Consider the following 288,358-nt stretch of genomic DNA (forward strand, 5'->3'; position numbering starts at 1 on the left):
CAGAGCCCCCACCACATCTTGCAGAACAGCTGCCGTTGTCTCCTTGCTGGTTTTCCTGCCCTGGCCTTGCCTCCTTCAGTCTGCTCTCAGGACAGTGACCACAGCTGTCCTGTCCCCCGCACACCCCTTTTAGAGTAAGAGCCAAGGGCTGATGGTGGCCCAGGAGGCCGTGGGATCTGCCTCCCAGCTACTCCTCTGGCCTCCTGGCTACTCCAGGAATCCCTGTCAGGCTCATGCCCCAGGGCCTTTGCCTGGAACATCCTTCCCCGGGATCTCTGTGTCCCTCACACCCTCACCTCGAGTTTTGGTTCAAGTGTCCCCTCAGGGAGGCCTTCCAATATGCTATATAATTTCTCTGGGCATTTTATTATGAAAGCGTTCAAACACTTGAAATAATGGTAGTGGTCCCTCTTACACCCAGTTACATTCTTCCATTAACAGTTGGCTCTGCCAGGCCCAGTGGCTCACGCCTGTAACCCAAGCACTTTTCAAAGGCCAAGGCAGGTGGATCGCCTGAGGTCAGGAATTTGAGACCAGCGTGGCCAACTTGGTGAAACCCCATCTCTACTAAAAATACAAAAATTAGCTGGGTGTGGCAGCGCTCGTCTGTAATCCCAGCCACTCGGGAGGCTGAGGCAGGAGAATTGCTTGAACCTGGAAGGTGGAAGTTGCGGTGAGCCGAGATCGCACACTGCACTCTAGCCTGGGCGACAGAGATTTTGAGATTCCATCTCAAAAACAGTTGGCTCCATCTGCTTTATTACGTCTGTGTCCATTTTCCCTTTTTGTTGAATTTCAGAGTAAGTTGCAGACATCTGTTCACTTTCTCCTCAGCCTTTCACATTCATGTATTTGTTTTTTTTCTTTCAGGGTAAAATTCACAAACAATGAAATGCAGAGGTGTCAAGTGTACTCTTTGGTGAGTCTGAGAAAAGTATACTCACTAATGTGACCCAAACCTCTTTCAAGATAGAGAACATGGCCAGGCGCGGTGGCTCACGCCTGTAATCCCAGCACTTCAGGAGGCCAAGGGCAGATCACCTAAAGAGTTCAAGACCAGCCTGGCCAACATGGAGAAACTCCATCTCTACTAAAAATAGAAAAAAATTAGCCGGGCGTGATGGCGGGTGCCTGTAATCTCAGCTACCTCCTGAGTCGGAGAATCACTTGAACCCGGGAGGCAGAGGTTGCAGTGAGCCGAAATCATGCCACTGCACTCCAGCCTGGGCAACACAGCAAGACTCTGACTCAAAAAAAAAAAAAAAAAAAAAAGACAGCGTCCCCATGGAAGGTTCCTTGGGCCTCCCCAGTCTACCTGCACGCCCCACGGAGGCCATCACTGTTCTCATTTCTCACCATATTCTGGCCTGGTCTAGAAATTCTTCTAGATGGAATCATACAGCATGTATTCTTGTACCTCTGGTTTAATTCAACATAAAGTTTTGAGGCTTTTACCCATGTGATTGCAGATATCAGTAGGCCTTTTTTTTTTTTTTCTGAGACAGAGTCTGTCACTAAGGCTGGAGTGCAGTGGCAAGCTCGTGGCTCACTGCACCCTCCACCTTCTGGGTTCAAGTGATTCTCCTGCCTTGGTCTCCTGAGTAGCTGGGATTACAGGAGCACGCCACCACGCCTGGCTAATTTTCTTTTTGTATTTTTAGTAGAGACAGGGTTTCACTATATTGGCCAGGCTGGTCTCAAACTCCTGACCTCCTGATCTACCTGTTTTGGCCTCCTAAAGTGCTGAGATTACAAGTGTGAGCCACCGTGCCCGAGTAGGCCATTTCTTTAAACAAGTAGGTTCCCATGGATGGATGTAGCAGTTTATTTTTCTATTGATGGATGCCTGGGCTGTTTCCAGCTTTTGGTGCTTGTGAATAAAACTGCTCTGAACGTTGCTGTGACAGTGTTTGTGTGGATATTTTTTTTTAATTATACTTTAAGGGATAAGTTCTTTTGTTTCACTTGGACGAATAGCAGATATGCTGGCTTTGGGGGCAGGTGTGTGTTTGAGGAGGGGGCAGGTGTGTGTTTGAGTGGCAGCCAGGCCTCTCCTGGGTGCTGTTCCATTTTGCGCTCACATCAGTGATGTGCGGGAGTTCCAGGTGTGCTGCCTCCTTGCCACCGTTTGGTGGTGGTCATTTCCGTTTCACCATTTTGGCGGGTGTGTAGTGGTATCTCACTGTGGTTTTACATTTAATATTATAAAATTTTATTTCCTTCTCACTAAAATGCAAGCCCTTGAAGGGCAGTTCTGCATATGCTTGGTTCCTGCTACACCCCAGGACTTAGAGTGTGGCACATGGTGGGTGCTCAGTAATTATTTGGATAAGTGACCCCTCCCCGGGCCCCCACTCTCCATGCCATTTGCCATCTAGAAGGTCTGTCTCCCCCTCTAGACCATGTGCAGGGACAGAGTCTGTGCCAAGCACTGCTGCTGGGTGCTAGGAGGGTCAGCAGAGGTTGGGGGAGTCGCCTCTGCTCAGGGGGTCTCAGCCACGGTCAAGCACACCCTCCACCGCTCTGCTCCCACCCCTCATTCCTGCTGTTCTGTGGCTTCTGACTTGGACCCATGGGCCTGAGAATAAGTGGAGAACTGGCCTTGGCCGGCCTGGCACAAGGGCGGAGCAACCCTGGCCTGTTTGGCCACTAATGACTGCAAGTGTGGGCAGATCATAGGCCCTGAGCTCCTTTACACGACGGCAGGCGGGCCAGACAGACCTGGGTCCAGCTGCTTTTCCACATGGAGAACTGAAGAATCTCATCTTCATCTGCAAAACTGAGACACTGTCAGAACTACCTCTGAGGTGAAGGGTCAGTCAGCAACTCAGAAGCCATGGAGTCCTGGGGGAAACAGGGCCTGCAGTCAGCACTGAGGGGGGAGGCAGGAGGGACTGACTCTGGACCAGATTGAAGACTGGCTGAACCAGAAGTGCTGAAATCACCTCTCCCTAAGATACACCCACCAGTGCCATGACAGTTTACCATTGCCATGGCAACACCTGGAAGTTACCACCTCTGGCTATGGCAACACTCAGAAGTTACCGCCCATTTTCTAGCTATTTCTGAATAACCCGCCCCCTGAATTAGGATGTCATTAAAAATGGGAATAAGCACAGATTCAGATCTGTCCCTGGGCTGCTACTCTCAGCACACTGCCCAGGGCAGGGGCAGTCATAGCCGTAACCCTGCCACCCCCTCAATCAAGCTGTTTTCTTCTACCACCGGCTGGTTCTTGAATTCCTTCCTGAGCAAGGCAAAGAACCTGCCCTGCTTCAGCACAGCTGTGCCTTGGCGCCTTGTTTAAGGTGATGAACTCGTAAAAATCGGCCTCATATGGGGAGGACCCATGTGGGCTGAAGTCTGAGTCAGGGTCATTATCTCCGAGGAAGGATTGGCGGTTCCCGTTTACAGACTCAAAGTGAAGGCTGAGCACAGTGTCTCGCGCTTGTAATCCCAGCACTTTGGGAGGCCAAGGTGGTCTGATCACCTGAGGTCAAGAGTTCTAGACCAGCCTGGCCAACACGGCAAAACCCCTTCTCTACTAAAAATACAAAAATTAGCCAGGCATGATGGTGCACACCTGCAATCCCAGCTACTTGGGAGGCTGAGGCGGAAGAATCACTTGAACCCAGGAGGCGGAGGTTGCAGTGAGCCGAGATTGCACCACTGCCCTCTAGCCTGGGTGATAGAGACCATCAAAACAAAAACAAAAAACCACAACCAAAAAAGCAAAGTGGGGCCAGGCGTGGTGGCTCACACCTGTAATCCCAGCACTTTGGGAAGCCAAGGTGGGTGGATCACCTGAGGTCAGGAGTTCAAGACCAGCCTGGCCAACATGGTGAAACCCTGTACCTACTAAAATCACAAAAATTAGCTGGGCATGGTGGTGGGCGCCTGTAGTCTCAGCTACTCGGGAGACTGAGGCAGGAGAATTGCTTGAACCCGGGAGGCGGAGGTTTTAGTGAGTCAAGATTGTGCCATTGCACTCCAGCCTGGGCGACAAGAGCAAGACTCCATCTTAAAAAAAAAAAAAAAAAAAAAAAAAAAAAAAAAGGCAGCGAAGTGGAACACTCCAAAGATTGTAGGGACTGAGACCCACTCAGGTGTCCCCAGGCCTCGAGGTCACACTGCCCCACCTCGCTCCCCACAGGTCCTCTGTTTGCACTGGGAAAGTGGAGGCTGAGAACACCAACCCCACAGCCCATGCAGGGCCTCAGACCTGGCCATTCCCTTCCTCCGTGCCTCACCCGCATATCTGTTCTCTTGAGCCAGGGGCGTGCTCAGGCCTCTCCAGCTCTAACTCCACCTCCCTGAGTGAGAGGGCCGGGGCTGCCACCCTTCTCCCTCTGTGACCTCAAGCCCTCGGAGCGGTCTGGTCACCTGGGGAGGTTGGCTCCCCGAGGCCTTCGCAGCCTCCAGCTGCTCCTCAGCTCCCCATAGCCACTCATGGGGTCCTGGGTTCTCTCCACACCCACCAGTGCCTCCACTGTGAGTGACGTACAATCCCCACCTCCAGTTTGGCTTCCAGCTGTCAGGTCCAGGCTCTGTCTCTGGAACAACGGCTGCCTCTGAACTCAACACATCCAAAGGAAGTCATCTCTTTCCCCAAGCCTGTGCCTCTAGCTAATCGCCCCCTCCCTTCTCACCCCATCACCTGGCCCAGGCCTGGGTGGACTCCCCCTCGCCTGCCGGTGCAGTCCTGAGTCCTCTCAAGCCCATCTGTCTCGTCCTACCTGTCTCCACTGTCACTGCTCCGGGAACCCCAATCCCTTGTCTGCCCTAGAGGGCACCTCACCAGTGTGCCTCCCCTGCAGAAGCAAGGCTGGGCACACTGATCTCCGCCTATCTGAACAATCAGCCCCTTCCAAAGTTTCATTCTGGCCAGGTGCGGTGGCTCACACCTGCAATCCCAGCGCTTAGGGAGGCCGCAGGAGCTCAAGACCAGCCTGGGAAACTATTTGTCCATTCTCACACTGCTGTGAAGAACTGCCCAAGCCTGAGTAATTTATAAAGAAAAGAGGTTTAACTGACGCACAGTTCCGCATGGCTGGGGAGGCCTCAGGAAACTCACAATCCTGGCAGAAGGTGACGGGGAAGCAGGCACCTTCTTCACTAGGCAACAGGAGAGAGAATGAACGCAGGAGGACCTACCAAACCATCAGCTCTCGTGAGAACTATCACGAGAAGAGCATGGGGGAACCGCCCCCATGATTCAGTCACCTCCACCTGGGTTCTCCCTTGACACCTGGGGATTATAATTATAATTCAAGATGAGATTTTGGGTGGGGCAGAGCCAGACCATCTCAGCAACATAACCAGACCCTGTCTCTATTTAAAAAAAAAAAAAAAAAAAAAAAAGGAGGGGGGGTTGGGGAGGAAAAAATTTTAATTAAAAAAAAATTCCACTGCCACCCTCTATCCAGTCACTTTCCTTCCTCGCCCAGCACAGACTCCACAGCCATCATAATTACTTCCAAAAGTCCTAACTCCCTCTTTCTTCTGCCGACTTAACCTGGCCAAGTTCAGCTGTACGGTGACTGCTGCACCCCCGGCTGAAAAAGCTGCTGCAAAAGGGCCACCTGCCAAACTCGGTCAAACTCCCCACCTGCGTCCCCAAGGAAGTGTATGTTTTCTCTCCTCTCCTGCGAGGCACCTCCCCTGCTGCCTTCACTCCACAGAGACCTTGCCCTGCCCTCTGGGCCTCTCCCTGGCTCCCCTCATGCTGAGTGGAATCACTGTCCCTGTTCCTGAGGCCAGTCCTTCCACTGTGCGCAGAACGCCAGCCTTCCTTAGGCCCCATGGACTTGCTCCCTGCGGCCCCTTATGATCTCTGCGCAGCAAACAAACGTGTTCTGGTGACTCACCCCTCCTCAAAATCCTTTCTCCTCGTGGCTTCTGTGGCAGAGGCGGCTGACAGCCGACTCCAGCAGCTGCTGTCCCAGTCCCCCTTCAAAGAGAGCCCTGGGTGTCTCTTAGTGCAGCCCTGCACCTGGCTTCCATGCAGTCAGGAGTGGCAGGTGGCTGAACTTCAGTTAATTAGGCCTAAGTGGGGAGTGCCCTATGGGACTCCTGGAAAATTGCCTTAAAGGGAAAAGGTACATCCTTTGCCATCCCCATCCTCCATCAGCTACCATCTGGAACTTGAATGTGATAACTGGGGCTCCAGAAGCTTGTTTTGTTTTGTTTTGTTTTGAGATGGAGTTTCGCTCTTGTTGCCCAGGCTGGAGTGCAATGGCGCGATCTCGGCTCACAGCAACCTCCGCCTCCCAGGTTCAAGCGATTCTCCTGCCTCAGCCTCCCGAGTAGCTGGGATTACAGGCATGTGCACCACACCCGACTACTTTTGTGTTTTTAGTAGAGACGGGTTTTCTCCATGTTGGTCAGTCTGATCTCGAACTCCCGACCTCAGGTGATCTGCCTGCCTTGGCCTCCCAAAGTGCTGGGATTACAGGCGTGAGCCACCATGCCCAGCCTCCAGAAGGTTTTTTTTTTGGAGACACGGTCTCACACTGTTGGCCAGGCTGGAGTGCAGTGGTGCAATGCAGCCTTGACCTGCCAGGCTCAAGCAATCCTCTCATCCTAGCCTCCCAAGTAGCTGGGACTACAGGTACTCACCACTGCACCTGGCTGTTTTTTGTATTTTTAGTAGAAATGGGGTTTCACCATGTTACCCAGGCTGGTCTCGAACTCCTGGGCTCAAGTGAATCTCCCGCCTTGGCCTCTCAAAGTGCTGGGATTATAGGCATGAGCCACTGCACCTGACCTTTTTGGCTTTAAATACCAGTAACAGGCTGATAGCTCCATATCCTTATGTCTAGCAAGGCCTGGCAGAGTTGGGTATTCAACAGTCCGTCCGACATTCTTTCTAAACACAAGGGTATCAAACAGGCTCAGAGTAAGCCATTTCCAAATTGCTGGTGCTCTTTCCCCACAAAGGTCCCCAGTCAGCCTCCTCTCAGTAAATGGCAGCAACTGGTTGCCCAAGCAGGCATAGAGGAGTCTCCTTTGATGTCTCATTTCCTTACTTTCCAACCCTCCCCAGCAAGTCCTCGCGTTCTCCCTTCAGAATCCCCCCTTCCGACCCTATGAAACCGCCCTTGCCCAAGCCACCATCAGTTCTTCCCTGGCTGCCTGCGCTCCTGACTCCACTTGGCTCCACATTCTCCCCGGAGCCACTGGGACACAAATGTGTGTACATTTCTAGAGAGCAGGTTCATGTTTGCAGGGGGCTGTCTTTGGTTGACTCCAGCAGATTCACTCTGGACTTCTAGATAACGCTCCTCATTCTTCAGTTACTTCATTAGAAAAGGGCTGGGAAGCCCTGGCTTATCATATTATAGCCTGTCGTTAGGTTGTTGCAAACTTTTTAAATTTAATTTTGACCCAAATACTTGTAGTAGTTAAAAATCAAATATGCCAGGTGTGGTGGCTTGCACCTGTAATCCCAGCACTTTGGGAGGCTGAGGCGGGAGGATTGCTTGAGCCCAGGAGTTGGAGCCCAGCTTGAGCAACATGATGAAACCCTGTCTCTACTAAAAATACAGAAAAATTACCCCGGTGTGGTGGTCCTTGGGAGGCTGAGGCAGGAGAATTGCTTGAACCTGGGAGGCAGAGGTTGCAGTGAGCTGAGATTAGGCCACTGCACTCCAGCCTGGGTGAAAGAGGGAGATTGTGTAACCCCTGCCCCCGACAAAAAATCATGAAATTCCCTATTTCACCTAGCCTTTTTTAGGGAAAACAACTAACATATTTCTTGTGAACTAGGGGGTTGAAGTTGAATTACCTTCATCTTAGTTTCTGCTGAGACCACCCAAGGCACGGTCTATGGGCCGAATGCCACGGAGAGGAGCAGGACCAGCAGCAGCCTGGACTGTGACACCAGGTGGTCCCAAGCGAGCTAACACTTCTGCTGGGAATGTGGTCTATAAAGGAGCTGGAAGTTCAAGGACGATTTTTAGAGGCCACTGAGAGGCTGTGAATCTTACCGTAACCCATGGAGGAAGGCAGTGGGGTTTCTGCTTCACCGCGACTCAACAGAAGAGAGTGTGTAGAGGGGAGACCCTGACAGCCAGGAGCCAAAGATAGACAGGGCCGGCGAGAGGGAGTGCACCCTCCAAAGTGAGGGAGCTGCCAACAGAAGAGAGCAGGGGGCATGCATGTGTGTGAAAGCTCATGAAAATGCACCAAGGCCGAAGCCGGTTCACAGCAGTATCGGCGAAGGATGAACTTCTGCTCCCCACCTCACGCCCCTCTCAGCCACTTGGGCAAGAGAGCTGACAGCACCAAGTGGGCAAATAAAATAAGGCCGAGGCCAAACATAAGCTGCCCCCTGCAGAGAGCAAGGTTCCCTGCGGGCCTACAGTGGAAGGGGCGGCCTCTCTCCAAATGTGACTCGAAGGAGTTGTTCCTGTGTTGGGCGGGGCTTCATCTGCCCAAGGCAGGGCTTGCCCTACATCTCACCTAGGGACAGCGGGAGAACAAGCCCTAGAGAGTAAATTTAGACAGTGCGAGACCAAAATAAAGGTGCTTTTGATTGGACTGAGCTTGTTCATCATAGCAGTAGGACTAGTATTTTGAACACGCTTCTGCAATTGTGTTATTTGCCTTCTCAACTGAATACATAACTGATCAGCTTAAGTTCACTGACAGTGGGGTATGCTTACTAATTTGATGGATTCGGTGACTTAGATTTCTACCTGCTGTGATGACGGAATCTGAGACCTCCATTTCTCATTTTTTCTTTTTCTGGTAATTTGGTAGAGATAGATGGGAATTTTATATGGAAAGGTGGCTTTCAGGATTCTCAATGAAAAACGTGCCAACATGGTGTCTCAGAGCCAAACATATGAAAGGGGAGAAAACCTATAATCCTTGGAGCATTTTTAATTTTTGGAGAAACAGCAATACCAGCTCACAGAGGAGGATCAGAATTCCAGGGAGCCGTGGCCAGGGCTGAGGCGGAGGCATGAATGCTGACGGGAGATGGCAGCTGCGGCACCTCCCGAGAAGCTGCCACTTCCCTCAAATGCCGGCCCTGCTCATGGACCCCAGGCGAGAGCTGTACCCTTAGAGGGCAGAAATCATACTTGGATGAAATCAGAACAGGGTGGCCTCTGGGGAGTGGGCTGGGCAGACTGGGAAGCAGCAGCAGCTTTCCTGAAACGGCTGTGAGGTTACACAGGGGTCACATTTGTCACTTTGAAGATTTGTGCATTTTACTGTAGGTAAATCTTACCCATCCTCCAAAAGCAGCAAACAAACTAGTTAATGATACACACTTGGCAGTGCTTAGGGGCGGGTACTGCCTGCAATATACTTAGAAAGGCATAAAAAAATAAGTTAGATGGAAGAATGGAAAGTTATGATACAGAAATATAGCAAAATGGGTAACTGTAGAATTGAGATGGAAGATATACAATTATTTCAATTCTCTGTAGGTTTTAAATTTTTCATAAAAAAATACTGGGTGTGGGCACACCTTTGCTGTATTGGCAAATGTCCTTCTGAAACTCAGAACCCATGCTTTTCCCTCTAGGCCTAGGACAGCTGTCAGTTTCTAACCTTGACAGTATACACGCTACTTTTGAGTACAGAAACACTAGGGTTTTTGTATGTGGAATACCATTATTTAGATTCTTAAAAATCTGAATTTTGGCCAGGCGTGGTGGCTCACGCCTGTAATCCCAGCACTTTGGGAGGCCAAGGCAGGCAGATCACCTGAGGCCAGGAGTTTGAGACCAGCCTGGCCAACATGGTGAAACCCCATCTCTACAAAAAAATACAAAAACTAGCCCAGGCGTGGTGGTGGGCACTTATAGTCCCAGCTACTTGGGAGGCTGACGCAGGAGAATCACTTGAACCTGGGAGGTGGCGGTTGCAGTGAGCCAAAATCGCGCCACTGCACTCCAGCCTGAGTGACAGAGAGAGACTCTATCTCAAAAAAAAAAACAAAACCAAAAAAACCCTTAATTTTAACCTTTTTTTTCCCCCCTGTAAACCTTCTCTGTGGCCATGAATTTTTACATCTTTTTTGAGACAGGGTCTCACTTTGTCACCCAGGCTGGAATGCAGTGGTGGACTCATAGCTCGCTGCGGCATCAACCTCAAGCAATCCTCCCACCTCAGCTTCCCCAGCAGCTGGGACTACAGGTGCGTGCCACCACGCCCAGCTAATTTTCATATTTTTGGTGGAGACAAGGTTTTGCCAAGTTGCCCAGGCTGTTCTTGAATTCCTGGACTCAAGCAACCCATCTGCCTTGGCCTCCCAAAGTGCTAGGATTACAGGCAGGAGCCACCGCACCCGGCCAAATTTTTACATCTTAATTTGAGTCCAAGGAATTATGCTTCCCTTGCTGCATTACAAACTCCTGATGTACATGGTGGGCTCCTGATGTACAAAATCCTGGTGCCCAAGGGACTGGGAGGTGGAGCATCTTTATTTTCATAAGAAACTTTCCCCAGGACTTTGATGGAATGCTTTTAGGATGGGGAACTTTAAGGCAAACAAGAGGGAGTAGTAGGGGGACTAAGGGAAGGTGGAAGGGACAGGCCCCCAGCCCTATTCTGAACCCTTGCTTTGGAGCCAGAATGCCTCCTCCCTCCAGGGAGAGACCCCCGATCCCCGTCCTAGAAACCTGACCTCTCCCCCTCCGACCTCCTTCCCCATTATCCTTCTTGGAGAAATTCAAGCAGGACAGAGGAGCCTCAGACTTGGATCCCAGCTTCCGAGAACACAAGGGAGATGCCGCTGGCCACACCCCACGTTCGTCTGCAGCCACGGAACCTAGCAGATAATCACCACGTGGGGTCTGCAGTCACCCACTCTCAGGGGGCGCTTCCTAGGTCCGCAGGGACAGGGGAAACCAGAGTGTTTCTCAGACAACCAACCTTACTTGAGGATTCAGGGAAAAGTATTTGAGAGGCTTATTTTTATATTAAGATAATCATGGATATATTATAGAGTGGAAAATGCCTATTATCTTTCATTAAAGTAGATTTTGAAGGAATTTTGCCATGCTCTTATAAACTACACCCCTCAACTCCCAAGAGTATGTACTTTACTCCTCCGATACTATTGAGGAAGCCTCACTGGAAAATCTGGGCAAGTATGATTGCTAGATGGAAGAACTCACAGACAGTGGTGACTTCTGGGGCAGGGAGGACAATGACGGGGATTTCCAGGCTCACACTACACGGTGCCGAGTCTTTTTCCTGTGTAACAGGAAACAAAAGATAAAAGGAAAAACCCTAGTAAAATTAAATACATGTGGTTTCAGAGGGAAAAAAACAAGAGTGTGGCTGGATGAGGGGTGGGTGGGAGCCTGAGTGCAGGTGAATTCTGGGAAGCTCTCGGCGAGAGGACCCCCGCGCTCCGAGTCTGCGGGGCAGATGTTTGCCCAGGACGGGCTCACTCGGGTGAACGGGGGCCCTCCAGGATTTCTGGGGCAGATAGTGTGGGAAGAGCAGGGCTATTTGAGTCTGAGACCTGTGTCCTGGCTGTGAGGGCGTAGGTAAGCCGTTCTAAACCCAAGTCCCCATGTCTGAGGTGGCCCTAACACTCTGTCTGCAGAGGGGTACCGTGAGGTGAGAGCTACTGTCTGTTACATGCCAGGTGCATTCCGGGTCCTCAGTAAGTACCACTCTCTTCCCCAGTGCAGCATAGTAGAAAAAAATCTTTCAACACTGGCAGCAGTGAGAAAAGGTAAAAGAAGGACTAGGGCCAAGAGGCCCAGAAACCAGAGCACCAATTATACACCAAGCTACAAGCTACACTAAGTATGGTCACAGGCACAAGAAGCAGCAGGCCTCTCGGAGGCCATGAACATCATCTCCCGCCAGGGCTGGAGGAGGCAACCGGGCCTCCAACGTGTGATTACACAGGAAGAGAGAGGCCTTTTCAACCTAGTGTTTAAAGACACAACAGATGGGTAAGCATTTTGGTTATTTTTAGTTAAAGAAAAACAGCTTTCTCCAAGGGCGACAAAGTGAACTGAAGGTCAGAAGGAAGCTGCGTGCGGGCTTCTTGCAAGCTCTTGCTCCAAAACCTGGCAGTGAGGAGAGAGGGCCTCCAGCACTCTGGGGAAGGTTGGTGCACACGGGGGTTCCGTTGGTGGGGGAGGAAGAGCCGCCAGCCCACACACGGTCACTGGATTGGTCTGAGTGGGTTCCAAGAGACTGCCATGTGCCAGCTCACTGACATGATCGACATTAACATTCTTGGGGGGCATTCAATTAAGGAATGACACAGGGAGCCAAGAGAGTGGCTTATTCGGTTGGATTCTGAATCACAATCAGGAAATAGTCTTTATCTGCGAAAGAGAAAAATGAAAAAAAAAATCACTAAATGTAAAATGAGAGAAAAACATACAAGAAAGCAAATAAACCATTAAATCACTAACCATAAAATGATGAAGGGGAGAAAGCAATAAAAAGCATCAACACTCAGCATCTCCAAATGCTGGGAAAACGGAAGATAAACCTGTAAGATTCCTGCAGGGGCTCCTGCAAGAGGGGCCTCCCCGTACCGTGCAGCGGCCACTGTACAGAGTGTCGTCTCTTCTAACCCTCCCCACGACAGTGGCAGCAGGTAGGCAGGATTCTCACCCCTGTTTTCCAGGTGGGGGGACTCCGGTTCAAAGAGCTCCAATGAATTGCCAAGGCCATGGTTCTCAAACTAGGGGGCATCCCCACCACCTGGAGGGCTCCACGCCCAGAACCATCATTTAGTGGGGCTGGGGCAAAGCCCAAGAGTTTGCGTTTCTCTAACAAGTTCCCAGGTGATGCTGATGTTGTAGGCTGTGGGAGGACCACTGGCTTAAGGTTACCCAGCTACTTAGTGTCAAAGATGGAATTCCAACATACTTCACTGGACTTGGGTAATGTCATTTTCTTTTTTTCTCTCTCTCTTTTTTTCCCCCCGCGAGACAGGGTCTTGCTCTGTCATCCAGGGTGAGTGCAGTGGTGCGATCATGACTTGCTGCAGCCTTGACCTCCTGGGCTCAGGTGATCCTCCCACCCCAGCCTCCCAGGTAGCTGGGACTACATGCACACCCCACCAAACCTGGGTAAATTTTTAAAAAGTTTTTTGTAGAAGGTCAGGCATGGTGGCTCACGTAGCACTTTGGGAGGCCAAGGTGGACAGATCACTTGAGGTCAGGAATTCAAGACCAGCCTGGCCAACATGGTGAAACCCCGTCTCTACTAAAAATACAAAAATTAGCCAGGCTTGGTGGCAGGTGCCTGTAATCCCAGCTACTTGGGAGGCTGAGGCAGGAGACCTGCTTGAACTTGGGAGGCAGAGGTTGCAGATCGACTCATTGCACTCCAGCCTGGGTGACAAAGTGGGACTCCATTTTAAAAATAAAAAGTTTTTTTGTACAGATGGGGTCTCACTATGTTGCCCAAGCTTGTTGCAAACTCCTGAGCTCAAGTGATCCTCCTGTCTCAGCTTCCCAAAGTGTTGGGATTATAGATGTGAGCCACCACACCCAGCCAGTTAATGTCAATTTCTGTCACAAACTCAATTTGTTGGCTTTCCAGAACCTTCTGAATAAGAAAATTTCAAAATGGGACAAAGCAGCCTGGATTCCAGCTCCAGGGATCTGGCCCTGTAAGGAGGAATGTCCACCATGAAATCACAGCAAGTCCAAGTCCTTGGAGGTGAGCCTGAGTGCCTCTCGTTTTACTGAAGAGGTAACTGGAGAAATGGTATTATTGGATTTAGGGCTTGATAATTTGGAATAAAAGACACTGATATTACTGATTGTGCCTATTTTTATCAGTGGCTTGTTAATTATTTGTTTTCATTAGTGATTTTTATATATGCAGATTTACCCACTTAATCAAACTGCAAACATTGATCAAGCCTTCTTTGTGTCCCGGTCTGGGCTGCCCACTTCTCACACGGCACCTCAGTGAATCCTCCAGTCACTCTGAGAACCTGGAGGCTCAGAGAGTTAAAGGGCTTGCCCAATCCAAGGTAAATCCACAGGTGGAGTGGGGACAGGGACCTGGGTTTGACCCCATACTCTGAACTGCCCTGGTCTGCTGCCCCCTGCTGAGCATGAGCGAAATGGCAGGACCTCAGCCAAGTCACTGTGGCTGTTCAGAGCCAAGGCTAAAGCTTGGTCCTTCCCACGAAGATGGGCTGTTGCAACAGGGAAGAAACAGAAATGAAATGACTAACAGTTTCATGGCTAACCAATCTGTATACATAAAAATCACTAATGAAAACAGAAATAATTAACAAGCCACTGATAAAAATAGGCACAATCAGTAATATCAGTGTCTTTTATTCCAAATTATCAAGCCTTAAATCCAATAATACCACTTCAAGTGCTTTGTGAGAGGTAGTGTGTGTTGAAGGTTGTGTAGGCTGAGTTAGTTACCTCAGCTTTAATATTAGTGAAGTTAATAAGTGAAAACTAGAAGTCTGTTTTTTTTGTTTTGTTTTTTTGAGACTGGGTCTGGCTGTCACCCAGGCTGGAGTGCAGTGGCGTGATCATGGCTCACTGCAGCCTCAACTGCCCAGGCTCAAGCGATCCTCCTGCCTCAGCCTCCTGAGTAGCTGGGAATACTGGTGCCACCATGTCCGGCTAACAAAAGTTTGTGTTAAAATGTCTTGGCCGGGCATGGTGGCTCATGCATATAATCCCAGCACTTTGGGAGGCCGAGGTGGGAGAATCGCTTGAGCCTAGGAGTTTGAGACCAGCCTGGGCAACATAGTGAAACCCTGTCTCTACCAAAAAAAAAAAAAAAAAAAAAAAAAAGCTGGGTGTGGCAACGCATGCCTGTGGTCCCAGCTACTAGGGAGGCTGAGGCTGCAGAAAGCCATGATCGCACCACTGCGCTCCAGCCTGGACAACAGAGCTAGACCCTGTCTCAAAAAAAAAAAAAAAAAATAGCCTGTTCATGTGGGCGGTTCTGGGCCAGGGTCGGATGAATGTGGCACACATGTGGAGAGCCATACTGTCTGGAACACCTGCTGCTGTCTGCGGCCTGGGAAGCAGCACCTCAGCTGGATGGAGTCAGGTCAGGCAGGTGGGAAGGCACGGATCTCCCTCCCGGGCCAGGCTGCTCCAGGCTGCCCGCGATGTGTAGGGTGCTAACTACAGTCTCATGCGGGCGCTTCCAGCAGCAGCCAGGCCTGCTCTACGCCCGTGGCCACCCCTGGGTCCTGTGTTCTGTAGCCATCCTGAGGCAATTCAGTGCCAGTGCCTCCTAGGCTCTGCGTGGTGGCTCCTGACCACAGGAGTTCTGGCACCAAAACCCAATTATTTTTTCTTGGCCACGTAAAAGTGGGTATGTCAAACTGTCAAATCACTGATTTTCATCCTAAAACTATGCCCCACAGATATCCCTGACCCCATCCCCACTGCTGACCCTACTTCTGACCCCTATCAGTGGGGTGTCAGCAGTGGAGGGAGATTTAGAGTCATTCATTTATTTCATCAATGGATATTTGCTAGATGCTTACTATGTGCTTACAAGCCCCTGCCCTCATGGAACTTACTCTCAAGTGGAGGAGACGGCCTTAAAAATGCAGGTAAGCATTTGGTGATGAGGAAGGACTGAGTGGCGGCAGTGAGGCTGAGCCAAAGAAGTATGCTCTGTGTGTAAGACAAGCTCAGTGCGCCACCGTCCTCCAGCACAGAGCCACATGTGTGCAGGGGAGAGACAGTGTGACTTGAGAGCACGGGCGCCCCCTGCAGTGCTGCCACGGTGAGGGACTGGACATCTCATCCTCCTCCACTGACAAGGTTATAGGATCTCCAGGCCTGTGAACCCCAAGGAGAACCCCCTACTTGGGAGCTGCCCATTCTGGACTCAAGCACCAACCAGTCATGGGCTCTGAATGCCTGTGGGTCTTCAGGACCAAATTGGAGATGCCACTGCTGCCAAGTTGAGACCTGAATGCCCAGGAGCTTTCAGACGACACTGTCCTTCCGGAGGAGACATTCTCAGGAGCTTTATGCCAAGGGACACTGTCTGTGGAGAATTTGTCTGATTTGGAGACCACATAATTTGCTCCCTTCCCCCGTACTCTGAACTCCCAGTGGGCCACTGGGGAGCACAAGGTCTGCTGTGCACAGGGTGAGTAGAGGGATTGTTCCCGGCCCAACTTTTTTTTTTTTTTGAGACGGAGTCTCACTCTGTCTCCCAGGCTGGAGTGCAGTGGCGCGATCTCAGTTCACTGCAAGCTCCACCTCCCGGGTTCAGGCGATTCTCCTGCCTCAGCGTCCCAAGTAGCTGGGATTACAGGTGTGCGCCACCACGCCCAGCTAATTTTTGTATTTTTAGTAGAGACGGGGTTCACCATGTTGGTCAGGCTGGTCTCGAACTCCTGACCTTGTGATCTGCCAGTCTTGGCCTCCCAAAGTGCTGGGATTACAGGCGTGAGCCACAGCGCCCCATCCCGGCCTGACTTTTAGGGGAGTGAAGCCTTGTCCTCTGCAGCCACACAACATGACGTCCTGGGTGGAAGTGCAGTTTAAATCTGACTCCAAGGGTTTTTCCCCCAACCCAGGTCAACACACTCAACCAGGCAGGGTGGCTCAGGACATCAGCACAGCACAGTCCCCTACTCGACATTTTATAGATGTGGATTTGCAGGTGTTCTGTGACTTGCCCAGGGTCATGCTTGTGGGAGGCAAAGCTGGGAAAACAGATTCTGTGCCTCCTGCAGTCTTCTCTCCCCAATGGATCAGGCATTACACACGGAAGCGTGATTTTGGAATAAAAGACTCTGGAGTTATTCTTATGTTCTTCTCTGTGACTGAACTGCTCTGTCCCCACCCCTCTAGGGAGTGTCCCAGGGAGACTGTGGGCTGCTGTGACTGGCTCCATAGTTCTTTCCTGCCCATCCTTCCAGGCCTGGTGACAGAACCTATGCTGGTCTGCTGCAGGGAGCAGCTGACCCCCCATCAAATTACCTCAGAACTCTGTGGCCAGCCTCCTTGCCCTCTGTGTTGCCAGTCCAGAGCATTCAGTGTCCCCAGACCCCCCACTGCCTTCCTTTATCCAAGTCCTAATCATAATCCTATCACCTCCTGACCTAAAAACCTCTGCTTGCAAGATCAAGTCCATGCAACTAAGTTAGGTGTTTGTGGCCCCTTCTAAACTGGACCAAAGTCTCACCTCCCACTCCTCCCCACTCACATCCTGATGCCCTAGATAAGTGGCACTGCAGCGGAAGTGCACCATCATACGCACACATGACGCACGCACACTCAACTATGTGGCTCAGCCAAGGAAAAGCAGAGTGAGAAAAAAGTAATAATGCAAAGACGGCCCTGGAGGCTCTGTCTGCCACCCCAGTCCATGAACGAGAGTGAGGGGGCTGGGCAGGAGATGTGGCTCTGTTGCTCGCTCCTGTGCTCCCATCCCTGTGGGCTCCTCCCAGAATGAGCATCTCCTCACCCTGAGAATGATCCTAAGGACTAAACACAGGCTTTGGTTGCACCACACAGCCTCCAAATGCAAGGCAAGCACCTCGCGTAAAGGAAACACAGCAATCTGCTCCCGTGCGGGAGGAAAAGCTGGCTGCAAGGGGCCTAAAGACAGGCCTGGCCTTTACAAGTGGGCAGAGAACATGTTTTCAAGGATAAAATGATACAGTACTTTTGCTTTACATTTTGGAGCCGAATCACTGAACATTCTTCCAAACGTGGCTTTCCGCCCCTCCGCCTTGCTCACACTGCTTCCTGGTGCCCTTAAGATTCAGCTCCAGTGTCCCCTCTTCTGGGAAGCCTTTGCAGACAGCCCCAGACAGGCCTGGCCACACCCTCCTCTATGTCCCAAATGCCTTTGAGTTTTCTCCTATCAAGGCAGGGGAGACATACATGATGCTCACGTGTCTGTCTATCCCAGGAGACTGGGGTTCCCCTCTGGGGCCAGTCCCTGGGAGGATCTGCTATGGGACACCAGCTGGAGGCTGGCTAGGCAGTGAGGCAACAACCCAATTCCTTCAACTCCTCGGGCCCTGCTTGGATTCTCTGGAGACACCACTGTGCCAGGACTCCTGATGAGCCACAGAGAATGTGCCATGAGGTCTGTTCCTACATGGGGAGGTAGAAGACCCCTTACCTGGTGCAACCATAATTTCATTTTTCTTGGAGCGAATTCGAAGGAAGGTGAGATCGTTCTGGGGGTCGATGTCACGCACGGTGCTCCGTGCCTTCAGGATGAAGCTGTGCATGAGGCTGGCATACTGGGTGGTGGTGGGGTTGTCCATGGTGCTCTTGATGGGAATGCCTGAGGGGAGAGCAGACAGAGACTGAGAGGATGTGGAGCCCCTTCTACCGAGCTCCCACCCACACCCCTAATTGGGGAGAACTGGAATAGCAGTTCTCAGTCAATGCCACCATCCGCAGAGGGCTTGCTATGTGACAGGTATGGTGCTGAGCACCCGAAGCACGCCAGTGCCATGCCCTAGAACTACTCTGTGGGTGGCAACACCATCTCATTCGCCCACGAGGCAACAGGAGCTCTGAGTGATGAGGTGACCTGTCTGTAGTCACACAGTGGGGCCAGGACTCACATGCAGGCCTGCTGGCCCACTCCTGGGTTCCTTTCCCAGGGCTGATTGGTTCCCAGCAGTAAAAGGAGAGACTAGCTCTGATTCATGCAGGGACACAGATTAAAAAAACTAATAAAATAAGGTTTTTATTTTTTTGTCCAAAAAAGGAGAGACTCTCATTCATAGTGCTTAGAATTGAAACCAGGAAGCGCTTTTACGAATTTTTTTTTTGAGATGGAGTCTTGCTCTGTCGCCCAGGCTGGAGTGCAGTGGCTCACTGCAACCTCCGCCTCCCGGGTTCAAGTGATTCTCCTGCCTCAGTTTCCTGAGTATCTGGGATTACAGGCACATGCCACAGCACCCAGCTAGCTAATTTTTGTATTTTTAGTAGAGACAGGGTTTCACCATGTTTGCCAGGCTGGTCTCGAACTCCCGACCTCAGGTGATCTGCCCACCTCGGCCTCCCAAAGTGCTGGGATTACTGCCTTACAAACTATTTTATTTTTTATTTTATGTTATTTTAAGTATTTCATTTTATTTTATATTTTGAGATGGAGTCTCGCTGTGTCGCCCAGGCTGGAGTGCAACGGCATGACCTCAGCTCACCGCAACCTCCACCTCCTATGTAGCTGGTACTACAGATGCGCAATACCACACCTGGCTGATTTTTGTATTTTTAGAAGACACAGGGTTTCACCATACTGGCCAGGCTAGTCTTGAACTCCTAACCTCATGATCCACCTGCCTCGGCCTTCCAAAGTGCTGGGATTACAGGCGTGAGCCACCGCGCCCGGCCACAAACTTCTAAACACTAAAAAGTAGAAGAGAAAAAGTCAGCTTGTGCTGGGACATAACCCTCACGATTTCCACCCAAGGGAGCCTTGGGTAGCAGCTATAAACACACTGTCCACATGGCCGTGCCCCCAAATTAAAGCATGTTTCTATGTTTGCACGACAGGCACAGAAACATGGAACATGTTGACCCTTTGTAAACAGCACTGCTATCTCTTTGAAAGAGCCCACTAGGTGGGCGGTCCACAGAGCCCCCCAGCCCCTACTGTTGGCTACTTAGGGGCTGGGTTTGTTACCAGTATAATTATTATTATTATTATTATTTTTGAGACGGAGTCTCGCTCTGTCGCCCAGGCTGGAGTGCAGCGGCGCAATCTCGGCTCACTGCAAGCTCCGCCTCCCGGGTTCACGCCATTCTCCCACCTCAGCCTCCCGAGTAGCTGGGACTACAGGCGCTCACCACTGCGCCCAGTTAATTTTTTTTTTTGTATTTTTAGTAGGGACGGGGTTTCACCATGGTCTCGATCTCCTGACCTCCTGATCTGCCCGCCTCAGCCTCCCAAAGTGCTGGGATTACAGGCGTGAGCCACCGCACCCGGCTCTGTTACCAGTATAATTAACTGGGCAGTGAACATCACCGTATACCAAGCCTTTTGTTTGGGGGACTGTTTCCTTGAGATGAACCATTAAATGGACTTATTGACTGGATGGTGCCTACTGTCACAGAGGTGAGGAATGTGGCTCACACTGAGCCACCGCAGGTCATAATTGGGCTAGCAGGTGCCTGTGAATTGGCTGTGACATATGAGCAGAAGACTCCATCCATGAGACCCTAAGAGCCCGCCAGCTGACAGGCACTTGAGAATGTGGCCCAAGTGGTTCCTCACATAGAAGTGGCCAGCTTTGGGGCCCAGGACCCTGCTCATCCTGCCCACAGCTGCTCAGTCTAGGGATCGGCCAAAGGCAGTTATCAGGCCGACTGGCTGAGTGGTAAAGAAACTGGCTCAATCTTGTCTTCCTAGGGCACCAGGAATGCGAGGGTGGGCAGAAGAGGATACGGTGGCAAAAGAAGCAGGTGAGTCAGAGAGGCTTTTTGAGTCAAGTCAAGTCAGGAGAACAGGTTGTAGTCATCACTTGTCTGTAAGGGACAAGATGACCAGATCACCAGGGCTGCTGCTGGCTCCTGGATGGCCACAATGTGCATGGCAGGGCCCCGCAAAGCCTTGCTCTACAGTTGAAGCTTCCTGAGGATGGCAGTAATGAGTGGGTCCATTATAATCTAACCACGATGGGGCAGCGATGGGGTAGGAGCCACCACGACTCTTTCTGCCCACCCTCGCATTGCTGGGGGCCTAAGAAAACAAGACTGGGCCAGTTTCTTGCCACCCAGTAGGTCAGTCTGATGACTGCCTTTAGTCAAGTCCTAGGCTGGGCAGCTACGGACCAGATTAATAGGGTCCTGGGCTCCAAATTGACCTAGGCTTACACCCAGCTCTGCCCTTCACAGCTATGCAGCCTTGGGCAAGTGATGAAAACTCCTGAGCTTCCACTGCCTTATCTGTAAAATAATATCTGTGCTTCAAAGTGCTGCTGGGTGGGCTGAATACTGCTTAATTCATTTAAGAATGTTTAGCAAGAGTACACTTAATAAATGTTAATAAATAAACACCACTCACACAGTAAATGCCATTTCCATTAATCTGAGGGGATGTGACTATTGCTTAAACCTGCAAGGGCCTTGCTAAAACACAGCCCACCCACCGAGGGCCAGGACCAGAGCCCCGGTAGAGCCCTGGGTTGGCTGTTCTTGCTACCTGGCCGGGAACCCGCCCCTTAGCTCACCTTTGGGCCCCAATGATAAGAGGCCTACAGTCCCAAGGCTTGGCATGGTTTGGGTGATCAGACCCCCTGACCTTCTCTTTTTACACACCACAAAGCCACCTTCTCACAGATCCCTCTGCCTGGAACCTTCTTTCCTTCCCCTATTCACTCATGATTCCCACTTTGGTCCCTGAGGTCTCCATCTTCGGGTGACATCTCCCATCCCCACTGGCACCATCCCAGCACCACGCAGTTTTCCCAGGTTGACACTGCACCATTACAAAGTGATCATTATTCCATCCCCCACCGCAATGTAAGCTCCCCAAGGAATTGACTGAGTCTGATTTGCTCACTAGTGTCCCTAGAGAGACAGCATTAAGCTTTTACTGCTATTGGTAAGTGAGTGGTCAAAGGGTCTACTTTCACTAGTTTGGACAGATATTGGCAAGAGGAGTCTGATCACATCCATATAAGTGGAAGCTGTGTAAAACAGACAAGAAACTAAACATCTACTGGCTCACTCCAAAAACAAAAGAAAACGTGGAAGTACGGGGCCAAGGACCAAAACTGGGAAGAAATTAAAACAAGGACAAAGATTAATTCCAGATTCACTGGATGCCGGAGCTGGAGGAGACCTCAGAGATGGCCTAGTTATTAGGCCACCTGCTCCCTGCCTCTGCCTTCACAAATGAACACTGTGTAGCCTGCAGAAGTAGCTGGTTATCTGGGAGGCACAATTTCTAACTTGGGGCTCTGATCTACTGGGATACACCCCCAGGCCCTTCCACCACACCCAGTCCCTTTAAGTGATAAAAAACATCTAAAAAATTCAACAGATACTTTAATCAAACACCAACTCTGGGCCAACACCATCCTAAGTACTACAGACAGCAGTGAACACAAGAGACCAATCTTTGCCTTCATGAGACTTACACATTTAAGCCTTTTATTCTGCCTGTGTGGGTAGCAGCAGAGGATGGCAGGGGGTCTGGAGAAGTATACATGGAATGAAATTTCCCTTGCATTTTCAGTAAAGCTGCTTAAACTCACACTTTTATTATGAAACACCATTTGAATCTAGCCAAGGCAGAGATGTCAAAAGGCAGTGGCAGGTGGCTGGAAAGTATCGGGACTTGGGTATGTCATAGGTTCAGAGGCAGGAGCAGGAGCAACCACTCTGGGCTGGGGTGATCAGGGAGGGTGTCCTGAAGAAAGAGGCAGCTGAGCTGAATGTTGGGAACGGGTAGGAAAACCCTAGATAAGATCATAGGCATCCCAATACAATTATCCTCAAATAATCATCTTTAATGGAAACTTCCAGAGGGCTTAAAGGCCCCATGGATAAGTGGGAAGTGTGATCAACTCAGCCACGTTCTGACCACGTTCATCCACAGCTGGGTGACCTTGGGTGGTTCCCCACACCTCTCTCAGCTTTGGGTTTCTCATCTGCAAACTGGGCAAACCCTTGCCTCGCAGGGTCACTGTGTGAGATGTAAACGAGACACTGACGTGGGGGCCCTGAGAATGGGATGCAAGTTAAAGACACACACACACCAACTGAGACATTCATAGGCATTTCATGCCAGGCACTACTCTAAAAGCTTCCCCTAGAGGAAGGCAGAATTATGATCCACATTCTACAAATGAGAAAACAGAGAAAGTGGCTTATGCCCAAAACCACATAGCTGATAAGTAAGTAGGGCCCGGATTCAAAGCCAGGTGGGCTCATTCTGCATTTCACGTTCTCACCTATGGTGCAATCAGCCCCATGAGTATACAAAAAAGCGGCACTCACTAGTATCCAAAAGGTAAGCAGCTGGGGCTTCCCAGTGAAAAGGCTTGGCTTTAGGGGCAGTTTTAAGGCAAGAATGAGGGCCTCTCCTTTGTGAGTACATGGGGAAGCCTGGGGGTCAGAGCTGGGGCTGTTGGCCCCTGGTGTTGTTTCCCTGGAGTCAAAATGTCCAGTCCCAGTAGACAGTTTCTCTCTTAGTGACAAAAGTCTTTCAGGTCTTGGAGCAAGAAGTGCCCAAAAGAGATTCCCTGGACTATCACAGGACTCGAGGCAGTTGAGGGCTGAAGAGGGGAAAGGAGTTGCCTCAGGCCACCCAACTGATCAGGGGCAGCCCTGAGCAGGGGGCCTGCTCCTGCCTCCACAGTGTCCCAAGGGCTCCCAGCCTCCTGTAAATGAAATGACCACATGGTTTAATCAGAACTAAGCAGGGCTGGGGAGCACGTTCTGTCTAGCTCTGTGCTTGCCAGGGCTCTGCTGACTTGGAAATCAACTTTTTTTTTTTTTTTTGAGACCGAGTTTCATTCTTGTCGTCCAGGCTGGAGTGCAGTGGTGTGATCTCGGCTCATCGCAACCTCCGCCTCCTGGGTTCAAGCGATTCTCCTGCCTCAGCCTCCCGAATAGCTGGGATTACAGGTGCCCGCCACCACGCCAAGCTAATTTTTGTATTTTTAGTAGAGATGAGGTTTCACCATGTTGGCCAGGCTGGTCTCGAATGCCTGACCTCAGGTGATATGCCCACCTCAGCCTCCCAAAGGGCTGAGATTACAGGCGTGAGCCACCGCGCCCGGCTGGAAATCAACATTCTATCCAAGGACACAGCACCTCCACTTTGTTGCCCTTGATGGCTTTCATTCTGCTTAAGTAGGAATTGCTGAGAACTCTGCTTCTCCAAAACAAGGCCTAGACTGAAGACACACATAAGAGGCTCTCTAAGAGCACTGAACAAATTAGAGCCCACTGAATACACTGGGTTACAGAATTTGGGAGGCCCCGCAACCGGGCACGGCCTCACCTCTTGGGATGTCCACGTGTGTCTGTAAAGGTGGCCGCAATAGTGTCTACCCTACGAGGCAGCCAAGAAACACATAAACAAACCGTACCTGGCAGCACGCCAGGCATGTGACAGACACAGGCACTGCTGTACCACCTCCACCCACAGGGCTGCTCGTAAATCCTGGCCTGTGGGAGCAGCCCCTGGGCTGGGCACTGAAGGGCCTACACACTTCATTGTTACTTTTTTTTTTTTTTTAAAGAGACAAGGTCTTGCTCTGTGCTGGAGTGCAATCACAGCTTTGAGCAAGAAGCCTTGAAGCAAACTGCAGCCTTGAACTCCCAGGCTCAAGGAATCCTCCTGTCTCAGCATCCTGAGTAGCTAAGACTACAGGCGTACGCCACCACACCTGCCTAATTTTTCTTTCTTTTTGTGGAGTTGGGGTCTCACTACATTGCCCAGGCTGATCTTGAACCCCTGGGCTCAAGCAATCGTCCTGCCATGGCCTCCCAAAGTGCGAAGAACAGTTGTGAGCAACCATGCACCATGCCCAGCCATTATAACAATTATTAATCTACTGATTATGGCATCTAACATGCTTGCAAAAATTTCAGGTTTTTTCCTTTGGGATTATTTCCTCTGAACACAGTCCTCAGGAATTACCAAATCAAAGGGGCTGATGGCAACACCCACTGTGGTTGGTTCATTTAATGTTCACTGACCTGACTCTGCGGCCTGTGGTGAATGACACGGGAACAGAGGCGAGTCAGGCACGGTCCTGGTCACGCTGCTCTATCAGCAGCAGTGTCTCAGTGGACTCCTCTCCTCCCAGTCTCACATAAACTGGTTTATGTTATTTTTGTAAACTCCAGTATGGTAGTTTTTAAATTGGCCAAACCCCTTCCCAAATTAAAACCAATGTAGAAACATGAACTGATGGTTCTTAGTGTGTGTGCTCTGACTGAAGTGGAAGACAGGAACCCCAGCCTCTACCTCTACTCCCAGGGTAGCACAGGACCCCTGGGTTTAATTAAGGAACACAGCCCTGAAAACATGATCTGAGGCAGTCTCTCCAAGGGAAGACCTTCAGAAGGAGACAGAACCGCTGTGAATCTTAGGCCTGTGGCTCTCACTGTAGCCTCTTCTGATTAGAATCTATCCCCTAAAGCAGAATTTTCTAAACTCGTCTGATCATAAGAATCTCCTGGGGTGCTTGGTAAACACACGGATTCCTCAGGTCTTGCTTTGGCTCTAATAAATTAGACTTTTTGGTACAGAGGCCTGGAAAGCTATGTTTAACAGGACCCCCGGGTGATTTCAAAGAATGAATACATGTGGGAAACACTGTGGCCTAGAGGCATGAAGCACGTGGATGCTCCCAACCCAACAGGGGAACCCCATGTAAATGATTTACCCCAGGTAAATCAGAGTTTGTATGAACAAATGCCTCACAGCTCAAAACAGACGGTGACAGTACTGTATTAAATGCTTTACGCTGTTCATTCTTAGTTACTCTTCAACTTATAAGGTAGATATAAGTATTATCCCCATTTACAGGCTTAAGTGACTTGGCCAAGGTCACCAAGCTAGTCGGGAGATGAGGCAGAATTCAAACTCACAACTGCTGGATTCCAGAGTCCCTGTCCTTACTGCTGCCTGGAGCCTGAGGGCCTGGGGGCCATTCTGGTTCTTTACAGGCTGGCACGGGAGAAAGCTCCCAAGTGCACTCAGACGGGCTTGGATTTAAATCTCGACTGTGTGATGGTAGGCAGATCAATTACATTTCTAGACTGTTTTCTCCATTGCAAAATGCAGACGACAGGGCTGCTTAAAGAATATAAGAAAGAGTATGTGGAGCACCAGCCAGAATCCTGGCACAGAGCGGGTATGTGATAAATGTTAGCTCCCTTCCTGTCCAGTGCAGTCTGGGAAAATTAGTATCTGTACCCTTCTACCTATACAGATACCCACTCAGAAAGGGTTGTCGGGGTGGAGGGGAGCTGCAGGCACAGAGAAGTTAACTAGAGAACTATCCAGCCAATAAAGCAGAATCAACACAAATGGGTACGTAATATCCACTTAATGGATTTACTAAAAAGTAGAAACAACAAAATTGGGCTAATGAACATTGTTGTGGCACTTAAAAAATTTGTTTATGTAAACCATGAAGCAATATTTTAAAAAGCTCATGTGTAAACATATGCCCAAGGGTAACAACTATGATTATGGTCCTCTGGAACTGTGCTGGACGAGGCTGAGTAAGCATGGAAGACTGAAGTGTGATCTGTCAGGGCGGTGGGACTGAGCGGATTTTCCCTTTGTGAGGACACTGGAGGTGGCTGGTCTGAATGCAGTGCTGTTTACAACTAATTGCTCACAACCAGTTACCGATTTTTGTCCCTTCTCCACTCCCGCTGCTTCACCTGACTAGCCTTAATGAAAAAAAAAAAAAGAACACTGGAGGTGTTAAAAATTAAAAAGGCCTAAAATTAGATCAGGTTCATGAAGGGCTTAGTGAACAGCAAGTGCTATGCTGTGTTATGGCTGCTTCTGGGCCTGCATGGGTGCGTATCACGGCGGGAGGGAGGGCGTACCTTCTGTGTTCACGACGATGATTCCCTGCACTCCCTTCTGGCTCTGCAGTCGCTTCAGTGTCTCCTCTACCTCTGCCTGCCAGAAAACAAGACCAAGGTTAGGAGAGGCCGATAGGCAGGACTAACTTCCTCATACCCCAGGCAGATGAATCATACATTTGTCTTCCAACAACAAACAAGTAACACTCAGGCAACTGGTACCCCCTCAAAGCTCCCCAGGCTGATCTGACGTGCTCCTCCGGCCACCACCAGTGCCCAGAGCATCCGCTCACACCCCCACGCAGGACAGGGCTGCTCCTGGCGCTCTGCCCACCAGGCACTATTATCCCACCCTCCTCAGCTGTTGGGGAGCAGAATATAAACACCATTCCCATGTATATACATGTCCATGACTCACATATTTGGCATAGCTGGGGGATGGGACTCATGATTTAAGAAAACCCAGAGAGTAGTGTCTAACAGGAAGACAACACTTTGTCATTTGTGGCCCAAACAGCACATGAGGATAGACTCAGTGAGACTTCGGCAGGCATCTGAGATAGTGTGATGCACAGCACTCAGCTATAAGAAGTGTGCCTTGGGAAGGGGCTCATTAATCTTGATTACCCAGAAACTGCTCTGGTGGGCTACTCTTGCATATGGCATCTGTAAGTGGAGGGGCAGTCGCAGTTCGGGTCCTCATTCTGCCATGCCAGGCCTCCTGTCACTCCTGTCCTACCTTTCCCTCCACTCTCCAGCTCCGTGACACACCTCCCTATCTCTACATCTTTTTATCCCACAAGGCCTCTTCTCTGCTGAAATCCAATAAACTCCTCTTGACCATCTAAGACATCATTTCCTCCACAAAGTCTTTACTGATCCCCCAGTTGATGGAGTCTGCCTAAGTGTAACTCCCCAAATCCCTGGCTGTGCCTCTCTGGGACACACATTAGGCACTATGTCCATTTCTTAGAGACTCTACAAAGGTCTGTGGAGTAGAAGTGTGATAAACACTGCTTAACTGAACTAGGCCTAACTCTTCCTGTGGATGGAAACTAGCCCTGAGGTATACCTGTTCTCAGGCTGCCGCTTCCAGACTGGTCTAGAATCCAGTCAGAAGCCCCTCAAAGGCTGAGAGTTGTTAGAAACAGAGGCTCCATTCACCAAAAGAAATGGGGCGGGGGGGATCCTCAACACTGGGTGGAGACAGCACAATGAATTCTTGTTTTTTTCTGGAAGGCACAAGGCTGACAATCCAGTCACTGCCACCCACTACCCTGTGACAGAATACTCTCAAACACTGGAGGGAAGGGTAAACAAGTTCCTCCTATAAAGTGGCAAATGGGGCCGGTGTGGCGGCTCACACCTGTAATCCCAGCACTTTGGGAGGCTGCTGTGGGGAGAAGGGACGGCAGGGGGCGAACACAGCCTGCGGAAGCCTCCTACCCCTGCCCTGCCAGGTGCTGCTCTCAGTCTGAAGGAAACAAGCTTCCCTCCTTCACTAACTGCTTGATGTAACTACCTCCCAACCCTTTGGACTCAGCTCCAGAGCCTCCCGCAGGAGGCTTCTCTGACATCAGCCCCACTGCTGGGCACCGAGGCCCCCAGCCTTCACAGCACTGACCACAATGCAGTGCAACTGTTTAGGTCACGTTCATCTCCTCCTCCAGACGCAAGGCACCCTGTGATCAGGAAACCAGACCAGACTTTATAGCCCCAGTACCTCGCATAGGATGGGCTCAATAAATACTGAAGGAACAAATAAAAAGCATTTCTGCAACTATGTTTCACGAAATCAACCTTTTTAAGTACAGGAGGGGGACATGGCCTCACAGTCCACAGTGTGAAAAAGAGCCAAGGTTTAGGTGATCTGAAATTCAGCGAGAACCAGACACTAAGATCTGGCTGTTTAAACGTAAACACGGGCTGGGCGCAGTGGCTCATGCCTGTAATCCCAGAACTTTTGGGGACCAAAGCAGGTAGACTATTTGAGCCCAGGAGTTTGAGACCAGCCCGGGCAACATGGTGAAGCTTCATCTCTACAAAAGATAAAAAAAATTAACCACGCGTGGTGTCGTGTGCCTGTAGTCCCAGTTACTTGGGAGGCTGAGGTGAAAGGATTGCTTGAGCCCAGGAGGTCGAGGCTGCAGTGAGCCATGATCGCGCCATTGCACTCCAGCCTGGACAACAGTGTAAGACTCATCAAAAAAAAAAAAAAAAAAAAAAAAAAAGAAGAAAGAAATAAAAGTAAACACACATCTCACATATCTATCAGGAATGGGAGGACACACAGGTATAATTTCCCTACTCAGCATCTACTACGGGTCATATATTGCTTTCAGACACATGCTTTCTTCTGAAACTCTCATTCACGGGTTAGTATGATCTCCATGTTAGTGATGGGGAAACAGGTTTGGAAAGGAGAAGGGTTTTGCCCAAGAACACATTGCAGGTCAACAGAACAGCTGAATATACTGGTGACCACAACTGAGGAGGTCCCTGCCCTCAGGGAGCTCACATTCTGGTGAAAGAGATTTAAACAAGTGAACAAGATTCTTGCAGGATACAGGGACTAGGCTGCCGGGCAAGGAATGCTACTCTGGCTAATGTAGTCAGGAACACCTGAGGAGATGTAATCTTTTTTTTTGAGATAGGGTCTCACTCTGTCACCCAGGCGTGCCGTGGTACGATCATGGCTCACTGCAGCCTTGACCTCCCAGGCTCAAGTGATCCTTCCACTTCAGCCTCCCAAACACGTAGGACTACTGATGTGTACCGCCAAACCCAGCTAATTTTTTGTAGAGATGGGGTTTCACCATGTTGCCCAGGCTGGTCTTGAACTCCTGGGCTCAAGTGATCTACTGCCTTGGCCTCCCAAAGTGCTGGGACTACAGGCATGAGCCATCATTCTCGGCCATAAGTATGTCATCTTTAAGCCAAGAACCAAATGATGAGAAAGAAATGCACTCCGGGCAATGGGGTGACAGAGACAAGGCTCCCCAATTCTCTAGTTCCCAGGTGCACATTCCTGACACATGGAAAAACAAGCAGCAATAAAGATCCAGGAGGATCCACTGGCTCAGCATAGGAGGGATGACCACTGGAAGCAAATGATTGACAAAGAACTATGACCAATTTGACCACTAAACATAAAACTTAACTTCTGTATAAGAATAATTAATCTAACAGGATAGAAAAGTATTTGCATCAAATATAACAGACAAAATAAATAAAAAAAACACAAAATGACTAAGAACAATAGCAAGTCTCTAGTAGGTAGTGCGCAAAAGAATACTAGTAGAAAATATGCCTACGAGAAATTACAATCTCATCAAACTATGGTCATCATTCCTCACAAACAAATGAAAAATTCAGCTGGGCGTGGTGCTCACACCTGTAATCCCAGAACTTTGGGAAACTGAGGTGGGTGAATCACTTGAGGTTAGGAGTTTGAGACCAGACTGGCCAACATGGTGAAACCTTGTCTCTACTAAAAATACAAAAATTAGCCATCACGGTGGCACGGGCCTGTAATCCCAGCTACTCAGGAGGCTGAGGCAGGAGAATTGCTTGAATCTGGGAGGCAGAGGTTGTAGTGAGCTGAGATTGTGCCACTGAAATCCAGCCTGGGCAACAGAGTGAGATTCCATTTCAAAAAAAAGAAAGAAATGAAAAATTATAGCAATGCTGAGGTTTATTTTTAAATGCTGGCATTCTTATTACAAAATTGGCAGGTGCAAGGGCAATACAATCTTGACAAAGCTACAGGACAATACATTGCAAGAACCATAAAAGCATTGGTCCCTCTGCCTCAGAAATTATTTTCCTAAGAATTTTATCTGGAGGAAATAATCTAATAAGTAAGTTAAAATGAAACAAAACCAGACATTCACAGAAGCATCATCACAGCACTATTTCTACTAATTAAGAAATGGAAGCAGCCGGGTATGGTGGCTCATGCCTGTAATCCTGGCACTTTGTAATCCTGAGGCAGGCGGATCACCTGAGGTCAGGAGTTTGAGACCAGCCTGGCCAACATGGCAAAACCCTGTTTCTACTAAAAAATACAAAAATTAGCTGGGCATGATGGTGCACACCTGTTAATCCCAGCTACTCAGGAGGCTGAGGCAGGAAAATCACTTGAACCTGGGAGGCAGAGGGTGCAGTGAGCTGAGATTGAGCCACCGAACTCCAGTCTGCGCAACAGTGAGACTCCATCTCTAAAACAAACGAACCAAAAAGAAATGGGAGCAACCCAAATGTACACAGGTAAGATATTTGGCCAATTATGGTACAATTATTTCACTGAGTATTATGTAGTCACTAAGTAGTTAATCAAAAAGATGATATGACAACAAGGTTAAATGTTTTTGGATATTAAAACAACAAAAAAAGGAAAAAAATCCCCCCAAAACCCAGGATGCGTATCTTGATATGCATATGTGAACAAAAGAGGAAGGAGAACATACAAAAATGAAAACAGTTATGTGGTAGAGTGAAACTGGACGAGGAGAATTATATGTGATTTTTTAAAATTTTAATTTTATTTATTTATTTTGAGACAGAGTCTTGCTCTGTTGCCCAGGCTGAAGTGCATTGACCTGGTCTGGGATCACTGCAACCCCCACCTCCCGGGTTCAAGTGATTCTAGTGCCTCAGCCTCCTGAGCAGCTGGAATTACAGATGCATGGCTTCCGGCTACTTTTCGTATTTTTAGTAGAGACAGAGTTTCACCATGTTGCCCAGGCTGGTCTCCAACTCCTGACCTCAAGTGATCTGCCCACCTTGGCCTCCCAAAGTGCTGGGATTATAGGCGTCAGCCATTGTGTCCGGCCAATTATAGATGATTTTTATATCACTATTCTAAAGGTCAGTTTCCACCTAAAATGTAAAATATGCATGCCAAAAGTGCCACTTGTAGAAATCTATCCTACATAACCACTAGCATGAGTGCAAAAAAGACACGAACAGTTACTGCAGCAGTGTCTGGAATAAAAAAACTATACACCACCTAAATGTACATATGGGACTAGGATACTATACAGACCTTAAAAAGAATGAAGTGGACCTGCATATAATAACACAGAAAAATGTGTGATATTTTTAAGTGAACAGAACAAGTTAAGTGAACAGAACAAGAATAAGATATATACACATATATTTTAAAGTCAACTTCTGTTTTCTCTTATTTTTTTCTCACCCAGGGTGGAGTGCAGTGGTGCAATCACGGCTCACTGTAGCCTTGACCTCCTGGGCTCAGGCGATCTCTCCACTTCAGCCTTAAAGTAAACTTAACATATATAAATATATATATATTCCAGTTTCATCTAATAAACAGCTTATACATAAATGTGCTTATGCACCAAACAAATCTGGAAGGAAACACACCCAACTGCCAACAGAAGTTACCACGGGGTAGTAAGATGGGGACTACATAAACTTTCTGTATTATATCCTCTGGTACTGCTTCAAATTGTTAACATACATGGTGGTTTATGCCTGTAATCCCAGCACTTTTGGAGGCTGAGGTGGGCGGATCACCTGAGGTCATGAGTTTTAGACTAGCCTGGTCAACATGGTGAAACCCTGTCTCTACTAAAAATAGAAAAAAAACCCTGTCTCTACTAAAAATAGAAAAATTAGCCAGGCATGGTGGCATGCGCCTGTAGTCCCAGCTACTCTGGAGGCTGAGGCAGGAGAGTCGCTTGAACCCGGGAGGCGGAGGTTGCAGTGAGCTCAGATCACACCACTGCACTCCAGCCTGGGCGAGAAAGGGCAAGGCTCTGTTTCAAAAGAAAAAAAAAAAAGTTAAACTGTGCATCTAAATTTGTATTGCTTTTATGAGTATAACCACGGAGTAGCATAATAGTAGTAAGCTACAGTTTAAGTTAAAGAAAAAGGGGGGCCATATAAGTGCTTGTATAGATGTATAAGAAACTAACAGCTGGGTGTGGTGGCTCACACCTGTAATCCTAACACTTTGGGAGGCCAATGTGGGTGAATCACTTGAGCCCAGGAGTTCAAGACCAGCCTGGGCAACATGGCAAAAACGCCATCTCTACAAAAAAAAAATACAAAAAAATAAGCAGGGTGTGGTGGTGTGCACCAGTAGTCCCAGCTACTTGGGGAATTAAGGCAGGAGGATCACTTGAGCCCAGGAGGGTCAAGGCTGCAAGAAAAAAAAAAAACAAAAAACTAACAATGGTTGTTTCTAAAGGAGGAGAGACTGAGACTGGGGGTTAGGAGAGTGGGAATTTTATTTTTCACTTAGATCCTTTTACATCATTTTTTTTTTTTTTACCGTGTGCAAGTATTACCTGTAAACAATCCTAAAATTCGTATGGAACCACAAAAGACTCAGAAAAGCCAAAGGAAGCCTGGACAAAAAGAACAAAGCTTGAGGTATCACACTAACTGATTTCAAAATATACCAGAAAGGTATAGTAACCAAAAGAGCATGGTATCGGTATAAAACACAGACACACAGACCAATGGAATAGAATAGAGGACCCAGAAATAAATCCACTTATTTACAGCCAACTGATTTTCGACAAAGGCATCGAAAAAACAAAACAAAACCAAACAAAAACAAAAACGAAAAAAACCTACCATAAATCAGCAATACCACTACTGGGTATTTATTCAAAGGAAAGGAAATTAATATATCAAAGGCATTCCTACATCCTCATGTTCATATTGCAGCACTATTCACAATAGCTAAGTTATGGAATTAGCGTCCATCAATAGGTAAATGGATAAAGAAAATGTAGGCCGGGTGTGGTGGATCACGCCTGTAATCCCAGCACTTTGGGAGGCTGAGGCGGGCGGATCACGAGGTCAGGAGAGCGAGACCATCCTGGCTAACACGGTGAAACCCGTCTCTACTAAAAATACAAAAAATTAGCTGGGCGTGGTGGTGGGCGCCTGTAGTCCCAGCTACTCGGGAGGCTGAGGCGGGAGAATCACTTGAACCTGGGAGGCGGAGGTGGCAGTGAGCTAAGATGGTGCCACTGCACTCCAGCCTGAGCGACAGAGAGACACTCCATTTCAAAAAAAGAAAAAAAAAGAAATAATGAATGTTTAAAGTGATGAATATTCTAAAATAAATATAGCCTGATTTGATCATTACACATCGTATGCATGTATCAAAATATTACATGTATATCTACAACATAAATGTGTACAACTATATATATCAATTTTTTTACAGCTTAAGAAGTGATATGAAAAATGAAGTTATACATATTTGAAGCATTATTACACGTTTGTAATGATGTGGAGATATTGCGGTGTAATAATGAAAAACACAGAACCCACAACTGTACATTCAATAGGGGCTAAACTGTATAAACCAAAAACAAGCAAAAAAGACTAGAAGTCATATGACTACTGTAAGTGGTTGCCTCTAGGTGATGACACGGTTTCTTTTTTCAATTTTTTCTTATAAGCTCTAGATTTCTAAGTAAGATTTTTGAAAAAGTAATATATTCACATGGCTTAAAATTTTAAACTTTTTTTTTCAAATTTTGCACAAGCTGTGAGGATTACAACACAAAACCTCTAATGGCGTAGAGAGCCCACAACTGCAGCAAGCAAGGTAGAAAGAAGGCTTTGGGATCCCCAAGAGCAGACCCCGCCCGTTCCCGACTCTGGCACCCAGTCCCAGCGGCTAGAAAGAACCACGCCGACAGAGTGGCGGCCGTCAAGCTTCTAGGGTTCAAATCCATCTCCACCATTTCCTGGGGCAAAGCACTTGGCTTCTCGGGGCGCTGAATAACAGATATGTATAACAAAATGGGACTAAAGATTGTATCTACCTCACAGAGCTGGGACGAGGCAGAGGAAATACAAGATACATAAAGTGCTTGGCAGAGCCTGCCACAAACTGAGCTCCCGGGAAACGTTAGCAAGGTCGCCATCGCGCACCAAGGCCCCAAAACGCTAGGCTGCAGGGCCGCTGCCCACCCCTCGCCCATCATCTCTTCCTGGCCGAGGCCGGGCTCCTGCTTCCGGTCAAGGGGCAGCGGGATCCGGCGGCGCCGCCTCGGTCAAGCTCTAGAGGCCTCCGCCGCCGGGTTCCACCCTCAAGTCGGCTGAGGCCCGGGCCCGGCCACGCCCAGCCACCACCGATTCCCTGTCCGGAGCTCTGAGATCCCTTCATCCTCGGAGGACTGAAGGCCTGGCGTGGGGTGGTGGGCGGCCGCCAGCCACAAGCCCCCGGCGCACGCTCACCATTTCCGACCGATCCGGTAGCCCCGCGTAGCGAACACTTAGCCCAGTCTTGTGCTTTTCTGCGCCTGCGCACAGGTTTCTGTCAAAACGGACAGCTGTAGCTGCCTATCAGGAGCCAGCGTGAGGCGGGGGCGGGCGAGCCGATCTTGGCTCCGCCAGGATTCTTGGAAAATCTGCTTTCCACTGTGGCAAAGCGAAAAGCTAAGGAGCAGTGCGCTAAGCTGTGGAAAATTACCAACTCCAGCCGTGCAGAAAATATGCTGGTTCTGGCTGGACGCGGTGGCTTACGCCTGTAATTCCAGCACTTTGGGAGGCCGAGTCGGAAGGATTGCTTGAGCCCAAGAGTTCGAGACCAGCCTGGGCAATATGGAGAGACCCCTTCTCTACTAAATAAACAAAACTAGCCGAGCGTGGTGGCGCGCTCCTGTAGTTCCAGCTACTCCAGAGGTTGAGGTGGGGGGATCGCCTGACCAGAAGTTCGAGGCTGCAGTGAGCCGAGATTGCGCCACTGCAGTCCAGCCTGGACGACAGAGCAAAAGACCCTAAAACAAAACAAAACAAAAACCATGCTGATTCTCGGTATCGGAAGAGGCTTTCAGTGCTGGTTCTCGGTATCGGAAGAGGCTTTCAGCTCTCAATGGAGGTCTAAGCTGGTTTTGGAGTCCCTGGGTGGAGCGTGGTGGGAGGGTATGAAGGCAAGTGGGACGGTTGCTGAGACCCCCTTTGCGCCCAGACTGAGGCAGAGAGAGGCCCAGGGCCAAAATGCGCTTCGGGATCGGGCAGGCCTGGGGTGGGGCTGGAGTCAGGTACCTCTGGAGTCTCCGGGTAAGATGCCGTGCAAGCTCGGAGATGAATTGGTTAGGGCTGGCCTGGGTGTCTTTAGAATCCGAGCTCAGCCCCGCCTCGCGTTACCTAGCAGAAGCCACTTCACATTTGTGTGTTCTATCTTGTTCTCACCTCTAAAAGGGGGACTCTTCTTCCCAGAGCCCTATGTTGTCCTGTTCCCGCAGGCCGCAAACGTTTCTGGGTCCTCTAGTAGGAAATAACTTCTGTTAAAACATGCTGCCGTTTAGTGAACCCTGTGCCACATTACTGTGCTGAACACGCACATACGTTGTCTCCGGTAGCTTCAGGGAAGTATCAGTAACCTGGATACTTTATAAATGCTGTTTCTCCCAGGCACTGTAGCTTGCTGGATTCAACGATGATCTAACTCCAAAGTTTCATTCCACAGTAGCTGCTCTTCAGTGAGGAAGGATTTGGTTCTCCTCCTTCCAGGGGTGTCTGCATGTTAAGAGGATCGACTTTACTGCGAAGAAACCTAGCAGACACCACCTTAACCAGATCAAAGTTAATATTACTGGAAAGGGGAGATATTGATGCCGCGTGCCCCGATAAAAATGCGTTAAGGGCACATCACCTCCGAGTCATTTTCCACAAAAACTCCCAGCCTTAAACCATGAGAAAACTTCACCAAATCCAGTGTGAGAGATGTTCTACAAGATACCTGTACTCCCCCCAAAATCTCAAAGTCATGAAAGCAAGGAATGAATGCGGAACTGTTACAGATTAGAGGAGTAAGGAGAAAGAAAAATAACATTGGTGGGAAAATTGGTGAATTCTGAGTAAGGACTGTAGTTTTAGTTTTACCAGTGTTAATTTATTAGTTTGGGTAATTCTAGCATGGTTATGTGGGATCATAATATTGGAGAAAGCTGGGTGAAGACTGTGCAGGAACTCAACCATTTTTGCAACAGCTCTGTAAATGTAAAATTATTTCAAAATAAATTTTTAAAAGGACTGGATCCAAAGGAATTTCTATTGAATGCTGGAAACATTAGGAAAGCATTTAGCAAGGGGAAGAAGTGCTGCAGAGACTGGACCCTAAAACATCCTGGAAGATAAGCACTGGAAGAATCACCACTGTCTTGCCCATGGAGAACCAGACTGAGAGGAGTGAAAGGATTTTAAAAGATTACAATCCCAGAGGCAAAAAAGAGAATGGCCAATAGTTCACGTGACAGGAGCCAAAATAAGAATGAAGGAGGAGCTGGAATAGGACCAAGAATGTCCCGGAGTGGCAGGCTTACAAACTTTTAAGAGTTTTGGCCCGGCGCGGTGGCTCACACCTGTAATCTCAGCACTTTGGGAGGCCGAGGCGGGCGGATCATGAGGTCAGGAGTTCGAGACCAGTCTGGCCAACATAGTGAAACCCCGTCTCTACTAAAAATACACAAAAAATTAGCCGGGCCTGGTGGTGTGCGCCTGTAATCCCAGCTACTCGGGAGGCTGAGGCAGGAGAACCGCGTGAACCCAGGAGGCGGAGGTTGCAGTGAGCCGAGATCACGCCACTGCACTCCAGCCTGGGCGACAGAACGAGACTCCATCTCAAAAGAAAGAAAAAAAAAAAGTTTTATTCTGCGGTAATGGAGAAACCACTGTAAAATTTTAGGTAGAGCAGGCATGAGACAGGTCTTCCACAGATAATCCTGAGGTAGCACAGAAGATATACTGGAGCGAGGAGGATGGAAAAATGAAGACAGGATGCTGTTATGGTCAGCCAGATTAGGGAGGAAGCACGTAGGCTGTGGCAATGTTGTCAGCTCTGAGAGAAGGGATTTTAAAGTTTTGGGGCCAGGCGCGGTGGCTCATGCCTGTAAGCCAAACACTTGGGAGGCCAAGGCGGGCGGATCACCTGAGGTCAGGAGTTTGAGACCAGCCTGGCCAACATGGTGAAACCCCGTCTCTACTAAAAATACAAAAATTAGCCGGGCATTGGTGGTAGGCGCCTGTAATCCCAGCTACTAGGGAGGCTGAGGCAGAATTACTTGAACCCAGGAGGCAGAGGTTGCAGTGAGCCGAGATCGTGCCACTGCACTCCAGCCTGGGCGACAGAGCGAGACTCCATCTCAAAATAAATAAATAAAAAGTTTTGGGGATAGATAGGATTTGGAGACTAATTAAATGGAATGGCAAAATTGGTCACATTAGACTCCCAGCATTGTGGTAAGTAGCAGTACAACAAAAATGGTCAAGTATGCATGCTTTAGAGTCAAACCATCCTGGATTCCAACCTGTACTCTTTCTACTTAATAGTTGTGGACATGATTCAATCATTTTGAGCCTCTATTTTCTTGTAAAACAGAGATAATCATTCCCAATAACAGGAAGACTGACACTGCACATAGCATATCTACCATATCCTGCCATAGTGATAAATGTTGACAGTTTTGGTATTAAGTGAATATGGGTGTGGTACTGGTTGCTATGATATGGAAGACAAATAGAAGAACAGGTCTGAATTAGAAGAAAAATAACAGGAGGGCTGTTTTTAGTGATCTTTCAAGTATGACTACAAATTCTCAAGGTCCTTCCCTGTGGGGTGCTTTGAGGAAATCGTCTTGTCCATAGCCACTCTTTGCTTATTAACAGACCCCTGTGCATAAGGGATCAGCAGTGTCCTGGGATTTATGTTTAAGGCCCTCTTTTCCTTGCCAACCAGGAAGATTCCCCTGGCTCCTCACTCCAGATATCCTGATCACAAAGGAGTCCTATGAACATGGAAGAATTGACAACTGAAATGGGCTGAGAGAGACAGCAGCTCTTGTACTGGAGTTACATAACATGAGACAGACACTTAAAAAGTCCAGAGAACAGCCAGTCAGTCACAGCGGAGTCCCAGTTTGATGCTTCGTAGGGTTTTGGATGAGAGCCAATGGCCAGTAAGAACAATTACTGACCATTGACCCTTACTTAGAGGGGCATATTTTTCCCCTTATTCTAAGCCACAGTGAAACTAGAGCATTCTAGCAGCTTCCATCGGACAGAATAAACAGGATAGGGTCTACTAACTACTCAGGACCTGCGAGGGGCCTGCAGTTTTTGTCCTCTAGTCCATGTTAGATCAGCCGTATTAAAAAATTCCTCTTCCCTTAGTCTCTCTCCACTGGTTCTGTTTTAAACGAGAGCATAATCACCTGAGTTTCCTAATAAGAAAAAGGTCTACTGAAGCTGGTAACCAAGTAAGCTTGTTGAGAACAGTCTTGGTAACAGTCTTGACAGCTAGCTAGTTGGTGATTCTCTACTCAGCACTCATGCCTGTGGTCCCGGTCTTTTAGTTGTCTCAGAAAAGCAATTCATATGGAGGCCTTTATGTTGGTGGATGGACCCTGCAGGTATCTTCATCTTCAACATGGGCACCAAATCCAGTCTCATCTGCAACAGCTCTTTCTAGTTTTTTCTACCCGTACTGTGGCGGGCCAGATCTCAATAACACAGGCCTCCATAACAACTGTTTCAGCACTAACTGAGTGGTTAAGTTAAATATTAAAAGCTGAAAGAGTCAGGGCCCTTATACAAAGGCTGGAATGTAACAAAACCCCACCAAGGGTTTTGCCCAGGACTTTTCTGGGCCTTGAAGCATGACAAGATAACAAAGGAATTCTTAACAGGACCCATTTAGGATTAAACAAGTTTTATTGGGGGTCTGAAGGCCTCCACAAACAAGTTTACTGGGGAGTCTGAAGGAAGTCCCCAAACCTCCATGATTTAGCAGGAAACAAGATAAGGGTAATCACCCCAGCACCTGGACCCATTTAGATTAAGTAAATTTACTGAGGCTTCAGAGGAAGGTCTTCGGGACTCAGATCTTATTTACAGATTTAAAAAAGTGAATCACTTATGTCTTTAGATGAATGTACACTCACATGTAGACATATAGCTTATAATGTAAATAAGCTCTGGAAAACTTTGTAGTTTTGAGTTGGTCTTGGGATCATTTCCAGGCTTTCTCCCCATACCTGGTTACAGAAATAAACTCCCTCCTTTCTCATTCATCTGCACCTCATTATTGGGCTGCGAGAATAAGCAGCCCAACCCTCGATTTGGTCTGGGAATGATACTACAATCCAGATGGGCTGTAACTTGCCACTTAAAAAAGCAGAGAAGCAGAAATCTATGTGACCTGGTCACATATAAGTCTTCTCAGAAGGTGGGGCCGGGGAGAGAGGAAAGAGACCCCTCCTTACCCAAGACTGACAGAAAAGCATGCAAATGAAGGACCAAAAAAGTTTAATTATAAACAGTCTTACATCTTGTAGGAAAACGCAAGTGAGGCAACTACTGAAGGAACTTTATAAAAGCATTTGACTCCCTGTAATATTTGTAGCATTACCTGAGTATTAAAAGTAACAGATCAAGAAAACAAAGGTACTCTTAATACAGTAATATACAATCCAGTGCTGCCAATTCCCTGTTTTTAGTTAATGAAAGCAAATTATACAAACAAAGTAAAGAACTAAAAGAAAAAAAAAGCAGGGAGACTGGAGATACCAACAATACTAAATAGAAGTTGTTAACTCTAAAGGAGTTTAGAAAGGTAAGTTACAGCCACAACAGGGAAGGATATAAAAATAGAGGAAAAATTTAATTCCGTGAGTCAACCCTGATAACATTTCGGATTATTAAACCAGATAAGTAAAAAGTGGTAGAGTGGGCTTGACTGAAATAGTTCTTTTAGGATGAGAACTTTGGGTATAGTTGAGTCAAGTTTCACTAAAATTTCTGATCATTGGTATGTCAATCTCTTGATGAAAAATCAGTACCTGAATATGTCTTTTTGTTTTTTTAAGAGACAGGGTCTCGCTATGTTGCCCAGGCTGGATTTGAACTCCTGGGATCCTCCCACCTCAGCCTCCCGAGTACAATACCTGAATTTTAAATAGAGTTATTGTAAATCTTATGAAATGAGATTTTGCTGCACTCTGACATAAGATAATAAAAGACAGAACAGGAATTCATTATTATGAGCTGGTTGATCAGTTTTAAACCACTCCATTTGATGAAACAAGTGAGGTCCTTCCCTCCTGACCAGGCTGTGGAATGCTGTTTTCCCCAACCCCCACCCCCTGCAAAAGAGCAGAAGAATAAGGCAATTGCTCATTTTACTTTGTTTTTATTTCAATGTAACATGCAGTAAAAAAAAAAAAAAAAAAAAAAAAAATTAACAGGATTTATTAGCATTTACAATGCTTACAAAGAAAAAGACTTCTAAAAGCAATTTAGTTCAGATTTAAGAAAAAGCTCTAAGTAAATACTTACAATAAATCTATTTCCATATGTTCAGTTTGGACCAAAATTTAAGATAGCATTTGGTAGATATTTATGTCTGCGGTCTATTTGCAGTATTTTTATATAACCTCTGATTCTTGGGATATCCAGCCCCCATTTTCCTAACACAGCAGGGAAGACATATACATGTGGCCACTTAAATTAAAGGAAAAAATGGAGTAGGGAGATCCCAGGCTGCAAAAATATATACAAGCATTTACCTTTTCCAGAACTAAACACTTCTTCCATAAAAATATTAAATAGCCAAGCCCTATAGAACTAGGGCCAGGGCTACTTCAAATATAACTATTCTGTATTTTAAAAATATAGGGCAGAAAGCCTTTTGGGTGATATTTATATATTTTCACACAATATTTCTAGGTCCCTAAATGAATCATGAAGCATTATATAGAACCAAAAAAAATCTATTTTCTTACATTATCTCTTAATTTAATTTCATAAATCTCTAGTAAATATTGTAGGTAACTACATTTCAGTATGAGAATTCACCTCAATAGGAAGTCTTTATAGAGGGCTTAATCTTCATTAGCCATATATTACCAAGTTCAGACTTATATAATGAACGGGTAGTTGGCAGACATTCGCTCTGTAAGACAAAGCAATAGCGTTTTTCCCCCCTACCAACAAAAAGGCAGAGTCCCTACTTTTAATGACCAGGGCTTTTAGAAACCACGCAGTATTTCCTGGGGTACATAAAATAAAAAAACCATAGGGCTGGGGAGAGCCTAGTCTCCCCATTTACACTGAGTTTCTTGATGAGGCAACCCTTTCACTCATGTAAGTCTCTGCTCTATGATGGCAGTGTCTTAGAGTACAGATAGACAAGTTTAAAAAAATGTTTTTATTGTTGTTCCAGGATGTAAAAAGGAAGAACATTAGGGACAAAAAATTGTTTTTCTTTTTTCCATATGGAACAGGGTTCTGCTGCTTATTCTTGGCTTAATATTACTTGTTCATGCTATGCCTCTGAAATGTGGCAAAAGTCCCTGACACATGAGCTATGAGGCTGTCCTCAGGGTTCAGCTATGATAGGGACTCAGCTGGCTTAGGCTTCATTCCACTGCCAATGAAGTCAGATTTATAACAGTCATCTTGACAGTCGAAGCTAGGCCAAGTTAAAATAATTAATTCCAGAGAACTTCGAAGTGCATTAATCAGTTAATAATGGAGCAATCTAAACTTAAACAGTCGTGAGAAAAAAAGGAAACCCTGTTAAAAATTTTAGGGGTGAAAAGAATATTGCAGATGAGGGTTATCAATCCAGTTCATGACAATGTAAAGAATGGAAATGACTACTCCAACGTATGTCAGAGAAATGATAACTCTGAAGACTTTTAATTCACAGAGAATATATTCCTGTGGTTACTGGATGTTATCTTCCTTTCTTTTTAGCCAGTACCACAGCTCTCCCTCTCAAATGAAAATCTGATGTCAAAAGCTGTTTCACTGACCTCTACTTGGACTAGAAAGCACTCTAGTCTTTCTAGTCTTAAACTCCTTAACAATAATTAAATATAACTGAAGTTGTTGGATTATGATAAAATTATAAAGCATCAATTATATAGAGGAACATATAAAAATCACCAGTGACATCTTTAGATGAATTAAATTAAATTAATTCTAATTCTAGGCTAAGTTTTTTTTCCTTTTATTTATTTATCCGCCCCCCCCTCGAAAAAGACAGGGTCTCCCTATGTTGCCCAGGCTGGTCTTGAACTCCTGGGCTAAAGGGATCCTCCTGCCTCGGCCTCCCAGAGTGCTAGGATTACAGGTACGAGCCACCATGCCCGACGCTAGGTTAACTTCTTAAAACAATGAAGGAATCACAGTGTTAACATTGTTTGTAAAGTGTAGTATTTGCCAGGCAACTGAAATAATCAAACTTCCAAATGAAGTCATTTGCAGGCTGTGACTAACTTTTCCCTGAATTCAAATTGACAAAACTACTTCGTAGAGATGCAAGAGTCTTGCATCACTTCCAGGAATGATGTATGGATTCATGCTCCAGAAAGGAAAAACAACAGTCAAGTCAGACTAAAATGAGAGGGAGAACACAAGCCAAAATTTTGCTCACATCCCCAGAAGCAGGGCTAAGCTTGCACTTTTAACAAATGCTTCTTACCAAGAGGCTTAATAGGAAGATCTTGTATATTGCAGTTACCAAAGGACTTCCCTGCATATCTGCAGAATCTCTAAAAGAAAAAAAAACTACTCCCAAGTGAGACTTTTGACACATATACAAAATTGTTGTTAAAGGAACAAACTAGTGGAATAAGACAAGGCAAATTTCATCGTTGTGTTAGAATCTCATGTTAAGCAAGGTTCTGACTAGTCATTTGCAGACCTGATTTCCGGAAACGCTGAGTAGAAATCACTGGGAGATAAACCTAAATGAGAACATTAATTTACTTACACTCAGATAACTCTCTAAAGAGCCATAGTCCAATTTTACAAGATGTGCAACAGGCAGAGAAGGACAAACATTGCAAATAAGTTCTTGCCCATTCATGGTGCAAGTTCTCAGAAGTTACTCTTGTCCAAATCCTTCTGTTTCTTCTATGGCAAACAACAGCTTCTCCTTCAGTTGCTCATAGCTCTTGTATGGTGGCAGGTCCAGGCGATTAAAACTAAAAGCAAGAATTGTTAGTTTGAGAAAAGGAAATATGCAAAGAATCAAATGAGTAGTGTAGTATACTACTTTATACACTATTATTGAAGCACAAAAATATACTACTGTGCTTCAAAGGATACCAACAAGAAAGTGAAATAACCCAAAAATGGGAAAAAATATTTGTAAATCATATATCTGATAAAGGACTGGTATCCAAAATATATAAAAAAACTTAAAACTCAACAATATTTAAAAATGAACAAAGGATAGAGATTTTTCCAAAGACATACAAAGGACCAATAAGCACATAAAAAAAATGCTCAACATCCTTAGTCATTAGGTAAATGCAAATAAAAGCCACAATGAGATACCAGTTCACACCTGTTGGGATGGCTATTATTTAAAACAACAACAAAAACAACAACAACAACAAAAAACAGAAGAAAACGAGTTGAAAAGGATGTGAGGATGTGGAGAAACTGGAGCCCCTCTGCACTACGGGTAGGAATATTATGCAGTGTAGTCACTATGGAAAACGGTATGGCGAGATTCCCCCCAAACATTAAAAATAGAATTACTACATGATCAAGGAATTCCACCTCTGGGTATATACCCAAAACAATTGAAAGCAGGGCCATGGACAGATATATCTATATTCTACCACAGTATACCTATGTTTATAGCAGCATAAACAGCCAAAAGGTGGAAATAATCTAAGTGTCCATGTATAGATGAATGTATAAACAAAATGTAGTATATCCAGACTATCAAATATTATCCAGCATTAAAAAGGAGGAAATGCTGACACATGCTACAACACGGATGAAAATTAAAGATATTATTCTAAGTGAAATAAGCCAGCCAGGAAAGGACAAATAAGGTATGATTCTACACTTATGAAGTACTAAAGATAGTCAAAAATCATAGAAACAGTAGTAGAATGATGTTTGCCAGGACCTGGGGAAAGGGAGTCATGGGGAGTCATTGTTTAAAGCAGCAGTCTCCAACCTTTTTGGCACCAGGGAATGGTTTTGTGGAAGACAATTTTTCCATGGACATGAGTGGGGAGGGGGATGGTTTCGGGATGAAACTGTTCCACCTCATGTCATTAGATTCTCGTAAGGAATGCGCAATCTAGATCCCTCCCATGCACAGTTCACAATAGTTATTGCTCCTATGAGAATCTAATGCCTCTGCTGATCTGACAAGTGGTGGAGCTCAGCAGGTAATGCTCACTCACCCTCCACTTACCTCCTGCTGTGCAGCCCAGTTCCTAACAGGGGCTGGGGACCAGGAGTTGGTACCCTGCTTTAATGGGTACCATTTCAATTTTATAAGATGAAAAATGTTTTAGGTCTGGCACGACGGTCTGTAATTCCAGCACTTTGGGAGGCCAAGGCAGGAGTATTGCTTGAGCTCAGGAGTTCGAGACCAGCCTTAGCAACAAAGTAAGACTCTGTCTCTACAAAAAGTTTAAAAATTGGCCAGGTGTGGTAGCACATGCCTGTCATCCCAGCTACTTGGGAGGCTAAGGTGGGAGGATAGTTTGAGCCCGGGAGGTGGAGGTTGCATGAGTGGAGACTGAGCTATAGCACTCCAGCCTGGGTGACAGAGTGAGACATGTCTCAACAACAGAAACAATTTTTGGAGATAGGTGATGGTGACGACTGCATAACGATATGAATGGGCTTAATGCCACTGAACTGTACACAGTTAAAAATGGTAAATTCTATGTTATGTATATTAAACCCAACAATTAACTGTAAAAAGGAATGAAATATTGTATATGCTAGCCCAGGGATGAACCTTGAAAACATGCTAAGTAAAAGAAGCTACACACAAAAGGTTGTATATTTGGCTGGGGGCAGTGGCTCACGCCTGTAATCCCAGGACTTTGGTAGGCCAAGGTGGGTGGATCACGAGGTCAGGAGTTCAAGACCAGCCTGGCGAACATGGTGAAACCCCGTCTCTACTAAAAATACAAAAATTAGCCATGCGTGGTGGTGCATGCCTATAGTCCCAGCTACTCGGGAGGCTGAGGCAGGAGAATCGCTTGAACCCGGGAGGCAGAGGTTGCAGTGCGCTGAGATCACGCCACTGCACTCAAGCCTGGGTGACAGAGAGAGACTCTGTCTCCAAAAAAAAAAAAAAAAAAAAGCTATATATTTATTGTATGATTCATTTTATATAAAATGTCCAGAATAGGAAAATTCATAGAGACAGAAAGTAGATTAGTGGTTACCAAGGGCTACACAGGAGGTAAAAAGGGAGTGACTGCTAATGGGTACATGGATTTTTGGGAGGGTGAAAAAATTCTGGAATTAGACAGTAATGATGCTTACATAACCTCGTAAATACGCTAAAACCACTGAACAGGCTGGGTGCAGTGGCTCACGCCTGTAATCCCAACACTTTGGGAGGCCGAGGTGGGTGGATCACCTGAGGTCAGGAGTTTGAGACTGGCCTGACCAACATGGTGAAACCCCGTCTGTACTAAAAATACAAAAATTAGCTGAGCGTGGTGGCAGGTGCCTGTAATCCCAGCTGCTTGGGAGGCTGAGGCAAGAGAATTGCTTGAACCTGGGAGGTGGAGGTTGCAGTGAGCCGAGATCAAGCCACTGCACTCCAGGCTGGTCTACGAAGTGAGACCCTGTCTCAAAAACAAACAAACAAACAAACAAACAACAACAAAAAACCACTGAACTGAACTGCATAATTTAAGGTGAGTTTTATAATATGTAAATTATATATCAATAAAATTGTTACTTAAACACTACATGCATGTACAAAACATGTATAAAAACAAAATGGAATAGACAATAAAACAGTAAAGAGGTCAGATATCCAGGAAGGGCCATATGTGACCACTAAAATATATCCCACAAAATAAGGTTCAAATATTGTTGACATTAGGTTGAATTCCAAAATATTAATATATTTGCTGTGAGATTAGGATTAGATTTAGTTTTCTACATTTTTAGAAATGTAGTTAGATTTCAAATGAGAATATTTGTGGTCATGATGTTAGAAAGTAGGTCTCCTAACTTTCTTTTGCTGCCTTCAGAGAAAAGTTAAAATAACTAAATCCCACATTAAAAAAAAAAAATTCAGATGTGAAAAAAGGAATTGATTGCAAATAGTTGTAAGGAATCACATAGGGGTGAACAAAATGCTCTTAAACTGGATTGCTATGATGGCTGTGCTATTCTCTATATCTACTAAATGTCATTTTTAATTTCTAGCTGGCTTTAAATAGCTACAGATAACTGGACAAAAGCTGTTTTCTCTATCCTTTCTGATTGTACTTACCAGGTATGACTTCTGGGTAGCCAATTTTCTTTCCCAACTTTTTCAATGCAGAATTTCTGTGGTCCATTGCTCCCTAAAACATAATGAAATCATAAACAGTTTGTTAGTATAGTGGATCTCAAACTGTGTTCCCCAATCCAACAAGCATCAGCATCAAGAGGGAACTTGTAAGAACCATAAATCCACATGCCGCACACATCAGCTTACTAATTCAGAAACTCTCTGAGTTAGGTGTGGTAGCTCATGTCTGTAATCCCAGTACTTTTGAGAGGCAAAGGTGGGCAGATCACTTGAGGTCAGGAGTTCAAGATCAGCCTGGCCAATATGGTGAATCTTGATCTCAACTAAAAATACAAAAACTAGCCAAGTGTGGTGGCGTATGCCTGTAATCCCCAGCTACACAGGAGACTGAGGCAGGAGAATTGCTTGAATCTGTGCAGCAAGGTTGCAGTGAGTCAAGATTGCACCACTACACTCTCGCCTGGGTGACAGAACGAGACCCTATCTCAAAAAACCCAAAAAACCCAAAACCAACCAACAAAAAGAAACTCTAGGGGTCAGGCTCAGCAATATGTGCTTTAACAAGCTTCCGGGTGATTCTGGTAAGTGTAAAAGTTTGATGACTAGTTTGTTAATATAAGCCCCAGAGGAGAAAATGCAGTTTCATCTAGCATTCTTTAGCCGGAATAACACATTGTTATGATTAATAAAAGCTTACACAAGAACACACAAAAAGCTTAATTTTAGTAGTCTGAAAGACAATAACGAAACTACAATGAAACTTGATTTAAATACAGAATTGATAAAACTTTGTGAAATGTAAACATCCTAGTGAATTCCATATTATTAATGCTAGAACTTACAGGTCCTGCAGGGCATACCCTTACAAAAACAGATACAAGTATAAACATAAAATTCTTGCCCCTCATTTACCTACTGCTGGAGATAGCTGTGAATAGTGATCATAAAAACACCAGTTTTTTAAAAGATCATTACTTTTCCCTAGGAAGCATTTATTGTTGGTCTCAATGACTGGTAATGCTACTAGATATTTTAATTAGAAGGGGGCAGGAACACTAACTGTTCTGCAATGTGTGATACTGTCAGACACAAAGAACTTTCTCATGTCCCACCTGACTAAACCCAGTATACTAAGTATACCCAATACAAATTGTTAGTGCTTTTGTATTTAGTAACACTGAATTGTTTTCACAAGTAGTTATGTAAAAAGTCCAGTAATACAGGAAACATTATAAAAAACACAGTTAAAATTATTCTGTGGTGTTCAACACATAAATTAAAATTAACTCACTCTGCATGTTCTCTGTACTCAATATATATATTTTTTGAGACAGAGTCTCACTCTGTCACCCTGGCTGGATGGCAGTGGCACAATCTTGGCTCAATGCAACCTCCGCCTCCTGGGTTCAAGCAATTCTCATGCCTTACAGTAGCTGGGATTACAGATGTGCACCACCACACCCAGCTAATTTTTGTATTTTTAGTAAAGATGGGGTTTTGCCATATTGGCCAGGCTGGTCTTGAACTCCTGGCCGCAAGTGATCAACCCACCTTGGCCTCCCAAAGTGCTGGGATTACAGGCATGAGCCATCACGTCCGGCCTCTACTCAATATTTTATAGCATTTTCTTTTTTTTTTTTTTTTGAGGCGGAGTCTCCCAGGCTGGAGTACAGTGGGGCAATCTTGGCTCACCACAACCTCTGCCTCCCAGGTTCAAGTGATTCTCCTGCCTTGGCCTCCCGAGTAGCTGGAATTACAGGTGCCCACTACCACGCCTGGCTAATTTTTGTATTTTTAGTATAGACGGGGTTTCACCATGTTAGCCAGGCTGGTCTCGAACTCCTGACCGCAAGTGACCCACCCGTCTCGGCCTCCCAAAGTGCTGGGATTACAGGTGTGAGTCACTGTACCTGGTCACATTTCATTTTTTATAACTTTTTTTTTTTTAAGACACAGGGTATGACTATGTTGCCCATGCTTGAGTGCAGTGGCTATTCACAGAAGCAGTTATAGTGCACTACAGCCTTGAAATCTTGGGCTCCAGCAATTCTCCTGCCTCAGCCTCCAAATAACTGGGACTACAGATGTGTGCCCACCGTACCTAGCAGCATATTTAACTACATAGATGGAAAGGAGTTTCATTTAATAATGCACATTAGTATGTAACAGAAAGGATTCTGAATTGCTTTTAATAGATTTAAAACCAAATTATTAAAAACTCTAACGCTGTCCCTAAACCATACAACTTCTGTGTAGACTTTTGTACCTATGTTCCTATTTTCAGTCACCTTTCAAATGTTATGGTCTCCGAGGCTTTTTTACATGTTAGAGCCTTGGCCTATAGTAGAATTTTATGACAGAAGATATATTCTGATACTATGCTTTTAAGATCTACCTCATTTTTCTCCACCTTGACCATCTATAATTTATTTTCGCAGGTGTATTATTCGTACTTTATTTAGGTTACTTCCCTCCTTTTGTTATCACATATACTTAAGTCTATTATTTATCTTTCTCATCTGTTCTTTTATTTTCCAGTACTACTTCTTTTTTTTTTTTTTTTTTTGAGAGATGGAGTTTTGCTCTTGTTGCCCAGGCTGGAGTGCAATGGTGCGATCTCAGCTCAGCTCACTGCAACCTCCGCCTCCCGGGTTCAAGCGATTCTCCCGCCTCAGCCTCCTGAGTAGCTGGGATTGCAGGCATGTGCCACCATGCCTGGCTAATTTTGTATTTTCAGTAGAGACGTGGTTTCTCCATGTTGGTCAGGCTGGTCTCGAACTCCCAACCTCAGGTGATCCGCCCGCCTCAGCCTCCCAAAGTGCTGGGATTACAGGCGTGAGCCACCGCACTCAGCCTTTCCAGTACTTCTTATAGAGAATGGCTTTTGATCTTGTCTTAAACCTTTTCTTATAAGTAGGAACAAATATTTGACTTCTTAGGTATATCTTCTAACATAGTTGTCCCCAAATAGACATGTATTAAAACACATATTATTTCATTATAAATTACCTAAAAAATTTAATCCCTTATATTACAGTTAAGGCTATGTATAAGTATTTTTTAGGGATTGTCAATAGGTTATTTCATCCATAAATCAGTGTATTAAAGGGGATATTATGAATATATATATATATATATATATATATATATATTTTTTTTTTTTTTTTTTTTGAGACGGAGTCTCGCTGTCGCCCAGGCTGGAGTGTAGTGGCGCGATCTCGGCTCACTGCAGGCTCCACCTCCCAGGGTTCACGCCATTCTCCTGCCTCAGCCTCCCGAGTAGCTGGGACTACAGGCTCCCGCCACCACGCCCGGCTAATTTTTTGTATTTTTAGTAGAGATGGGGTTTCACTGTGTTAGCCAGGACGGTCTCGATCTCCTGACCTCGTGATCCACCCACCTCGGCCTCCCAAAGTGCTGGGATTACAGGCGTGGGCCACCGCGCCCGGCTTGAATATATATTAATAAAAGTGGGATGTTGGATCCATCCCCAAGGTCAAGAAGCATCACATTAAAGAATTATATACACCACCTCTAAAACTTTCTCTTCCTGTGCTGGGTGAAAGTTTAAACTAGATGGCCGCCTCTGCAGAAACCTTACAGACCAAGAGAGAATGAGATAATACTCGAAGTACTGCAAGAAAAAACTTGGCAGCCAAGATTACTATACCCAGCAAAACCATCCTTCAGACATACAAGAGAAATAAAGTATTTCCCAGACATGGGGAAATAGAAGGAATTCATCACCTTATAAGAAATGCTCAAGGGAGTCCCACATCTGGAAGTGAAAAGATGATATCACTCTCATGAAAATACACAAAAAGTATTAATATAACACTCTGGTAGAGCAGATACACTAAGGGAAAAAAGAACCAAACCTTAGCACTATAGAAAAGCGCAAAAACCATAATGATAAACATATGAGAGAAAGAAAGGAACAATGGATATATAAAGCAACTAGAAAGTAATTTTAAAAATGACAGGAGTAAGTCCTGATCTATCCATCAGTAATAACCTTGAATATAAGTGGATAAATTCCCTACTAAAAAGATACAGACTGGCTGAATAGATTAAAAAAAAAAAAAAAGACCCAACTATCATATGCTGCCTACAAGAAACTTGCTTTACCCATAAAGACACATACAGACTGAAAAGGAAGGGATGAAAAAGATATTTCATGGAAATGGAAATCCAAAGTGAGCAGGAGTAGCCATACATATATCAGGCAAACAGACTTTAAATCAAAAACTATAAAAAGAGACAAAGGGCATTCTATAATGATAAAGGGACCAATTCAACAAGAGGATATGAGACTTATAAATATATATGCACCCAACACCAAAGAACCCAGATATAAAAAGGAAATATTATTACATTAAAAGGGAAAGACAGACTCCAATACTAGTTGGGGACTTCAACATCCACTCTTAGCACGGGACAGATCATCTAGACAGAAAATCAACAAAGAAACATTGGATTTAAACTGTACTTCAGACCAAATGAACCTAACAGTCATTCATAGAACGTTTCATCCAACAGCTTCAGAATACACATTCTTGTCATCAGCACATGGAATATTCTCCTGGGGAAACCACATATTAAGACCCAAAACAAGTCTCAACAAATTTAAAAGAACTGAAGTCATAATGTCACATGTATTTTCTGACCACAGTGGAATAAAACTAGAAATCAATAAAAAGAGGAACTTTCAAAACTGTATAAACGCATGGTAATTAAACGTGCTCCAGAATGACCAATGGGGAAATGTAAAAGGAAATTTAAAAATTCCATGAAACAAATGCAAATGGAAACATAATATATTGAAACTTATAAAATATAGCAAAACCAACATTAAAAGGTAATGTTATAGCAATAAATGCCTACATCAAAAAAGTGGAAAGATTTTAAATAAATGACCTAATGATACACTTTGAGAAACCAGAAAAGCAAGAACAAGGCAAACCCCAAATTACTAGAAGGAATAATAAAGATCAAAACAGAAATAAACAAAAATGAGGCTAAAAATGAAGACAAAAGATCGATGAAATGAAAAGTTGTTTTTTTTTGAAAGGATAAACAACATTGACAAACCACTAGCTAAACCAAGAAAAGACCCAAATAAATAAAATCAGCAACAAAAAGGGAGACATTACAACTGACACCACAGAAATACAAAGGACCTTTAGAAATTATTATGAACTACACACCAACGACTTAGAAAACCTGTGGAAATTGATACATTCCTGGACACATACAACCTACCAAGACTGAACCAAGAAAAAGCAGAAAGGCTGAAAAGACCAATTATAAGTAACAAGACTGAATCTGTAATAAAAAGTCTCCCATTTGCACTCCAGCCTGGGTGACAGAGCGAGACTGTCTCAAAAACAAAAATAATAATAAAAAAAAAGCCGGGCACGGTGGCTCACGCCTGTAATCCCAGCACTTTGGGAGGCTGAGGCAGGCAGATCACAAGGTCAGGAGATCAAGACCATCCTGGCTAACATGGTGAAACCCCGTCTCTACTAAAAATACAAAAAATTAGCTGGGCATGGTGGCAGGCACCTGTAGTCCCAGTTACTCGGGAGGCTGAGGCAGGAGAATGGCATGAACCTGTGAGGCGGAGGTTGCAGTGAGCCGAGCTCATGCCACTGCCTTCCAGCCTGGGTGAAAGAGCAAGACTCTGTCTCAAGAAAAAAAAAAAAATTCTCCCATCAAAGAAAACAAAAGTCTAGGAACCAATGGAATTCTAACAAACATTTAAAGAACTAATACCAATTCTTTTCAAGCTCTTCCAGAAAATAGAAGAGAGAATTTTTTGAAACTCATTCTACAAGACCAGCATTACCCTGATACCAAAACCAGACAAGGATACAAAAAACAAAAACAAAAAAAAAAGGAGAAAAAGAAAAGAAAAGAAAACTATAGGCCAATATCCTTGATGAACACAGATGCAAAAATCCTCAATGAAATACAAACAAATCAAATTCAGCAACACATTAAAAAGATCCAAAGGATGCAAGGATGGTTCAACATATACAAATCAATAAACATAACAAAGTATATCAACAGAATGATGGACTAAACCATATGATCTTCTCAACAGATGCAGAAAAAATCTTCTCAATAGATGCAGAAAAAATTTAATAAAATCCAGCATCACTTCATAAGAAAAACTCTCAACAAGTTAGGCACAGAAGGAATGTACCTGAACATAATAAAGGCCATATATTACAAACCCACAGCCAACATCATACTGAACAGAGAAAACTAAAAGCTTTTCCTCTAAGATATGGAACAAGACAAGGGTGCCCACTTTCACCACATTTATTCAACAAACTGCTGGAAGTCCTAGCCAAAGCAATTAGGTAAGAGAAAGAAATAAAGGGCATCAGAATTAGGAAGAAGTTGAACTATCCCTGTTTGCAGACAACACGACCTTATATACAGAAAACCTTAAAAACTCCACCAGTAAAAAATTATTGGAACTGATAAACACATTAAGTAAAGTTGTAGGATACAAAATCAACATACAAAAATCAGCAGTGTTTCTATAAAACAACAAACTAGAAGAAAAAGAAATCAAGAAAGCAATCCTACTTACAATAGCTACAAACAACAAAAACCTAAAAATAAATTTAACCAAGGAGGTGAACGATCTCTACAGCAGAAACTATAAAACACTGACAAAAGAAATTGAAGAAAACACACAAAAAATGTAAAGACATCCCATGTTCATGGGTTGAAAAATTAATACTCCACTAATAACCGTACTATTAAAAATTTCTACAGATTCAATGCAATCCCTACAGAAATACCAATGGGTGTAGTGGCTCACGCCCGTAATCCCATCACTTTGGGAGGCCAAGGTGGGCACATCACCGGAGTTCAGGAGTGCAAGACCAGACCGGTCACATGGCGAAATGCCATCTCTACTAAAAATACAAAAAGTGGCTGGGTGTGGTGGTGTATGCCTGTAATCACAGCTACTTGGGAGGCTGAGGCACAAGAATCACTTGAACCCGGGAGGCAGAAGTTGCAGTGAACTGAGAATGTGCCACTGCACTCCAGACTGGGTGATAGAGTGATATACTCCATCTCAAAAAACAAAAACAACCAATAACATTCTTCACAGAAATAGAAAAAACAATCCTAAAACTCATACTGAACTACAAAGGATCCTGAATAGCCAAAGACATCCTGAACAAAAAGTTGGAGGCATCACACTACTGGACTTCAAGATATACAACAAAGCTATAGTAACCAATACAGCATGGTACTGGCATAAAAGCAGACACATAGACCAGTGGAACAGAAAAGAGAACCCAGAAACAAACCCACATATTTACATCCAACTGATTTTCAATAAAGACACTAAGAACAATCATTGGCTGGGCACAGTGGCTCATGCCTGTAATCCCAGCACTTTGGGAGGCCGAGGCAGGCAGATCACAAGGTCAGGAGTTCGAGACCAGCCTGACCAACATAGTGAAACCCCATCTCTATTAAAAATAGAAAAACTAGCCAGGCGTGGTGGTGCATGCCTGCAATCCCAGCTACTCAGGAGGCTGAGGCAAGAGAATTGCTTGATCCCGGGAGGCAGAGGTTGTGGGGAGCTGAGATCTCGCCACTGTACTCCAGCCTGGGCAACAGAGCGAGACTCTGTTTCAAAAAAAAGAGAAAAATCACTGGGGGAAAGGACACTCTCTTCAATAAATGGTGTTGGAATAACAGAAATCTATATGCAAAAAATGAAAGTAGACCCCTTTCTCTCACAATGTACGAAAATCAACTCAAAATGGATTAAACAGGAAAAATGCTTTAGGGCACAGGTCTGAGCAAAGATTTTTTTTTTTTTTGAGATGGAGTGTTGCTCTTCTTGCCCAGGCTGGAGTGCAATGGCACGATCTCGGCTCACCTCAACCTCCGCCTCCTGGGTTCAAGTGATTCTCCTGCCTCAGCCTCCCGAGTAGTTGGGATGACAGGCACGTGACACCATGCCCAGCTAATTTTTGTATTTTTAGGAGAGACAGGGTTTCTCTATGGTCAGGCTGGTCTTGAACTCCCGACCTCAGGTGATCCATCCGTCTCAGCTGGACTACAGGCACAAGCCACCGTGCCTGGCCCTGAGCCAAGATTTTATAAAGAGGGCATGAAAAGCACAGGCAACAAAAACAAAAATAGACAAATGGGGTTATATGAAACTAAAAAGCTTTGGCATAGCAAAGGAAACAATCAACACAGTGTAGAGACAATCTGCAGAATGGGAGAAAGTATATGCAAACTATTCATCCAACAAAGAATATCCAGAATATACAAGAACTCAACAGCAAAAAAGAAAACAATGCATTAAAAAATGGGATATGAGCTAAATAGATATCTCTCAAAATAACAATGTTAAACATAACTAATCATCAGGGAGACGCAAATCAAAACCACAATGAACTATCATCAGTTAGAGTAACTGTTAGAGTAACTCAGTTAGAGTAACTGTTACAGATTAAAAAATAACAAATGCTGGCAAGGATGTGGAAAAAGAGGAACTCATATACTGTTGGCGGGGATGTAAATTCTTCTTCTTATTATTATTATTAACTTTTTGAGACAGAGTATTGCTCTGTCACCCAGGCTAGAGTGCAACCTCCGCCTCCCAGGTTCAAGCAATTGTTGTGCCTCAGCCTCCCAAGTAGCTGGGATTACAGGCGTGCACCACTACTCTCAGCTAATTTTTTTTTTTGGTATTTTCAGTAGAGACAGGGTTTCACTATGTTGGCCAGGCTGGTCTCAAACTCCTGGCCTTAAGAGATCCACCCATCTCAGCCTCCCAACAACCATATGATCCAGCAATCCCACTATGGGGCATTCATTTAAAGAAAAGGAAATCAGTATGTCGAACAGACATCTGCACTCCCATGTCTACTGCAGCACCATTCACAAGAGCCAAGATAGGGAATCAACTTATGTGTCCATCATCAGGTAAACGGATAAAGAAAATGTGGTGTATAAACAAACTGGAATACTTCAGACATTTAAAAAAAAAGCAAAATTCTGTCATTTATGACAACACAGATGAACATGGAGGACATTATAAGTGACATAAGCCAAACACAAAAAGATAAATACTGCATGCTCTCACTCATGTGAAAGCTAAAAAAGCCAATCTCACAGAAGTACCAAGTGGAACAGTGGTTACTACAGAAGGGTGGCAGGAAGGAGGGGAGAGCCAAAGGTTGGTTAATAGATACACAAGTACAGATGGGCAGGAAGAATAAGTTCTAGTGTTCTACAGCACTATACAATGACTATAATCAACAACAATTTACTGTGTGTGTGTGTGTGTGTGTGTGTGTGTGTGTGTGTGTGTGTGTGTATTATTTATTTAATTATTTATTTTTGAGTTGAGTTTTGTTCTTGTCGCCCAGGCTGGAATGTAGTGGCATAATCTCGACTCACTGCAACCTCTGCCTCCCAGGTTCAAGCGATTCTCCTGCCTCAGCCTCCCAAGTAGCTGGGATTACAGGCTCCCACCACCTCACCTAGCTAATTTTTTTTTTTTTTTGTATTTTTCGTAGAGAAGGGGTTTTACTATGATGGCCAGGCTGGTCTCGAACTCCTGACCTCAGGTGATCCGCCCGCCTCGGCCTCCCAACGTGCTGGGATTACAGGCTTGAGCCACCACGCCCAGAGTGTGTATTTTTAAGATAGGGTCTCACTCTGTCACTGAGACTGGAGTGCAGTGGCATGACCCTGGCTCACTGCAACCTTCACCTCAAAGGCTCAAGTGATCCTCCCACCTCAACCTCCTGAATAGCAGGGACTACAGGTGTGTACCACCATGCTCAGCTAATTTCTAAATTTTCTGTAGAAACAGGGTCTCCCTATATCGCCCAGGCTTGTCTCAAACCCCTGGGCTTGTGTGTTCCTCCTGCCTCAGCCTCCCAAATCGCTGGGATTACAGGTGTGAACCACTGCGCCTGGCCTGTGTGTTTATAAATAGTTAGAAAAGTGAGTTTTGAATGTTCCCAACACAAAGAATTGATAAATGTTTGAGGTGATGGATATGCTAATTACTCCAATTTGATCATTATATATTGTATACATGTATCAAAATAAAAACTGTAGTCCTAAATATGTACAATTACGTCAATTAAGAATAATTTAAAAAGTAAAAAATTAAAATTTGAAACTAAAACAAACAAAATAAACTAGATAGCCTCTAAAATTCTCCAAACCACAAGCTCACTGTTTCTGTCTTCTAACAAAAACTTTCCTAGAAATCACCCTTCTGAGACCTCTCTGTACCACTGAAGAAAAAAATTCCTTCTAATTGCTTCTCAGACAGTATACTATTTCTTTCTTCTTTTCACTCTCTGGTCTCTCCTTTAAATTGGCTTCCAGACTAATTCCATCTTTTCTTTTCCTTTGAGATGGAGTCTTACTCTGTTTCCCAGGCTGGAGTGCAGTGGCGCGATCTCAGCTCACTGCAACCTCTGCCTCCCAGGTTCAAGTGATTCTCCTGCCTCAGCCTTCCGAGTAGCTGGGGCTACAAGCGTGCGTCAACACGTCCGGCTAATTTTTGTATTTTTAGTAGAGACGGGGTCTCACCATGTCGCCCCAGCTGTTCTCAAACTCCTGAGCTCAAGCGATCCACCTACCTCAGCCTCCTAAAGTGCTGGGATTACAGGCGTGAGGCTGTGCCTGGCCTAGGCTATCTCCTTCTGTCTTATCCCTACATGCAGATGCTTCTAGGCATTAGCCTTCTACTCCTCTCTGTATTCTATTTCTGCCTAAGACCACATTCTCACAGCATCAAATGTCACTGCTCTGATGATTCAACTTCTGTTTCCTCTTAACTCTAACTCATATATTGTTACCTCTACAGCTGTTCCCCTGGGGTTTTCTACTTGGTTGTCTGGCAGTTACCTTAAATTCAGCAGGTTCTAAGCTGCTCAGCATCCTCCCCCAACATCTACAACCATGCATACTCTTTATACTTCCTAACTTCTCCATTGCTCCATGTTTCATAACATGACAATTATTGCTGATACCCCTCTCTTACACTTCATTTTCTATTAAGCTCTCTACCTGTTTCTACCTTTGGAACTTTCTCTAGTATCTACCCTCTTTTCTATTTCTACTTCCATCTCCTGAGATCAGGTTCTCATCATTGCTGCAATGATTTCTTCTTATCTCTAGGCCTTCACCATCTTTTAATCCACACTGTATCTTCCTATCAAATCTTCCTAAATGCAGCTTGAGCAAGTTTTCCTCTCTTCAAAAAGTTCCACAGCTTCCAATACCCTCACGATAATATCCAAATTCTTTTGATCTGGCTTTTAAACTACTTTCTAAACTGGTTCCATGCTCTGTATGCAAAATTACCTGCTTAGTTCTCCTAATTTTGACTCTGCTTCACTCTGAAGCAGGCTTAGGGATCTTAACTTCTCTGTGTATCCTCCTATGATACTTGGTGTAATGTTGGTATTAAGGAAATATTTGAATTTACTTAAATAATTTAGTAACAAAGTAAATATTTCCATAGTCATTCATCTCAATATTCATTTTAAGCAGCAGATTGCTGTGTAACACGCACTTTGCCAGGGGCAAGAAATAAAAAGATGAAGATATGAATCCATATCTCAAAGAACTCCCAGTCTCCCAGGGAAGAGTGGTTTTAAACACAATACGGAAACTACAATCCACTATTGTATTATATAATGATCTTCTCACATCGTTAAATAATACAACCAATAGTGATTGACTCATAAGAGACACATGTTTGGCAAATGACTAAATGAACAGATTTACATACAGAAAGACTGCTGTCCTAATGAGTTAGCTGTGGGTTCTAGCTTGAGGGTTAAAAATTTCTACAGAGGTAAGGATTAAAAACTATTTTAAAGGTTATACAAATCCACGCTAACTGGGAATAGTTAAGAAAATGGCTATCCCTGTCTTTGTTGTTTCTAATAGGCTGTATACACATTTACGTGAAGCAGCATGGTAAACAATTTTCTGTATAGGAAAAGTGATCCTGTATACATACCCATGAGGTCAGCAAATCCTCCTACTGGCAATCGGCAGGTTCCAGTAACAAACTGTAGAAGTCTCATTCTCTTCTCATTATCAATTTCTTTAACAAACTGTTAAAAGTATATTTAAAGAGATATATATGTCATATGTTACATTCAGCACACTAAACAAGAAAGAAAAATAATGATTTCAGATCTTTTATTTTTTTTAGAGGTGAGGTCTTGCTCTGTGGCCCAGGCTGGGGTGCAGTGGTGCAATCATAGCTGACTGCAGCCTCTAACTCCCGGGCAGCAGGCAGTACTCCTGCCTCGGCCTCCACAGTAGCTGGGACTATAGGAGCAAGCCACTGTATCTAGCTCATTTCAAATCTTAAAGGAACCCCTGGTGTCCACTGCATTAGATAATTACTTAACACTATGCATGGAGGGCCATTTCCATGTTTATCAAAGCCCCACCCAACCTTTCCTTATATAAATCTTAGGATGACATACTTAAAGGGGTATATAAAAAGTAAGATGGACTGAGACCAAGAGCTCCGTACTCATGCAGTTTTAAGATTAGCTCTTCTAGGGCAGCCCTTCCTGTGACTCCCCATCCCACCACCACCCCCCAGCCCCAGATCTGCCCATCCTATAGGATATTCATGTGGCTACACAGGATACAGACCTTGAGTCAGTATAGACTTTTTGGTTTAATAAACAACTTTAATCAAACTCACAGAATTCTGATGCAGGATATATCCCAATTACCTCCTCTTCTCAATGTTCTTTAGGTTTTGGTATAGCTACACATAGCTAGAATTATGTGGTTTTTATTTTATACAATTCTGACTCAAAATAATAGATTTCTAGAGAATGTTTCTAGCCTGTAGTAGAACTGTTTTGCCTCAGCCAAAAACTTTTTTGTAAGGAATAATTTTTATCCTGTTGTACTATTATCAATTATCCTACAATTGTAACCCTACTTGTTATAGAAGCTCAGTTTAAGTTTCTCATATGAATTTTTTTACATGTATACCAGATTTTTTTAATTTAATCTTTTAAATTTTTGTAAAATATACACAACATAAATTCTCAATTTTAACCATTTTGAATGTAATTCAATGACATTAAGTACATTCACATTGTTGTGCAACCATCGCCACTATTTCCAACTTTTTCATCATCCCAAGTAAAATCTATGTACACATTAAACACAACTTCCCATTTTTGCTCCCTGCAGCTTCTGGTAACCCATATTCTACTTTTGCCTCTATGAATTTGCCCATTCTAGTAACCTCATGTAAGTGGAATTATACAGTATTTGTCCGTTTGTGTCTGGCTTACTTCGCTTATCTTAAAATTCATAATGTTTTTAAGGTTTGTTCATGTTGTAGCACATAACAAAAACCTCATTACTTTTTAGCACTGAATAATATTCTAACACAGACAGTGCCTGGCTTACAATTTTTTGACTTTATGATGGGTTTATTGGGTTTATTACTCCATCATAAGTTGAGAAGCACCTAGACTTATGATGGTTCGATTTATGATTTTTCAACTTTACAATGGGTAAGTTGTGACTTTACAATGTAACTTTACAATGGGTAAGTTATGATAAGGGTATTAAATGCATTTTCAACTCAAGATATTTTTGACTTATGATGGATATAAAGGATAAAACTCCAAGTCCAGGAGCATCTGTATATGTATATACCACATTTTGTGTGGGTAAATGAATGATGAATACTGGTGTACAAGTATCTGTTTGAGTCTCTGCTTTCAATTTTTTGGGCTGTATACCAAGGATTGGAATTCCTGGATATTACGTTAATTCTATGTTTAAATTTTGAGGAACCACCAAACTATTTCCACAGTGGTGTGGTATTTCACACTATCACCAGCAATGTGCCCTTGGCAATGGTTGTTCTTCTCCACTTCAAAAATAATACTAAGTGTAATGTGGTATCTCATTGTGTTGTTTTTGTTTTTGAGACAGAGTCTTGCTCTGTCGCCCAGGCTAGAGTACAGTAGTGCGATCTTGGCTTACTACAACCTCTGCCTTCCAGGTTCAAGTGATTCTCCTGCCTCAGCCTCCCAAGTAGCTGGGATTACAGGCATGCGCCACCATGCCCGGCTAATTTCACCGTGTTAGCCAGGACGGTCTTTATCTCCTGATGTTGTGATCCACCCGCCTCAGCCTCCCAAAGTGCTGGGATTACAGGAGTGAGCCACCGCACCCAGCCTCACTGTGGTTTTGATTTGCATTCCTCTAATGACTAATGATGTTGAACATCATATACTATGCTTAAGGCAAACATTTTTAGAGAGATACCATTATGATTTTAAACCAAGTCTCTTAAATTTTGCCTTCTGAACATTATATAATGAAGTATAAATGATAAAAAACATACTACACAGTCCTATAAAACCCCAAAACCATTTAAATCAAATGTAGGTAAATCTTATCATCTGGAATTGTCTTACACTCTACTTTGGACAAAGATGCAAGGTATGTGTGGCTTACTTGGCAATAGTCTTAAAAGGATGCTGTTATAATCTGTATTCATTTATTATAATGCATGGACTAAGGGGTCTATATACACTGGTACATTTTGACCTGTGACTCATTTCCATATGTGGTAAGCAAATTCTAAAAAATTATGCTGTGTCAACTAATAGAAATAAATTTAAAAACAAACCTGCCAAAACCACGTGATTTGTTTGCTGGTCCTCGTATAATGACGGTAGATGGCATGTCTTTGCCAGTCATTCAAATCAATCTCTTGCATTCCACATAAAAGGACCTTTAGGGATGAAAAAGACAAATTGTTTCCTAAGGTAACTGTACAAAAACAGCTGGACATAAATAAGGAAAGACTAAGACTAAGCAAAGCTTTAGAATAACAATCAGTAGGCTTTGACTTATCAACTATACATCAAGAATTATATCTACATTGCTCATGAAGGCAAGGTTCCATGCACGGTGTCATATATATACATATTCAGGGAAGTAAGTCACTCAATTGTAGAGAAGCTCTAATATTTGTACTTTTTTGGGGGGGGTAATACTATTGTTTTATCTTTGGATAAATTATGATTTTCTTTAACCATTGGGGATGTTTCAAAACATTTTGCCCCAGTATAAAAAATATTACAGTAACAGGAAAGATGGGAAAGTGAGTTAAAAGCAGACAACTTAAGGCATTATTTACTAGCATGGTACAGGGGAATGAAGGAAAATTCATTACCTCTAATTCCTTTGCATCAAAGTACTGCAAATATTGCTGGGGAAGAATTTCATTAAAGCCCTCAAAGAAAGCTTGTGTCTGTTCTTCAACACCTCGAGACATCCTCCACTCAGCTAACATTCTGGCAAACAAATATGAAAAAACCTATCAGGAAGTTTAGATCTTATCTTTAAATTCTGAGTATAAAAATAAATTTCAAAAAATTATAAAAAACTTAAAATATATTCAAAAGTAGAATATAATGAACCCCCTGTACACATGTCCAAGCTTCATCACAATGCCCATCTATTTCATCTATGCCCCTACTCATATCCTAGATATCACATAATTTCATTTCTTTTCTTTATTTATTTGAGATGAGGTCTCACTCTGTCACCTGAGCTGAAGAACAGTGGCACAATCTTGGCTCACTGCAGTCTTGACCTCCTGGGCTCAAGCAATCCTCCTACCTCGGCCTCCCGAGTAGCTGGGAATACAGGTGTGCAACACCACGCCTGGCTAATTTTTGGTTTTGTGTGTAGAGATGGGGTCTCTCTGTGTTGCCAAGGCTGGTTTTAAACACCTGGCCTCAAGTGATCTTCCTGCCTCGGCCACCCAAAGTGCTAGGATTACAAGTGTGTGCCACCATTGCCAAGCCATATAATTTCTTTTTTTAAAATTTTATTTTGTTTTTGTTTTTTGAGACAGGGTTGCACTCTGTCACTCAGGCTGGAGTGCAATGATACAATCTGGGCTCATTGCAGCCTCCGCCTTCCAGGTTCAGTCAGTTCTTGTGTATCAGCCTCCCGAGTAGCTGGCATTACAGGTGTGCGCCACCACACCCAACTAATTTTTGTGTTTTTAGTAGAGATGGGGGTTTCATCATGTTGGCCAGGCTGGTCTTGAACTCCTGACCTCAAGTGTTCCGCCTGCCTTCTCCCAAAGTGCTGGGATTACAGGCATGAACCACCACGCCCAGCCCAAATAATTTCATTTTGAACAAATACTTCAGTATATGTCTCTACAACATGAGGATTATTTTTTAAAACATAAATCATAAAAACATGACCACATCATTATTTTATAAACCTAGAATTCTAAATCTAGTGACAATATCCTTCAAAAAATGAAGGTGAAATAAAGATGTTTTCATATAAAAGCTGAGAAAATGCATTGCCAGGAGATGCACACTAAGTGAAATGGTAAAGAAAGGTTTTCTTTTTTTAAAGCCAAAGGGAAATGATCTTAGATTAAAAAAAAAAAATGAATCTGAGGAAAGAAATAAGGAGAACCAGAAATAGTAATGTGAGTAAATATAAGATTATTTTTGAAAATAGTTAAAAATTAAAGCAAGAATAACAGTAATAAAGTATTATATTTGTAACATGTAGAAATAATATACGACAACAACAGCACAAACAGCTGGAGTGAGGTAAATGGAATTATATTATTATGAGCTTCTTTTCTTTTTTTTTGAGACAAAGTCTCGCTCTTGTCCCCCAGGCTGAAGTGCAATGGTATGATCTCGGCTTACTGCAATCTCTGCCACCTGGGTTCAAGCGATTCTCATGCCTCAGCCTCCCGAGTAGCTGGGATTACAGGTGCCTGCCACCATGCCTAGTTAATTTTTGTATTTTTAGTAGAGACGGGGTTTCACCATGTTGGCCAGGCTGGTCTCGAACTTCTGACCTCAGGCAATCCGCCCACCTCAGCCTCCCAAAGTGCTGGAATTACAGGCGTGAGCCACCGCACCTGGCCTATGAGCTTCTTATATTGCACAAGTAGTGTTTGGGTCAATAGGGATGTTAAAGATGCATATTATCATAATCATTAGAGTTGCCACTAAAGTTAAACAAAGAGGTATAGCTAAAAAACCAACAGAAGAGCTAAAAAAGGAAGTAAAAATTGCTTTATTCAAAGACGGCAAGAAAGAGCAAAGAAAGTTGGGAAAAATAAGAAACAAATAGCAAGGCGAGACAAATAGCAAAACAAAAAGCAATGGTTAGACAAAAGTCCAGCCAAATGAGTAATAAAATTAAACACAAATTGTACTGAACACTCCAATTATAAAGTAGAGATTATCAGGATAAAAATAGTAAGACCTGGCTGGGCGCGGTGGCTCACGCCTGTAATCCCAGCACTTCGGGAGGCTGAGGCAGGTGGATCACGAGGTCAGGAGATCAAGACCTTCCTGGCTAACACGGTGAAACCCTGTCTCTACTAAAAATACAAAAAAATTAGCCAGGCGTGGTGGCAGGCGCCTGTAGTCCCAGCTACTGGGGAGGCTGAGGCAGGAGAATGGCGTGAACCCAGGGGTTGGCGTTTAGAGTGAGCCAAGATGGCACCACTGCACTCCAGCCTGGGCGACAGAGAGACTGTCTCAAAAAAAAAAACAAAAACCTAACAAATACTTTTAAATACAATGAGAGTGGCTGGATGTGGTGGCTGACATCTGTAATCCCAGCACTTTGGGAGGCTGAGGTGGGTGGATCCCTTGAGCACAGGAGTTCAAGACCAGCCTGGGCAACATGGTGAAACCCCATCTCGCCGTGTGGGTGTGGTGGCACATGCCTGTAGTCCCAGCTGCTTGGGGGCTGACGCAAGAGGACTGCTTGAACTTCTGGAAGTGGAGGCTGCCGTGAGGCAAGATTTTGCCACTGCACTTCAGCCTGGGTGACAAAGTGAGACCCTGTCTCAAAAATAATAATAATAAAAATAAAACATAAATAAAATAAATAAATAAATAAATAAAAATAAAATAGTGAAAAACACAACATTCCAAAATTTGTGGCTGGGCGTGGTGGCTCATGCCTGTAATCCAGGCACCTTGGGACGCCGAGGCAGGTGGATTACCTGATGTCAAGAGTTCAAGACAAGCCTGGCCAACATGGCAAAACCCCATTTCTACCAAAAATACAAAAATTAGCCAGGAGTGGTTGCGGGTGCCTATAATCCCAGCTGCTTGGGAGGCTGAGGCAGGAGAATCACTTGAACCCAGGAGATGGAAGTTGCAGTGAGCCAAGATTGTACCGCTGCACTCCAGCCTGGGCGACAGAGCAAGACTCTGCCTCGGCGAAAAAAAAAAAAAAGTGTGGACTGGATGTGGTGGCTCATGCCTATAATTCCAGCACTTTGGGAGACCAAGGTGGGAGTATCGTTTGGATCCAGGAGTTTGAGACCAGCCTGGGTAACATAGTGAGACCCATCTCCTACAATAAATAAATAAATAAGTAAGTAAGTAAGCCAGGCATGGTAGCACATGCCTTTGGTTCCAGCTACTTGGGAGGCTGAGGTGGGAGGCTATCTGAAGCTCAGGAGGTTGAGGCTACAGTGAACCATGACTCTACCACTACACTCCAACCTGGGCAACCTCAGAGTGAGACTCTATCTCAAAAAAAAAAAAAAAAACATTGTGGGATATAGCTAAAGCAATACTTAGTTGGAAATCTGCAGCTTTAAATCCTTGTATTAGAAAACAGAATGTGGGAGGATAGCTTGAGGCAAGGAGTCTGAGACCAGCCTGTGCAAAATAGCAAGACCACATCTCTACAAAAATAAAAACCAAAAAATTTGCTAGGCACGGTGGCTTGTGCCTACAGTCCCAGCTACTCAGGAGGATGAGGCAGGGAGATCCTTTGATCCCAGGAGTTTAAGACTGAGGTGAGCTCTGATCGTGCCACTGTATTTCAGCCTCGGCAACAGAGCAAGACTCCGTCAAAGAAGAAAGAAATCTGGACACATCATAAGAAAAGTTAAGAAGAGGGAGGGAACAAAGGAAAGAGAAAAGTTTCTAAAATCAATGATCTGAAATATTTAAGAACTCCAACAATCACAAATAAAAAGACAACCCAATTTTAGAATGGATAAAAGATTTGGATACACACATCACAAAAGAAGAGCTACGAATGATCAGTATGCACAGAAAAACGTACTCAACACCATTAGTGAAGGAAGAAATGGAAATTAAAACCACAAGATATTACTGACAATGCTGAATTGGCAAGAACGTGAAGCAACTCTCAAATATTGCTAGTAGGACTGCAAAATGGCAAAAACACTTTGGGAAACTGGCAGTTTCTAATAAAGTCAAACACCTTCCCAGCGATTTCACTCCTAGGTATTTACTCAAGAAAAATATGTCCACAAAAAGACACCACAAGAATGTTTATAGCAGCTTTACTCATAAAAGCCCAGACTGAGAAACAACCAAAACATTTATCACCAAGAGAATGGATAAACAAATTTTGAGATATACACAGCACGGAATATTTCTCAGCAATAAAAAGGAATAAAATACTGATATAAACAATACGACTGAATCTCACAAACACCAAATAAAAGAAAAAATCAGACACTAAAAGCTAGATATAAGAGTACATACTCTATGATTCCATTTTAGGAAGTTTAAGATCAGAAACAGTTATAGAAATAGAACTAAACAGAAATGGTTACCTACCTCTGGGGCTGGGAGAAGGGAGGTGTGTATTGGCCCCTTATGGGGTCCAGAATAGAAAAAAAAAAAAGTTCCACAATTTGGGTCATGTTTATATGGACATGATGCTATATAGAACAGTGTTTACAGAATTGGTAATTAAATGAGTGATATAGCACAACTTCTCTCCATAAAATGCTCACATTTAGGCTGATATATATATTTGTCAAAATTCAACTCGTACACTTAAGATCAGTGCATTTTATTCTAAGGAAATTATACTTCTTAAAATAATACTAAAAACCCCCCAAACTCTGAAATTTTAAGCAAGCCATTATTGAAGTAGATACTAAAAATCTTTTTAGCTGCCCATTATCTTAAAATGTTATATTACCAGCAACAAAACTATTGAGAAACATAGTACATCTCTTGGAATCTCGAATCATTACCTCTCTGGAATGCTATATATGTCATAAGAAAATCTAGACATATCATAACCAAAAAAACTGGAGAATTGACAAAAACAAATTGACATTTTAAAAGCATATTTCAAAATAAACTTTTAAAAGGATAGATTGTTTTCCAACAAATAATGACAGTTCATGGTGTTAAATAGTATACTTTCAATTATGGAGGGAAAAACCAGGCAAGAAATGCAGAACCTGGAACTTAAGAAGTAGATATGCAAAATTTAACCCTGGCTGGAAAGAATTGCTATTGAGAAGGTATGAATGAACTATTAGTTCTTGAGACTAAGAGCATGAACCAATGGAAATAATTAGAAAGGATATACTATAAAACATCATTTTAGTTATAAATTTTACCCAACCTGATGATATGGTTTGGCTCTGTGTCCCCACCCAAATCACATCTTGTAGCTCCCATAATTCCTATGTGTTATGGGAGAGAACCAGTGGGAGATAACTGAATCATGGGGGTGGGCCTTTCCCGTGTTGTTCTCATTATAGTGAATAAGTCTCACAAGATCTGATGGTTTTAAAATGGGAGTTTCCCAGCACAAGCTCTCTCTTTGCCTGCTGCCATTCATGTAAGACATGACTTGCTCCTCCTCGCCTTCTACCATGATTGTGAGGCCTCCCCAGCCATGTGGAACTGTAAGTCCATTAAACCTCTTTCTTTTGTAAATTGTCCACTTTCAGGTATGTCTTATCAGCAGTGTGAAAACAGTAAATTGTTACCAGGAGTGGGGGGCTGCTGAAGATAACTGAAAATGTAGATGCGACTTTAGAACTGGGTAACAGGCAGACGTTGGAACAGTTTGGAGGGCTCAGAAGAAGACAGGAAAATGTGGGAAAGTTTGGAACTTCCTATAGACTTGTTGAATGGCTTTGACCAAAATGTTGACAGCAATATGGACAATAAAGTCCAGGCTGAGGTGTTCTCAGATAGAAATGAGAAACTTTTTGGGAAATGGAGCAAAGGTGACTCTTCGTATGTTTTAGCAAAGAGACTGGCAGCATTTTGCCCCTGTGCTAGAGACTAGTGGATTTGTACTTGAGAGAGACGATTGTACTTGAGAGAGATGATTTAGGGTATCTGGTGGAATAAATTTCTACGTAGCAAAGCATTCAAGAGGAGACTTGCGTGCTGTTAAAGGCATTCAGTTTTGTAAGGGAAGCAGAGCATAAAAGTTTGGAAAATTTGCAGCCCAACAATGCAATAGAAAAGAAAATCTCATTTTCTGAGGAGAAATTCAAGCTGGCTACAAAAATTTGCATAAGTAATGAGGACCCAAATGTTAATCCCCAAGACAATGTGGAAAATGTCTACAGGGCATGTCAGAGGTCTTCATGGAAGCCCCTCCTATCACAAGCCTGTAGGCCTAGGAGGAAAAAATGGTTTCGTGGGCCAGGCCCAGGGTCCCCATGCTGTGTGCACTCTAGGGACTTGGTGCCCTGTTTCCTAGCTGCTCCAACGTGACTAAAAGGGGCCAAGGTACAGCCCAGGCTGTTGCTTCAGAAGGTGGAAGCCCCAAGACTTGGCAGCTTCCACATGCTGTTGAGCCTGAGGGTGCACAGAAGGCAAAAACTGAGGTGTGGGAACCTCCCTCTAGATTTCAGAAGACGTATGGAAATGCCTAGATGCCCAGGCAAAAGTCTGCTGCAGGGGCAGGGCACTCACAGAGAACCTCTGCTAGGACAGTGCGGAGGGGAAATGTGAAGTTGAGGCCCATACAGAGTCCCTACTGGGGCACTGCCTAGTGGAGCTGTGAGAAGAGGGCAACCGTCCTCCAGACCCCAGAATGGTAGATCCAACAGCTTGCACCATGAGACTGGAAAAGCCATAGACACTCAACGCCAGCCCATGAAAGCAGCCGGTGGGGGGCTATATCCTTCAAAGCCACAAAGGCGGTGCTGCCCAAGGCCATGGGAGGCCACCTCTTACATCAGGGTGACTTGCATGTGAGACATGGAGTCAAAAGAGATCATTTTGGAGCTTGAAGATTTGACTGCCCTGCTGGATTTCAAACTTGCATGGGGCCTGTAGCTCCTTTGTTTTGGCCAATTTCTCCCATCTTGAATGGCTGTATTTACCCAGTGCCTGTATCCCCGAGTGTATGCAGGAAGTAACTAAGTTGCTTTTAATTTTACAGGCTCATAGGCAGAAGGGACTTCCCTTGTCCCAGATGAGACTTTGGACTGTGGACTTTTGAGTTAATGCTGAAATGAGTTAAGACTTTGCGGACTGTTGAGAAGGCATGATTGGTTTTGAAATGTGAAGACATGAGATTTGGGAGGGGCCAGGGGTGGAATGATATGGTTTGGCTCTGTGTCCTCACCCAAATCTCATCTTGTAGCTCCATAATTCCCATGGTTGTGAGACAGAATCAGTGGGAGATAACTGAATCATGGGATCATGGGGGTGGGTCTTTCCCCTGCTTTTTGTATGACAGTGAATATGTCTCACAAGATATGATGAGGTGCTTTTTTTTGTTTGTTTTTTGAGACAGAGTCTTGCTCTGTCACCAGGCTGGAGTGCAGTGGTGCTATCTTGGCTCACTGCAATCCCCGCCTCCAAGGTTCAAGCCATTCTCCTGCCTCAGCCTCCCTAGTAGCTGGGATTACAGGCGCATGCCACCACACCCAGCTAATTTTTGTATTTTTAGTAGAGACGGGGTTTCACCATGTTGGCCAAGATGGTCTCGATCTCCTGACCTCGTGATCTGCCTGCCTTGGCCTTCCAAAGTGCTAGGATTACAGGCATGAGCCATCATGCCCGGCTGATAATGAGGTTTTAAAAACAGGAGTTTCCCTGTACAAGCTCTCTGCCTGCCACCATCCACCATGTAAGATGTGACTTGCCCCTCCTTGCCTTCCACCATGAGGGTGATGCCTCCCCAGCCTCGTGGAACTGTAAGTCCATTAAACCTCTTTTTTTTTGTAAATTGCCCAGTCTTGGATATGTCTTTATCAGCAGCAGGAAAGTGGACTAATACACCTTACAATATTCCCTGTGAAAATATCTGCATATATATTTGAGATTCTTTTTAATGACATGTTATACAGCATAGTGGTTACAGAGTTGATGTTTAAAAGAGTGATCCTGCATGACTTTTATCCTTAAAACTCTTTTAAAAACACTTAAAAAATTTTTTTAGAAATGAAAAATGACTGCCTACATGGATATTGATTAGTACAGAGACAAATATTATTTTTGGAGATACTGTCCATTAGTATTAGTAAGCAATTATTAATGTGCTATAGTCAAACAAAAAGTGAAATGTGAAAAGGAGCACTCTCACCTGATGTACTCCTCTTTATTTTCTTCTGTTACAAGAATATTGCCACCATTAGGTTTCAGATCATGACTCTTAATTTCACCTAGAATTTCTTTGTCAACGGAGAAGTACATTTCCAAACCACATTCCTCAATATTGTTTTCCCTGCACAAATGAAATTAGCACTATTTGTTATATCCACCAATTCAATCATAATTTGTAAGTTTTTAACTAAAGGCCCGTGTTCTTAAATAATTAATATTAAGCTATAACATCAAAATAAGAAGAAATAAGATTCTATTCTAAGGTCATCATATTATTGCCAAAGATCTTGGGTGTATTTTTGTAAAATTTATCATACTGAATAAAAAGACAGGTTTGATATATAGATTATTTAAATACAATAAACCAATTATGTGCTTACAGTTAGGATAAGTTATCAATACTACACGGAATGCATATAACTATATTTTAATAAATTACATGGAAAAAGAAACTTACTTAACCCAGATGAGAGAATTGTAAAATTCTGGATCAATAGATTCTAAATCCTTGAGTCCAACTGGTTTGTTCAAGATACACTTATAGAATGGTAAAGAAAAACCTGTGTCTATGAATTTCCCATGGAACAGAGCCTATGAAAAAAGGAAACAAGACCGCTTAAAATAATTGTACAATAATCATTTTATTTCAATATGTTAGATGAATTTTTCATTTAAAAACACTTCCCTGGGTCGGGCATGGTGGCTCATGCCTGTAATCCCAGCAATTCGGGAGGCCGAGGTGGGTGGATCACCTGAGGTCAGGAGTTCCAGACCAGACTGACCAACATGGAGAAACCCCATCTCTACTAAAAATACAAAAATTAGCCGGGCTAATTTTTAATTACATGCTTGTAATCCCAGCTACTCTGGAGGCTGAGGCAGGAGAATTGCTTGAACCTGGGAGGCAGAGGTTGTGGTGAGCTGAGATGGCGCCACTGCACTCTAGCCTGGGCAATAAAAGTGAAACTTCATCTCAAAAAAACACTTCCCTGGCTGGGCAGGGTGGCTTATACCTGTAATCCCAGCACTTTGGAAGGCTGAGGCAGGTGGATTACCTGAGGTCAGGAGTTCAAGACCAGCCTGTCCAACATAGCAAAACCCCTTCTCTACTGAAAATACAAAAATTAGCCGGGCATGGTGGTGCACACCTGTAATCCTAGCTACTTGGGAGGCTGAGGCGGGAGGACTGACTGAGTCCAGGAGGCAGAGGTTGCAGTGAGCCAAGATCGTGTCACTGTACTCCAGCCTCGGTGACAGAGCGAGACTCTGTCTCAAAAATAAAAAACAAAACAAAACAAAAAAACCACTTCCCTTTCTCTCGTATGATCTGTTATGGCACCTAAGAGAAAATTTAGTATTGCTGAATAAGCAAAGTAAACATAATTCTTGACCTGCACTTACCATGGCAATAAATCTGCCAATAAAACGAAAATATTTCAGGTGATCTGGATTGATGTAAGAAGCGGGGTTTATCTGCAAGCGGTAGTTATCCTTCCCTGCATATTCAAACAGGCAATACATTGGGTTCAACACTTCATGTGACAAAAGAAAGAACCATTCTCTGAAATCAAAAGAAAATTTACGATGAAAAATCTTGTAGGTTACCATGCCAACAAATCAAAGAACAGTGCTATAAAGTTCTCAAGGATCTATACCCCTCAGCTAGTGATAGTTTTCTAATCTCATGTTGATTTTTATTGCTTCTGTTCAAACTCACATCTATTTCACAGAGTTGGTAGTATACACCATCTCTGGTAGATGGTAATATACACATTATTACATTTCAAAGAATCTAAGACAACATTGCACCTTTATTTGATGAACCACTAAATTATATCTTCCCAATTTTACCTGAGATACATCTTAATTTCGGAGATATTATAAAATGAATATTAGTCTTAGAATCAATGAAATACTATTCATAGGCAAATTTAAAATTCACTATTCACCCATGTGAGTAGAGTGGCTGAAATCAATCTAATATTCCATCTATTACTAAGTCCCACAGTAATCCCCATCAAGTGCCACTACTCCCTACACATTAAATCAATATGAAAATTCTTCCAATTTCACAGAGGCAGTAAAGGACTTAATTACAGCCACTCACATATTAGAAAAACGCTGAGACTCTAAGTCAAATATTGTGAAAATATGAACCAATATTAACATAAGATTATGGTTACTAAAACTACGTAACATGGGTGATCGGGGTAATACATGTGGCGTAAGCCTGTAATCTGGATCTCTTTTGCTGTTAGTTCATGGCCTCTTGTGATAACTGTATCTCGTGACACACTTTAATATTGCTAGTTTATTTTCTTATTAGGAATGAATGATTGCTCTCCTCTTCAATTGCCTTTAACATACAAAATTACATGTTTCTGCTCATATTTTTTATCTATGATTATATCATATATTTTGAAATAATTTTAAACTCAGAAACATAATATAAATAAGAACTACTAAAATGTAGCCACCAATTAGCGTGCACACAAAGACACAGGCTCTGAACTAGGTCATTAATAAACAATATTTCTACTCTTCACAATAATCCTAGAAATGTAGATACTAATATTCTTATTTTACAGATGAAAATATTTGCCCAACGTCACACTATTGGGAGCAGAAAAAGATTCAAATCCCATCTTGACCTCAAAGTCCTTGTCTTTGCACAATGCCACCTCTACGCAAATTTTTAACCTGGTGTGATATATTATTATGGAATAAGCAATGCAATTCTCACTAGAGACTATCTTCTAGGGTCCAATATCAAGCTCCAATATGAAGAAAGCAGAATTAAGACTTTCAACTCCTATTCTGTACAACCTTCTATATTTTCATGACAAATATACTAATCTCAGTTGGAAACTGAGTAACTATTACCTGTATCAGTAATCTGTGGTAGGGAAAATGACCTGATCACTATAAGGCCTTGTGTTTTCTGTGGAACAGATATGAGAGGTGGTAGACTGAACACTGGTTACTGGTTAGATGATACAAAGCTTGCATCCAGGCTCTACAATTTATTATGTGTCTGAGGTGAGTCTCTAAGCCTCTTCATCATCCTATAAAATTCTGTATCACAAGGTTACCCTGAAGATTAAATGAGTGATGTGAGTGAAATCAATCAGCCGTACATGACACAGAAAGTGCTGAATTAAATGTTTTTTGAAATTCTGTACCTACAGCATAATAAAGGTATAATAATTTGACATATTTCATTTTCCTAAAATATAAGATTGAGAAAATAATACTTGCAAGCAAAGTGCAATGGTACCTTTGGAGGAAAGGAACTAAGTTCTGAGTATTCATATTATCACTACCTTGCTACACCTCCATAATCTAAACCTTCTTCTCCTGGAAAAATCACCCACAAACGTCTTCGCAGATCTTGGGGACTGAAGCTCATTATCTAAAAAACAATAAAGTAAAATAACTGGTGAAAAAAGCTATTGAAACACTGTCTACTACTTCTAGGTTTGACATCTCCTTCATTGTAGGTAATTCAAATCTTCCATGACACAGAAAGGTGTTCATGGTCTAGTCAAAACCACACATACAGAAAATATATTATAGTAACGTTTAATAATATTTATTATACACATCTATATTTTTATATACTTTATACACGTGATTTTATTTATTTATTTACTTTTAGACAGTCTCTCGCTCGTTGCCCAGGCTGGAGTGTAATGGCACAATCTTGACTTACCACACCTCTGCCTCCCAGGTTCAAGTGATTCTCCTGCCTTAGCCTCCCGAGTAGCTGGAACAACAGGTGTGTGCCACCACGCCCGGCTAATTTTGTATTTTTAGTAGAGACGGGGTTTCGCCATGTTGGCCAGGCTGGTCTCAAACTCCTGACCTCAGGTGATCCACTAGCCTTGGCCTCCCAAAGTGCTGGGATTACAGACATGAGCCATCACGCCTGGCCGTGATTTGATTTTTAATGATGCTACTATTGACTTATAATGTTGCCTATATCACTTACTTAGAACATAGATGGGCATGGTCAGAGGTTGGGTGGGGTTTTTGTGGTTTGGTTATTAGGTTTGGTTTTGACTCATAGCCAAAGGTACACGTAACAGCTAACTGGCTAACTGAGAAATGAAAACCAGTAGCTGCAGAGACCCAGTTAACTTTGGAAACTCATTCTCAGCGGCAACCTATAAATACCTAGAAAAACCACTCAAATTTTGTGTCCCACTATAGGTGGTTAATAGGATCATCTTCATATTTGAAGGACGGTACATTACTGAGCTACAATGAATAGGTCATTTGGTTTCCTGCCACATAAAACTAATTATTTGACCAAAATTGTGTGTGTATAGCACTGCATATATCAATTACTCTTACAAAAAAATACAGAAGAACATGGAAAGGGAGAAGTTGATATAATGCCTATACTTCATTGAGTGATAAGAATGAATTACCACACTTAAATATCCAGAGAGGATCAGTAAGTAACCTGTTTATGCCAAGCTCTCTCAGTTCCCCCACAAAACTATCACATTTATGAACTCACATCCCACTCAAGCCAGAAAATCCCAGATGTAACAAAAAAACTTCACTGCTTATGACACATGTACATGTTTATGCCAAGTATTCTACAAATAGTATAGGCTAGGTATATAGCAACGCAAATGAGAAATGTCACAAGGTTAAAACTCTCTTTAAATAATTCCTTTTGAGTTCCCGACCGCGGGCGATGGCTGCCGCTGGGGGCGCCCGGCTGCTGTGCGCCGCTTCTGCGGTCCTCGGTGACCTGGCCGGCCGGTGGCTGCACCACGCCATGTCCCGCACTGGAGCCAGCGGCCTGCTGAGGAGCCGGGGGCTGGGCGGGAGCGCGGAGGTGAGCCGGCCGCTGAGCGTGTCGGCAGGGGCGCGGAGCAGCTCAGAAGATAAAATAACAGTCCACTTTATAAACCGTGATGGTGAAACATTAACAACCAAAGTTGAAGTTGGTGATTCTCTGCTAGACATTGTGGTTGAAGGGCGCAGTGGCTCACGCTTGTAATCCCAGCACTTTGGGAGGCCGAGGCGGGCGGATCACGAGGTCAGGAGATCGAGACCACGGTGAAACCCCGTCTCTACTAAAAATACAAAAAATTAGCCGGGCGTGGTGGCGGGCGCCTGTAGTCCCAGCTACTCGGAGAGGCTGAGGCAGGAGAATGGCGTGAACCCGGGAGGCGGAGCTTGCAGTGAGCCGAGATTGCGCCACTGCACTCCAGCCTGGGCGACAGAGCAAGACTCCGTCTCAAAAAAAAAAAAAAAAAAAAAAGAAAATAATCTAGATATTGATGGCTTTGGTGCATGTGAGGGAACCCTGGCTTGTTCAACCTGTCACCTCATCTTTGAAGATCACATATATGAGAAGTTAGATGCAATCACTGATGAGGAGAATGACATGCTTGATCTGGCATATGGACTAACAGATCACGGGTTGGGCTGCCAAATCTGCTTGACAAAATCTATGGACGATATGACTGTTTGAGTGCCTGAAACAGTGGCTGATGCCAGACAATCCATTGATGTGGGCAAGACCTCCTGAACTACAACAAATAGGAATATTTTCATGGAATTTTACCTATTTTTATAATTATTATTTCTTAAAGTGATTAAATGAGAACATGGATGAGTGGACTTCATATTATGACTAGCTTTACTATTTTAATTCACCTTGTATAACTACTGAATTTTGTCATTCTTGAAAGTATGTAATTTTTATTTTGGTTATATTACAGAAATCTCAGTCAAATATTAAAAAATAGTTAATGTGATAGAAAAACCTTATTTTTTTCTTATGTTTGTTTAGCGACTTTAGTAAAATGTTTTCATATAATCTCATCTGTTTACCTAGAAGATAGGTTAAGGAAATATATTATTATTCCTGTTTGATGTAGGTGCAGGCAGAGATCTAACCTGGCTTGTTTAGGGCCATACCACTAATTAGAAAATCTGTACTAGAACCTGTGTCTTATTACTATAAGCTATTATGTTCAGACTGAAACTGGAGAAATTATGACAATTTGTAGCAGTAGTTAAATCTGAATGTGTATGGACAAAAATATTTAATTGCTCAGTAAACTGCTTAACTTCAAAGATAGTTATTAACCTTATACATATTTCAAAATTTTGATTCTTAAGTCTAAGTCTGAACGTAGACATAACGCTATCAAAGAAGTTTGATCTCTGTTTTGACTAAACTAGAGGAAAAACGATTGGATGTGTTTATTCTTTTCTAAGCAGAATGGTTTAACTTTGTACTCTTTGAAAAATAATGCTGATTTATAAATCTCTGCCTATAACAGAATGGAAACCTTATGAATGAATTGTGTTTCTGTCCTGAGCTGGAGAAGGGAATGAGCAGGCTGACACATCGCACAGCCACAGGTGGCGCCATTCTCTCATGCAAGGATGAGGCTGCAGGGTGAGCAGCGTGGGCTGCAGTGTGTCAGTCCCAGGAGGGAGGGAGTGGCGAGCACCACAGATTACCACATATGTGTGGAAGACATTTGTATCCTTATCTTTACTATAAATAAATTCATAAAAGTTAAAAAAAATTCCTTTTAACAAATGTCTAATATGAAGAAAAAAAACTGTTCTCCTGTACCTTCCCCCATAACCAGTTGTGCTGTGTTAACAGAAGAAACACTATCCCAGAGCAATTTTATCCAACAGCTATCCAAAGAAAATCTGATGCTAATTTTGCAATTAGTTTTGTTACCTTTAAGCAATCGAATTGTTCTCTTACATTTTTATTAACCAGTTATTTGATGGATGTCAAATCTAGGGTGACAGTTTTAAAAACTGTTTTAGAACCATCTAGTCTGTTATTTTGCAAAAGACTTTAGTCTTCAAAGTCAAAAGATAAAGGAACAGTTTAATCATGTTTTGCATCTTTCCAGGACTGGTAAGAGGTAAGCAAGTTGCTTCAAGAAACTTGTCCAACAGAGTGATAAAAGGGTGGTTATGAACATAAAATTAGAAATGGGCAAGGACTAGGGTGGGGAATGGCCTGTGACACTTACATCAGATCAAGGGGATGACTCATAATTCTCTAAATGACCTCAGTAAAGCTCCAGTTCCCACTAAAAAGTTTTCTGCTCCTACATAGCAGGATGCCAACTGGCTTTTTCCTTTAATGTCAATAACTGACGTTCCATCAGGAAATGAACAAAACTGATTCTGAAAGCAAGTAGCCAGCTACCACCAACTGTCTCAACCTCTTTTCCCTTTGCATTCAATTCCATACTTCTTGAAGCTACAATACCACTTGTAGTTGCTACAATACCACTGGTGCTTGAAAATAATCACTTTCACATCTGGCTATAAAACAAGGACTAACCAGATGTTTTCATTTTAAGACATTTTTTCACTAGTTATTTTAATCTTCTACATAACACAATCATTTTAACATTTAGTTGCAGTAGGTTATTAGTAATGTCTGCAAGATAAAGGCAAATAGTAGATTAACTCAAGTTCTTTTTTTTTTTTTTTTTAATTGAGATGGAGTTTCGCTCTTATTGCCCAGGCTGGAATGCAATGGCACGATCTCGGGTCACTGCAACCTCCGCCTCCCAGGTTCAGGTGACTCTCCTGAGTAGCTTTACAGGATTACAGGCACCGACCACCAGGCCCAGCTAATTTTTATATTTTAATAGAGACAAGGTTTCACCATCTTGGCCAGGCTGGTCTCAAACTCCTGACCTCAGGTGATCCACCCGCCTCAGCCTCCCAAAATGCTGGGATTACAGGCATGAGCCACCGTGCCCAGCAAGTAAATTAACTCAAATTCTGAAGACAAGTGAAAAAATCTGCTACTTCTGAAAACTCTGATAGACTGGATTAAGAAAATGTGGCACATATACACCATGGAATACTATGCAGCCATAAAAAATGATGAGTTCATGTCCTTTGTAGGGACATGGATGAAACCGGAAAACATCATTCTCAGTAAACTATCGCAAGGACAAAAAACCAAACACCACATGTTCTCACTCATAGGTGGGAATTGAACAATGAGAATTCATGGACACAGGAAGGGGAACATCACACTCCGGGGACTGTTGTCGGGTAGGGGGAGGGGGGAGGGACAGCATTAGGAGATATACCTAATGGTAAATGAGGAGTTAATGGGTGCAGCAAAACAACAAGGCACATGGATACATATGTAACAAACCTGCACATTGTGCACATGTACCCTAAAACCTAAAGTATAATAATAAAAAAATTTAAAAAAAGATAAAAAAAAGAAAACTCATATATATCTTTTTTTAGATACTGTCACCAATGACCACTTTTTTTCTTGTTAAGAGTAACATATGCTTATTGTAAAAATCCAAGTAATACTGAAGTGTAAAAACAAGTCTTCCCCTCTCCTTTCTACAATCTGATAATGTTCATATGGGTATTTCCAGACCTTTGGCTACCAAAAACCTATATCTTACCTATGCATTTATTTCAAATCATACCAGTTTAGAAACGGAAACCTGAAACACACACACACACACACACACACACACACACACACACACACACACACAAATGCTTAAGCCCTACCTTTGGCTACCAAAAACCTATTATCTTACCTATGCATTTATTTCAAATCATACCAGTTTAGAAACGGAAACCTGAAACACACACACACACACACACACAACCCTTAAGCCCTAGGGTGGCTGGCAATGAGATCACACTTGAAAAATTCAAGGGCTTCAACTCAAGAAGTTCCAAAATGTTCACATTAAACTGACAACACCAAAAGCGGGTCCTAAGCTAGCAGCCAGGGGAAAAATTATTGAGAGAATGAAACGGTACCTGTTGAAAGGAATCCTCAAACAATGTTTTTCTTGTCACTGTAATCTTTATGTGCTGTGGCATGGCCAGTTGCTGAAATAGAAAAATGACTTAAGTCAACTCTCATCATTAAAACAGCCTATCAAAAAATCAAAAGGGTAAAGTTTTATTTACTTTCATCTTTGCTTACAGAAACAAGTAGACTATGAATATAAATTTATATTCAATAATGTTCACCAATGCATCTGTGAGTATTCATGCTAACTATAGATTAATATATGAAAACAAAAGAACCGCAAGATTGATCTCGTATGCACACTGCTTACTTAATAATGTGTCAAATAAATCTTTACTTAATCTTATTTTCCAACAGTTAATCCAGATTCTTCTTGCTTCCATGGGTCCAGTTAATTACAAGAGTTTCAACTGTAAAAATATTCATCATAGTAACTTTGACTAGGGCATTCATTTGATTTAGAACCCATAAAAAATCATTAATTCCAGTAAATATCTATACGTAAGAAATAGTTGATCACATCTGAAAAAAAAAACAACACTGAATATAACATCTATGTATGGACATGTTCATGTATGTATGTACGTGTATATATCTATCAAAGTTATTTATATCAAATGATAGATATAAAAACGGCTGGTGTCCAGGCATGCTGGCTCACGCCTGTAATCCCAGCACTTGGGGAAGATGAGGCAGAAGGATCATTTGAATCCAGGAGTTCAAAACCAGCCTGGGCAACATAAGGGGACCCTGTCTCTACTAAAAATTAGCCAGGTGTGGTGGAGTGCATCTGTAGTGTCAGCTAGCGAGAAGGCTGAGGCAAGAGGATCACTTGAGCCCAGGAGGTCAAGGCTGCAGTAAGCCATGATGGCACCACTGCACTCCAGCCTGGGTGACAGAGTGAGATCCTGTCTCAGAAAAAATAACACATAAAAATAAAGTAGCTGGTTACAATTATATCAGAAAATGCCTTAACTTATATTTGAAGATTTCTGCAATCTGAAAGTAATGGGTACTGAGGAAAAAGTGACAATGTTTGCTTATTCAGATGGTTTCAAGTTTAATTTTCTTCTTTAAAAAAAAAAAATATATATATATATATATATATATATATTTTTTTTTTATTTACAGAGATAAGGCCTCAATATGTTGCCCAGACTGGTCCTGAACTCCTGAGCTCAAGTGATCTGCCCACCTCAGCTTCCCCAAGTGCTGGGATTACATGAGGTTTAATTTTCTGAATAACCAAAGTCACAAATGATCTAATTGATAAATCTATTTATTTGCTCTAAAAATAGATGAAAGAGATTCTAATGCTTCCCATTTTACCTGTTTTTCTGTGAGTTAAGTATTTTCACAATCATTGTGTAATATAAGCGACACAACAAAGGAAAGGGAGTACAGAGATACAGTTCCAGCACTAACCTGACACCAGAACCGGAAATACTGAACCTTTGCTTTGAAGTCCCGAACATAGGCTATCTGAGGTCCATTGTCTCTGAGGAAGAACAAGGGTTAACAGGACATATATAGCTGCTCGTAAAAGATACTGCTGAAGGATAGCAAAACATCCCACCGTCTCTCAGCACTTACTAACCAAATACAAAAATATAGCATATTCCTAACACAACCATTCTTTGCTTTTTGAGAGATATTCCCCAGGAATACTTTTAAGTAAGAGAAAAAACAAACAAAAAACTTTGATTTTGTTGAAACTACTGTTGTGGGATTTTCTTTTCTATGCTGCCAAATCTAAGAGGGCTAGGTAAAGGGGTTTCTATCTGAGAATGCTGTCTATCCCAACATCGATTCCCTCCTTTACCCTTAAGTAAAACCCTTGCTATTTAACTGAGTAGAATGCTACATATAATAAAGACTACATTTCTCTATATGGCCATGTCACTTAAGTCTCTAAGTGAAAGTGGCATATGAAACTTTCAAGAAGGATCTTTTTGGCCAGGTGCAGTGGCTCAGACCTGTAAATCCCAGCACTTTGGGAGGCTGAGGCGGGTATAGGTCAGGGGTTTGAGACCAGCCTGACCAACATGTTGAAACTGTCTCTGCTAAAATTTATAAAAAGTAGCCGGGTGTGGTGGCAGGTGCCTCTAATCCCATCTACTTGGGAGGCTGAGGCAGGAGAATCACTTGAACCTGAGAGGTCAAGACTGCAGTTAGCTGAGATCGCACCACTGCACTCCAGCGAGGGTGACAAAGCTAGACTCGGTCTCAAAAAAAAAAAAAAAAGGATTTTCTAAAAGAGAGCTAAAATAGCTAAAAAGTGTGTGTGTGTGTGTGTGTGTGTGTGTGTGTGTGTGTGTGTGTGTTTATAATTTGCCCTTCCTCCAAATTCCAGCCTGGAGTGTGACCCTGATAGCTTAAGTTTCAGTAGCTGTCACAGACCATGAGGTCACCTTGAAGAATGAGACCATACTCTAGGATGGTAGAAAAGACAGAAGAAATTTAGATCACTAATGACACCATGGGGTTTCTCAGTTAGCCTTGGACTTAATACCACTGGATTATCTCCCTCTTAAAAATTCAATGTCTATCAGTGTAGAAATACAACTGATTTTGTACATTGACTTTATATTCTGTTACGCTGTTAAATTCACTTACTAGTTCTAGTAATTTTTTCTAGATTCTTTATGATTTTCTGTATACATATGTTATTTTTGTGAGGGGAAAAGAGACAGTTTTACTTCTTCCTTTCCAATTTATACATCTTGTATTTCTTTTCTTTTTTTTTTTTTTTTTTGAGATGGAGTCTCGCTCTGTCTCCCAGGCTGGAGTGCAGTGGCGCGATCTCTGCTCACTGTAATCTCTGACCCAGAGGTTCAAGCGATTCTCCTGCCTCCGCCTCCTGAGTAGCTGGGATTACAGGTGCCCACCACCATGACCGACTAATTTTTGTATTTTTAGTAGAGACGGGGTTTAGCCATGTTGGCCAGGCTGGTCTTGAACTCCTGGCCTCAATTAATCTGCCTGCCTCGGCCTCCCAAAGTGCTGGGATTACAGGCATGAGCCACCGTGCCCAGCCTGTATTTCTTTTTCTCATCTCACTGCACTGGGTAGGAATACTGACACAATGTTGAATGAAGTAATGACAACAGATATCCTTGTCTTATTCTTGATGTTCTGGGGTATTTCATCATTAATTGTGATGTTGGCTGTAAGCTTCTGTTAAATTTTTTTTTCCTGGTAAAAATGTTTCCGGCAGAGCGCAGTGGCTCACGCCTGTAATCCCAGCACTTGGGGAGGCCGAGGCGGGTGGATCACAAGGTCAGGAGATTGAGACCATCCTGGCTAACACAGTGAAACCCCGTCTCTACTAAAAATACAAAAAATTAGCCAGGTGTGGTGGCGGGCGTCTGTAGTCCCAGCTACTCAGGAGGCTGAGGCAGGAGAATGGCATGAACCCGGGAGGCGGAGCTTGCAGTGAGCCGAGATTGCACCACTGCACTCCCGCCTAGGCAACAGAATGAGACTCCATCTCAAAAAAAAAAAAAAAAGTTTCCAAGGTAGCTGAGAGTTTATCATAAATTTGCATTGTATTTTGTCAAAAGCTTTTCCTGAAATTATCATATGATTTTTCTCCTTTAACCTATTTTTTTTTTTTTTTTTTACATGGAGTCTCACTCTGTCACCCAGGGTGGAATGCAGTGGCCTGAAACCTCGTCTCTACTAAAAATACAAAATTAGCCAGGCATGGTGGCACACACCTGTAATCCCAGCTACTGGGGAGACTGAGGCAGGAGAATCGCTTGAACCAGGGAGGCCAAGGTTGCGGTGAGCTGAGATTGGGCTATTGCACTCCAGCCTGGGCAACAAGAGTGAAACTCCGTCTCAAAAGAAAAAGAAAAAGAAAAAGAAAACGTTTCCATTACTTGTATTTTATGAATGAATTTGAATAGGATTGATTAATTTATAACTTATAAGTTTGATGAACTTTACCAGTGACACTATCTAGGCCAGAATTTTCTTCATGAGAAATCTTTTCTTTTTTTTTTGAGACAGGGTCACACTCCATCATCCAGGCTCAAGTACAGTGGCGCGATCTCAGTTCACCACAGCTTCCTGGGCTCAAGCAATCTTCCCACCTCACCCTCCCAAGTAACTGGGACTACAGGCATGCACCACCACACTCAGCTAATATTTTGTATTTTTTGTAGACATGGGGTTTCACCATGTTGCCTAGGCTGGTCTTGAACTCTTGAGCTCAAGTGATCTGCCCACCTTGGCCTCCCAAAGTGCTGAGATTACTGGCGTGAGCAACTGGACCTGCCCTTAAAAATTATTTAATTATGCATTTGATTTATCAGCTATAGGGATATTTAGACTTACTATCTGTTCTTGTGTCCATTTTGGTGACATATCTTTTAAAGAATTTGTCCATTTGATCTAAAATGTTAAAGTTATTGGCATAAATATACCCTTTATTATCCTTTTAATGTCTATAAAATATACAGTGATGTCCCTCTTTTTTTCTCTATAGGTTTAATTACTAAGGATTGTTAATATTATTGTTTACCAAAAATTTATCTTCTAGCTTTGGGTGCTCCATTGTTTCTCTTCCACTTCACTGAGTTCTGCTTTTATTTATTTCCTTTCTTGTACTTACTTTAGGTTTAATAACTTTCCTTTTTCTATCATCTGAATGTAAAAGCAGAGATCACTGATTTTATCTTTCCTATATTCTCATCTACTGTTTTAAAACAAAAAGTTTCTCTCTGAAGACTACTTTAGTTAAATCCCACAAATCGTGATATGTGGTGTTTTAATTATTATTCAAAATAAAGTATTTCCTGATTTTTCTTGTAACTTCTTTTTTGAGCAATGGTAATGGTGTGGTGTAAGTCCTGCTGGACTATTTTTAAATGATGGGGACAAATACACTTCTATCTTACATAAACCACTATTATTTTAGTGTTTTCTATTATATGCACCCAAACTTATTGTAACTAAATGATAGAATAATATTATCAGTAATTTATTCCCATATCTAAATTACCTCTGTAATTTCATTAATACCAAATTGGCCTGATTTCCCAGTTTCTGCTTTAAACATAAAAGTTGTTAATGTGTAGAAGTATAAAATTAGAAAGTAATAGGGAACCACCTTTGCTCTAAGAAAGCCACACTATAAGAAAACTACAGACCAACATCCCTTATGAACACTAAATAAAATATCAGCAAAAAAATCTCAGCAGCATATTAAAAGCATACTTTAATCCTTTTGACTAAGTAGGATTTATTCCTGGAATGCAAAAATGGCTCAACCTATGAAAAATCAACATAATATACCACATTAACAGAATGAGGGGGGAAAAAAAAAATCACATGATCATCTCAAATGATACCAAAAAAGGATTTTACAAAATTCAATACACTTTCATGATAAAACACTCCACAACAGGGATAGGAAACACTAGGAATAGAGGGAAAATACCTCAATATAATAAAAGGCACACATAAAAATCTAACAGCAAACATCACATTCAACGGTTAGAAGTTTTTTCTTTAAGATGAGGAACAATATAAGAATGCCTATTTTCGCCACTTGTAGTCAACATAGTATCCAGAAGCTCTAGCCAGAGGAATTAAGCAAGAAAAAAATAAATAAATAAATAAAAGATATCCAAATTGGGAAGAAGAAAACTTACCTGTTTTCAGAAGCTATGATCTTTTATGAAGAAAACACTAAATATTCCACAACAAAAAACCCTGCCAGAATAAGTGAATTCAGGAAAGTAGCAGCATACAAAGTCAACATAAAATAATTAGTTCCATTTCTATATACTAAGAATAAGCAATATAAAAAGAAAATTAGGCTGGGCGTGGTGGCTCACGCTTGTAATCCCAGCACTTTGGGAGGCCGAGGTGGGCGGATCACGAGGTCAGGAGATCGAGACCACGGTGAAACCCCGTCTCTACTAAAAACACAAAAAAATTAGCCGGGCGTGGTGGCGGGCGCCTGTAGTCCCAGCTACTCGGAGAGGCTGAGGCAGGAGAATGGCGTGAACCCGGGAGCGAGAGATTGCAGTGAGCCGAGATCGCGCCACTGCACTCCAGCCTGGGCGACAGAGTGAGACTCTGTCTCAAAAAAAAAGAAAATTAAGAAAACAATTCCATTTACAATAGCATCACAAAGAATAAAAAATACTTAGGAATTAACCAAGAAGGCAAAAGACTTGTACACTGAAAACCACAAAACACTGCTGAAATTGAAGAAAACACAAAGATATCCACATTCATGGATTGGAAGACTTAATATTGTTAAGATGACCACACTACCCCAAATTGATACAGATATCGAATCTGTATCGATCAATATAGATTTTACTGATTCTATACATTCAATAAAATCCCCTATCAAAATCCAAACGACCTCTTTTTTTCAGAAATAAAAAAATCCACCCTAAAATTCATATGGAATCTCAAAGGACCCTGAATAGCCAAAAGAAGCCTGAAAAAAGAACAAAGTTGGAGGACACATACCTTCCTGATTTGAAAACTTGCTACAAAGCTATAGTGTGGTACTGGCAAGTCAGACATTCAGACCAATAGAATAAACAGCCCAGAAATAATCCCTTGCATATACGGTAAAATGCTATTGACAATGGTGCCACAATCATGCAATGGGGAAAGGAGAGTCTTTTCAACAAATGGTGCTTGGGAAAACTGGACATTCACATGCAAAAAGATGAAGTTGGACCCTTACCCAACACCATATACAAAATTTAACTTAAAATGGATAAAAGATCTAAATGTAAGAGCTAAAATTAAAGAACTCTCAGGCCAGGCGCAGTGGCTCACGCCTGTAATCCCTACTCTTTGGGAGGCTGAGGGGGTGCGGATCACGAGGTCAGGAGTTTGAGACCAGCCTGACCAACATGGTGAAACCCCCTCTCTACCAAAATACCAGAATTAGCCAGGCGTGTTGGTGCGTAGCTAAAACCCCAGCTACTCAGGAGGCTGAGGCAAAATAATCGCTTCAACCCGGGTGGTAGAGGTTGCAGTGAGCTGAGATCTTGCCACTGCACTCCAGTGTGGGCGACAGAGTGAGACCCTATCTCACACACACACAAAAAGAACTTAGGGCAAAGCTTTATGACACTGGATTTAGCGATGATTTCTTGGATATGATGCCAAAGGTACAGGTGACAAAGAAAAAATTGACAGGCCAGGTGTGGAGCTTCACACCTGTAATCCCAACACTTCAGGAGGCCTAGGTGGGCGGATCTCCTGAGGTCAGGAGTTCGAGATCAGCCTGACCAACAAGGAGAAACCCTGTCTTCTACTAAAAATACAAAATTAGCTCGGCGTGGTGGTGCATGCCTATAATCCCAGCTACTTGGGGGGCTGAAGCAGGAGAATCGCTTGAACCCAGGAGGCGGAGGTTGTGGTGACCCGAGATTGCATCATTGCACTCCAGCCTGGGCAAAAAGAGTGAAGCTCCGTCTCAAAAAAAAAAAAAAAGAAAGAACGAAAAAAAAGAAAAAATAGGCCAGGCACGGTGGCTCACGCCTGTAATCCCAGCACTTTGGGAGACTGAGGTGGGTGGATCACGAGGTCAGGATATCGAGACCATCCTGGCTAACGTGGCGAAACCCCATCTCTATTAAACAAAATACAAAAAAAAAAAAAAAAAAAAAATTAGCTGGGCGTGGTGGCAGGCACCTGTAGTCCCAGCTACTAGGGAGGCTGAGGCAGGAGAATTGCTTGAACCCGGGAGGTGGAGCTTGCAGTGGGCCGAGATTGCGCCACTGCACTCCAGCCTGGGCGACAGAGCGAGACTCTGTCTCAAAAGAAAAAAAAGAAAAGAAAAAATTGACAAATCAGACGTCAAAATCTAAAATGTTTTATACATCAAAGGGCACTATCTACAGTAAAAAGGAAACCACAGAATGGGAGAAAATAATTGCAAATCATGTATTTGATAGGGGATTAACACCCAGAATATATAGAGAACACCTAAAACTCAATTGCGAAAGAAAAAAAAACAACAACAAATGGGCAAAGGACTTGAGACATTTCTCCAAAAAAGATAGACAAATAGTCAAGAAGCATATGAAAAGATACTCAACATCACAAATCATTAGAAAAATACAAAGAAAAACCACAATGAAATACGACATTAATGATGGCTATTTAAAAAAAAGATGATGATGAAGAAAAAAAAAAAACAAGAGTTGATGAGAATGTACAGAAATTGGAATTCCTCTTTACTAGGGTGGAAATGTAAACTGGCACAGACACTGAAAAACAGTATGGTGGTTCTTCAAAAAATTAAATACAGAATTAATATTTAATCCAGCAATAGATACAAAAGTCATCCTAACCCTAACCCTAACCCTAACCCTAACCCTAACCCTAACTTTTGGGTATAGATACAGAAGTCATCAAAGTAGGAACTCAAACAGATACTTAGTTTTTGGTATTTTTTTGAGACGGAGTCTCACTCTGTCACCCAGGCTGGAGTGCTGTGGTGTGATCTTGACTCACTGCAACCTCTGCCTCCTGGGTTCAAGCAATTCTCCTGCCTCAGACTCCCGAGTAGCTGGGATTACAGGTGTGCACCATCACGCCCAGCTAATTTTTGTATTTTTAGTACAGATGGGGTTTTGCCATGTTGGCCAGGCTGGTCTCTAACTCCTGGTATCAGGTGATCCAACCGCCTTGGCCTCCCAAAGCGCTGGGATTACAGGCATGAGCCACTGCGCCCGGACTCAAGCAGATAATTATATACCAATGTTCAGAGTAGCATTATTTACAATACCCCCCAAGAAACAGAAACAATGCAAATATCTGTGAATAAACAAAATGTGATATATACATACACTGGAATATTATTCAGCTTCAAAAAGGAATGAAAATGTTGATACATATTACAATATGGATAAATCTTGAAGACATGACCTTAGTGAAATAATCCAGAGACATAAGCATAAATATTGTATGACTCCAATAATATGAGGTACTTCGAGTAGTCAAATTCATAGAGAAAGAAAGTAGAAGGCTGGTTACCAGGTCTGTTAAAGTTATTGTTTAAAGGGTACAGTGTTTCAGTGTGGAATGATGAAAACATTCTGGAGATGGATGGTGGTAATGATTATGCAACAATATGAATGTGCTTAATGCCGAACTGTACACATAAAACAAGAAACTTTAGGTTATGTATTTTCCCACAAAAAAAGTCATAAAGCAAATAAGCAAATCAAAAGGTTACTTTCTCAGAAATGGGGTGGAGGAGAAGTAATGAGAGCTTTTTTAAAGTCAAAAAGTTACGGGAATGAAAGAAGCTGAAAATCGGAAATCAGATAATTGGTAAGCAGTACAATACCTATAAATTCTAAATAGTTTCATTTAGTGCTGTGTGAACAAATGGTAACAAATATGAAAATCTCTAGGATAAAATATCCAAGACGGAGATGGAAATGCAAAATACTTAATGAACAGAAACCTATTGTCAAGCTAACTCAAGAAATACTAAGACTTCCACTTCTTGCTAATACAAATCTTTATATCAAAATCTGAAGGACTAGTTTTTTACTCTTAATCTACAATGTTTAGAAAACTTACAGGGCAGATTTTCCTGTGCGGGGATCTATATAGGTGGTAGTTCTTCTATTGTGGTCCACAAAATACGGAATTCCATCCACTGTGAATCTCATTTCCCAACCTTCAGGTAAGGGCTTTTCATTTAATTGACTACAAAACACAGGAAAAAACATAAAAATATTAAAGAGTTGCTTATTTGCCAAGTACAGAAGCTACAAATATCAATAAACAGCAGAAATATTTTAGAAAACCATTCAGTTCAGTAATTCAGTTGTATACTAGACATCTCTATGTGGACATCCTACAAACAGGTTAAACTCAAAGTCCATCAACCACAACTCAAGTCTTCTGCCATCTACTTGGCTTATGTTCCCGGACATTAGCTAATGACTCATCCTAAATATCTTGTTAACCAAGTTCTAACCATTCTGCCTTAGAAGTCTTCATGTTCATCTCTATTTCCAATCCTCAACACCATCCTTTCTCTGGCTTTGTTTCTCTTCTGCTTTTTTTTTTTTTTTTTTTTTTTTTAGATGGAGTCTCACTCTGTCGCCCAGGCTGGAGTGCAGGGACACGATATCTTGGCTCACTGCAACCTCCACCTCCTAGGTTCAAGCGATTCTCCTGCCTCAGCCTCAGCTGGGACTACAGGTGCCTGCCACCACGCCCATGCCCAGCTAATTTTTGTATTTTTAGTAGAGACAGGGTTTCACCATGTTGGCCAGGCTGGTCTTGAACTCCTGACCTTGTGATCCTCCCACCTCGGCCTTCCAAGGTGCTGGGATTACAGGCGTGAGCCACCGCGCCCAGCCATCTTCTGCATTTTTTGAACAGCCACTAACTCGTTTTCCTTATCTGATCTCACTCTAGGCCTGCTCTTATACTGACACTGCTAACAGAGTATCATCCTAAAACAGAGATCTTATTTAAATTAGTTATCTCTGTAAAGTACTATCACTGTTCCACCATTACCAATGATTAAGATCTAAAGTTCTTCATATGGCATTCACTCAGCCTCTATACTCTAGCCTCAATGTTCCCTTTGCACCCAAACCTCTAACTCCCTTTCATGAATCCCATGATTTCACAGTGTAGGCCACTCAGCACTTCCTTAAATAAGATATGGTCTGCCACACCTCCAAATGAAGCCTTTCCCTTTGTCCCATATTATCTATTGTTTTTCTACTAAGGCAACTCAAAAAAAGATTCTTTTAAGAGAAAGAATCTCACTCTGTTGCCCAGGGTGGAGTGCAGTGGCATGATCAGAGTTCACTGCAGCCTCAAACTCCTGGGTTCAAGCAATTCTCCCACCTCAGCCTCCCTAGTAGCTAGGACTACAGTTGTACATCACCACACCCGGTTAAATTATAAAATTTTATGTAGAGACTGGTCTCACTATGTTCCCTAGGCTGGTCTTGAACTCCTGACCACAAGTGATCTTCTTACCTTGGCCTCTCAAAGCACTGGGATTACAGATGTTGAGATACTACACATGGCCTAAAATGTTATTTACGAAGTATTCCATGCCAACTCCTTAATACCTATCTTTATACCTTGAAAACTCTTGTGACCTTAGACAAGCTGCTTAATCTCATTAAACTTCAGTTTCTTTGTCCATAAAATAGAGACAACAATGTCTATGAGACAGATGAGGAATAAATGAGACAGGTAAAAAGTGGCAGTGAGCCCTCAAGTTGTAATTGTTATTACTCCTACTACAACTATAGACTGATCGTTCTCTTTAGGTCTTCCTAAAGTATTTCCTACATACTGCCAGGACATCATTTAATCAAGTATTTCAGTTTGTGTGTTTGGCAACAACTTCCCACCAGCCTGGGCAACATAGAGACACTGTCTCTACCAAAAACAAAACAAAACAAAACAAAACAAAAAACTGGGTGTGGTGGCCCATGCCCGTAGTCCAAGCTACTTGGGAGGCTGAGGTAGGAGGATTGCTTGAGCCCAGGAGGTCAAGGATGCAGCAAGCCATGATCATGTCACTACACTCCAGCCTGGGTGACAGACTGAGACCTTGTCTCAAACAACAACAACAACAACAACAACAAACCTGTATTCACTTAACTGAATATAAATGTCAGATAAAACAGACTACCAAAAATGTAAAAAAGAGGTTTCTCAATTGTTATACTTGCAAGATAGCCTCAGTAACAAGTTGTTGTCTTGAAAATAAATTAGACAGAACTAGGTCATCTGTGTTGTTAAAACAGAATTCTAACTTTAGCTATAAAACTTTAAACATCTAAGAGAAAACAAAAAAAAGGTAGCAAATTATAGAAAGGTGACTTCTTCAATTCTATTCTTAGAAAATTCTAAAGAGGAAGAAAATGTTATCTGTGATATTCTTCATTCTTCCTTTATGGAAACTGAATAAATTTAAGTAAATGCAGTAACTCCATTTAAGAAGAAAATGGTCATTTGTTGGTAGGCAGAAAAAGCTATTTTAAGTTGAAAGCATATCTTCTTTTATTTATTTTTATTTTTAGTTTTTTGAGGCAGAGTCACACTCTGTCGCCCAAGCTGGAATGCAGTGGTGTGATCTCAGCTCAGTGCAACCTAAACCATACCTTCAAACAAAAGTTTTTAAAACTTTTGAGCCATGGAATATCTGTTTTCAAAATTATAATTATACCAAAAGAGAGGTCTGGCCTTTGCCCTTAGCAACTTGGCAGTGATGTTTAGGCCCTTGGAATGCACTACGTATTGGGACTATCTTTGTTTGCCTGGAGGCTTTGATCACTGGACAGTCAATAATGTGATTTATAATGGAGGCTGTGGGACATGGCACATCAGTTCCAACCTCTGGAGGAACTACAGACTAAAGGGCATTAGCTCAAATCTCCAGTAAGGACTGGAGACAAAAGGTCAGCCAAGAGGGCAGTATGTGATCAAGCCCCAACAAAAACCCTAGATACCAGAGACTTCGCTGGTTGGTGATACTCAACCTCAATGTGTACTGTCCCACCACAATGCTGGATGTTCAGAGCCTCCCAGACTCTGCCCTGTGCACCTCTTCCTTCTGCTGATTTTATTTTGCATCCTTTCTCTATAATAAATGTGACTGTAAGAGGTTTCAGTGAGTTCTCAGTACTTCTAGTAACTTATACCTAAGAGTGGTGGTGGGGGCCCCCAAATTTGTAGGCAGTTGGTCTGGAGTCATCCTGTGGACCCCCAATATTGTAGCTGATGTCTCAAGTGAGGGCAGCAGTTTTGTGGAGGACTGTGCCCTCCGACTGTACAGTCTGCCAAATTCCTTGCAGAATGGAACCCTCTGGCAGTCTGATAAATGCATAGTATTACAGACTGTTATGGGTTTAACTGTGTCCTCCCTCCAAATGCATGTTTATATCCTGGCCCTCAATAACTCAGAATGTGAACTTATTTGGAAACAGAGTTACTGCAGATGTATTAAGATGAGGTCATACTGAAGTACTGTGGGCCACTAATCCTATAGGACTGATGTCCTTATAAATAGGAAATCTGGGTACAGATAGACATACAGACAGGAAGAATGCCATGTGAAGACTGGATTCATGCTGCCACAAGCCAAGGAGCTACAAGAAGCCAGGAGAAAGACTTGGAACAGATCTCTTCCTAGTATCTTCTGAGTGAGCATGGCCCTGCTGACATCGCCATCTCAAGCTTCTAGCCTCCAGAACCCTGAGACATACATTTCTGTGGTTTAAGCAATCTCCTCTGTGGTACTTTGTTAAGGCGCCCTAGCAAACTAAAATGTGTACTGTTATAAAATGTTACAAAGATAAACCATTACATATACATAATTGTCAAAACATTATTTCTGTAATCCCAGCTACTCAGGAGGCTAAGGCAGGAGGATCGCTTAAAGACAGGAGTTTGAGAACAGCCTGGGCAACAAAGGGAGACCTTTGTGATAATATATATATATATCTCTTTATTAATAAATTAGCAAGTCCTTGTAATTATGTGTGTAAACAAGTATTTAGAGATATCTGCAACAACAACAGAATATTTTTTTAACACCCTTTGACTTCTACTGATGGCAAAGTCCTAGGCATTCTTAATCCTACATGGTAGTAGCCTACATTCATAATGGAAGAAGATACTAAATTTCCAGTAAAGAGTAATGAAACTGAATATGTATTTTCTTCCTCCTTGAAGCCACATACCCTGGATTCTTAACCAGTGATCTCAGGTGAAGAAACCAGAAACCCTGATTTAGAATCACTAATCTGTTCTTAGTAATTAAAAATAATACATATATATGTTAGTAAGTATATTCTCATGTGCCAGATAATTTTTTTTGCTTTTCTATTGTTTTTTTTTTTTTTTTTTTTGAAACAGGCCTCAACCTGTCCTCCAGGTTGGAGTGTACTGGCACAATCACAGTTCACTGCAGTCTCGATTTCCTGGGCTCAGGTGATCCTCCCACCTCAGTCTCCCGAGTAGCTGGGACTACAGGTATACATGCCAACACACCCAACTTTTGGGGATTTTTTTTGTAGAGACAGGGTCTCACTGCATTACGCAGGTCTTCCTGACCTCAAACAATCCTCCCTCCTTGGCCTCCCAAAGTGCTGGGATAATGGGTATGAGCCACCATGCCCAGCCAAAGTTTTTTCCTGTACTTTGAAGAAATCTTCAAACTTCCCATTAAATGAAAATAATAGTATAATTTTCTCTTTCCAAAGCATGTAGGTGATTAATGTTTTAGGTCTTTGGCAAAAGAATATGAACTTTGATCTTCTTCAGTTGTTAGAAATAAGGTATAATCTTTAAGAGATTAAATATACACAAGTAACTATTCTTACCCTTGACTTCTGGGGTCTTCCCATTGTGTAATTCGTGTGTTGTGGTTGACGAAATATACTCTGCCATTGCTGTCTGTTCTCTTCTCTTTGGGAAGGGTGGGGGCGGGGGAAAGCAAAGCATTAGCATTGGCATAGTCTTCTTGCTCAAGGTAAAATAAAATTATCTGAATTTGCCCGTTTCTCATTTCATTGTTTATTTTATAGTTTTTAAATCACAGCTTTAAAAGGTTTAATTTATTCTTTGACTACTAAATGCACATCCTTACTGAAGTTATAGAAATATTACATCTTAGAAGCTAAGTAGACGTACTTTATAATGTCCTAACCATAGGACCTTTCTACTCAATCCAACCAACAGCAGCAAGAATAATGAACAGTTATTTAGTTTTTTACACAGGACCTTCATTTTATTCTTAATAGTCCCATAGGGTAGGTGAATTCATCTTTATCCTTAAGATAAGAAAACTCAGATAGGTTAAATAGTCTACCTGAAACCTCAGAATTAAGTAGCAGAGATGAGATGGAAACTCAGGTCTCCATTTAGGGATTTTTTTTTCCCATACCACATCATTTCATTCATTAAAATATAATAAGGTGGCAGGCGGGATGGCTCAGGCCTGTAATCCCAGCACTTTGGGAGGCCAAGGCAGGTAGATTGCTTGAGCTCAGGAGTTTGAGACCAGCCTGGGCCACATGGTGAAACCTCATCTCTAAAAAAAAATACAAAAAAATTAGTGGGCCGTGCTGGCAGCCCACTAATATATATATTTAATATATATTAAATATACATTTGTATACATAAATACACACACACACACACACACATACATATATATTTTGGAGACAAGGTCTCACTTTGTCACCCTGGCTGGAGTGCAGTGGCGTGATCTCAGCTCACTACAGCCTTGACCTCCCAGGTTCAGGCGATCCTCCTGCCTTAGCCCCATAACTTGCACAACTTGATTTTTAGAAACTAAGCTTTTTAAAAAGTTTGAATCCATTCTGTGATCTTTAATACATCAGTTATTCATTTTGACACATGTTGAACAAACAAAAAAATTAGGATACTGGAAGAGTCCCATCTTTTGAAGAATTAATTGGTAATGGGACAGAGAAGCAACTTCCAGGGCTAAGGCAGGAGGGTTGCCTGAACCTGGGAGGTCAAGACTGCAGTGAGCTGAGATCATGCCACTGCACTCCAGCCTGGGTGACAAAGAGAGGCCTTGTCTCAAAAAAAAAAAAAAAAAAAAAAAAAACAAAAAAAAACACACACACACATACACACACACACACACACACACATAATATATAAAAATATATATAAAATAAGGAATATAATGTAATTTGGGAGTGTGTATATATACATACATATATTTACAAAATAAGGAATATAATGTAAGGTATGTGCTAGGCATTATTCAACTAAAAAATTCTTATTTCTTTTCTTAATATACTTAACATATCTCGTTCCTTAATATACCCAGTTCCAAAATCCTAAATATCTACAGTAACTTTCTATACAAGGGATAGGAAGCAGAACTCAGTTCTCTAATTACTGCATCTAAAGCTGCTGCTTGTTCCCCAACTGCCTCTTGCTTTAGGATTCTCCTTGTTTTCTTGTTCCCAGTCTACAAAATTTTACCTGCTTTCCTGAAATCTCCCCATTAAGGTTTAGAAGATGTGGATATTGGCTGGGCGCAGTGGCTCATGCCTGTAATCCTAGCACTTTGGGAGGCTGAGGCGGGAGGATTGCCTGAGCTCAGGAGTTCAAGACCAACCTGGGCAACATGGTGAAACCCCGTCTCTACTAAAATACAAAAAAAAAAAAAAAAAAATTAGCCAGGCATGGCGGTGTGCACCTGTAGTCCCAGCAACTCGAGAGGCTGAGGCAGGAGACTTGCTTGAACCCGGGACGCAGAGGTTGCAGTGTGCCGAGATGGATTACAGCCTGGCGACAGAGCAAGACTCTGTCTCAAAACAAACAAAAAACAAAATGTGGATATCATTTTCTCTTTTAATAAACAAATTAAATAGAGTTGAAATTTTAACAGTTCTGCTGTTTTAGAACTACTGACTTCTCTGTCCCATTACCAATGAATTCTTCAAAAGATGGGACTCTTCCTGTATCCTAATTTATTTGTTCAACATGTCTCAAAATGAATAACTGATGTATTAAAGATCATAGAATGAATTCAAACTTTTTAAAAAGCTTAGTTTCTAAAAATCAGCATTTTAAACAAAAAAATTAAGCTTAATCCATGTTGACATGGCTAATTTTTATTTCCTGTGGTTTGAAAAATTGGTTAACTAATGGTCCTGCGCTGTGGCTCACGCCTGTAATCCCAGCACTTTGGGAGGCTAAGGCACGCAGATGGCCTGAGGTCACGAGTTTGAGACCAGCCTGGCCAACAGGTCGAAACCCCGTCTCTACTAAAAACACAAAAATTAGCTGGGCATGGTGGTGGGCATCTGTAATCCCAGCTACTAGGGAGACTGAGGCAGGAGGATCGCTTGAACTCGGGAGGCAGAGGTTGTAGTGAGCCAAGATCATGCCATTGCACTCCAGCCTGGGCGACAAGAACAAAACTCCATCTCAAAAAAAAAAAAAAAAAACAGGAAAAGAAAAAAGAAAAATTGGTAACTATTTTTCAAATAACACTTGAGATCATTTGGATCAGTTTTAGGCCAAATTATAGTCTTGTCAAGTTCGTATTTGGTAGTAATATTTAATTTTATTTCCAACATAATTCCATTATTTCAAGTAGCAGTGATAACAGAGGTTACAATGGATGTAACTAGTGAGTATCACAAACCTGCTTCTGACATTTAAAGCTACTTTCTATGTCAGCTGAGCTTAACATGTAAATAGAATTCCAATGTGCATAATATACAGAAAAGTGGGACCCTGCCTCTCATGACACATAGGTTTTGCTGGTCAAGGCATCTTCAGCGCATAAGCTTATCACCAATTCAAAGGCTGTCTCTAAAGAAAAACATAATCACCCACAGTGTTACAGCTTGCTCTTGTTAACATGACAGCAAGATAAGTTCATGTCTTGGCAGTCACATTAAATTTTAAAAATTTGCAGAATCCAGAATTCTCTCTTTGTTCTTCTTCTTCTTCTTCTTCTTTTTTTTTTTGAGACGGAGCCTTGCTCTGTCACCTAGGCTGGACTGGAGCGCAGTGGCGCAATCTCAGCTCACTGCAGCCTTGACCTCTCAGGTTTAAGCAATTCTCCTGCCTCAGCCTCCCAAATAGCTGGTACTACAGACGCCCACCATCACTCTCAGCTAATTTTTGTATTTTTTGTAGAGACAGCATTTCACCATGTTGGCCAGGCTGATCACGAACTCCCGACCTCAGGTGATTCACCTGCCTCGGCCTCCCAAAGTGCTGGAATTACAGGCATGAGCCACCGTACCCGGCCAGAATTCTCTTTCTTGTTTAAAAATATATATCCAAATAATTTTTATAACCTAAACATAATACCCTAAGTATACAGCTGAGCACACACTCAACTTTTTTCTTCCTTCTGTTTTTTTGAAAGAGTATCACTCTGTTGCCCAGGCTGGAGTGCAGTGATACAATCACAGCTCACTACAGCCTTGACCTCCCAGGCTCAAGCAACCCTCCCACTTCAGCCACCCAAGTAGCTGGAACTATACGCGTGCCACACCCGACTAATTTTTGTTTTTTTTGTAAAGATGGGGTTTCACAATGTTGTCCCAGCCTGGTCTCAAACCCCTGGACACAAGCCTTGGCCTCCCAAAGTACTGGGATTACAGGCATGAGCCAGTGTAATGGCCGTTCATCTTTTATCTGTCAGCAAAGTTCAGATTTCAGGCTGAGATTTTCCTTTCAGAAGATAACATGAGGCAAGAGAAAATTAATAGTAAACATTTTTCCCATACATATTCTAAGTATATGCTGCTGAGATCAGCCTTGACACATTTGTGAACTGAAGGCTCATCTACTTAATGAGAGGAAGTGCTGTGGCTGTAGAACTGATTTCTTACTTTGTTGAAAAATCACATGATAAACAATACTGAAATTACTGAACATCAAATCCAAATGCACATTAGAACACTTCCTGACTTGATGAATAAAACAGTAAAAAACAGACACTTCTTGTCATTCTATGTATTCTTTCACGGTGACTAGGAAAATGAGAGAATATCGTCATACTTGATTGGCGAAGCACCTATACAAAGCCCTATTAAATAATACTGGTGAACCAAAAGTATTCTTTGTTCTTTATCCTCTATAGTATGTTCATGTGTTGAAAATTCTTCACTGCCTAGCTAGGCATGGTGGCACACAACTGTAATTCCAGCTACTCAGGAGGCTGAGGCATTGCTTGAGGCCAGGAGTTCAAAGCTGTAGTGTGCAATTATAATGCTGGAGAACAGCCATTGCACTCCAGCCTGGGCAACATAGGGAGACCCCCATCTCTAAAAAACAAATTATTCATTGTCAGCTTATGAGGTCGTAATGTCTAGTCCCAGCATATAAAAGTCTGAAAGGGTGCAAGCTGTAAGACGGTATTCTATCAACCTGGGTCAATCCCGAAGGTATGTCGGGTGGGTCGCTTCATCTGATATAGTACCAGTGCTGTCACTGGTATATGCCCCAAAGGCAGGGAGTCATAAAGCAGTGCTCAGTCTGAGTAGGATAATCATAAACCCCTGTAGGAAGGGGCACTACTTCAACATGAGGAATGTGAAACCTAAAAATAAGCAGACTGTAAAATAGCAGAACAAAACTCTAATAACCTGGCTAAGCTGGATCTTTAACACAATATTTTAGCAAAGTGTTGCTGGCTAAAGTAAAAATGAGAAAGATCTGGATGATAAAGAAAATGATGAATACAGAAGGCAAGGACCAGCTTGCAGGAAAGCCTTTTCTGATAAAGGAAACACAGCTCACAATTCAGGTTTCTATAAGCAAGAGGCATTTTTTTCTACACCTGCCCTAGAGAAGGAGTAAAACAGTTTTATTTCTGACCATAACCATGAAGCAGGTCATAGTTTTTCTGCAACTCTTTTTTTTTTTTTTTTTTTTTTGAGACAGGGTCTCACTCTGTTGCCCAGGCTGAAGCATAGTGGCACAATCTTGGCCTACTTGCAGCCTTGATTTCCCAGGCTCAGGTGATCCTCCCACCTCAGCCTCCCAAGGAACTGGGATTAGGAGGTGTTCCACCACACCCAGATTATTTTTTGTCTTTTTTTATAGAGACAGGTTTTCGCTATGTTGCCCAGGCTGATCTCCAACTCCCAGGCTCAAGTAATGTTCCCACTTCGGCCTCCCAAAGCACTGAGATGACAGGTGTGAGCCACCATGCCTGGCCTGCAATAAAATTAAGAGGATAAATACATATCCTTTGGATATATCATTTTAGTGCATGAGTTTTTTTCTCCTTCTCTAACATAAGACATACAACTCTAGAAATAAAGCTGGGAAACTCTAGAAATAAAACCATCCATGTCTGGGAACGCAATCTGACAGGTTAAGTTTAATATGCCTTGTAAGGGCAACATCCCCTCTTCTAAAGTACTTCATACTAACCATTCACTGACCAGTCTTAGGCTTCAATAGAGGCAGAGGACTCCTTAACTCCAGGCTGCCAAGCTTTGGTAAAGACAGAAATTCACAACTTGCTTTCTTCTTTTTTTTTGAGACAGAGTCTTGCTCTGTCACCCAGGCTGGAGTGCAATAGCGTGATCTCGGCTCACTGAAGCCTCAAACTCCCAAGCTCAAGTGATCCTCCCACGTCAGCCTCAAGAGTTGCTGGGACTATAGGCAAGCACCACCATGCATGGCTAATTTTTTTTTTGAGATGGAGTCTCGCTCTGTCACCTACGCTGGAGTGCAATGGCGCGATCTCGGCTCACTGCAACCTCCGCCTCCTGGGTTCAAGTGACTCTCCTGCCTCAGCCTCCTGAGCAGCTGGGATTACAGGCATGCACCACCACGCCCAGCTAATTTTTTTGTATTTTTAGTATAAACAGGGTTTCACCATGTTGGTCAGGCTGGTCGTAAACTCCTGAACTGAAGCGATTCACCTGCCTCAGCCTCCTAAAGTGTTAGGATTATAAGTGTAAGTCACTGCACTGGGCCCACAACTTTCTATGTCCTCCTGTTGTTATAAGCTAATAACAATAACAGTTTTAAGTATGGCCTAATACATTTTTTACCTTTTTGACTCACAGAAGTGTTTTGAGAATAGATACCTTTAAATAAGAGCAATGAGATTTCTCAAAGAAAAGCGTATACCCCCAGTAGCATTTATTAACCAGATTCATGTGATCTTGACACACCAACATTTTTTCTCCATTACTCAGTACTGCTAGAGCAATATATCTTGGGGACCAACTTTTCCCAATCTAGAAATATCACTTTCTGAATTTATCCCAGTATTATGAAATATCTTCAGCTCCTGAAGACAAAACTCTAGTTCCACAATGGGCTTTATGTTGTTTTCCACTTTCTATTATAACATATTATTATCTTGCTTCTATGCAAAACTTTCTATACTGCCATCTTTATTCTGAAACCTTGTTATATAATGCTATGAATGTTACATAACACTATAAAATAGAACCTAGTAGGGCAGGTCCAGCTTAAAGTCTATTAAGGTCTATTTTAATAACTAAGATATCAAATATACTCAATAACAGGACACGCTCATGAGCTCCATGGTGTAGGGCATGAAGCTGACACCTTCACATGTGCTCCTTCCACTCTTCTATCAGATAATGCCAACTTAACCAAACTCTGAACCTTGTTTTAGGAGAACCAATGTGATCACAATTTTTTAAAAAGCTTTTTATTTTGAATTAATTATTACTCACAGGATGTAAAAAAATCACACAAAAAGTCTCACATATACTTCATTTTTCTCCAATGGTGACATCTTATATAACTACAGTACAGCATCAAAACCACAGAAGTGGCATTGGTACATTATTGTTAACCACAAACATTATTAAATTTTCACCATGTTTAAAAGCTGAATTCATTTCTGTAAATGTATAGTTCTGTGCGTTATCTCACGTATACATTTATGTAATCACCTATTACCAAAATCAAGATACAGAATCATCTTGTGGATCTTGATGGAATCATCATCATCATGTAACAACCTCCTTATGTTACCTTTTAATATTTGTATCCACTTCCCACCTACCCTGTTTCCTGACAAGTACTAATATGTTCTCCATCTCTAGTTTTGTCATTTTGAGAATGTTATATGAATTGAATCACACAGGATGTGATCTTTTGAGACTGACTTTCTTTATCAAGCAAATTACTCTTGAAGTCCACCCAGACCTACTGTGTGTATCAATAGCCCATTCCTTTTTTATTGCTGGGTGATCAGTATTTTTAAACTGTAGAAGAGTAAAATAATTATGAGTGCATATAAAAGTTTATAAACAGTCCACTTAATGTTTGGAGAATTTAATGCCTATTTGTGAATTAAACTGATATATATAAAAAAAAAAACTTCCCATTCACTCAAGCAAGAGCACAGTATCAGACATAAACATCTGTTTTAAAATGACAGAATTGGAAGAAAACAAAAATGAAATGACAGAACTCAATGAAGAAACTCATGTGACTTACCCCATCCGGGTGGCAATGGACCAAGAGGATCAAATTCTTTACTTTGTGATGTAGCAAATAAATCTTGATTCTAAAAAGAACCAAAAAGTGATGAAACTATTAACAACTTAACAAATTATCTGACAGCAAGCTTATGAGTTCTGATTTCCCTTCCCCGGCAATGTATAACACAAGAGAGTTTGCGTCTTAAAGAAGTGTCACATAGTTATGGATAAATGCCAATATACTTTGGTTTGGTTTAAAAAAAACCTGTGCAAACATTACCTAACATTTAAAATTATTTAAAATTAAAATACTACACAAATATGTAATCCTCATCTCCAAAATGACCATTTTTTCCTTTGTGCTACAAATTTTACATCAATAATATAAAAATTAGAAACATATATAACCCCCTAAAAGTCATTTATAATACCAGTACCCAGCATCATCACATGACTGTGAAAAATATTGCATGTGTAACTCAAAAACAGAAGATCAAATACTGAACATGTGACATACAAAGAATTGTGAGAAGAGAGTTGGGGGAACAGGAAGAGTGGGCTGTCAGATGAGTGGAAGGAAAGGTTTCCAGCTGGAAAGTGTTAATGAGCCTGGAACTGTATGGAAGACTTCTTAAAAGTTCTGTTTCCAATGATCACATTGGTGGAGAGAAAGATTTGGCTAGATAAGATGAAAGCAAAGTAAGAGTCAACCTTTGGAAAAAGAAAACAAAAGTCACACCGACTCTGTGTAAGGATATTAAGTCTGTTTTGATTTAAATGTATAATTAAGTAGAGATAATTATGTGGTCACCCAGTAAGACTTGGTTAAACCCTTTCTTCTTTAGTAAGATAAACAAGAGTCTAACTGCATTAAACATAATTTTACTATGGGGAAGAAAAAAAAACAAGTAAAATAGGACAATGAATCCCACATACCCAGCACCAGGATTCAACACTTATCAAGACTTAGCCAAGTTTCTTTATCTCTCTTCTCCTGTCCTTTGTTGAAGCGAAAATCAAACATTATTTCACCTCTACCTATTTTAGTATGTCTCTCTAAAATTTGTGGACATTTTCTTTTTTTTTTTTTGAGATGGAGTCTCGCTCTGTCGCCCAGGCTGGAGTACAGTGGCACGATCTCGGCTCACTGCAACCTCCGCCTCCCAGGTTCAAGTGACTCTCCTGCCTCAGCCTCCTGAGTAGCTGGGATTACAGGCGCGTGCCACCATGCCCAGCTAACTTTTTGTATTTTTAGTAGAGACCAGGTTTCACCATGTTGGTCAGGCTGGCTTCAAACTCCTGACCTTGTTCGTGATCCACCCTCCTCGGCCTCCCAAAGTGCTGGGATTACAGGTGTGAGCCACCACACCCGGCTGACATTTTCGTACATAATCACAATGTCATCATGACATGTGGTAAAGAATCAATGTGAATTTTATCATCTAATACCTAATCTGTAATTAAATGCATGATTGCTTATTTGTTAAAATCCGGATCCAAACAAAGTCCTTACATTACATTTGGTTGTTTCTCTTAAATCTCAATATAGAGCAGCTCCCCTGCTATCTCTTTTTGTTTCTTTACCCACCCCCACAACCCCATGTCACTGGCCTACTACAGAAACCTGGTTGATCGATGAGGTTATAAAGGATATGAGATATATTACACTACTGATATAACTCTTGGATTTAGTGCTGTCGAGAACTGCCTTGCTCCTCCTGACACACACAATTATGAAAAGCTGTGAGAACAGGGAGGCCAGCGGGAAACACTACAAAAGGTCTGAGCCCAAGTTACAGATGAGGTCTGAAAAGTTTGGCACCCAACATACTGTACTGACAATTTTAAGACTCAAGCCAACCCCACTGGCTCTCCCTGGACAGATAAACTAGGGACATGCACAATTAAGCCATGGACCAGGAAGAATCATTACACAGTGTTTTACTGTCAACCATATCCACTCTAAGACTTAAAATGCTGGGTGTATGACAGTTTCTGTATGCTAGTAAGAGTCACAACAACAATGGTAGACAAAGGCCACTTCATATACTCAATAAACAGACTATTTCTCAGCAACACCCCATCATTTTTAAAGTAAATGTTATTAAGGATGTTAAATTAATTCACTTCAGCTTATATCTTTGGCTATGTTAACTAAAATAGGCTGTTTAGATTCTATGTAATTTCGAACCACTCCACATCAAGTACAAAGGGTAAAAATTTCATAAAATTGTTCAGATTATATTGGATTGGGCAGGGGGCGGGGGGAACAGGATGATGTGATGAAGGAGAAGCTGTACTTAAAAAAAAAATTCCAAAGACTCTGAGTACTAAATCGGTCAGGAGTACAGCAGTCAAAACATACAGTTGGCACTCCAGAAATCTGCTAAATCTCTCTTTTAAAAGAATGCTTTGAAAGATTGTGTAATGTAACAATGAGATAAAGGGTACATATACAGAGGTGAATATGAAGGAGAGAAGAGACGGGAACTAACATTTCTGAGCATTCAGTACGTGCCATATATATTGGAACTTTATTTTAAAGAATCCTCAGAAAATCTCTGAGGCAATTTTATATCTGTATTTATTTTACAGATAAAGGAAATGTCTTGATGAGGTTAAGTAACTTACTCAGTTATACAGAGAAAGTAACTGTGGAACCAGGATTCGAACCCAGATGTGTCTGACTCCAAAGCCCATGCTCTTTCCACTGAACAACCATATGGAAACTAGTTTTAAAGAAGGCAGGCAAGCTAGGTATTCAAACCTAGAAGAAATTTGGCCAGGCATACCACAGGTGATTATAATTTAGAAAGGAAGAAAGATGTAAAACAGCATAGAAAAAAAAAATGAAAAGAAGGGTGAAGTACACAAGAGACAAAACTCATTTCAGCTTTAAAACCACCGGGAGGGGAAATATAGTTAACATCTGTATAGAGAAAGTGGCAGGAAAAAATTGTTATATGAAAGTAAAGTACCTGAGTCATAACCAGGGAACAAAGGGAAGGCTGCTGATAAAGGTGAATTTATCTACATCAGTGAGTGCTATTATGGTGATGAGGTATAAGGAATAGACAAGAATATGAAGAAAAGGGATAAAACTATGCCTAGTCAGGAAAGGAATATGAAAGGTGCTGTTTTACTCTGATGAATTCTAACAGGGATGATACCAATGGCAGTGGAGGGGAAGAGATGGTAATGGAGAGGGGCATTTTCTCCTGAGCTCCTTAAGACTTGATCTTCTTCTGTTTAGGTTCTATATAACGAATCCATCTTGTTTGGCACCCAGAATCAAATTTCTCAATGGATTATTTTCCTTTTCCTCCAGAGAAAAGATCAATGATACTGTATGACTTGAGAGATTATAAAATTCCTAGCACCAAAGACTGCATAGCAAAGGAAGATTTTGGAGTACTTACACTATTACTGCAATATTGCTCTACAGCAAAATACGTAAAATTTAAACCATTTGTTTCTAGAACGGAAATGATTTTGTAACAAATATAATAAAGATTTAAAGCCAGAATAATATAGTAAGCATACTCCTATAAAGGATCAAACTTCTTCAGTCTCCCAGAGTACCAAATAATTTATCAGGTAAGCCTTATCTCCAAATGGTAAAAAGTGGTTAAATTCTATCAGTTTTGTACAACCACTTTAGAGTCAGATGCTCTTAGACCCAAGGCACTAGTAAATTTAGAAATGTTTTAATTATTTTCAGGCTGCTTGGGTTTATTTTTACTATTCTTTTGTTAATGAATTTTAAGTTGTCCTAACTTCTTTTTTGCTTATTTTTGACATTAAAAAGAAGAGGAAGTTGGACTTAGGCAAATTACAAAAAGGAAAAACTAGATCACACACAGAATATCCCAGACAAGGTCTAAAAATAATACCTACTAACAGCAACAACTGGGTTGCCATGCTACTTGCACCTTCTTTTTAGTGCTTTCCATGACATATGCTGGAAGGGGCTAGAAACAAAATACTCTTATTAGTTTATTAAATAACAGGCTGCTCACCCCATAAATGAATCTCTGGTTAAACTGCTGCATTGCTCCTTGAAGCTGACTACGCTGTAGCTGCCATTGTTCATAGTTGCGGACGGATTCCAGTGTTGGCCTCTGCCACGTTGTTGTTCTTGTGAAATGGTCAACATAATAAATACGTCCCATGTTGTCAACCCGCCGTTCCCAGCTAAATCAGAAAAAAAAAACAAACAAAAAAAACAAGCCAATTCAACAAATACTTGTGAAACAGATAGAATATTTTACCTTGAGAAACTACTTTTGATTTATCTGGAGTCTTTTATGTATTTTTAAATAGTTTGTAAGTGAACTTAAGAGAAATGTTTCTAAAAATTTATTTCTTGAAAGTTCATAAGATGCACTAGTCAGGTTCTTAAAATGCAATACATATTTAGTGAATAAGTCTCAAACAGTCATTAAGTTTTGAGTTTCTTTTCAATGTTGTTTTTACTGTTTCAATCATAATAGGGACACAAATTGAATATATAGCTTTGGACAGATATCAAAAAGCACTTTTTGGCCAGGTGCAGTGGCTCACACCTGTGATCCCAGCACTTTGGGAGGCCAAAGCAGGCGGATCACTTGAGGTCAGGAGTTCAAGACCAGCCTGGCCAACAGGGTGAAGTCCCATCTCTACTAAAAATACAAAAAATTAGCCAGGTGTGGTGGCATGGATCTGTAGTCCCAGCTACGCGAGAGGCTGAGCAGGAGAACTGCTTGAACCTGTGAGGTGGGGGCTGCAGTGAGCCAAGATCATGCCAATACACTCCAGCCTGGACAACTGAGTCTCCGTCTCGAGAAAACAAAACAAAACAAAACAAAACAAAACAAAACACACACACACACACACACACACACACAATTTTTCGCAAGAACATAACTTCCTACCTATCTTTTTTTTTTTTTTGAGACAGAGTTTCCCTCTTGTTGCCCAGACTGGAGTGCAATGGCGCGATCTTGGCTCACCGCAACCTCTGCCTCTCTGGTTCAAGCGATTCTCCTGCCTCAGCCTCCTAAGTAGCTGGGATTACAGGCATGCATCATCACACTTGGCTAATTTTGTATTTTTAGTAGAGACGGGGTTTCTCCATGTTGGTCAGGCGGGTCTCGAACTCCTGACCTCAGGTGATCCGCCCACCTCGGCCTCCCAAAGTGCTGGGATTACAGGCGTGAACCACCATGCCCAGCCCACTTCCTATGATTTTAAATGGGTACAAAATATGTAAGTAAACATTGATACAAGTGTTCTAAATAAAACATTTGAAACGATTGTGTTGATTATGAATATAATTCATAAATGAATCGAATGACTTCACGATTTCTACCTGCTTGGTTATTTAGGGTGGTTTCCAATATTCTGGTGTTATATAAATAAAATAATGAATATTCTTAATGCAGCAAATTGTTTCTTCCTTTGAATTGTTTCTTTAGGATAAATTTCACAGAGAGGATTATGAAGGGTAAGTATTAATACATAATTATGGTGGGCAGATGCAGGGAGGATGACGGGGGCTGGCTCTGTTGCCCAGGAGTACAGTGGCACAATCACAGCTCACTGTAATCTTGAACTCCTGGGCTCAACAGATCCTCCCACTTCAGACTCCTGATTAACTAGGACTACAGGTACATGCCACCATGCCCAGCTAATTTTTTTTTCTTTCTATAGCGATGGGGTCTCACTGTGCTGCCCAGGCTGGTCTCAAACTCCTGGCCTCAAGCACCCATCCTACCTTGGCCTCCCAAAGTGCTAGGATTTCAGGCATCAGCCACTGTGCCCAGCCCCAGCAGCAATTAATAACGTAAAGTTCCTCACCAACACTTGATATTATCTGCTAATTTAATAACTAAAACAGTACCTTTTCAGGGTATATTTCCTTCAGATTACTAACAAGGTTAAGTATTTTTCCATGTATGCTACTGACTTTCCTCTGGATTAAAAAATATTTTTTCTTCAATTATTTTATAGAATGTTTTTTGTTTGTTTGTTTTTTGACGGAGTCTTGATCTGTCACCAGGCTGGAGTGCAGTGGCGCAATCTCGACTCACTGCAACCTCCGCCTCCCAGGTTCAAGCCATTCTCCTGCCTCAGCCTCCAGAGTAGCTGGGACTACAGGCGCGCGCCACAGCGCCCAGCTAATTTTTGTATTTTTAGTAGAGATGGGGTTTCACCATGTTGGCTAGGATGGTCTCGATTTCTTGACCTCATGATCTACCTACCTCAGCCTCCCAAAGTGCTGGGATTACAGGCGTGAGCCACCCGCCTGGATTATAATGTTAATGTTAAAGGCTTAACACCATGTATTAATATATCCTTAACTTTCCCAATTAATTTGAAATGATTTTGCCATTATAGTTTTTTAAATATAATAAGAACTTCATTTTAATATATGACGGGGCTCTAATTCTTATTCATTTAAATAATTACTCTTGAAGAAGCTAATACTCAAACTACAGTATTAGTAAACAGGTAAACAGTTTAGACAAGAATAGTTAAGGAAAATTTTTTTTTTTTTTTTGAGACGGAGTCTTGCTCGGTCACCCAGGCTGGAGTGCAGTGGCGAGATCTCGGCTCACTGCAAGCTCCGCCTCCCGGGTTCATGCCATTCTCCTGCCTCAGCCTCCTGAGTAGCTGGGACTATAGGCGCCCGCCACCATGCCTGGCTAATTTTTTTTTTTTTGTATTTTTAGTAGAAACGGGGTTTCACCACGTTAGCCAGGATGGTCTCAATCTCCTGAGCTCGTCGTGATCCTCCCACCTCGGCCTCCCAAAGTGCTGGGATTACAGGTGTAAGCCACTGCACCCAGCCCACCTAAGGAATCTTTAAGTCAGAAATGACTGAAAATCCCAGCACTTTGGGAGGCCAACGTGGGAGGATGGCTTGAGCTCAGGAGTTCAAAACCAGCCTGGGTGACATAGCAAGATGTTGTTTCTATAAAATAAAGAAAAGAAGAAAGAAATATGAGTGAAAACAAAAATCATTTATGAGGCTCTGAATTAATCAGTTGTCTAGCTCTCTTCTTTCTAGTTTGTACTTACCGCAAAATAAAGTGGACAGAGAAAGGGCTGACAAGAAAAAGTAAAACAGAAATGTAGGGAAGATTATACAGATGTAATCCACAATTCTGACTAAATAAAATTATTCTTTTTAAATTCGGATACTTACCCAGGAGGTAGAGGTTCTGGTCTATCCCATGTTGTTCTTTTCTCAACATGATCTACATAGTAAACTCGCCCATGCTGGTCCACTCTCTGCTCCCAACTTAAATACAAAATTAAAAGGCTGGTAAAATACTTGCATGAGTTACTTGGCTTTTTAATCCTGTCTTTGCATTTCCATTAAATGACCATTATTGAACTGAGGCAAATAAGGAAGTCAGTTTAGAAAGATGATACAAATACAATTTAGGAATAAAGTGAAGAAATGTAATCTTCAGGCAGTGGCACACAGTGAATTCAATTTCTTCTATGCAAGTATCTGCTCTAGGAGAAAACATATTCCTAAAGAGGCTTGAGGTCGGTCTACCTAGGATACCGAAGTCACTCTCAATCAGGGTATAATCAGGATTTGAGTGGAAAGAAATGGCCAGATGCAGTGGCTCACACCTGTAATCCCAACACTTTGGGAGGCTGAGACGGGTGGATTAATTGAGGTCAGGAGATCAAGACCAGCCTGGCCAACATGGTGAAACCCCATTTCTACTGAAAATACAAAAATTAGCTGGGCATGATGGTGGGCACCTGTAGTCCCAACTACTCAGGAGGCTGAGGCAGGAGAATCACTTTAACCTGGGAGGCAGAGGTTGCAGTGAGCCAAGATTGCACCACTGCACTCCAGCCTAGACAACAGAGTGAGACTCCATCTCAAAAAAAAAAAAAAAAATATTAGCCGGGCATGGTGGCAAGTGACTGTAATCCCAGCTACTCGGGATGCTAAGGCAGGAGAATCACTTGAACCTGGAAGGCGGAGGTTACAGTGAGCTAAGATCCCACCACTGCACTACAGTTTGGGAAACAGCAAGATTTCATCTCAAACAAACAAAAAATAAACAAGAAAAAATTACACCTGTGTGTGTTAAAAACAATCTATGAACAGAATCTTAAAATAATCAGTAGAGATTAAAATGGGATTATAAGCACAAATTTTCTCAGTTTTCTGAATTATCTATCACTTTGCTATAATGATTTTTCTTTTTTTCCCCAAGATGGAGTTTTGCTCTTGTTGCCCAGGCTGGAGTGCAGTGGCCTGATCTTGGCTCACTGCAACCTCTGTCTCCCAGGTTCAAGCAATTCTCCTGCCTCAGCCTCCCGAGTAGCTGGGATTACAGGTGCCCGCCACCACACCCAGCTAATTTTTTGTATTTTTAGTAGAGATGGGGTTTCAGCATGTTGGCCAGGCTGGTCTTGAACTCCTGACCTCAGGTGATCAGCCCGCCTTGGCCTCCCAAAATGCTGGGATTACAGGCGTGAGCCATCGTGCCCAGCCTATAATGATTTTCTGATGAAAAAAATATTTTGGTATTAAAAAGGGATTTTCTTCCTCCTTAAAGAAAAAGGCAATTGGAATTAGGTGATTATTTTATTAATTGGCCTTGGTTAACCTTCAGGGTCCTTTGATGAAAAAATATATTTTTCCACTTTGCCCTGAAGATTTCAAATATGGTGTGTTTTCCTTGTTCATTTTGACTCCAGATCCCCCAAAATCAGTTACAATAACATAAAAACAGTTGGCTGGGTGCAGTTGCTCACGTCTGTAATTCCAGCACTTTCGGAGGTTGAGGTGGGCGGATCACTTGAGATCAGGAGTTTGAGACCAGCCTGGCCAACATGGTGAAATCCCCTCTCTACTAAAAATACAAAAATTAGCTGGGCTTGGTAGTGCACACCTGTAATCCTAGCTACTAGGGAGGCTAAGGCAGGAGAATTACTTGAACCCAGGGGGCGGAGGTCGCAGTGAGCCAAGATCACACCACTGCACTCCAGCCTGGGAGACACAGCAAGACTCCATCTCAAAAAAAAAAGAAATTAAAAAACAGTCATCGGCCGGGCGTGGTGGCTCACGCTTGTAATCCCAGCACTTTGGGAGGCCGAGGTGGGCGGATCAAGAGGTCAGGAGATCGAGATCACGGTGAAACCCCGTCTCTACTAAAAATACAAAAAAATTGGCCGGGCGTGGTGGCGGGAGCCTGTAGTCCCAGCTACTCGGAGAGGCTGAGGCAGGAGAATGGCGTGAACCCGGGAGGCGGAGCTTGCAGTGAGCCGAGATTGCGCCACTGCACTCCAGCCTGGGCGACAGAGCGAGACTCCGTCTCAAAAAAAAAAAAAAAAAAAACAGTCATCAAAACAATGGAGTTTACTGTTGTTTACTGTTATTTTCCTTATTAATAAGTAGGCTTATGAAGAATCCTAAAGACAACATATGTTAATTTAAAAAGTTACTCACCCAGGTGGCAAGGGAGCTTGAGTTACAGGATTTAATGGCCTAGGGCCTGAGCCTCCAGTTATAGTAAGAGGAATTATTAATCCAGATGTTGCTCCTTCAGATGTATTTGTATTTGTATTTGTATTTGTCGGCGGCAGAGAGCCTGTACTAGACCCATCACTTTCAGAAGTGGCAGATGGTGAACCATTGACAGATGCTATAAAAGATTTGGGGAAAATAGGAAAAGAATCTTTTATTTTCTAAAATTCAGGATAGAATTTTAACTGTAAAAAATAAAAGGCAGATGATAAATATAAAACTTAAGATGTAGATGCACAGGTGAAAATTACTTAAAGAAATAAGTAATGGGAAATGACCAACGCTGACAGTTAATAGGCTTGTTTACTTTTTCGGTCCTGTCTACCCCTATGTCCCATTATTAATTATGCAGCATGTACAGGTTCTCTGATCTCCTGATGTCACTGGAAATAAAAACTTTTAGAATAGCAAATTATTAATATTCCTGGGTATTTTAAGTTCATTTATTAATTTTCCAGCTCCTTAAAACTGCTTTCCTGTGAAACCCTGCAGATTACAGACCAATTTTTGATGTTGGTTATAATATGGAAGGTCTGATAAGCAATAACATTCTTACAAATAGTTACTGGTCATATATTACACCTTTAAGAAATACTTGTGGACAAAACAATGTCTAGAGGGAGTCACCAAGATTATAATAAAGACATCTTAAAGACTCAGAATATACTATTAATCAAATTATCTATAAAAGGGAAAGATGTGGCTGCAATGGCTTACGCCCGTAATTCCCACACTTTGGGAGGCCGAGGCAGGAGGATCACTTTCAGCTTAGGAGCTCCAGACCAGCCTGGGCAACGTGGCAAAACTCCATCTCTACAAAAAATATAAATATTTAGCCAGGCATTGGTGGCTCGTGACTGTGGTACCAGCTACTCGGGAGGCTGAGGCTAGAGAATCACTTGAGACTGGGAAGCAGAGGTGGCAGTGAGCTGAGATGTCACCACATTCCAGTCTGGGTGACATAGTGAGACCCTGTCTCAAAAAATAAAAAAAATAAAAAGGAGAAGATGTATAATTGAATAGAAATTCACTTAAGAAAATGATTTGCAGAGAACTAATGTACTTTTCTAGTAATATTTGGTTTAACGACACTGCATTCCCTGCCCACATATTAACAGAGAGAAACAATAAAAGGTAAGATTAAAGATTTGTTCTGGCTATCAGAGAAGTGGATAGTCTAACTGTAGGTGTTCACATTTTTACTACCTAAAATATGCTTGTTTGTTGTGTATTTTTAATTTAAAATCTGGGCCATTTAGCATTATTGGGTTTTCGTTTACTAACTTTTTAAAGGATATACTGGGAATAAGCAACCAAATCCTTGAGTTATTTAATACATTTATGTTATAGTTACAAACCATGTAAGAAAGGTACAATGTTATTGCCATGTTATCTGTACCGCCTATACTTTATATTACGCACATGTCATTTTCATTCTCAATAGAGCACTGCCTCGGTAATGTCACCTTGAACAAAAACTTAGGAAAAAGACACTTTTGGTTACCTACGGAAAGATCATTCTTTTCCAAAATCTTAAATGCAAAAATACACGCAGAAAATTCACCTAACAGGAAGGGGAACATCACATTCCGGGGACTGTTGTGGGGTTGGGGGAGGGGGGAGGGACAGCATTAGGAGATACACCTAATGCTAAATGACGAGTTAATGGGTGCAGGAAATCAACCTGGCACATGGATACATATGTAACAAACCTGCACATTGTGCACATGTACCCTAAAACCTAAAGTATAATAAAATAAATAAATAAATAAAAAAGAAAAAAGAAAATTCACCTAAAAGAATTTCCTGACACCTGAGGATTAATTGCCAACCAGGACATTATTTACGAGAGTATTGACAGCTGGAATACAAACCTGGTCTACGTGGGGTGGGTGGTGGTGGTCGTGAAGGTCTTGGAGGTCTAGAAGGTTTAAAACCACCATTTGAGAGCGATGGAGAATTACTCCCACTGACTCTCCTATTTTCACCAGCTCCTGCATCTTCGGGGTCATCTGATTCATTTGTGCTCACTCTGGGTAAGAAGAGGGGAAAAGGAAGGGGGAGAGGAAAATAATGAATATTCCTTGAATTTAAGAAAAAAACAGCAGGAAGATGAAAACTTCTAAGTTTTTAAGAGCTTCAAAAAAGCTTTTTAATTTTTGGTCAGTCTTATTAAATACATAAAGAGCCTTTGGGTAGAATCCTATATAACCCCAGAGTTCATCTAGAGATAGAGTGATGGGTTGTCCAAGGGCATAGGAACACTTGCAGCCATTCAGAACTATTAGGTATGCTGGTTCATATTTCAAATAAGCCCTCAGAAGGCCCTATATCAACAGGAACAAAGTCAAGTTCTCAAAATCCTTATAAAGGGCACTACTTTATCACAAGCACAGATAACTTTACCATTGTTGTTTCTTGGTTTCCACTGGCTATTAATATTAATTCAAGTTTGAGGCAGGTCTGGTTTTCCCATGCTAGGAGAACAAAGTGCACGTATTTCCCAGGGACTAGGCCCTGATATCCCCCAGCTCAGTACAATGGTACACAAAATGTTCAAAGCCAATGACTTAGAGTAGAAGTACCCACAGACCTTTTTTTAAAGGAGCTGTCATTTCTTCAAAGCAATGACATCAACTGGAGGGACAGAAAGGAGGGAAGAACACTAACAGGAAATGTCAGACTGAAAGCTACTGCTACTGTTGGCTAAATATAGTTGATTCCTTTTCCTTCCAGAGGGGCTCTAGTCATAGATTAGAAACAAGGGCATAAGTAGCCAGTCTGCAGATGTCTCAGCCAAGGCTCTGGTATGTACTACCTCCAAACCACTACACAGTACTAACCCATACTCCTAAGAATTTCAGAATAAGCCTGAACAAAATAAAATCAAATAGAGTCAACTAACAGAGGCTGGGTGCTGTGGCTCACGCTTGTAATTGCAGCACCTTGGGAGGCTGAGGTGAAAGGATCACTTAAGCGCAGGAGTGAGAGATCAGCCTGGGCAACATGACAAGACCCTGTCTGTACAAAAAAATTTAAAAAGTAGCTGGGCATGGCAGGGCACGACTGTAGTCGAAGCTACTCAGGAGGCTGAGGTGGGAGGATTGTTTGAATCTGGGACGTGGAGGTTGCAGTGAGCTGAGCTTGCGCCACTGCACTCCAACCTAAGAGACAGAGTGAGACCCTGTCTCAAACAAAACAAAGAAACAGAGAGGCAGTATCATGTATTAAATTTTTTTTTCTGTAAAACATGTATTGCAATGATTTTTAATAAAAACTGTATAACATGATGTTTTGATATACATAGTGAAAAGAATTACTACAGTCAAGCTAATTAACATCTCTCTCTCCTCACATAGTTTTTTTTTTTCTTTTTTTTTTTTTTTTTTTTTTTTTTTGAGACAGGGCCTCATTCCATCGCCCAGGCTGGAGTGCAGTGGTGTGATCTCAGCTCACTGCAACGTTCACCTCCCAGGTTCTAGCAGTTCTCATGCCTCAGCCTCCCAAGTAGGTAGGACTACAGGCGCCTGCCACCACGTGCAGGTAATTCTTTTGTGTATTTTGTAGAGACAGGGTTTCGCCATGTTGCCCAGGCTGGTCTTGAATTCCTGACCTCAAGCAATCTTGGCCTCCCAAAGTGCTACAATTACAGGCATGAGCCACTGCACACCAGTCCTCATATTTTAAAAGACATTTTCAAACTATGTACCACAGAAATCCTTTAGGGCCTTTCTATTCAAAGTGTGGTCTTTAAACCAAAAGGACAAGCACTATACAGGAGCTTGTCATAAATGCACAATCTTCAAAACTATTCTAGACCTACTATATCAGAGCTAGCATTTTAACAAGATCCCCAGATTATATATGTGGACAGTAAGGTATGACAAGCACTACTTTGGGGGTTCCCCAAATGCTTATAATAGAGGGAACAACTCAGTAATTGGCAGTCAGCACCTGATTAGTGTTGAGTACCTGCAGAACATGGTCTGAATGCAGGAAGAGTCAGCTTTGACACTGCTTCCCTTCTTCTAAGTGAGGTTTCCAAAACCATTTTAAGACTGCATATTGCCTCTCCATGCTATTTTAAGATGCTCCTAACTAGTTTGAAAGAAGAGTTCCTGCTGCTTTTTAAATAACAGATAACAACTAGTAGAATAGACCAGAAATTGGGAAATTAAGGTTTCTAGCTCTGACTCTGCTACTGATGAGTTACGTGACCCAAGAATGCATCCTAAAATGTATTATCTTGACTATAAGATTCCTAAAAATCTTTCAGCTAGAAAATTCATACTAAATTGCACATTCAGTGCTAGACAAGTTTTAAGGATATGTGAGGGAGGGGGAACATTCAGTGCATGAGATAAACCTACAATGATAAAGGTACAGCAGAAACAGGATTCCAAAAATGCTATGATTTGTTGCTGGGGATTAAAATTTGGAGAATTTTAACATCAATGCTGTGCACCCTTCTAACATTTTGATCTCAGTTTTTCAATGGAGTTATCTGATAACCCGTACAACTCCTTAAATTTCCTTGATACTTAGAATTGTTCCTCTTCCTAGATCTTGAACTCTAAACTCCAACTACAACTTCCTATTTATTCTACCTGTCTCCTACAGTATGTTTTATTCAGTCTCATCACAACCTTCAACTCCCCCCACAATCTTTACATTTCATCAGTTCACTTCACGCCTCACTTGGGCTTCATCATAGGCTACTTTCCCTAGTAGTTTCAATTCCTTCACCCTTGCCCAACTGCTTCCTCTCCCAGAAATTCTTCCACCACAACTAACCCCTCATCTACTTTTTCCACTACTATTCTCTCAGACCAACAAGTAATGCTGGAGAATGTTCCAGTTGAGAAGTCAGGTGTATTTTAATGGAGTAAATAAACTAAGTAAAGTAGCATATTAAAGGGCAGGCTGCTCTACAAATGATTCTAATAAATTTTCCACTGGGCCCAGTAAAGAAAAGGTCAGAGGGCCGGGCGCGGTGGCTCACGCTTGTAATCCCAGCACTTTGGGAGGCCGAGGCGGGTGGATCACGAGGTCAGGAGATCGAGACCACGGTGAAACCCCGTCTCTACTAAAAATACAAAAAATTAGCCGGGCGTGGTGGCGGGCGCCTGTAGTCCCAGCTACTCGGAGAGGCTGAGGCAGGAGAATGGCGTGAACCCAGGAGGCAGAGCTTGCAGTGAGCCGAGATCGCGCCACTGCACTCCAGCCTGGGTGAAAGAGCAAGACTCCGTCTCAAAAAAAAAAAAAAAAGAAAAGGTCAGAGGTTTTCACTTCCAATTATTAAAGACAAAAACTGTTTTCTCCCCTCTTATTAAAAAGAAGAAATCGGCCGGGCGCAGTGGCTCACGCCTGTAATCCCAGCACTTTAAGAGGCCAAGGTGGACATATCACTTGAGGTCAGGAGTTTGAGACTAGCCTGGCTTATATGGCGAAACCCCATCTCTACTAAAAATACAAAAACTAGCTGGGTATGGTGGCATGCGCCTGTAGTCCCAGCTACTCGGGAGGCTCAGCTGGGAGGATCGCTTGAATCCAAGAGGCTGAGGTTGTGGTGAGCGGAGATTGCGCCACTGCACTCCAGCATGGGCAACAGAGCAAGACTCTGTCCCAAAAAAGAAACCAAAAACAAACAAACAAACAAAAAAATCACAGCTCAAGACTCCTGGGAGCTAGGGAATTATAAATGACGGATGACTTTGACAACCTAGTAGTAAAACCATGGGTTTAATGAGATTAGTGTGCTGGTATTAAAATTAATGGGAATAAAGAAATTAATAATTTGGTAGGACAAAAAGCTCTAAGTCCTATACAATCATATAGACCTAGGCAAAAGATAGAAAAAAATTAAAATTGTGCTTCTGTCTATATATTTGTATTTATAGAGTATTCAAATACCTAAAACTGGATTATGTCAAACAGACCAAGCCAACACTGGCTACAGTTGACATTATTCAACAACTTCAATTGGGTTATCTATACTGCTTAGAAATCAATCAGTTTCTACATCTCTAATCCACTCCTGGACCCATCCCCAGTGCCCCCTGCAAACCTTTTCCATCTCTTCAAATTGCTAATACCAATCTGTAGCTATCCCTGACTCTTCCTCTTCCCTAAAAATAATGATTATCTGCTATCCCTTAACTTTCTCCCATATCGTAAAATTTCTCTGTGCCACTAACCATCTTCATCTGTTTCCCATGTCTGAAAAAGTCTCTCTCCCTTTCTTCAAAGATGATTTGCCTATCATGTCCTGGATGGCAGACTATATCCTCTAGGACTGCCCAACATCTTTTAATGCTTTCTTGCATCTTCATTATATTCCTTTCTTATAGACCTTTTGTCTTACTCTACAAATATAATCAAGCACCCAAACCTAAAATGTTTCCTCAATCCTATCTGTTCCTCAAGCTGTTTCCCATTCCCCTTTCCTTCACTATACTCTTTTTTTAAATGCAGTTAATATAGTTAGTGCATTTTATTTTTTTTTCTCTTGGGGTTTTCCTCTGTCACCCAGGCTGGAGTGCCATGGCACAATCATGGTTTACTGCAGCCTCAGCCTCCCAGGCTCATGTAATCCTCCCGCCTCAGTCTCCTGAGTAGCTGGGAATACAGGCATGCACCACCATACCCAGCTAATTTTTGTATGTTTTTGTAGAGACAAGGTCCTGCCATGTTGCCCATGCTAGTTTCAAACTCCAGGGTTCAGGCTATCTGCCCACTTCAGCCTCCCAAAATGCTGTGATTATAGGCATGAGCCACTGCGCCTAGCCCCCATTTTAATTTTTAAAACAGACTTTCAAAGAACAAAAGTAACTTCTAATTATAAAATAAAAATTATCTGCCATCCTACATTCTGGAGATAATTACCACCAAGACATAGGACTATCTCTTGTCAGTCCTTTTCATTGGATGTGACTGCAATCACACACTGTATAATGGTTTCATATTCTGGGTGGGTTTTTATTTGGTTAGTTACTCAATACATATTGGGCATTTCCCCCAAATTATTGAAAATCATTTTGAATGACTGCAGAAAATTTTTGTAGTTTTTTGTAGAGACAGGGTTTATCCATGGTGACCAGGGTGGTCTTGAACTCCCGGGCTCAAGTGATCCACCCACCTCGGCCTCCCAAAGTGTTGTGATTACAGGCGTGAGCCACCATGCCCTGCCTGGATTTCTTATTTCTTTTAGACAGATTACAGAATAGAACAACCAAGTCAAAACATGCAAATATTTTGAAAGCTGAAAAATACTGGTTGCTTGTTTGTTTTTTTGAGACAAAGTCTTGCTCTTGTCCCCCAGGGTGCAATGGCACGATCTCGGCTCACTGCAACCTCCGTCTCCCGGGTTCAAGCGATTCTCCAGCCTCAGCCTCCCAAGTAGTTGGGAATATAGGCACCTGCCACCATGCCCGGCTAATTTTTGTATTTTTAGTAGAGACAGGGTTTCACCATGTTGGCCAGGCTGGTCTCAAACTCCTGACCTCAGGTGATCCACCTGCCTCGGCCTCCTAAAGTGCTGAGATTACAGGCGTGAGCCACTGCACCCGGCCTAAATAGTTTCTTTTTAATAGTGTTTTTTTGTTTGTTTGTTTTTGGTTCCTGAGACAGATTCTCGCTCTGTCACCCAGCCTGGAATGCAGTGGCATGATCTCAGCTCACTGCAACCTCCACCTCCCAGGTTCCACAGATTCTCCCGCCTCAGCCTTTTATATAGTTGGGACTACAGATGCAGGCTATCATTCTGGACTAATTTTTGTATTTTTAGTAGAGACGGGGTTTTGCCATGTCACCCAGGGTCTCGAACTCCTGGATTCAAGAAATCCACCTGCCTGGGCCTCCCAAAGGTACTGGGATTACAGGCATGAGCCACTGTGCCTGGCCCTAAAAAATAGTTTTAAAGGTAACAATCGACCTGTTCTCCCATTTGCTGGACATTTTCAAACTATGTACCGCAAAATAAAAACACCCATTTCACCATAAAGTTTTAAAATCTTTGCCAATTTGGTAAGCAAAAATGTTAATGCTTTTTAAAATTGAAGATGAACAATATTTCATATAATTACAGGTCATTAGAGTTTCTTCTTTCATGAACTATATATATGTTTTTTGGACATTTATCTATTATAAGGGAATAATTTTGCCTATTTTTTTTTTTTTTTTTTTGAGGCGGAGTCTCGCTCTGCCGCCCAGGCTGGAGTGCAGTGGCGTGATCTCGGCTCACTGCAAGCTCCGCCTCCCGGGTTCACGCCATTCTCCTGCCTCAGCCTCTCCGAGTAGCTGGGACTACAGGCGCCCGCCACCACGCCCGGCTGATTTTTTTATATTTTTAGTAGAGACAGGGTTTCACGATGGTCTCGATCTCCTGACCTCGTGATCCGCCCGCCTCGGCCTCCCAAAGTGCTGGGATTACAAGCGTGAGCCACCGCGCCCGGCCAATTTTGCCTATTTTTAAGAGATCTTTACAACCTGAGAATACTGAGCATCTCATATTGGTTAAATATTTCCTTTGCTTTTGATAATACATTTTTAAATTATAAGAGTTTTATATTTCTATATAGCTAAATTTATTCAGCAATGAATTAACTATTCATATTTTCTTCTAGAGGTTTTAGTTTAATTTTTTAAAATCAATTTAAAAGTCAACATCGAATCTACTCTCATCTTGGGATAAGCTAAGGCATTAACCTGATTTTTCTTTTCTTTTTCCAAACAGCCAGTTTTCCCTAGCTTATTAATCTCAGAATTAATTCTCTCCTGCAGCGTTTGATAGTGTTAAATGTCCCATCTTTTTTTTTTTTTTTTGACATAGAATATAATCTCGCTCTGTCGCCCAGGCTGGAGTGCAATGGCATGATCTCAGCTCACTGCAATCTCCACCTCCCGGGTTCAAGCAATTCTCCTGCCTCAGCCGCCTGAGTAGCTGGAATTACAGGCGCGTGCCACCACACCCGGCTAACTTTTTTCTGTATTTTTAGTAGAGATGGGGTTTCACCATGTTGGCCAGGCTGGTCTTGAACTCCTAACCTCAAGTGGTCCGCCCACCTCGGCCTCCCAAAGTGCTGAGATTGCAGGAGTGAGCCACCGCCACCCGCCAACTGTCCCGTCTTTTAAAAAACATTTTTCTCTTAATTTCTGTGACAGTGCTTTTGTAATCTTGTACTCCCACTTCTCATTATCCCTTTTTCCGTTTGTCCTCTTCCTACCATCCACTAAATATAGGTCTCTATGATTGTGTTCTTGTTCTCCTTTTCTTTCGCCACAGATTTTTCCCTAGGATCTCAAATTCCGTGATTTCTAAGGTTATCTCAGAGAATGATTCCCAAATCAATCTCTACTCTTTATCTCACTCTCATCCTCTAGTATCAAATTATCAACTAAATGCAGGAGATCTGGAACAACTCTCCTATCCCAAGGCCCTCCCTTTCTTCCTTTTTTTAAAGACAGTCTTGCTCTGTCACTCAAGTGCAATGGTGCAAACACAGTTCACTGCAACTTTGAACTCCTGGGCTCAAGGGATCCTCCCGCCTTAGCCTCCCAAGTAGCTGGGACTACAGGAGCATGCTACCTCACCTGGCTAATTTTTTATTTTATGTAGAGATGGGGTCTCGCTTTGTCTCTCAGGCTGGTCTCAAACTCCTGGGCTGAGACAATCTTCCCTCTTGGGCCTCCCAAAAAGCACTGGGATTATAGGTGTTAGCCACCAAGCCCTGCCAGGTCCTCCCATCCCTCTAAACATTCCCTTCCTATGGTCTCCCCTCCTTCTTAGGTTTTGGTTCTATGAATGATACTGCTGTCTTTCCCAGGCAATTTTACATTTTTTCTCCCTGTGCCTCTTGACACTCAGTATCTAAGTCCTGTTGATCCCACTTTCACATTCTCCCTCTACTCTTCCACCATCATTGCCTCAGTTCTAGCCTTTGTTACCTCTCAATAGATTATTGTTAACAAATTTCCATATAGGACTTTCAACCTTCACTCACCACCATATAATCCAAACTATACACCACTGTCAAAATATTTTTTCTACAGAGATCATGCTATCTCCTGTTCAAATATTTTAGGCTGGGCGTGGTGACTCACGCCTGTAATCCCAGCACTTTGGGAGGCCAAGAAGGCCAAGATCACCTGAGGTCAGGAGTTCGACACCAGCCTGGCCAACATGGTGAAACCCCATCTCTACTAAAAATACAAAAAATTAGCCAGGCCTAGTGGTGCACGCATGTAACCCCAGCTACTCAGAGGCTGAGGCAGGAGAATTGCTTGAACCTAGGAGGCAGAGGGTGCAGTGAGCCAAGATCGCACCACTGCACTCCCATCTGGGAAGACATTCCTTTCCTTTAAAAACATAAAAATAAAAAATTCTGTAAGTCTTTACTTGCAAACCTCCATCTGGTCCCAACCTATCTAACAATAAAAATAACATTTATTAATGGCTAAGCACTTACTTGTATATCATCCCAACTTCAGGTGGCAGTAAAGCATGATAGTTATAAGCTCAGGCTCTGAAAGTAAGGCAGTTCCAGGTTCAACTGTCCCACTTAACGCTATTAACTCAAGAAAGTTCCTTTCCCTTTCTAAGCCTGTTTTCTCATCACCTATAAAAATGAGACAATAGTACCTAACTCATAAACGTTTAAGGACTAACTGAAGGAAGAAGAGACATGTTGAGCATAGTGTCTATCATATAAAGGCAAATAATTATAAATTGATTGATTCTACTCTCTAATCACCAAATGCCATTTCTCCCTTGAAATTACTGTTATCTTTAGCCAGATATTATGACTAAAGATTTCCTACAAAACAACCTGTGTTTTTCACCACCTTTGTTTTTCTTCTTTCCACTTAGAATTCCTTCTTCCCTCCAATTCCTCGAAGACATGCATATACAGTTTATAGCTCTGTTTTAAGGTCTTACGTCAAATATTATTTCTTCCATTAAGGCTTTATACATTTTACTTCACACTATTTAATTTACATCTTTTAAAACAATCATGTATTATTTTCTAATAATAAACATAAAAACAACAGTTCAAAAAAGAAACAAGATTCAAAGCAGCTCTCAAGTAAAAGGGTATGAGATTAAGACAGAGTGACAGTTCTAGAAAATTCTGCACGCTTGGACTTTGGGGAAACAGACTTCTTATATAATGAAAAATTATATGTCTGTTTTTATTATGTTATTATTTCCCAGAATAGTTATAATTTGCAAAAACGTGTGTGTCTAACCATAGTGTTCTCAAAATGTAGACCCTGATCTAGCAGCATCAGCATCACATGGAAATGTGTTAGAAATGTAAATCTTGAGTCCCACCCCAAACCTAATGAACCAAGTGATTCTAATGTGCTCTAAAGTTTGAGAGGCAGGGCCATACTAAAATAGTGCTGGCGGTTTATTTTATTTATTTTAATAAGTTTAAGTTCTTTTAGTCAAGTGTGAGGCTAAAACTAAAAACAGATTTTGAAAATCAATCTGGAAATCTATACAGTATACCGAATTGTCAGTGGAACCAAAACCACCATTGGCTTTGAAAAGCAATTAGCTGGCTGGGCATGGTGGCTCACACCTATAATCCCAGCACTTTGGGAGGTCCGAGGTGGGCGGATCACTTGAGGTCAGGAGTTCGAGACCAACCTGGCCAACATGGTGAAACCTCATCTCTACTAAAAATACAAAAAATTAGCTGGGTGTGGTGGTGCATGCCTATAATCCCAGCTACTTGAAAGGCTGAAGCAGGAGAATCACTTGAATCCGGGAGGTGGAGGTTGCAGTGAGCTGAGATCACGCCACTGCACTCCAGCCTGGGCGACAGAGAGAGACACGGTCTCAAACAAAAAAGAAAAAAAAAGAAAAGCAATTAGCTGCTAATTATGTGCTACTATAACTTTGTTCCCCTATTCCACAATCTTACAAACATCTGCTAATTTCAACATACATATACATCTGACCTATAAATAAGTTCATAAATTATGGACAGGATAGAGAACCTCAGACAACCAAAATGCTATTATAGTACAATAAGGTCATAAATGTTCAAATCAAAGAGTAACAATCAAGAAGGCACATGTGCTGGGCGTGGTGGCTCATGTCTGTAATCTCAACACTTTGGGAGGCCGAGGTAGGGCAAACGCTTCAGGCGAAAAATTTGAGACCAGCCTGGGAAACAGAGCGAGAGCCTGTCTTTAAAATATAATAATAAATTTAAAAATAAAAAAAAAAGAACGCACATCTAACGACAAAATCTTGAAAATCAGGCACCAATAATCTTGGTACTGCATAAAAATAAACAAATAAATAAACAGAAGACAACACTGAGAAACATAAAACATCCAGACATGCTGTGGGGAAAACAGATCAACAAATACATTCATGATACAGACAGTGCTTGAATTAAGATCAAAAGCTAAAATAACCTAAGGCTATTAGTAAACTTCCTAAATGATAACTACGAGGATGGAGAGATGGATGTGAAGCCCCTGTCCACTAGATATATACTTCCCTGCCTTTTAGTTTTATAGTCATGAAATCTGCAAACAAAAGCAAAGGAGAAAAGGCAGTCACAGCTATGACTACTACTCATTATTGTGTAGTAACATTTAAACAGCTTTTGACAGTTTACAAAATGCTTTTCAAACCCATCATCTCAAAGGTGTGTGTGCTCTGGAATAAAAGCTGATGCACAGGAACTTATGCTTAACACAGAAGACATACTCAAAGATTTGTCAGGCAGTCTCAGAAACCCAGAAGACATTGTTCCCCAAATTATTTATGACAATGATTCACTTAGGAAGATAAAAAGCATTGATTAAATAGCATTAAGTAGGGGATCCAGCAATGCCTTTATAATAAATTTAAAGATGTCCAGAGTACAAGTGGTTTGATGAAAATATTGTAAGAAAGAGACTTGCAGAAAACAAGCAAGCAACAACACATTGGCATAACAGAACCTTTTACATACCCACTTATTATGCAAAGATACAGGTTTATTGTGTAAAAGAAGAGGTAAATGACCAAAGCAAACTGAAATACTAAAACATTTTATGGGGGAACTTTCAGGAATTCAAGAAATCTTCTACTAAATATAATAATACTAAAAAAAGACATGAGACATAATAGTAGACTTCAGTCTACAGATATTTATGTAATTTTTTAAATGTGTCCTAATGCTTTTTTTTTTTTTTTTTTGAGACAGGGTCTAACTGTCATCACTCTGAGTACAGCGGCATGATCTCAGCTCACTGATCTCCCCAGCTCAAGTGATCCTCCCACTTTGGGCACCCTCCCTACTCCAACAGCTGGGACTACAGGCACGTGCCACCAGGCCTATTGTTTTTTAATTTTAATTTTTTTGTTTTGTTTTGTTTTCTGTAGAGATGAGGCCTCACTCAATTGCCCAGGCTGGTCTCAAACTCCTAGGCTCAAGTGATCCTCCTATCTTGGCCTCTCAAAGTGCTGGGATTACAGGTGTGAGCTACCATGCCCAGCCCCATTGATTTTAATCACAGTAAAGAATAAAAGTATCTGTTATTTTCTAGGCAAGAAGTTACTGCTCCTTAATATTCTACATCTTGTGAGATTAGTACAGATGATTCTTCGTCATAAGAATAGAGGCAGATACCTATTAGGTAAGACACAACAGCTTTACAAAATTTGATTTTCCTAAAGATCTTGATGAGTTGTCTTTAACTTTTTATTATGAAAACTTTCATATATTGGCCGGGCGTGCTGGCTCATGCCTGTAATCCCAGCACTTTGGGAGGCCGAGGCAGGCGGATCACGAGGTCAGAAGAATGAGACCAACCTGGCCAACATGGTGAAACCCCATCTCTACCAAAAATACAAAAAATTAGCTGGGCGTCGTGGCGGGTGTAATCTCAACTACTTGGGAGGCTGAGCCTGGAGAATCGCTTGAACCTGGGAGGCGGAGGTTGCAGTGAGCCAAAATCGTGCCACTGCACTCCAGCCTGGGCGACAGAGTGAGACAACATCTCAAAAAAGAAAAAAAAACTTCCATATATCAGCCAGGCATGGCGGCTTACGCCTGTAATCCCAGCACTTTGGGAGGCTAAGGCAGGCAGATCACTTGAGATCAGGAGTTCAAGACCAGCCTGGCCAATATGGCAAAACCCCATCTCTTACTAAAAATACAAACAGCCGGGCATGGTGGTGTATGCCTGTCTTGAGTAGTCCCAGCTACTCAAGAGGCTGAGGCAAGAGAATTGCTTGAACCTGGGAGATGGAGGTTGCAGTGAGCTGAGATCGTGCTCCTGCACCCCAGCCTGGGTGAAAGAGTGAATCTCCATCTAAAAAAAAAAAACAAAACCCATAGATGACAAATGCAGATAGACTAATACAATAAACTCCCATGTACCTACCAGCACAGCTTCAACAACCATCAGTATTTTGTTCTACTTTCTTCACCTATCCTCCTCTGCAGCATCTGACACTGTAACATCCCATCTTTGTGGATAATTTTCCCTTACAGTCTGTGACATTACTTTTCTCGTTCTTCTCCCTTTCTGACTACTCCTCCTGTTGTTCATCATCTTCTTCCTACTCACTGCTTATGCAATATGAGAAAAACAAAGAATCAAATGGAATTTTATAATCACTGCACTCTGTGGTTAAGACATGCCACTCACTACTTTAAAAGAAGAATCATCTCCTTTCCTAATTTTATCTGCTATTACCGATTTCCAGGATAACCAATAAGCAGTCTAAGTTAATTCACATAGCCCAAGGCTTTCAACACCTTTTAGATGAAGGGGGCCTGCCCCTCCATACCTGTGGGTATTTCTCGTCAGGTGGGGACGAGAGACTGAGAAAAGAACTAAGACACAGACACAAAGTACAGAGAAAGAACAGTGGGCCCAGGAGACCGGCGCTCAACGTGTGAAGACCCGCACCAGCGCTGGTCTCTGATTTCCCTTAGTATTTACTGATCACTATTTTTACTATCTTGGCGAGGGGAGTATGGCAGGGCAACAGGGTGATGGTGGGTAGAAGGTCAGCAGGGAAAAATGTGAGCAAAGGAATCTGTATCATGAATACGTTCAAGAAAAGGTACTGTGTCTGGATGTGCACATAGGCTAGATTTATGTTTCACTTTACACAAACATCTCACTGTAGCAAAGAGTAACAGAGCAGTATTGCTGCCAGCATATCTCGCCTCCAGCCACGGGGTGGTTTTCTTCTATCTCAGAATAGAACGAATGGTTGGCTTTATACCCCGACATTCCATTCCCAGGGACAAGCAGGAGACAGAAACCTTCCTCTTATCTCAACTGCAAAGAGGCCTCCCTCTTTCACTACTCCTCCTCAGCACAGACCCTTCACAGGTGTTGGGCTGGGGGGTGTAAGGTTTTTCCTTTCCCACGAGGCCGTATCTCAGGCTGTCTCAATGCGGGGAAACCTTGGACAATACCCAGGCTTTCTTGGGCAGAGGTCCCTGCGGCTTTCTGCAGCGCATTGCATCCGTGGTTAATCGAGAATGGAGAATGGCGATTACTTTTACCAGGCATACTGCCTGCAAACATATTGTTAACAAGGCACATCCTTCACAGACCTAAATCCACTAAACCTTGATTCAATACAGCACATGTTTCTGTGAGCACAGGGTTGGGGCTAAAGTTACAGATTAACAACATCTCAAAGCAGAACAATTTTTCTTAGTACAGATCAAAATGGAGTTTCTTATGTCTTCGTTTTCTACACAGACACAGTAACAAACTGATCTCTCTTTCCTTTCCCCACATTTAGGTCCAAACTTGAAGGCAGATAGGTACATGAAAGTGCTAAACCTGGGCTAAGAGCAAACAGCTGGTACAAAGCTCTGCCCCTTCTACTGAAGGCCCAGATGATACCATAGCTAGTGGTGACCTTCACATATGTGTAAAGCTCCTATCTCAGCTTTTCTGGAAAAGAAATTTAACAGCCCAATGATGGCTCTGAAGTTTAGAACGCTCTGCCTCTGAAAAGGTGCCAGTATATTTATTTTCTATAAGCTGAAGAAGTATCAACAATTTGGTTATCCCTAGCCCACTCCAGATAGCTGTAATCCGATAAGCTAAGAGTCTTCAATCTTTCACAAATATTTCCCTTCTTGAGTTCTGAATTCTTTCTGACACTCATTTATTCTTATATCATGAACCTGAAGTTTACACTAAAATGAATATTTAGGAAATCTATCTCTCTGCATTCTGTGGTAAGCAATCAGTGAATGCTTACCTTGTTTCATCCTTGGATCTGGAACCATCATCATTCTGAGAAGCACCTTTAACATCAAAGTTTAAACAGAAAATGAGTTTCAAGAGAGTAGTTTTCATGTTTTTTTTTTTTTTCTAAACATGCCATGTAAGCAAAGCCTTTTATTAAATCTTTGTAATAAAGAACATACTATAACTTAAATTCCAACATGACTTTAAAAGGAAAAATGTGATTTTCATGACTGCAAAAAAAGTCTACCAAAATTTTGTGCAAATGCTTAATAATTAATGGATAAGGGATGTTAATTACTAAAGGTATATTACTCATGTGCTACTATTCCTGTCTTTTTTTTGAAATATGTCTAACTCTAATTTAAACCTAGTGTTTTAACCATCTTTGTATCCCAAATATCTCATAAAAAAGTGCCAATCGCCAGCAGAATAAAATAGATTCCAGAAATAGAAAAACTCATAACGTCTCTCTTATGCAGGGGCCTGGAAAACAGCTTAAAAACTAGGAAAGCCACAAATGGGAATCCAAGTGGCCAAAAATTAATGCCACAATATTATTATTTTCTTCTTGCTTTATTGATGGAAAATATCCTTAGGATTCAATCAAGATCTTTTTACTGTAACAGTGTTGGAGGGGCCAGGTGCAACAGCTTACACCTGTAATCCCAGCATTTTGGGAGGCCAAGGTGGGCGAATCACCGCAGGTCAGGAGTTCAAGACCAGCCTGGCCTATATGGTAAAACCTGTCTCTACTAAAAATACAAGAATTAGCCAGGAGCGGTGGCAGGCACCTGCAATCCCAGCTACTTGGAAGGCTGAGGCAGGAGAATCGCTAGAACCCGGGAGGCAGAAGTTTCAGTGAGCCGAGATCGCGCCATTGCACTCCAGCCTGGGAGATAAGAGCAAAACTCCCATCTCAAAAAAAAAAAGTGTTGGAGGGAGGGTGCTAAAGGTACGTACATTTAAAGAAGCAAAAACAAATGGTAAACAGGGAAAGAGAAAGAAAAATTATCAAACGCGGAAACAAGAACTCAAGTTCAACCATCTAGGTCCATTTAGCAAAGGAACAATAGGCCCTGGATAGAATCATAGTTTAAAACAGTGAAATTATTACCATATTACAACAAAGCATAATTGGTGGATTAATTTTAAAAATACTGAGTCACCACTATACTATACCATACTTAGCAAAGTTGGTAAATGTCTCATCCAGTCTAGAAATATATTATCTTTAAAATAGTATGTGAATAAATGTTGTCTACACAATGGAATTATTACTATTTGGTAATAAAAGAGAACAAACTAACGAAACACAGTATATCATGGATGAACCTCAAAAACATTATGCTAAGCGAAAGAAGCCAGACACAAAAAACAGATATTTTATGATTCCATTTATACAAATGTCCAGAAAAAGATGAATTTTTAAAGATAAAAAAAGAGCCCGGGCGTGGTAGCTCACACCTGTAATCCCAGCACTTTGGGAGGCCAAGGTGGGCAGATTGCCTGAGGTCAGGAATTTGAGACCAGCCTGGCCAACACGGCGAAGATTCGTCTCTACTAAAAATACAAAAATTAGCTGAGCGTGGTGGCGGGCGCCTGTAGTCCCAACTACTCGGGAAGCTGAGGCAAGAGAATCACTTGAACCCGGGAGGCAGAGGTTGCAGTGAGCAGAGATTGCGCCACTGCACTCCAGCCTGGGCGACAGAGTGAGACTCCATCTCAAAACAAAAACAATTAGTGGTGGTTGCCTGTGGCTGACAGTGAGAAGGGAAGCTCCTGTCAACAGGCAAGAGGGATTTTACTGAGGGGATAAAAATGTTCTAAACCTAAATTACAGTGATAGTTGAATCCCTCACTTAAGTTACTAAACTTCATTAAGCTGTACACTCGAAATGGGTAAATTTTATGTTGTATAAAATACAACTCAATAAAGATGTTAACGTGGTAAAAAAAAAATGGTACAATGAAATACATTTTGGCTATAAAGGGTAAATTTCAGTTTAAGAATGTTTTAATATGGAATATAGTCCCCTAAAATGGCTTATGAATGGGACATAAATGAAATCAGAAAACCATAACAAAATATCCAGCATAAGTTACTAAAATGTGTCTATTAGTATTTCACTTTTCTCAAAATTAAGAAAACCATTAGGAATAATCCATTTAAGTCTACCATTATTTGCTACTTCTAAACTTTCTCACTACAGTGACAAAGAACAGTATTTTAATCACATGAGTTCTGAGGGCAGACTGCCTAGGTTTGTATCCTAGCTTTATCATGTACTTTGTGACCTTACAAAAGTACACTTGACTTCCTATACTTTTCCTGCATGTATAAAATGGGGATGACACCTACTTCATAGAGTATTTATAAGAATTAAACATGTAAACATTTAACACAGTGCTAGCACATATAAGCAGTCCATAAATAATAACTATTATTTCTCAAAATTTACATCTCATTAGGAAAGTATAAACAAGGGTCATTTTTCTTCAATGTATGTATTTTTTCTTGACAAAGGGTCTTGATGCATTGTTCAGGCTGGAGTACATTGGCATGGTCATAGCTCACTGCAGCCTCGACCTCTCAGGCTCAAGCAATCCTCCCACCTCAGCCTCCCAAAGTGGGAGGATGCATGGGTGCATGCCACCACAAAATCAGCTACATTTAAAAAAAATTTTTTTGAACACATGGAGTCTCACCATGTTGTCCATGCTGGTCTCAAACTCCTGGACTCAAGTGATCCTCCCGCCTTGGCCTCCCAAAGTGCTGGGATTACAGGTGTGAGCCACCATGCCTGGAATATTCACTCTTTTATTTCACTCCGATATAAAATGAAGCCATAACTATGAAATGCATGGCATAAATTATTTAGATCTTATCCTCTGCTTACAACCAGAGAATAGTTAACAACAACAACAAAAATCTAACACTTATACAATGAACGTCCAAGAAGAGAACAATGGTTGTTCTTAACCATTGCATTTTACAAATGTATTGCCCTTTAAAGGTATTCCCAATCCAAATTTCCTCAAGAAAATTCATCAGATTGCTAAATGCACATGTTTTACCCACAAGAAACTTTGGAAGATCTACAAAGATCTCTTCTACTCAGTAAGCTCGTCAAAATGACCTGCCCTCCCACCACAAAATAACTAGCTCCTAGATAAAGCAGTTTAACACATTGTTCCTATTTCTTGGGTGTCTAGCAATCTCAAAAACAAAAAAGTGAACTGAAGCCAGGTGTGGTGGTGAGCACCTGAAGTCCCAGCCACTTAAATAGCTGAGGCAGGAGGACTGCTTGAGGCCAGGAGTTCAAAGGTGCAGTGTGTTATGACCGTTCCTGTGAATAGCCACTGAGCTCTAGTATGGCAACACAGCGAGATCCTGTCTCAATAAGAAAAAAACCAAGTGAATAGACACAAGTACACAGTGAGCAAATGTGAAAAACTGGGTTATCCAGAGGGCCATTTTCAATCCTCAGATGGATTAGAAAGCCTTGGGCCAGCAGCAAACCTGGGGTGCTGAACCACGGCCTACCACATTAGGCTGGCAAGGGTCTGACCCATTTTACAAATACACATGTAGGAAATGAGGTGAAGTGTTCCCAGTTCAGTGGTACACCCTAGCAACTAGCAGAAGCAAAAAGAAATGTTCTCTGGGGCACAGAATCCCCAATGTAGGCCCTTAAGATTCCAACAGATTAAGATCAAATATAAACTTGCAATCGAAGAACAAATGCAAATGAAAACAAACCTCAATGAGGAAGAGACAAAAAACCATTTATATACCCAAGGATTTCAGACACTGGAATTATCAAATGGAGAACGTTAAAAAAAAAATCCTATGTATCAAAAAAAATTACAAGGAAGAAATGAGAAACTATCAAAACAAGCATCAGCAATTCTACTCCTAGGTATACATCCAAAAGAAATAAAAACATATTTCTACACAGAACCTTGTACACAAATGCTTACAGCAGCATTATTTATAATTCATAACAGCCAAATGGAAATAAGCCAAATGTCTATCAATGAATGAATGGATAAATAAATTGTGGCACATGTATACACAGTAGAATTATTATACAGCCATAAGAAGGAAGTACTGACACATTCTACAACTTGGATGAATCTCAAAGTCATTATGCTAAGTAAAGAACACAGACAAAAAAAGTCACATGATTCCTTTTATGTGATATATCCTGAATAGGCAAATCTATAGAGACAGAGAGCAGATTAGTAGTTGTCACGGCTTGGGAGAAGAAATAAATGGGTTTTTTTTTCTAAGGTGACAAAAGATCTGAAACTAGAGATAGATGGTGGATGTATATCATTGTGAATACACTAAACAACACTAAGGTGTACACTCTATATAACCGTTAATTGTATGTTATGTAAATTTCATCTCAGTTTAAAAAATCCTAACAAATAGCATATTTGAAGAAGCAATTAATACTGTAAAGCTGAAAATAAACATACCCCAGTAATTCTACTCTCAAGCATACACCCAACATAAACGTTAAATCTGTTTATTAATAAACATATGCAAAAATGTTCAATGTATCACTGTTCATATGGTTAAAAAAAAAAAAAAAGCTAAGCAAATGTCCTTTGATATAAAAATCTTAAAACCCGGTACATTCACTCAACAGATTACTATGCAGTAGTAAAAGTGAATGGCCTACAGACACAATTATATGACTAAATCTTAAAAGGCCTGTAGTCCCAGCTACTCAGGAGGCTGAGGCAGGAGAATGGCGTGAACCGGCCAGGCGGAGCTTGCAGCAAGCGGAGATAGTACCACTGCCCTCCAGCCTGGGCGACAGAGTGAGACTCCATCTCAAAAAAAGAAAAAGGCCACACTGAAAATTAGCTGGGTGTGGTGGTGGACGCCTGTAATCCCAGCTACTCGGGAGGCTGAGGTAGGACAATCGCCTGAACCCGGAAGGAGGTTGCAGTGAGCCGAGATCGCGCCACTGCACTCGAGCCGGGGCAACAGTGGAAGACTCCGTCACAAAAAAAAAAAAAAAATAAAAGAAAAAAAAAAAAAAACAGGCAACACTGATATTTTCATAGAGCTCAAGAGAAATGTACAAGTAATGCTTATGTATCACACATAGGATAAAACTTTTAAAGACCACAGAAATGATAAATTCAAAGTTCAGAATAGTGATTATCTCTAAAGGAAAGGAATGATATAGGAAGAAAAATACAGGTGGATGCAATGATATTGTTAATACTCTAATTCTTAAGCTGTGTGATAGTTTCAGGGATGCTCATTTTATTTTATATCTTACACATATTAAATATGAGAATATATACCAACATGCTTTGTAAATTGTAAAAATGAAGAACACAGTAGTCTTCACTGAAATTCACAATGACCATATCATAGCCTCAATACTTCAATTTTTAAAGTACCTCTCATAAAGTAAGACAAAAACATAACATACATGTTGAAAGGAGTTTTACAGGCGGGCGCGGTGGCTCATGCCTGTAATCCCAGCACTTTGGGAGGCCAAGGCACATTGGACCACCTGAGGTTGGGAATTCGAGACTAGCCTGACCAACATGGAGAAACTCCATTTCTACTAAAAATACAAAATTAGCCGGGCGTGGTGGTGCTTGCCTGTAATCCCAGCTACTTGGGAGGCTGAGGCAGGAGAATCGCTTGAACCCGAGAGATGGAGGTTGCGGTAAGCTGAGATCACGCCATTGCACTCCAGTCTGGGCAATAAGAGCGAAACTCCGTCTCACAAAAAAAAAAAAACAAAAAAGAAAGGAGTTTTACTACCTTTTGTGGGGAAGTAAATTATTTAATATTCTGAGCATACATAGACATATGTTCAAATGTAAGTCAAATTTTTAAAACTAACATTACAGCAAAGTTTATCTCTATAAAATAATTAGTTGGTACCCAGACCAGTTGAGATCTAGTAACTTCAAATAATATTTGGTAAAGCAAAAAATTTAGGCTAGTTTCTTAGAATTTATTATTCTAGTAAGAAACATTATCAATATATTCACATATGAAAATGGTTTACCCTAACGTTAAGCAGAACTACAAAAACTAGAGCCTAACACAACAAAGCATCAAAATTTAAAAAGAATGGAATGCATACAAGAACCAAAAGTCACATATTCCAAAAACTATCCCTAAATTAATTTTAAACACATCCAGAGTATACATGATAAAGAGTAAAGATCTCTACAAGACTATGTTCCTATTTTATAATCAGGAAGTTAAAAGTGGCCGGGAGTGGTGGTTCATGCCTATAAACACAGCACTTTGGCAGGCCGAAGCAGGAGGATTGCTTGACCTCAGGAGTTTGAGACCACCCTGGGCAACAGAGTGAGAACCTGTCTACAGAAAATACAAAAATTAGCTGGGTGTGCTTGAGTGCGCCTGTAGTCCTAGCTATTGAGGAGGCTGAGGTGGAAGGATCACTTGAGCCCAGGAGGCGGAGGTTGCAGTGAGCCAAGATGACACCACTGCACTCCAGCCTTGGCAAATGAATGAGACCCTGTCTCAAAAACAAAAAAAAAAAACAAAAAAAAACAAAAAAAAAACGTTGAAAGTAAAATCCATTTTTCTTTCTCTTTAGGAAAACTAGTTATTAGTCTTTGGCAATAATACTTTTCTGTGTTTCTTGTTAGAGGTCATAAATGGGAAGACAGATATTAAACAAGTCACCAAAAAAACCATCCCACAAAAAGAAAAAAAAAAGATGAATGAGAACCTCTGGCAGATATGAACTGCCCACACCTGATTTGTTACTTCAGATCTGTGGGCTATAAGAGTAAGTCAACCTTTAAAAAAAAAAAAAAAAAGCTAGGCCAGGCACGGTGGCTCATGCCTATAATCCCAGCACTTTGGGAGGCCGAGGCGGGTGGATCAACTGAGGTCCGGAGTTCGAGACCAGCCTGGCCAACCTGGCAAAACCCCGTCTCTACTAAAAATACAAAACTTAGCCAGGCATGGTGGCGCATGCCTGTCATCCCAGCTACTCGGGAGACTGAGGAAGGAGAATCACTTGAACCCGGGAGGCAGAGGTTGTACTGAGCCGAGATCGTGCCATTGCACTCCAGCCTGGGCAACAAGAGCGAAACTCGGTCTCAAAAGAAAGAAAAGAAAACAGTTATAACAATATACAATATAAAAGTTTTATGAATGTCATCTCTCAGTTTCACTTTCACTCCAAAAATACCTCATTTTTTAGCTTTGTTTGGACCTTTAGGGGGAAAAATACCTTATTGTACTCGCCTGCTTTTGGACCACAGTTGACTGTGGGTAATTAAAACCATAGCTAAGGGGAGGCCTACTGTACTTACAGACACATTTTTGGTTCTTTCTTTTTGGTGGATAAATTTTCTGAAAATGGCAGTTATATAAATAAACTTTTTCCAAGTGAAACAAAGTGTACTTGTTTTTTCTTTTTCTTTAAGTTTTATTTTAAAACTAGCTAGTTTTATATTCCCCTACTTTGAACTAGTTTAGTATCTCGCTACAAGTCTCGGTTCCATCTCTACTAAAACAAACAAAAAAACCACAAAATTAACTGGGCGTGGTGGTGCACACCTGTAATCCCAGCTACTCGGGAGACTGAGGCAGGAGAATCATTTGAACCCAGGAGGCGGAGGTTGCGGTGAGCCGAAATCGGGCCATTGCACTCCAGCCTGGACAACAAGAGCAAAACTCTGTCTTAAAAAAAAAAAAAAGGCCGGGCGCGGTGGCTCACGCTTGTAATCCCAGCACTTTGGGAGGCCGAGGCGGGCAGATCACGAGGTCAGGAGATCGAGACCACGGTGAAACCCCGTCTCTACTAAAAATACAAAAAAATTAGCCGGGCATGGTGGCGGGCGCCTGTAGTCCCAGCTACTCGGAGAGGCTGAGGCAGGAGAATGGCGTGAACCCGGGAGGCGGAGCTTGCAGTGAGCCGAGATCGCGCCACTGCACTCAAGCCTGGGTGACAGAGCAAGACTCCATCTCAAAAAAAAAAAAAAAAAAAAAAAAAAGGATTTAAAGTCATATTTAAACTCAACCACACACTGCTACAGACAATAAACTTTGTCTGCCATTGGCACAGTTGGCGGTGTGGCATCTAACCCATATTAACTGCCATAGCTGGCCTACAGAATAAATACTATATAAATCAACTCATTACTCATGGAGGCAAATGTGATTCAACTTCTATTTGGCTAATTTTTCAACTTATGTAAAAATACACATGTATTATTCATAGAAATAATACACTAAAAAGAAAATGTTTAAAGTGATCAATGTCTACTTTTTAAAAAGAAAAAAATCATTTCTTTCTTTCTTTTTTTTTTTTTCTTTTTTAAAGAAACAAGGTCTCACTCTGCCACCTAGGCTGGACCGCAGTGATGTGATTACGGCTCAGAGCAGCCTCAACCTCCAAGCTCAAGCAATCTTTCTGCCTCAGCCTCCCAAAGTGCTGGGATTAGAGGCGTGAGCCACCACACCAGCCAGAAAAAAACAATTTATTAATCTGAAAAAAAAATCAAAATAATTACATACAGCATACTACAATAGCTATTTTATTTAAGAATCATTAAAGATCTTAAAAAGGTAGTCACTTACTTTCTGAACATGTAGTTTCACCATTAGTAACAACTTCAGACTCTAACTGTAGCCCATCAAGACAAATTGACAAGTCTCCTATTGTCTCTGTTGGCTCTTTGTCACCTCCAAGCTGCAAAGTCACAACTACTTCCTCAACTGGAAGAAAATAAAGTTACAAAAAAATGGTCACTTTTTTCCCCTTTAAGGCATGTTAACTGTTAAAAATTAACTATTAAAAATGTGATGTCCAAGAAAATATAACTATATGTGCATATAAATCGTTTATGTTTCACCCAAGGTTTGAGCACTTTTGACACCAAAACACTGTATCTTTTAAAAAGGACAAAATATGCTCATGTTTCATATTCATGATGTAAAATAGTATCTCCATCGTTTATTATGTTCATTCCATCCTTGTAAGACTATAGTATAAAATGGGCTAGCATAAGAATAAAGATTATTTAGTAATATATACCTGAATTAAATTGAGTAAAAACATAATTTAAGGATAAATTATATCTAATAAGCCCTAAATGAGAAAATTTTTAGAAGTATGTTTTAGATAGTCGAGAGGTAGAAAAAATGTGTTTTAAAATCATGATATATTAATTAAAACAAGCTACACATATTTCTATATTATATAAATATACATGTACAAATAAAACCACAACCACATAAAATGAGGACATTTTAAAAAATAAGCATTTAAAGCTGGATGTGGTGATACCTGCCTATAGTCCCAGATACTCAAGAGGCTGAGGCAGGATAATCACTTGAGGCCAGGAGTTCAAAACCATACTGTGCTGCAATTGCACCTGTAAATAGCCACTGCACTCCAGCCAGGGAAACAGAGTGAGTCCTTGTCTCCCCATGTCCCTCCCAAAAAATAGCATCTGAAAAGGAAATCTGTAAAAATATTCATTTGATTTGTCTCTGAAGTGGGATTTTTATTTTTTTCTTTCATCTCTGCGCTATATTTTAGTTTTTCCACAATTAACTATGTATTACTTTACTAATATCTATTTACTAAGTAAAAAAATATTTACTAAAAATACTGAATCCAAAATAAATGGTCAAACCAAGGTTACTCAGAATACTTTCAATAGTGTAAAATTTTCTATCTGTTCACCCTATAACCAAGTAAAACTTAAAAGTATGAGAGAACACGAGTCATTATGCATGTTTGGCATATAAATTTCTTCCAGAAAAACAAACAGCTAAGTGCAATTTCTATTAGTCTTACATACATACGTTTCATATTGTTTGACTTTAATGTTTCATAAATATCTAATGCAGCAGTTCCCAACAAAACATCAGATTTCAGTGTCTGGTGACTCCACACACGAAAATGTAATTTACTCACAGGGGTAACGATACTAAAAGTGAAAAAAGCAGGAAAAAATATTATTTTTATTGAATATCACAATGAGATCCTAAATAAATTACAATTCAGTTTTAAAGTCTAAAGTCTTCTCACTGCACCCCTTACAGTTTACTATACAATCAATATTGGCCTATGTTCAGTAATCTTATGAAAATTATCTGAATGCTACATGCTTACATGGTCATTTTCACTTGTGGTTGAACTATAGAAGTAAATTCATACACATATTGTCAACAAAAGTAAAACTGCTTATCCTGCAACAAACTATTGGAAAACTAGTTTTACTTTAGTAGTACAGAAGAGTAACTTTACAAATTAAATCCTTATGTCAGTAGTTTATAGAGCTTGAGGTTATTTTATCTTTACAGTAACCCTATGAGATGGGAATTACCACTTCCTTCTTCAGACACAGAAACTGACATTCAGAGATAAAGCAAATTGCCGAAGGTCACACAGCCAGTAAGTAGCAGAACTGTAATTTGAATAAAATCCTGACATTAAACTTTATATTAAAAAGTTCCTCAAGTCAGCTACGATTTGAAGATTACATCACATACACCAAGCTTCACACTGCTAGAGGCAAGTTGCCCAGTCCAACTATCAAATATAGATTCACTCATACCTTGCTAAATGCTAATAAAGAATACTCTCTATAATGGTATTTCCAAAGTAACCTGGGAAATTTGAATTTGCAATACACATAGAATCAATGTTAGAGTCAAGGATCAGAAAGCTAGGAGCACTATATAATCTACCACAGTCCTATGGTTCAATGATATAAAGACAAATTCCAGAGATGTTTGAATTTCTCTATATCTCATTCTCTCTAATGTGATCAAGTTTGAGGGGACAAGAAACACTTTCCTCCTTTGAAGTCTACCTGTACCTATTACCACCACCATTTCAACAGCAATCGGTAGATTAAACAAACTAAAAATTCCACATTGCTCCTCTTCTTAGGGGGTACAATGTATTCATTCTTTTCAGAATTCTCAGATGCTACTTTCAAGAGAGCTCATACTATATATTATATTAGGAAAATCTTTCTCGGCCAGGTGCAATGGCTCACGCCTGTAATCCCAGCACTTTGGGAGGCCGAGGTGGGAGGATTATTTGAGGTCAGGAGCTTGAGACCAGCCTGGCCAACATGGTGAAACCCCGTCTCTACTAAAATCACAAAAAAAAATTAGTTGAGAGTGGTGGCGCATGCCTGTAATCCCAGCTACTCAACAGGCTGAGGCAGGAGACTTGCTTGAACCCAGGAGGCAGAGGTTGCAGTGAACAGAGATCGCGCCACTGCACTCCAGCCTGGGTGAGAGTGGAAAAAAAAAAATTATCTATTAGTCGGGGGGAGGGACAGCATTAGGAGATACACCTAATGCTAAATGACGAGTTAATGGGTGCAGGAAATCAACATGGCACATGGATACATATGTAACAAACCTGCACATTGTGCACATGTACCCTAAAACCCCAAAGTATAATAAAAAAAAAAAAAAAATTATCTATTAGTCAATTCAGAAATCATAATGGGGATGAAATAAAAGGCAAATAAATTTAACTTAACTATTTTTAATATGGAAGAAAGGTACATAAAGTATACTGTCAAAGATGATCAGTCTTAATTGTTTCAATTCAATTCTCAACAGCAGTCTGGAAAGCCTGCTACACAACAATGAAAGTGATAAAATTCCAGGCCAATTTGCTGCAACTTAAAAATTCAGGAAAATAACTTGATTTGTAAGTTCCCCAAATGTTTGTGATCAAGAACAGCACTACGACACAGAACTACAAAGAGAGTTTCTTTTTTCTTAACTTTTAAATCACTAAGGAGTTCATGACATTAACAGCTTAAGAGCCTCCAAGTACATATCAAGTAAGCACTCAAAGCAGTTGGAGGAAATTAGGTGACCATCTAATTCAACTGAACATCTCTGGCCATCATGGAGGCTGCGACTTTTTATAGATTCCACTTGGTAAAGGAAAAAATATATATGAGACGAGAACTCGCTACTTTGCCCTGGTTAATCTCGAACTCCTCCTGGACTAAAGCACCTTATCCTCCCACCTTATCCTCCCAAGTAGCTGGGATTACAAACATGTGCAATCATTCCCAGCCTCATGTGTTTTCTTGAAATTTTTATTAATATATTGTTTCATTTTGACTCAATCTACAATGAGCCATTAATTAAAAACAGAAAGCCTAAGAAACATTTATGTTGAAATAAACACAGATGAGAAACATTGGAATGATATGGGCCTCAAGATGATCTTCCATAAATTCTTTTTTTTTTTTTTCTCTTTTTTGAGACGGAGTTTCACTATTGTCACCCCGGCTGGAATGCAATGGCACGATCTCAGTTCACTGCAACCTGCAACCTCCGCCTACCAGGTTCAACCAATTCTCCTGTCCCAGCCTCCCGAGTAGCTGGGATTACAGGCACCCACCACCACGCCCGGCTAATTTTTGTACTTTTAGTAGAGACGGGGTTTCACCACGTTGGTCAGGCTGGTCTCGAACTCCTGACCTCAGGTGATCCTCCCGCCTTGGCCTCCCAAACTGCTGGGATTACAGGAGTGAGCCACCATGCCTGGCCAAATCATTCTTTTTCTTTGTTTTGTTTGTCTTTTTGTAGAGACAGGGTCTCACTACGTTGCCCAGGCTAGAGTTCAGTGGCAATTCACAGGAGCAATCATAGCAAACTGCACCTTTGAACTCCTGGCCTCACACAATCCTCCTGGCTCAGTCTCCCAAAGAGTTGAGATTACAGGTGTGAGCCACCACACCTGGCTCCATGTGTTTTCTTCTATTTTAATTTTAAAAATTAAAATTAACCTTCAATGGGTGTCAATATCTTAGATTATAATGCCAACATTTAGGGCTTTGTGTTAAAACTGAGCTATATCCTACTTCTATGAATCTATACTACAGATATAAACACCAACATACAAAGATATATGCACATGGATGTATCTGCAACGCTGCCTAATAGCACAACATTAGAAGCCAACTAATCAATACAAAACTATTAAAATATAGTCCACCCATATTAAGGAATATTGCAAAGCTATATAAGGGATGCAAGATCCATATGTACTCAGGTAGAGAGATCACCATGATATTAGTGCTAAGTACAAAAAGAAAGTTGTAGAATAAAATGTATAGTAGTAGTCCCAGCTACTTGAGAGAAAGGCTGAGATGGGAAGACTGCTTGAGCCGGGGAGGTTGAGAGCACTCTGGACAACATAACAACACCCCATCTCATTCAAAAAATAAGTAAGTATAGTATAACTGGCACCGTAATTTAAAATACTAAAAAACTGGCCAGGCACAGTGATGTATGCCTGTGGTCCCAGCTACTTGGGAGGCTGAGGCAGGAGGATCTCTTGAGGCCAGGAGTTCAAGGCTGCTGTGAGCTATGATAGCGCCACTATACTCCAGCTTGGGTGACAGGGTGAGACCCTATCTCAAAATAAAGAAAAAACTAACTAAAACACTATTTTTAAAAATTAAGTTAAAAAACAGAGGCGGGGGAAGTGCTCATAATCCCTTAATTCAACCCAAAGTTAATAAAAGTGCTGCCAGAAATCTTTTTAGGTCCGTGACCATGGGCTCTCTTCAGCTATTGTTCAGTGACAAGAGCAATATCATCACCAACTAAACTAGAGAAGGTAAAGCCAAAGGGAGTGACTATAAAAACAGCTATCTAAAGAGAAACAAAAAAGCAGACCAGAAGGAGTCCTAGGAAAAAGAAAAAAAAAAAAAAGAGAGAAAGGAGGAACAAAAAAAAAAAACCAAAGTGAGAAACATTTTTTTAATTGTATTTCCAATCATCTACTAAACAAAACATACTATAGAAAAATACTTCCAAACTTACACTGTAAGGGGTTGCTTCCACTTGGGACTGTTTGTGTTGTTGCATTTTTCTGTCTTCTTTGACTGTCCATCTACTGTGACCTCTACGTAAGGACTTGGTCCAAACCAATTCTTCTTATTTTCCTTAAGTTTTGCTGAGATGACTATGTAAAAGAAATGAAAAATATTTCAATAGTTGAGATGTTAATTCACTCATGAAATCAATTTAACTTCATAATTAGGCAGATTTACTAAATTTACTCAGAGAAGCAGTTTTGCTCTAAAATATTACCAATTTTATTCACTCATAACCTTTGTACTTACTCCCATCCTAGTAAATAAATATAGAGGTTCCCCGTACCATCAACCCAGATTCCCATCAGTAGAATTCCATGGTATCAAAAGCCCAGAACTCAGATCAATTAAAAAGTACACATATGGGCCAGGTTCAGTGGCTTACACCTCTAATCCCAGAACTTTGGGAGGCTGAGGCAAGAGGATTGCCTAAGCTCAGTAGTTCAAGACCAATCTAGAGAACATAGCGAGACCTCATCTCTCCTAAAAATCAAAAAAATTAGCTGGGCATAGTGGCATGTGCCAATAGTCCCAGCTACTTGGGAGGCTGAGGGAAGAGAATCATTTGAGTCCAGGAGGTCAAGGCTTCAATGAGCTATGATTGTGCAACAGCTTGGGCAACAGGAGGAAAAATTTAAAAAGTACACATATGGCTGGGCAGGGTGGCTTGCACCTGTAATCTCAGCTACAAAGGTGGCTGAGCAGGAGGATTGCTTGAGCCTAGGTGTTTAAGACCTGCCTGGGCAGCACGGCAAGACCATATCCCAAAACAAACAAAATGTATGCATTGACAAACATGGTTAACAAACATCTGAATGCCTACCATGTGTCAGATACTGCTCAAAACTCTGTCCCTAAAGCAATTAACAGTAAAGAAAAGGATCTGGCTTTCAAGGAGATTATATTCTAATTAAAGTATTTATGATGAAAAACAGGCTGATGTGACAGAACATGACTTGGTAATAAGGAAGGCCTTTGAGAAGACTTTTAAGCAACCATCCAAATGACAAGGAGCCAGCCATGTGAAGACTAGAGGTGGGAATAAGACAGCATTCCAGACAGAGGCAAATGAGTATGGCATATCTGAGGGAAAGTATAGCAAGCACAGGAAGGAATGGTAAATGAAGGGAGATAAGCTTTGTATGGGAGCTTTATAAGCCAAGATAAAGAATTTGCAGCTGGACGCAGTGGCTTACACCTGTAATCCCAGCACTTTGGGAAGCTGAGGCGGGTGGATCACCTGAGGTCATGAGTTTAAGACCAGCCTGGCCAACATGGCGAAACCTCGTCTCTACTAAAAAAATTCAAAAATTAGCCAGGTGTGGTGGCGGGCACCTGTAATCCCAGCTACTCAGGAGGCTGAGGCAGGAGAATTGCTTGAACCCGGGAGGTGGAAGTTGCAGTGAGCCGAGATTATGCCACTGCACTCCAGCCTGGGCGACAGAGTGAGACTACGTATAAAAAATAATAATAATAATTTAGATTTTATTCTGTGTGTTGGAAAGCCAATGGAAGAATAAGAATTACAAAGATTTTTTTTAACATCTCGTATTATCTAAGCAAGAGCTTCCTATATTGTGCATCTTGAGATACAAACTCCTTAGCCTTCACCCTTTAGTTACCTTTGCCATAAAACAGCTTTGTCCAAGCCCCTTAGAGGGTATAACAAGTAGAAATCTAGCAGAGCACCCCATGATTTCCACAGGTGGCAACTCATTGCTCCCTCATAGATGAGGTAACTACGATCAAGGAAGTACTCCACCACCCAGGTTATCTACTCTACCACCCAGGTGATCTACTCCACCACCCAGGTGATCTACTCCAGCAGCAAAGTTCAGAGAATGCCAATGCTCATCAAAGTTAAGGAACCCTTGGAGTTGTCAGAGGAGTTTATATAGTAGCTACTTAAGAAGCTTAATATAGCCAGGTGCAGTGGCTCACGCCTGTAATCCCAGCACTTTGGGAGGCTGAGACGGGCAGATCACGAGGTCAGGAGATCGAGACCATCCTGGTTAACACGGTGAAACCCCGTCTCTACTAAATATACAAAAAATTAGCTGGGCGTGGTGGCGGGCGCCTGTAGTCCCAGCTACTCGGGAGGCTGAGGCAGGAGAACGGCATGAACCTGGGAGGCGGAGCTTGCAGGGAGCCGAGATCGCGCCACTGCACTCCAGCCTGGGTGACAGAGCAAGATTCCATCTCAAAAAAAAAAAAGAAGAAGAAGAAAAAGAAACTTAATATATAGTCCAAAGTCTGGGTATCCAAGCAGGCATAGTCCCAGGTGGTGGCCCTGAAACTCTGACTTTATATATATCAAATACTTCCATCCTTTTAGGCTTACGTGCCTTTTTGCTGGCATTCAAGCCAGCTACAGAATGACTGACTGAAGAAAAAGAAGAGTTGCAAGAGAAGGCTAGACAAATAGACAAGATCAAGTATGGTGGTTCACACTTATAATCCCAGCACTTTGGGAGGCTGAGGCAGGAAGATCACTTGAGGCCCAGGAGTTTGAACAAAGCCTGGTCAACATAGTGAGACCCCCATCTCTACAAAAGATAATTTTAAAAATTAGCCAGGCATGATGGTGTGCACCTGTAGTCCCAGCTGCTGGGGAGAGGCTGAGGCAGGAGGATTGCTTGAGCCTGGGAGGTCAAGGCTGCAGTGAGCTGTGATTGCACCACTGCAATCCAGCCTGGGCAACAGAGCAAAACTGTGTCTCCAAAAAAAAAAAGGTTGTTTCAGATGCTGAGACATCTAAGTGGAAACATGAAATAGAAAGCCTTTTTCAGAATAAAAAATATTCAAGTGGGGACCAGAGCTATCTCTGATTAAAATGTAATAGGCCAGGCACATAATACCAGCACTTTGGGAGACCCAGGCAGGAGGATCACTTGAGCCCAGGAATTTAAGACCAGCCTGGACAACATAGTGAGACCACATCTCTATTAAAAAATAATAAAAAAAAGTACAATTAAAGCTCTAGTGCTTAATATAGAGCCAAATTTAATCACAGGATTACACAGAAAAACATAAAATTTCTACTTTTAATACATTTCTGGTCTAAGAAAAGGTGAAATAGCCCAAACAATTATACATACACTCATTATATTTCAGGGCCTCTTGTGGCACTCTGAAACTGATTAAACCTAGAACAAAGAGCAATGCAGGGCTGACAGGAAGGAAATGATCTGCCCCTGGTAGGGCTTTCTAGGATTCAAACTTTTTTTTTTTCTTTTTTTTTTTTTTTGAGACAGAGTTTCGCTCTTGTTGCCCAGGCTAGAGTGCAATGGCGCGATCTTAGCTCATTGCAAACTCCGCCTGCCAGGTTCAAGTGATTCTCCTGCCTCAGCCTCCCAAGCAGCTGAGGTTACAGGCATGCGCCACCACACCCAGCTAATTTTTGTATTTTTAGTAGAGACGGGGTTTCACCATGTTGATCAGGCTGGTGTCAAACTCTTGACCTCAGGTGATCCACTTGCCTCAGCCTCTCAAAGTGTTGGGATTACAGGCGTGAGCCACTGTGCCCAGCTGGATTCAAATTTGTGAAAGCAATTTTGCTACATAATCCTACCAAACCCCACTGAAACCTTTTTTTTTTTTTTTTTGAGACAGGGTCTGGTTCTGTCACCCAGGCTGGAGAACAGTGGCACAATCTCAGGTCACTGCAACCACCTCTACCTCCTGGGCTCAATCCATCCTCCCACCTCAGCCTCCCAAGTGGCTGGGACTACAGGTGCATGCCACCACATCCAGGAAATTTTTGTATTTTTTTCTGGTAGAGACAAGCTTTTGCCATGTTGCCCAAGTTGGTCTTGTACTCCTGGGCTCAAGAGATCCACTTACCTAGGCCTACCAAAGTGGTGGAATTACAGGCATGAGCCACCAGGCCTGGCCTAACAAACTTTACATGGGGGCGGAGGGGCACCAATTGTTAGTATTTACCATGTGCCTGCACGTAAATGTCATTTCAATATCAATACCTATTCTGCGAAACAGGTATTACTGTCCTAATTTTTACACATAAAAAGAGAAGCAGCCGAACGTGGTGGCTCATGCCTGTAATCCCAGCACTTTGGAAGTCTGAGTCAAAAGGATCAACTGAGGTCAGGAGCCAGCTTGACAAACATGGTGAAACCCCGTCTCTACTAAAAATACAAAAATTAGCCAGACATGGTGGCAGGTGCCTGTAATCCCAGCTACTCAGGAGGCTGAGGCAGGAGAATCACTGGAACCCAGGAGGCAGAGGTTGTAGTGAGCTGAGATCACACCATTGCACTCCAGCCTGGGTGACAAGAGTGAAACTCCGTCACAAAAAAAAAAAAAAAGACAGAAGCTCTGTGGAATTTAAAAATTTGCTCAAGGGTCACATTGCAAAACCTGGACAGGAGAAATTATTTCAGTATCCAAATCTCAAAGTCTAGATTGAACAAAACCTTGTGTTATAGTCATAATATTACAAATATAAAATAAATCAATGTACTACTTTCTGAAAACTAAAGTCCCATAGTAAATTAAACAAAAAAATAAAAAACTATACATTATAAACTGGAAGAAAAAGGACCAGAAAAATGTCAGTCTCATCTGACACCTGGGCTACTATAAGAGGCCTCTAAACAACTGTTTTTACTCTCACTTCTCCAATCCAACCCCTCACAGCCACCAGAATTATTTTCCTAAAATAGACGTGATCATGTCATTACTTAAATGATTCTTCATTGCCTGAAAAATGAAGTTTAAACTCTTATGGGGCATTCTACCTTGCTTAGTATGCAGCTATAACTTACCCTTCCAGCCTCCTACTAAAACAAATCTTACCAAAGCTCTATATTCTAGCCACCCTTAGTTATTTGCTGTTCCTCACATGGGCCATGTACTTTCATTCCTCTACACATGCTGCTCCCTCTACTCAGAATGATCCTTTTTCCTTTTATAACCATTAAAATTCGATTTCTTGAGAGACAAACGTCCCCCCTCTCTTTGACTGAAGGCTTCTTTAATCCTAAGAAGTTAACTTATTTCCACCTCCATGCTTCCAGAGTATTTCCATATTTACGTATGGCTCCATCAGCTTTTCATTTGGTCTTACTAGTTTTTACTTGTTTAACTCACCCTGTGAGCCTCTTGATTGCACAGATATAGCCAATCTTTACAATTTCTGGAGCACTCTGGGATTTAATCTGAGAGGTATTTAATACATATGTTGAACCAAATGATTATTAGTCATGGTAGAAAACAAGTTTCCCTGCTTTCTAGTCTCTGTCTCTCTGCTTTATTATAATTACTTGCTGGCTATCTCACTCTCCCATGCTTGTGTTCTCTCTCTCTCTCACACACATACCCACATACTAATGCAAATAGTTTTCATGGCTTAAACTAATGTTCCTCTGATCCTTCTGTTCTGAAGGTCAGTGCTTTGAACTGATTTCAGTTCTTCAGTGTATCTCTCTGATACAACATAAACATTTTACAATACAAATACAAGAAAAGAATGGATCCGTAGCTTATCCAACCTACTTTGGATAAGCTACAGAGAACAAGGTACAACAAAAAACAGTGCCAAAACTAAATAAATAAGCAGAATAATGAACCAGGTAAGAGATCAATCCAGTAGAGCAACAGCTACCTCTTTGGAAGAATTCTGCCCTGCCTGTAGAGAACTAAACTCTAAATCACAAGTATAAAATTCTTAGTTTGCTGGACTGTTAAAGGAATTTAAAAAAACATAAGTATATGGGATCGTTTTGGTCCCTGAACAATCAGAGCTAAATATATGGCACTGTAATAAATTTGGGAAATGCAGTAATATTTAATTACGATTAATAATAACTAAAATCAAGATGACATCTCTTTCTTAATTTGGAGTAAAGATGAGAATATAAGAAATTTCTAGCAAATACCAAAGTTTCCTTATTTTGCCCAATGCTAGCATACAACAAACATCAAATAAAAAACACACAGGAGCCAACAACACCCCGGTGGAGAAGCTGAGGTCAACATCAGATTTGAAATACTTAAAGTGGATACAAAACTATTTCAGCAATGCAGACAATTAAAAGTGTGTTGTTGTGGGTGATGGTGCTGTTGGTAAAACAACACAACAAATTTCCATCGAAATATGTACCAACTGTTTTTGACAACTATGCAATAACAGTTATGACTGGTGGAGAACCATATACTCTTGGACTTTTTGATACTGCAGAGTAAGAGGATTATGAGGGATTATGACTACTGAGTTACCCACAGATATATTTCTAGTCTATTTTTCAGTGGTCTCTCCATCTCTCCATTTTCATTTGAAAATGTGAAAGAAAAGTGGGTGCCACTGTCCAAAGACTCTTTTGTTGCTTGTTGGGACCCAAACTGATCTCAAAGATGACCCCTCTACTATTGAGAAACTTGCCAAGAACAAACAGAAGCCTATCACTCCAGAGACTGCTGAAAAGCTGGCCCATGACCTGAGGACTGTCAAGTCAAGTATGTGGAGTGTTCTGCACTCACAAAGAAAGGCATAAAGAATGTATTTGACGAAGCAGTATTGGCTGCCCTGGAACCTCCAGAACCGAAGAAGAGCCGCAGATGTGTGCTGCTAGGACATCTCTCCAGAGCCCTTTCTGCATAGCTGGTGTTGGCATCATACTAAAAGCAATGTTTAAGTCAAACTAAAGCTTAAAAATTAAAATTCGTTTTTGCCATAATGACAAATGCACTGCACCTACCCACATGTACTCATGTGAGACAAGGCCCATAGTTATGCGCCGCCCCCCCATATCCCTAGCCCAGTACTAGTTAATTTTGAATAATTGTATATTGTCAGAAAAGTGATTAATACTAGTTTCAGTTTTGTTGTTTCAAGATATATATATATTTTTAAAGCAAGGCATGCTTGTGGATGACTCTGTAACAGACTAATTGGAATTGTTGAAGCTGCTCCCTGATTCCACTCTGGGACATCTTAGTGGTTTTTCCCCCCTCCTCTTTTTTAGGGGGGAGTGTGTGTGAGGTTTCTTTTTCAGTCTTTTTTTTTTTTTTTAATTCATTAACCAGTGGATAGCCCTTAAGGTGAGGAGGACCGACTGATTCCACAGTCTACTTCCTAGATCTAGTTGAGAAAACATGTTCCCCATCTGGGGCTTTTAGGAAGGAGTATAGTAAATGGCTCATTTAATAACATACTCCTTTTAGAAAGTTAGTTGCCTTTTTACTCCACCCTTGAGTAGAACCAGTATTTGATGAAACTCGTGAAAGTAGGTGGAGGCTGTCTTACCCCTCCTCTTTTCTAGCAGACACTATATGTGACTGTGACTTTCAAGGACATTTGTTTGCCATTTGCTGATTTTTTTGGAAAGTTAATTTCTTAACTTCTTTCACTAATAAATGAAGAAAAGTACTGCACCTTTGAAACAGAACAAATGGGTTGAGCTTGTAATTAAAAAAAAAATTTCCCGGTCAAAAAAAAGAAGACACAGATGAGTTCAGTATAATAGCTGAGGTTATACATAGGCATAATTAAATGGGAAACAGGTAAATAGACAGGGAAGGACATAAGAAAACTGACTTACATCCAAGGTAAAGACCCTGGCTAAATGATAAGAAGAAACGAAGAGCTGATTCAAAAAATCCAAGACCAGCCTGGGCAACACAATGAGAACGTGTCTTTACAAAAATTTAAAAATTGGCTGGGAACAATGGTTCATGCCTGTAATTCCAGAACTCTGGGAGGCCGAGGTGGGCAAATTACTTGAGGTCAGGAGTTTGAGACCAGCCTGGACAACATGGTAAAGCCTCATCTCTACTAAAAATACAAAAAGTGAGCCAGGCACAGTGGTGCATGCCTGCAATCCCAGCTACTGGGGAGGCTGAGGCATGAGAATCGCTTGAACCTGGGAGGCGGAGGTTGCAGTGAGCCAAGATCAAGTCACTGCACTCCAGCCTGGGTGACAGAGCGAGACTCTGTTTCAATAAATAAATAAATAAGTAGGTAAGGGGGTGGGCATGGTAGGCAGAGATTGCAGTCAACTGAGATCACACCACTGCACTCCAGCCTGGGCGACACAACGAGACTGTCTCAAAAAAAAAAAAAAAAAAGAAATTTTTTTCTCTAACTTTCTAAAACACAAATCTAACCACTCTTTGTTACAAACACTGATTACTTTCCATCTCCATCTCCCTTAGCAATAAATTTCTTTTTAAGGCACACCTGAAAGACACAGCCATTCCCATTCTCAGGGCTCCCCTATTATAGGGGCTTTCATGGGTATTAGGGCAAGTTTTGTGTACTCTCTTCTTTCATGTGTCTTGCTCATGCTGTCTCCTCAAAGGGTCCTTTTCTACTTTTCTGCATTTAAACAGCAGCAATTCTAGGTCAGGGAAAGTGGCTCAGGCCTATAATTCCAACACTTATGGAAAGGCTGGGAGCATCACTTGAGGCCAGGAGTTCAAGACCATCCTGGGCAACATAGCAAGACCTTGTCTCTACAAAAAAAATGTTTTGGCCGGGCGCGGTGGCTCACGCCTATAATTCCAGCACTTTGGGAGGCTGAGGTGGGCAGATCACGAGGTCAGGAGATCGAGACCATCTTGGCCAACATGATAAAATTCCGTCTCTACTAAAAATACAAAAATCAGCTGGGCTTGGTGGCGCGTGCCTGTAATCCCAGCTACTCAGGAGGCTGATGCAGAAGAATCGCTTGAACCAGGGAGTCAGAGGTTGCAGTGAGCCAAGATCGCACCACTGCACTCCAGCCTGGCAACAGAGCGAGACTCCATCTTAAAAACAAAACAAAACAAAACAAAAAAAACCACACAATTTTTTTTAATTAGTCAAGTGTGGTGGGTGGTATACGCCTGTAGTCCTAGCCACTCCAGAGGATGAGGCGAGAGGACTGCTTCAGCCCAGGAGGTTAAGGCTTCAGTGAGCCGTGATTATGCCACTATACTCCATCCTGGGTGACGGAGTGAGACCCTCATTTTACAAAAAAATGGAGTCTCGCTCTGTCACCCACGCTGGAGTGTAGGGGTGCGATCTTGGCTCACTGCAACCTCCGTCTCCCAGGTTCAAGTGATTCTCCTGCCTCAGCCTCCCGAGTAGCTGGGATTACAGGCACGTGCGACCACACCTGGCTAATTTTTGTATTTTTTAGTAGAAACAGGGTTTCACCATGTTGGCCAGGCTGTCCTGAACTCCTGACCTCAAGTGATCTGACCGCCTCAGCCTCCCAAAGTGCTGGGATTACAGGTGAGAGCCACCACGCCCAGCCTGACATTTATTTTTTACACTTGCATATTTATTCCTTCCTTGATTCTCAAAAGGCATTGAGGCAGCTTACAATAAAACAAATACTATAACTGACCCATTAAGAGATTAAAACCCATGATGTCATTAAGGAGATTTGTGCAAAATACTTAGTTCTAAGCGTTCTAGCATCAAAACTAAAGTAACTCAATGAATTATGAAGGGCATTTGATTCTATTAAAGTTGACACTTCTGTCTTTTATCTTGTGTTCTGTTTCATATCTAATAATATGTTTGCTAAACTATTATCCATTATTCATGGTGTTTGTTTTTTGCCCTATACTTGAGCATTCTCAGAATATTTAGACCCAATTAGCAAGCAATGAATAAAAAAAAAGAAAAAAATTTATAAAAAAGAGAATATTTAAGGCCAGGCGCGGTGGCTCACACCTATAATCCCAGCACTTTGGAAGGCAGAGACGGGTGGATCACCTGAGGTCAGGAGTTCAAGACCAGCCTGACCAACATGGTGAAAACCCGTTTTTACTAAAAATACAAAAATCAGCCAGGCATAGCAGCGGGTGCCTGTAATCTCAGCTATCTGGGAGGCTGAGGCAGGAGAATTGCTTGAATCTGGGAGGCAGAGGTTGCGGTGAGCCGAGATCACACCATTGCACTCCATCCTGGGCAACAAAAGGGAAACTGTGTCTCAAAAAAAAAAGAAAAAGAATATTTTAGACCCAAGATTTTAAAAATCTGAGATGGGGCTGAGTGAGGTGGCTCACACCTGTAATACAAGCACTTTAGGAGGCTGAGGTGGGTGGATCACCTGAGCTCAGGAGTTTGAGACCAGCCTGGGCAACAGGGCAAAACGCCATCTCTGTAAAAAATACAAAAATTGGCCGGGCGCGGTGGCTCACGCTTGTAATCCCAGCACTTTGGGAGGCCGAGGCGGGCGGATCACGAGGTCAGGAGATCGAGACCACGGTGAAACCCCGTCTCTATTAAAAATAGAAAAAATTAGCCGGGCGTGGTGGCAGGCGCCTGTAGTCCCAGCTACTAGGAGAGGCTGAGGCAGGAGAATGGCGTGAACCCGGGAGGCGGAGCTTGCAGTGAGCCGAGATTGCGCCACTGCACTCCAACCTGGGCGACAGAGCGAGACTCCATCTCAAAAAAAATTTAAAAAAACAAACAAACAACAACAACAAAAAAAACAAAAATTAGCCAGGTGTGGTGGCGCACACCTGTAGTTCCAGCTACTCAGGAGGCTGAGGTGGGAGGCTCACCTGACCCTGGGAGATCAAGGTTGCAGTGAGCCATGATCACGCTACTGCACACCAGCCTGGATGACAGGGTGAGACCCCATCTCAAAAAGAAAAAAATCTGAGATGGCTACGGATTACGACTTTTTGAGGTGCAATTAGTGTTTATCATTACAGTAAAAAAAAAAAAAAATTCAATAATGATGATAGCAAATAAGACAGTTTATGCAAAGAAAACTATTAATCATTGTCTTTGAGAATAATTTACTTTTTTAAATCAGTAAAAATGTATATTATTTATGTAATCTGAAAAAGTACAGAATGTTTTAAAAGACTGTTCTAATAAAAACTTTCAACTTTAAGCTGCCAAAAAGAAGTCATAAGAATTCTGGTCTGATAAAAGTCAGCTACTCAAGCTAGATTGAGGATGGGGGGGTGGGGAAAAAAAAATAGAATCTGGCTTTAACTAAGAAATAGTAATATCTTTCTTTAAGAAACAGATACTGCTAAGGAAAGATACCAGAGTTAGTGAAGGAAATCCGAAAAAATTCTATGATGTGGTTACGTTAAGACAGTATTATTTTTATATTCAATCGCCTTTAGGTTTTGAGGAAAATAATAATGATAAGATATGATCTGTGACCTAACCTATTCATAATCCAGAAGAAGCTATAAGCCAGGCATAGTTGAAACTAAAATACAGGGGATGATAATTGTTCTATAATCAATAAATGCTATCAAACTAAAGGGAGAGAGACTGAGGTTTTCATTGTGTGACAGAAATACATACACGTCTGAGGAAAATCCAGTGACTCATTCTAGCTAGTACAAACGGTTCACATACAAAGACTTACAGGCCGGGCAGGGTGGCTCATGCCTGTAATCCCTGCACTTCGGGAGGCCGAGGTGGGTGGATCATGAGGTCAGGAGTTCAAGACCAGCCTGGCCAAGATGGTGAAACCTCATCTCTATTAAAAATGCAAAAATTAGCCAGGCATGGTGGTGGGGACCTATAACCCCAGCTACTTGGGAGGCTGAGGCAGAGAACTGCTTGAACCTGGGAGGCGGAGGCTGCAGTGAGCCAAGATTGCACCACTGCACTCCAGCCTGGGTGACAGAGCGAGACTCTGTCTCAAAAAAAACAAAAAAACCTACAAAGAGACCATATGTAGACAGAGAGTGAAGGGTCTTAGCTCATACTAAAGAAATTCTATACCATAGTCTAAGAGAAGTACCTAAGGTTTTTGAGCAGGAATGAAACATATTGGATGGCATATTAAGAACATTAATCTGAAAGTAATACATGAAATGATTAGAGGAAGAAATAAACACAGAGATATTAATTAACAATAGTGACAGAGGTATTAATTTACAATAGCAAACAAAGGACGTGAACAGACGTTTCTCTAAAAAGATACAAAAATGACCAATAAGCACATGAAAAGACAATATCATTAGCCATCAGAGGAGTACAAGCCAAAACCACGATAGGGAGCTGGTTAGGGTGGTGCACGCCTGTAGTCCCAGCTACTCAGAAGGCTGAGGTGGCAGGATCACTTCAGCCCAGAAGTTAGAGATTGCAGTGAGCCATGACTGCACCACTACACTCCAGCCTGGGTGACAGAGCAGACTGTCACCTGGTCTCAAAAAAAGAAAAAACAAAAAAACAAAAAAACAAAATTAAATAGATAAAACATACGCGCGCGAACGCGCGCGCGCACACACACACACACACACACACACACACAAAGTACTACTTCACACCCACTAGAATGGCTATCATAAAAAAGATAGGCTGGGCGCAGTGGCTCAAGCCTGTAATCCCAGCACTTTGGGAGGCCGAGGCAGGCGGATCACGAGGTCAGGAGATCGAGACCATCCTGGCTAACATGGTGGAAATCCGTCTCTACTAAAAATACAAAAAAAATTAGCCGGGCATGGTGGCGGACGCCTGTAGTGCCAGCTACTCGGGAGACTGAGGCAGGAGAACGGCGTGAACCCAGGAGGCAGAGCTTGCAGTGAGCCAAGATCACACCACTGCACTCCAGCCTGGGCGACAGAGCAAGACTCCGTCTCAAAAAAAAAAAAAAATCACTGGCAAGAATGTAGAGAAATCGGAATCCTCAAATATTGCTGGTGGGAATGCAAAACAGCGCAGCTGCATTGAAAAATAATCTGGGCCTGCGCAGTGGCTCACACCTGTAATCTCAGCACATTGGTAGGCCGAGGTGGGTGGATCACCTGAGGTCAGGAGTTCGAGACCAGCCTGGCCAACATGGTGAAACCCCGTCTCTACTAAAAATACAAAAATTAGCTACACATGGTTGCGCGTGCCTGTAGTCCCAGCTACTCGGAAGACTGAGGCATGAGAATCACTTGAACCCAGGAGGCGGAGGTTGCAGTGAGCCGAGATCACACCACTGCACCCCAACCTAGGCAACACAGCAAAACTCTGTCTCAAAAAAAAAAAGAAAAAGAAAAAAATAATAATAATTTGGAATTCCTCAAAATGCTAATAAACACGGATTCCATATAACCTAGGAATTTCACTCTTAGGTATATACCCAAGAAAACTGAAAACATACATTCTCACAAAAACTTGTACACAAATGTTTATAGCATTTTTCATAAAATCCAAAAAGTAGAAACAACCCAAACATCCCTCACCTGAAGAATGGATTTTTAAAATTTGGTATACTCATACAATAAAATATCATTTAGCAAAAAAAGGAATTAAGTAATGATACATGCTACAACATGGATGAAACTTGAAAACAGTCTGCCCAAAGAAGACACAAAAGGCCACACATTGTGTAATTCCATTTATATGCGAGATCCAGAATAGGCAAATCTAGAGACAGAAAGATCAGGCGTTGCCTGGGTTTTTGGGTGGATGGGTTAAACGGAGAGTGACTGCTAATGAGTACAGGGCTTCTTTCTGGAAGGACGAAAATATTTTAAAGTTGATTGTGGTGATGGTTGCACAACTCTGTGAATGTACTTTTGGGGCTCAGAAACTGATATCCCAAAATATGGTGCTTTGACTTGTTGAATTAAATGAGTCTCTCAAGGTCTCTCTGAACCCTGCAGCTCCCCTCCCTCAATCTTCTTTCTCTCAAAGTACAGCATGAAGTTGTTTTCTGAAGTTCTCTTATCTGCCTAAGTCCAGATCCACCAAAGAAGAAAACACTTACAATTACCGTTGTTCTCTTCCCTGAGTTTTCAATAACTAAACTTATGTAGCAGGAATATAAAAACTGAAGTCTTTTTTTTTTTTTTGAGATGGGAGTCTCGTTCTGTCGCCCAGGCTGGAGTGCAATGGCATGATCTCGGCTCACTGCAACCTCCGCCTCCTAGGTTCAAGTGATTCTCCTGCCTTAGCCTCCCATGTAGCTGGGATTACAGGTGTGCAACACCACGCACAGCTGATTTTATTTTTAGTAGAGACGGGGTTTCACCGTGTTGGCCAGGCTGGTCTCAAACTCCTGATCTCAGGTGATCTGCCCACCTCGACCTCCCAAAGTGCTGGGATTACAGGTGTGAGCCACCGTGCCCAGCTGACTGAAGTCTTTTAACAGACCTGGACCTGGAGAGACTTTTGTCATAAACCACTATCTATTCTGTGGGCCAAACAGACTTTGTCCCAGGCCATTGTACGTTCTTCGAGCCCTCTGAATTCCCCTAAAAATCATTTACCATCCCTCTAAAATCACCCACACTTCCCCATCTCCCTTTCCCCTATGAAGAAGAGTAGTATATAACCATTTTGTACCCCATTGCATGATGGGGTAATCATTCTGTGATCCATCCCACCCCTACCCATGCATGCTAATAAGATGTATGCCTTTTCTCCTATTTATCTGCCTTTTGTCAGGCCCTAGTGGGAGGATCATTTAAGCTCAGGCGTTCGAAACCAGCCTGGGCAATATAGTGAGACCCCATCTCTACAAAAAACTACAGAATTTGCTGGGCATGGTGGTGCATGACTGTAGTCACCGTAGCAGGAGGTTGCATGATTGTGTCACTGTTATAAGTAAATAAATAAATAAATGGGTAACCTGTAGGGGATATGAATTATATCTCAATAAAGCTGTTAATACAACAATAAAGCTAAAAAAATTAACAATAAAAACAAAAAAACAAAAAAAACAAATTAACAATAAAAACAATAAAAACAAAAAAACAAAAAAAATTAACAATAAAGCTGTTAATACAACAAACAAAATTAGCAACTACCCAAGTGCCCATGTTTAAGGAAAAAAAAACTGTAAAATATCCAAGAATATTCTACAATAAAAATTATGTATCTATACATCTTCGTTCATTCAGCAAATGTTAATTGAGCACCTGACATGTAACAGCCATTAAATATTTTGTTCTCTTAAGATTTTTTTTTTTTTTTTTTTTTGAGACAGTCTCACTGTATCACTCAGGCTGGGGTGCAGTGGCGTAACCTCAGCTCACTGCAACCTCTACCTCCCAAGGTCAAGCGATTCTCATGCCTCAGCCTCCGGAGTAGCCGGGACAGCAGGTGTGCACCACCATGCCCAACTAATTTTGTATTCTCCATGTTGGCCTGGCTGGTCTCAAACTCCTGGCCTCAAGTGACCCGCCCACCTCAGCCTCCCAAAGTGCTGGGATTACAGGCATGGGCCACCATGCCTGGCCTTCTCAGGATTATTTTTTAATCATACGGGGGAAAACAAAGTAAAGTAGCCGACGTTTCTAAAACTTACCAGTGATCTGAAGCTGTGATTTCATGGTGAGGCTACCCATTGAACCAAGTTGTGATCCACTGTCAGACATACCACCAATAGGTTGGAAAACCTGAACATGGCAAAGGAGACACTGTAAACATCAAAAATTCCCATTAAAAACATATGCAAATAGTGCTAACCTGGCTATTTATTACTGAAGATCATGTAACAAAGCATGTTTTACATTGCTAAACACAATTTTCAATTCTAGTCTTTATCCTACCTAACTTACTGGCAAAATCTGACATGACTGTTCATCCCCTCCTCCATGTTTTACTTTCTTCCCTTCAGTTCCCAAGATATATTCTCCAGGTTTGTGTCCTACCACACAGATTGTTCCTTCTCAGTATCCTCTGATGATTTCTTTTCTTTTCTCCATTATCTTAATGCTACCATATCCTAGAGCTTAGCTCTTGGCTCCCTCTTCTATCTACACTCATTGCCTTGAGGATATTACCCAGTCCCAAGTAGGTAGGACTATAAGTGGGTGCCACCATGCTCGCCTAATTTTTTAAATTTTTGGTAGATACAGGATCTCACTATATTGCCCAGGCTGGTTTCAAACTCCTGGGCTCAAGTGATCCTCCCACCCTGACTTCCCAAAGTGCTGGATTACAGCGTGAGCCACCACTCCTGACCAAATTACCCATTTAGAAGTCAATGCTTGTTAGCACTACAGGGGCCAAGAGAAGACTTCCCCTTTGCCCAGTGAAGGTTCACTGAAAACCATCTGACAAAATGCAGGCAGATAAATTGGAGAAAAGGCATACATAACTGTTAGCATGCATGAGTTTGGGTGGGGTGGATCACAAAATGATCACCCCATCACACAATGGGGTACAGATGATTATAACCTGGAGGATATTATCTATCCAGATAGCTTTAAATAGCATCTATATAACATGTCCCAAGCAACTTTATTTACTTATTTATTTTTTGAGAAAGACTCTCACTCTGTCACCCTAGCTGGGGTGTTCTGGAGCACCTCCCGGGCTGGGGGTCCTTCTGCTTTAGCCTCCTGAGTAGCTGGGACCACTGGTGCACACCACCACTCCTCACCCAGGAGGTTAAGTCTGCAGTGAGCTGTGATGACACCACTGTACTCCAGCCTGGGCAACAGAGGAAGACTCTACCTCAAAAAAGAAGAAATAAGATACAATAAAAAATAAAATCAAACTAAATGTACTTGGCACTTACTGTTTGCCAGGTACTATGTAAGAAGTACACAAATACAATAAGGCAAACAAAATGCCTTGCAACTGTAAACGCTGTCTAGAGTTTTTATGCAAATTTAGGTTTCCGTTTAAAAATTTAAATATAAAACAATTATGATGGCTTCTCAATTCTGCAAAAATGAAATAGAATAATAATTCCTACTGAGATGAACCCTATAAAATCCAACCGACTGCATTCTGTGCTTGCATACAAAAATGCTCAAAGCTAAAATTTGGTCTCAACTATAAGGACTAGCTCATTTTCTTGGCATAATATATATATTTTTTCCTTTACCTTGTTTATTTAAATTACACTATTTCAGATGTTTTATAACCAAAATCTGCTAAAAGAACCCTCTTATTTTAAATATGAAAGGTAAACAGCATAAAGTCATTAGAAGTCATCCAGAATATATTAAGAAATGAGAGGCCGTGTGCGGTGGCTCACGCTTGTAATCCCAGCACTTTGGGAGGCCGAGGCAGGCGGATCACGAGGTCAGGAGATCGAGACCACGGTGAAACTCTGTCTCTACTAAAAATACAAAAAAAAAATTAGCCGGGCGTGGTGGCGGGCGCCTGTAGTCCCAGCTACTTAGAGAGGCTGAGACAGGAGAATGGCGTGAACCTGGGAGGCGGAGCTTGCAGTGAGCCGAGATTGCGCCACTGCACTCCAGCCTGGGCGACAGAGCGAGACTCCGTCTCAAAAAAAAAAAAAAAAAAAAAAAAAAAAAAAGATGTAACCTAAATGCCTTAACACCATATTGCACAAGATATTATTCCGATTCGAATGGCTTGTTATGAGAAGGGTCCTCAAAGACATCATTATCACATTATGTACAGTTATTACTTCCTCCTCAATATCCAAAAGCCTCATTGCCATAGAACGACAATATCAAAAAAAGTAAATTAAGGGGCAGTGAGAAAAGTCCAATATCTGGGTGCTGATATACTGCATGATAAAGGTACTCATCTCCATCAATAGTCGCTCATCTCCACTAATAATTTATTTCAAGAAAATGCCCTTTCTAATAGTACAGTATAAATTATTCTAAATATAAATTAACATTAATTACAAAGTTGCAAAAAAATTTAAATCTCCACAAAAATTAAGTATATTTTAAAAACTAAAATTAACTTCATGTAGAAAAGATTAATGAAAGCACAGACTGCAAACATTTTTAAGAACAATGACTCTCCAGATAATTACAGAGAATCATTATGGTAGAATTGTGAGGTACTCTGCCAAAAACATCCTAGTAATTTCAATAATTTATGTACATATACATACTAGTTTTACATACTAAAATTCACCGAGCATTTTAAATTCTTGAAAAGAATAAAAATCACTATTTGTATAATATCAAAAAAATTAGAAACAACCTATATTATCAATTGGCATATTCATATATTAAATAAATCACATATTCATACCACAGAACAGTTTACTATGCAGGTATCAAAATAAGTAACTTATTAATGACTGAAATTGAAAGATCCCAAGAACATCTTTAAAGCTGCAGAATAGCATGCATGAGTTGGGGTGGGGTAGATCACAAAATGATCACCCCATCAGTATGTACAGTATGATACTATTTTTGCAAACTAAAACACTATATATTCCTATGGGTACAAATACTTGTAAATAAACGCAGAAAAAGTATACATTCCATTGAGGAGGAGGGCACCTGTGTACTCAAGTACGTGGTCATAGGGAACTGTAGTTTTGTATGTATTGTTTGAAGTTCTAAAAATAAAACATGTATCATTGTTGACTTGTACAATTTAAAAAACAGCATAAAACAAAGTAGAAAAAAATAGATAATCTACACTTCAAGTCCCATCCTCTCCCCTGAGCGCCAGACTCTTAGGTCTGACTATTATTTACAACTGCATACATGGTCAAAATGATTAAATCTAGGCCGGGCATGGTGACTCAATCCTGTAATCCCAGCACTCTGGGAGGCCAAGGCGGGTGGATCACCTGAGGTCAGGAGTTCAACACCAGCCTGGCCAACATGTTGAAACCCCGTCCCTACTAAAAATACAAAAAATTAGCTGGGCGTGGTGGTGGATGCTTATAATTCCAGCTACTCAGAAGTCTGAGGCAGGAGAATCGCTTGAACCCGGGAGGCAGTAAGCCAAGATTGCGCCACTGCACTCCAGCCTGGGCAACAAGAGCAAAACTCCATCTCAAAAAAGAAAAAAAAAGATTAAATCTAGGCTGGGTATAGTGGCTCACGCCTGTAATCCCAGCACTTTGGGAGGCTGAGGTAGGTGGATCACCTGAGGTCAGGAGTTCGAGACCAGCCTGGCCAACATAGTGAAACCTCGTCTCTACTAAAAATACAAACATTAGCCAGGTATGGTGGTACACGCTTGTAATCCCAGCTACTTGGGAGGCTGAGGTGGGGGGATCGTTGAACCTGGAAGGCTGAGATTGCAGTGAACCAACATTGTGCCATTGCACTCCAGCCTGGGAAACAGAGCTAGACTTCGTCTCAAAAAAATTTTTTGTCAATTCTATACCATGTATTACAGAAGACATTACAGCACGGTAATTATGTATGCCAACTGTGAAGCCAGACAGATCTAGATCAACATTCCTGAACTGTTACTCTGTGAACTTGAGCAAATTACTGAATTTCTCTAAGCCACACTTTCTTCATCCATAAATGTAGATAATCTATAATTTATAGTTTCATTTTAAAGACTGACAGAGTATCTGTAGAATTAAAGACAGTTGTAGGAAAACTGTCTGTTGCATGCAAGAGTGATGCTATCTTGAAGCGAAACCATCATGCTAACCAATTTTTTTTTTTTTTTTGAGACAGAGTCTCACTCTGTCGCCCTGGCTGGAGTGCAGTGGCACAGTCTTGGCTCACTGCAACCTCCACTTCCCAGGTTCAAGCGACTCTCCTGCCTTAGCCTCCCCAGTAGCTGGGACTACAGACAGCCACAACCACACCTGGCTAATTTTTGTATTTTTAGTAGAGATGGGGCTTCACCATGCTGGCCAGGCTGGTCTCAAACTCCTGACCTCAAATGATCCACCCACCTTGGCCTCCCAAAGTGCCTGGCCCTGACCAATGTTTGATTCCTGCATACCAAGGTGTTCTTCAGCAAAGTCTTTAAATAATGCCTGTAACATAGATAACCCCTTATAAAGATGCTTATCTAACCTCCCTGTGGTCACGACTTTCAGTAATAAAGTCTGAAACATGACCACCTGCACATTACCCTAAAGGGATAATGTCCCTAATGGACACTTTCTAGTGGTTGTAGGGATCTACTATCTCATGGCCAACCAAGACATCACTTCTGTTCCTAAGTTTCTATTGAATATGTTTTTCTAAGAAACTGGATTTCTTAGTCTCTTTCCCATTTTCTTGCTGTTAATCTTTTTCACCCTCAAGTGTTTCTCTTCTGTAGCATCTAGTCTGCAGTTCCTTTTCCACGAAGTCAAAATTAGTGACTAAAATCTGCATATTCTTACTGCATTGTTACTCACACAGAGAGCATGGCATCAATTTTTATAATTCTAATTACAGTTGGCTCTTGCCCAACAACTGGTTTGAACTGCACAGATCCACTTATATGCAGCCTTTTTTCAACCACACAGATTGAGGCCAGGAGCAGTGGCTCACGTCCATAATCCCAGTACTTTGGAAGGCTGAGCGGGGAGGGTTGCTTGAGCCCAGAAGGTTGAAAGCAGTGTGGGCAACATAGTGAGACTTCATTTCTTTTTAATTAAAAATTTTAAAAAAAATAACAAAAAATAAAAATAAAAAACACCAATTGAAAATACAGTTCTCATGGGATGTGAAACCCAAGTCTATGGGAAGGACTTTTCACATATGCAGGTTCCACAGGGCGTACTTCAGAGCATGCACTGATGTGGTTATATGTGGTGGTCCTAGAAGCAATCCCCACATATACCAAGGGATGATTGTATTTATATTATGGGTCTCTCTTAGATTTTCATTTTAAGTTCTAGGACAGCAAAAGTGCTCTTATCTTCATCTCTTGTTTTCTGTTATAAGGGGACTAAAGTGAAACTTTATGCATTGTGTTTTCACTTGTTGCTTTTGTGTTATCTTCATAGACCTAAGAACAAAAAAACATTCTTTGTAACTTGACATTCATAATTAGAGACTCTTTTGAATAGGCTATTAGTGCTCTCATTTGGAGGACAAATGTTAGACAGTGGTGAGTGTTTTAGATTATAATAGATACTTTTAAGCCTTTGTATGTCTCAGTAAGAAAGATGTCCTAAATTCAAGTCCTTTTGAGGAGTTAGAGAAAACTTTGCCCTGAGTATCATAACTTTTTTGTGTTTGTTTATTGGTTGGACAGATCCGTGAGAGCAAAATCATGTCTCTACAGAAAATAAAAATAAATTAGTTGGATGTGGTGGCATGCGCCTGTTGTCCCAGTTAACTGGGAGGCTGAGGCACAAAGATCGCCAGGACCAGCAGGTAGAGGCTGCAGTGAGCTGTGATTAGGCCACTGCAATCCATCTTGGGTGACAGAGCAAGACCTCATCTCAAAAAGAAAGAAAAGAAAAGCAAGCAAGCAAGATTTAAAAACAAACAAGCAAACAAACTAAAAGCCTTCAGAAGACCAGCCTGGGCAATACAGTGAGACCCCCATCTCTACAAAAAATTTAAAAATTAGCCAGGTGCAGTGGTACATGCCTATAGTCCCAGCCACATGGGAGGCCAAACTGGGAGGACTGCTTGAACTCAGGAAGTTGAGGCAGCAGTGAACTGTGACTGCACCTCTGCATTCCAGCTTGGGCAACACAGTGAGACTGTGTCTCAAAAAAAAAAAAAAAAAAGCCTTCACAAGTACAATGGTATGCAATCTATAGCTTTACTTAGCACTGTAAACCATTGTGACTGGAACCAATGAAGATACAGTTTGAATCTAAATCATGGCTGGGTGCTGTGGCTCACACCTGTAATCCCAGCACTTTGGGAGGCTGAGGTGGGTGGATCACAAGGTCAAGCGATTAAGACCATCCTGGCCAACATGGTGAAACCCTATCTCTACTAAAAATTCAAAAATCAGCCGGGCATGATGGCAGGTACCTGTAATCCCAGCTACTTGAGAGGCTGAGGCAGGAGAACTGCTTGAACCCAGAAGGCGGAGGTTACAGTGAGCTAAGATCATGCCACTACACTCCAGTCTGGGTGACAGAGGGAGACTCCATCTCAAAAAAAAAAAAAAAAAAATCTAATAACAATATTTTAAAACTCTATTACCTATTAGTCTGTCAGTTACAAAGAAACTCAAAACAGGGTCTTTTTTTTTTTTGTGGGGGGGGAGGGGACAGGGTCTCGCTCTGTTGCCTATGCTAGAGTGCCGTAGTGTGATCGAGCTCACTGCAGCCTCAACCACCTGGGCTGAAACAATCCTCCTGCTTCAGCCTCCTGAGTAACTGAGACTAACAGCCACATACCAGAGGCCCACCTAATTTTTTACAAGGAGATAGAGACAGGGTCTCACTATATTGCCCAGGCTAGTCTCGGACTCCTGGGCTCAAGTAAGTGATCCTCCTGCCTTGGCCTCCCAAAGTGCTGGGATTACAAGGATAAGCCACTGTGCCCAGCTGGGTCAATACTTAGCACTTTATAATTGCTTTTTTTTTTTTTGAGACAGACATTCACTCCGTCGCCCAGGCTGGAGTGCAGTGGCGCAATCTCCCCTCACTGCAACCTCTGCTTCCTGGGTTCAAGCAATTCTCCTGCCTCAGCCTCCCTAGTAGCTGGGATTACAGGCGTGCATGACATCTGGCTTATTTTTTTTGTATCTTTAGTATAGATGGGGTTTCACCATGTTGGCCAGGCTGGTCTCAAATGCCTGACCTCAGGTGATCTGCCCGCCTCAGCCTCCCAAAGTGCTGAGATTACAGGCATGAGCCATCACGCCCGGCCTATAAATCATTTATTTTGAGTAATGTTTACTACTACACTAGAAAAATGCGACAGACAGAATGCCCAATGTAGAAAGAAGGTGCTAAAACACTGCCAGAGGTAAAATGAACCTTAACATCTTCCTGAAAAGGCAGTGGAAACAAAAATGTGGAAAGGGATAGACATACTTCAGAAGATTATTTCAGTAATACCTTGTCTCTTAAGCAACAAACATTTATAGCCTTATTTTAAATATGTATCTTATTTATAGAGAAATTATTAAACAGGATATTGTGAAATTTGCTTGGTTTATTTTCAGAAATAACACATCCAACATAATCAGATATTTTTACAGGCCACATCTATCGTGACTTAGAAAACCTTTAAGTAATTTAATATAGCCCTATATTTTCTTAAAAGAATCCACCAAAATGACATTTCAGAAGACACAAAAAAACTAATTAAGGAGAAAAACTGCTTGTGGCAGAAAGCCCAGAGTTCAAAGAGCTAAAGTATATAGTGGTATTCAGAGAACTAAACCCTAATGAAGTCAAACTCTCAAACAATCTTACTATAAAATACAGAAGCATATGTGGTAAATTAGAAATACATACCGAGTGGTATGTCTCCCTTGGACAGGGCCACTCTGTCATGTTCCCAAACACTACTCAAGTGAAAAACTAGATCCCATTATCTAGGGGCACAGTAGCAAAGACTAGCTAGAAGGAACACAGGAACATTTTTAGATCCCATTCTCCACTAATAATCACAAAGGACCTTAGCCAGGTGTGGTGGCAGGCGCCTGTGATCCCAGCTACTTGGAGGCTGAGAATTGCTTGATCCCAGGAGGCAGAGACTGCCATGAGCTGAGATCGCACCATTGCACTACAGCCTGGGCGAGAGATCAAGACTCCGTCTCAAAAAAAAAAACCAAAAAAACAAAGGAGCTGACTTTGGTGTATGGGCTCTGAAGGTATTGGCAGAAGGAATAAAAGTTTATTTAGGTTGGAGCAGAGGGTAAATACCCACTTCCATAATTTAATTTCTCAGCAAAGCAAGTGGGAAGAAACCCAAAACCCCTCATGATAGGGAAAGCGGTTGCTTTCTTATTTACTAGGGAATATTGACTTAATTGACTTAACAAGGAGGTAGAATATGAACCATTCTCTACCATATAAAAGTGACACTTTGGCTCTGAACATCACACAATGATCTCAGAACACTAAAAGCTCCTTTCCCATTTTCCAACCAAATACATCAGTATGGATTCTAAAGCATATGCAAAAAAGGACAATTATATTGTTCAAAGAGAAAAAGAGGAAGCTACAACTTTCGAGGTTCAACAATATGAACACAAAGTCAATTCTACATTCCAATTTGAGTCTGTAGATTTTCACCTTAGTATTCTATCCCAAGATTAGCTCCTCCGATTAAATTCAAAAAGAAACAATAGAAATATTATTCCAAAGAAGGCAAAATACCACATACATCTTATTTGTTCTCACAGGTAAACAAATGGAAATCTAAGAAAGATTTATTGATTGCCCGGTGAGGCAAAGTGAAAGGGGCTGGGCGGAGACCAAACTACACCGGTAGCGGTCAAGAGATCTTTACTGGAGGTATAGAGCGGCACCATGCAAGGAGAAGGAAGAGAAGAGAGAGAGGGCTGCTGGTGTGCTGGGTTTTATATCCCTTGGGCCTACGTGGATTGGGCTGGGGCGGGCCCAAGGGAAGGTGGGAGATGCTTCTTTCTGATTGGCCCTCCTTTGGCGGGTTCAGACAGTGCCGGGTCAAGGAGGGGAGAAGAACCCGGAACCGGCCCCATCTTAAGGTACGGCGCCATTTTAAGGTACCCCATGTTACCTAACACAAAGATTTTTGTAGATATGACACCAAACATATTCATATTATTCATTAAAGAAAACAATTGAGAAATTGAGTGTTTTGAGTCTTTTGTTTGTTTGTTTGTTTTTAGAGACAGGGACTTGCTCTGTTGACAGGGCTAGGGTACAGTGGTATGATCATGGCTCACTACAGCCTGGAACTCCTGGGCTCAAGGGATCCTACTGCCTCATTCTCCCCCAAATAGCTGGGACTACATACAGGCATACACGCTGGGCGCGGTGGCTCACATCTGTAATCTCAGCACTTTGGGAGGCCAAGGCAGGCAGATCACGAGGCCAGGAGTTCCAGACCAGTCTGGCCAACATGGTGAAACCCCGTCTCTACTAAAAAAAAAAAAAAAAAAAAAAAAAAAAAATTAGCCAGGCATGGTGGCATGCGCCTGTAATCCCAGCTACCCCGGAGGCTGAGACAGGAGAATCACTTGAACCCAGGAGACGGAGGTTGTGATGAGCAGAGATAGCACCACTGCACTCCAGCCTGGGCGACAAAGCAAAACTCCATCTCAAAAAAAAAAAAAAAAAAAATCAGCCAGGCGTGGTGGCACACACCTGTAGTCCCAGCAGGAGAATCACTTGATCCTGGGAGGTGGAGGCTGCAGTGAGCTGAGATTGCGCCACCACACTCCAGCCTGGGCAACAGAACAAGACTCCATCTCAAAAAACAAAACAAAAAAAACAGGCAGACACCACCACGTCCGGATAGTTGTTTTTTTGTTTTGTTTTGTTTTTGTAGGCATGGGGGTCTCACTTTGTTGGCCAGGCTGGTCTCCAACTCCTGGGCTCAAGCGATCCTCTCGCCTCAGCTTCCCAAACTGCTGGGATTACAGGTGCAAGCCACCATGCCCGGACTTAATGATGTCTTCTAAAGAGTCAAAGTTTCAAACAGGCGCAGTGGCTCACACCGGTAATCCCAGCACTTTGGGAGGCCAAGGCAGGTAGATTACTTGAGACCAGGAGTTCAAGACCAGCCTGGCCAACATAGTGAAACTCCATCTGCACTAAAAATACAAAAATTACCCAGGTGCAGTGACACATACCTGTAATCCCAGCTACTCAGGAGGCTGAGGCAGGAGAATCTCCTGAACCCAGGAGGTGGAGATTACAGTGAGCCACGATTGTGCCACTGCACTCCAGCCTGGGTGACAGAGTGAGACTGTCTCAAAAATAAATAAATAAAGAGTCAAAGTTTCTAATTTTGATTGCACTCAACTTCTAGGGCAGGGCTGGTGGCTCATGCCTGTAATCATAGCGCCTTAGGAGGCAAAGGCAGGAAAATCCCCCGAGCCCAGGAGTTTGACCAGCGTGGGCAACAATGCAAGACCCCATCTCTATTTTTGAAAAAAAAAAAAAAAAAAAACAGACATCATTGAAAAAATGGAAAGACAAGCAATAGGCTAGGAGATAAAATCCGCAAAACACGTATCTGATAAAGGAGTTGTATCCAGAATTTACAATTAACTCTTACAACTGAGTAAGACAACCCAAGCAAAGTGGATTACCTAAGGTCAGAACAGAAGATGTGGCCCAAAACTAGTATCTCTAGCATAGTTCAATGTTAATTTCATGATTTAAAATCACAGTTCACAGCAAAAAAGATAACAGGGAAATGAACAAAAAATATGTCATTGCTGTATTTGAGCCTATTCAGTCCTTCAAAAAATTACTAAAATATATACAATGGAGTATTATTCAGCATTAAAAAGGAATAAAATTCTGACACATGGTACAACATGAAACCTGAAGACATTATGCTAAGTGAAATACACCAGACACAAAAGGACAAATATTGGCCGGGCGCAGTGGCTCACGCCTGTAATCCCAGCTGAGGCAGGCGGATCACAAGGTCAAGAGATCGAGAAGATCCTGGTCAACATGGTGAAACTCCGTCTCTATTAAAAACACAAAAATTAGCTGGGCGTGGTGGCGCATGCCAGTAGTTCCAGCTACTCGGGAGACTGAGGCAGGAGAATCGCTTGAACCTGGGAGGTGGAGGTTGCAGTGAGCCGAGATAGCACCACTGCACTCCAGCTTGGTGACAGAGCGAGACTCCATCTCAAAAAAAAAAAAAAAAAAAAAAAGGGAGGCCGGGTGCAGTGGCTCACGCCTGTAATCCCAGCACTTTGGGAGGCCAAGGCAGGCAGATCACGAGGTCAGGAGATCGAGACCATCCTGGCTAACACAGTGAAACCCTGTCTCTACTAAAAATACAAAAAGAAATTAGCCGGGAGTGGTCGTGGGCACCTGTAGTCCCGGCTACTTGGGAGACTGAGGCAGGAGAATGGCATGAACCCAGGAGGCAGAGCTTGCAGTGAGCCGAGATGGTGCCACTGCACTCCAGCCTGGGTGACAGAGCGGACTCCGTCTCCGTCTAGAAAAACAAAACAAACAAAAAAAGGACAAATATTGTATGACTCCGCTTTTACAATGAGGTGCCTAGAATAGTTGAATTCACAGAGACAGAAAACAGAATAGTAGTTACCAGGGCTGGGAGGAGGTGAAATGGATAATTATTGTTTAATAGGTACAAGTTTCAGTTCTGGATGATGAAAAAGTTCTAGAGACTGATAGTGGTAATGGTCACATAACAAGGTAAATGTACTTAATGTCACTGAACTGAAGATTTAACAATATTTAAAATAGTAAACTGTATGTAATGTGTATTTTACCACAATAAAAAAAAACTAGGATAGGTATTTTCCTAATTTTCTTTGTCCCTTAGAGATGAAAACATCAATTTCTATATAAAATCAACCAGCCAGGCAGAATGAACACACTCCATTCTCCATTCCCTTCCAAAACCTCAGAAAAAAATGAAATAAAGGAATAAAAAAATATAAACCCCCAAGGGCTAAAACAAAGGGAGAGAGGATGATAGTAGAGAGATGTAAGCAACATTCTGGATAATGAAAAGCAGCAGCAGCAGGGTTCTGCACGTTTCAATATATACAGAATATAGTTTTTAATTAAGACCTATAATAAATAGCTTTCCTCCAAAAAACTTAAGAACAGAAAAAAATAATCTGTGTGTTTGCTTCAGCGGCACATATACTAAAAAATCAGAACACACAGATTAGTATATCCTCTGAGCAAGGATAAGATTAAAATCCACCAAGTGTTCCATATTTTTAGATAAATAAATAAATAGTCCAGAATCTCCTTTTGACTACTGACTGACTTTCCACAGAAGCAAATGCAGTTAATCTCTCTCTCACATTATTTTCCTTCCCATTTCCAAAACAGCTATAATTAAATGAACCACCTAAAAATCTCTTTTAATTGCAAAACAAATGAATTCCAAAAACTAGGTTAGGCCAACCTTCAAAAATAAAAGAAAAATGCCTTTTTCATTAAATGAGATTTAGATTTAGCTCATTTGACCCTACTGCTGCATTTCTATGACACAGGCAATTTTCTGTACTTTTTTAAAGGCCTAGTTCAGTATTTTTATTCATCCATGAGAAAAATTTTGCTATATCTCAGATATTCTTTTTTTTACATCTCTTTTTTTTTTTTTTTTTTTTTTTTTTGAGACGGAGTTTCGCTCATCGCCCAGGCTAGAGTACAATAGCACAATCTCTGCTCACTGCAACCTCTGCCTCCTGGGTTCAGCAATTCTCTAGCCTCAGCCCCTCGAGTATCTGGGATTACAGGTGCGCCACCACCCCACCTGGCTAATTTTTTTGGTATTTTTAGTACAGACGGGGTTTCACCATGTTGGCCAGGCTGCTCTCGAACTCCTGACCTCAGGTGATCTTCCCGCTTCGGCCTCCCAAAGTGCTGGGATTACAGGCGTGAGCCACCGTGCCCGGCCTACATCTCTTTTTAATACAGATCTCAGATATTCTTAATACTCAGACTATACCTAACACACTATTCAGCTTACTTGCAAAAAAGACTATAGTCTCTAAAATAATGACATTTTGTATTTGGCCAAGAATAAGGAATAACTTCCCAAGTATGTAAAAAAAAAAAAAAACAGTTTCATGAGAAGTATAAACAAAACAAAATCTAAATCTTATTTAGAAAATAACATCCTAAAAATCACTTTCTCAGGTTATGCAGAACAAACATATTCCACCTTTCTACATTTATTGGTTTCTTCAAACACTCTGAATCATAATTTTTTTTTTTTTTTTGAGACAGGGTCTCACTCTGTTGCCTAGGCTGGAGTACAGTGGTACAATCACAGGTAAATCACTGCAGCCTTGACCTCCGGGGACCAGGTAATCCTCCCACCTCAGCCTCCTGGGTAGCTGGGACTACAGGCGCACACGCCACCATGCCCAACTAATTTTTTGTGTTTTTCGTAGAGACAGGGTTTCTCCATGTTGCCCAGGCTGGTCTTGAATACCTGGGCTCAAGCGATCTGCCCACCGTGGACTCTCAAAGTGCTGGGATTACAGCTGTGAGCCACCACGCCCAGCCATATCAGTTATCTCAAGTTTCTGCAGCAAAATTCTACATCTTTCTAAGAGCAAGCCATTTGTCATTGTTTCCAAACCTTGGTAAATATGAAAATTCAATGTATAAACTAAGGTCTAATGAAATATACCAGAGGTTAACCAAGATAACCAAAAACCCCAAACAAGAAATGTGATGAGCAATGACACTACTTTGGTGGTTTTTCTTTTTGAGACAGGGTCTGCTCTGCCGCCCAGGCTAGAGTGCAGCAGTTCAATCTCGGCTCACTGCAATCTCCGCCTCCCGGTTTCCAGCAATACTCATGTCTCAGCCTCCCAAGTAGCTAGCACTACAGGAGTGTAACACCACGCCCAGCTAATTTTTTATATTTTTAGTAGACACGAGGTTTCGCCCTGTTGGCCAGGCTGGTCTCAAACTCCAGCCTCAAGTGATCTGCCCACCTCAGCCTCCCAAAGTGCTGGGATTACAGGTGTGAGCCACCATGCCTGGCCTGGTTGTTCTTTCTATTCTACTTGTGCAAGCTGGGAAATCGTAAGAATACGTATGTAATCCATCAACAAGGACACTGTCGGGACTGAGTAAGGGATAAAGCAAGATTCACAACATGAAAAGAGGAATATAGCCTGTACACAATATCTTCCCATATCCCAGTTTGTACAAAAGTCAATAGAGAAAAAGCTTTCAAAATTGGCCCTCTTTAATGCAATCTTTTGTCTCTTATACAAGCTTTTCCCCCTTTATTTTCATTCCCGCTGACACCTCCATAGCCTAGTCTCCCTGCCTCCAACCATAGTAAATACTACAGACCTCAATTTTGCCAAATAAATCTTCACAAAATACCATTTAATCCTATCAGCCAATAGGTCTCAAGGTTATTCAAAATAAGAGGCTTGACTCTTCTTAACTTTTCAAAACTTTGGCCTATTACCAGGCTCACACAAATCCTCTAAAATTAAACTCCACCCCCTGAAGTCTATTCCTGCCTCTACACCTTGGCATATTCTGAATAACTAAATAACCAAATAACTTCCCTCCTTCTATCTGCCTTAATAATTATTCTACATACCTCTCATTCAGTACTAGACTGCTTTGAGGTATTGTTTGAACTGATTTATTTATTTATTTATTTATTTATTTATTTATTTTTGAGACAGGGTCTCACTCTGCTGCCCAGACTGTAGGGCAGTGACATGATATCAGTGACATGATATCAGTGCAGTGACATGAGCTCACTGCAGCCTCAACCTCCCGGGCTTAAGCGACCCTCACACTTCAGCTGGGACAACAAGCGCACACCACCATCATGCCTGGCTGATTTTCATAAGGCTTTTTTGTAGAGACAGTGTTTCACCATGCTGCCGAGGCTGCTTTAATCTTTATGTGGGTAAGAACTTTCTTCTCAGAGGACAGAGAACATGGGTTATGCTGCAGAAAGTCAAGCCCCAGATCAGAGGTTGTAAAGCGCCAAGCCACAAGACAAATTCTGCCTACAGTGGTAATTTGGCCCACAGTGTTTATACTATGAATTCATAAGTTGCCAACATTTAATAATAAAAATTTCTTACAAAATCTTGATTTCTAGCTTCACCTTAGAAAAAAATTAAGATGTTCAGTCTGCACTTGGTCTGCACTCTCCCCAAGGTCAATAGTAAGCCAACGCTGAATCGTACACTTTAAAATAGTGAATTTTGCCTCAATTTTTTTTAACCTTCTGAAAACTTTCTTTTTAATTTTGAAAAATATAATGACGGGATCTCACTATGTTGCTCACACTGGTCTCAAACTCCGAGGCTCAAGCCATCCTATCACCTTGGCCTCCCAAAGTGCTGGGATTACAGACGTGAGCCACTGCAACTGGTAAAAAAAAAAAAAAAAAAAAAAAAAAATTTAACTACCAATACATTGTGAGTGTATTCCCAAGAACTTAAATAGTATTTTTAAATTATTTTAATTGACAAAAAAGGTATATATTTATCATGTAAAACAGGTTTCATTTATTTATTGAAATAAAACAAAGATGGGGTCTCACTATTGTTATCCAGGCTGGTCTCAAACTTCTGGCCTCAAGAGATCCTCCTGCCTTAGCCTCTCAAAGTTCTGGGATTATAGGTATGAGCCACCATGACCAGCCTATAATATGTTTTAAAATATGTACACGTTGTGGAATGGCTAAATCGAGCTAAATAACATATACATAACCTCACATACTTTTACCTCCATTAAAAAAAAAAAAAAAAAGCCTGGGTGCGGTGGCTTACGCCTGTAATCTCAGCATTTTGGGAGGCCAAGGCAGGTGGATCACCTGAGGTCGGGAGTTCGAGACCAGCCTGACCAACATGGAGAAACCCTGTCTCTGCTAAAAATACAAAATTAGCTGGGCGTGGTGGCACACACCTGTAATCCCAGCTACTCGGGAAGATGAGGCAGGAGAATTGCTTGAACTCGGGAAGCAGCGGTTGTGGTGAGCCGAGATTGTGCCATTGCACTCCAGCCTGGGCAACAAGAGCAAGACTCCGTCTCAAAAAAAAAAAAAAATCACGCCAGGCGTGGTGGCTGACACCTGTAATCCCAGCACTTTGGGAGGCCGAGGCGGGTGGATCACCTGAGGTCAGGAGTTCAACACCAGCCTGGCCAACATGATGAAACCCTATCTCTACTAAAAATACAAAAAATTAGCCAAGTGTGGTGGAGAACACCTGTAATTCTAGCTACTTGGGAGGCTGAGGCAGGAGAATTGCTTGAACCCGGGAGGCAGAGGTTGAGGTTGCAATGAGCCAAGATCATGCCACTGCACTCCAGCCTGGGCAACAAAAGTGAAACTCTGTCTCAAAAAAAAAAAAAAAACTGTAAGCCAAAGCTACTTTAATAGCTGCTCCCTTGGAGGGGAATGAATTCCCTAGTTCACTTAAAGTCCCAGTCCGATCTGTCGTTACTTACTAAATGTTCATCCAGCCCTTGCAGGCATTTAAATTTACAATGCTCAGCCTAAATAAGTTTACTGAATGATTAATGAACTCAGATCATAACTTTAAGAAAGATAAAGTTGATCGTAATGATAATAACGAAAACAACAACTAACACTTCACACTGTGAGCCAAGTCTTGTTCAAGCAGAAACACATAATACCTATGTATATATGCTATTACTATTCCCAATTTACAGATGAGAAAACTAAGGCACAAAGAAGTCAGGCAAGTTGGCCAAGATCATACCACCAACACACAGTAGAGTCAAAATTCAAAATCAACCTAACTCCAGTAAATACTATTAACTCCTACAATATAATTCTTTAGACTAAAATCCTTTCCTTTGTGACCAATTAAATTTGATTATTTGGAAAAATAATCAAGACAAAATTGTAGAACCTACTCTTTCTTTGCATGAATGAATGACTAACAAGCAAATCAAAGTTCACCTAAATGCAGATGGTTATTTCTGGAGCTTATCTTGTCTTAAAAAAATAAAAAATAAAAAGTCCATCCTGGCCAACATGGTGAAACCTCGTCTCTACTAAAATACAAAAAATTAGCCAGGTGTGGTGGTGGGCACCTGTAGTCCCAGCTACATGGGAGGCTGAGGCAGAGGAATCGCTTTAACCTGGGAGACGGAGATTGCAGTCAGCTGAGACTGCGCCACTGCACTCCAGCCTGGCGACAAAGCAAGACTCCATCTTAAAAAAAAAAAAAAAAAAAGTTATCTTGTAACTGACAAAGAAAAGTTGTGGAATACAGTAGTAAAATAATAAACATTTTCTCAGAAAGCAAGTAAGTTAGTAGATATTTCTGGAGTGAGTTAAGCTCAATATGTAGATGAATTCTTAACCTATAAGTGACGACGCAGTATTAAAATTCTTCTCTTTCCTGGGACAGAAGGATAGATCTATTAGGGTAAGCAATTTCCAGACATGGAAAAAAAAATGCGAGTTGCTGGAGGGCAGAGATTGCTTTTTCACCATGAGTCCCTGCAATGTCTAGCATACAGCAGCACTTAGAATACATTCAATTATGTTAGGCCAGATGCCTATAATCCCAGCACTTTGGGAGGGCAAGGCAGGCGGATCACCTGAGGTCAGGAGTTCGAGACCAGCCTGGCCAATAAGGTGAAACCCCATCTCTAGTAAAAATATAAAAATTAGCTGGCCGTGGTGGCAGAGACCTGTAATCCCAGCTACCCAGGAGGCTGAGGCAGGAGAATGGCTTGAACCCAGGAGACGGAGGTTGCAGTGAGCCAAGATTACACCACTGCACTCCAGCCTGGGCGAGAACAAGACTCTGTCTCAAAAAAAAAAAAAATACATTTGGCCAGGCGCAGTGGCTTATGCCTGTAATCCAGAACTTTGGGAGGCCGAGGCAGGTAGATTATTTGAGGTCTGGAGTTCAAGACCAGCCTCACCAACATGGTGAAACCCTATCTCTAGTAAAAATACGAAATTCGCTGGGCGTGGTGGCACATGCCTGTAATCCTAGCTACTTGGGAGACTCAGGCAGGAGAATCGCTTGAACCCAGGGGGTGGAGGTTGCAGTGAGCTGAGATTGCACCACTGCACTCCAGCCTCGACAGCAAGAGAAAAACTCTGTCTCAAAAAAAAAAAAAAAAAAAAAGGAATACATTCAATTATGTTAAAGGAACCAAAAAATCTGAACTTAATTTCTTAAATTGCAATGCAACGAAACTCTTGTAACATTTATCATCTTCCTTTTTATAATAATCAATCACTGGCAAGTTTGTTTTCCTGACAAAATCCTTAAACCAGCAGTTTTATATTTGAGTACCCTTTGGAACCTAGCACAATAGCAGCTCAACAGATCCTTGTCAAATATTACAAACTTAAACTTTCTATACTTATGTTTCCTACAGGTCTCTCGGTGCCAATGTCTAAAGTAGAATTTAAAAGGCCAGGTGCGGTGGCTCACGCCTGTAATCCCAGCACATTGGGAGGCTGAGGCAGGCAGATCACGAGGTCAGGAGATCGAGACCATCCTGGCTAACACGGTGAAACCCCATTTCTACTAAAAATACAAAAAATTAGCCAGGCATGGTGGCAGGTGCCTGTAATCCCAGCTACTCAGGAGGCTGAGGCAGGAGAATCGCTTGAACCTGGAAGGCGGAGGTTGCAGTGAGCTGAGATTGCGCCACTGCACTCCAGCCTGGGTGACAGAGTGAGACTCCGTCTCAAAAAAAAAAAAAAAAAAAAAAAAAGGAGAACTTAAAATAACATGGTTTCTCATTTATAAAGCAACAGATATTATGAAGCCCCCCTTTTTTTTTTGAGACAAAGTATCCCTCTGTCACTCTGTCGACCAGGCTGGAGAGCAAGCTCCGCCTCCCAGGTTCACGCCATTCTCCTGCCTCAGCCTCCCGAGTAGCTGGGACTACAGGTGCCTGCCACCACGCCCGGCTAATTTTTTGTATTTTTAGTAGAGACGGGGCTTCACCGTGTTAGTCAGGATGGTCTTGATCTTCTGACCTCGTGATCCGCCCACCTCAGCCTCCCAAAGTGCTAGGATTACAGGGGTGAGCCACCGCGCCTGGCCAAAGCCTTATTATAAGATATTTCTGGTATCAGTCATATATTGTGATGTCAACAAAGCCATGAAAAATCAGTGAGTTAGCACATAAAGCACAGAATATAATAGAGTGAGCTGGAAAGAACCTGAGAAATCATATTCAAAACATTCAATAGATAAGTGAGGAAACCAGGCCCAGGGAGATTTAAGTGAGCTGCCCAAGATCACAGAATTTAAATGACCAGTAATACCAATGCTAGAACGCAGGTTTCCTGAATGTTGGCTCAAATACCTTTTCACAAAGAACTGCTTTGTGAGCTTGAGACGAAATCGATATGCTGAGAAATATTTTAAAGATATTTTAAATACTTTAATAATACTTTTAAATATTTTTAAAATTGCTTTATAGTAGCTATCACAAATCATCCCACCATCTCCTTCCTTTCTCTTAATTATAAAAAAGAACAGGATCAGGCTCGGTGGCTCACACCTGTAATCCCAGCACTTTGGGAGGCAGAGGCGGGCAGATCACCTGAGGTCAGGAGTTCAAGAGCAGCCTGGCCAATGTGGTGAAACCCTGTCTCTACTGAAAATACAAAATTAGCCAGGTGTGGTGGGTGCATGCCTGGCCTCCCAAGTCCCAGCTACTCAGGAGGCTGAGACAGGAGAATCACTTGAACCCAGGAGGCAGAAGCTGCAGTGAGCCAAGATCGTGCCATTGCACTCTAGCCTGGGCAAGACTCCATCTCAAAAAAAAAAAAAAAAAGTGATTTTATTTCCTTTGGATATATACCCAAAAGTGGCAATGCTGGATCATATTTTAGTTCTATTTTACCACTATCTTCCTATTCAGCTTTCTTTTTTTTTTTTTTTTGAGACAGAGTCTGGCTCTGTTGCCCAGGCTGGAGTGCATTGGCGTGATCTCGGCACACTGCAAGCTCCGCCTCCCAGGTTCACGCCATTCTCCTGCCTCAGCCTCCCGAGTAGCTGCGACTACAGGTGCCCGCCACCAGGCCCAGCTAATTTTTTGTACTTTTAGTAGAGACAGGGTTTCACCTTGTTAGCCAGGATGGTCTCGATCTCCTGACCTCATGATCCTCCCACCTTAGCCTCCCAAAGTGCTGGGATTACAAGCATGAGCCACCTCGCCCAGCCTCAGCTTTATTATCTAACAATTCACCTGCTCAACTTCATTCACCCCCTATTCTCTTACTGCTTAACTTTATGTTCTACTTTTTTTTTCTTATCCAGTAGTCTTCCTTCTCTCCTGACCTTTTAAAGTAATCTGTCTTGTCCTCATGTTTTGCTTCACAATATTACTGTCAACTTCTCTCACCTTGTGGATCTAGATAACATTTTTTTTCTTTTTCCTTTTTTGAGACAGACTCAAAATTATGTTGCCCAGGCTGGAGTATAGTGGCATGATCTTGGCTCATTGCAGTGTCCACCTCCTGGGTTCAAATGATTCCCCTGCCTCAGCCACCCAAGTAACTGGGACTACAGGCGCATGACACCACACCTGGCTAATTTTTGTATTCTTAGTAGAGATGGAGTTTCACCATGTTGACCAGACTGGTCTCAAACTCCTGACCTCAAGGGATCCACCTGCCTTGGCCTCCCAAACAAAGTGCTGGGATTACAGGCATGAGACACCGCGCCAGGCCAAGATAACATTTTAAGTCGTGAATTCATTTCCTTTTCTAAAGATTTAATAGGTATTATTTTATTTGATCCACACAACAATGCCAGGGATGGAGATAGGAATCAATACTTACCTATTTTACAGATGTATAAACTGAGGTCTGGCAAGATTAAATAACTCGCCGAAAGTCACACAGCTTGTCAGTGGCAAAATCAAATCGGAACCCAGATCTTTTCTTTCCAAGTCCTCTATTCTTTCTCCACTGAACCATGTTGTCTTTTTTTTTTTTCCAAGACAGGGTCTCACTCTGTCGCCCAGGCTGGAGTGCAGTGGTGTGATCATGGCTCACTGCAGCCTCAACCTCCTGGCTCAAGTGATCCTCCCATGTCACCCTCCCAAGCAGCTAGGATTACAGGTACACGCCACCACACCAGCTAATTTTGTTTTATTTTGTGTGGAGTCAGGGTCTCACCATATTGTCCAGGCTGGTCTCAAACTCTTGGATTCAAGTGATCCTCCCACCTTGGCCCGGCAAAGTGCTGGAATTACAGGCATGAGCCACTGCACCTGGCCATGTTGTTTTCTTTTTCATTCCCCACCTCTTAACCTTACACATGCACATGTCTAGATAGTATACAGAGATAAATGTGTATAAAACAACACAAATAGAAAAAGTATGCATATGTGTAAGGGATCTACAAACACAGAAAAGTCAGAAAACCCAAATTAAGAGCACAGAGTGGCTCACAGGCTAATCCCTGCAGAGGCAGCTTTGGGTTTCAGAACCAAGTGAAGCTGCCTATATGTTCAAACAACTGATGCAGCTAGCATCAACACTGCTCTCTCCTCATAGCAGGTATATGACCAGAGCTTGGCCTCTGCATCACTCTTGCCCCCAATTTCTCTCACAGGATGTCACCGTACCTGAAGTTCTCACAGTTTGAGTCACTTCCTTGGGTTAGGGCGTTGTCTCCACAAGGCCACTGTGAAATGCATGGTACCTGAGAAAGGAAGGAGAGTCCATTAACACATTACTTCTATAGTTTTTTGTCTGTTTGTTTGTTTTTGAGATGGAGTCTTGCTCTTTCGCCAGGCTGGAGTGCAGTGGCACGATATTGGCTCATTCCAACCTCCGCCTCCCGGGTTCAAGTGATTCTCCTGCCTCAGCCTCCTGAGCTGGGACTACACTACGGGCGCGCGCCCCCACGCCTGGCTTTTTTATTTTTGGTAGAGATGGGGTTTCACCATATTGGTCAGGCTGGTCTTGAACTCCTGACCTCGTGATCCGCCCACCTCAGCCTCCAAAAGTGCTGGGATTACAGGTGCGAGCCACCGCACCCAGCTGACTTCTACAGTTAAACACATCAGATCTGCAATGACCTTGGGACTCTAAAAGCACAAAGTCTCTTTTAAAAATTTCATGGGATAGACAATTTTTAATGGAGCAGACAGGACAAAAGAAAGAACTAGGGGAAAATGATTCATACATAGTATGAGAAGATACCAATCTGAGTATGATGGCTATCTGGCAAAATGAGGATGGCCATATAAATACACCAGCCTATAAGGGTCACCATAATGATAGTCCCTGCAACTTGGAGACTCCTAGGGACAGGAAAAGAAAAAGCACACCAAGGATCTGGATATAGTCAGTTCTGAAAAGAAGCAAAAAAGCTGAGCTGGCAGCAGTTTTTCAAGGACAGTACACTGCTAGACTGCAGGAGGATACAGGCAGGAACAGCTTCTGGTTAACTGCTTCTAGTTGTGAAGATAGTTTCCAACTTAATGTTTTTAGCTGAAAGCCAACCTCCCAACCAGAGAATGCTGCAATTCAATTCTGTGAACCCCCTAACTAACTTATATTGACTCAAAGCCAGTATCATTTACAGCCATAAAAGTCAACATGCCTTTACTGAGTGCTTATTATGAGCCCAGAATTTGGCTAAGTACTATAAATACAAAAAAAAAAAAAACAAAAAAAACCTTACATGTTTCTGTCTTAATTCTTATAAAGGAAACCAATGTCCAAAACCCAAAACAGAGACTTAGGCAACAAGAAAGAAAGTGGCAAAACAACAAAATAGATGACTATTTCCTATCAGTACTAACACGAATTTTTTTTTTTTTTTTTTTTTTTTTTGAGATAGAGTCTCATTCTTGTTGCCAGGCTGGAGTGCAGTGGCACAATCTCAGCTCACTGCAACCTCCGCCTCCCAGGTTCAAGCAGTTCTCCTGCCTCAGCCTCCCAAGTAGCTGGTACTACAGGCGCGCGCCACCACACCCGGCTAATTTTTTGTATTTTAGTAGAGATGAGGTTTCACCACGTTGGCCAGGATGGTCTCAATCTCCTGACCTCATGATCTGCCCGCTTCAGCCTCCCAAAATGCTGGGATTACAGGCATGAGCCACAGCGCCCGGTCCTAACACAAATTTCTTAAGACAGAATGAATACAACAAAACTCACTTCTAGGCCAAAATTCCTTGTTAAACTCTTGCCTAAACAGTCAAGAGGCATAGGCTAAAAATCTCCCTTTTCTTTTTCTAGTCTAATACCAGAAGGTCTTCAGTAGTGCACATTGACCTCGGTAAACCAGAGAATACCAGTCCCAGAGTTGCAAAACCTAGTTCTAGTTCTAGTTCTTACTCTTACCTAGTTTCAGGTAAATTATTTTACCTTTAAAACAAACAAACAACAACAAAACAGAAAACTAAGAGATTGGAGTAATCTAAGAATAGCATATATCTGGCACATATCTACTACCTACCAGATAACTGTCCACAGGAGACATCACTGATCAATCATAATACAATTTCTCAGAGCCCCTACAACCAGAATCCTTCCAAACACAGTGCTTCTGGCAGCTTCAAAATGGGAGCTGGCTGATAAACCAAAATATATTTGCCATTATGGACTAGATAATCTCTGTAATTTCTTCCAACTCTAAAACTCAATGAGCAAGTTTCTACGGGCTGAAAGAAAAACACTTCCAAGAAGCCTAGATCAATACTTCTGAGAGACATAAATTTCAGTCCAAACTCCAAGTTCTAAATTAGCCAGGCTTGGTGGCATGCACCTGTAATTCCAGCTACTTGGGAGGCAACCACTTGAGAGGCTGAGGCACACGAATCGCTTGAAACCGGGAGGTGGAGGTTGCAGTGAGCCAAGATCACATCACTGTACTCCAGCCTGCGTGGCCGAGCAAGACTCCATCTCAAAAATAGTAACAATAACAAACTTCAAGTTCTCTTCCAAATTACATCTGACATAGTTCTTTCTAATTTCTCAAAGACGTTAATGAACAATTCACTCTCATACTATACATAACATATATAACCTGGCAATATTATTCAGACTTGCTAATGGGTTCTTATGACAGAAAAGGAGCCCTTTACCCAGACTAGCTTTAAAAAAAAATCCTCATCTAAAAATATGGCAACAATATTGCACTAGTAAAAAGCTAAATCCAATCCTTTGATCATCCCCCCACAACCTCTCTCCAAGGTCAGGTTTTGTCACTTCTCAACTAGACTTCTGCAATAGCTACTCCTTCATCTTTTCGCTCATCACCAGAGCAATCTTTCTTTTTTTGTTTTTTGATGCCTATCTTTGTCCTGCAGTACACAGCAATTTTCCTAAAACACATATGCACTCACATCATTTCCCTGTCGAAAAATCTGTATCTATTTCTTGTTTTTTCTTCCTTTTTGTAAAGACGGGATATCATCATGTTGCCCAGGCTGGTCTCGAACTCCTGAGCTCAAGCGATTCACCCGCCTCAGCCTCCCAAACTGCTGGGATTACAGTCGTGAGGCACTGAGCCCAGCCCTGTATCTATTTCTACCAACATAAAATTCCAAATTCTTAGCATTATACTTAAAATTTTTAGCCAGAGCACAGTAGCTTACACCTGTAATCCCAACACTTTAGGAGGCCAAGGTGGGAGGACCACTTGAACACAGGAGTTCAAGACCAGACTGGGCAACGTAAAAAGAACCTGTCTCTACAAAAAAATTTTAAAAATTAGCCAGGCATGCTAATGCATACCTGTTGTCCCAGCTACACAGGGAGGCTGGGGAGGGAAGATCACTTGAGCTCTGGAGGTCCTGCCACTGCACTCCATCCTGCGTGACTGGGTGAGACCCAGTCTCAACAACAACAAATAATCACTTTTCAAATACTTGCTTCCTTTAACCTTTCTGACCTTGTGTTTCAAAATGTTCTCCTTCCCCATTCCACTCCATACTCCCTGAACTCTTTTTGTTCCATAATCCTCTGAATTTACACACAGCATTAAGGCATTCACTCAGCCTACCCTGTCCTTCTCTTTCCCTGCCCTTTTCACATTCCTACTCTTCATCTAAGACCCAGTGTGGGTTCAGGGGCAAATCTTGCTTCTTCTAACCAATCCTCCACCCAGCCACACACACAGAATTGGCCACTTGCTCTTCCGTCTCAAAGCTTTTTGACCTTTCCTTGGTAAGTCTACAGTACCATTTGCCCTCAGTGGTTCCCAAGACCATCAGAATTACCTAAGGCATGTGTTAAAAATAAATTGGTTGGAGCCAACCCAGACCTACTAAATCCATCTCAGAAGGTGAGACCGTGGAATTTCTAAGCTCTCCTAATTATTCCAGTGGTCAAATTTGGGGACTACTGGTTTGTCTGTCTCTCCCAATAGGTGAGAAGATATATTTTTTAGGGCCAGGAGTGGCAGCTCATGCCTGTAATCCCAGCACTTTGGGAGGCCAAGGCAGGTGGATCACGAGGTCAGGAGTTCGAGACTAGCCTAGCCAATATGGTGAAAATCCATCTCTACTAAAAAATACAAAAAAATTACCGGGGGTGGTGGCACGCACCTGTAGTCCCAGCTACTAGGGAGGCAGGAGAATTGCTGGAACCCGGGAGGCGAAGGTTGCAGTAAGCGGAGATCACACCACTGTACTCCAGCCTGGGTGACAAAGTGAGATTTCATCTCAAACAAACAAAAAAAGTATTTTTTTTAAAGAATGTAGAAATGTTTGATTCTAGAATACACTGAAGAAGTAGTCTGTACTCATTTTTTTAATTTCATATCATATCCTTGGTGACCTGACCTGTATGCTGAATATAATGGAATTCCTTTTGGACTCACAAAACTTAACATTCACGGTTCAAAGAAGCAGTAGAATTTCCACCTTCATTTCTAAATTTTTATTTTTTGAGACAGGGTCTCACTCTGTCACCCAGGCTGGAATGCAGTGGCACAGTAACAGCTCACCGCAGCCTCGACCCCCGGGACTCATGTGATTCCCCCACCTCAGCCTCCTGAGTATCTGGGACCACAGGCACCCGCCACCACACCCGGCTAATCTTTCTATTTTTTGTAGAGATGGGGCTTCACTATGTTGCCCAGGCTGATCTCCAATTCCTGGGCTCAAGTAATCCGCCCGCCTTGGCCTCCCAAACTACTGGGATTACAGGCGTGAGCCACCACGCCCATCCCACTGCTTTTTTTTTTTTTTGAGATGGAGTCTCGCTCTGTTGCCCAGGCGGGAGTGCAGCGGCGAGATCTCGGCTCACTGCAGCCTCCACCTCCTGGGTTCAAGCCATTTTCCTGCCTCAGCCTCCCTAGTAGCTGGGACTACAGGCCCGCGCCACCACGCCCAGAGAATTTGTTTTTTTTTTGTAGTTTTAGTAGAGACGGGGTTTCACCATATTGGCCAGGATGGTCTCGAACTCCTGACCTCGTGATCTGCCCGCCTCAGCCTCCCAAAGTGCTGAGATTACAGGCGTGAGCCACATACAGTACCCGGCCCATTTCTTAATCTTAAAAATAAATCGTAGCTTAAATAAACTTGTAAAATACACACAGCAAGCTCTCACCAGATCTGCCATGAGAACTTCACCTCAACTGATAAAACATTCCTTAGCCGATTTTGAGAATGGAAATACACTGCCTTTACATACTTCCTGAAGATCGAATTATATTAAGAAAAGATGCAGGAGAACCCACCTAAGTGCAGTGATAGGTGTCTGGCTCCAGGGTCTTACTAATTTTCAAGGCAAAAATCCCACACTTCCCCATCCCCCACTCCAAACCAAGTATACTGCAGCTGTGGAAGAATGGCAGAAAATGTAATAAGATTAGGATACGAATACAACCAAGAAAACAAGGTTGCGTTGTTATTGGGGATAATGAATTCCTGGCCCTTTACAAGTTCACCTGGTTACATGTCCAACTAATTTTAGGCCCAGCGTCTACTTCGGGCGCACAAATCCTGCGATTCTCTTTTAAGTCGCGGACAGGAACTGTCTTGGAAAACTTGAGTTCTCCACTTAAAAGTCATGTCATCATGTTTCGACCCTTAGAATACGTTCAACGGCTACTTTTTTCTTTTCTCTGCTAAAGAAAACGGCACTCTCCGGAGGAAGGGCAGTGACAGCTCCACGTCTGCAAAAGTCGGCGCCGCCACGAACGTGGCGGACATCGGGGAGGGCGCCGGGGCCGGGACCACCACGCCGGGGGGACAATGGAAGGAGGAGGGGAGTGGGAGAGAGAAGGGGAGGCAGCCGCTGTGCTGGGCCCTTCTAGCGACTGGGGGCTCGGAAAAGTCTCGAGAAGGCCAGCTGGGTGGCGGGGGACCCGGCCGCCGCCCCTCACAGGGCCACGTCGCCCGCGCCGGCCCCTGCCGCCGGGCCCCGCGCGTAGGCCGAACAGCTGGAGAGTGGCCCCACGCGGGGCTGAGGGGCGAGGGTCCGGACGGTACCCACGCCCGTCGTGGCCCAGCCCTTTCACAACTTGGAGCCCGCGAGGCGAAGGCCTCCGGGAGCCTGTGCCAGACACTGATCCCTCCGAACGTCCAGACAACCCACCCCCACCGCCCGGCCCGGGCCAGTAGCCCGAGCTCCCCGCTCCCCCGACAGACACCGGCTCTGGGAGAAGGAGCAGCCGCGGCTCTGGGGTCCCGACCCGCGCGTCCCACTCCTCTACCCTAGTTCTTCCCGAACATTCTCATCCGGACTCCCTCCCTCTCCCGAGAACTACCCCGCGTTCGCCCACGGGTGTTTACCGGGACTCGGGGCGGCGGCGACTCCTCAGTCCCTAGACTAAGATGGCAGCCGGTCCCGAGCCTCGACCACAGCTACTAGAGCGAGTTAGCAGCTAAAGCGCAGGCGCCTGAGCGCGGGAGTGGTCTAAGACTACAAGCCCCAGCAGGCCTTGCGCGCCAGCCGTCCGGCCCGTCCCTGGCTTGAAGAGCTGGCTGCGGTGGTAAATCAGTTAAATCCCAGTTTTCCTCACCTCCAGGTGAGATGGGCGCGAGCGGCTCCCAGCACCTCCAGGCTTTTTTTTTTTTTTTTTTTTAACACCCCGCCCACCAGAGCCTATAAGGACTGTGATTCTCAAACTATGGTGTGCATCAGAATCACCTAGAGAGCTTATTAAAACTTACACTGCTGACCCCCACCCCCAGAGTTTCTGATCAGAAGATCTGGCATAGGAGGATAGGGTCTGATAATTTGCATGTCCAACAAGCTCTCTAGTGATACTACTAGTGAGTGAAATCATAATCTGAGAACCACTGGGCTATATAGCTTAGTTTATAACTTAGTTGCTCTTTTTTCTTTTTCTTTTCCTTTTCTTTTTTTTTCTTCTTTTTGAGATAAGGTCTCACCCTTCACCCAGGCTGGAGTGCAGTGGTGCAGTCAAAGCTCACTACAGCCTCACACTCCTGGGCTCAAGCGAGCCTCCCACCTCGGCCTCCTGAGTAGCTGGGACAACAGGTAAGCACCACCACACCCGACTAATTTTTTTCTGTTCTTTGTAGAGATGGGGAGGGGGTGGGGTGCGGATGGGATGGGGCGGGGATAGGGCCAGGGTCTCACCATGTTGCCCAGGCTGGTCTCCAACTCCTGGGCTCAAGCGATACTCCCTCCTCGGGCCTCCCAATCGCTGAGATTACAGATGTGAGCCACTGCACCTGGCCTGGCTTAGCCTTTAACAACGTACATTAAAGGCCGTGGTTAAAAAGAAAATAAGGCCGGGCGCGGTGACTCACGCCTGTAATCCCAGCACTTTGGGAGGCCGAGGTGGGTGGATCACAAGGTCAGGAGATCGAGACCATCCTGGCTAACACGGTGAAACCCCATCTCTACTAAAAATACAAAAAAAATTAGCCGGGCCTGGTGGCGGGTGCCTGTAGTCCCAGCTACTCAGGAGGCTGAGGCAGGAGAATGGCGTGAACCCGGCAGGCAGAGCTGGCAGTGAGCCGAGATGGTGCCACTGCACTCCAGCCTGGGTGACAGAACAAGACTCCGTCTCAAAAAAAAATAAATAAATAAATAAAATAAATAAAGAAAAAGAAAATAAAAGAAAAAAATGTACACTTGAGAGTTACACTGACTGGATTCAAATCCTCCCTTTTCTACCTTTTAACTGGGTGCCCTTAGGGATGATGATAACAGTTTAGTGGAGCCAACATGGCCGGTATTCTAAGAGCTGATACCAAGCTCCCTTTATTCTCACAACAAACCTATTACAGAAATACCGTTATTATCCCCATTTTACAAATATATAAACTAAGTCACATACTTGATAAGAACCCAGGCAGTCTGGCATTAAAGTCCATTCTCTTCTTCATGGATTGCTTGTGAGAAATAATAGGCTATGCAAGCAGAGACTCAGAGGTATGACTAAGTGCTCAATACTTAGTGACCTTTGCTATTACTGTTTAGCCTGTTTCCTCCTAATGAAAATAGTATTTTGCCATCTGGAAAGTCACTTACATTTTTCAAAGTGCCTTTTTTTTTTTTTTTTTTGAGACAGAGTCTTGCTCTGTCACCCAACCTGGAGTGCAGCAGTGCAATCATAGCTCATTGCAGCCAACCTCCTGGGCTCAAGTGATCCTCCCACCTCAGCTTCCTGAGTAGCTGGGACTCCAGGCTCAAGCCACCACACCAGCCTAATTGTTTTTATTTTTGTAGAGACGTGGACTCCCTGTGTTGCCCAGACTGTTCTCAAACTCCTAGGCTTGCCCAGGGTCAGTGGCTTACACCTGTAATCCCAGCAGTTAGGGAGGCCAAGGCAGGCAAATCACTTGAGGTCAGGAGTTCGAGACCAGTCTGGCCAACATGGTGAAACCCCTTCTCATTTTTTTTTTTTTTTTTTTTTTGAGACAGAGTATTGCTCTGTCGCCCGGGCTGGAGTGCAGTGGTGCAATCTTGGCTCACTGCAACCTCCGCCCGCCTCCTGGGTTCAAGCAATTCTCCTGTCTCAGCCTCCCAAGTAGCTGGGACTACAGGCGCATGCCACCACTCCCAGCTAATTTTTGTATTTTTAGTAGAGTTGAGTGAGCCACCGCACCTAGCCTTGTGAAACCCCTTCCCTACTAAAAACACAAAAATTAGCCAGGTGTGGTGGCTGGTGCCTGTAATCCCAGCTACTGGGGAGGCTAAAGCAGGATAATTGATTGAACCCAGGAGGGGGAGGTTGCAGTGACCCAAGATCATGCCAATGCACTCCAGCCTGGGTGACTCAGCGAGACTCTGTCTCAAAAAACAAACAACAGAAGAAACATCAAGGCTGGGCGCAGTGGCTCACGCCTATAATCCCAGCACTTTGGGAGGCTAAGGCGGGTGGATCACCTGAGGTCAGGAGTTTGAGACCAGCCTGGCCAACATGGTGAAATCTTGTCTCTGCTAAAATGCAAAAATTAGTTGGGCATGGTTTGGGAGGCCGAGGTGGATGGATCAACTGAGGTCAGGAGTTCAAGACCAGCCTGGCTAACATGGTGAACTCGTCTCTACTAAAAATGCAAAAATTAGACTGGGCACGGTGGCTCACGCCTGTAATCCCAGCACTTTGGGAGGCTAAGGCGGGCGGATCACGAGATCAGGAGTTCAAGACCAGCCTGGCTATCATGGTGAAACCCCATCTCTACTAAAAATACAAAAATTAGCCAGGCGTGGTGGCGGGTGCCTGTAATCCCAGCTACTCAGGAGGCTGAGGCAGAGAATTTCTTGGACCTGGGAGGCAGAGGTTGCAGTGAGCCGAGATCGCGCCACTGCACTCCATCCTGGGCCACAGAGCGAGACTCTGTCTCAAAAAAAAAAATGCAAAAATTAGTTGGGCATGGTGGCACACCCCTGTAATCTCAGCTACTCGGGAGGCTGAGGTGGGAGAATTGCTTGAACTCAGGAGACGGAGACTGCAGTGAGCCAAGATCGCGCCACTGCACTCCAGCCTGAGTGACAGAGTGAAACCCCATCTAAAAAAAAACAAAAAAAATCAAACTCCTGGGTTCAAGCCTTCAAGCCTCAAGCAAAGTACTTTCAAAACCACTTCATGTTTCCTGCAACATGCCTTAGGAAAGATTGCTAAAATACAGATTCCTGCCCCCATCCTCATTCAGATTCTCTAGTGCAGTGATTTTCAAACCTCGGTATTTATCAGAATTGCCTGCAAAGTTAGTTAAACTGTAGATTGCTGAGGCCACTCCTAGAGTTTCTGATTCAGTAGGTCTGGGGTGGGGCCTGAGAATTTGTTTTTTTTTTTTTTGGAGACTGAGTCTCACTCTGTCGCCCAGGCTGGAGTGCGGTGGCCCAACCTCCACTCACTGCAACCTCTGCCTCCCGGGTTCAAGCGATTCTCCCGCCTCAGCCTCCTGAGCAGCTGGGATTACAGGTGAATGCCACCACGACTGACTAATTTTTGTATTTTTGTAGAGATGGGGTTTCACCATGTTGGCCAGGCTAGTCTCAAACTCCTGACCTCAAGTGATCCGCCCACCTCGGCTTCCCAAAGTGCTGGGATTACAGGCTTGAGCCACCATGCCTGGCAGAATTTGCATTTCTGTTTTCTTTTTCTTTTTTGAGACAGAGTTTCACTCTTGTTGCCCAGGCTGGTGTGTAATGGCACGATCTCGGCTCACCACAACCTCTTGCCTCCTGGGTTCAAGGGATTCTCCTGCCTTAGCCTCCTGTGTACCTGGGATTACAGGCGCGCACCACCATGCCCGGCTAATTTTTTTTTGTATTTTTAGTAGAGACGGAGTTTCACCATGTTGGCCAGGCTGATATTGAACTCCTGACCTCAGGTGATCCACCTGCCTCAGTCTCCCAAACTGCTGGGATTACAGGCATGAGCCACGGCACCCAGCTAATAACGAGTTTATTAAGAAAGTAAAGGGGCCGGGCGCGGTGGCTACCGCTTGTAATCCCAGCACTTTGGGAGACCGAGATGGGCGGATCACGAGGTCAGGAGTTCAAGACCAGCCTGGCCAACATAGTGAAACCCCCACCTCTACTAAAAATACAAAAATTAGCTGGGCATGGTGATGTGTGCCTATAATACCAGCTACTCCAGAGGCTGAGGCAGGAGAATTGCTTGAACCAGGACCCAGGAGGAAAGGTGGAGGCTGCAGTGAGCCGACATCACACCACTGCACTCCAGCCTGGACAACAGAGCAAGACTCCATCTCAAAAAAAAAAAAAAAAAAAAAAAAAGAAAAAGAATAAAGAAAGAAAGGAGGCCGAGCATGGTGGCTCACACCTGTAATCACACCACTTTGGGAGGCTGAGGCGGGTGGATCACTGGAGGTCAGGTGTTTAAGACCATCCTGGCCAACATGGTGAAACCCCATCTCTACTAAAAATACAAAAAAAGTTAGGCGAGCATGGTGACGCACATCTGTAATCCCAGCTACTCAGGAGGCTGATGCAGGAGTATCGCTTGAACCCAGGAGGTGGAGGTTGCAGTGAGCTGAGATCATGCCACTGCATCCTGCCTGGGAGACAGAGCAAGACTCCCTCTAAAAAAAAAAAGGAAAGTAAAGGAATAAAAGAATGGCTACCCCATAGTCAGAGCAGTGGCTCGAGATGCTGGCCTAAGGATACTTAGAGTTATTTCTTGATTATATGCTAAACAAGCGGTGGATTATTTATGAGTTTTCCAGGAAAGGGGTGGCCAATTCCCAGAGCTGAGGGTTACTCCCCTTTTTAGACCACATAGAGTAACTTCTGGATGTTGCCATGGCATCTGTAAACTGTCATGGCATTGGTGGGAGTGTCTTTTAGCATGCTAATCCATTATAATTAGCATATAATGAGCAGTGAGGATGACCAGAGGTCACTTTAATTGCCATCTTTGTTTTGGTGGGTTTTAGCCAACTTCTTTTTCGGCAAGGTCTTTATGACCTGTATCTTGTGCCAACCTCCTCTCATTCTGTGACTTAGAATGCCTAACCTCTCACGCCTGTAATCCCAGCACTTTGGGAGGCTGAGGCGGGTGGATCACAAGGTCAGCAGTTCGAGACCAGCCTGGCCAATATGGTGAAACCCTGTCTCTACTAAAAATACAAAAATGAGCCAGGAGTGATGGCAGGCGCCTGTAGTCCCAGCTACTCGGGAGGCTGAGGCAGGAGAATTGTTTGAACCCAGGAGGCGGATGTTGCAGTGAGCGGGATCATGCCACTGCATTCCAGCCTGGGCAACAGAGTAAGACTCCATCTCAAAAAAAGAATGAAGAATGCCTAACCTCCTGGGAATGCAGCCCAGTAGGTCTCAGCCTTATTTTGCCCAGCCCCATTCAAGATGGAGTTGCTCTGGTTCAAATGCCTCTGACAGTACACAGGCTTTCTCACTTTGTGAAAATTAATCAAGCCATATACTTATGATTTCTGCATTGTTCTCTATTCATATTATACATCAATAAAAGTTTACTTAAAACAAATATATGTTTTATTTTATTTCATTTTTATTTATTTAAAGACAAGGTTTCTGTCACCTAGGCTGGAGTGCAATGGTGTGATCATAGTAGCCTTAAACTCCTGGGCTCAAGCAATCCTCCCGTCTCAGCCTCCAAATATATATTTTTTTGTTTTGAGACAGAGTCTCCCTCTGTCGCCCAAGCTGGAGTGCAGTGACGCGATCTTAGCTCCTGCCTCAGCCTCCCAAGTAGCTGGGATTACAGGTGCCTGCCACCATGCCCAGCTAATGTTTTTGTATTTTTAGTAGAGACAGGGTTTCACCATGTTGGCCAGGTTGGTCTTGAACTCCTGGCCTCTGGTGATCCACTGGCCTCAGTCTCCCAAAGTGCTGGGATTACAAGCATGAGCCACCACGCCCGGTCCCAAATATATGTTTTAAATGGATATTGGCCAGGAGTAGTGTCTCATGCCTGTAATTCCAGCACTTTGGGAGGCTGAGGCAGGAGGATCCTTTGAGGTAAGGAGTTCTAGACCACCCTGGACAACACAGAGAGACTCCATCTTTAATAACAGTAATATAAATAAATAAATGCGTACTCATTTAGTTTCAAAAATGCATCTCCAGCTGGGCACGGTGGCTCACGCCTGTAATCCCAGCACTTTGGGAGGCCGAGGCAGGTGGATCACAAGGGCAGGAGATCGAGACCATCCTGGCTAACGCGGTAAAACCCTGTCTCTACTAAAAATACAAAAAATTAGCTGGGCGTAGTGGCGGGCACCGGTAGTCCCAGCTACTCGGGAGGCTGAGACAGGAGAATGGCATGAACCTGGGAGGCGGAGCTTGCAGTGAGCCAAGATCCTGCCACTGCACTCCAGCCTGGGTGACAGAGCAAGACTCCATTTCAAAAAAAAAAAAAAAAAATGCATCTCTTTCTACTACATATCAACGATTCTAAAACTTTATAGTGCACCAGAATCGCCTGAAGGACTTGTTAAAACTCAGATTGCTAGGTGTCGCCCAAGAATTTCTGAGTCAGGAAGCTCTGTTAGGACAGAGAAATTGCATTTCTCTTTTTTTTTTTTTTGAGATGGAGTTTCACTCTTGTTGCCCAGGCTGGAGTGCAATGGCGTCATCTTGGTTCACTGCAACCTCTGCCTCAGGGGTTCACGCAATTCTCCTGCCTCGGCCTCCCGAGTAGCTGGGATTACAGGCGCCCGCCACCATGCCTAGCTAATTTTTTGTATTTTTAGTAGAGACAGGGTTTCACCATGTTGGCTAGGCTGGTCTCAAACTCCTGACCTCAGGTGATCTACCTGCCTTGGACTCCCAAAGTGCTGGGATTACAGGCGTGGGCCACTGCGCCAAGCTGAGAAATTGCATTTCTAACAAGTTCCAGGTAATGCTGATGCCCACCTAGCATGACACTTTGAGAATCACTGGACTATGCTATCCTAACCTTCTTACTAATGCCAACAGGGTGGGTCAGCTCTCATCTGCAAGGCAGCATCTAACAGGAGTTAGTAATTTCGGCTTCAGCGGCATATGTATCAAGTATCTAGTCCTTATTATGTCAATAAATTGCTTATGGGGTGGGGGGGGAGGGGTTCTTAGGCAAAGTCACCTGAACCTCAGTATCCAAATCTCTAAATGAGTCTAATAGAACCTACCTCCTAGGATGTTTTAAAGATTCTAGAATATCCCGGGTTTGTAGTTGGTGATTGTCCGAGAAGAAGCCGAGTTTGTGAGGGCAGGGAATCCCAGCCTGGCCATTTCCTCATTCTCCCATGCTATGTAGCTCTAGCTCCCAAGTTCCCTGATCCAGAACTCAGCCTGGTCTTGGCCTGGTCAGAATGCAGGATCGGTGGTTGATAAAACTGAGCCACCTTTACCTTCCTTCTGCCTATGACACCTGTGCCAGTCCAGGACAGGACTAGCCCTGCTAGAGCAGGGGCCAGAAACCTGGAGGAGCCTGTCAACAGCAAGGGAAGGAGGTTCCTAGGCCTCCTAGGAGAGGAGGAGGGCAGGAAGCAGGGACGTAGAGCTGGAAGGAGTTGGGAGAAAAACCCCAGCAGCCCACATGCCACCTGCCACTTACCAGATTTCCCTGCAGAACACTTAGTCATACTGCTGTCCCCCTCTTTCCTGGAGCCTCTTTGCTTTCACTTGCCAGAGGAAGGTTTGAAAAACTGTGTGTTGATGAAAAGACACCATGGGACTTCTGAGGGCCTGAGATCTGGATCCAAAGAGACCACTTAAGGCTGGGTGTGATGGTTTATTATTTCTCTTTAAGACTGTTTACTTCTCCTTGAAATAAGGTACACAAGTTCTATCTGTGGTCCCAGGTTGCCAGATTTAGAAAATAAAAATATAGAATGCCCAGTTAAATTTGAATTTCAGATAAACAACAGATAATTTTTAGTATAAATATGTGCAGCTATTGCATGTAACATACTATTACTAAAAATTTTCTCATTGTTTATCTAAAATTAAAATTTAACTGGGCATTCTATATTTTATTTGGCAACTCTGCTTCCAAGGCTTTATAATACACTTTCTAGATCAGGGGTAATAAAGTTAAGTGCCTCCAAGGATCATCCAGGTAAAATAAAAAATAACACTTAGGCCAGCCTCAATGGCTCACACCTGTAATCCCAGCACTTTGGGAGGCCAAGGTGGGCGGATCACTTGAGGTCAGGAGTTTGAGACCAGCCTGGCCAACATGGAGAAACCCTGTTTCTACTAAAAATACACACACAAAAAAAATTAGCCAGGTGTGGTGGCATGCACCTGCGATCCCAGATACTTGGGAGGCTGAGGCACAAGAATCGCTTGAACCTGGCAGGTGGAGATTGCAGTGAGCCAAAATTGCGCCACTGCACTCCAGCCTGGGCAATGGAGTGAGGCTCTGTCTCAAACAAAACAAAAGAAAACAAAACAAAACAAAAACCCACATAGGCCAGGCACGGTGGCTCTTGCCTGTAATCCCAGCACTTTGGGAGGCCGAAGCGGATGGACCACCTGAGGTCAGGAGTTCAAGACCAGCCTGACCAACATGGTGAAACCCCATCTCTACTAAAAATACCAAACAACTAGCCGGGCGTGGTGGCAGGTGCCTATAATCCCAGCTACTCAGGAGGCTGAGGCAGGAGAACTGCTTGAACCTGAGAGGTGGAGGTTTCAGTGAGCCAAGGTCTCGCCACTGCACTCTAGCTTGGGCGACAGAGCAAGACTTTGTCTCAAAAACAAAAACAAAAAAACCCCAAAAAATCCAGAAACAAATAGTAAATTGTAGTTAATGATAGGCATGCTGAAATGTTTAGAGGTAGTGAACTCTGCAACTTCTTTGAAATGCATCAAAAAAATTAGATGGGACTGGGCACAGTGGCTCACACCTGTAATCCTAGCACTGAGGTCAGGAGTTCGAGACCAGCCTGACCAACCTGGTGAAACCCAGTCTCTACTAAAAATACAAAAATCAGCTACTTGGGAGGCTGAGGCAGGAGAATCACTTGAACCTGGGAAGCGGAGGTTGCAGTGAGCCGAGATCGCACCACTGCACTCCAGCCTGGGCGACAGAGCAAAACTCTGTCTCAAAAAAAAAAAAAAAAAAAAAAGCTGGGTGTGATGGCTCATGCCTATAGTCCCAACTACTCAGGAGGCTGGGGTGGGAGAACTGCTTGAGCCCTGGAGGTTGAAGCTCCAGTGAGCCTTGATCTTGCCACTGCAATCCAGCTTGGGCAATAAAGAGATATTCTCTCTCAAAACTTAAATAAATAGACCAGGCACGGTGGCTCAGGCCTGTAATCCCAACTCCTTGGGAGGCCAAGGCAGGCGTATCACTTGAGGTCAGGAGTTCAAGACCAGGCTGGCCAACATGGCAAAACCCCATCTCTACTAAAAACACAAAAATTAGCCAGGCTTGCTGCCACATGCCTGTAATCCCAGCTACTTGGGTGGCTGAGGCAGAAGGATTGCTTGAAACCGGGAGGTGAAGGTTGCCGTAAGCAGAAATGATGCCACTGCACTCTGGCCTGGGTGACAGACTGAAACTCTGTCTCAAAAAAATAATAGTAAGATGGATGGGAGGAGAGATGGAGAAACAGAAGAATGAATAAATATGCAGCAAAGCAAATGTAACAAACAGTTAACAATTGTAGAATCTAGGTAATGGGTAGATGAGCATTCACTATACAGTTCTTTCAACTGCTTTATATGTTTGAAAATTTTCATAGTACAGTGTTGGGGGAAATCTTGCGCAAGCAAAATGCAGCCCAAGCCTGAGCAACATAGTAAGACCCTGTCTCTACTAAACTAAAATAAAAACATTAGGCAGCTGTGTTGGCAAAAGGCTGAGAGGGGAGGATCAAATGAGCCTAGGAGGTCAAGGCTACAATGAGCCATGTTCGCCTGACTGCACTCAAACTTGGGCGACAGAGTGAGACTTTGTCTCAAAAACAAACATGTAAACAAAAACCCAAAAAGGCTGGGCACAGTGGCTCACGCCTGTAATCCGAGCAATCTGAGAGGCCAAGGCGGGCAGATCACGAGGTCAGAAGTTTAAGACCAGCCTGACCAACATGGTGAAATGCCGTGTCTACTAAAAATACAAAAATTAGCTGGGCATGGTGGCACGCACCTGTAATCCCAGCTACTCAGGAGGCTGAGGCAGAAGAATCGCTTGAATCCAGGAGGCAGAGGTTGCAGTGAGCTGAGATCACGCCACTGTACTCCAGCCTGGGTGATAGATAGCAAGCCTCCATCTCAAAAAAAAAAAAAAAAGTTATAAAAATAAATCACCACAAGGAGCTCTCAGCACATCCCCCTGCAATTTTGGGGAGATTTGAGCTTCAGAGGGGCAACGGCAAGACTCAAGAACGGCCTTAGATAATAATCAGCATGTCAGAGCTTCTTCTAGTCCTGCTCATTATCCTCAGTTCCTTCTTTTCTTGTTCTCAAACCTAAAGTTATCCTTCTTCCAGGAAAGCCCCATTGACCTGTCTCTACAAATTGCAGACCTGAATAATTTCTTGCCTAAAGTTCTCACTGGAGATTTCAGTCTCAAAAACAAACAAACAAGGCCGGGCGCGGTGGCTCACGCTTGTAATCCCAGCACTTTGGGAGGCCAAGGCGGGCGGATCACGAGGTCAGGAGATCAGACCACGATGAAACCCCGTCTCTACTAAAAATACAAAAAATTAGCCGGGCGTGGTGGCGGGCGCCTGTGGTCCCAGCTACTCGGAGAGGCTGAGGCAGGAGAATGGCGTGAACCTGGGAGGCGGAGCTTGCAGTGAGCCGAGATTGCGCCACTGCACTCCAGCCTGGGCGACAGAGCGAGACTCCGTCTCAAACAAACAAACAAACAAACAAACTTAACCTGCCTTACTTGCTTTTCTTTTGTTCCTTTTAAAAATTTTTATCAGGCTGGGCGCTGTGGCTCACACCTGTAATCCCAGCACTTTAGGAGGCCGAGGCGGGCAGATCACAAGGTCAGGAGATCGAGACCATCCTGGCTAACACAATGAAACCCTGTCTCTACTAAAAATACAAAAAATTCCGGGCGTGGTGGCGGGTGCCTGTAGTCCCAGCTACTTGGGAGGCTGAGGCAGGAGAACGGTGTGAACCCGGGAGGTGGAGCTTGCGGTGAGCAGAGATCGCGCCACTGCACTCCAGCCTGGGTGGCAGAGCAAGACTCCGTCTCAAAAAAAAAAATTTATCAGCCTATATCATGCTTTGATTTGTTTCCTTTTAGTCACTTGCTTCTAGTTGATTTTAAAACCTATAGAGCTAAAAGTCATATAGCTAAGCAGTATATAACTAGACTTCCACAGCTTCCTTATAGATAACATCTCTGATGTATAGGTCACTATGACAATGGTTGCTTAAGTTGTTTTTCAGGAACCCACAGTCAGTTCTTATCCAGTTAAAGATGGCTGAGCCCACCGACCCTTCACCTCGGCCTGCTTGAGTACCTGATGGGAGACCTTTCAATGTTAGAGTGCCAAAAAGCCGAAAAGTCCATCCTTCGATCGTACTAATGATGTCATTTTGTGAACATGCATCCTATGAACCATAAAGCTTAACTGTGCTTGCACAGATCACCAATGGCCCCACATTTCTTTGCCTGCAATCACCTTTCCCTACACTTTGGACCACCTTGCTTCTTTATCCCATAAATATCCCTAAACCCTGTTTTCAGAGATGCAGATTTCAGACATGTTCTATCTCTTCACTGGGCTGCCTTGTGAATAATCTCTTTATTGGCTACAAAACTTATCATCTCAGTGATTGGCTTACTGTGCAACAGGCAGAACGAACCTGATTCAGTAATGTTGATTTTTCGGCTGAGGCAACTATCCCAGAGTGGGTAGGTGACGTCCCTGAGATCAGCTAGTAATTGATGGAATCAGGATTCACATTTGATTGGCCCGACCTAGAGCCCTCACTCTGAACCTTTAAACCAACGTCTTTCAAGGGGTTGGGCAGTGACAGATGTACACAAGATGATTTTAGGTGGTGCCATAAATGGTCATTTAAAATAACTTTTGCCAGGCGCAGTGATTCAGACCTGTAATCCCAGCACTTTGGGAGGCCGAGGCAGGTGAGTCACCTGGGGTCAGGAGTTCAAGAGCAGCCTGGCCAACATGGCAAAACCCCGTCTCTACTAAAAATAACAAAAATTAGCCAGGTGTGGTGGCAGGTGCCTGTAATCCCAGCGACTCGGGAGGCTGAGGCAGGAGAATCGCTTGAACCCAGGAGGCGGAAGTCTCAGTGAGCTGAGGTTGCGCCATTGCACTCCAGCCTGGGCAACAAGAGTGAAGCTCCATCTCAAAAAAAAAAAATAGCTTTTTTTTTAAATAGAGACCAGTTTTGCCATGTTGCCCAGGCTGGTCTCAAACTCCTGGGCTCAAGTGATCCACCAGCTTCAGCCTCCCAAAGTGCTAAGATTATAGGCATGAGCCACAGTGCCCAGCCTAAAAATATGTTTTTATTGTGAAAAATATCAGAGATAGATAAGAAAAGAGAAAACAGTATAATGAATTTCTGGTGTCATAAGCTTCAAATACCCGTAACAATAGTTTTCAGGCTGGGCATGTTGGTTCACACCTGTAATCCAAGCACTTTAAGAGTCTGAGGTGAGATCACTTGAAGTCAGGAGTTGGAGGTCAGCCTGGGCAACATAAAGAGACCCTCATCTCTAAGAAAAGGCTGGATGTGGTGGCTCATGCCTGTAATCCCAAACTTGGGGAGGCTGAGGCAGGCGGATCACTTGAGGTCAGGAGTTCAAGACCAGCCTGGCCAACATGGTGAAACCCTGTCTCTACTAAAAATACAAAATTAGCTAGGTGTGGTGGCACATGCCTGTAGTCCCAGCTACTAGGGAGGCTGAGGCAGGAGAATCGCTTGAACCTGAGAGGTGTAGGTTGCAGTGAGCTGAGATCATGCACTGCACTCCAGCCTGGTGACAGAGCAAGACGTGGTCTCAAAAAGAAAGAAAAATAGTTTTATCTACTACCTCCATTGATGGCTTATTTCAAAGCAAATCTCAGACATCATATAATTTCTTCTGTCAGTATTTCAATAGATTGTGTGGTAGCTTTTTATCTTAGTAGTTGCATTCCTTAGTAATGTATATACTGAAGCAGTGGGTGGCTAACGCATTGAGCTGGTCGTTTCACAAATATTGCTTAGGATGTGGCTAAAGTAGGATTTTAGCTATTAAAACTATGAGATGCCATGTTTTCACTATCAGATCGGTCAGGAACAAAAAGTTTGCTATCTCAACCGTGTTACCAAGCATGTGAGAAACAGCCATACTCCTGATTGGATTATAAATTGATGTGATGCCAATTGTGTGGTGGAAGGACAATTTGGCTGTATCTATCAAAATTTTAAAAATATATGTCAGGACTGGGCACAGTGGCATATGCCTGTAATCCCAGCACTTTGGGAGGCCGAAGTGGAAGGATTGCTTGTATCCAGGAGTTCTAGACAACCATAGGCAACATAGCAAGACCCCATCTCTACAAAAAATAAAAAATTATTTGCGCGTAGCGGTGCAGGTGCGTAGTCCCAGGTGCTCGGGAGGCTGAGGCAGGAGGATTGCATGAGACCAGGAGGTTGAGGCTGCAATGAGCTGTGGTCCTGCCACTATACTCCAGTCTGGGCAATAGAATGAGACCTTGTCTTAAAAAAAAAAAAAAAAAAAAAAAAGACATAGGAGAAAATCTTCAAGACCTTGGGTTAGGCAAAGATTTCTTAGATATGACAGCAAAAGCTTAATCTATAAAAGGAAAAATTGATCAATGAAACCATCAAAATTCAAATTTTTCTGTGTCTTAAAAGACACCATTTGCTTTCTGTGCTACCCACGGAGGGGTCCATGTGACATTGTTCTGGATTCCCACTGTAACTTCAAGGGAAACTTTCACAATGTCCAGAGCCCTTGATGTCCTGCCAATGGAGAAAGAGGATGTCCTCAAGTTCCTTGTAGCAGGATAGCAGGAACCCACTTAGGTGGCATCAACCTTGACTTCCAAATGGAACAGCACTTTTTTTTTTTTTTTTTGAGACAGTCTAGCTCTGTCACTCAGGCTGGAATGCAGTGATGCGATCTCAGCTACTGCAACCTCCGCCTCCTGGGTTCAAGCGATTCTCCTGTCTCAGCCTCCCTCGTAGCTGAGATTACAGGCACCCGCCACCACGCCCAGCTAATTTTTGTATTTTTAGTAGAGATGGGGTTTCACTGTGTTGGCCAGGCTGTTCTCGAACTCCTGACCTTGTGATCTGCCCGCCTCGGCCTCCCAAGTGCTGGGATTACAGGCGTGAGCCACTGCGCCCGGCCCCTTTTTTTTTTTTTTTTTTTTTTTTGAGAGAAAGTCTCACTCTGTTGGCCGGGCTGGAGTGCAGTGGCGCCATATCGGCTCACTGCAATCTCTGCCTCCTGGATTCAAGCGATTCTCTGCCTCAGCCTCCTGAGTAGCTGGGATTACAGGCACACGCCACCATGCCTGGCTAATTTTTGTATTTTTAGTAGAGATAGGGTTTCACCATGTTGGCCAGGCTGGTCTCAAACTCCTGACCTCAAGTGATCCACCTGCCTCAGCCTCCCAAAGTACTGGGATTACAGGCATGAGCCACTGCGCCTGGCCAGAATAGCACATCTATAAGAGGAAAAGTGACAGCATCTACATCGTCAATCTGAAGGGGACCTGGGAGAAGCTTCTGCTGGCACCTCATGCCATTGTTGCCATTGAGAACCCTGCTGATGTCATTGTCCAATCTTCCAGGGACACTGTCCAGCCAGCTGTGCTGAAGTTTGCTGCTGCCACTGGAGCCACTCCAGTTGCTGGCCACTTCACTCCTAGAACCATCACTAACCAGAGCCAGGCAGCCTTCTGGGAGCCATGGCTTTTTGTGGCTACTGACCCCGGGGCTGACCCCAGCCTCTCACAGAGGCTTCTTAGGTACACCTACCTACCGTTGACCTGCATCACACAGATTCTCCTCTGTGCCATGTGGACATTGGCATCCCACGCAACAAGAGAGCTTCCTCAGTGGGTTGAATGTAGTGGAGGCTGGCCCGGGAAGTTCTGGACATGTGTGGCATCATTTCTTGTGAACGCTCGTGGGAGGTCATGCCTGATCTCTGCTTCTACAGAGATTCTGAAGAGACTGAAAATGAAGAGCAGGCTACTGAGGAGAAGGCTGTGACCAAGGAGGAATTTCAGGGTGAATGGAGACTGCTCCAGCTCCTGAGTTCACTGCTACTCAGCCTGCGGTTGCAGACTGGTCTGAAGGCGTGCAGGTGCCCCCTGTGCCTATTCAGCAGGTCCCACTGAAGACTCAGCCTGCCACACAGGCCTGGTCTGCAGCTTCCCCTGCTCAGGCCGCTGAATCACTGAATGGGTAGAAGCAACTATTGAATGGTTTTATGGTATTGTTGCATGGGCTCTTAAGCAACCTGGAAATAAGGTTGATAGAAAATAAACACCAGTTTCAAAAAAAAAAAAAAAAAAAAAAAAAAAAAACTAGCTGGGCACGGTGGCTCACATCTGTAATCCCAGCACTTTGGGAGGCCGAGGCGGGCAGATCACCTGAGGTTGGGAGTTCAAGACCAGCCTGACCAACATGGAGAAACCCCATTTGTACTAAAAATACAAAATTAGCCGGGCATGGTGGCACATGCCTATAATCCCAGCTACTCGAGAAGCTGAGGCAGGAGAATCGCTTGAACCTGGGAGGCGGAGGTTGTGGTGAGCCGAGATAGCACCGTTGCACTCCAGCCTGGGCAACAAGAGTGAGACTCCATCTCAAAAAATAAAAAAAAAGACACCATTAATAAGTTGTTTATAGGGTGAGTGCGGTGGCTCACGCCTGTAATCCTAGCACTTTGAGAGGTAGAGGCAGGAGAATTGTTTGAACTCAGAAGTTTGAGACCAGCCTGGGCAATATGGCAAGACCCCATCTCTAAAAAAAAAATATTTTTTTAATTGTTCACTTAAAATGTTTATTTTTTTCCTTGAGACAGAGTCTCGCTCTATTGCCCAGGCTGTAACCTCCTCCTCCCGGGTTGAAGCAATTATCCTGCTTCAGCCCCCGAGTAGCTGGGATTACAGGCCTGCACCACCACACCCAGCAAATTTTTATATTTTTGGTATAGATGGGGTTTCACCTTGTTGGCCAGGCTAGTCTCGAACGCCTGACCCCAAGTGATCTGCCCACCTCAGCCTCCCAGAAGGTTGGAATTACAGGCGTGAGTCACAGCGCTGAGCCCTAAAATGGTTAACTTTATACTATGTGAATTTTACTTTAATTTTTTTAAAGTCATCATCAAGAAAATGAAAGACAAGCCAGACTAGGAGAAAATATCTGTATAATACATATATGATAAAGGACTTGTAGTCACAATATGCAAAGAGCTCTTACAACTCCATAATAAGACAAACCACTCATTTTAAAAATGGATAAAAGATCTGAATAGACATTTCACCAAAAAAGATCCAGAAATAGCTAATAAGCACATGAAAATATGCCCAACATCATTAGTCATTAGTGAAATTAGGGTCCCTTTCTCTAAATCATCTTTAGATAAAAGCACAGAGCTGCCTCCCTGGCATGTTCTTAACCTTGGCAAAATAAACTTCTAAATTGATTAAGACCTGTCTCAGAAACTTTTTGGTCTACACCAGACACAAAATATCACATAGTCCATGTATATGGAATGTCCACAATGGGATGCCATTTTATTATTTTATTTTATTTTATTTTATTTTTTGAGACAGTCTTGCTCTGTTGCCCAAGCCAGAGTGCAGTGGCAAGATCTTAGCTCACTGCAAACTCTGCCTCCTGGGTTCAAGTGATTCTCCTACCTCAGCCTCTCAAGTAGCTGGGATTACAGGCACGTGCCACCACACCCAGCTAATTTTTTTTTTTTTTTTTTTTTTGAGATGGAGTTTCACTCTTGTTGCCCAGGCTGGAGTGCAATGGCACGATCTTGGCTCACAGCAACCTCTGCCTCCTAGGTTCAAGTGATTCTCCTGTCTCAGCCTCCTGAGTAGCTGGGATTACAGGCACCCAACACCATGCCCAGCTAATTTTTGTATTTTTAGTAGAGACGGGGTTTCACCATGTTGGCCAGGCTGGTCTCGAACTCCTGACCTCAGGTGATCCACCTGCCTAGGCCTCCCAAAGTGCTGGGATTACAGGCATGAGGCACTGTGCCCAGCCATAATTTTTTTTTTAAATTAAATAGAGACAAAATCTCACTATGTCACCCAGGCTGGCTTCAAATTCCTAAGCTCAAGTGATCCTCCTGTCTCAGCCTCCCAAAGTGCAAGGGTTACAGGGATGAGCCACTTCGCCCAGCCTATAATTAAAAAAAAAAAAAATTGGTACAATTTACTGACCACCACATGAATACAAAGTTGACTTTTCCCCTACTAGCTTCTTTTTCTCTTGCAACGTGTGGATTCAGTAATGTGACCTCACCCTTCCTCTTTCCCCTCCAAGCCTGCTTTTCCCCTTGAAATACTGAAGCCCTGAAAATAATCTTTGGAGAAAGGCACAGACCTGCCTCCCTGGCACATTCTTAACCATAGCAAAATAAACTTCTTAATTGATTGAGACCTGTCTCAGATACTTTTTGGTTTAAACCAGTCACAAAAACATCACATATTCCATGTATATGGACTGTCCAGAAAAGGCAAATCTATAGAAACAAAAAGTAGCCTGGGTGAGGTGGCTCACGCCTGTAATCCCAGCACTCTGGGAAGCTGAGGCAAACAGATGGGTTGAGCTCAGAGTTCGAAGCAGGCAGATGGGTTGAGCCCAGAGTTAGAGACCAGCCTGGACAACATGGTGAAACCCCACCTCTACAAAAAATTCAAAAATTAACCGGGCATGGTAACACGTGCCTATAGTCCCAGGTACTTGGGAAGCTGAGGTAGAAGGATTGCTTGCGCCCAGGAAATCGAGGATGCAGTGAGCCATGATCTTACCATGGCATTCCAGCCTGGGTGACACAGTGAGATTCACTCTCAAAAAAAAAAAAAAGGAAGCATAGGGCACAGGGGCATAGGGTGTCATGAGACCATGAAGAGCTAGCATTTTTTTTTTTTTTGAGAAAGAATCTCACTCTATTGCCCAGGCTGGAGTGCAGTGGCATGATCTTGGCTCACTGCAACCTCAGCCTCCTGGGTTCAAGCGATTCTCCTGCCCCAGCCTCCTGAGTACCTGGGACTACAGGTACCCGCCACCACGCCTGGCTAATTTTTGTTGTTTTTTTTTTTTTTTCTGAGATGGAGTCTTGCTCTGTCGCCCAGGCTGGATGCAGTGGCACAATCTCGGCTCACTGCAACCTCTGCCTCCCGGGTTCAAGCAATTCTCCTGCCTCAGTCTCCTGAGTACCTGGGACTACAGGTGCACAGCACCATGCCTGACTAATTTTTGTATTTTTAGTAGAGACGGGGTTTCACCATGCTGGCCGGGCTGGTCTCGAACTCCTGACCTCGTGATCAGCCCACTTCGGCCTCCCAAAGTGCTGGGATTGCAGGCGTGAGCCACTGAGCCCAGCAATTTTTGTATTTTTAGTAGAGATGGGTTTTACCATGTTGACCAGGCTGGTTTCCAACTCCTGACTTCAAGTGATCCACTTGCCTTGGCCTCTCAAAATGCTGGGAATACAGGCATGAGCCACTGAGCCCAGCCTTAGAGCTAGCATTTCATCCAACATGGGGGATAAGGCAATAAGAATATATTTTGTTGGCTGGGTGCAGTGGCTCATGCCTGTAATCCCAGCACTTTGGGAGGCCAAGGCAGGCGGATCATGACGTCAGGAGATCGAGACCAGCCTGGCCAACATGGTGTAACCCCGTCTCTACTAAAAACACAAAAAATTAGCCGGGTGCAGTGGCATGTGCCTGTAGTCCCAGCTACTCAGGAGGTTGAGGCAGGAGAATTGCTTAAACCTGGGAGGCAGAGGTTGCATTGAGCCGAGATTGCATCACTGCACTCCAGCCTGGGCAATACAGCGAGACTCTGTCTCAAAAAAAAAAAAAGAATATCTTTTGTTAAAATATTTGGCCTTTTGTCTTAGATCCTTGAAGCCCCTCTTGGAATAGCTTCAGTGCCAGAAGGTGAAAGATAAAAATATTGTTATTTAAAACAATCCCTTTTCAAACACACGTGAGTTTATATTTTGTTTTGTTTTGTTTTGAGAGGGAGTCTCGCTCTGTCACCAGGCTGGAATGCAGTGGTGCGATCTCCACTCACTGCAACCTCTGCCTCCCCAGTTAAAGAGATTCTTGTGCCTCAGCCTCCTGAGTAGCTAGGATTACAGGCATGTGCCACCACACCTGGCTAGTTGTTTTTTTTTTTTTTTTTTTTTTGGTAGACACGGAGTTTCACCATGTTGGCCAGGATGGTCTCAATCTCCTCACCTCATGATCCGCCTGCCTTGGCCTCCAAAAGTGCTGAGATTACAGGTGTGAGCCACAGCGCCCGGCGGAATTTATGTTAATGAGAGGATTCAGGGAATGTTCCAAGGTAACCACAGGATGGGGGAGTGGCTGCCAGAGGATCCAACCATTTGGTCAAAGGGTTGAAAGTTTCAGCCCCACCCCCAACCTCCAGGGAGGGTCTCTAAGTGAAGTTAATCACCAATGGCCAATTATTTATCAATCATGCTTACATAATGATGCTTTTTTTTTTTTTTTTTTTGAGACAAGAGTCTCACTCTTTCCCAGGCTGGACTGCAATGGCGTGATCTCAGCTCACTGCAATCTCCACCTCCCAGGTTCAAGCCATTCTCGTGCCTCAGCCTCCCGAGTAGTTGGGACTACAGGCACCCGCCACCACAACTGGCTAATTTTTGTATTTTTAGTATAGATGGGGTTTCACCGTGTTGGCCAGGCTGGTCTCGAATTCCCGACCTTAGGTGGTCTACCTGCCTAGGCCTCCCAAAGTGCTGGGATTACGGGTGTGAGCCTCTGGGCCCAGCCTGATGCTTCCATTATAAACCAAAATGACTGGGTTCAGAGAGCTTCTAAATAGCTGAACACCTGTAGGCTTCCAAGAAGGTGAATGGGAGCACATCCACATGCAGGAGGAGGAGGCGACACGCCAACTCCATAGGGATAAAAGCTCCCGTGCTCCAGACCCTTTCAGACTTTACCCCTTGTTCTCTCCATCTGGCTATTTACTTGTATCGTTTGTAATGTATATGTTTCCCTGAGTTCTGTAAGTCCCTCTACCAAATTAATGGAACCCAAGGAGGGAGTTGTGGGAATCCTGATTGGCTGGTTACTTTGAAGTTCTGGAGGCCTGGACTTACTACTGGCATCTGAAGTGAGGACAGTCTTGGGGACTGAGCCCTCAACCTATGGAACCTGGTGTTATTTTCAGGTGGATAGTATCAGAGTTTATTTGGACTAGAAAACACCCAGCGGGTGTCCAATGCAGCATTGATTGATTGCCTGATGTGTGGGGAAAACCCCTACACATCTTGTGTCAGAGGCCTGTTGTGAGTATAGTGGGAGAAACTGAGTTTGTTTTTTCTGGTCATGATGGTTGTACAACTCAATAAATTTACTATAAATCATTCAATTATACACTTAAAGTATGTGCATTTTATGGTATGGCAATTATACCTCTATAAAGATGTCTTCAAGGCTGGGCGCAGTGGCTCACGCCTGTAATCCCAGCACTTTGGGAGGCTAAGGCGGGGGCGGATCATGAGTTCAGGAGTTCAAGACCATCCTGGCCAACATGGTTAAACCCCGTCTCTACTAAAAATACAAAAAAATTAGCTGGGCGTGGTGCATGCCTGTAATCCCAGCTACCCAGGAGGCTGAGGCAGAAGAGTCACTTGAACCAGGAAGTCAGAGCTTGCAGTGAGCAGAGATTGCACCACTGCACTCCAGCCCGGCTACAGAGCAAGATTCCATCTCAAAAATAAAATAAAATAAATAAAATAAACTAAAGATGTCTTCAAATATAAGGCCTTGGCCAAACACCATGACTCATATCTGTAATCCCAGCACTTTGGGAGGCTGAGGGAGGATCGATTGAGCCCAGGAATTCAAGACCAGTTTGGGCGACATAGGGAGACCCAGTCTCTATAAAATACACAAAAATTAACTGGGTGTGCTGGTATGTGCCTGCTGTCCCAGCTACTCTGGAGGTTGAGATGGGAGCATTGGTTGAGCCCAGGAGGTTAAGGCTGCAGTGAGCCATGATCCTGCCACTGCACTCCAACCTGGGTGACAGACAGACACCTGTCTAAAAAAAAAAAAAAAGGCTTCAACCTAAGGAGGTTGATTGCCCACCCTCCCAGCCAGAAAAAAAAAAAAAAAAGAAAAGAAAAAGAAAAAACAGCCAGTGGTTCCTAGCCATTTCATCTCTAAAAATTTATCTCTTAGATAAATATTCAATGAACAAAATAACCGATGAACATGGTTATTTGTCATAACATTGTTTGTAATAGGAAAACATTGGAAATAAGGTCAATGTTCAACAGTAGAGGACTAGATAAATTATGGTACTAGAAAAACTACGCAGGAACTAAAAAAAAAAAAAAAAAAAAAAAGAAGAAGAAGAAGGCAGGTATAGTGACATAAGCCTGTAATCCCAGCTACTCAGGAGGCAAAGGCGTTGAGAACTTTGCTCCTTAGTTCAGCTAAAACCAGGTTCTTGTCACACAACCAGGAAGAATGAGGAAAGTGGAGACATTGAAGGGTGAGGAGAATGGAATTCACTGGCCGAAAAGGAAAAAAGAAAAAAACTCTCAGCAAAGCGAGAGGCGAGAGGGGATCCTGCTAACAGGTCCCTACCTAGCAAACTGATTACCAGGCCACCACACAGGAACTGGAGAGGCTAGGCTACTCTCTGGGCACCCAGCTCGAACTTCCTGTGGCTCCACCCTGTTCTTCCAGTGTACAGGCAGGCTTTCCCCTTATCTGCCTCCTGCATCTATCAGCGGGAGGAGAGTTTCAGCCCAGGTGTTCAAATCCAGCCTGGGCAACATGGCCAGATACCATTTGAAGAAAAAATTAAAAAGGCCGGGCACGGTGGCTCATGCCTGTAATCCCAGCACTTTGGGAGGCTGAGGCAGACGGATCACGAGGTCAAGAGTTTGAGACCAGCCTGGCCAGCATGGTGAAACCCCGTCTCCACTAAAAACACAAAAATTAGCTGGGCGTGGTGGTGGGCACCTGTAATCCCACCTACTTGAGAGGCTGAGGCAGGAGAATTGCTCGAACCTGGGAGGCGGAGGTTGCAGTGAGATGAGATCGAGCCAATGCACTCCAGCCTAGACGAGAAAGCAAGATCCCCGTCTTGGGGAAAAAAAAAAAGAATGAGGCATATGTACTAATATGCATTAGTATTCAAACTATTTTATTTAGAAAATAGGCCGGGCACATTGGCTCATGCCTGTAATCCCAGCACTTTGGGAGGCTGAGGTGGACAGATCACGAGCTCAGGAGGTCGAGACCATCCTGGCTAACACGGTGAAACCCTGTCTCTACTAAAAATACAAAAACAAAAAAAAAAAAAAAAAAAAAAAAATTAGCCAGGCATGGTGGCGGGTGCCTATAGTCCCAGCTACTCGGGAGGCTGAGGCAGGAGAATGGCGTGAACCTGGGAGGCGGAGCTTGCAGTGAGCCGAGATCGTGGCACTGCACTCCAGTGTGGGCAACAGAGTGACACCCTGTCTCCAAAAAAAAAAAAAGAAAAAAGAAAATAAATAGCCTGGCAAGGTGGCTCATGCCTGTTATCCCAGCACTTTGGGAGGCTGAAGCAGGAGAATTCCTTGAGGCCAGGAGTTTGAAACCAGCCTGGGCAATATAGTGAGACCCTGTCTCTACAAAAAATAAAAACAAGCCGGGTGTGGTGGCTCACGCCTGTAATCCCAGCACTTTGGGAGGCCAAGGTGGGTGGATCACGAGGTCAGGAGATCGAGACCATCCTGGCTAACACGGTGAAACCCCGTCTCTACTAAAAATATAAAAAATTAGCCGGGCGTGTTGGCGGGCGTCTGTAGTCCCAGCTACTTGGGAGGCTGAGGCAGGAGAATGGCGTGAACCCGGGAGGCAGAGCTTGCAGTGAGCAGAGATCGCGCCACTGCACTCCAGCCTGAAAAGACAGTGAGACTCCGTCTCAAACAAAACAAAACAAAACAAAACAAATCAGCTATGCATGGTAGTTCGCACATGTAGTCCCAGTTACTCAGGGTTGGGGGTGCTGAGGTAGGAGGATTGCTTAAACCTAGGACGTGGAGGCTGCAGTGAACCATCATCATGCCACCACACTTCCAGCCACAGACTGAAACCATGTCTCGAAAACAAAACAAAACAAAAGGCCAGGTGGCTCACACCTGTAATTCCAGCGCTTTGGGAGGCCAAGGTGGGAGGATCACCCAAGGTCAGAAGTTCGAGAGCAGCCTGGCCAACATGGCGAAACCTCATCTCTACTAAAAATACAAAAATTAGCCGAGCGTGGCAGTGGGTACCTGTAATTCCAGTTACTCAGGAGGCTGAGGCAGGAGAATCACTTGAACCAGGGAGGCAGAGGTTGCAGTGAGCCAAGATTGTACCACTGCACTCCAGCCTGGGTGACAGAGGGAGACTCTGTCTCAAAAATAAATAAATAAAATGAATAAATAAATTAAATAAAATAAATGAAGTGAGTCAATTTAAAGAAAAATATGAGGCCAGGCCTGGTGACTTACACCTGTAATCACAGCACTTTGGGAGGCTGAGGGGGGGCGGATCACCTGAGGTCAGGAGTTGGAGACCAGCCTTGACAACATGATGAAACCCCATCTCTACTAAAAATACAAAAAAAAAAAAAAAAATTAGCCGGGCGTGGTGGTGCATGCATGTAATCCCAGGTACACGGGAGGCTAAGGCAGGAGTATCACTTGAACCCAGGAGGCAGAGGTTGCAGTGGGCCGAGATCGTGCCATTCATTGCTCTCCAGCCTGAGCAAGAAGAGCGATACTCCATCTCAAAAAAAGAAAAAAAAAAAAGAACAACTATTGCTACTTGCAAAAACAGGAGAATTGCAGAAACATAACGATAGTGAAAGAAGCCAGACCAAAAAAAAGGCATACCATAAAAAATATACTGTACAATTTTATTTATTTATTTATTTTGAAACAGCATCTCTCTTTGTCACCCAAGCTGGAGTGCAGTGTGTGATCATAGCTCACTGCACCCTTGCACTCTTGGCCTCAAGTGATCCTCCCACCTCAAGTAGCTGGGACTACAGGCGTGAGCCACCACATCTGGCTAATTTTTTTTTTCTTTTTGAGAAGGAGTCTCACTCTTTCACCCAGGCTGGAGTGCAGTGGCGCAATCTCGGCTCGCTGCAGGCTCCGCCCCCCGGGGTTCACGCCAGTCTCCTGCCTCAGCCTCCTGCGTAGCTGGGACTACAGGCGCCCGCCACCTCGCCCAGCTAATTTTTTGTATTTTTTTTAACAGAGACGGGGTTTCACCCTGTTAGCCAGGATGGTCTCGATCTCCTGACCTCGTGATCCGCCCGCCTCGGCCTCCCAAAGTGCTGGGATTATAGGCGTGAGCCACCGCGCCCGGCCCCTGGCTAATTTTTAAAAAAGTTTTTGTAGAGACAAGGTCTTGCTGTGTTGCCCAGGCTGGTGTTGAACTCCTGAGCTCAAGTGATCCTTCTGCCTTGTACTAAAATATACCCCACGTTGCTGGGATCACAGGCACGAGCCACTGTGCCAGGCCTACTTTGTTTAAATGTTTAAGAACAGGCAAAACAGGCTGGGTGTGGTGGCTCATGCCTGTAATCCCAACACTTTGGGAGGCAGAGGTGGGCAGATCACCTGAGGTCAGGAGTTAAAGACCAGCCTGACCAACATGGCAAAACTTCATCTCTACTAAGAATACAAAATTAGCTGGGCGTGGTGGCACATGCCTGTAATCCCAGCTACTTGGGAGGATGAAGCAGGAGAATCACCAAATCACTTGAACCCAGGAGGCAGAGGTTGCAGGGAGGCGAGATTGTACATTGCACTCCAGCCTGGGTGACAGAGTAAGACTCCATCTCAAAAAAAAAAAAAAAAAAAAAGAACAGGCAAAACAAACCTAGGGTGACAGAGGTAAGAATACTGGTAACTCTCAAGTGTCAGGAATTGGCTGGGAGAGATCACACGAGAGGCTTCTAGAGGATGGGAAATGTTTCTTTGTTTGTTTTTGAGATGGAGTTTTGCTCTTGTTGCCCAGGCTGGAGTGCAATGGCGCCATCTCAGCTCACTGCAACCTCCGCCTCCCGGATTCAAGCAATTCTCCTGCCTCAGCCTCCTGAGTAGCTGGGATTACAGGCATGTACCAACATGCCTGGCTAATTTTTTGTATTTTCAGTAGACACGGGGTTTCACTGTGTTAGCCAGGATAGTCTCAATCTCCCGACCTCAGGTGATCCGCCCGCCTCGGCCTCCCAAAGCGTTGGCATTACAGGAGTGAGCCACCGCACCTGGCAGGGAATGTTTATATGTTGATTTGGTTACACAAAAATCTATACACACATAAATTATTTGAATTGTACACTTAATATTTGCTCAGTTTATTATATGTATATTATATTTCAACAGAAAATTAAAAATAATATGCCACAGGGAATGATGAGCATAAGGTTCAGGAGGATAATTACTAGGGTTGGGAAAGAGGTTGGGTGGGGAGGGAGGTATATAGTCAGATGCAGGTTATTGTTAAGGTTCTACATTTTATTTTGGGATGGTGGCTTCACAAGTGACTCTGTCATTACTTTAAAAAACTAAATAACTAAAAAATTATTTCAAAATAATACAAATGGTACACATACTAATAGAGTTGTTATGCAATGTGTCAATCAAGATTCTTAGTTGCAAACAAAACAAACCAACTCACTTCAGTTTAAACAGGAAAGAAAGTTATTACAGGATGTTGGGTGGCTCACAGAATCTCCATGAGGGGAGAGCAATAGTATTGGGAGCTATGCATAGGTAGGAACAACTCCTAAAATCACCCTGGGGAGTCAGGCCAGAGGAGATGCCAGGATGCAAGGCGGAGACACTACAGATTGTTCTGGCAACCCTGAGTTCCTTCTTTCTTTTTTTTTTTTGAAACGGAGTCTCACTCTGTAGCCCAGGCTGGAGTGCAGTGGCGTGGATCACTCAAGCCCAGGAGGTCGAGGTTACAGTGAGCCATGATCACGCTACTGCACTCCAGCCTAGGTGACAGAGTAAGACCCCTTCTGAAAAATAAATAAATAGGCCGGGCGCGGTGGCTCACGCCTGTAATCCCAGCACTTTGGGACGCCGAGGTGGGCGGATCACGAGGTCAGGAGATCAAGACCAGCCTGGCTAACACGGTGAAACCCCGTCTCTACTAAAAATACAAAAAATTAGCCAGGCGTGGTGGCCGGCGCCTGTAGTCCCAGCTACTCGGGAGGCTGAGGCAGGAGAATGGTGTGAACCTGGGAGGCAGAGGTTGCAGTGAGCCGAGATCGTGCCACTGCACTCCAGTCTGGGTGACAGAGCGAGATTCTATCTCAAAAATAAATAAATAAATAAATAGGAATAAAAATAATTTCTCTTAAGCTGGCCTTGGCCATAAGAAGGAGGCATTCAGGCACATATGCTAGTTACTGCTGAGCCCCTGATGAAAGAGATAAAATCTCTTTAAAGTTCCCTAATTAAGCCAGGCAACGTGGCTCACGCCTGTAATCCCAGCACTTTGGGAGGCCGAGGCAGGCGGATCACCTGAAGTCGGGAGTTCGAGACCAGTCTGACCAACATGGAGAAACTCCATCTCTACTAAAAATACAAAATTAGCCGGGCATGGTGGCACATGCCTGTAATCCCAGCTACTCCGGAGGCTGAGGCAGGAGAACTGCTTGAACCTGGGAGGCGGAGGCTGCGGTAAGCTGAGATTCCACCATTGCACTCCAGCCTGGGCAACAAAAGCGAAACTCTGTCTCAAAAAAAAAAAAAAAAAGTTCCCTGATTAAAAAACAAAGCTGCCAGGAGTGGTGGCTCATGCCTGTAATCCCAGCAATTTGGGAGGTCAAGGCGGGTGGACCACCTGAGGTCAGGAGTTCGAGACCAGCCTGGCCAACATGGCAAAACCCCATCTCTACAAAAAATACAAAAATTAGCAGGATGTGGTGGCGCAAGCCTGTATTCCCAGCTACTCGGTAGGCTGAGGCACGAGAATCGCTTGAACCTGGGAGGTGGAGGTTACAGTGAGCTGTGATCGTGCCACTGTACTACATACAGCCTGGGTGATAGAGGGAGACTTTGTCTCAAAAACAAACAAACAAACAAACAAAAAACAGAGGCCGGGTGTGGTGGCTCATGCCTATAATCTCAGCACTTTGGGAGGCTGAGGTGGGTGGATCACTTGAGGTCAGGAGTTCAAGACCAGCCTGGCCAACATGGTGAAACCCTGTCTCTACTAAAAATACAAAAATTAGCCAGGCATGGTGGCAGGCGCCTGTAATCCCAGCTACTCAGGAGGCTGAGGCAGAAGAATTGCTTGAACCCGGAAGGTGGCAGTTGCAGTGAGCCAAGATCACGCCACTGCACTTCAGCCTGTGCAACAGAGTGAGTCTCCATCTTGAAAACAAAAACAAAAACCACCAAAGTTGGTGTCAAGCCCAGCACAGGGCAGAGCCTGCATGTGAGAGCTAAGTGGCTTCCGGTGTGGGGAGAAGCTTCCTGGGGCAGGGCAGGGCATTGAGCAACACCTGAGACTCCGGAGGCATTGACTGTTTATTATTTCCATCTAACAAAGCATTCATACCTTGCTGTCTTGCTTCATTTTCTTCCTCCAACAACCCGGAAGCAAATATTCACTATTTCTGCTTGGCAGATGAGATGAGGCTCAAGGGGTTGAGTAATTTGACAAAGAACAAATCAGTAGCAGAGCTAAAATTTTTGTTTAGGTCTTTTTTTTTGAGATAGGGTCTCACTCTGTTACCCAGGCTAGGGTACAGTGGCGCCATCACAGCTCACGGCAATCTCCACCTCCTGAGGTCACGTGATCCTCCAACCTCGGCCTCCTGAGTAACTGGGACAACAGGCGTGTATCACCAGGACCGGCTAATTTTTGGTAGAGATGGGGATTCCCCGGGTTGGCCAGGCTGGTCTTGAACTTTTGACCTCAAGTGATCTGCCTGCCTCGTCCTCCCCAAAGCGCTGGGATTACAGGTGTGAGCCACTGTGCCCGACCCAGCAGAGCTAAAATTTAAACCTGCTTTTCAGAGATAAATTAAGGAGCAAAGGAAGCCTTTGCTGGGTAGCTTCCAGAGGTTGAGAATGTCCCTAGAAAGTGCTGAGATGGAGTCAATTCTGTTGATTGGGGACTCCTAGTAGATGAGCAAGAAATTAGTTGATAAGTTCTAGTGGTGGGGATGATGAAGACTGAGCACCCCAAGGGGAATGCTTGCGGAGTGATAAATAGTCCCTACACTGCCTTCTAGGGAGGTCAAGGTTCCCCACGGGGCTTCTGTCTTAGGAGGTTCTATGAAAATGTAGTCAGAGCTGAATTGCCAGGAAAATGAAGAGACTGGGGGTTGCTACTTCATCTTTCCTTTTGGCCCTTCCTCATATAGCTCTCAACCTCTCCTCTTGATTAATGGAGACCATATAATAATACAGCAATATTGGTTCCTATCTGCTGTGCATTTGCTGTGAGCCAGACTCTTCTTATTTTTATTTATTGGTTTATTTATTTTTTGAGACAAGGTCTTGTTCTGTGGCCTAGGCTGGAGGACAGTGGTACAATCACAGCTCACTGTAGCCTCAACTTCCCAGGCTCAAGCTATCCTCCCACTTCAGCCTCCCGAGTAGCTGAGACTATAGGCGCACAACACCATGCCCAGCTAATTTTTGTATTTTTTGTAGAGACAGGGTTTTGCTGTGTTGCCCAGGCTGGTCTCAAACTCCTGGGCTGAAGTGATCCACCTACCTTGGGCTACCAAAGTGTTGGGATTACAGGCGTGAGCCACTGCACCCAGCTTAGCCAGATTCTTTTCATATATCATATAGAATCCTCATGATTATATAAAGCAAGTCCTCCCATCATCCTCATTTTAAGGAAAAGGAGGCAAAGTGTGATTGTATTCATTTTCTGTTGCTGTGTCAGGAATTACCCCAAAACTAAAAAGCTTAAAACAACAATAAACATTTATTACCTCAGGTATTTTCTATAGGCAAGGAATTCAGAAGCTGATTAGTTGAGTGATTCTCACCAGAAACATCTCATAAGGTTCAAGATGTTGACCAGGGTTGCAGTCATCTGGAAGCTGGACTGGGGTTGGAGGATACAGTTTCAAGGGGACCCATGCACACGGCTGGCAAAGCAGTTGGCTGTTGGCAAGCGGTCTCACTTACTTCTTGCTGTGTGAGTCCCTGCATTGGGCGGAGTCTCGCTCTGTTGCCCAGGCTGGAGTGCAATGGCGCGATCTTGGCTCACTGCAATCTCTGCGTCCCAAATTCAAGCAATTCTCCTGCCTCAGCCTCCTGAGTAGCTGGGATTACAGGCACGTGCCACCACCCTCGGCCAATTTTTGTATTTTTAATAGAGACGGGGTTTCACCATGTTGGTCAGGGTGGTCTCGAACTCCTGACCTCGTGATCTGCCTGCCTCGGCCTCCCAAAGTGCTGGGATTACAGGCATGAGCCACTGTGCCTGGCTGTTTTTATTTTTTGAGACAGGTTCTTGCTCTATTGCCCAGGCTAGAATGCAGTGGTGTCATCTCAGCTCACTGCAACCTTGACTTCCTGGCCTCAGGCGATTCTCTCACCTCAGCCTCCCAAGTAGGTTGAGACCACAGGTGCTAATTTTCTTTTCTTTTTTTAGTAGAGATGAGGTCTTGCTATATGGCTATGTTGCCTGGACTGATCTCAATCTCCTGGACTCCAGTGATCCTCCCACCTCAGCCTCCCAAAGTGCTAGGATTACAGGCATGAGCCACCGTGCCCAGCCTTGCATTGTCTTTTCTGACCTGGCCTCAGAAGTCACACCTGTTTATGCAGTAGCCTGGTGGTTACGTAGGAAGAGAATCATTGAGGGCCATCTTGGAGGCCACTACCATGGTGATAAGTAATTTGCCCAAGGTCACATATATGGGAAGCATTAGAAGTGGGTTTTGAAGCCAGGAAGTTATTTTTTTTTTTTTTTTTTTTTTTTTTGAGGCGGAGTCTCGCTCTGCCGCCCAGGCTGGAGTGCAGTGGCGCGATCTCGGCTCACTGCAAGCTCCACCTCCCAGGTTCACGCCATTCTCCTGCCTCAGCCTCTCCGAGTAGCTGGGACTACAGGCACCCGCCACCACGCCCGGCTGATTTTTTTATATTTTTAGTAGAGACAGGGTTTCACCGTGGTCTCGATCTCCTGACCTCATGTGATCCGCCCGCCTCGGCCTCCCAAAGTGCTGGGATTACAAGCGTGAGCCACCGCGCCCGGCCGAAGCCAGGAAGTTATTATGTCACAGTAAATATCAGTTTGAAGGAGTAGGGGCAGGCAGGTACCCACAGGTCTCCTCTATCCTGGAGGCATTCATGCTTGAGATCCTGAGCTTCTCATTCTAATGGTTAGGTGAGTCAGACACTATCTGATGTGTCAGACAGACATTTTGCCAAAGCAACATAATTTGGGCATTTTCTTTTCTTTTTCTTTTTTTTTTTTTTTTTGAGTCAGAGTCTCTCTCTGTCGCGCAGGCTGGAGTGCAGTGGCGTGATCTTGGCTCACTGCAACCTCCGCCTCCCGGGTTCAAGCAATTCTCCTGCCTCAGCCTCCCAAGTAGCTGGGATTACAGGCATGTACCACCACGCTGGCTAATTTTTGTATTTTTAGTAGAGACAGGGTTTCACCATGTTGGCCAGGCTGGTCTCAAACTCCTGACCTCAAATAATCCACCCACCTTGGCCTCCCAAAGTGCTGGGATTATAGGCGTGAGCCACTGTGCCCAGCCAATTTGGGCATTTTTAAAAGACAGAAACAAATAAACAACAAAAAACAGCAAAAGACCGCACAGACTTGCACTTAATGGTAGACTTGCTGAATTAAAGGGAACCTGGATTGTGCCTCCAGCTTTGCCACTGCCTTACTGAAGGACCTTAGGCAAGCTCCAGCCCCATTTGGGGCCTTTGTTTTCCCATCTGTACAATGGAGCAGTTTGATTCCATGGACACTGAGGTCCTCTGGCTGGGTAATTCTGGGATTCTATGTAGAGAGCTGTTCACGGAGAAAGCCCAGGGAGTTCTTTCTCCACTTTCCCTGGCTTCATCTGACCTTTGCTGAAGGGGAGCAGACCCCTCAGGTGCAAGGGGCACTCTTCTGGACCCAGGCCAGACCCAGCCAGGCTGTTCAGCCTTGTTTCACCCGAAGCTGGCTGGCACCATTGTTCCCCCATAAAGCTGGGCCCCTTGCCAGCTGTTGCTGAACCCAGGGCAGGGGAGAGGCTCAAAGGACTCGGTTGTGTGGATTTCCTCCCTCCCCCAGGGCAGGCCTGGGTCACCCAACAGGCTGATTCAGCCCATACAGAGGAACAAAAGAGATGAGATATGGTTTAGGGACAGAATTTGACATTTACCATTTTCCCTTATAAAACTTAAAAGTAATCATCATGGGGAAATCCCCTTATGCTTATTTATTTTACAGTTCAGGGACATTTTAAAAAATTGGGGCAAGGGCATTGTTTCCAATTTCAGTGCTTAGGGACTCATATTTTAATGATTCTATGATGCACATTTGTTTACCTTTTAATATCTTTGAAACTAGAATGCATGTAACAGTTAATGATATAATAAGCTAATTGCAGCATTTAAAAAGTACATAATCAGGCCAGGAGCGGTGGCTCATGCCTGTAACACCAGCACTTTGGGAGGCCGAGGTGGGCGAATCACGAGGTCAGGAGTTGGAGACCAGCCTGGCCAACATGGTAAAACCCCGTCTCTACTAAAAACACAAAAATTAGCTGGGCATGGTAGCACATTGCCTGTAGTCCCAGCTACTCTACTCGGGAGGCTGAGGCAGGAGAATCACTTGAGCTCGGGAGGCGGAGTTTGCAGTGAGCCGAGATCGAGCCACCACTGCACTCCAGCCTGGCGACAGAGCAAGACTCTGTCTCAAAAAAAAAAAAAAAAAAAGAACATAAAATAGTGGTGTATATTACAATGATGGATCTTAAATTTGATGAATTAGGATAATTAGCTTCTGTTCTTGGATTCTAGGCCTACTGGATCTTGGACCCCCCAACCACCCCACAACCCAGTCTTTTCCACCACCCGCAGGCTTGTCTTTATCCTAGCGTCATTGTCTTAATCCTCTGTCTCCAATATAATCCTTTGCACTTTTTTTTTTTAACTCAAAAATCTTTTTACAGAAACTCTTAAAAGGGAGGGGAGGCCCACCCAGGAGCTGGGGGCACTGCTCAGCCACAGCCACGTTCAGTGTCGGCTGGGTATGGTGGCTGCTTCCCTGCACAGGGCATGATTTCCTTATTTACTTTTGACCTTTACACTTTTTTTTTTTAACAGCTTTTCCTCCGTTAATGGTGAGGGGAGACTCTCCCCAACTTCTGATGAAGACAGAGATTATTATTACTATTTTTTTTTTTTTTTTGAGACAGAGTTTCGCTCTTTTTGCCCAGGCTGGAGTGCAATGGCACGATCTAGGCTCACTGCAACCTCCTCCTCCTGAGTTCAAGCAATTCTCCTGCCTCAGCCTCCTGAGTAGCTGGGATTACAGGCATGTGCTACCACCTCGGCTAATTTTGTATTGTTAGTAGAGACGGGGTTTCTCCATGTTGGTCAGGCTGGTCTTGAACTCCTGACCTCAGGTGATCCACCCGCCTCGGCCTCCCAAAGTGCTGGGATTACAGGCGTGAGCCACCATGCCCGGCAAGACAGAGATTATTTAGTACCATGAAAAGTCACAGAAGAATGAAAACAAATTTAATTCCAACATTGTAGCAGGCACTACTATTCATGTTTTATCATGTTTTATGTATGTTAACTCACTTAATCCTTACAACCATATATCAAGTAACTACCAGTGTATCCCTATTTTACAGATGGGGAGCCTGAGGCACAGAGGTGCTACAATCTGCTCAAGATCACATAGCTAGTTAGTGGCCAGAGTCCAGGGGAAAAAAAGCAACATTTATCTTTTGGCTTTTCTGCCAATTCTGTTTTTTTTTTTTTTTTTAGACTGGGTCTTGCTCTGTCAGCCACGCTTGAGTGCAGTGCACAATCTCGGCTCACTGAAGCCTCAACTTAACCAGGGCTCAAGCAATCCTCCCATCTCAGCCTCCCAAGCCTCCCAAGTAGCTGGGACTACAGGTGTGTGCCACCACACCTGGCTAATTTTGTTTATTTTTTTTGCAGAGATGAGGTTTCACTATGTTGCCCAGGGGGGCCTCAAACTCCTGGGTTCAAGCAATCCTCCTGCCTCAGTCTCCCAGAGTGCTAGGATTACAGGTGTGAGCCACCACACCCAGCCCCTTTCTGCCAATCCTTGCCCCAGAAGTAACAGGTCATAAATGTGGTTTATATCCTTCTGATGCAGGGTATTTCTTAGCCTTTTTTTTTTTTTTTTTTTTGGACTCACAGCAGGGGCGCCCTGTCTACTTGGCCTGCTGCACTCAGCCCCTTACAGGAGGGAGCACGTGAGTGAGTGTGGGATCTGGCCAGCCACTCCAAGCAAGGACACAGGAGCAAGCTCCGTGCGAGCCCGTGGACACACCAGGTGTATTGCCTCAAGGGGGACATGGCGGCATCCAGGCAAAGATGCCTGCGACCCTGAAGCCCCAGAGGGGGTATTGGTGTGCTAATTAGCTCTTTTAGTTCCACTGTCCACAGCCCCCTGGATGGTCGGTGTGTTAGCAGCTCAGTCGGCCCCTGGCCCTGTCACGTGGGGTAGCTGCCGTCCTAGAAGGGCAGAGGGCCAGTGTGACAGCCTTTCTGGGTACCCGCACTTGGTGGGTCCCGAGCTCTTGTCCAGTATTCAAGAAGAATGAGGTCACGTGGAGGACTGAAGGGTGATGAGGGCAGAGAATTTTACGGAGCGACGGAACAGCTCACAGCGGAGAGGGGATGCGGGGGTGGGGGTGGTTTCTCTTTCCTTGTGGCTGGGTCTGGGGCTTCTTATGGACTCAGAATGGGGACTACATACTGATTGTGGGCATGCAAAAAAGGTTAAAGCAAAGACATCACTCAAAGGTGGGCATGGACAGTGTAAAAAACCAATTAGGAAAGGGTAGGTAAATGTAAACTAGGTGAAGGGTTGGGGACCAATCAGAGGAAAGCGCACCAAATAGGAAGACAGGTTCTCAGTCTCATTCGTGGATTTGACTTGTAGCTTGGCTTTCAGGCTTCAAGCTGTCTTTGGCTTGGAGGTGGAGTTTCACCAGAGACCTGCCCCTGTCTGCCTAGGCGTTTGTCTGCCTCCTGCCGTGATCACTTCCAAATCTTATTTTTATGTGTTTGTGGCATAAACATGTAGAAATACATAATTTTGCTCTACATGGGGGCCATGTTGTTCTGCAACTGGCTTTTTCTACTTAACCCCGTGACTAAGAGATTTATTTTCTCTCTCTCTTTCTCTCTCCTTTTTCTTATTTAATTAAATTAATTAATTTCTTTATTTTAAGAGACGGGTTCCCACTCTGTCTCCCACGCTGGAGTGCAGTGGCATGATCTTGGCTCACTGCAGCCCAGAGCTCCTGGGCTCAAGTGATCCTCCTGCCTTAGCTACCCAGTAGCCGGGACTACTACAGGTGAGTGCCATCCCACCTAGCTAATTTTTTTGTTTGGTATTTTTTTCGTAGAGATGGAATTTCGCCACGTTGCCCAAACTGGTGTTGAACTCTTGAGCTCAGGCAATCCGCCCACCTTGGCCTCCCAAAGTGTTGGGATTGCAAGCATGAGCCACCATGACTGGCTTCTCTCTCTTTTTTCTTTTTTTTTTTTTAAATAGAGACAGGGTCTTGTTATGTTTTAGCAGACTGGTCTCAAACTCCTGGCCTCAAGTGACCCTTCTACTTCCACCCCTCGAAGGGCTGGGATTACATATGTGAGCCACTGTGCCTGGCTGAGATTTCTTTTCTATGTAGATACATATAGAGTTACTAGTTTTTTTTTGTTTTTTGTTTTTTGTTTTTTTTTAGACAGAGTTTCGCTCTTTCGCCCAGGCTGGAGTGAAGTGGCACAATCTCGGCTCACTGCAACCTCTGCCCTCTGGGTTCAAGCGATTCTCCTGCCTCAGCCTTTCAAGTAGTTGGGATTACAGGCGCATGCCACCAAGCCCGGCTAATTTTTGTATTTTTAGTAGAGACGGAGTTTCACCATGTTGGCCAGGCTGCTCCTGAACTCTTGACCTCAGGTGATCCACCCACCTCAGTCTCCCAAAGTGCTAGGATTACAGGTGTGAGACACCTCGCCCAGCCAAGTTACTAGTTCTTTATAACAGCTGCACAGTATTCCTTAGTATGTATATTATGAAAATACACTTAAGGAGGCCAGACTTGATGGCTCAAGCCTGTAATCCCAGCACTATGGGAGGCTGAGGCGGGTGGATCACGAGGTCAGGAGTTCGAGACCAGCCTGGCCAACATAGTGAAACCCTGTCTCTACTAAAAATACAAAAATTAGCTGGGCATGGTGGTGTGCGCCTGTAGTCCCAGCTACTCGGGAGGCTGAGGCAGGAGAGTCTCTTGAACCCGGGAGGTGGAGGTTGTGGTGGGCCGAGATTGTGCCACGGCACTCCTGCCTGGGCAACAGAGCAAGACTCCGTCTCAAAAAAAAAAAAAAAAAAAAAAAGCATCATTATGTAGGCATGATTGATAAATCACTGGCCTTTGGTGATTAACTTCACTTTGAGCCCCTCCCTGGAGGTTGGGGGTGGGGCTGAAACTTCCAACCCTCTGACCAAATGGTTGGATCCTCTGGAAGCCAGCCCCCCCATCCTGTGGTTATCTTGGAACATTCCCCAAATCCTTTCATTAAGGTAAACTCAAGTGTGTTTGAAAAGGGATTGTTATAAATAACAATCTTTTTATCTTTCACCTTCTGGCACAGGAGGCCGAGGCTGCAGTGAGCAGAGATCACGCCACTGCACTCCAGCCTGGGTGACAGAGCGAGACTCCGTCTCAACAACAACAACAAAAAAAAAAAAAAAAAAAAAAAAAAAAAAGAAAAGAAAATACAACCAAGGGCCTATGTGGTATCAGTCTCCATCCTCCATCCTCTGTGCTTCACGTGTCGCATTTCCACCTTTCCACCACAGTCTGTGCTCATTAGCATTTTCCCTTTTTTTTTTTTTTTTGAGACAGGGTTTTTATCTGTCACCCAGGCTGGAGTATAGTACAGTGGTAGGATCATAGATCACTGCAGTCCTGAACCCCCAAGCTCAAACGTCCCAAGTAGCTGAGACCACAGGTGTGTGACCACCACTCCCTGCTAATTTTTTAATTTTTTATAGAGATGGAGTCTCCCTATGAAACTAGTCTTGAACTCCTGGGCTCAAGCTATCCTCCCTCCTCAGCCTTCCAAAGTGTTCTGGGATTACAGGCCTGAGCCATTGTGCCTGGCCCTCTCTTTCTCTCTTTTTTTAAATTTAAAATTTCAACCTCCAGATTCTCACCTTCTTGTCTTTTAAATAAGGATAATAATCTCAACTTCGTAGGGAATTGTGAGAATTAGAGGGAATGTTTTTAAGGTGCCTGGCATTCAGAAAGTGCTTAATAAACAGTGCTTAATAAATGATGCGCAGTAAATAGTTCTGATTTAATTGTGAGATATTAAACGGGAACACTCTTGGCACCTCGCTCAGAGGCTGATCACATGTTGCTCATGGAAGAATACATTCCTTGAGGCCACAAACATGAGGAAAAGGCCAAGAGAATCACAGAGACACTGGCCATAACACTGTTAAGCCAGTAAAATAACATGAGCAGCTCCTGGGCTGGAGTGCAGTGGCACCATCATCGCTCACTGCAGCCTCGACTTCCCGCGTCTCAGGTGATCCTCCCACCTCAGCCTCCCAAGTGGCTGGGACTACAGGCACGTGCCCCCATGCCCAGGTAATTTTTTTTTTCATGAAGGGCATGATAGTTTATTTTTTTAAATTGTACCACACTGATCATGATGACCAGCATACACATGATAATGGCTTTTCTCTTGGGTTTAACATTGTAGTATTTTTGTGTACTGCAATGTTTCAATAGGACCAAGAAAGTTAAAGAATAAAGATCTTAGATGAAAATGAACACTAATAATTCTAGTGTTCTCCCCCATAGAATTAATGTAAACCCCTTATGAGTCAGTGGCATTATGTTATGTGGTTATGAAGAATGAAAGTTCTCTTAGAAGTAGGCAGCATGAATTTACACTTGTATAATTTATACTTATACTTCCTTGTACTTTCATCTTTAGTTTTTATAATTTAAGCTATGTCCACCCTGGCTAAAGTACAATCATACGATACACCTCAGCTAATTTCCATGCTACCATTGCACAAGTTTAGTGATTTTACTATTTAAAAAAAAATACATTTTTTTTTTTGAGACGGAGTCTTGCTCTGTCACCCAGGCTGGAGTGCAGTGGTATGATCTCAGCTTCACTGCAGCCTCTGCCTCCCAGGTTCAAGTGATTCTCCCATCTCAGCCTCCTGAGTAGCTAGGACCACAGGCACATGCCACCACTCCCAGTCAATTTTTTTTTTTTTTTTTTTTTGAGACGGAGTCTTGCTCTGTCGCCCAGGCTGGAGTGCAGTGGCGCAATCTCGGCTCACTGCAAGCTCCGCCTCCTGGGTTCACGCCATTCTCCTGCCTCAGCCTCTCCGAGTAGCTGGGACTACAGGCGCCCGCCACCACGCCCGGCTAATTTTTTGTATTTTTAGTAGAGACGGGGTTTCACCGTGGTCTGGATCTCCTGACCTCGTGATCCGCCCGCCTCGGCCTCCCAAAGTGCTGGGATTACAAGCGTGAGCCACCGCGCCTGGCCCAGCCAATTTTTTTTTTTAATTATACTTTAAGTTCTTGGGTAAATGCACACACACACACACGCACACATACACGCGAACTATTTTTCTTCTTTTTTTTTGTTTTTTTGTGGGTTTTTTTGAGACAGAGTCTCACTCTGTTTCCCAGGCTGGAGTGCAGTGGTGCCATGAGGGCTCACTGCAGGCTCTACCTCCCAGGCTCAAGCAATCCTTGCACCTCCTTTGGAGTAGCTGGCACTATAGGCGCCTGCCCCACACCTGGCTAATGTTTTACTTTTATTGTAGAGTGAGGGTCTCTCGCCCTGTCACAAGAGCAGAGGTTTTGATGTGAAGAGGAAGAATGTGTCAAGCAAGATCGAAATGATTGTAAGAAACAGAGAATAATCCTGCCTCTCAGAGATCCTACTTTGTGAAATGCCTGTTCAAGTTCTCTGCCCAGTCTTTCTTCCTTTCTTCTTTTAATGGGATGTGTCTTTTTCTCATTGACTATAGGGATCCTGCTGTCAAGAAGGAAAAGGAAAGGAAGGGGCGTCATCCTCCCTGCACGAGCTCACAGACCTCCGTCCCCTGGCAGCTTCATGACCTAATTTCCTCCCCTCTGCCCTCAGCTCACTTCACTGCTGATTCAGCAACCTCCTTGCTACTCCCGGAATGTGCCAGACACATTCTCACCTAAAGGTCTTTGTTCTTGCTGTTTCCTTTGCATAAAATGTCTTTCTCCAAACACTTACTTTGGCACTCAGTTCTCTGCCCTGCAGAGAGGCCTCCCAACACCTCTCCCCACAGTGTCTCCCACCTCCTGGTCACTCCCATCTCTTTTAGTTTTTTCCATACCACTCACCGCCACCTGACATTATATAGTTCATTATATATTTAGTTTTTTGGTTTCTTTTAGAGACTGTGTTTCACTCTGTCACCCAGGCTACAGTGCTGTAGCACAGTCATAGCTCACTGTAACTTTGAACTCGTGGGCTCAAGCAATCCTCCCACATCAGCCTTCCAAGTAGGTGGAAGTACAGACATGCACCACCATGCCCGGCTAATTTTTATAATTTTTTTGTAGAGACAAGTCTTGCTGTGTTCCCAGGCTGGTCTTGAACCCCTGGCCTCAATCGATCCTCCCAACTTGGCCTCCCAAAGTGCTGGGATTACAGGCATGAGCCACTGAGTTCCACCATATTTGTGTATATCTATACACAAATATCTTTATGTGTGTGTAGATAGATATGTTTTTATATATATTTATTATATATGTAATATATATTTATATATGTAATGTTTATACATATGTAGTATAACTATGTAATGTTTATATATGTGTAGAATAACTATGTAATGCTTTTATATATATATATATATCCCCCCTCTAGGACATTAGCTCCTCAAGGACAGGGCTTTGCTCACTGCTGTAGCACAGTGCCTGGCCCTTAGTAGTGTTAAAAGAAAAACTAGCTGAATTAAATGTAAAAGAGTTTAATTGAGCAAAGAATGGGCAGCCTCCCAAGCCAGTGTAGGCTCAGAGACTCCCACGCAGTTGTCACTGGAAAGGGGTCCTGATCTAGGCTCCCAAGAGAGGGTTCTTGGACCTCACACAAGAAAGAATTCAGGGCAAGTCCATAAAGTGAAAACAAGTTTATTAAGAAAGTAAAGGAATAGGGCCGGGTGCAGTGGCTCACGCCTGTAATCCCAGCACTTTGGGAGGCTGAGGCAGGCAGATCAAGAGGTCAGGAAATTGAGACCATCCTGGCTAACACAACGAAAGCCCATCTCCACTAAAAATACAAAAAATTATCCGGCCGTGGTGGCACGCACCTGTAATCCTAGCTACTTAGGAGGCTGAGGCAGGAGAATTGCTTGAACCTGGGAGGTGGAGGTTGCAGTGAGCCAAGATCGTGCCACTGCACTCCAGCCTGAGCGACAGAGTAAGACTCTGTCTCAAAAAAAAAAGAAAGTAAAGGAGTAAAAGAGTGGCTACTCCATAGGCAGAGCAGCAGCATGGGCTGCTCAACTGATTATACTTATCATTATTTCTGGACCATATGCTAAACAAAGGGTGGATTATTCATGAGTTTCCTGGGAAAGGGTTGGGCAATTCCTGGAAGTGAAGGTTCCTTCCCTTATAGAGTAAGTAACTTCCAGCTGTTGCCATGCATCTGCAAACTGTCATGGCACTGGCGAGAGTGTTTCTTAGCATGCTAATGCATTATAATTAGCGTATAATGAACAGTGAGGATGACCAGAGGGCACTTTCATGGTCATCTTGGTTTTGGTGGGTTTTGGCTGGCTTCTTTACTGCATCCTGTTTTATCAGCAAGCTCTTTGTAACCTGTATCTTGTGCTGACCTCCTATGTCATCCTGTGACTTAGAATGCCTAACTTCCTGGAATGCAGCCCAGCAGGGTCTCAGCCTTATTTTACCCAGCCCCTATTCAAGATGGTGTTGCTCTGGTTCGACCTATGAGTATAGCCTATGACACAGCCACGTGGTGGAAGAAGATTTATGAACAGAAAAAGGAAAATGATGTACAGAAACAACCAGATTGGTTATAGCTTGGCATTTTTGCCTTATTTGAACATGGTTTGAATAGCTGGCCACACCTGATTGGCCAAAACTCGGTGACTGGCACAAGAGTAGTCTGCAGTCTGTTTACAATTCCATTTAGGTTATAGTTCACAATGTACACAGAAACCTTTAGGCTGAACTTCAAAATATGTAAGGAGTCAGGTTTAGGCTAAACTTCACTTAAAAGTCAGTACTGAGTAAATGTTTGCTGTATGAATGAACACATTAACCACTAATAATGATGGGGATGAGGAGGAAGAAGGCCCAGATGTGCAGCTGTCATCTAAACTAAGGAGGCAACTGTGTGTGGGAAGCACTTGAACCTAATAGGGTCCCTGGCTCGTTGCCCGAGTGAGATTAGGAACTTCAGAAAAGCTTTTCTCCACACCCCTCCACCTGGCTCCCTCATCTTCCCAGCTGGTCACAGTCCCCAGAGGTTCATTTGCTTCGAACATCTCTGTTAAGCTCTGAAAGTGTTCTTTGTTTTGATATTTTCTCATTTTTTGCAAGTATCAGGCATGGACAAGCACCTTCTGGAAAACACATAACACTCATACACACATACACACTCAATCTAACACACATGCTTGGCCATATCTCATACTCTTTTTTTTTTGAGACGGATTCTCGCTCTTTCGCCCAGGCCGTACTGCAGTGGCTCACTCCTGGGTTCAAGCCATTCTCCTGCCTCAGCCTCCTGAGTAGTTGGGATTACAGGCGCCCGCCACCGCGCCCGGCTAATTTTTTGTATTTTTAGTAGAGACGGGGTTTCACCGTGTTAACCAAGATGGTCTCGATCGCCTGACCTCGTGATCCGCCTGCCTCGGCCTCCCAAAGTGCTGGGATTACAGGCGCGAGCCACCGCGCCCAGCCCATATCTCATACTCTTATAACCCTCACCAGCTAACTTACCCATACACAGTCCTAATTATGAAGAGTTATAGACACACATGCTTACACTGACCTCAAGAAGGTCTCACTCCTCTGTCCCACACACTCACAAACATCCATAGTGTTACAGGAAAGTGGTCCCGATCCAGATCCCAAAAGAGAGTTCTTTGATCTCACGTAAGAAAGAATTCAGGGCAAGCCCGTAAAGTGAAAACAAGTTTATTAGGAAAGTAAAGGAATAAAAGAATGACTACTCCATAGGCAGAGCAACCCCAATGGCTGCTGGTTGCCCATTTTTATAGTTATTTCTTGATTATATGCTAAACAAGGGGTGGATTATTCATCCCTCCCCTTTTAGACCTTATAGGATAACCTCCTAACATCGCAAAGGCATTTGTAAACTGTCATGGCTGCGGTAGGAATGTAGCAGTGAGGATGACCAGAGGTCATTCTTGTGGCTATCTTGGCTTTGGTGGGTTTTGGTGGCTTCTTTACTGCAACCTGTTTTATCAGCATGGTATTTATGACCTGTATTTTGTGCAGATCTCCTATCTTATTCTGTGACTTAGAATGCTTTAAACCTGCCAGGCACGGTGGCTCACACCTGTAATCCCAGCATTTTGTGAGGCCAAAGCAGGCAGATCACCTGAGGTCAGGAGTTCGAGACCAGGCTGGCCAACATGGTGAGAGCCCGGTCTCTACTAAAAGTACAAAAAATTAGCCAAGCGTGGTGGTGCACGCCTGTAATCCCAGTTACTCGGGAGGCTGAGGCAGGAGAATCGCTTGAACCTGGGAGGCGGAGGTTGTAGTGAGCTGAGATCGATCGCACCATTGCATTTCAGCCTGGGTGACAAAAGAGAAACTCCACCTCAAAAAAAAAAAAAAAAAAAAAGAATGCCTTAAACCATCTGGGAATGCAGCCCAGTAGGTCTCAGCCTCTCATTTTACCCATTTCCTCTTTAAGATGGTGTCCCTCTGGTTCACACATCTCTGACAATAGCACTACATGTGCCCTCATGTATGTAAACCCCTGCCCAAGTTTCCACTTATACACCCACTCACACTGACAAACACATACACACACACACACACACACACACACACATACACTCATTCATTCCCTGAAGCTCAGCTCCTATGGCATGTGCACATGGACCCATTCGAACACATATCTTTGAACACCTCTCCAGGTTTCATAACACATACAAACAGGCAATGGCCTGGGGCAGTGAGCCACACTGGTCAGAGCTTAGTATGATGACCTGTTCCAGCAACAGTGATACCCACTGAACATCGGTCATAGGCTGGATATCCTGCACTTTGAGTCTTTATCTCACTCAATTCTCACAATAATCCCCTGAAAGCAGGCTACTATCAGTCCCATTTCATAGATGAGGAAACTGAGACTCATAGGCATTAAATGGTAAAGCTAGGATTCTAATCCAAGTATCTGACTCCAGAGCTCACCCCTTATCTGGTGTGGCAAAGTATATTTTTCAGAAATGGTCACAACATCTCCCATCCCTCATTCTCTTTGTGAAAAAGCAAAATCTTTTTTTTTTTTTTTTTTTTTTTTTTGAGACGGAGTCTCCCTCTGTTGCCCAGGCTGGAGTGCAGTGGCGCGATCTCGGCTCACTGCAAGCTCCGCCTCCCGGGTTCACGCCATTCTCCTGCCTCAGCCTCTCCGAGTAGCTGGGACTACAGGCGCCCGCCACCACGCCCGGCTCATTTTTTGTATTTTTAGTAGAGACGGGGTTTCACCGTGGTCTCGATCTCCTGACCTCGTGATCCGCCCGCCTCGGCCTCCCAAAGTGCTGGGATTACAAGCGTGAGCCACCGCGCCTGGCCAAAAAGCAAAATCTTGAGACCCCAAACTCACTAAGCCAAAGGGAAAAGTCGAGCTGAGAACTGGGTCATGCAAACCTGTTTCCCATCTCCCATTTGGTTCCTAAATCAGAAAGCTACAAAGATAAAAGCTACATACCTCTCTCACAGTTTGCCCATCTTTACCCTAAAACAGTTCTGTTGAATTTCATTGTGACAATGTAAATTGATGGTTATATTCACAGGTTTTTGACAAACGACAGATAGAACTCAAAGTCAGCCCTGTGCTCACCTGAGACAAACGCATATATGATTGCTTCCTCTGCCCTATTGTTTACATTATCTTATGTAAAAACGCAGATTCACTGAGCCAGACAGAGGCATAAGTTACTATTTCTCTATCCCCCTCTCACATGTAAATTGCGTATTCAGTGAAAGGCTGATCAAAGACTCAAAAGGACGTAACCATTTGTCTCTTATCTAGCCACATCTTTAAAAAATTTCTTCCTCTCCCCCCAATATCCACCCCTTCCCCTGTAAATACTGAAGTCCTCAAAATCACCTTTGGAGAAAGGCATAAACCTGCCTCCTTGGTACACATCCTTAACTTTGGCAAAGAAACCTCCTAAAATGATTGAGACTTGGCTTGGTCATTTTCATTGATTTACGTCTTTTTTTTTTTTTTTTTTTTTGAGACGGAGTCTCGCTCTGTCACCCAGGCTGGAGTGCAGTGACACAATCTCAGCTGACTGCAACCTCCGCCTCCCGAGTTCAAGCGATTCTCCTGCCTCAGCCTCCCAAGTACCTGGGATTACAGTCACTCGCCACCACACCCAACTAATTTTTGTATTTTTAGTAAAGACGGGGTTTCACCATGTTGGCCAGGCTGGTCTCGAGCTCTCGACCTTAAGTGATCCACCCACTTCGACCTCCCAAAATGTTGGAATTACAGGCGTGAGCCACTGCACCTTTTTTTTTTTTGAGATTGGGTCTTATTCTGTCTCCCAGGCTGGAGTTCAGTGGCATGATTACAGCTCACAGCAGCCTTGACCTCCTGGGCTCAGGTGATCCTCCTACTTCAATTATCTTTACATTAGGCAAAGATTATCTTTACAGGTGGGTGCCACCATGCTTAGATAATTTTTGCAAAGACAAATTTTGCCATGTTTCCCAGGTTGGTCTTAAACTCCCGGGCTCAAGCAATCTGCCAGCCTTGATCTCCTAAAGTGTTGGGATTACAGGCATGAGCCACTGCTCCCAACCATTTATTGATTTACATCTTCTAGAACCTTGTCACTCCTCCATCAACAGGTAGTTGCTGCACTTTGGATATTTGTCTTCTCAAACTTTATGTTGAAAGTTGATCTCCAATGTTAGAGGTGGGGCCTAATGGGAGGTATTTGGGTCATGGGGGTGGATCCCTCATGAATGGCATGTTGCCATTCTCGTGTTAATGAAGAAGTTCTCGCTCTATTAATTTCCACAAGAGCTGATTGTTAAAAGAACCTGGCACCTTCCCCCTCTCTCTTCCGTCCATTCTCTCACCATGTGATGTCTGCACACGATGGCTCCCTTTTACCTTCTGCTATGAGTGAAGCAGCCTGAAGCCCTCACCAATCACCAGAAGCAGGTGCGGGCGCCATGCTTCTTGCACAGTCTGCAGAATCATGAGCCAATAAACTGATATAGCAAGTAGAAAGAAATTATTTAGGCAGATAGTGAGGGCAACAGAGTCCTCCGCAGAGCATCCCTTTTAACAAAAAGCAGCCCAAGAAATTATTTTTTTCTAACAAAGAGCAGCCTGAAAAATTGAGCTGCAAACATAGATAAGCAAGCTGGAAGCTTGCACGGGGAAATGCTGGCAGCTGCGCCAATAAAATTGGGCTACCTAGGCACCAGGGTTATCCAACAGGGAGGCTCTATCTTCCCTTTCTTTGTTATCAGGTGTACAGTAAAGGAATGGGCAACATGGGTACAGGCCAGGCAAAGAACCTACCTGCATAACAAAAGATTAGGGTGGGGGCTACCAGAAATTTGTGCCCTATGCAAATGGCATACCTGGTCCAACCAATCTTTCACACCCTATGTAAATCAGACACTGTCTCCTCACCAGGCATCTATAAACTCCCTTGCATTTCACCGTGGATCTGGCAACCCATTTCTCTGGGACCCCTCTCCAGCAGACAGCTATTCTCTTTCTTTCGACTATTAAACTTCATTTCTTAACCTCACTCTTTGTGTGTCCGTGTCCTTTATTTCCTAGGCTGTGAGACAATGAACCTCAGGTATCACCCTCCAGACAGCAAGGCCACTTCAAAACCCCTTTTCTTGATAAGTTACCAAGCCTCAGTTATTCCTTTATAGCAACATAAATGAACTAAGACAATAGTGTATGGCCCCTTCTCTTGAACTTGGGTGGGTCTTTGTGACTACCTCAACTAAATATGATGGAAGTGATGCCGCATGACTTCAAAGTCTAGGTCATAAATGGTGATACAACTTGTGCCTGGCTCTCTCTCTTAGGATGCTTATCCTTGGAACCCTTGGAACCCAGCTACCATGCTGTGTGGAAGCCCAGGCCACATGGAGAGGCCACATATCATATCCTTGCTGGAAGCCCTAGCTGAGGTCCCAGGTAGCCAGCATCAACTGGCTATCAGGAAATCTTCAAGCTGACTCCAGCCCAGCCACCATCAGACTGCAGCCATATGAGAGACCTTGAGCAAGAATGGCCTAGCTGAGCCCAATCAATGCTCCCTCCCCACGAAGCAAAAGAAATGAATAATAAATGATTGCTGTGGCCAGGCCCAGTGGCTCATGCCTGTAATCCGAACACTTTGGGAGGCCAAGGTAGGTGGATCATGAGGTCAGGAGTTCAAGACCAGCCTGGCCAAGATGGTGAAACCCCGTCTCTACTAAAAATACAAAAATTAGCCAGGCGCCAGTAATCCCAGCTACTCGGGAGGCTGAGGTAGAGAATCGCTTAAAACTGGGAGGCGGAGGTTGCAGTGAGCTGAGATTGCACCACTGTACTCAAGCCTGGGTGACAGAGCGAGACTCCGTCTCAAAAAATAATAAATAAATAAATAAATGTTTTTTTAATGCCAATAAATAGGGGTGGTTTGTTATGCAGCAATGAATCACTGAGGCCAGGGCAGAGAATTACCCACAATCAGCCTCAGACCATGATGGGGAGATGATGCCAATCTTTGTCCCTTTCTGGACCCTCTGCTTCTACCCCCAAGGTCCAGGATCTCAGACCACAACTCCCTATGATCGACTCCTTCATAGCAAGTGAACACCGGCACAGCAATCTCCCTATATGGGCATGAGATCTCCAGGCCCCAGGCTCTCATCCACAGTTGACTCTGTGGTACTTTAGGCAGGTGATCATCCCTCAGTTTCCTCTTCTGTAAAATGCACTGTCTGATGATCCCAGCCCTGCCCACTCACACAGAGGCTATGAGGAGCCATCCTTGAAGCTGAAGTTTAAGGGGTTATTGTCAATGTTTGCATTTTAAGATCCAGGTTGGCAACTAGAACCACACAATGTCCTAAAAAGACCTTTCAGGACTATCGTATGCAGCATTCTATATATTATAGAAGGGGAAACTGAAATATTAATTGTGAACACAGTCCTGGCACTGAATAAATGCTTATGAATATGAGGGAGTGTGAGAAGGGAGAAACAGGCAGCGCTGGACGAAGGATCCACTCTTATTTCTTGAGAAGCCTCACTACTGCCCTCCTCCTTCTCTCTGCTCCTACGGTTCCCTGCCCATCTCCCTTTCCCCTTCTGGGTTGCCCCTCTGCCCAGGCCTGGAATGGGCACCTGGTGTGAACTCCTTAACTTGGGATGCCAGCCCTAGCTGATTTGCGTTCCTAAAGGTTCACTCCACCACCCTCCCAAGAGCTGTTGCCTTAGAACAACTTCCTCCATGTGCTTACAATAAAAGGCATTTGAGAAGAAACCCATGGCTCTCCAAGCACTGGGGTGCTGGTTGGGATGATGGCCTGAGCCACTATTGCTGTTGCCCTTAGCACTTCAGCCTTCTCCATATTCTCCACCTCCAAGGCAGGACAAGGGAAACTGAGTCACCAGAGTCACAGGATCAGGCTTCCACTCCACCTATCTCCCCCATCTTCTCTTCCCCTTTCCATCTGTATTAGACTCCTAGAGCTGCCATTATGAAGTACCACGCATTTGGTGGCTTACAACAACAGAAATTTATTCTCTCACAGTTCTGGAAGCCAGAAGTCCAAAATCAAGGCATTGGCAGGGTGGGTTCCTTCTGGAGGCTCTGAGGAGAGTCCGTTCCCTGCTTCTCTCCTGGTTTCTGGTGACTCCTGGCAATCCCAGGTTTCCTGGCTTGTAGATGTGTCACTCAATCTGCTTCTGTCTTCACCGTGTGGTCTTCTCTATGTCTGTCTTCTTCCCTTTCCTTTTCTTGTAAGGGCATTTGACGCTGGATTTACAGGCCACCCTAATCCACAATTGTCTCAACTCAAAATCCTTAACTTAGTTACATCCACAAAGATGCTTCTTCCAAATAAGGTCACATTCGCAGATTCTAGGTGAACATATCTTTTGGGAGGAGGGCCATCATTTAACTCAGAACACCTCTTTTCTCCATATTTCTGGAAAAAGGTAGAAACCCCTTCTAGTTCCTGGAAATTGGCAATCGACAGTGTTAGTGGTTCCTGGAGTAGCCCCTTTCTGTGGATCCTACTCCTGTTTTTGGCTGGATGGGTTCAACTCTATTAGGAAGAGAGCAGGGTATGTGAGGTGGCCTCATTGACATCAGCAATAGGAAGAAGGCAAAAGGAGGAGATAGGTAAATCATAAGCAACACAAGAATCCTGCAACGTGGGGGCATCGAGTGTAGAGGAAAATGACTAAGTTGGTGCTATGCAAATGAGAACCAAGGTCATTTAATGACAACCAATGTTCATTGGGATGATCCTGGGCCACTGAGAAAACTTCAAGTCAGGGATCAACAACTGATAAGGGCCAGGGATGGGGATATGTGTTGGCCTGGAGAATTTGTGCACCATTCGAAGAAGGCAGCTAACATTTAGCTCACCCACCCATTGCTATGACAACGTAAGTCTAGTTGCTAGATAAGTTTCTCAAGAGAAGCTGGAAATATGGGGTTCCATGCAAACTCCCCCAGTTTTTATATTTATTTATTTATTTTGAGACAGAGTCTCACTCTGTTGCCCAGGCTGGAGTGCAGTAGCATGATCTCTGCTCACTGAAACTTCCACCTCCCAGGTACAAGTGATTCTCCTGCCTCAGCCTCCCAAGTAGCTGGGATTACAGGCGCCCGCCACCATGCCTGGCTAATTTTTGTATTTTTGGTAGCGATGGGGTTTCGCCATGTTGGCCAGGCTGGTCTTGAATTCCTGACCTCAGGTGATCCTCCTACCTTGGCTTCCCAAAGTGCTGGGATTACAGGAGTGAGCCTCTGTGCCCAGCCATTTTGTCCCCACTTTCTTACTCTGCCATGACTTGGCAAATGTGATCCCCACACCTGCACAGTTCTCTCTCTACCTGACCCATTCTGAAGACTTTGGTGGATGCCTCTTCCTCTGAGAGGTTCCCACAGCCCCCTAGGCCTAGTGAGTCACCCTCTCCCTCCACTTTGGACTCTCTGCTCTGACCTGCCCTGGCATCCGTGATCTGTGTCGTGAACAGTGGTGAATCTTTTTTCCCCACTGGATAGGAAATTCCTTGAGAGCAGGGCCCAGGTCTGAGTCATCTGTGTTGCCTGCCCTGAGTGGGCAGTTAACAATGTTTGTGGGATGAATGGAAGGCAAGAGGAAGGGAGTGGTGTCACAAACAGCTCTCAGATTACTAGCTGAATCTTGGGCTCCAGATATCTGGCAGTTAAAGCACAGGTCGATATTATAGGGATGATCTTAGCCGGATGTGGTGGCTCATGCCTGTAACCCCAGCACTTTGGGAGGCCAAAGTGGGAGGATCGCTTAAGCCCAGGAGTTTGAGATCAGTATTGGTAACATAGTGAGACCCTTACTCTATGAAAATTAAAAAAAAAATAAAAAGAGCTGATTTTTGTCTAACCTAACAGAGTGTGTGCAAAGGTGAGGGTCTGAATATGTGTGAGTACTTGAGAAAGTGTGAACGTATGTATGAAGTGTATGAGTGTGAATGTATGTATGAAGTGTATGAGTGTGAATATACGTGTGTGTGTGTTTGAGATGGAGTCTCACTGTGTCGCCCAGGCTGGAATGCAGTGGCGCGATCTTGGCTCATGGCAACCTCTTCCGTCGGGTTCAAGCTATTCTCCTGCCTCAGCCTTTCAAGTAAGTAGCTGGGTCTACAGGTGTGTACCAGCATGCCTCGCTAATTTTTGTATTTTTAGTAGAGACGGGTTTCACCATGTTGACCAGGCTGGTCTCGAGCTCCTGACCTTCAGTGATCCACCTGCCTCGGCCTCCCAATGTGCTGGGATTACAGGCATGAGCCACTGCACCTGGCCTTATTTCTGTAGTATGTGTGTACACAGGTGCTTGAGTATGAGTATTCGTGTGTGACAGTGGGATGTGTGAGTATGTGTTTGAAGGTTTGTATGGATGTATCTGTAGGTGTAAACATGTTCACTGAATGGAACTCCATGGGAGCAGGGACTTTGTCTTGTCCTGGTTTTTTTTGCCTCTAGCACACTCAAATGAACATGTCTGGCATGGGGGTTGCAGGAGGAGCATGATTGCAGGAAGGGCAGCCCAGTGGTTACCAGCAGCGACTCTGGAGTCAGACAGCATTGGTGCTTCCTAACTGTGGGCAAATCAGCCACTAGGAGCCTCAGTTTTTCCATGTGTAAAATGGGTACCTACCTTATAGGGTAGCATCTATAAAGTAGGGCAACATCTACCTTACAGGGAAGTTCAAAGAGCTTAGAATTGTGTGTGGAGCATAGGATATAATAAATTTGGACTAGTATCATTATCCTGGGTGTCACTATCAACACCCAGCAGTCCCAACAATGTGGCTTATACCTGTAGTCTGTAGTCCCAGCCCTTGGGAGGCCAAGGTGGAAGGATTGCTTGACCCCAGGAGTTTGAGACCAGCCTGGGCAACATAGTGAGACTTTGTCTCCAAAAAAAAAAAAAAAAAAAAAAAAAAAAAATTAGCTGGATGTGGTGATGCGTGCCTGTAGTCCCAGCTACTGGGGAGGCTGAAGCAAGAGGATTGCTTGAACTCAGGAGTTTGATGCTACAGTGATCTCTGATGGTGCCATAGCACTCTGGCCTGAATAAGAGTGACACCCTGGCTCAACAAAACAGCACAGAACAGAACAAAAACATCCTGACAGATGCTTCCAAGGGCTAAAGCCCCTTCAAAACAAGTCCAAAGACCACTTACTAGCAACATCTATTATTCTTCTCTGAACCTCAGTTTCTTCCTATGGGAGGGAGTGATAAGCTGTATTTTGCCTTCTCCCAGGACAGCTGGGAGGTTATCATCACAGCGCTCCAAATCCCGCCGCTGGATGGAAGGGTTTGCACTGCAGCAGCCTGAAGCCAAAGCTGGGAGCAGGGTGCCCTCTCCTGGCAAGGTGGAGTCAAGGGCGACCAGCTGCAGGGCACAGGCTGACCTCTGAGGTCCCGCGGTGCAATCCGCAAAGGAAGGTAGGCAAAAGGGAGCGGGCTGGGGAGGGCACCTTACAGCTCCCCACTCTTGCAGCGTGGAGCCCGTGCTCCCTTTCTGTCGACTGAGCTCCTCTGCCTCAGATCTCGCTCCAAGGACGTCTCCCGCCCTGCCCCCGCCCCGTCCGACTGGACCAACCCCCCACTCCTCCCCATTACAAGTTCTCAGAGTGTTCCTTTTGCTTTTCTATCATCTGAGAAATGAAGGGCAGGGGCAGAACCTCCGGCTGTGTGACTCCTAAGGTCCCTGGACGAGGCTCTTAGCAAATATTAGGATAAAAGGGGAGTGGAAGCTCAGACAAGGCTGGGAAGTGAACCCAGAGGCCATCCAGCCCCACTGGGGAACGATCCAGCCTCAGCGGGGGACATCAGAGACCTGGATTAGGGGACTCCCTGGCTCCATCCTGAGGAGAGCCAGGACTGTCGGCTGAAGCCAAGGGGCACCACAGCGTGGGTTCCGGGGCAGACATCTGGGAACATTAATTCATTCCCAAATATTGTGTGCAGTCTGTGTGCCAGGCACTGAGCTGGACCCTGGGGACACAGCAGCTGGCAAAGCCAGACAGGTTTCTGTCCCTCCTGGAAGTAATGGGACAGGCACATAATCAGATTATTTCAATATAATGATACAGAACCACACCACCTCACATCCCCCTTTTGGGGTGCCTCTTAAAGCCTGTCGCTTAGAGATGGCCTGCGGCTAGGGAGGGGCGCTCTCTTGTATTCTACGAGTCTGGAGGGCTCCCCCAACGGGAGAAACCCGGGGATGGGTGCGCCGGCAGCTTCTGGGGCGTCCGACTCACAGCGGAGCCGCCTGGGATGAGAAGGATTGAGGGAGAGAGCGGGGACCTGTCCCAGGGTCTCTAAGAAGTCCCCCACCTCTGTACTCCCCAGCCCAGCGGTGACTTCGAGGCGGGCCCAGGGGGCCTGGAGGGAGGGGCGTGGATAGAGCGGGAAAGGAGAGACCCCTAGAGGGGTGGACAAGAAGGGAGGAGCTCCACAGAACTGCATAATCCGGCTCCATCCCCATCAGCAGGCTTTCTCAGCGCCTGCACCCCTCTCTATCCCATCTCGAAGCCTCCAATTAATCCAGAGTGAGACGCAGAACCGCCGGGAGGCGAGCGGGGATGCTGGAGCTAGGGCAGGCTGAAGCCCCGCGACCAATGGGCAGGCTCCTGCGCCCTCCGCCCCCTCTCCGCCCCTCAGCGCCCGGGACCTAATTGTTTGCAAGAGCAAACACGTAAAAGGCAGGTACAAAGGTCCGGAGGAGGGACCGGGACCTGCTTCTGCCTGGGGTTTCCACCTTCCCGCCAGAAGCTCCACTGGGGCCTGGACCTGGAGAAAGGACATCAACAGTTAACGTCCAGGGCAGCTTTCAGCGGCGTGGGCGGGGTTCCCCAGGGAAGCACTGTTAGCAGTTTCTTGTACATCCAGCCTGGTATATTTTCTGCATGTATAGGCAAATACCTGTTTGTGTGTTCTTTTCTTTCTTTTACATAAATAATCGCATACTAGGCGCACCGTTCTTTTTGTCCTTCATTATATGTTTTGTTGTTTGTTTTGTTGTTGTTGTTGTTTTGTTTGTTTTTTAGACAGAGTCTCACTCTGTTGCCCAGGCTAGAGTGCAGTGGCACAGTTTCGGCTCACTGCAACCTACGGGGCTCAAACGATTCTCCTGCCTCAGCCTACCGAGTAGCTGGGATTACAGGGGTGTGCCACCACACCTGGCTAATTTTTATGCCCGGCTAATTTTTGTATTTTTAGTAGAGACGGGATTTCACCATGTTGGCCAGGCTGATCTCGAACTCCTGACCTCAGGTGATCCGCCCACCTCGGCCTTCCAAAGTGCTGGGATTAGGTGAGCCACCACTGTCGTTTTTTTAAAATAGAGACAGGCTCTCGCCTTGTTGCCCAGGCAGAGTGCAGTGGCGCTTAGGCCTCAGGCTTGGGCCATCGCACCGGGCCAGTATATCTTGAAGATCATTCTATATTATTAAACAGCTCCTTTAAACAAAAACATGGCTGTCTGCGTATTCCACCACGTGGACTGTACCAATATTTATTTAACAGGTTCTTCCATGGAAGGACAATCTTTTGTTCTTATCGTCATTTTGCTCACGTGTGCATACATCTTTGGAATAAATTCCTAGAAGTGGAACTGCTTGGTCAAAGGGCATGTGAGTTTGTAATCTTGTTAGTTATTACCAGAGTGTTGTTCATTAAAGTTGTGCCAATGTACAATCCCAAAAGCAAAGTATGAGGAGGCCTGTTTCCCCACACTCTTACCAATAGTATGTTATTAAACTGTAAACTTTTTATCCATGTGATAGTAAACTTGAAAATAAAATTAATCGGCCGGGCACGGTAGCTCACGCCTGTAATCCCAGCACTTTGTGAGGCCAAGGTGGGTGGATCACGAGGTCAGGCGTTCAAGACCAGCCTGGCCAACATAGTGAAACCCCGTCTCTATTAAAAATAAAAATAAAAATAATTAGCTGGGCGTGGTGGCAGGCGCCTGTAATCCCAGCTACTTGGGAGGCTGAGGCAGGAGAATCGCTTGAACCTGGGAGGCGGAGGTTGCAGTGAGCCAAGATCGCACCACTGCATTCCAGCCCGGGTAACAGTGTGAGACTCCGTCTCAAAAAAAAAAAAAAAAAAAAAATTAAATTAATCATTCAATTTCCCCAAGCCACACAGGGAGCCTGGACTTTCACCCCCAAGCTGGCACTAAAAAGGCACCCCTCCCCCTCCATGGTTCTTCTGTTGTTTCCTTCCTTCCCTTCCCTCCCTCCTTCCCTCCCTACCTCCTTTCCTCCCTCCTTCCTTCCTTCTTTCCTGCTCCTCCTCTCTCTTTTCTTTTCTCTTTTTTTCTTTCTTTAATTAATTAATTCATTTATTTATTTTGAGACGGCGTCTTGCTCTTGTAGCCCAGGCTGGAGTGCAATGGCATGATCTCGGCTCACTGCAGCCTCCCCTTCCCGGGTTCAAGCGATTCTCCTGCCTCAGCCTCCCAAGTAGCTGGGATTACAAGTGCCTGCCACCACGCCTGGCTAATTTTTGTATTTTTAGTGGAGACCGGGGTTTTGTCTCGAAATCCTGACCTCGTGATCTGCCAGCCTCGGCTTCCCAAAGTGCTGGGATCACAGGCATGAGCCACCATGCCTGGCCTAATTTTTTATTTTAAGAGAGGAGGTCTTGCTGTAAATATATTGCTCAGGCTGGCCTCGAATTCCTGGGCTCCAGCGATCCTTCCAACTCAGCCTCACAAGTAGCTGAAGTTACAGGGCGCACCAAAACTCCTGGCTCATTTTCATTATTAATGATAAAAGGTCAATCCACTAAGAAAACATAGCACTCTGAAGTGTGTATGTGTGGAAAACAGAGCTGCAAAATACGTGAAGCAAAAACTAATAGATAGAAATAGATAAATCCGGCCAGGCGTTGTGGCTCACGCCTGTAATCTCAACACTTGGGAGGCTGAGGCAGGTAGATCACTTGAGGTCAAGAGTTCGAGACCAGCCTGGCCAACATGGCGAAACCCTGTCTCTACTAAAGATACAAAAATTAGCCGGGCGTGGTGGCACATGCCTGTAATCCCACTTATTCGGGAGACTGAGGCAGGAGAATCACTTGAACTCAGGAGGCGGAGGTTGCAGTGAGCTGAGAATGCGCCACTGCACCCTAGCTTGAGCAGCAGAGGGAGACTCCATCTCAAAAAAAAAAAAAAAAAATTGGCCAGGCGTGGTGGCTCACGCCTGTAATCCCAGAACTTTGGGAGGCTGAGGCAGGCAGATCACCTGAGCTCAGGAGTTCAAGACCAGCCTGGCCAACATGGTGAAACCCTGTCTCTACTAAAAATACAAAAATTAGCTGGGCATCGTAGTGGATGCTTGTAATCCCAGCTACTCAGGAGGCTGAGGCAGGAGAAGCGCTTGAACCCGGGAGGTGGAGGTTGCAGTGAACAGAGATCGCACCACTGCATCCCAGCCTGGGTGACAGAGCAACTCTCTGTGTCAAAAAAAAAAACTGCCAATTTACCCTTCAGAAATTTGGTTCCTAGTCTTGATACTATCCAAAATTGGGTATAATTATGGATTTCAAATCTTTAAAAAATTTTTTTTTTCTTGAGACAGAGTCTCTCTCTGTCACCAAGTCTGGAGTGCAGTGGCACAATCTTGGCTCACTGCAACCTCCACCTCCCAGATTCAAGCAATTGTCCTGCCTCAGCCTCACAAATAACTGGGATTACAGGTGTGTGCCACCATGCCCGGCTAATTTTGTATTTTTAGTAGAGATGGGGTTTTGCCATGTTGGCCAGGCTGGTCTCGAACTCCTGACCTCAAGTGATCCACCTGCCTCGGCCTCCCAAAGTGCTGGGACTATAGGCCTGAGCCACCACACTTGGCCAAATCTTTTAAAATTTAATGGGTACTATTCACAAGAGCAAAGACATAGAGTCAACCTAAATACCCATTAATGGTAGGCTGGATAAAGAAAACGTGGTACATAGACACCATGGAATACTATGCATGCATAAAAAAGAACAAGATCATGTCCTTTGCAGGAACATAGATGCAACTGGAGGCCATTATCCTTAACAAACTAATCTAGGAACAGAAAACCAAATACAGCATGTTCTCACTTATAAGTGGAAGCTAAATAATGAAAACACATCAACAGAAAGAGGCAACAATGGACATGGGCCCTACCTGAGGGATGAGGGTGAGAGAAGGGAGAGGTTTAGAAAAAAAAAACTTGGGTACTGTGCTTAGTACCTGGGTGATGAAATAATCTGTACACCAAATCCCCAAGTCAACAGTTTACCTATGTACCAAACTGGCACATGTACCCCTGAACTAAAATAAAAGTTAAAATTTTTTTTTAATTTAATGGGTGACAAAACTTTGCCATACACTCACCAACAACGAACATCATCATTTTTAATTAAACCTTTTATTTTGAGATAATTGTAGATTCACATGCAGTTGTAAGAAAACACAGGGGGCTGGGCACGGTGGCTCACACCTGTAATCCCAATACGTTGGGAAGCCAGGGCGGGCGGATCACCTGAGACTGGGAGTTCAAGACCAGCCTGACCACCATGGAGAAACCCCATCTCTACTAAAAATACAAAATTAGCCGGACATGGTGGCACATGCCTGAAATCCCAGCTGCTCAGGAGGCTGAGGCACGAGAATTGGTTGAATTCGGGAGGAGGAGGTTGCAGTGAGCCAAGATTTTGCCATCGCACTCCAGCCTGGGCAACAAGAGCGAAACTCCGTCAAAAAAACAAAAAACAAAAAACAAAAAAACCTCAGCAGTTTGGGAGGCTGAAGCAGGTGGATCATTTGAGGTCAGAGGTTCAAGACCAACCTGGCCAACATGGCGAAATCCCATCTCTACTAAAAATACAAATATTAGCTGGGTGGTAGTGACATGCACCTGCAATCCCAGCAGCTACTCAGGAGGCTGAGGCAGGAGAATGGCTTGAGCCTGGGAGAGGTGGAGGTTGTGGTGAGCCTAGATAGCAGACCCTGTCTCAAAAAAAGAAAAAAAAAGAAAAAGAAAAAGAAAAAAAGAAAGAAAGAAAACACAGAGAAATCTCAATGCCCTTTACTCACTTTCTCCCAATGGTGACATCTTGCAAAACCATAGTAAAACATCTCAACTAGGATATTGACAATGATAAAGCAAGATCCAGAACATTCCATCACCACAGAGTTTCCTCATGTTGCCCTTTCACAACCACATTCACCTCTCTCTTGCTCCCGTCCCCTACTTAATACCTGGCAGCCACTAATCTGTGGTTCATTTCTATAATTTGGTCATTTCAAGAATGTTATAGAAATGAAATAATATACTATGCAATATACTGGAATTGGTTTTTGTCACTCAGCATAATTCTCTAAGGATTCATCCAGGTTGCTGCATTTATCAACAGTTATTCCTTTTTATTGCTGAGTATTATTTCATGGTATGGCTGTACCAATTTGTTTAACTGTTCATCCATTAAAATAATCTGGCTGGGCGTGGTGGCTCACGCCTGTAATCCCAGCACTTTGAGAGGCCAAGGCAGGAGGATCACTTGATGTCAGAAGTTCAAGACAGTCTGGCCAACATGGTGAAACCCTGTCTCTATTAAAAATACAAAAATTATCCGGGTGTGGGAGCGTGTGCCTGTAATCTCAGCTACTTGGGAGGCTAAGGTAAGAGAATCACTTTGAACCCGGGAGGCAGAGGTTGCAGTGAGCCGAGATTGCACCATTGCACTCCAGCCTGGGCAACAGAGCGAGACCGTTTTGTTTTTTTCTCAAAAAAAAAAAAAAAAGCTGAAACAATAGGAAATTGCCTATATCAATTGCAATATATCCATAGGCTAGAACATTCTGCTGCTAGAGAGGTTGCATAAGGCCAGACTAAGGTGCTTGGACCTTCTCCTGAGACCAGCAGTCTCCAAAGTTTTGTTCATATGAACTTAACGGTACAAATATTAGCAAATATCTCATTAGCTGATATCTCAAAGCACAATATACAGTTAGGATGAAAGTCATCATTAATTAATGAGAGGGCATGTAAATTCATATTTCTAGTTTTTTTTTTTTTTTTTTTTGAGGCAGTCTTGTTCTGTCACCCAGGCTGGAGTGCGATGGCACAATCTTGGCTCACTGCAACAGCCGCCTCTTGGGTTCAAACGATTCTTGTCCCTCAGCCTCCTGAGTAGCTGAGTTTACAGACGTGCACCACCACGCCCGGCTAATTTTTGTATTTTTAGTAGATACAGGGTTTCACTATGTTGGCCAGGCTGGTTTGGAACTCCTGACCCCAAGTGATCCACTCGCCCCAGCTTCCAAAGTGCTGGGATTACAGGTGTGAGCCACTGCGCCTGGTCTGTAAATTCATATTTCTTTTTTTTTTTTTTTTTTTGAGACGGAGTCTCACTCTGTTGCCCAGGCTGGAGTGCAGTGGCGCAATCTCGGCTCACTGCAAGCTCCACCTCCCGGGTTCACGCCATTCTCCTGCCTCAGCCTCTCCGAGTAGCTGGGACTACAGGCGCCCGCCACCACGCCCGGCTAATTTTTTTGTATTTTTAGTAGAGACGGGGTTTCACCGTGATCTCGATCTCCTGACCTCGTGATCCGCCCGCCTCGGCCTCCCAAAGTGCTGGGATTACAAGCGTGAGCCACCGCGCCCGGCTGTAAATTCATATTTCAAAGTGTCTTTTTGATCATTGTTTTCTCAAATTTTATTACATTCCTTACAACATGGCTGACAAAGACCAGCATTCATACCAGAAAGAGACCTGTCAGCTGTGTCCTTTTCTACTTGTTTGCTGTGCTGGTAATTTTCACAGTATCTGGAACTTGCCATTTCTTTGCAGGAATATTTTGAAGCCATTTGTCTGTTTTCGTAGGACAACCTAGTAACATGATCCTACGTTTAGTTAGACGGACACGACTCACTACACACTGCAATGCACTGCGGAATGCTGAAAGGGATGCGTGAGGACCCTGCTGCCGACCCCCCAGGCGTGGACCCTCATTCCCTCAGTAAGTCTCTGCGTGACATCAGCCCTCATGACTCTCAGACAGAGGTCAGATGTACAGATCAAGTGAGGCCAATACATTTACTATGTCATAGAAGAGCTTAATTCTTATTTTTATTTTATTTTTTTTTTTGAGACAAGAGTCTCGCTTAGGCACCCAGGCTGGAGTGCAGTGGCGCCATCTTGGCTCACTGCAAGCTCCGCCTCCCGGGTTCACGCCATTCTCCTGCCTCAGCCTCGCGAGTAGCTGGGACTACAGGCTCCCGCCACCACGCCCAGCTAATTTTTTTTTGTATTTTCAGTAGAGATGGGGTTTCACCTTGTTAGCCAGGATGGTCTCGATTTCCTGACCTCATGATCTGCCCGCCTTGGCCTCCCAATGTGCTGGGATTACAGGCGTGAGCCACGCGCCCGGCCAGAAGAGCTTAATTCTTTTCTCATTTTTAGGTTAAAAAATGAATAGAAGCTGGGCACGGTGGCTTACGCTTGTAAGCCCAGCACTTTGGAAGGCGGAGGTTGGCGGATCACCTGAGGTCCGGAGTTCGAGATTAGCCTGACCAATATGGAGAAACTCTGTCTCTACTAAAAATACAAAATTAGCCAGGCGTGGTGGCGCATGCCTGTAATCCCAGCTACTCGGGAGGCTGAGGCAGGAGAATCACTTGAATCTGGGAGGCGGAGGTTGGAGTGAGCCAAGATCATGCCATTGCACTCCAGCCTGGGCAACAAGAGCCAAACTCTGTCTCAAAAAAAGAAAAAACAAAATTAGCCGGGTGTGGTGGTGCGTGCCTGTAATTCAAGCTACTCGGGAGGCTGAGGCAGGAGAATTGCTTGAACCGGGGAGGCAGAGGTTGCAGCGAGCCTAGATGGTGCCACTGCACTCTAGTGTGGGCGACAGAGTAAGACTACATTAAAAAAATTTTTTTTTTCAGGGGATAAAAAGCAATTAAAAAACATAACTATAAAAATAATACAAATTACAAAACAACTATTTACATAGCATTTACATTTCATTAGTTATAAGTAATCTAGAGATGATTAAAGTGTATGGGGGAATGTGCATAGGTTATATGCCAATACTGCCTCATTTTATATGAGGGACTTGAGCATAGAAAGGTTTTGGAGTCCACAGGGGTCCTGAAACCAATCCCCCCTTCCCATGCCTAGGGATGACTGAATTATACAGCAGCAAAAATGAATATACTTAAGCTATATGCATGAGTCTCACAAATATAATGCTCACAGAAAAAAGCAAGTTGCAGAAGGGTAAATACGGTTGATATATAAAGGTGCTAAACACAGAAAGAACTGTTTAATGATATACGAATGCAGTAAAAGTATAAGAAATGTATGCAGACTTACTTAAATCCAGGGTGGTGGTTACTTGGAGTAAGGCGAATGTTTGGGATGTCAGTAGATACCTGACGAATGGCAACTTAACTTTGTTTTGGTTTTTTTGAGATAGGGTCTTGCCCTTTCGCCCAGGCTGGAGTGCTGTGGTGGGATGATAGTTCGCTGCAGTCTCGATCTCCCGGCTCAAGCGATCCTCCCTCCCGCCTCAGCGTCCCAAGTAGCTGGGACTACAAGCGCGCGCCACCACGCCCGGCTAATTTTTAAAATTTTTTTGTAGAGATGAGGTCTCACTATGTTGCCCAGGATGGTCTTGAACTCCTGGGCTCAAGCGATCCTTCCGCCTTGGCCTCCCAAAGTGCTGGGATTACAGGTGTGAGCCACCGCGCCTGGCCTGCAACTTTACTTATAATAATCTGTGTGGCAGGTGTCATTTGGCCCATTTTACAGATGAGGAAATTGAGGCACAGGAAAGTGAACTGGCGGAATTTCAGTTCCGCTGGGTTTTGACACTGAATCAACTGGCTGAACCAGCGAGAGGACGGCCTGGCTGGCTCTCAGGCCTCTCCCGGCGCTCTCTTCCGGACCGGTGAGTGAGACTCCTGGGGCCATGCCTTGTGAAATTCTGAGGCTTCTCTTCAGGGATCGAAATCCCCTTCGGCTCCGCCCTGCACGTTGGGCCCCGCCCCAGCGGGTCATGAATATGCAAGTGAGAGGAAGATATTTAAAGGCGCCAGCGCCACGCGCATATCCCTGCCCGGCGCTGCCCGCCCAGTTCCTGTCCCCAGACTGAGGCCCAGCCCTCTTCGCCCGTTTTCATCACGAGTGCCGCCAGCATGTCTGACAAACTGCCCTACAAAGTCGGTGAGTCCCAGGACCTGCAGCCGGTTGCGGCCGCTCGGCACCCGGCCGGGGCTTGTTAGTGGCTAGGGCTGCAGGGCCGACTCGGGGCGCTCTGGACCCCCTGGAATCGCAGGCTCGGCGCGTTTCTGGCCGCGCGAAGCCACCTGGAAGTTGGAGTTCTCGCGCGGCCATGAGCAGGCCGTTCCGGGTGGCCGTGGACTACAAGTCCCAGCATGACCCGCGACGCCGGGGCCGCCGCGCGGTCTGCGAGCCGCAAACTGGCGGCGTGCTCCGCGTGAGAGCACACCTGGCCGCGGCCTGGTACGGCTGGCACCTGCCGGAACCTGCTCAGGGGGTCTGCGCCCGGCCTCCTAGGCCTGGACCGGACCCTGTCCAGCTGGGCGGCCCCGACGAGGGTCCACCCCTCTCTGGGCCTCCTACAGGGACGGCGAGGGCACCCCGGAGGGTGTATGAGGAGAGGCCTGGAAAGCGAGCCCCAGGCCGGCTCCGGTCCTCTTCCCTGGGACTTTGGGCCAGTTACCCAACCTGTGGGGCCGCCACCCCGCCAGCAGGGGCAGCCTTGCAGAAATCTCGAAGAAAATTTGGAGTGGTTAGAAAAATCCTGCTGTCCCACCGATTGAAGTGTAATACAGGGATAGTTAACGTTTACTTAGCGTTTACTGTGAGATCGGCACTGCCTTCTAGCTTTATTCTAGTCTCATGGCTCTGTAGGGAAACTGTTCTCGTTTTATGATGAGAATCCTGAGGCAGAGGTAACGTGCCCTCAGTCTTACAGCTGATGGTGATGGAGCAAGATTGGAACGCAGGCCATCTAGACCTCTGAGCGCACCCTTTCACCACTGTATGCAAGCGAATACACGCGGAACAATCCTAATGAATTTTCAGCAAAAACCAGTTCAGTTTGGCTAGTAGCTTTTCAGGTAACTTTGACACTATTGGACCGAGTGTGGTGGCTCACCCCTGTAATCCCAGCACTTTGAGAGACCGAGGTGGGCGAATCACTTGAGGTCAAGAGTTCGAGACCAGCCTCGCCAACGTGGTGAAACGCTATCTCTACCAAAAATACAAAAATTAGCCGGGCGTGGTGGCGGGCACCTTCAATCCCAGCTACTCGGGAGGCTGAGGCAGGAGAATTGTTTGAGCCAGGGAGACGGAGGTTGCAGTGAGCCCAGATTGCACCACCACACTCCAACCTGGGCAACAGAGCAAGACCCTGTCTCAAAAAAAAAAAAAAAAAAAAAGACACAAGTCTGGAGAATGCCATCCACATTTATGGAGCACTTGCTGTATATCTGGTGATTTACATGTATTTACACAATAATCTTCACAGAGGTGGACGTAATCCCGTTATATAGAGCCTGAAACTGAGACCCTTGGGAGGTGACTTGCAAAGATTCTGTTGAAGTAGTTCATCAAGTTGCTACCAGAGTAGACTGTCTCCATTGTGTGGATGCTGAAACTGAACCCAGAAAGGTTATGTCAAGGTCACATCAATCGTAGAGCTGGGATGGGGGCTTGTCATACAGTGGAGAGATTAGTAGGTCAGGATTGGGGCCATTGGGTTGTGTGGGTGGAGATAAAGCTGGATTTGGGAGAGGGGGAGCTTAGCTGGGTGGGGCTGGAGGAAGGAGGCCCTGCTGTATGCCAGATCTTGATCATATGGCATTATATTTACTTAGGGCGAGTAGCAAGCTCGGGATGATTATCCACACTTAACAGATGAAGAAACTGATGTTTAGAGGGGCTCTTGCTGTTCCTCTTGGCTTGTCCTGGGGACAGGTGTTCCTGTGATTTTTGCAAGTCCTTAGCTCCAGAGATTACAGCATCTAGCCTCTCCTGTGCCTTTGGAGTTGAGGGTCCCACGGAAAACTGTGGGGCTGGCACAGTGTCCTCGACGGCACTGAAGGAGTTATTTTTAGCTGGAGAGACATGTGGTAGTGGAGGGGTGGAGCTTAGCAGCACAGGGCATAACCCATTGTCCCATACAGCTGGGCCCCTCCCAGGAGGGGCCTTGAGAGGGACCTCTGCTCTAGCCCTGCCTGGCTGCCAGTTCTGTTTCTGCCATTAATTGGCTGTGGGACCTGCAGCAAACTCCTCTCTGGGTCCTTTCCTCATTAGTAAATGCTGGGACTCAGACTAGGTTCAGATTTGTGTTGTTTTTCTTTGCCACCCTTGTCGCGTGCCAGCCCCTCTCATGGATCTTTCATTCAGTTCTGACGACAGATATGGTCAGTAAACAGTTGCTGACCCCTTCTCTGAGCCAGGTTGTGCTGGAGACACAAATGTGACCCAGGGACAGGGGTGGCACAGACATGCATACAGATAAAGTAGTATTGTCTCCATTTTATGTGAGCAGATCTGCCACTTGTCTGTCTCCATGGTCACCACCCCAGTCTGGTCTCTCTCCTTGCAGGTCTCCCTGGATCTCTTGCTCCACAGATCCACGCAGCAGCCAATGGGGTCTTTTCAAAAGACAAATCTGGTCTTTGAATGCTGGCCCCTGAAAACTGTAGGCTCCCCACTTCACTGGGACTGAAGTCCCAACTCATCTTACGCCTCTATTTGAGTCACCCTGGTGCACTCTTTGTTCCTCTAGCAGGGATATACTAGGTTCTTTCCTGTTTCCAGGTTTTTTTCAGCACCTACTGTGTGCCAGGTACTGCATTAGGTGCTTGAGAGGAGCCGTCCAGGCCGAGAACTGCTTGGGTTAAAGCCCTGAGGTGGGAATGAGTGGAGCTTGCCTGAAGTCAATCAGGAAGTCTGTGTGTTGAACAGCTAGTGAGGGGGGAAAGTGGAGAGATGGAGGAGGGGCAGACAGTCATGCAGATAGGGCCCGAAGATTGAGGGAAGCCATTGGAGGGTTTGCTTGTTTAGTTTTGTTTACTTTAGTAGAATAATGGAGGTGATGTAACTTAAATTTTTAAAAGCCTCCCTCTTCTGGCTGCTGTGGGGAGAATGGCATGTTAGAGCATGGGACCAGTGAAGAGAGTGTGGCAGTGTCCAACTGAGAAGTGGCAGTTTATTTCTTTATTTTTTTTTTTTTGAGACAGAGTCTCCCTCTTTCACCCAGGTTGGAGTGCAGGGTGCTATTTTAGCTCACTGCCACCTCCGCCTCCCAGGTTCAAGTGATTCTCCTGCCTCAGCCTCCTGAGTAGCTGGGATTATAAGTGCCTATCACTACGCCCAACTAATTTTTGTATTTTTAGTAGAGATGGGTTTTCACCATGTTGGCCAAGCTGGTCTCGAACTCCTGACCTCAAGTGACCGCCCACCTTGGCCTCCCAAAGTGCTGGGATTACAGGCTGTGAGCCACCGCACCCAGCCTGAGAAGTGACAGTTTAGATGAAGGTGGTGAGATGCGGTTGGATTGCTTATATATTTTACTTGTTGAGCCAAAAACATGCTGATTGAAGTGAAAGAGGAAAAGAGGAATCAAATCTTAAGTTTTTGGGCAGAGTAGCTGGTTGAATGATGGTTTCATTTCCTAAAATGGGAAGATTGGGAGAGTAACTGGTAGTGGGGGCAAGGAGCCATGAGGACTCCAACATGACATATAATATATCCAACTGGACATCCAAGTGGAGGTGCTGTGGAGGCAGTTGGATCACATTGAGTCTCAAGTTCAGGGGAGTAGTTTGGGTTGGAGATAAATACGTGGGAGTCATCCCCATAGAGAAGGTATGTAAAGCCATAAGACTGGATGAGCTTAATAGGTAAACATTAGAGAACTGGGAGATGTTGGAGCCCTGAGAGCCCGCAAACCCTGAAGTCTGTTAGCTAAAGAGGAACCAGGAAGGTAGGTGGAAAAGCACAGGAGGACAGTCACAGAAGCCAAGTAAAGAAAGGGTTTCAGGAAGGAGGGCAAGTCATTCGTGCGATCTGTGCTGCTGGCAGAAACATGATCTTAGGTAATTTTGCATCAAGTGTGGAGATCAGACTGGTCTTTGGACAAAAGAGCAGTTTTAGTGGAGTATGGAAGTCCTTAGGGAGGAGAGAGGATGTGGAATCAGGCCCCATGGAGCAGGGACAGCTTATCTATTTTATTTTATTTTATTTTTTTGAGACCGAGTCTCACTCTGTCACCCAGGCTGGAGTGCAGTGGCATGATTTCGGCTCATTGCAGCCTCTGCCTCCCAGGTTCAAGTGATTCTCCTGCCTCAGCCTCCTGAGTAGCTGGGATTACAGGCACCCACCACCACACCTGGCTAATTTTTGTATTTTTAGTAGAGGCAGGGTTTCATCATGTTGGTCAGGCTGGTCTTGAACTCCTGACCTCAAGTGATCTGCCCACCTTGGCCTCCCAAAGTGCTGGGATTACAGGTGTGAGCCACTGCGCCCAGCCAACTCATCTGTGGTAACAGGAAAGAGTGCCTGGTCTGAAGCTGTAGATGACTTGCTATATAGGTGACTAGTAGATTCCATAGGGGAAAAGTGGCCTGGTTCTGAATTCATCTCAGTGAATTGGGAAGTGAGATTGTCATTCAATGGGGAAAGGTGTTGGAGGGTTGAAGAGAGTAGAAAATGGGAGTAAATTTACTAGGAAAATGTCATAGGATTGCTGCAATGTGCTATGTGTCTTTTATGGTCTTAATAAATGTGATATCTTGGCCAGATGTGGTGGCTCACACCTGTAATCCCAGCATTTTGGGAGGCTGAAGCAGGTGGATCATGAGGTCAGGAGTTCAAGATCAGCCTGGCCAACATGGTGAAACCCCGTCTCCTCTAAAAATATAAAAATTAGCTGGGCATGGTGGCGAGTTCCTGTAATCCCAGCTATTGGGGAGGCTGAAGCACGAGAATTGCTTGAACCGGGACCTGAGAGGTGGAGGTTGCAGTGAGCCGAGATCACGCCACTGCACCCCAGCCTGGTCTACAGAGCCAGACTATGTCTCAAAAATAAATAAATAAATAAATAAATAAATAAATAAATAAATGTGATGTCTTGGTGTGGTTGTGATTGTCCTCCTGCTGGGTTCAGTGAGTCTGGTGCAGTGGATGGTTGGGTTTAATGGGGCTGAGAGTTTTGCCAAGTGAGTTCTCAAAGGGAAAGGGGGCAGAAGGGACACTAGAAATTGGTAGGATGAATTGAATAGAAGTTCTGACCTGACAGGCCACAGCCTTGTTGGAGCTTGGGCTCTGGAGGGAGAAAACCAGAAAGATAAGACGTGGCTAGAGTTGGGTGCTTGAAGTCCAGATTTCCAAGGAGAGCTATCATTGGTGATGGCCTACCAGGGTAGGAGGGCTGGGGTGGGTGGCTTGAGTTGAGGCACAGCCGGAGTGGTCTCTCATGCGGGAGGTATGTTTCATCTCTGAAATTGTTACAATGCACTGTAGGAAGCTGACTGACAGACAATTTTATTGATTATTAAATTCTTAGATTATTAAATTATCTACAGAGTCCTTTGCCTCCCACCGCCTACCTCTTTGGGTGTTTGGCAGGATCTCAGCTTCCCTAAAGATAAAAATCACCAGAAGTCTTAGACCTGCTGAATCAGATTTTCCAGGGGAGATTTACAAGCATGCCAGAAGAACATCCCTTATCAGGGAAGTCTGCAAACTTTGACCTAGGGACTGACCTAGGGTATGACCCTGGAAATGGACCAGTGTGGTAGGGTAGAGAGGAGGGTGAGATGATCAGAGGGAAGAGTATTGAGATAGTAAGTTAGCTCATAATAGTATCCTTCTTTCCTGCCTGAGAATTTGAACAAATTCGAGACATTTTAGGTGGCAGATAGTACCTGAAATATACTTTTTGTTACTAGTAACCTCGAAGCCAGAGGATGTAGATTAGTATTTTAGGTGGCAGCACCTGAAATATTACCTTTTATTGCTAATAACCTCAAAGCCAGAGGATATAGATTAATATGAAATCCAAATGATCCTGCTTACTGAACCCCCAGATTCAGCAGTTACCCAATCAGTTGCAGGCAAGGTGGGCCAGGGTAGGCTGGTCTCTGGAAAAGCAGAGAACACCAGCTTCCTGCAAGTGGGCAGGTGAGTGCTTGCTTGCAAAAAGAAGGGAGAGCTAAGCTGAGCACACCATTTATTCCTCTCAGTTTTACTGGTCAGACAAGCTCACCTCACCTCCCCTGGGGCAGAGAGGCCAAGAGCATTAGTTATACGGATGAGTTCCTCCAGGTGGAAAGAAACATCAGGAGTGGGGAAGCATTTTCACATCTAAAAGGAGATCAAGAAACTGTCAAATCCAAAATGTTAGATAGGATTTATGAGTGTCGAATCACCAAGAGTGATGATTGAGAGAGGAAGATGGAAAACCAGCAGGTAACATCTTTAGGGAGTCTTTAGGGAGTGAGGAGTGGCCTGGAGGTTGGTAGGTGTCAGCGGAAAGGCAGGGTAGTGGGAAGTATCATGTGAGCTATTTTTCAAAGGGACACTTCTTTATGTTGTAATTTTTGTGTCCCTGTGTGATTAAATGTGTTCTCCCACAAGTCAGAAAGGTGCAGGTAGGCAGGGACCATGTCTTTCTTGAGTACTCTGGCTTCATAAATACTTGTTGCACGAGTGAGAGAATGCGGTGACAGTGCTAAGCCCTAGTGTGTTGAGTCCACATGTGGATCGGGGTCCACACACAGTGACCACCCCTCTTGGTTGGTGGGATGAGGGGACTCACGGAACTCCCACCTGTTTCCCCCCGTAGCTGACATCGGCCTGGCTGCCTGGGGACGCAAGGCCCTGGACATTGCCGAGAACGAGATGCCGGGCCTGATGCGTATGCGGGAGCGGTACTCGGCCTCCAAGCCACTGAAGGGCGCCCGCATTGCTGGCTGCCTGCACATGACCGTGGAGACGGCTGTCCTCATTGAGACCCTCGTCGCCCTGGGTGCTGAGGTGAGGCCCACAGCTGTATCACCCCAGAGTCCTTGCCCTCCCTGGGTTCAGCCAGGGAAGAAGACGACTGTGCCAGGGTGGGGACCTTCCAGGTGTGGAGCTGACTGCGGGCCTGGAGGGGCTCCTCCCTCTCACTGGGTTTCCTCCGTTTCTCAGTGCTGCCACCCCTTATGGTGAGTGTTCTGCAGATTTTCTCCCTGGCTGGGAAGGTCACTGTTGGCTACCGTCAAGGCATCCTCCTGATGGATGCTCTGGCAGGAAAAATTCAACGCCCATGTCCTACTTAGTCCTGTAAAGGCCAGCTTGCCTTGGCCCTCCAGGGGTCACAGGCCTACCCTGGACCCATCATGGCTGCTGGATGATGGCAGCTCTGATTGGTTCAGCTTGGGTTATGTGTGCCAATGATTGACAGCTGTCCTAAGGTCTCAGAGAGTCAAGAAGCAAGCTGGTTTCCCAAAGCAAGGTAGGGCAGTGGAGGCAAAATCCACAGAGGGGCTCAGGGCTCAGTCCTTGGACCTCTTCTTTTCAGCATTCACTCTTGGCGATCTGATTTTATAGCTTTAGACACTATCTATCTGGTGATGACTCTCACATTTTTGTACTAGCCTGGACTTCTCCTGGAACTGCAGACTGGCATATCCAGGAGCGGGGGCGTTGACGCTCCCTGGAGGTCTAGTACTCATCTCAGGCAGAACGTGTTCAAACAGACTCGGGATTTTCTGCCCCCTCTTCTTCTCGAAGCCGTCCCCACCTGAGTAAATGGAACCTCCACTCCAGCCTTCTGGGTTCTCTCAATTCAAGAATCTGGGAGTCATCTCCTCCCCTCCCTTTCCTCCCCACTCCCAACCCCCTTTACTTCAACAACTCGTTCCTCAGCAAATCCTGTCAGTGCAGCCTTCAGAGTAGACCCAGGATGTGACAACTTCTCATCACCTCCACTGCTACTGTCATATTTCTTGTCTGGAGTCTTCTCCAACAGTCTCTGCAGTTGTCCCCTTGCTTCTGCCCTTTCCCTTCCACACAGCACTGGAGTGAGGCTTTAAAACCTGAGTCAGATCTTGCCCCTGCTCTGGCTCCCGTCTGCCCACCCAGCGTCCCCAGCCTATGATCCTAGAGCTTGCTGTGCCTAGATCCCAAGCCTCTCCCCACTACCCGAAGAGCTCTCCCTTTTCCTTGCCCAGTGTCCCTGGTGCTTTTGAGCCATCAGTGACCAACAGCCTTGTTTTAATGGCTCTTCTAGGTGCAGTGGTCCAGCTGCAACATCTTCTCCACCCAGGACCATGCGGCGGCTGCCATTGCCAAGGCTGGCATTCCAGGTAAGTCCTGCTTGCTTCTGGGACATGTGGAATTTGTGAAGGGCCTCTGCCCTCTTTGCTTCACTGACTGTTAGAGCAACAGACTTCCTTATATTACAGAAAGGGAGAGGAGTCACAGCCACAAAATCCCAGCCCAGTGACCCATAGGAAAGAGCAGCTTTGTCCCATCATCATCTAAAATCTTGTGGAAGTTGTTTATTGACCCAAGTCAAGCCATGTAACCAGGAAGAGCAAGATCTTATGATTGGGAACTACATGATGAAGTGGAGGGGAAGTTCATTAAAGGAAGGATGCGGATCTCTTTCCAAAGAACTGGGGAGGGCTACGGGGCAGAAAAAGAGGTTCACTGCCTAGGGTATGGCGGTCTGAAGGACTGAGGAAGGACCAAGACTAACGAGAAAGGAGTTTTCACAGGCTGGGCACATGTCTGCTTAGACTTGGGGAGGTTAGTTAGATCTGACCCAGTGATTAGGACATTCAAGATTGCTTCTAACCAACCACAGGTGGAGAGGAGGGGGTGGCACAGCGCTCCTTCACAGACTGACCAGGGCTGAATGGGCATGATCCCCATTCCTCCTCAGCCTTGGCTGGGCACCATGGCTTTCTTCTGGGAAAGGCCTTGTTTTCTTTTCTTTTTTTTTTTTTTGTGATGGAGTCTTGCCCCGTTGCCCATACTGGAGTGCAGTGGTGCAATCTCGGCTTACTGCAATTCTTAAGACCATTGTCTGCTCCAGTTGTGGGTAGGAGCAGCTGGCTCTGCTTCGCCAGCATCCTTTGCTCACAAGAGGCTCCTGGGAACCCCACACCTGTGCCCTAGTCATGCCACATGGGAGGAGTGTGGGCTGGTGGTCAGTAGCCCTTAGTTCTGGTGTCTATTCTGGAATTCATGTAGAGTGGCCCAAGTGCGTCTTAGCCCCTCTCTGGGCATCTGTAAGTGATGATAATGGTCATGCCTGCCTCACAGGGTTTCTATGAGGAAGAATGAGATAGTGTATGGAGGATTTAGAGTCATGTCTGGCAGAAAGCAAGTGCCCCATACATGGTAGTTGCTCGTAGTCATTTTTTGGCAAGACTTTGCCTGAGATTCCCCCCCTACAGAGGCTGCTAGTGCTCCAGTCCTTTCAGTGCAGAGCAAACCCTGGATCCTGCCTTGTGGATCCCGCTGAGGGGGAGGCGTTGTGGGGCATCAAGCCCTGGTCACTCAGGGTTGATGCCTCAGTCCTTGGGGCCCAGGCAGAAGGGGATGGGAAAGGAAAGAATGATTTCCTGATATCTATATCTGGGGCGGGGGGGGGGGCGCTGTACATGGCTTCTGTCTCACTTAATCCATACTATTGTGAGCCCTATTTACAGAGGAGAAGACTGAGGCTCAGAGAGGTGAAGTGATTTGCCCAAGGTCACACAGCTGGCAAGTGGCAGAGCCAGGGTTTAAACTCAGATCTATCTGGCTCCAAGTTGTGTTCTGACCACTGCTGAGTTTTCAGAGGGGCCAGAGGTAGCTGAGGATGGGAATTGGAAAGGAGGTAGTTTTGGCTCTGCCAGGGTTGTTCCCTGGAGCAGGTACCAGTTGGGAAGTCCAGGCCCTGATGTGCCACTCACCCTCCAGTGTATGCCTGGAAGGGTGAAACGGATGAGGAGTACCTGTGGTGCATTGAGCAGACCCTGTACTTCAAGGATGGGCCCCTCAACATGATTCTGGACGACGGGGGCGACCTCACCAACCTCATCCACACCAAGTACCCGCAGCTCCTGCCAGGTGAGCAGGGCGGGGCAGGTGGGCTGGGTGCTGGTGGCCTGGGTGGGGCCTGTTCGCCCACATGATGGCCGCAGGCCTGGCAGGACTCCCATCACCTCAAGCAGCAGGATCTGGAAGATGTGAGGATGGCAGGCTCTGGCATTCATGCTGGGGCCTCCTGACTTCTGAGGGTGTGAGGCTAAGGCAGCTGAGCTGATGGCCCAAGGGCAGGCACAGGGCCATGGTTGGGAATAGCTGGGAGGGAGCCAGCTTTGTTCAAAGCAGGCACGGGGAGTACAGGGAGTACAGAGAGTGCAGAGGCCCCGAGGCAAGAATGGCTGGAGTGTTCATGAAACAGAAAAGAGGCCCACAGGATAGCGGTGAGCAAAGGGAGCCTTCACTGGGGGTATGGTGTGAACTTTTATGAAGGCCAGACGTGTTAGGGCCTAATAGGCCAATAGAAAAGTGTTTGACTTGATCGCAGAGCAAGGAGAAATAGCTGGAGGGTGTTGAGAAGATTTCTCTGAGAAGATACATGTTAGAAATGGCTGCTGCATGGAGGATGGGTTGTGGTAGGGAGACTGGGAAGAAGCAACGGGGTCAGGGACTAGAGCAGCGGCAGTGAGAACAGAGAAGCTGGGAGTTGTTCGGAGGCAGAGTCACTAGGCTTGGTGGTGGCTTCCCTGTAGGAGAGCGTCGGGGACTCCTCCCTCACGTGGGTCTGGGTGACTGGGGGACCTGTGGGATCAGTCACAGAGAAGGGAACCCAGAAAGAGGAATGGCTTTAGGGGGCGCAGATGAGGAATTTGCGTGAGCACAGGTGTGGCATCTCTGAGGCTTGTCCTGTCCCCACTTGTTTAGGCATCCGAGGCATCTCTGAGGAGACCACGACTGGGGTCCACAACCTCTACAAGATGATGGCCAATGGGATCCTCAGGGTGCCTGCCATCAATGTCAATGACTCCGTCACCAAGGTGAGCCGAGGGGCAGTGACAGCTCCCACTGCAGTGGCTGCAGCTCAGGGCGAGGCCTCTGAAGAAGAGTGCCCAGGAAGGCTGAGGTTAGGGACATGAAGCCCTCATTTGAGGGGGCAAAAGTGGTTATAGACAGGCTAATGAGGGCATTTAAAAGAGGTCTCAGAGCTGGGTGTTAGGAGCTTTATGGCTTTGGGAAGAAGAGCTTTCAAGTAAAGCAAGGTCTTTGACCGGGCAATCTCTCCTAGTAACTGATGCCTAGGAAGGCTCCACACTGGCAGAGAAACATTAGAGAGAAGCTCTTGGAGCCGATCGGGGTGAAGGGTGTGTGGGGGCATTGGCTGCTGGAGGGGTTCAGCCCAGGCTGGGATGCTCAGTGGACCCACGATGCCTGGTCTCTTCAGAATACTCTGAGGCCAAGTTGTCCTGGCCCCAGGGCCTTGCCTGCCCCTATTGTCTCCTTACCCCTTTTCCTTTCAGAGCAAGTTTGACAACCTCTATGGCTGCCGGGAGTCCCTCATAGATGGCATCAAGCGGGCCACAGATGTGATGATTGCCGGCAAGGTAGCGGTGGTAGCAGGCTATGGTGATGTGGGCAAGGGCTGTGCCCAGGCCCTGCGGGGTTTCGGAGCCCGCGTCATCATCACCGAGATTGACCCCATCAACGCACTGCAGGCTGCCATGGAGGGTAGGATAGGGCAAGGATTGGTTGTCAGCCACTGGGGCCAGAGGGAGGGGCAAGGCCACCGCAGATGACCCACAGCCACTGTCTCTGCACAGGCTATGAGGTGACCACCATGGATGAGGCCTGTCAGGAAGGCAACATCTTTGTCACTACCACAGGCTGCGTTGACATCATCCTTGGCCGGTAGGTGCCAGATGGGGGTCCCGGGGAGTGAGGGAGAAGGGCAGGGTTGGGACAGCTCTCTGTCCCTGACAATCTCCCATGGTCTTGGGCTGCCTGACAGGCACTTTGAGCAGATGAAGGATGATGCCATTGTGTGTAACATTGGACACTTTGACGTGGAGATCGATGTCAAGTGGCTCAGTGAGAACGCTGTGGAGAAGGTGAACATCAAGCCGCAGGTGAGAAGCTCCCGCCTTGCTAGCGGGCTGGGCAGATGGGAGTGCAGAGGAGTGCTGGCTGCCAGGGAGGGGAGCTGAGGAGATGGTGGCAACCTGTGCAGGGGGATGGGGAGAAGAGGGCCTAGCGTCAGAGCCAGCCGGAGGTGGCAACCTTATCCTGAGGGCAGCCGGCATCCCTGAAGGTATCAGGCAGGTGAGCTGTATGTGGTGAGCTGTAGTTTTAGAAAGATCACTCTAGCTACTGTGTGCAGAATAAAAGCAACAACAGCGGGTGGTGGGGAGAGAGGCTTTTAGAGGAGGCTCGTAGAATCCCTGCAGGGGATGATGGCCGCCTCGGCTTAGGGAGTGCTGGGGATGGATTGACGGCATGTGGGGTCACGATGAAGGCAGAGTAACAAAGGACACAGCTTTGGCCGTGCACAGTGGCTCACACCTGTAATCCCAGCACTTTGGTAGGCCGAGATGGGCAGATCACCTGAGGCCAGGAGTTCGAGACTAGCCTGGCCAACATGGTTGAAACCCTGTCTCTACTAAAAATACAAAAAAATTAGCTGGGCCGGGTGCAGTAGCTCACGCCTGTAATCCCAGCACTTTGGGAGGCCGAGGCGGGCAGATCACATGAGTTCAGGGGTTCGAGACCAGCCTGACCAATATGATGAAACCCCATCTCTACTAAAAATAGAAAAATTAGCCGGGCATGGTGGCGGGCACCTGTAATCCCAGCTACTCGGGAGGCTGAGGCAGGAGAGAATTGCTTGAAGCTGGGAGGCAGAGGTTGCAGTGAGCCGAGGTCGCACCATCGTATTCCTGCCTGGTTAATAAGAGTGAGACTCCATCTCAAAAAAAAAAAAAAAAAAAAAAAGGCCAGGTACAGTGGCTCATGCCTGTAATCCCAGCACTTTGGGAGGCCGAGGTGGGCGGATCACAAGGTCAGGAGTTTGAGACCAGTCTGGCCAACATAGTGAAATCCTGTCTCTACTAAAAATACAAAAAATTAGCCGGGTGTGGTGGTGTGCACCTGCAATCCCAGCTACTTGGGAGGCTGAGGCAGGAGAATCACATGAACCTGGGAGGTGGAGATTGTAGTGAGCCGAGATTGTTCCACTGTACTCCAGCCTGGGTGACAGTGCGAGACTCTGTCTCAAAAACAAACAAACAAAAAAATTAGCTGGGCATGGTGGTGGGTGCCTGTAATCCCAGCTACTCGGGAGGTTGAGGCATGAGAATCGCTTAAACGTGGTAGGCGGAGGTTGCAGTGAGCCGAGATTGCGCCATTGCACTCCAGCCTGGGCAACAGAACGAGACTCCATCCCAAAAACAAAACAAAAAACAAAAAGGGACACAGCTTGAACTGCTGTGTGAGGAGCAGGCCCATGCACTGAGCTGGGAAAGAACAGGTTTGCATTGGGCATTGGGGCACTGATACTGGAAGATGAGTTCTTGTAGGCGGTGTGAAGTTTTACTTGAGTTGCAATTATTATGGGTTTATTTTTTTCTCTGATTATAAAAGTGGTATGTTTCTGGAAGACATTTTGGCTTTGGATATCAAGAGCTTTAAAGTTAAGCAACCTCTTTGACTGGGCAATCCCTCCTGTAATTGGTCCTTAGGAGATAATTAAGTATGTGTATAGAGATGTTCCTCTTTTTTTTTTTTTTCTTTTTTTGAGACGGGCTTACTCTGTTACCCAAGCTAGAGGGCAGTGGCACGATCGTGGCTCACTGCAGCCTTGACCTCTTGGGCTGAAGGAGCTGATCCTCCTGCCTCAGCCTCCCAAGTACCTGGGACTACAGGTGTGCACTACTACACCTGGCTAACTTTTTATTTTTTGTAAAGACGAGGTCTTGCTATATTCCCCAGGTTGGTCTCAAACTCCTGAGCTTAAGTTATCTCCCAAAGCGCTGGGATTATAGACGTGAGCTGCCGCACCAGGCCCATCACATTTTTTAAAGGGAGAAAAGCCCACTTATGTGAGGTTATTTGAGTTGATGCTGTGCCGTGTTTGAGATATGATACAGAAGATACAGACACAGAGTTGGCCAAAGCCCTGACACCCACCCAGTCACAGCCACACCAGAAGCCCAAGTCCCAGAGAGGCAGACAGGCAGCTCTGTGAACCCACATCCCCTACACTGCTCCTTTTGGGTGCTCTGCTCCTGCGTGGGAGTTCTCCTTGGCTAGGTCCTGCGCTAGTCTAGGGTGTCAGTTCCTGGCTAGGCAGAGGGCACCTCCGTCTCTGCCTAGAAGGCCTGGCACTCATCACAGTGTGGGGGTGGCCAGGGCATGCTTCTGTGGCAGCCACACCCCAGACAGCCAGCTGTCTAGACCTCCTTTTGCAAAGGCATCACAGGTGAAAACTGCTACACTGGGGTGATGGGCATCTTTCTGCCAAGCTGCCCTCCAAAGCTGGACTGTATGCCCACCCTCAACATCCTTGACAGTCTTGCCAACCTTCTGCCCAACATTATCTCTTGTCCGTCCTCTCAAGGGCCTCTGTACTCAGGCAGTAATTGACCACTCCCTGAATACCCACTGCAGCTCCTACTTCTGCTCATCTGCCCAGACAGCTCTGTTTGTTTGGAACAGAACACATGCCCTTCTCCTTGTTCATCTTCTCAGCCCAGCTCAAGAGACCCCCTTCCGGCCAGGCGCGGTGGCACACGCCTGTAATTCCAGCACTTTGGGAGGCCGAAGCAGGCGGATCACTTGAGTTCAGGAGTTTGAGACCAGCCTGGCCAACATGGTCAAACCCTGTCTCTACTAAAAATACAAAAAATTAGCTGGGCATGGTGGCTCATGCCTGTAGTCCCAGCTACTCTGGAGGCTGAGGCAGGAGAACTGCTTGAACCCAGGAGGTGGAGGTTGCAGTGAGCTGAGATCACGCCACTGTACTCCAGCCTGGATGACAGAGTGAGACTCCGTCTCAGAAAAAAATAAATAAATAAAATAATAAAATAAAAAAGAGACCCCCTTCCTGGCCAGCTCCTCTGGCAGAGGCAATGCCCACACTCTTAGTACAGACCCTAGTGCAGCATCCATCACTGGCTTTGGTCTCTGACCCCTCTGTTGTACCAGGAGGGTAGAATCCAGGTTGATGTGTCCCTGCAAGGGGCTTAGATGGGTATCTGTGGGTGCTTATTGATTGAAGCATCAATCATTGCTTGATGGGCATCAGAGACCTTTCCTTGGATCGGTACTAGGCCTCTGGAGCAGCTTGGAAACCTGGGCTTTTGGGGAAATGTTTGGGAGGCTGCCTGAGGGTGGAGGGATGGCAAGGGAAGAGCTGGGAGTGGGGAGAAAGCAAGTTTGTGTGTTCAGATGGCTGGGACAGACGGAGGACTGGGGCACTGAGGCTGGGGATTTCCACATCACGTTCACTCACTAAACCAGGAGTTCTCAACCTTGGCAGTCACCTGGGAGCCACACTATGGGCCACACAAATAGGAGTCTCTGGGAATGAGGCCAAGGTATCCTCTTTTTTTTTTTTTTTTTTTTTTTTTTGAGACGGAGTTTTGCTCTTGTTGCCTAGGCTGGAGTGCAATGGCACGATCTTGGCTCACCACAACCTCTGCTTCCCAGGTTCAAGCGATTTGCCTGGCTCAGCCTTCCTGAGTAGCTGGGATTACAGGCATGTGCCACCATGCCTGGCTAATTTTGTGTTTTTAGTAGAGATAGGGTTTCTCCATGTTGGTCAGGCTGGTCCCGAACTCCCGACCTCAGGTGATTCCCCCCGCCTTGGCCTCCCAAAGTGCTGGGATTACAGGCATGGGCCACCGCGCCTGGCCTGGGTATCCTCATTTTTTTAAAGCTTCTGAGGTGATTCCAATGTGAGTGCCACGGCATTCAGCTTTTACTAAGCTGCATTCAAAACTGTTTCATGGTTATTGAGAACATGGGATCTGTCCTCAGACCGTCCAGACTCAAATTGCAGCCTCCTCTTAGTGTGTGGCTCTGGACAAGTGACCTAACCCTTGTAAACTTCAGTTTCTGAATCTGAAATGGGGATGACAGCAGTACTGAAATCGCAGGGTTGTTTCTGGGATGAAATGTGGTAGTTACCTGTAAAGGACTTAGCACAGGGCACACGACAGTGATCATAACAATAACGTTAGCTGCTGCTTACTGAGTGCCTCGTATGCACCATGCAGGTGTGAGCATGTGAAGCTCTCACAGCAGAACTGTGTGGTCTGCAGCTCAGCATTTCTTTCTTTCTTGTTTTTTTTTTTTCTTGAGACAGAGTCTCGCTCTGTCACCCAGGCTGGAGTGCAGTGGTGCGATCTCGGCTCACTGCAACCTCCACCTCCCAGGTTCACGCCATTTTCCTGCCTCAGCCTCCTGAGTGGCTGGGACTACAGGTGCCTGCCACCACGCCTGGCTAATTTTTTGTATTTTTTTTTAGTAGAGACGGGCTTTCACTGTGTTGGCCAAGATGGTCTCGATCTCCTGACCTCATGATCCGCCTGCCTCGGCCTTCCAAAGTGCTGGGATTACAGGCGTGAGCCACCGCACCCGGCCAGCTCAGCATTTTTGAATAAATACCGGCTATTATTTTTGTGCCAGGCCATGTGCTGGAGGTTGTTTTGGAGCAGTTTGGATGCCTCATGGGCACTGTTGGAGGCAGGGAGGCCTGCCAGACCAGAGGGTGGGCTGTGGGAGTGGGGCCCTGCCTGCCCTCACTGTTGCCCTGCCTGCATGTAGGTGGACCGGTATCGGTTGAAGAATGGGCGCCGCATCATCCTGCTGGCTGAGGGTCGGCTGGTCAACCTGGGTTGTGCCATGGGCCACCCCAGCTTCGTGATGAGTAACTCCTTCACCAACCAGGTGATGGCACAGATCGAGCTGTGGACCCATCCAGACAAATACCCCGTTGGGGTTCACTTCCTGCCCAAGAAGGTGGGTTTATTCTTCTACCTCAAGCCAAGGGTCACATGTCTAATCCTGGGATCCCCACACAGGGCTTGCCAGAGTTTATAAAGTGCTTGCCTGTCTGCCCTCTTAGAGGCCCTCATGGGGTCCTCTACAGTGCAGAAGTCATTCTCCCCATTGACAGAAGAAGAAACTGAGACCCACAGTGGGGAGTGGCTCCCTGGAGCACAGCAGAGCGGCAGGACCAGGTGGTGAGGAGAGCCTGGGCCTTGGAGCGGGACACACCCCAGTTTGAATCTCAGCCTCACCACTTAGAGGCTGTGTAATCCAGGCAAATTCTTTCTTTGTGTCTTCATTTTCTCATCTGTGAAATGAAGGTAATAGCACCCCCTTCAGGATTGTGAGGATTTCCTGAGATCAGGGTCATGAACCCACACACCCACAGGGGCTGGGCAGGTAAATGAGTGACACCGGCTGACCAAGGACTGGAAGAGCTGAAGGGGTAAAGGGCTGGTTGCCACCTAGGAACCCAGGTCCATCTGACCAGGGCTTCTAACCTTTCAGGAGAGCCAGAGATACCATGATCTCTATACGAAATGATTTTTTCAAATACAGGCAACTCATTAAAATTTTATTTTTATTTTTATTTTTTTGAGATAGAGTCTCATTCTGTTTGTTGCCCAGGCTAGAGTGCACTGACGTGATCTTGGCTTACTGCAGCCTTCACCTGCCGGGTTCAAGCAATCCTCCCACCTCAGCCTCTTGAGTAGCTAGGATTACAGGCAGATGCCACCATACTCGGCTAATGTTTTTGTATTTTTAGTAGAGACGGGGTTTTGCCATATTGGCCAGGCTGGTCTCGAACTCCTGATTCCAAGTGATCCACCCGCCTCGGCCACTGCACCTGGCCTCATTATAATTTAAAAAATAACTGGGTGGGTTAACTTGGACATGTGTATAAGCTGAGTGCAGTCTGCAAGCTGCACGTTGTGGTCTTGTAAATAAGATGATACATCCCTGGCCAGGCACAGTGGCTCACACTTGTAATCCCAGCACTTTGGGATGCCGAGGTGGGCAGATCATTTGAGGTCAGGAGTTTGAGACCAGCCTGGCCAACATGGTGAAACTCCGTCTCTACTAAAAATACAAAAAAATGAGCCAGGCATGGTGATGCACGCCTGTAGTCCCAGGTACTCGGGAGGCTGAGGCAGGAGAATCGCTTGAACCCAGGAGGTGGAGGTTGCAGTGAGACGAGATTGTGCCACTGCACTCCAGCCTGGCGACAGAGTGAGACCCTGTCTCAAAAAAAAAAAAATGATACATCCCTAAGCATGGCATCTCACTGTGGTTGTATGGTCTGCGTAACCATGAGAATGAAGTCCTGACATGAAATCCAGTGCTCACCCTAACACCCCATGCAGTCCACCCTTCCCTGGGGTCAGGACAGATGTTTTAGTCCTGGCTCTTGGCAGTTTTACAGGTGAACTTTGCTTTGTCCCTTACCCTGTCCAATCCTCAGTCTCCCTATGAGCTAAATGATAAGAGTAGCTCTTGCTCTTCCAGCCTTTGGCTGCTGGAGAAGCTGTGATGGGGTCTACATACCATCCCTTCATCCTTTGAAAGGCTGGTTCTACCAACTAAGGAAGATGCAGGAAGAGGCCTGGGGCATCTGCCTCCAGGACCAGCCAACAACTAATCTCCCTGGAGTAATGTCTTGCTGGACCAAACGTTTTACCCATAAGGACCTCAAGGCGTACCTTGTTCTGTGCAGCTGGTGTGGGGTTGAAAGATTCTCACTTGATCCCTATCTAATCCCAGTTGGGAGAAATATGGCCGTGAGTTTGGTGAGAAATTGGTCTGGCCTTTGAAATGAGGGCAGGGTTAGAAGTGAAAGAGGCAAAGCTCTCACCTCCCACCTCAGCACCTGACCCTGTCCTTACCACTTTTCTTCATCATTGCTAACATGTGGCTTGGGGACAGGGCACTCTTGGCATCATGCCTTGCATGCTGTATGCAGGCAAGGGACTAGGTACCTTGGTCAACAATGACAGATAAGGCAGCCAACATTTATTAAGTCACCTACTGCACGAATGACTCTGAGTAGCACTGATCTTTGTAACAGCCTTGAGAGATGAGTGATCCATCCTGCGAATGGGGAAAGTCAGGTGTAGAGACTGACTTGCTCTCACAGATGTTAAGTATTGGGCCAGGAATAGAACCTAGCTCTGTCTGTCCAAGGTGTTGACCTTAGGATGTGACACACACCTTCTGGTTCAGGGTGCTGGGAGAAGGAAGAGTTCTGGGCTAGTCTAGGCCAAGCAGAAGGTTGATTTCATTGTGTACTGTGGGGGTTGGAGGCCATCGTTCTACCTCTGGAACTGACATGGACTCATTTCTAGGCTGGGCTCTGGTCCTACTGTTGCCTGCCTCTCGGCTGAGCATATCACCTTCTGCAGGCTCTTTGCTTCATCTGAAGATACAAGGATAAACTGCACCCATCCTGCTTCTTAAGGGTTTTTGGGAGGCTCTAATGAAACAGTAGATGTGAAACCACTTGGGAATGTAAAAGCTGTGGGCTGAGCTGTGGTCAAAGGCCACCATGCCATCATGGGACAGGATGGGGTCCCTTAGGGGTAGGGAGAGGCCTACCTCCTGAGAGAGTTAGAGGCTTGCTTGTATTTAACTTGCCTCTGTCCTCCTCGGTTTCTGCATAATCTCTTCAAAGCTGCTCTAAAGGCCATAAGCTGGGATGCTTGAGACACATTTTGGGGCTTTGAAGCCAGATAGACCTGGGTTCAAATCCTAGCTCTGTCATTCACTAGCTTGGTGACCATTGACACATCATTTCACATTTCTGAACCTTGATTTCCTCATTCTATAAGAGGAGGATGGCAGTGGATTAGAATCCTTTTGGTCACAAGTGATAGAAACACTATTCAAACCAGTGTATCAGTTATCTTGCTCCATAACAATCTAACCCCTAGACTTACTGGCTTCAAATAATACATATTTATTATTTCAGTTTCTGTGGGTCAAGAATTTGAGATCAGCTTAGCTAGCTGCTTCTGACTCAGTCTCTTTCATGAGGTTGCAGTCAAGATTTCTGCCAGGGCTGCAATCATCTGAAGGTTTGACTGGGTCTGGAAGATCCTCTTCACATTGCTGTTGACAGGAGGTCTCAATTCCTCATGCATGGGCCTCTCCAGAGGGCTGCTTATGCATCCTTAGGAGATGGCATCTGGCTTCCCCCAGAGTAAGTCATCCAGAGGAGAGCAAGGAGGAAGCCACAGGGTCTCTATGAACTTGTGTCCAAAGTCACACACCATCACTTCTGCTTTCTTCTATTCATTAGAAATGAATCACTCGGTGGGGTGGGGGGAGGTGGTGGGGATTAGGCTCTAATTCTTAAAGGAGTATCAAAGAATTTATAGATATATTTTAATCAAAAAAAGCAACCAGTTTAATCCAAAAAAGAACTTTATTCTCGAATCTGCCGGGCGTGGTGGCTCACGCCTGTAATCCCAGCACTTTGGGAGGCTGAGGCAGGCAGATCACCTGAGGTCAGGAGTTCGAGAACAGCCTTACCAACATGGTGAAACCCCATCTCTACTAAAAACAGAAAGTTAGCTGGGCGTGGTGGCGCACGCCTGTAATCCCAGCTCCTCGGGAGGCTGAGGCAGGAGAATCACTTGAACCTGGGATGTAGAAGTTGCAGTGAGCTGAGATTGCGCCACTGCACTCCAGCCTGGGTGTCCGAATGAGACTCTATCTCTTTTTTTTTTTTTTTTTGAGACAGAGTCTTGCTCTGTCATCCAGGCTGGAGTGCAGTGGCGCGATCTCGGCTCACTGCAAGCTCCGCCTCCCGGGTTCACGCCATTCTCCTGCCTCAGCCTCTCCGAGTAGCCGGGACTACAGGCGCCCGCCACCACGCCCGGCTAATTTTTTGTATTTTTAGTAGAGACGGGGTTTCACCGTGGTCTCGATCTCCTGACCTCGTGATCCGCCCGCCTCGGCCTCCCAAAGTGCTGGGATTACAAGCGTGAGCCACCGCGCCCGGCCTGAGAGACTCTATCTCAAAAAAAAAGAACTTTATTTTCAGATCCAAACACTGGAAACCTAGGATTCAGTGTCATCATAGCTCTGTCTTTCTGTCTCTCGGATCTGTCTTCATTTCACTTGTAAAATAGGCTTGCAACTGGTGAGCTGTGACTGATAGATACCCTTCCCTGTTTAGGAATCCCAGTGGGGTTGGAGCACCTTGTCTCTGCCTATCATGGAAAATATGTCCTGTGCATAGATCAATTCCAGAGAAGCGTTTTGGTTAGCTGCTTGAGTTGAAGAATGAAGAAGGAGATGTGATTGATGGTCCTGTCAGGGCTACATGGAGGGGAGGGTGTGGCATGGTTCCCTTTTGAGGGGAGGCTGGGCAGCCAAAACAACACATTAACTGAGGCTGGGTGTGAGGATAGAGTTAACATGAGTACCACACATGGCAGATACCCTAACAGAACACTTCTGCCTCTATTGGCAGCCAGACGCATGTAGGGTTCCCACAGAATGGCACTGATTCCTGGTCTTCCTTTGTTTTTCCCCAGCTGGATGAGGCAGTGGCTGAAGCCCACCTGGGCAAGCTGAATGTGAAGTTGACCAAGCTAACTGAGAAGCAAGCCCAGTACCTGGGCATGTCCCGTGATGGCCCCTTCAAGCCGGATCACTACCGCTACTGAGAGCCAGGTCTGCGCTTCACCCTCCAGCTGCTGTCCTTGCCCAGGCCCCGCCTCTCTTCCCTAAGAGCTAACGGTATCAACTTTGTGATTGGTTTGTCAGTGTCCCCCATCGATTCTCTGGGGCTGATCACTCAGTTTTTGGCCTCTGCTGCAGCTGTCATACTGTTCCAAATGTGGCAGCGGGAACAGAGGCCCCTCCTCAAGCCCCGGTCATGATGGAGGTCCCAGCCACAGGGAACCATGAGCTCAGTGGTCTTGGAACAGCTCGCGAAGTCAGTCCTTCCTTAGCCTCGAAGTCAGTAGTGGAGTCACAAAGCCCATGTGTTTTGCCATCTAGGCCTTCACCTGGTCTGTGGACTTATACCTGTGTGCTTGGTTTATAGGTCCAGTGGTTCTTCAGCCCACGACAGATGAGAAGGGGCTATATTGAAGGGCAAAGAGGAACTATTGTTTGAATTTTCCTGAGAGCCTGGCTTAGTGCTGGGCCTTCTCTTAAACCTCATTACAATGAGGTTAGTACTTTTAGTCCCTGTTTTACAGGGGTTAGAATAGACTGTTAAGGGGCAACTGAGAAAGAACAGAGAAGTAACAGCTAGGGGTTGAGAGGGGCCAGAAAAACATGAATGCAGGCAGATTTCGTGAAATCTGCCACCACTTTATAACCAGATGGTTCCTTTCACAACCGTGGGTCAAAAAGAGAATAATTTGGCTTATAATGTTAAAAGAAAGCAGGAAGGTGGGTAAATAAAAATCTTGGTGCCTGAAAGAATTTTGAGCCTTTATTTTATAGATAATCCTCACCAACAATGTATGCCATGAATAGGGGGTTATAGTCATGCTGATGAAGCATTCACGGGGTACTCTGCAGTGGAGCGGCTGCCTGTGGTCCTTAGGCTTGAAAGAATGGGTAAAGTGAAGAGGGAACTCTTTCAGTTTTTTTTTGAGATGGAGTCTCACTCTGTCACCCAGGCTGGAGTGCAGTGATGTAATCTCGGCTCAATGCAACCTTTGCCTCCTGGGTTCAAGCGATCCTCCTGCCTCAGCCTCCTGAGTAGCTGAGATCACACCCAGCTAATTTTTTTTTGGTGTTTTTAGTAGAGACGGGGTTTTACCATGTTGGCCAGGCTGATCTTGAACTCCTGACCTCAAGTGATCTGCCTGGGATTATAGGCGTGAGCCACTGTGCCCAGCTGTTTGCATTATTTTTAAAAGTACACTAAGTGGGTTCTCACATTAAGTTCTAAAGATACGATGTCAAGTAAAACCCTTAAGTCACACTCAATGGCCCGTGATCAGTGAGGCATGAGGGGCTAAAAACTGCTTACTCTGGCTCAGATGCTCATCAGTGTGTCCTGCCTGACAATTAATTCTTACCTTTTCTTTTTCCCTGAGTGTACATAGTTTAAGTTGCATAAGTTACGTGTGTATGTGATGTGACTCTGCTGTAAATAGTATACAGACTTTGGTACTTCAACTATTATTAGTACCAAATGACAGGGCATCCACTCCCAACTGATCACAACACGAGTGGTCAAAACAGGCTGAGATCTTGCACACTTGGGTGACAGGCATTGTGCAAGCATCTTTTAGAGTTTTTTTTTTTTTGTCTAGACAGTCTCGCTCTGTTGCCCAGGCAACAGAGTGCAGTGGTGCTATCTCAGCTCACTGCAAGCTCCACCTCCCAGGTTCACGCCATTCTTCTGCCTCAGCCTCCCGAGTAGCTGGGACTACACGTGCCTGCCACCACACCTGGCAAATTTTTTTTGTATTTTTTTTAGTAGAGATGGGGTTTCACCATGTTAGCCAGGATGGTCTCAATCTCCTGACCTCGTGATCCACCTGCCTTGGCCTCCCAAAGTGCTGGGATTAGAAGCGTGAGCCACCGTGCCTGGCCTTTTTTTTTTTTTTTTTTGAGACGGAGTCTCACTCTTGTCGCCAGGCTGGAGTGCAGTGGCACAATCTCAGCTCACTGCAACCTCTGCCTCCTGAGTTCAAGCAATTCTCCTGCCTCAGCCTCCCAAGTAGCTGGGATTACAGATGCTCATCACCACGCCTGGCTAATTTTTGTATTTGTAGTAGAGACAGGGTTTCACCATGTTGGCCAGGCTGGTCTCAAACTCCTAACCTCAGGTGATCTGCCCACCTCAGCCTCCCAAAGTGCTGGGATTACAGGCATGAGCCACCATGCCCGGCCTTAGTGCACTAAGTGGGGACTCACATTAAGTTCTAAAGATATGATATATCTTTACATCATATGTAAAAAGGTATGGTCTTATTTATTCCTCATAGAGACTTGAATTCCCATGTCTGAGGCTCTGAGAGGACCCATGAGCATGAGCTGACTTTTGTATGTGGTAGGACTTAGACCAAAATCCAAGCCCTTTCCACACCAGCAAGGTCAGATTTAGGAAGGGAGCCTGGTTTCAGATTTCCCAACATTAGATCAGGAACTCTGGAACCGTAAACCAGAGGGCTACCCAGAACCCTGCCTCAGTCCTTCTACTGGGGTGGCTGCTAGGACGATGACCACAGTAGAAAAAAGGAGAGGTTGCTGTTCGTCTGAGCCAGAGAGGTTGAACACCTTCTGCTGCACAGCCGCTGCCCGTCCCTTCCCTCTAGCGTGTCTCCTCCCGGATGTGGGAAATGCTGTCAGAATGCTTCCTCCTGCCAGATCCCATGTAGCCCCCCACCTCCCTTCTTCCAGGAGTTCTGGTTTCTTTTTTTTTTTTTTTTTTTTTTTTTTTTTTACCTTCAGAGCTTAGTTTTATTAATTTTTTTTGCACACAAAAACAAACATTTTCTAAAAATACATACAAACAAAAAGATGCGTATCAAACATATTAGGAAGGTTACACATGGGAAGTCGGGGAATAGAAATGGGGGGTGGGAGTTAAAATAAGGTAGAGAGGGACTTTATGTGGATCAGTGATAATAACTCAATCCTCTATTTGACAAAGAAGAGGGAGAAGGAAGAGGAAGAAAAAGAAAGTGGGATAAAGGATCAGAAAGGGAGGAAAATAGAAAAAATTAGAGTATGACTCCAGGGTAGACCTGTTTTGTTGTCACTGAGTTGGTTGGTTGGTTTGTCTGTTGTATTTTTCATGTTTCGCCAAGTTGGCCAGACTGGTCTCGAACTCCTAGTCCGAAGTGATCAACCCGCCTCGCCCCCCAGAGTGCCGGGACCACAGGCGTGAGCCACCACGACCAGCCCCCACATTGCTTCTGGCCTCCACTGTAGACCTCCCAGACGGAGCGGCCGGGCAGAGGCGCTCCTCACTTCTTCCCAGACACGGGGCGGCCGGGCAGAGGCGCTCCTCATTTCCCAGACGGGGCGGCCAGGCTCCTCACTTCTTCCCAGACGATAGGTGGCCGGGCAGAGGCGCCCCTCACTTCCCAGACAATGGGTGGCCGGGCAGAGGCGCTCCTCACTTCCCAGACGATGGGTGGCCGGGCAGAGGTGCTCCTCACTTCCCAGACGGGGCGGCCGGGCCGAGGCGCTCCTCACTTCCCAGACGGGGCGGCCGGGCCGAGGCGCTCCTCACTTCTTCCTGGACGGGGCGGCCGGGCAGAGGCGCTCCTCACTTCTTCCCGGACGGGGCGGCCGGGCAGAGGCGCTCCTCACTTCCCAGACGGGGCGGCCAGGCAGAGGCGCTCCTCACTTCTTCCCGGACGGGGCGGCCAGGCAGAGGCGCTCCTCACTTCTTCCCGGATGGGGCGGCCGGGCAGAGGCGCTCCTCACTTCTTCCCGGACGGGGCGGCCGGGCAGAGGCGGTCCTCACTTCCCAGACGGGGCGTCCGGGCAGAGGCGCTCCTCACTTCTTCCCGGACGGGGCGGCCGGGCAGAGGCGCTCCTCACTTCTTCCCGGACGGGGCGGCCGGGCAGAGGCGCTCCTCACCTCCCAGACGATAGGTGGCCAGGCAGAGGCGCTCCTCATTTCACAGATGGGGCGGCCGGGCAGAGGCGCTCCTCACTTCCCAGACAGGGTGGCCGGGCAGAGGCGCTCCTCACTTCCCAGACGGTGGGTGGCCGGGCAGAGGCGCTCCTCACTTCCCAGACGGTGGGTGGCCGGGCAGAGGCGCTCCTCACTTCCCTGACGGGGCGGCCGGGCAGAGGCGCTCCTCACTTCCCAGACGGTGGGTGGCCGGGCAGAGGCGCTCCTCACTTCCCAGACGGGGCGGCCGGGCAGAGGCGCTCCTCACTTCCCAGACGGTGGGTGGCTGGGCAGAGGCGCTCCTCACTTCCCAGACAATGGTTGGCTGGGCAGAGGCTCTCCTCACTTCCTAGACGGGGCGGCCGGGCAGAGGCGCTCCTCACTTCCCAGACAGGGCGGCCGGGCAGAGGCGCTCCTCACTTCTTCCCGGACGGGGCGGCCGGGCAGAGGCGCTCCTCACTTCTTCCCGGACGGGGCGGCCGGGCAGAGGCGCTCCTCACTTCTTCCCGGACGGGGCGGCCGGGCAGAGGCGCTCCTCACTTCTTCCCGGACGGGGCGGCCGGGCAGAGGCGCTCCTCACTTCTTCCCGGACGGGGCGGCCGGGCAGAGGCGCTCCTCACTTCTTCCCGGACGGGGCGGCCGGGCAGAGGCGCTCCTCACTTCTTCCCGGACGGGGCGGGGAGGCGCCCACTTCCGGGGGCGGCCGGCAGAGGCGCTCCTCACTTCTTCCCGGCGAGGCGCCCACTCCCAGACGATAGGTGGCCGGGCAGAGGCGCTCCTCATTTCACAGACGGGGTGGCCGGGCAGAGGCGCTCCTCACTTCCCAGACGGGGTGGCCGGGCAGAGGCGCTCCTCACTTCCCAGACGGTGGGTGGCCGGGCGGAGGCGCTCCTCACTTCCCTGACGGGGCGGCCGGGCAGAGGCGCTCCTCACTTCCCAGACGGTGGGTGGCCGGGCAGAGGCGCTCCTCACTTCCCAGACGGTGGGTGGCCGGGCAGAGGCGCTCCTCACTTCCCAGACGGGGTGGCCGGGCAGAGGCGCTCCTCACTTCTTCCCAGATGGGACGGCCGGGCAGAGGCGCTCCTCACTTCTTCCCGGACGGGGCGGCCGGGCAGAGGCGCTCCTCACTTCCCAGACGGGGCGGCCGGGCAGAGGCGCTCCTCACTTCTTCCCGGATGGGGCGGCCGGGCAGAGGCGCTCCTCACTTCTTCCCGGACGGGGCGGCCGGGCAGAGGTGCTCCTCACCTCCCAGACGATAGGTGGCCGGGCAGAGGCGCTCCTCATTTCACAGATGAGGTGGCCGGGCAGAGGCGCTCCTCACTTCCCAGACGGGGTGGCCGGGCAGAGGCGCTCCTCACTTCCCAGACGGTGGGTGGCCGGGCAGAGGCGCTCCTCACTTCCCAGACGGTGGGTGGCCGGGCAGAGGCGCTCCTCACTTCCCAGACGGTGGGTGGCCGGGCAGAGGCGAGAGCTTAGTTTTAAAAGGGAAATAAGTGGTATGCCGTGACCCTGAAAGCGCTGCACATTCTCTTCAGGAAGAGGGGTGGGGACAACAAAGTATGCTGGCAATCTGTATTGTTTTGTGCAGCAGTCGCATAGGAAAACAGAAACAATCGTTTAAGCAGTTTAGGAGCCTGGGTATGATGAATTATGCCACTGACAATCCTTTTGACTTCCTCTTCCTTTGTGTACCTCAGACAAAACTGGAACACTCGAAGGTCTTTGCAGTGGATGATGAGCTTCTCAGGGTATTTCTTCAGTTGTCCAAAGAGGGTTTTCTTTTTCTCATCAAACACTCCATAAATCTGATCAACACAGTGGAGTGTAATGTCATTTTCTCCTATAACCTTATTCTTAAATTGAGTTTCATCATTATCCAATGCAGATTCATCATCACCCAAGAAGGCAATCTTGAAGTCTGTGCAGACAAGCCTCCCATAGACCCCATGCTGACAGGAATCTTCCTGGACATACTTCAGTACTGTGCTGGCTTCACAAAGCAGCTGTTCACCTGGCAACAAGTGAAGAGTTACTTCCTTCTCTGTTACTTCCTTTTCGTTTGTGTGAATTTCCTCAGGGCGTACATACGACACGAAGGAGGGCTTGGGGGCCTTGGTGCCGCCGCCACCGCCGACTACTCCTTTCCCCAGCATACCGCCGCCCTGGGAAGCAGCGACGCGTGGACGCAGAAGCGGCGGCTCGGGCGCCAGCTGGGGCAGCAGCGGCGGCCACCAGCACTAGCGGCTGGGGCTCCGCCCATTCCCAGGGCCGCGACCGCCCAGGAGTTCTGGTTTCTGTTATCTCAGCCTCTTCCTTTCCTGTTCGGAGGTGTCCTGTCAGTTCCCAGAACCTTTTGTTTCAGAAAACACAACCCCTCTTTTCACATCTGGTCTCAGACTTACCTCTGATTTCAGGTCTGCTAATCTGTCACATGTGTGACACTGACCGGGTACCCACAATGAAAGATGATGTGTCTCTCCTGCTCCACCCCCAATACCCCTACTCCTGGTATCTGGGCTGCCCCCATAAAGCTTCATGGAGGAAAAAGGAATTGGCCAAGGGTCCTGCAGTATCCAGGCCTAGCCCTGGCTGGATTTTTTTCCAGGAAAGAGATGGGAAGATGAGGCCTGTGGTGGGTGGAAAGTGGCTGTTTATGGAGCAATGGACTGAACTTTGGAAAGAAGAGCCCTGAGTCTGCTGCTGACTCACTGTGTTCCCTGCAGGGACAGAAATACCTACTTCAGATGGCTGTCTTGAGGCTCAAATGATAGAACATTGGTGAGGAGTTTTTATGCTGAGTTTTTTTTTTTGGGGGGGACGGAGTCTTGCTCTGTCGCCCAGGCTGGAGTGCAGTGGCGCTATCTTGGCTCACTGCAAGCTCCGCCTCCCAGGTTCACGTCATTCTCCTGCCTCAGCCCCCCAAGTAGCTGGGACTACAGGTGCCCGCCACCGTGCCTGGCTAATTTTTTATATTTTTAGTAGAGACAGGGTTTCACCGTAGTCTCGATCTCCTGACCTCGTGATCTGCCTGCTTTGGCCTCCCAAAGTGCTGGGATTACAGGCATCAGTCACTGTGCCCGGCCTTTATGCTGAGTTTTAAGGGCTGTGTCAGACACCAGGTGGTGGGAGGGAGCTGTTTTGAGAGCAGGGAATTTAGGATACTTAGGAAATTAGAAAATTAGAGAAGTCATAGGATCTTGGAACTAAGGAAGAACCTTAGAGTCCTGTAGAGCAGAACCCAGCATTTGTATGTGGCGAAACGGAGGCCCAGAGAAGTTGTGACTTATCCGGGTCACTCTGCAGGTCTGGGTGTCCCACCCGAGTCCATGTCAGGGCTCTTTCTGCACACCAAGCCCCATGCCCACCTCTGTGTGACTGGCTGTGGTGGGAGGGGCCTCCTAGGCTAGAGGTGCTGGGATCCCATTTCAGTCCAGAAATAATGAGCTTAGAGGGCCTGGAAGTAGCATGGACTAAAACCCAGGAAAGATCACGGGGACTGTTGATGCCAGTGAGGACTCCAGGAAGCCGCTGTCGGGACAGCCCTGCTTTGGGAGTCTGAGGTTCCAGGAAACCCCAGGAATCCAGATTCTCATCCCTGAGACCTACTCAGGACTAGCTCAGGGGACCGAGCTAGGAAACCTGCTTGAAGTGGTAGAGGCAGCCAGGGGTGCACAGCGATCCAGGCGGGCTTCGATCAGTTCCAGGTTGATTGCTTCTCCAAACTGGCTCCAAGACAGGCATGTGGCTCAAGTTGGTCTGGACTCAATCCCGGGACTTTAGGACTTTTGCTAGAAATCTGGTGTGGTGTAAGAGCGGATTCACTCTGTGGGCTGCTTGGACTCAGATTCCCCCAGGACTAGAGGCTGCTTCTCCCTGTTGGGAGGAGTTACAATCTTGCAAGGGTTCTAAAGACCCCCGGGTGCTGGGTGGTGGGCTTTTCCTGACAACTTCCATAAGTTATTGGTACCTAAATTCACACTGCCTAGCATTGTAATAGTCTGATCAACCCTGCTCAGTGTTCTCATACTTGCCCTATTACCAGGGAGAGAAACAGAGAGGTGGGTGCCTCCCTAGAGTATCCACCCACACTGTGTCCTGAATGCCCCTCCTCAGCTTGTCTCTCGTGGGGACCTGCACCTGCTTTTCCTACTAACTGCTGGCTTGTATTTATTCCCCTAAAGCCTGTTCCGTAACCCAGTGTGGTTCTTAGACTTGAGCAAGCCTCAGAAACACCTGGAGGGCTTATCTCCAGTCCTGATTCTGTAGGTCTGGGGTGAGGCCTTATAATGTGCATTTTAACAACTTCTCCAGTGTTGCCCAATGCTGCTGGTGCACACCAAGTGTAGAAATTGCCTCTGTGCCTGTTGCACAGTAGGTGGAGGTGGCAACTGTAAAAGAGATCCAGCTATCCTAAAAACAGAAAAGGTACTGTCTTCAGTGGGACTGCTAGGATTGGAAGGAATGTGAGCCTGTAGCTGCTCCTTTGCCCCCAAGAAAGCTAGCTTGCCTTATGATGAAGCCAACACAGACTGGGTACAGCAGCTCATACCTGTAATCCCAGCACTTTGGGAGGCCAAGGCAGGCAGATCACCTGAGGTCAGGAGTTTGAGACCAGCCTGGCCAACATAATGAAACCCTAGCTCTACTAAAAAAATAAAAATAAAAAAAATAAAAAAAAAATTAGCCAGGCATGGTGATGCACGCCTGTAATCCCAGCTACTCAGGAGGTTGAGACAGGAAAATCACTTGAACTGGGAGGTGGCAGTTAGAGTGAGCTGAGATTGCACACTGCACTCCAGTCTGGGGGACAGAGCAAGGCCTCATCTCAAAAAAAAAAAAAAAAAAGTATGAAGCCAACATAATTGAGAGAGAGTGACGCATTCCAGAGAATATTTGAGTAGCTGAATCTAGACATGTTATACACTAACTGGATCTAGCCCCTTTTTAGTGAAATGAACCCCCAGAAAGTTACCTTCTTTCCCTAAACCCATCTCAATAGGTTGCTGTCTGACAATTCTGAGTCTCGCTGTAGTGGAGAAGACATTGAAGACACCAGGTGATAGAAAAACAACAGAGAAAAGAAAATAGAGGGTCGGGTGTGGTGGCTCACGCCTGTAATCCCAGCACTTTGGGAGGCCGAGGCAGGCAGATCACCTGAGGTCAGGAGTTCGAGACCAGCCTGGCCAACATGGTGAAACCCTGTCTCTACTAAAAATACAAAATTAGCCTGGCATGGTGGAGCACACCTGTAATCCCAGCTACTTGGGAGGCTGAGGTAGGCGAATCGCTTGAACCCATGAGGCAGAGGTTGCAGTGAGCCAAGATCAAGCCACTGCACTCCAGCCTGGGTGAGAGAGTGAGACTCTGTCTCAAAAACAAAAACAAAAAAAAAAAAAGAAAGAAAAAGAAAAGAAAATAGAGAACTTGGGCCAAGTCCCTTCCCAGCTACACCATGAAGGGACTGGATTCGCCCCCAAGACTCTGCCTTGTCCAATCCCTTCATGGTGCAGCTGGGAGGGAATTTTGCCTAAGGTCATACAGCAGTGAGGGGCAGTGCTGGAATAGGAATTGGTACCACCTGACTCTTTTAAAGAGACAAAGTCTCATTTTGTCATCCAGGCTGGCGTATAGTGCCACGTTCATGGCTCACTGCAGCCTCGAATTCCTGAGCTCAAGCGATCCTCCCGCCTCAGTCTCCCAAATAGCTCAGACTACAGGTGTGTGCCACCATGCCTGGCTAATTTAATTTAAATTTTTTTTTTGTAGAGATGGGGGCTCGCCATGTTGCCGAGGCTGGTCTCAAACTCCTGGGCTCAAGCAATCCTCCTGCCTCAGCCTCCGAAAGTGCTGGAATTACAGGAGTGAGCCACCATACCCCAGCCCCTCTTGATTCTTTATCAATGCCCTCTCCTGGACCTCTCATGGCCTCTTGAGTAAGTACTGACCCAAGAAAAGAAGATGCAGCTGCTTCTCTCCAGAAGCTCCACTAGTCAGACTGCTCCCTGGGGTGGTGTTGACAAGGTCTCATTAGAGAGCTGGGGAGTCACAGGGGGAGTCTGTTGGGTACACCTCTTGGGCTGAGTCTCTTGTAAGGTGTTGGCTCTACGCAGGCACAGTCCCCTCTGCCTGGCTTTCAATGGCCTGGTGCTTAAGGGCCTAGGCTCTGGAATGACATGGGATGGATCTGAATCCCCATGCTGAGGTGTGAGGTCTATCTAGACACATTGCTTAACCTCTTTGAGCTCCAGTTCTCTTATTTACAGTGATACTTAGGTCAAGATGTTAATTTGATAGTCTTGGTGTCATGCCTGGCATGAAGTAGCTGCTCAATAAATAATCACTGTTAGTATGGCATTATGATAACTGCAGACCACACAGGCCTCAAGCAGTGAGCAGCAGCCCAATATTTACTATTGCTCTGGTAGCCTATATAGCCATAGAGTCCACGAATTCTAAAGAGGAGCTCTGGAAAGTGTGAAAGCCTCTGGACTCCAATGAAGCTATTTGCTGGGCTTCCCAGGCAACAAGAAGGCATAATAATTGTCAGCATCATCATTCTCACCATTAGAAGGTGCCACCTCCCAGACTCTACAACTCGTATATCCAGCTGGGAGAGCTACTATTTCTCTGCAGGCAATCAATTAATAGAAACCTCCTTTCTGTAGTGAACATGAAAGCATTTGACAGTTTTAAAGGATTTTACCAATTAAACAAAAGTCATTCCTTTTCCTCCTTTCTGAACCCAATCCCCCCTCCCAACACACACACCCTCTACTCTTGGTACATGGAAGAAGAAAGAGTAACTCGTCTACTCTAGACTCAAATTGACTACAGATAGTTTGGCTAATTCAGTTCAAATTAAATTCTTTTCTTGCCTATCCTGTCCTCTTCACAAATGGGAATTGGCCCTTGGAGTTCAATTTCTTTCTAAAGTTCCTATTGCATGACTGGGGGTAATTTCTCAACAATGGCTGGTGATGTGAGATCTGTGGTTGCTCAAAAACATGGAGGGGCTGGCTGCAGCGGCTCACGCCTGTTATCCCAGCACCCTGGGAAGCCGAGGTGGGTGGATCATTTGATCACCGTTCTGGGATTACAGGCTATGAGCCACCACATCCAGCCTGAACAAGTCACTTTTGATGCTACCATTTCCACGTTTACAAAGTGAGAAGTAAATCAGTCAGAGTATATTAGTTGCAAACAACAGAAACAACTCTAGCTAGCCTGAGAGAATAAAAAGGTAGAGGGTTAGTCTCCTGGAGAGATTTGGGGACCTCAAAGGAAAGATTATACAACATGCCTCCAAAAAAAAAAGGGTCACCACAAGGGCAAATGCATGATTTAATGGGGTTAGGACTTTCAGCCCCATCCCCCCAACCTCTGGGGAGGAGAGAGGGACTGAAGGTCAAGCTGATCACCAATGGCCAATGGTTTAATCAATCATGCCTACGTAATGAAGCCTCCATAAAAACCCAAGAGGACAGGCTTCAGAGAGCTTCCTGATATCCAGACATGCTGGGGTTCCTAGAAGGTGGCAGGCCCAGGGAGGACGCAGAAGCTCTGCACCCCTTCCCATACCTCACCCTATGCATCTCTTCATCTGCAGCCTTTGTAATAGCCTTTATAATAAACCAGTGTGTTTCCCTGAATTCTTTTTGGTTTTTTAATTTTTGAGACACAGCCTGGAATGCAGTGGTATGATCATGAATCACTGCAGCCTCAACCTCCTGGGCTCAAGCGATCCTCCTGCCTCAGCCTCTTGAGTAGCTGGGACTAGAGGCTTGTGCCACCATGCCTGGCTAATTTTATTTTTTATAGAGACGGGGTCTCACTCTGTTGACCAAGCTGGTCTTGAACTCCTGGGCTTAAGCGATCCTCCCACCTTGGCTTCCCAAAGTGCTGGGATTACAGGTGTGAGCTACTGCACCTGGCCTTGCTTCCCTGCGTTCTGTGAGCCCCTCCAGCAAATTAATGAAGCCCAAAGAGGGTTGTGGAAACCCCAACTTAAAGCCAGTTGTCAAAAGTTTTAGAGGCTCCATTTTTGACTGGTGTCTGAAGTGAGGGCAGTCTTGGGGACTGAGCCCTCAGACTGTGGGATCTGATGCCATCTCCAAGTAGATAGTGTTAGAATTGAATTGGAGGACACCTAGCTGGTGTCCACTGCAGAACTGATTGTTTGCTGGCTGGTGGGGGGAAATCCCCTCATTTTGGGGTCACACAAGTCTGTTGTGTGTTGATGACTGTTGTGGTGGTGTGAAAGCAGAGGGAAACATAGTTTGAGAATTTTTTCCTGAACAATGGAACTGTCAGTCAAGGTGGACCACCCTTTCTTGGCCCCACATCAGGTGAATCAGCCTCTCCTGGGAATTACTTTGAATGGTCCAGTGCAAGGACTGAAGAGGTTGGAGCTGACATCGCTGTGGCTTTGCTTGGAAGACATTGTCCACTTGGCTTCTCTAGCACCCCTCAGGGGCTTTTTTTTTTTTGGAGGCACATTGTGTAATCTTTCCTTTGAGGTCCCCAAATCTCTCCAGGAGACTAACTCTCTACCTTTTTTTTCTCTCAGGCTAGCTAGAGTTCTTTCTGTTGTTTGCACCTAAAATACTCTGATTGATTTACTTCTCACTTTGTAAATGTGGAAATGGTAGCATTAAAAGTGACTTGTTCAGGCTGGGTGTGGTGGCTCATAGCCTGTAATCCCAGAACTTTGGGTGGCTGAGGTGGGCAGATAGTTTGAGGTCAGGATTTTGAGACCAGCCTGGCCAACATTGTGAAACCCTGTCTCTACTAAAAATACAAAAATTAGCCGGTGTGGTGGCGCATGCCTGTGATCCCAGCTACTCAGGAGGCTGAGGCAGGAGAATCACTTGAACCTGGGAGGCAGAGGCTGTGGTGAACCCATATTGCGCCACTACGCTACAGCCTGGGTGACAGAGCAAGACTCCGTCTCAAAAAAAAAAAAGGCTTGTTCAAGGCCAAACTATGAGAACTTTGGGCACAAGTTTAAGGCTATGCTCTTCAGGAAGAAATGATCCTGAATCAATCAGTGGCCACAAAGGTAGGGCAAATCTTCCTAGGTCAAGTTCACCCTGTGTGTGTGAGACAGAAATAGAATAATAATGGTGTTGGAGACGGCGGTCCCAGATTCTCATAACAATCAATCCGTAACTCTGAGTCACAAATATGAGTTTCAATTCTGGTCATTAGACCAGCAGAGTTTTGAGAGGCCCAGGACCATGCTCTTAGCACTTTAGGCCTGAGGAGGAATTCTGAAAAGGAGAAGGAGGTGGGGCGTGGTAGCTCATACCTGTAATCCCAGCACTTTGGGAGGCTGAGGTGGGTGGTTCACTTGAAGCCAGGAGTTCGAGACCAGCCTAGCCAATATGGCGAAACCCCTGTCTCCACTAAAAATACAAAAAAATTAGCCAGACATGGTGCCTGTAATCTTGGGAGGCTGAGATAGGAGAATCGCTTGAACCTGGGAGGTGGAGGTTGCAGTGAGCTGAGATTGCACCACTACACTCCAGCCTGGGCAACAGGGCAAGACCCATCTCAAACAAAACAAAACAAAAAGAATGAAGAATGATACATTCTGTTTTATTTGTATTGTTTTTAGAGACAGGGTCTTGCTCTGTTGCCCAGGCTGGAGTGCAATGGCATGATCATGGCTCAAGGCAGCTTTGAAATCCTGGCCTGGAAGGATCCTCCTGCGTTGGCCTCTCAAAGTGCTGGGATTAGAGGAGTAAGCCACCACGCCTGGCCCAAGGATGATGCATTTTGAGGCCTACGGGTGAGACAGCTTTGTGGGAATTTGTATACAGAGAAAATGGTCAGAGCTAAGAAAGGGGCAGAATTAGAACAGTATTCAAAGAGAACAAATAATGGCAGGAATCCGAAGGACAGATTAAGCTGGATGAGGCTGGAGTGAGGAAACTAAGTAAAGAACCTAACACAATCCGTGGCTGTAAGAATGGACCAGAGGCAACTCATCAGAGAAACGCAGAGATTAAATCTATTGTTCTTATAAAGGACAGAAGAGTCAAAGGTGGCTTTAAAGTGCCTGGCTGGCCAAGTGCGGTGGCTCACGCCTGTAATCCCAGCACTTTGGGAGGCTGAGGCAGGTGGATTACGAGGTCTGGAGTTCGAGACCAGCCTGGCCAACATGGTGAAACCCTGTCTCTACTAAAAATACAAAAATTAGCCAGGCGTGGTAGCGCTTGCCTGTAATCCCAGCTACCCGGGAGGCTGAGGCAGGGGAATTGCTTGAACCTGAGAGGTGGAGGTTGCAGTGAGCCAAGATCACACCACTGCACTCCAGCCTGGGCGACACAGCAAGACTCCGTCTCAGAAAAAAAATAAGAAATAAAGTGCCTGGCCTAGTAAACAGCCACAGAGGTGATGATGGCAGCAGGAGTGGCAATCACAGAAACAGGGGATGCTGGAACTAGACCAGTCACCAAATCACCAGAAAAATTAACACCATGAAAAACTATAGTAGAGTGTTAAGAAAATAAAAACAATTAAACTTTAAACACTCTACCTATGAGGGCATACTAGCTGGGTGTGGTGGCTCAAGCCTGTAATCCCAGAACTTTGGGAAGCTGAAGTGAGAGGATCCCTTGAGCCCAGGAGTTTGAGACCAGCCTGGGCAACATAGTGAGACCCTGTCTGTATAAAAAAAAATTAGCTGGGCAGGGTGGCACACCCTTGTAGTCTCAAATACTGGGGAGGCTGAGGCGGGAGCATCGCTTGAGCCTGGGAGGTCAAGGCTGCAGTGATCCGTGGCTGTGCCACTGCACTCCAGCCTGGGCAACAGAGCAAGCCTCTGTCTCAGAAAAAAAAAAAAAAAAAAAAAAAAAAAGGGAGAGCTATGAATGAGGACATACTGAATAAATATGCTGGATCCTTAAGTTCGATTTTTCTCCTCTCCTCAAATCTCTGTCCTCACTGAGGCAGAACTAGGCCTGGCCTCATGGGTAGCTGTTTCAACTGTTAAGAGTTATTTGAGCCTTGACACCCAAGACACTTAACAATTAGTGTCAACTCTAAGCACATGAGACACAAAAGAAGAATCTTTTTTTTTTTTTTTTTTTTTTTTTTTTTTACCAAATTTTGCCTGCATAGACTCCCAAGATCTGCCACATGAGCCTGCTTTGATGAACTCCACAATTAACTCTTTCCTGTCTCAGGGCTATAAACATGTCATTTCCTCTGCCTGGACTATTCTTCCCCTATTCTTCTCAGAACTAAATCTTACTTATCCTTCAGGTTTCAGTGTCAAAGTCATTTCCTCAGCAATCCCACATCTGAAGGATTTGAGTGGGATATGGAATTTATTTATTTATTTATTTATTTTGCATATCAAACATATTAGGAAGGTTGCACATGGGAAGACGGGGAATAGAAATGGGGGGTGGGAATTAAAGAAAATAAATGAGAGAGGGACTTTGTATGGATCAATGATGATAACTCAATCCTCTATTTGACAAAGAAGAAGGAGAAGGAAGAGGAAGAAAAAGCAAGTGGGATAAAGGATCAGAAAGGGAGGAAAATAGAAAAAATTAGAGTATGACTCCAGGGTAGACCTGTTTTGTTGTCGCTTGGTTGGTTGGTTGTTTGTCTGTTGTATTTTTCATATGTTTCACCATGTTGGCCAGGCTGGTCTCGAACTCCTAGCCTCAAGTGATCAACCCGCCTCGGCCTCCCAGAGTACTGGGACTACAGGCGTGAGCCACCACGTCCAGCCCCCACATTGCTTCTGGCCTCTGTGGTAGACCTCCCAGACGGGGCGGCTGGGCAGAGGCGCTCCCCACATCCCAGACGGGGCAGCCAGGCAGAGGTGCTCTTCACTTCCCAGACAGGGTGGCCGGGCAGAGACGCTCCTCACTTCCTAGACGGGGTGGCGGCCGGGCAGAGGCGCTCCTCACATCCCAGACGATGGGTGGCCGGGCAGAGGCGCTCCTCACATCCCAGACGATGGGTGGCCAGGCAGAGGCGCTCCTCACATCCCAGAAGTGGCGGCCGGGCAGAGGCGCTCCTCACTTCCCAGAAGGGGCGGCCGGGCAGAGGCGCTCCTCACTTCCCAGAAGGGGTGGCTGCCGGGCAGAGGCGCTCCTCACTTCCCAGACGGGGTGGCCGCCGGGCAGAGGCGCTCCTCACTTCCCAGACGATCGGCAGCTGGGCAGAGACACTCCTCACATCCCAGACGATGGGCGGCAGGGCAGAGGCGCTCCTCACTTCCCAGACGGGGCGGCCGGGCAGAGGCGCTCCTCACTTCCCAGACGGGGCGGCCGGGCAGAGGCGCTCCTCACATCCCAGACCATGGGTGGCCAGGCAGAGACGCTCCCCACCTCCCAGACGGGGCGGCGGCCGGCCGGGCAGAGGCTGCAATCCCAGCACCCTGGGAGGCCAAAGCAGGTGGCTGGGAGGCGGAGGCTGCAGCGAGCCAAGACCAGGCCACCGCACTCCAGCCCCGGCAACACCGAGCACCAAGTGAGCGAGACTCCGTCTGCAGTCCTAGCACCTCGGGAGGCCGAGGCGGGCAGACCACTCGAGGTCAGGAGCTGGAGACCAGCCTGGCCAACATGGCGAAACCGCGCCTCCAGCCAAAGGACAAAAACCAGGCGGGGGCGGTGGCGCACGCCCGCAATCCCAGGCGGCCCGCAGGCCGAGGCAGGAGAATCACGGGAGCCGGAGGCAGGGAGTGTGCAGCGTGCGGAGTATACTCCAGTACTCCAGTCCGGGAGAAAAGAAAAGAGAAAGAGAGAGAGAGGAGGTATGGAATTTATAGAAATGCTAATTATTATATGTAATAACAAACTTAAGCCAGAATTTTCTGGAATCATTTGTTGTAAACAACAGTATTACTAACAATATGTTGACATTCAGTATGCGTAGATGATATTAAACAGAATAGCTCTTCCTCAAGAGACAACAATGAGAAATGAGACATGAATACAAAGTTTGAAATAGGAGTCATTTGAGGAAAGTCTTTGTTTTTCCTTTTCTAGTGTCTTTTCTAATTTTGCCTTTTGTTTTCATGTTCCTCCTGAGGCTCTCTTTCTCTTTTTTTCCTTATTTTGTCAATGTGCTCTCTTTCCTTTGTCTTAGTGATACTAAATCGGCCCCCACAAATCCTAGCATTTATTGAAATCAAACCACATTTTTTTTCTTTTCTGGTAATCAGATCCAAATAGCCCAGAGAAGAGTCACATTTTTCTCAGATGTTGATACAACTACTACCCAACCAGCTCCTGTGACCTAGGGATCCCTTCTAGAAGAAAGAGGTACTCTAAGGCTCACATCCAGGACTCATAGTAGGCAACTCAGTAAATCATAGCCACTACTGTTCTCTGTAACAAATACCTGCTTCCCACTCCCACCTACAGACTTATAAAAGTATCTTTTGGGGATACCAAGTGCAATAAATAACATGCGTACAGATATTTAAAATACTTTTCATGGACTGGGTGAAGTGGCTCATTTTATCTCTCTGAACTTCCATTTTATGATATGTAAAATGGAGATGATAATTTCTACCATGCAAGTTTGTTAACATAATTAAATGAGATCAGGCCAGGCACGGTGGCTCATGCCTGTTATCCCAGCACTTTGGGAGGCCGAGATGGGAGGATCGCTTGAGCCCAGGAGTTCGAGACCAGCCTGGGCAACATAATGAGATTCCGTCTCTACAAAAAATTAGCCAGGTGTGGTGGTGAGCACTTGAAGTTCCAGCTACTCAGGAGGCTGAGGTGGGAGGATCACTTGAGCCTGGGAAGTTGAGGCTGCAGAGAGCCGTGATCATGCCACTGCACTCCAGCAAGATCCTGTCTCAAAAAAATAAATAAATAAAAATAAAAAATAAAAATAGTTTTCATTCATGATGTCATTTAATTCAGTTGTTTTTTTTCTTTTTTTTTTTTGAGATGGAGTTTTGCTCTTGTCGCCCAGGCTGGAGTGCAGTGGCGCAATCTCAGCTCACTGCAACCTCCGCCTCCCGGGTCCAGGCAATTCTCCTGCCTCAGCCTCCTGAGTAGCTAGAATTACAGGCATGCACCACCACGCCCAGCTAATTTTTGTATTTTTAGTAGAGACGAGGCTTCGCCATGTTGGCCAGGCTGTTCTTGAGCTCCTGACCTCAGGTGATCCACCCGCTTCGGCCTCTCAAAGTGCTGGAATAACAGGTGTGAGCCACCCTGCCTGGCCTGATCTCATTTAATTATTTTAACAAACTTGCATGGTAGAAATTATCATCTCCATTTTACGTATCATAAAATGGAAGTTCAGAGAGATAAAATGACTTTCCCAAGGTTATTCACCCAGTAATTCCAAAATTTAGACTCCAAGTAGGGCCCAATTCCATGTTTTGTGGACTTTTTGATATAGGAGTTAAAAAGAAATTATTTAGGCAGATAGTAAGGGTGAGGAAGTCCTCGGTAAGGTTTCCCTTTTAATAAAAAGCAGCCCCCAAATAATTTATTTTCCAACAAAACGCAGCCTATAAAATCGAGCTGCAGACATAAGCAGGCTGGAAGCTTGCATGGGTGAATTCTAGCAGCTGTGACAATAGGAAAAGGCTTTCTCCTTCAAAGCAAATGTGCATAAACATCCTGTATCAAATAATTCATCCTAGTGGGAAGTCATCAACTGCTGATAAGCCACTCTATCTATAGGTGATTTATATTCTAATCAGAGTAGGCTCTCTAATTCAGGCTTTTATCATTTATTTGCCTGGGAAATTCCAAAAGCCTCTAACAAGCCTTCATACCTCTTCTCTTTTTCTCCTTCAGTCCATTCTCCACCCTGTTGTCAGTAATGTTTTCAAGTATAGATCTGTTCTTGCCCTTCTCTACTTAAAAGTCTTCAGGCTGGGCACGATGGCTCGCACCTGTAATCCCAGCAATTTGGGAGGCTGCCGTTCGAGACTAGCCTGACCAACATGGCAAAAGCCCATTTCTACTAAAAATACAAAAAAATTAGCCGGGCATGGTGGTGGGTGCCTGTAATCCCAGCTAGTCGGGAGGCTGAGGCAGGAGAATTGCTTGAACCTGGCAGGTGGTGGTTTTTCTAAGCCGAGATTACACTACTGCACTCCAGCCTGGGGGAGAGCAAGACTCTGTATTTAAAAAAAAAAAAAAAAAAGTCTTCCATGTGAACTAGGCACAGTGGCTCATGCCTGTAATCTCAGTGCTTTGGGAGGCCAAAGTGGGAGAATTGCTTGAGCCCAGGAGTTCAAGAGCAGCCTGGGCAACACTGTGAGACTCCATCCCTATAAAAAAAAAAAAAAAAATTTTTTTAAGTCTTCTATGCAGCCAGGTGCAGTGGCTCATGCCTGTAATCCCGGCACTTTGGGAAGCCAAAGTGGGCAGATCACGAGGTCAGGAGTTCGAGACCAGCCTGGCCAACATGGTGAACCTCATCTCTACTAAAAATACAAAAATTAGCCAGGCGTGGTGGCGTGTGCCTGTAACCCCAGCTACTCAGGAGGCTAAGGCAGGATAATCGCTTGAACCCGGGAGGTGGAGGTTGCAGTGAGCCAAGATTGTGCCACTGCACTCCAGCCTGGGAGACAGAGTGAGACCCCATCTCAAAAAAAAAAAAAAAAATTCTTCTATTCATCTTTCCAGGGAACATATCTGATTGGTCTTAAAAAACTAGACAATTATTATTATTATTATTATTATTTTATTTATTTATTTATTTTTTTGAGAATGAAATGTTTCCCATCATAGTGGATTCTTAAGCACGTTCTCCACGTATGCGGCATGCTAGCTGGATGTCTTTTCGCATAATTGTTACATGTTTGGCATGGATAGCACACAGGTTGGTGTCTTCAAAAAGGCCAACCAGATAGGCCTCACTTGCCTCCTGCAAAGCAGCGATAGCTGCGCTCTGGAAGCGCAGATCTGTTTTAAAGTCCTGAGCAAGAACGTTAGATATTTTCTTTCCATGGGGTCAAAAGGTACCTAAGTATATGATTGCGAGAGGAAAAATAGGGGACAGAAATCAGGTATTGGCAGTTTTTCCATTTTCATTTGTGTGTGAATTTTTAATATAAATGCGGAGACGTAAAGCATTAATGCAAGTTAAAATGTTTCAGTGAACAAGTTTCAGCGGTTCAACTTTATAATAATTATAAATAAACCGGTTAAATTTTTCTGGACAATGCCAGCATTTGGATTTTTTTAAAACAAATAAATTTCTTATTGACGGCAACTAAATGGTGTTTGTAGCATTTTTATCATACAGTTGATTCCATCCATTCACTATACTTTTCTAACTGAGTTGTCCTACATGCAAGTACATGTTTTTAATGTTGTCTGTCTTCTGTGCTGTTCCTCTAAGTTTGCTATTAAAATACATTAAACTATAAAAAAAAAAAAACTAGACAATTATGTAAATGGTGGCTGGAACATCTATTTTTCTACAAAACTGAAAAAATGAACCTGGTTCTAGAAGAATGTACAACAAAATAAAACATATGAAGTAGTGGAAAAAAAGTCTTTGATGGCTCCTCTTATGGGCTGAATTGTTTTCCCATAAAAATCCATATGTTGAGGCCTCGCATAGTTGTTCATCCCTGTAATCCCAGCACTTTGGGAGGCCAAGGCAGGTGGATCACTTGATGTTAGGAGTTCAAGACCGGCCGGGCACGGTGGCTCACACCTGTAATCTCAGCACTTTGGGAGGGGGATGCGGGCGGATCACGAGGTCAAGAGTTCGAGACTAGCCTGGCCAACATGGCGAAACCCCATCTCTACTAAAAACACAAAAAAATTAGGTGGGCGTGGTGGCGGGTGCCTGTAATCCCAGCTACTTGGGAGGCTGAGGCAGGAGAACCGCTTGAAACCAGAAGGCGGAGGTTGCAGTGAGCCGAGATCGCGCCACTGCACTCCAGCCTGGGCGACAACAGCAAAACTCCATCTCAAAAAAAAAAAAAAGGAGTTCAAGACCAGCCCGGCCAACATGGTGAACCCTGTCTCTACTAAAAAGACAAAGAAATTAGCCGGGCGTGGTGGAACACACTTGTAATCCCAGCCACTTGGGAGGCCGAGGCAGAAGAATTGCCTGAACCCAGGAGGCAGAGGTTGCAGTGAGCTGAAATCATGTCACTGCACTCCAACCTGGGTGACAGTGAGACCCTGTCTCAAAAATAAAATAAAATAAAAATTCAGATGTTGAAATTTGTTGAAGTTCTATGCCCTAGTACCTTAGAATGTGCCTGTATTTGGAGACATGGTCTTTAAAGAGGTAATTAAAAATGAGACCATGGCCGGGTATGGTGGCTCATGCCTGTAATTCCAGAAATTTGAAAGGCCAAGGCCGGAGGATTGCTTGAAGCCAGGAATTTGAGACCAGTTGGGCATTGTAGTGAGACCCCATCTCTATTGTTTTTTGTTTTTTGTTTTTTTTGAGACGGAGTCTCGCTCTGTCACCCAGGCTGGAGTGCAGTGGTGCAGTCTCGGCTCACTGCAAGCTCCACCTCCCAGGTTCAAGCCATTCTCCTGCCTCAGCCTCTCGGAGTAGTTGGGACTACAGGCGCCCGCCACCACGCCCAGCTAATTTTTTTTTTTTTTTGTATTTTTAGTAGAGATGGCGTTTCACTGTGGTCTCGATCTCCTGACCTCTTGATCCGCCCGCCTTGGCCTCCCAAAGTGCTGGGATTACAAGCGTGAGCCACCGCGCCTGGCTGAGACTCCATCTCTAAAAAAAAAATTAGAAAAATTAGCAGGGCGTGTGCTGCACACTTGTAGTCCTAGCTACTTGGGAGGCTGGCATAGGAGGATCACTTAAGCCACTAAGTCCAAGGCTGCAGTGGGCTATGATTGCCTCACTGCACTTCAGCCTGGGAAAGAGAGTGAGACCCAGTCTCAAAGGAAAAAAAAAGGCCCTAATCCAATATAACTTGCATCTTTGTAAGAAGAGGAAATTTGGACACAGACACATAAAGAAGGAAGACCATGTGAAGACACAGATACTGGGAGAACACGGCCATGGGCAAACAAAGGAGAGAGGGGAGAGGCCTCAGAAGAAACCAAACCTGCCAACACCTTGATCTCAGACTTCTAGCTTTCAGAACTATGAGAAAATAAATTTATGTTGTTTAAGTCACCCAGTCTGCCAGTACTTTATTATGGTAGCCCTAACAGACTGATAAAATCTCCCAATGTCTACAACATAAAATGCAAACTTCTTTTTTTTTTTTGAGACAGAGTCTTGCTTTGTCATCCAGGCTGGAGTGCAGTGGTGTGATCTCAGCTCACTGTAACCTCAGCCTCCGAGGTTCAAGCGATTCTTGTGCCTGAGCCTCCCGAGTAGCTGGGATTACAGATGCACACCACCACACCCTGCTAATTTTTTGTTTGTTTGTTTGTTTCTTTTTTTGTTTTTGAGACTGAGTT

At 44.5% G+C, this 288,358-nt stretch overlaps 4 protein-coding genes and 1 pseudogene across 14 annotated transcripts; 3 read left to right on the top strand and 2 right to left on the bottom strand.

The window, feature by feature from the left end:
* Nucleotides 1-11,931: 11,931 nt before the first annotated feature.
* DYNLRB1 (dynein light chain roadblock-type 1) lies at nucleotides 11,932-34,829 on the bottom strand. 4 transcript variants are annotated; one of them, XM_003273550.4, is made up of 4 exons: nucleotides 34,722-34,828; nucleotides 26,511-26,586; nucleotides 18,088-18,255; nucleotides 11,932-12,311 (listed from the first exon to the last, which is right to left on the bottom strand). In XM_003273550.4, exons 1-4 carry the CDS (start codon nucleotides 34,722-34,724, stop codon nucleotides 12,268-12,270), a joined length of 291 nt encoding a protein of 96 aa, XP_003273598.1. In that variant the 5' UTR covers nucleotides 34,725-34,828; the 3' UTR covers nucleotides 11,932-12,267. The 4 variants fall into 4 exon arrangements, with proteins under 4 accessions (XP_003273598.1, XP_012367385.1, XP_012367386.1 ...); XM_012511931.2 differs by having other exon boundaries at nucleotides 34,307-34,728; XM_012511932.2 differs by lacking the exon at nucleotides 11,932-12,311 and having other exon boundaries at nucleotides 17,954-18,255; nucleotides 34,722-34,829.
* A 4,945-nt stretch (nucleotides 34,830-39,774) lies between these two features.
* ITCH (itchy E3 ubiquitin protein ligase) lies at nucleotides 39,775-183,741 on the bottom strand. Of its 4 annotated transcripts, none has more exons than XM_003273541.4 (25): nucleotides 183,627-183,741; nucleotides 177,501-177,577; nucleotides 155,952-156,042; nucleotides 140,669-140,810; nucleotides 136,658-136,782; nucleotides 135,425-135,562; nucleotides 126,827-126,872; nucleotides 112,455-112,612; nucleotides 110,503-110,698; nucleotides 108,226-108,321; nucleotides 105,056-105,230; nucleotides 101,053-101,122; nucleotides 93,429-93,513; nucleotides 88,642-88,770; nucleotides 80,488-80,560; nucleotides 79,068-79,139; nucleotides 73,571-73,659; nucleotides 71,649-71,808; nucleotides 70,705-70,838; nucleotides 70,228-70,368; nucleotides 62,054-62,174; nucleotides 61,505-61,609; nucleotides 58,838-58,934; nucleotides 46,771-46,843; nucleotides 39,775-43,477 (listed from the first exon to the last, which is right to left on the bottom strand). In XM_003273541.4, the coding sequence occupies exons 3-25, from the start codon at nucleotides 156,019-156,021 to the stop codon at nucleotides 43,378-43,380; spliced, it is 2,595 nt and encodes an 864-aa protein (XP_003273589.1). In that variant the 5' UTR covers nucleotides 156,022-156,042; nucleotides 177,501-177,577; nucleotides 183,627-183,741; the 3' UTR covers nucleotides 39,775-43,377. The 4 variants fall into 4 exon arrangements, with proteins under 4 accessions (XP_003273589.1, XP_030681375.1, XP_004090172.1 ...); XM_030825515.1 differs by having other exon boundaries at nucleotides 155,952-156,063; nucleotides 183,627-183,703; XM_030825516.1 differs by lacking the exons at nucleotides 177,501-177,577; nucleotides 183,627-183,741 and adding an exon at nucleotides 156,926-157,008 and having other exon boundaries at nucleotides 43,144-43,477.
* LOC105740713 (adrenodoxin, mitochondrial-like) lies at nucleotides 74,169-75,993 on the top strand. Its single transcript, XM_012511996.2, has 2 exons — nucleotides 74,169-75,247; nucleotides 75,530-75,993. The coding sequence occupies exons 1-2, from the start codon at nucleotides 74,956-74,958 to the stop codon at nucleotides 75,739-75,741; spliced, it is 504 nt and encodes a 167-aa protein (XP_012367450.1). The 5' UTR covers nucleotides 74,169-74,955; the 3' UTR covers nucleotides 75,742-75,993.
* LOC105740661 lies at nucleotides 146,304-147,340 on the top strand (annotated as a pseudogene).
* Nucleotides 183,742-244,299: 60,558 nt separating the features above from the next.
* On the top strand, nucleotides 244,300-266,791 carry AHCY (adenosylhomocysteinase). Of its 5 annotated transcripts, XM_030825572.1 has the most exons (11): nucleotides 244,300-244,474; nucleotides 251,133-251,323; nucleotides 252,564-252,639; nucleotides 254,246-254,395; nucleotides 255,236-255,348; nucleotides 255,829-256,036; nucleotides 256,129-256,216; nucleotides 256,317-256,434; nucleotides 261,131-261,325; nucleotides 265,894-266,032; nucleotides 266,409-266,791. In XM_030825572.1, exons 1-10 carry the CDS (start codon nucleotides 244,447-244,449, stop codon nucleotides 266,023-266,025), a joined length of 1,299 nt encoding a protein of 432 aa, XP_030681432.1. In that variant the 5' UTR covers nucleotides 244,300-244,446; the 3' UTR covers nucleotides 266,026-266,032; nucleotides 266,409-266,791. The 5 variants fall into 5 exon arrangements, with proteins under 5 accessions (XP_030681432.1, XP_030681431.1, XP_030681430.1 ...); XM_030825571.1 differs by having other exon boundaries at nucleotides 265,894-266,791; XM_030825570.1 differs by lacking the exon at nucleotides 244,300-244,474 and adding an exon at nucleotides 244,727-245,958 and having other exon boundaries at nucleotides 265,894-266,791.
* The last annotated feature ends 21,567 nt before the right edge of the window (nucleotides 266,792-288,358 follow it).

Source organism: Nomascus leucogenys, chromosome 13, assembly GCF_006542625.1.
Source record: "Nomascus leucogenys isolate Asia chromosome 13, Asia_NLE_v1, whole genome shotgun sequence".
Classification (NCBI taxonomy): Eukaryota; Metazoa; Chordata; class Mammalia; order Primates; family Hylobatidae; genus Nomascus; species Nomascus leucogenys.

What these genes read in the sequence shown, in the direction of transcription:
- AHCY (XM_030825570.1), top strand. Translation starts at nt 245,925, where the DNA reads ATGCTGAAACTGAACCCAGAAAGGTTATGTCAAG. An exon ending in ACTGCAGGCTGCCATGGAGG is followed by an intron (nt 256,037 to 256,128) that starts GTAGGATAGGGC and finishes GTCTCTGCACAG; the next exon opens with GCTATGAGGTGACCACCATG. An exon ending in AGGTGAACATCAAGCCGCAG is followed by an intron (nt 256,435 to 261,130) that starts GTGAGAAGCTCC and finishes GCCTGCATGTAG; the next exon opens with GTGGACCGGTATCGGTTGAA.
- DYNLRB1 (XM_030825216.1), bottom strand. Translation starts at nt 34,468, where the DNA reads ATGATGGGCGAGGGGTGGGCAGCGGCCCTGCAGCCTAGCGTTTTGGGG. An exon ending in CCTCGTCCCAGCTCTGTGAG is followed by an intron (nt 26,587 to 34,306) that starts GTAGATACAATC and finishes GTTTTCTGGCAG; the next exon opens with GCAGAGGTAGAGGAGACACT. An exon ending in CATCGTCGTGAACACAGAAG is followed by an intron (nt 18,256 to 26,510) that starts GTACGCCCTCCC and finishes CTCTCCCCTCAG; the next exon opens with GCATTCCCATCAAGAGCACC.
- LOC105740713 (XM_012511996.2), top strand. Translation starts at nt 74,956, where the DNA reads ATGGCTGCCGCTGGGGGCGCCCGGCTGCTGTGCGCCGCTTCTGCGGTC. An exon ending in CATTGTGGTTGAAGGGCGCA is followed by an intron (nt 75,248 to 75,529) that starts GTGGCTCACGCT and finishes AAAAAAAAAAAG; the next exon opens with AAAATAATCTAGATATTGAT.
- ITCH (XM_003273541.4), bottom strand. Translation starts at nt 156,021, where the DNA reads ATGTCTGACAGTGGATCACAACTTGGTTCAATGGGTAGCCTCACCATG. An exon ending in AGATCCAAGGATGAAACAAG is followed by an intron (nt 112,613 to 126,826) that starts GTAAGCATTCAC and finishes CTTCTTACCCAG; the next exon opens with AGTGAGCACAAATGAATCAG. An exon ending in CAAGCTCCCTTGCCACCTGG is followed by an intron (nt 108,322 to 110,502) that starts GTGAGTAACTTT and finishes TTTGTATTTAAG; the next exon opens with TTGGGAGCAGAGAGTGGACC.